Here is a 272,296-nt window from a genome sequence, read left to right on the forward strand (position 1 = left end):
CTATGATGTCACTATGAGGGTTCTGTGATGTCACTATGGGGATTCTGTAATGTCACTATGAGGATTCTGTGATGTCATTACGAGGATTCTGTGATGTCACTATGAGGGTTCTGTGATGTCACTATGAGGATTCTGTGATGTCACTATGAGGGTACAGTGATGTCACTATGAAGGTTCTGTGATGTCATCATGAGGATTCTGTGATATCATGAGGGTTCTGTGATGTCACTATGAGGGTTCTGTGATGTCACCGTGAGGATTCTGTTATGTCTCTATGAGGGTTCTGTGATGTCACTGTTAGGGTTCTGTGATGTCACTGTGAGGGTTCTGTGATGTCACTGTGAGGGTTCTGTGATGTCACTATGAGGATTCTGTGATGTCATTGTGAGGGTTCTGTGATGTCATTATGATTCTGTGATGTCATTATGAGGGTTCTGTGATATCATCATGAGGGTTCTTTGATGTCACTATGAGGATTCTGTGATGTCACTGTGAGGGTTCTGTGATGTCACTGTGAGGATTCTGTGATGTCACTGTGAGGGTTCTGTGATGTCACTATGAGGATTCTGTGATGACATTGTGAGGGTTCTGTGATCTCACTATGAGGGATCTGTGATGTCACTATGAGGGTTCTGTGATGTCTCTATGAGGATTCTGTGATGTCATTGTGAGGGTTCTGTGATGTCATTATGATGATTCTGTGATGTCATTATGAGGGTTCTGTGATATCATGAGGGTTCTATGATGTCACTATGAGGGTTCTGTGATGTCACTGAGGATTCTGTGATGTCACTATGAGGGTTCTGTGATATCATTATGAGGATTCTGTGATGTCACTATGAGGGTTCTGTGATGTCATTATAATGATTCTGTTATGTCATTATGAGGGTTCTGTGATATCATCATGAGGATTCTGTGATGTCACTGTGAGGATTCTGTGATGTCACTGGGAGGATTCTGTGATGTCACTGGGAGGGTTCTGTGATGTCACTATGAGGGTTCTGTGATGTCACTATGACGATTCTGTGATGTCATTATGAGGGTTCTGTGATGTCACTATGAGGGTTCTGTGATATCATCATGAGGATTCTGTTATGTCATTATGAGGATTCTGTGATGTTACTGTGAGGATTCTGTGATGTCACTGTGAGGGTTATGTGTTGTCATCATGAGGGTTCTGTGATGTCATTGTGAGGATTCTGTGATGTCATTATGCGGGTTCTGTGATGTCATTATGAGGATTCTGTGATGTCATTATGAGGTTTCTGTGATGCCACTGTGAGGATTCTGTGATGTCATCATGAGGGTTCTGTGATGTCATTAAGAGGGTTCTGTGATGTCATTATGAAGGTTCTGTGATGTCATTATGAGGGTTCTGTGATGTCATCATGAGGGTTCTGTGATGTCATTATGAGGGTTCTGTGATGTCACTGAGGGTTCTGTAATGTCACTGTGAGGGTTCTGTGATGTCATTGTGAGGATTCTGTGATGTCACTGTGAGGTTTCTGTGATGTCACTGTGAGGGTTCTGTGATGTCATTATGAGGATTCTGTGATGTCATTATGAGGGTTCTGTGATGTCATTATCAGGATTCTGTGATGTCATTATGAGGGTTCTGTGATGCCACTGTGAGGATTCTGTGATGTCATTATGAGGGTTCTGTGATGTCATTATGAGAGATCTGTGATGTCACTATGAGGGTTCTGTGATGTCATCATGAGGGTTCTGTGATGTCACTGTAAGGATTCTGTGATGTCACTGAGGGTTCTGTGATGTCACTATGAGGGTTCTGTGATGTCATCATGAGGGTTCTGTGATGTCACTATGAGGATTCTGTGATGTCACTATGAGGGTTCTGTGATGTCACTATGGGAATTCTGTGATGTCACTATGAGGATTCTGTGATGTCATCATGAGGGTTATGTGATGTCACTATGAGGGTTCTTTGATGTCACTATGAGGATTCTGTGATGTCATTATGAGGGTACTGTGATGTCACTATGAAGGTTCTGTGATGTCACCATGAGGATTCTGTGATGTCATGAGGGTTCTGTGATGTCACTATGAGGGTTCTTTGATGTCACTGTAAGGGTTCTGTGATCTCACTGTGAGGGTTCTGTGATGTCTCTATGAGGGTTCTGTGATGTCATTATGAGGATTCTGTGATGTCATTATGAGGGTTCTGTGATGTCATTATCAGGATTCTGTGATGTCATTATGAGGGTTCTGTGATGCCACTGTGAGGATTCTGTGATGTCATTATGAGGGTTCTGTGATGTCATTATGAGAGTTCTGTGATGTCACTATGAGGGTTCTGTGATGTCATCATGAGGGTTCTGTGATGTCACTATAAGGATTCTGTGATGTCACTGAGGGTTCTGTGATGTCACTATGAGGGTTCTGTGATGTCATCATGAGGGTTCTGTGATGTCACTATGAGGATTCTGTGATGTCACTATGAGGGTTCTGTGATGTCACTATGGGAATTCTGTGATGTCACTATGAGGATTCTGTGATGTCATCATGAGGGTTATGTGATGTCACTATGAGGGTTCTTTGTTGTCACTATGAGGATTCTGTGATGTCATTATGAGGGTACTGTGATGTCACTATGAAGGTTCTGTGATGTCACCATGAGGATTCTGTGATGTCATGAGGGTTCTGTGATGTCACTATGAGGGTTCTTTGATGTCACTGTAAGAGTTCTGTGATCTCACTGTGAGGGTTCTGTGATGTCTCTATGAGGGTTCTGTGATGTCGTTATGAGGGTTCTATGATATCATCATGAGGGTTCTGTGATGTCACTATGAGGATTCTGTTATGTCATTATGAGGATTCTGTGATGTTACTGTGAGGATTCTGTGATGTCACTGTGAGGGTTCTGTGATGTCATCATGAGAGTTCTGTGATGTCATTGTGAGGATTCTGTGATGTCATTATGCGCGTTCTGTGATGTCATTATGAGGATTCTGTGATGTCATTATGAGGGTTCTGTGATGCCACTGTGAGGATTCTGTGATGTCATCATGAAGGTTCTGTGATGTCATTAAGACGGTTCTGTGATGTCATTATGAAGGTTCTGTGATGTCATTATGAGGGTTCTGTGATGTCATCATGAGGGTTCTGTGATGTCATTATGAGGGTTCTGTGATGTCACTGAGGGTTCTGTAATGTCACTGTGAGGGTTCTGTGATGTCATTGTGAGGATTCTGTGATGTCACTGTGAGGTTTCTGTGATGTCTCTATGAGGGTTCTGTGATGTCATTATGAGGATTCTGTGATGTCATTATGAGTGTTCTGTGATGTCATTATGAGGATTCTGTGATGTCATTATGAGGGTTCTGTGATGCCACTGTGAGGATTCTGTGATGTCATTATGAGGGTTCTGTGATGTCATTATGAGAGTTCTGTGATGTCACTATGAGGGTTCTGTGATGTCATCATGAGGGTTCTGTGATGTCACTATAAGGATTCTGTGATGTCACTGAGGGTTCTGTGATGTCACTATGAGGGTTCTGTGATGTCATCATGAGGGTTCTGTGATGTCACTATGAGGATTCTGTGATGTCACTATGAGGGTTCTGTGATGTCACTATGGGAATTCTGTGATGTCACTATGAGGATTCTGTGATGTCATCATGAGGGTTATGTGATGTCACTATGAGGGTACTTTGATGTCACTATGAGGATTCTGTGATGTCACTATGAGGGTACTGTGATGTCACTATGAAGGTTCTGTGATGTCATCATGAGGATTCTGTGATGTCATGAGGGTTCTGTGATGTCACTATGAGGGTTCTTTGATGTCACTGTAAGGGTTCTGTGATCTCACTGTGAGGGTTCTGTGATGTCTCTATGAGGGTTCTGTGATGTCATTATGAGGGTTCTGTGATATCATCATGAGGGTTCTGTGATGTCACTATGAGGATTCTGTGATGTCATTATGAGGATTCTGTGATGTCATTATGAGGATTCTGTGATGTCATTATGAGGGTTCTGTGATATCATCATGAGGGTTCTGTGATGTCACTGTGAGGATTCTGTGATGTCTCTATGAGGGTTCTGTGATGTTACTGTGAGGATTCTGTGATGTCATTATGAGAGTTCTGTGATGTCATCATGAGTGTTCTGTGATGCCACTGTGAGGATTCTATGATGTCACTATGAGGGTTCTGTGATATCACTATGAGGATTCTGTGATGTCATTATGAGGATTCTGTGATGTCACTATGAGGGGTCTGTGATGTCATTATGAGGATTCTGTGATAGCATCATGAAGATTCTTTGATGTCACTTTGAGGGTTCTGTGATGTCATTATGAGGGTTCTGTGATGTCACTGAGGATTCTGTGATGCCACTGTGAGAATTCTGTGATGTCATTATGAGGATTCTGTGATGTCATTATGAGGGTTCTGTGATGTCATTATGAGAGTTCTGTGATGCCACTGTGAGGATTCTGTGATGTCATTATGAGAGTTCTGTGATGTCATCATGAGGATTCTGTGAGGCCACTGAGAGGATTCTGTGATGTCATTATGAGGGTTCTGTGATGTCATTATGAGGATTCTGTGATATCATTATGAGGATTCTATGATATCATCATGAGGATTCTGTGATGTCTCTATGAGGGTTCTGTGATGTCACTGAGGATTCTGTGATGTCACTGTGAGGATTCTGTGATGTCATTCTGAGGATTCTGTGATGTCATTATGAGGGTTCTGTGATGTCATCGTAAAGATTCTGTGATGCCACTGTAAGGATTCTGTGATGTCATTATGAGGGTTCTGTGATGACATTATGAGGATTCTGAGATGTCACTATGAGGGTTCTGTGATGTCATTATGAGGGTTCTGTGATGTCACTGAGGGTTCTGTGATGTCATTGTGAGGGTTCTGTGATGTCACTGAGGGTTCTGTGATGTCATTATGAGGGTTCTGTGATGTCACTGAGGAATCTGTGATGTCATTGAGAGGATTCTGTGATATCATTATGAGGATTCTGTGATGTCACTATGAGGATTCTGCGATGTCATTATGAGGGTTCTGTGCTATCATCATGAGAATTCTGTGATGTCATTATGAAGGTTCTGTGATGTCAGTATGAGGATTCTGTGATGTCAGTATGAGGATTCTGTGATATCATCATGAGGATTCTGTGGTATCATCATGAGGATTCTGTGATGTCATTAAGAGAGTTCTGTGATGTCATTATGAGAGTTCTGTGATGACACTATGAGGATTCTGTGATGTCATTATGAGGATTCTATGATGTCATTATGAGGATTCTGTGATGTCACTATGAGGGTTCTGTGATGTCATTATGAGGATTCTGTAATAGCATCATGAGGATTCTGTGATGTCACTATGAGGGTTCTGTGATGTCATTATGAGGGTTCTGTGATGTCACTGAGGATTCTGTGATGCCACTGTGAGAATTCTGTGATGTCATTATGAGGATTCTGTGATGTCATTATGAGGGTTCTGTGATGTCATTATGAGAGTTCTGTGATGCCACTGTGAGGATTCTGTGATGTCATTATGAGAGTTCTGTGATGTCATCATGAGGATTCTGTGATGCCACTGTGAGGATTCTGTGATGTCATTATGAGGGTTCTGTGATGTCATTATGAGGATTCTGTGATATCATTATGAGGATTCTATGATATCATCATGAGGATTCTGTGATGTCTCTATGAGGGTTCTGTGATATCATTATGATGATTCTGTGATGTCATTATGAGGGTTCTGTGATATCATGAGTGTTCTATGATGTCACTATGAGGGTTCTGTGATGTCACTGAGGATTCTGTGATGTCACTATGAGGGTTCTGTGATATCATTATGAGGATTCTGTGATGTCACTATGAGGGTTCTGTGATGTCATTATAATGATTCTGTTATGTCATTATGAGGGTTCTGTGATATCATCATGAGGATTCTGTGATGTCACTGTGAGGATTCTGTGATGTCACTGGGAGGATTCTGTGATGTCACTGGGAGGGTTCTGTGATGTCACTATGAGGGTTCTGTGATGTCACTATGAGGATTCTGTGATGTCATTATGAGGGTTCTGTGATGTCACTATGAGGGTTCTGTGATATCATCATGAGGATTCTGTTATGTCATTATGAGGATTCTATGATGTTACTGTGAGGATTCTGTGATGTCACTGTGAGGGTTCTGTGATGTCATCATGAGGGTTCTGTGATGTCATTGTGAGGATTCTGTGATGTCATTATGCGGGTTCTGTGATGTCATTATGAGGATTCTGTGATGTCATTATGAGGTTTCTGTGATGCCTCTGTGAGGATTCTGTGATGTCATCATGAGGGTTCTGTGATGTCATTAAGAGGGTTCTGTGATGTCATTATGAAGGTTCTGTGATGTCATTATGAGGGTTCTGTGATGTCATCATGAGGGTTCTGTGATGTCACTGAGGGTTCTGTAATGTCACTGTGAGGGTTCTGTGATGTCATTGTGAGGATTCTGTGATGTCACTGTGAGGTTTCTGTGATGTCACTGTGAGGGTTCTGTGATGTCATTATGAGGATTCTGTGATGTCATTATGAGGGTTCTGTGATGTCATTATCAGGATTCTGTGATGTCATTATGAGGGTTCTGTGATGCCACTGTGAGGATTCTGTGATGTCATTATGAGGGTTCTGTGATGTCATTATGAGAGTTCTGTGATGTCACTATGAGGGTTCTGTGATGTCATCATGAGGGTTCTGTGATGTCACTATAAGGATTCTGTGATGTCACTGAGGGTTCTGTGATGTCACTATGAGGGTTCTGTGATGTCATCAAGAGGGTTCTGTGATGTCACTATGAGGATTCTGTGATGTCACTATGAGGGTTCTGTGATGTCACTATGGGAATTCTGTGATGTCACTATGAGGATTCTGTGATGTCATCATGAGGGTTATGTGATGTCACTATGAGGGTTCTTTGATGTCAGTATGAGGATTCTGTGATGTCACTATGAGGGTACTGTGATGTCACTATGAAGGTTCTGTGATGTCATCATGAGGATTCTGTGATGTCATGAGGGTTCTGTGATGTCACTATGAGGGTTCTTTGATGTCACTGTAAGGGTTCTGTGATCTCACTGTGAGGGTTCTGTGATGTCTCTATGAGGGTTCTGTGATGTCATTATGAGGGTTCTGTGATATCATCATGAGGGCTCTGTGATGTCACTATGAGGATTCTGTGATGTCATTATGAGGATTCTGTGATGTCATTATGAGGGTTCTGTGATGTCACTATGAGGGTTCTGTGATATCATCATGAGGATTTTGTTATGTCATTATGAGGATTCTGTGATGTTACTGTGAGGATTCTGTGATGTCACTGTGAGGGTTCTGTGATGTCATCATGAGGGTTCTGTGATGTCATTGTGAGGATTCTGTGATGTCATTCTGCGCGTTCTGTGATGTCATTATGGGGATTCTGTGATGTCATTATGAGGGTTCTGTGATGCCACTGTGAGGATTCTGTGATGTCATTATGAGGGTTCTGTGATGTCATTATGAGAGTTCTGTGATGTCACTATGAGGGTTCTGTGATGTCATCATGAGGGTTCTGTGATGTCACTATAAGGATTCTGTGATGTCACTGAGGGTTCTGTGATGTCACTATGAGGGTTCTGTGATGTCATCATGAGGGTTCTGTGATGTCACTATGAGGATTCTGTGATGTCACTATGAGGGTTCTGTGATGTCACTATGGGAATTCTGTGATGTCACTATGAGGATTCTGTGATGTCATCATGAGGGTTATGTGCTGTCACTATGAGGGTTCTTTGATGTCACTATGAGGATTCTGTGATGTCACTATGAGGGTACTGTGATGTCACTATGAAGGTTCTGTGATGTCATCATGAGGATTCTGTGATGTCATGAGGGTTCTGTGATGTCACTATGAGGGTTCTTTGATGTCACTGTAAGGGTTCTGTGATCTCACTGTGAGGGTTCTGTGATGTCTCTATGAGGGTTCTGTGATGTCATTATGAGGGTTCTGTGATATCATCATGAGGGTTCTGTGATGTCACTATGAGGATTCTGTGATGTCATTATGAGGATTCTGTGATGTCATTATGAGGGTTCAGTGATGTCACTATGAGGGTTCTGTGATAGCATCATGAGGATTCTGTTATGTCATTATGAGGATTCTGTGATGTTACTGTGAGGATTCTGTGATGTCACTGTGAGGGTTCTGTGATGTCATTATGAAGGTTCTGTGATGTCACTATGAGGATTCTATGATGTCATTATGAGGTTCTGCGATGTCACTATGAGGGTTCTGTGATATCATCATGAGGGTTCTGTGATGTCATTATGAAGGTTCTGTGATGTCACTAAGGATTCTGTGATGTCATTATGAGGATTCTGTGATGTCATTATGAGGATTTTGTGATGCCATTGTGAGGATTCTGTGATGTCATTATGAAAGTTCTGTGATGTCACTATGAGGGTTCTATGATGTCACTATAAGGATTCTGTGATGTCACTAAGAGGGTTCTGTGATGTCACTATGAGGATTCTGTGATGTCATCATGAGGGTTCGGTGATGTCACTATGAGGATTCTGTGATGTCACTATGAGGGTTCTGTGATGTCACTATGGGGATTCTGTGATGTCACTATGAGGATTCTGTGATGTCACTATGAGCGTACTGCGATGTCACTATGAAGGTTCTGTGATGTCATCATCAGGATTCTGTGATTTCATGAGGGTTCTGTGGTGTCACTATGAGGGTTCAGTGATGTCATTATGAGGATTCTGTGATGTCACTATGAAGGTTCTGTGATGTCATCATGAGGGTTATGTGATGTCACTATGAGGGTTCTGTGATGTCACTATGAGGATTCTGTGATGTCACTATGAGGGTACTGCGATGTCACTATGAAGGTTCTGTGATGTCATCATGAGGATTCTGTGATGTCATGAGGGTACTGTGATGTCACTATGAGGGTTCAGTGATGTCACTGTGAGGATTCTGTGATGTCTCTATGAGGGTTCTGTGATGTCACTGTGAGGGTTCTGTGATGTCATCATGAGGGTTCTGTGATGTCACTATGAGGATTCTATGATGTCACTATGAGGGTTCTGTGATGTCACTATGGGGATTCTGTAATGTCACTATGAGGATTCTGTGATGTCATTACGAGGATTCTGTGATGTCACTATGAGGGTTCTGTGATGTCACTATGAGGATTCTGTGATGTCACTATGAGGGTACAGTGATGTCACTATGAAGGTTCTGTGATGTCATCATGAGGATTCTGTGATGTCATGAGGGTTCTGTGATGTCACTATGAGGGTTCTGTGATGTCACCGTGAGGATTCTGTGATGTCTCTATGAGGGTTCTGTGATGTCACTGTTAGGGTTCTGTGATGTCACTGTGAGGGTTCTGTGATGTCACTGTGAGGGTTCTGTGATGTCACTATGAGGATTCTGTGATGTCATTGTGAGGGTTCTGTGATGTCATTATGATTCTGTGATGTCATTATGAGGGTTCTGTGATATCATCATGAGGGTTCTTTGATGTCACTATGAGGATTCTGTGATGTCACTGTGAGGGTTCTGTGATGTCACTGTGAGGATTCTGTGATGTCACTGTGAGGGTTCTGTGATGTCACTATGAGGATTCTGTGATGACATTGTGAGGGTTCTGTGATCTCACTATGAGGGATCTGTGATGTCACTATGAGGGTTCTGTGATGTCTCTATGAGGATTCTGTGATGTCATTGTGAGGGTTCTGTGATGTCATTATGATGATTCTGTGATGTCATTATGAGGGTTCTGTGATATCATGAGGGTTCTATGATGTCACTATGAGGGTTCTGTGATGTCACTGAGGATTCTGTGATGTCACTATGAGGGTTCTGTGATATCATTATGAGGATTCTGTGATGTCACTATGAGGGTTCTGTGATGTCATTATAATGATTCTGTTATGTCATTATGAGGGTTCTGTGATATCATCATGAGGATTCTGTGATGTCACTGTGAGGATTCTGTGATGTCACTGGGAGGATTCTGTGATGTCACTGGGAGGGTTCTGTGATGTCACTATGAGGGTTCTGTGATGTCACTATGAGGATTCTGTGATGTCATTATGAGGGTTCTGTGATGTCACAATGAGGGTTCTGTGATATCATCATGAGGATTCTGTTATGTCATTATGAGGATTCTATGATGTTACTGTGAGGATTCTGTGATGTCACTGTGAGGGTTCTGTGATGTCATCATGAGGGTTCTGTGATGTCATTGTGAGGATTCTGTGATGTCATTATGCGGGTTCTGTGATGTCATTATGAGGATTCTGTGATGTCATTATGAGGTTTCTGTGATGCCTCTGTGAGGATTCTGTGATGTCATCATGAGGGTTCTGTGATGTCATTAAGAGGGTTATGTGATGTCATTATGAAGGTTCTGTGATGTCATTATGAGGGTTCTGTGATGTCATCATGAGGGTTCTGTGATGTCATCATGAGGGTTCTGTGATGTCATTGTGAGGATTCTGTGATGTCATTCTGCGCGTTCTGTGATGTCATTATGGGGATTCTGTGATGTCATTATGAGGGTTCTGTGATGCCACTGTGAGGATTCTGTGATGTCATTATGAGGGTTCTGTGATGTCATTATGAGAGTTCTGTGATGTCACTATGAGGGTTCTGTGATGTCATCATGAGGGTTCTGTGATGTCACTATAAGGATTCTGTGATGTCACTGAGGGTTCTGTGATGTCACTATGAGGGTTCTGTGATGTCATCATGAGGGTTCTGTGATGTCACTATGAGGATTCTGTGATGTCACTATGAGGGTTCTGTGATGTCACTATGGGAATTCTGTGATGTCACTATGAGGATTCTGTGATGTCATCATGAGGGTTATGTGCTGTCACTATGAGGGTTCTTTGATGTCACTATGAGGATTCTGTGATGTCACTATGAGGGTACTGTGATGTCACTATGAAGGTTCTGTGATGTCATCATGAGGATTCTGTGATGTCATGAGGGTTCTGTGATGTCACTATGAGGGTTCTTTGATGTCACTGTAAGGGTTCTGTGATCTCACTGTGAGGGTTCTGTGATGTCTCTATGAGGGTTCTGTGATGTCATTATGAGGGTTCTGTGATATCATCATGAGGGTTCTGTGATGTCACTATGAGGATTCTGTGATGTCATTATGAGGATTCTGTGATGTCATTATGAGGGTTCTGTGATGTCACTATGAGGGTTCTGTGATAGCATCATGAGGATTCTGTTATGTCATTATGAGGATTCTGTGATGTTACTGTGAGGATTCTGTGATGTCACTGTGAGGGTTCTGTGATGTCATTATGAAGGTTCTGTGATGTCACTATGAGGATTCTATGATGTCATTATGAGGTTCTGCGATGTCACTATGAGGGTTCTGTGATATCATCATGAGGGTTCTGTGATGTCATTATGAAGGTTCTGTGATGTCACTAAGGATTCTGTGATGTCATTATGAGGATTCTGTGATGTCATTATGAGGATTTTGTGATGCCATTGTGAGGATTCTGTGATGTCATTATGAAAGTTCTGTGATGTCATTATGAGGATTCTGTGATGTCATTATGAGGTTTCTGTGATGCCTCTGTGAGGATTCTGTGATGTCATCATGAGGGTTCTGTGATGTCATTAAGAGGGTTCTGTGATGTCATTATGAAGGTTCTGTGATGTCATTATGAGGGTTCTGTGATGTCATCATGAGGGTTCTGTGATGTCACTGAGGGTTCTGTAATGTCACTGTGAGGGTTCTGTGATGTCATTGTGAGGATTCTGTGATGTCACTGTGAGGTTTCTGTGATGTCACTGTGAGGGTTCTGTGATGTCATTGTGAGGATTCTGTGATGTCACTGTGAGGTTTCTGTGATGTCACTGTGAGGGTTCTGTGATGTCATTATGAGGATTCTGTGATGTCATTATGAGGGTTCTGTGATGTCATTATCAGGATTCTGTGATGTCATTATGAGGGTTCTGTGATGCCACTGTGAGGATTCTGTGATGTCATTATGAGGGTTCTGTGATGTCATTATGAGAGTTCTGTGATGTCACTATGAGGGTTCTGTGATGTCATCATGAGGGTTCTGTGATGTCACTATAAGGATTCTGTGATGTCACTGAGGGTTCTGTGATGTCACTATGAGGGTTATGTGATGTCATCAAGAGGGTTCTGTGATGTCACTATGAGGATTCTGTGATGTCACTATGAGGGTTCTGTGATGTCACTATGGGAATTCTGTGATGTCACTATGAGGATTCTGTGATGTCATCATGAGGGTTATGTGATGTCACTATGAGGGTTCTTTGATGTCAGTATGAGGATTCTGTGATGTCACTATGAGGGTACTGTGATGTCACTATGAGGGTTATGTGATGTCACTATGGGAATTCTGTGATGTCACTATGAGGATTCTGTGATGTCATCATGAGGGTTATGTGATGTCACTATGAGGGTTCTTTGATGTCAGTATGAGGATTCTGTGATGTCACTATGAGGGTACTGTGATGTCACTATGAAGGTTCTGTGATGTCATCATGAGGATTCTGTGATGTCATGAGGGTTCTGTGATGTCACTATGAGGGTTCTTTGATGTCACTGTAAGGGTTCTGTGATCTCACTGTGAGGGTTCTGTGATGTCTCTATGAGGGTTCTGTGATGTCATTATGAGGGTTCTGTGATATCATCATGAGGGCTCTGTGATGTCACTATGAGGATTCTGTGATGTCATTATGAGGATTCTGTGATGTCATTATGAGGGTTCTGTGATGTCACTATGAGGGTTCTGTGATATCATCATGAGGATTTTGTTATGTCATTATGAGGATTCTGTGATGTTACTGTGAGGATTCTGTGATGTCACTGTGAGGGTTCTGTGATGTCATCATGAGGGTTCTGTGATGTCATTGTGAGGATTCTGTGATGTCATTCTGCGCGTTCTGTGATGTCATTATGGGGATTCTGTGATGTCATTATGAGGGTTCTGTGATGCCACTGTGAGGATTCTGTGATGTCATTATGAGGGTTCTGTGATGTCATTATGAGAGTTCTGTGATGTCACTATGAGGGTTCTGTGATGTCATCATGAGGGTTCTGTGATGTCACTATAAGGATTCTGTGATGTCACTGAGGGTTCTGTGATGTCACTATGAGGGTTCTGTGATGTCATCATGAGGGTTCTGTGATGTCACTATGAGGATTCTGTGATGTCACTATGAGGGTTCTTTGATGTCACTGTAAGGGTTCTGTGATCTCACTGTGAGGGTTCTGTGATGTCTCTATGAGGGTTCTGTGATGTCATTATGAGGGTTCTGTGATATCATCATGAGGGCTCTGTGATGTCACTATGAGGATTCTGTGATGTCATTATGAGGATTCTGTGATGTCATTATGAGGGTTCTGTGATGTCACTATGAGGGTTCTGTGATATCATCATGAGGATTTTGTTATGTCATTATGAGGATTCTTGAAACTGCAAGGAAAAAAAGCGCAATAGGGTCTTATCTGAGAAAACCAAGATATCAAATAGTAATTTATACTCACCGTATATAGGAGAGTAACAAGCATAAAGAAATGCGGTCAGCTTGCTGCACATCCAAATGACCACGCTGTGGCCATAAATCTTCAGATTCACTAGTAGGACTTTTATGGATTAAAACGTGCGCTGCCAGACCATCAATCCTCTTGGCGCCAATATTTGAACTGTGTATGTATAAAACCGGCAATGTCTTTACCTGCCTGTACATGTCATCCCCTGAGGAAGAGGTTTATGACCTCGAAACGCGTTGGAAAATAAATATATTAAGTACACAACTTGTGAGGATTGATGGTCTGGCAGCGCACGTTTTAATCCATAAAAGTCCTACTAGTGAATTATGAGGATTCTGTGATGTTACTGTGAGGATTCTGTGATGTCACTGTGAGGGTTCTGTGATGTCATCATGAGGGTTCTGTGATGTCATTGTGAGGATTCTGTGATGTCATTCTGCGCGTTCTGTGATGTCATTATGGGGATTCTGTGATGTCATTATGAGGGTTCTGTGATGCCACTGTGAGGATTCTGTGATGTCATTATGAGGGTTCTGTGATGTCATTATGAGAGTTCTGTGATGTCACTATGAGGGTTCTGTGATGTCATCATGAGGGTTCTGTGATGTCACTATAAGGATTCTGTGATGTCACTGAGGGTTCTGTGATGTCACTATGAGGGTTCTGTGATGTCATCATGAGGGTTCTGTGATGTCACTATGAGGATTCTGTGATGTCACTATGAGGGTTCTGTGATGTCACTATGGGAATTCTGTGATGTCATTATGAGGATTCTGTGATGTCATTATGAGGATTCTGTGATGTCATTATGAGGGTTCTGTGATGTCACTATGAGGGTTCTGTGATATCATCATGAGGATTTTGTTATGTCATTATGAGGATTCTGTGATGTTACTGTGAGGATTCTGTGATGTCACTGTGAGGGTTCTGTGATGTCATCATGAGGGTTCTGTGATGTCATTGTGAGGATTCTGTGATGTCATTCTGCGCGTTCTGTGATGTCATTATGGGGATTCTGTGATGTCATTATGAGGGTTCTGTGATGCCACTGTGAGGATTCTGTGATGTCATTATGAGGGTTCTGTGATGTCATTATGAGAGTTCTGTGATGTCACTATGAGGGTTCTGTGATGTCATCATGAGGGTTCTGTGATGTCACTATAAGGATTCTGTGATGTCACTGAGGGTTCTGTGATGTCACTATGAGGGTTCTGTGATGTCATCATGAGGGTTCTGTGATGTCACTATGAGGATTCTGTGATGTCACTATGAGGGTTCTGTGATGTCACTATGGGAATTCTGTGATGTCACTATGAGGATTCTGTGATGTCATCATGAGGGTTATGTGCTGTCACTATGAGGGTTCTTTGATGTCACTATGAGGATTCTGTGATGTCACTATGAGGGTACTGTGATGTCACTATGAAGGTTCTGTGATGTCATCATGAGGATTCTGTGATGTCATGAGGGTTCTGTGATGTCACTATGAGGGTTCTTTGATGTCACTGTAAGGGTTCTGTGATCTCACTGTGAGGGTTCTGTGATGTCTCTATGAGGGTTCTGTGATGTCATTATGAGGGTTCTGTGATATCATCATGAGGGTTCTGTGATGTCACTATGAGGATTCTGTGATGTCATTATGAGGATTCTGTGATGTCATTATGAGGGTTCAGTGATGTCACTATGAGGGTTCTGTGATAGCATCATGAGGATTCTGTTATGTCATTATGAGGATTCTGTGATGTTACTGTGAGGATTCTGTGATGTCACTGTGAGGGTTCTGTGATGTCATTATGAAGGTTCTGTGATGTCACTATGAGGATTCTATGATGTCATTATGAGGTTCTGCGATGTCACTATGAGGGTTCTGTGATATCATCATGAGGGTTCTGTGATGTCATTATGAAGGTTCTGTGATGTCACTATGGATTCTGTGATGTCATTATGAGGATTCTGTGATGTCATTATGAGGATTTTGTGATGCCATTGTGAGGATTCTGTGATGTCATTATGAAAGTTCTGTGATGTCACTATGAGGGTTCTATGATGTCACTATAAGGATTCTGTGATGTCACTAAGAGGGTTCTGTGATGTCACTATGAGGATTCTGTGATGTCATCATGAGGGTTTGGTGATGTCACTATGAGGATTCTGTGATGTCACTATGAGGGTTCTGTGATGTCACTATGGGGATTCTGTGATGTCACTATGAGGATTCTGTGATGTCACTATGAGCGTACTGCGATGTCACTATGAAGGTTCTGTGATGTCATCATCAGGATTCTGTGATTTCATGAGGGTTCTGTGGTGTCACTATGAGGGTTCAGTGATGTCATTATGAGGATTCTGTGATGTCACTATGAAGGTTCTGTGATGTCATCATGAGGGTTATGTGATGTCACTATGAGGGTTCTGTGATGTCACTATGAGGATTCTGTGATGTCACTATGAGGGTACTGCGATGTCACTATGTAGGTTCTGTGATGTCATCATGAGGATTCTGTGATGTCATGAGGGTACTGTGATGTCACTATGAGGGTTCAGTGATGTCACTGTGAGGATTCTGTGATGTCTCTATGAGGGTTCTGTGATGTCACTGTGAGGGTTCTGTGATGTCATCATGAGGGTTCTGTGATGTCACTATGAGGATTCTATGATGTCACTATGAGGGTTCTGTGATGTCACTATGGGGATTCTGTAATGTCACTATGAGGATTCTGTGATGTCATTACGAGGATTCTGTGATGTCACTATGAGGGTTCTGTGATGTCACTATGAGGATTCTGTGATGTCACTATGAGGGTACAGTGATGTCACTATGAAGGTTCTGTGATGTCATCATGAGGATTCTGTGATGTCATGAGGGTTCTGTGATGTCACTATGAGGGTTCTGTGATGTCACCGTGAGGATTCTGTGATGTCTCTATGAGGGTTCTGTGATGTCACTGTTAGGGTTCCGTGATGTCACTGTGAGGGTTCTGTGATGTCACTGTGAGGGTTCTGTGATGTCACTATGAGGATTCTGTGATGTCATTTTGAGGGTTCTGTGATGTCATTATGATTCTGTGATGTCATTATGAGGGTTCTGTGATATCATCATGAGGGTTCTTTGATGTCACTATGAGGATTCTGTGATGTCACTGTGAGGGTTCTGTGATGTCACTGTGAGGATTCTGTGATGTCACTGTGAGGGTTCTGTGATGTCACTATGAGGATTCTGTGATGACATTGTGAGGGTTCTGTGATCTCACTATGAGGGATCTGTGATGTCACTATGAGGGTTCTGTGATGTCTCTATGAGGATTCTGTGATGTCATTGTGAGGGTTCTGTGATGTCATTATGATGATTCTGTGATGTCATTATGAGGGTTCTGTGATATCATGAGGGTTCTATGATGTCACTATGAGGGTTCTGTGATGTCACTGAGGATTCTGTGATGTCACTATGAGGGTTCTGTGATATCATTATGAGGATTCTGTGATGTCACTATGAGGGTTCTGTGATGTCATTATAATGATTCTGTTATGTCATTATGAGGGTTCTGTGATATCATCATGAGGATTCTGTGATGTCACTGTGAGGATTCTGTGATGTCACTGGGAGGATTCTGTGATGTCACTGGGAGGGTTCTGTGATGTCACTATGAGGGTTCTGTGATGTCACTATGAGGATTCTGTGATGTCATTATGAGGGTTCTGTGATGTCACTATGAGGGTTCTGTGATATCATCATGAGGATTCTGTTATGTCATTATGAGGATTCTATGATGTTACTGTGAGGATTCTGTGATGTCACTGTGAGGGTTCTGTGATGTCATCATGAGGGTTCTGTGATGTCATTGTGAGGATTCTGTGATGTCATTATGCGGGTTCTGTGATGTCATTATGAGGATTCTGTGATGTCATTATGAGGTTTCTGTGATGCCTCTGTGAGGATTCTGTGATGTCATCATGAGGGTTCTGTGATGTCATTAAGAGGGTTCTGTGATGTCATTATGAAGGTTCTGTGATGTCATTATGAGGGTTCTGTGATGTCATCATGAGGGTTCTGTGATATCACTGAGGGTTCTGTAATGTCACTGTGAGGGTTCTGTGATGTCATTGTGAGGATTCTGTGATGTCACTGTGAGGTTTCTGTGATGTCACTGTGAGGGTTCTGTGATGTCATTATGAGGATTCTGTGATGTCATTATGAGGGTTCTGTGATGTCATTATCAGGATTCTGTGATGTCATTATAAGGGTTCTGTGATGCCACTGTGAGGATTCTGTGATGTCATTATGAGGGTTCTGTGATGTCATTATGAGAGTTCTGTGATGTCACTATGAGGGTTCTGTGATGTCATCATAAGGGTTCTGTGATGTCACTATAAGGATTCTGTGATGTCACTGAGGGTTCTGTGATGTCACTATGAGGGTTCTGTGATGTCATCAAGAGGGTTCTGTGATGTCACTATGAGGATTCTGTGATGTCACTATGAGGGTTCTGTGATGTCACTATGGGAATTCTGTGATGTCACTCTGAGGATTCTGTGATGTCATCATGAGGGTTATGTGATGTCACTATGAGGGTTCTTTGATGTCAGTATGAGGATTCTGTGATGTCACTATGAGGGTACTGTGATGTCACTATGAAGGTTCTGTGATGTCATCATGAGGATTCTGTGATGTCATGAGGGTTCTGTGATGTCACTATGAGGGTTCTTTGATGTCACTGTAAGGTTTCTGTGATCTCACTGTGAGGGTTCTGTGATGTCTCTATGAGGGTTCTGTGATGTCATTATGAGGGTTCTGTGATATCATCATGAGGGCTCTGTGATGTCACTATGAGGATTCTGTGATGTCATTATGAGGATTCTGTGATGTCATTATGAGGGTTCTGTGATGTCACTATGAGGGTTCTGTGATATCATCATGAGGATTTTGTTATGTCATTATGAGGATTCTGTGATGTTACTGTGAGGATTCTGTGATGTCACTGTGAGGGTTCTGTGATGTCATCATGAGGGTTCTGTGATGTCATTGTGAGGATTCTGTGATGTCATTCTGCGCGTTCTGTGATGTCATTATGGGGATTCTGTGATGTCATTATGAGGGTTCTGTGATGCCACTGTGAGGATTCTGTGATGTCATTATGAGGGTTCTGTGATGTCATTATGAGAGTTCTGTGATGTCACTATGAGGGTTCTGTGATGTCATCATGAGGGTTCTGTGATGTCACTATAAGGATTCTGTGATGTCACTGAGGGTTCTGTGATGTCACTATGAGGGTTCTGTGATGTCATCATGAGGGTTCTGTGATGTCACTATGAGGATTCTGTGATGTCACTATGAGGGTTCTGTGATGTCACTATGGGAATTCTGTGATGTCACTATGAGGATTCTGTGATGTCATCATGAGGGTTATGTGCTGTCACTATGAGGGTTCTTTGATGTCACTATGAGGATTCTGTGATGTCACTATGAGGGTACTGTGATGTCACTATGAAGGTTCTGTGATGTCATCATGAGGATTCTGTGATGTCATGAGGGTTCTGTGATGTCACTATGAGGGTTCTTTGATGTCACTGTAAGGGTTCTGTGATCTCACTGTGAGGGTTCTGTGATGTCTCTATGAGGGTTCTGTGATGTCATTATGAGGGTTCTGTGATATCATCATGAGGGTTCTGTGATGTCACTATGAGGATTCTGTGATGTCATTGTGAGGATTCTGTGATGTCATTATGAGGGTTCTGTGATGTCACTATGAGGGTTCTGTGATATCATCATGAGGATTCTGTTATGTCATTATGAGGATTCTGTGATGTTACTGTGAGGATTCTGTGATGTCACTGTGAGGGTTCTGTGATGTCATTATGAAGGTTCTGTGATGTCACTATGAGGATTCTATGATGTCATTATGAGGTTCTGCGATGTCACTATGAGGGTTCTGTGATATCATCATGAGGGTTCTGTGATGTCATTATGAAAGTTCTGTGATGTCACTAAGGATTCTGTGATGTCATTATGAGGATTCTGTGATGTCATTATGAGGATTTTGTGATGCCATTGTGAGGATTCTGTGATGTCATTATGAGAGTTCTGTGATGTCACTATGAGGGTTCTATGATGTCACTATAAGGATTCTGTGATGTCACTAAGAGGGTTCTGTGATGTCACTATGAGGATTCTGTGATGTCATCATGAGGGTTCGGTGATGTCACTATGAGGATTCTGTGATGTCACTATGAGGGTTCTGTGATGTCACTATGGGGATTCTGTGATGTCACTATGAGGGTTCTGTGATGTCTCTATGAGGATTCTGTGATGTCATTGTGAGGGTTCTGTGATGTCATTATGATCATTCTGTGATGTCATTATGAGGGTTCTGTGATATCATGAGGGTTCTATGATGTCACTATGAGGGTTCTGTGATGTCACTGAGGATTCTGTGATGTCACTATGAGGGTTCTGTGATATCATTATGAGGATTCTGTGATGTCACTATGAGGGTTCTGTGATGTCATTATAATGATTCTGTTATGTCATTATGAGGGTTCTGTGATATCATCATGAGGATTCTGTGATGTCACTGTGAGGATTCTGTGATGTCACTGGGAGGATTCTGTGATGTCACTGGGAGGGTTCTGTGATGTCACTATGAGGGTTCTGTGATGTCACTATGAGGATTCTGTGATGTCATAATGAGGGTTCTGTGATGTCACTATGAGGGTTCTGTGATATCATCATGAGGATTCTGTTATGTCATTATGAGGATTCTGTGATGTTACTGTGAGGATTCTGTGATGTCACTGTGAGGGTTCTGTGATGTCATTATGAAGGTTCTGTGATGTCACTATGAGGATTCTATGATGTCATTATGAGGTTCTGCGATGTCACTATGAGGGTTCTGTGATATCATCATGAGGGTTCTGTGATGTCATTATGAAGGTTCTGTGATGTCACTAAGGATTCTGTGATGTCATTATGAGGATTCTGTGATGTCATTATGAGGATTTTGTGATGCCATTGTGAGGATTCTGTGATGTCATTATGAAAGTTCTGTGATGTCACTATGAGGGTTCTATGATGTCACTATAAGGATTCTGTGATGTCACTAAGAGGGTTCTGTGATGTCACTATGAGGATTCTGTGATGTCATCATGAGGGTTCTGTGATGTCACTATGAGGGTTCTGTGATGTCATCATGAGGGTTCTGTGATGTCACTATGAGGATTCTGTGATGTCACTATGAGGGTTCTGTGATGTCACTATGGGAATTCTGTGATGTCACTATGAGGATTCTGTGATGTCATCATGAGGGTTATGTGATGTCACTATGAGGGTACTTTGATGTCACTATGAGGATTCTGTGATGTCACTATGAGGGTACTGTGATGTCACTATGAAGGTTCTGTGATGTCATCATGAGGATTCTGTGATGTCATGAGGGTTCTGTGATGTCACTATGAGGGTTCTTTGATGTCACTGTAAGGGTTCTGTGATCTCACTGTGAGGGTTCTGTGATGTCTCTATGAGGGTTCTGTGATGTCATTATGAGGGTTCTATGATATCATCATGAGGGTTCTGTGATGTCACTATGAGGATTCTGTGATGTCATTATGAGGATTCTGTGATGTCATTATGAGGGTTCTGTGATGTCACTATGAGGGTTCTGTGATATCATCATGAGGATTCTGTTATGTCATTATGAGGATTCTGTGATGTTACTGTGAGGATTCTGTGATGTCACTGTGAGGGTTCTGTGATGTCATCATGAGAGTTCTGTGATGTCATTGTGAGGATTCTGTGATGTCATTATGCGCGTTCTGTGATGTCATTATGAGGATTCTGTGATGTCATTATGAGGGTTCTGTGATGCCACTGTGAGGATTCTGTGATGTCATCATGAAGGTTCTGTGATGTCATTAAGACGGTTCTGTGATGTCATTATGAAGGTTCTGTGATGTCATTATGAGGGTTCTGTGATGTCATCATGAGGGTTCTGTGATGTCATTATGAGGGTTCTGTGATGTCACTGAGGGTTCTGTAATGTCACTGTGAGGGTTCTGTGATGTCATTGTGAGGATTCTGTGATGTCACTGTGAGGTTTCTGTGATGTCACTGTGAGGGTTCTGTGATGTCATTATGAGGATTCTGTGATGTCATTATGAGGGTTCTGTGATGTCATTATGAGGATTCTGTGATGTCATTATGAGGGTTCTGTGATGCCACTGTGAGGATTCTGTGATGTCATTATGAGGATTCTGTGATGTCATTATGAGAGTTCTGTGATGTCACTATGAGGGTTCTGTGATGTCATCATGAGGGTTCTGTGATGTCACTATAAGGATTCTGTGATGTCACTGAGGGTTCTGTGATGTCACTATGAGGGTTCTGTGATGTCATCATGAGGGTTCTGTGATGTCATCATGAGGGTTATGTGATGTCACTATGAGGGTACTTTGATGTCACTATGAGGATTCTGTGATGTCACTATGAGGGTACTGTGATGTCACTATGAAGGTTCTGTGATGTCATCATGAGGATTCTGTGATGTCATGAGGGTTCTGTGATGTCACTATGAGGGTTCTTTGATGTCACTGTAAGGGTTCTGTGATCTCACTGTGAGGGTTCTGTGATGTCTCTATGAGGGTTCTGTGATGTCATTATGAGGGTTCTGTGATATCATCATGAGTGTTCTGTGATGCCACTGTGAGGATTCTATGATGTCACTATGAGGGTTCTGTGATATCACTATGAGGATTCTGTGATGTCATTATGAGGATTCTGTGATGTCACTATGAGGGGTCTGTGATGTCATTATGAGGATTCTGTGATAGCATCATGAAGATTCTGTGATGTCACTTTGAGGGTTCTGTGATGTCATTATGAGGGTTCTGTGATGTCACTGAGGATTCTGTGATGCCACTGTGAGAATTCTGTGATGTCATTATGAGGATTCTGTGATGTCATTATGAGGGTTCTGTGATGTCATTATGAGAGTTCTGTGATGCCACTGTGAGGATTCTGTGATGTGATTATGAGAGTTCTGTGATGTCATCATGAGGATTCTGTGAGGCCACTGAGAGGATTCTGTGATGTCATTATGAGGGTTCTGTGATGTCATTATGAGGATTCTGTGATATCATTATGAGGATTCTATGATATCATCATGAGGATTCTGTGATGTCTCTATGATGGTTCTGTGATGTCACTGAGGATTCTGTGATGTCACTGTGAGGATTCTGTGATGTCATTCTGAGGATTCTGTGATGTCATTATGAGGGTTCTGTGATGTCATCGTGAAGATTCTGTGATGCCACTGTAAGGATTCTGTGATGTCATTATGAGGGTTCTGTGATGACATTATGAGGATTCTGAGATGTCACTATGAGGGTTCTGTGATGTCATTATGAGGGTTCTGTGATGTCACTGAGGGTTCTGTGATGTCATTGTGAGGGTTCTGTGATGTCACTGAGGGTTCTGTGATGTCATTATGAGGGTTCTGTGATGTCACTGAGGAATCTGTGATGTCATTGAGAGGATTCTGTGATATCATTATGAGGATTCTGTGATGTCACTATGAGGATTCTGCGATGTCACTATGAGGGTTCTGTGCTATCATCATGAGAATTCTGTGATGTCATTATGAAGGTTCTGTGATGTCAGTATGAGGATTCTGTGATGTCAGTATGAGGATTCTGTGATATCATCATGAGGATTCTGTGATGTCATTAAGAGAGTTCTGTGATGTCATTATGAGAGTTCTGTGATGACACTATGAGGATTCTGTGATGTCATTATGAGGATTCTATGATGTCATTATGAGGATTCTGTGATGTCACTATGAGGGTTCTGTGATGTCATTATGAGGATTCTGTAATAGCATCATGAGGATTCTGTGATGTCACTATGAGGGTTCTGTGATGTCATTATGAGGGTTCTGTGATGTCACTGAGGACTCTGTGATGCCACTGTGAGAATTCTGTGATGTCATTATGAGGATTCTGTGATGTCATTATGAGGGTTCTGTGATGTCATTATGAGAGTTCTGTGATGCCACTGTGAGGATTCTGTGATGTCATTATGAGAGTTCTGTGATGTCATCATGAGGATTCTGTGATGCCACTGTGAGGATTCTGTGATGTCATTATGAGGGTTCTGTGATGTCATTATGAGGATTCTGTGATATCATTATGAGGATTCTATGATATCATCATGAGGATTCTGTGATGTCTCTATGAGGGTTCTGTGATATCATTATGATGATTCTGTGATGTCATTATGAGGGTTCTGTGATATCATGAGTGTTCTATGATGTCACTATGAGGGTTCTGTGATGTCACTGAGGATTCTGTGATGTCACTATGAGGGTTCTGTGATATCATTATGAGGATTCTGTGATGTCACTATGAGGGTTCTGTGATGTCATTATAATGATTCTGTTATGTCATTATGAGGGTTCTGTGATATCATCATGAGGATTCTGTGATGTCACTGTGAGGATTCTGTGATGTCACTGGGAGGATTCTGTGATGTCACTGGGAGGGTTCTGTGATGTCACTATGAGGGTTCTGTGATGTCACTATGAGGATTCTGTGATGTCATTATGAGGGTTCTGTGATGTCACTATGAGGGTTCTGTGATATCATCATGAGGATTCTGTTATGTCATTATGAGGATTCTATGATGTTACTGTGAGGATTCTGTGATGTCACTGTGAGGGTTCTGTGATGTCATCATGAGGGTTCTGTGATGTCATTGTGAGGATTCTGTGATGTCATTATGCGGGTTCTGTGATGTCATTATGAGGATTCTGTGATGTCATTATGAGGTTTCTGTGATGCCTCTGTGAGGATTCTGTGATGTCATCATGAGGGTTCTGTGATGTCATTAAGAGGGTTCTGTGATGTCATTATGAAGGTTCTGTGATGTCATTATGAGGGTTCTGTGATGTCATCATGAGGGTTCTGTGATGTCACTGAGGGTTCTGTAATGTCACTGTGAGGGTTCTGTGATGTCATTGTGAGGATTCTGTGATGTCACTGTGAGGTTTCTGTGATGTCACTGTGAGGGTTCTGTGATGTCATTATGAGGATTCTGTGATGTCACTATGAGGGTTCTGTGATGTCATCATGAGGGTTCTGTGATGTCACTATAAGGATTCTGTGATGTCACTGAGGGTTCTGTGATGTCACTATGAGGGTTCTGTGATGTCATCAAGAGGTTTCTGTGATGTCATTAAGAGGGTTCTGTGATGTCATTATGAAGGTTCTGTGATGTCATTATGAGGGTTCTGTGATGTCATCATGAGGGTTCTGTGATGTCACTGAGGGTTCTGTAATGTCACTGTGAGGGTTCTGTGATGTCATTGTGAGGATTCTGTGATGTCATTCTGCGCGTTCTGTGATGTCATTATGGGGATTCTGTGATGTCATTATGAGGGTTCTGTGATGCCACTGTGAGGATTCTGTGATGTCATTATGAGGGTTCTGTGATGTCATTATGAGAGTTCTGTGATGTCACTATGAGGGTTCTGTGATGTCATCATGAGGGTTCTGTGATGTCACTATAAGGATTCTGTGATGTCACTGAGGGTTCTGTGATGTCACTATGAGGGTTCTGTGATATCATGAGTGTTCTATGATGTCACTATGAGGGTTCTGTGATGTCACTGAGGATTCTGTGATGTCACTATGAGGGTTCTGTGATATCATTATGAGGATTCTGTGATGTCACTATGAGGGTTCTGTGATGTCATTATAATGATTCTGTTATGTCATTATGAGGGTTCTGTGATATCATCATGAGGATTCTGTGATGTCACTGTGAGGATTCTGTGATGTCACTGGGAGGATTCTGTGATGTCACTGGGAGGATTCTGTGATGTCACTGGGAGGGTTCTGTGATGTCACTATGAGGGGTCTGTGATGTCATTATGAGGATTCTGTGATAGCATCATGAAGATTCTGTGATGTCACTTTGAGGGTTCTGTGATGTCATTATGAGGGTTCTGTGATGTCACTGAGGATTCTGTGATGCCACTGTGAGAATTCTGTGATGTCATTATGAGGATTCTGTGATGTCATTATGAGGGTTCTGTGATGTCATTATGAGAGTACTGTGATGCCACTGTGAGGATTCTGTGATGTCATTATGAGAGTTCTGTGATGTCATCATGAGGATTCTGTGAGGCCACTGAGAGGATTCTGTGATGTCATTATGAGGGTTCTGTGATGTCATTATGAGGATTCTGTGATATCATTATGAGGATTCTATGATATCATCATGAGGATTCTGTGATGTCTCTATGAGGGTTCTGTGATGTCACTGAGGATTCTGTGATGTCACTGTGAGGATTCTGTGATGTCATTCTGAGGATTCTGTGATGTCATTATGAGGGTTCTGTGATGTCATCGTGAAGATTCTGTGATGCCACTGTAAGGATTCTGTGATGTCATTATGAGGGTTCTGTGATGACATTATGAGGATTCTGAGATGTCACTATGAGGGTTCTGTGATGTCATTATGAGGGTTCTGTGATGTCACTGAGGGTTCTGTGATGTCATTGTGAGGGTTCTGTGATGTCACTGAGGGTTCTGTGATGTCATTATGAGGGTTCTGTGATGTCACTGAGGAATCTGTGATGTCATTGAGAGGATTCTGTGATATCATTATGAGGATTCTGTGATGTCACTATGAGGATTCTGCGATGTCACTATGAGGGTTCTGTGCTATCATCATGAGAATTCTGTGATGTCATTATGAAGGTTCTGTGATGTCAGTATGAGGATTCTGTGATGTCAGTATGAGGATTCTGTGATATCATCATGAGGATTCTGTGGTATCATCATGAGGATTCTGTGATGTCATTAAGAGAGTTCTGTGATGTCATTATGAGAGTTCTGTGATGACACTATGAGGATTCTGTGATGTCATTATGAGGATTCTATGATGTCATTATGAGGATTCTGTGATGTCACTATGAGGGTTCTGTGATGTCATTATGAGGATTCTGTAATAGCATCATGAGGATTCTGTGATGTCACTATGAGGGTTCTGTGATGTCATTATGAGGGTTCTGTGATGTCACTGAGGATTCTGTGATGCCACTGTGAGAATTCTGTGATGTCATTATGAGGATTCTGTGATGTCATTATGAGGGTTCTGTGATGTCATTATGAGAGTTCTGTGATGCCACTGTGAGGATTCTGTGATGTCATTATGAGAGTTCTGTGATGTCATCATGAGGATTCTGTGATGCCACTGTGAGGATTCTGTGATGTCATTATGAGGGTTCTGTGATGTCATTATGAGGATTCTGTGATATCATTATGAGGATTCTATGATATCATCATGAGGATTCTGTGATGTCTCTATGAGGGTTCTGTGATATCATTATGATAATTCTGTGATGTCATTATGAGGGTTCTGTGATATCATGAGTGTTCTATGATGTCACTATGAGGGTTCTGTGATGTCACTGAGGATTCTGTGATGCCACTGTGAGAATTCTGTGATGTCATTATGAGGATTCTGTGATGTCATTATGAGGGTTCTGTGATGTCATTATGAGAGTTCTGTGATGCCACTGTGAGGATTCTGTGATGTCATTATGAGAGTTCTGTGATGTCATCATGAGGATTCTGTGATGCCACTGTGAGGATTCTGTGATGTCATTATGAGGGTTCTGTGATGTCATTATGAGGATTCTGTGATATCATTATGAGGATTCTATGATATCATCATGAGGATTCTGTGATGTCTCTATGAGGGTTCTGTGATATCATTATGATAATTCTGTGATGTCATTATGAGGGTTCTGTGATATCATGAGTGTTCTATGATGTCACTATGAGGGTTCTGTGATATCATTATGAGGATTCTGTGATGTCACTATGAGGGTTCTGTGATGTCATTATAATGATTCTGTTATGTCATTATGAGGGTTCTGTGATATCATCATGAGGATTCTGTGATGTCACTGTGAGGATTCTGTGATGTCACTGGGAGGATTCTGTGATGTCACTGGGAGGGTTCTGTGATGTCACTATGAGGGTTCTGTGATGTCACTATGAGGATTCTGTGATGTCATTATGAGGGTTCTGTGATGTCACTATGAGGGTTCTGTGATATCATCATGAGGATTCTGTTATGTCATTATGAGGATTCTATGATGTTACTGTGAGGATTCTGTGATGTCACTGTGAGGGTTCTGTGATGTCATCATGAGGGTTCTGTGATGTCATTGTGAGGATTCTGTGATGTCATTATGCGGGTTCTGTGATGTCATTATGAGGATTCTGTGATGTCATTATGAGGTTTCTGTGATGCCTCTGTGAGGATTCTGTGATGTCATCATGAGGGTTCTGTGATGTCATTAAGAGGGTTCTGTGATGTCATTATGAAGGTTCTGTGATGTCATTATGAGGGTTCTGTGATGTCATCATGAGGGTTCTGTGATGTCACTGAGGGTTCTGTAATGTCACTGTGAGGGTTCTGTGATGTCATTGTGAGGATTCTGTGATGTCACTGTGAGGTTTCTGTGATGTCACTGTGAGGGTTCTGTGATGTCATTATGAGGATTCTGTGATGTCCTTATGAGGGTTCTGTGATGTCATTATCAGGATTCTGTGATGTCATTATGAGGGTTCTGTGATGCCACTGTGAGGATTCTGTGATGTCATTATGAGGGTTCTGTGATGTCATTATGAGAGTTCTGTGATGTCACTATGAGGGTTCTGTGATGTCATCATGAGGGTTCTGTGATGTCACTATAAGGATTCTGTGATGTCACTGAGGGTTCTGTGATGTCACTATGAGGGTTCTGTGATGTCATCAAGAGGGTTCTGTGATGTCACTATGAGGATTCTGTGATGTCACTATGAGGGTTCTGTGATGTCACTATGGGAATTCTGTGATGTCACTATGAGGATTCTGTGATGTCATCATGAGGGTTATGTGATGTCACTATGAGGGTTCTTTGATGTCAGTATGAGGATTCTGTGATGTCACTATGAGGGTACTGTGATGTCACTATGAAGGTTCTGTGATGTCATCATGAGGATTCTGTGATGTCATGAGGGTTCTGTGATGTCACTATGAGGGTTCTTTGATGTCACTGTAAGGGTTCTGTGATCTCACTGTGAGGGTTCTGTGATGTCTCTATGAGGGTTCTGTGATGTCATTATGAGGGTTCTGTGATATCATCATGAGGGCTCTGTGATGTCACTATGAGGATTCTGTGATGTCATTATGAGGATTCTGTGATGTCATTATGAGGCTTCTGTGATGTCACTATGAGGGTTCTGTGATATCATCATGAGGATTTTGTTATGTCATTATGAGGATTCTGTGATGTTACTGTGAGGATTCTGTGATGTCACTGTGAGGGTTCTGTGATGTCATCATGAGGGTTCTGTGATGTCATTGTGAGGATTCTGTGATGTCATTCTGCGCGTTCTGTGATGTCATTATGGGGATTCTGTGATGTCATTATGAGGGTTCTGTGATGCCACTGTGAGGATTCTGTGATGTCATTATGAGGGTTCTGTGATGTCATTATGAGAGTTCTGTGATGTCACTATGAGGGTTCTGTGATGTCATCATGAGGGTTCTGTGATGTCACTATAAGGATTCTGTGATGTCACTGAGGGTTCTGTGATGTCACTATGAGGGTTCTGTGATGTCATCATGAGGGTTCTGTGATGTCACTATGAGGATTTTGTGATGTCACTATGAGGGTTCTGTGATGTCACTATGGGAATTCTGTGATGTCACTATGAGGATTCTGTGATGTCATCATGAGGGTTATGTGATGTCACTATGAGGGTTCTTTGATGTCACTATGAGGATTCTGTGATGTCACTATGAGGGTACTGTGATGTCACTATGAAGATTCTGTGATGTCATCATGAGGATTCTGTGATGTCATGAGGGTTCTGTGATGTCACTATGAGGGTTCTTTGATGTCACTGTAAGGGTTCTGTTATCTCACTGTGAGGGTTCTGTGATGTCTCTATGAGGGTTCTGTGATGTCATTATGAGGGTTCTGTGATATCATCATGAGGGTTCTGTGATGTCACTATGAGGATTCTGTGATGTCATTATGAGGATTCTGTGATGTCATTATGAGGGTTCTGTGATGTCACTATGAGGGTTCTGTGATATCATCATGAGGATTCTGTTATGTCATTATGAGGATTCTGTGATGTTACTGTGAGGATTCTGTGATGTCACTGTGAGGGTTCTGTGATGTCATCATGAGGGTTCTGTGATGTCATTGTGAGGATTCTGTGATGTCATTATGCGCGTTCTGTGATGTCATTATGGGGATTCTGTGATGTCATTATGAGGGTTCTGTGATGCCACTGTGAGGATTCTGTGATGTCATCATGAAGGTTCTGTGACGTCATTAAGAGGGTTCTGTGATGTCATTATGAAGGTTCTGTGATGTCATTATGAGGGTTCTGTGATGTCATTATGAGGGTTCTGTGATGTCACTGAGGGTTCTGTAATGTCACTGTGAGGGTTCTGTGATGTCATTGTGAGGATTCTGTGATGTCACTGTGAGGTTTCTGTGATGTCACTGTGAGGGTTCTGTGATGTCATAATGAGGATTCTGTGATGTCATTATGAGGGTTCTGTGATGTCATTATGAGGATTCTGTGATGTCATTATGAGGATTCTGTGATGCCACTGTGAGGATTCTGTGATGTCATTATGAGGGTTCTGTGATGTCATTATGAGAGTTCTGTGATGTCACTATGAGGGTTCTGTGATGTCATCATGAGGGTTCTGTGATGTCACTATAAGGATTCTGTGATGTCACTGAGGGTTCTGGGATGTCACTATGAGGGTTCTGTGATGTTATCATGAGGGTTCTGTGATGTCACTATGAGGATTCTGTGATGTCATTATGAGGGTTCTGTGATGTCACTATGGGAATTCTGTGATGTCACTATGAGGGTTCTGTGATGTCATCATGAGGGTTCTGTGATGTCACTATGAGGATTCTGTGATGTCACTATGAGGGTTCTGTGATGTCATTATGGGGATTCTGTGATGTCACTATGAGGATTCTGTGATGTCATTATGAGGATTCTGTGATGCCACTATGAAGGTTCTGTGATGTCACTATGAGGGTTCTGTGATGTCACTATGAGGATTATGTGATGTCACTATGAGCGTACTGCGATGTCACTATGAAGGTTCTGTGATGTCATCATGAGGATTCTGTGATGTCATGAGGGTTCTGTGATGTCACTATGAGGGTTCAGTGATGTCACTGTGAGGATTCTGTGATGTCTCTATGAGGGTTCTGTGATGTCACTGTGAGGATTCTGTGTTGTCACTGTGAGGATTCTGTGATGTCACTATGAGGATTCTGTGATGTCTCTATGAGGATTCTGTGATGTCATTGTAAGGGTTCTGTGATGTCTTTATGATGATTCTGTGATGTCATTATGAGGGTTCTGTGATATCATCATCAGGGTTCTATGATGTCACTATGAGGGTTCTGTGATGTCACTGAGGATTCTGTGATGTCACTCTGAGGGTTCTGTGATGTCATTATGAGGATTCTGTGATTTCACTATGAGGGTGTCTGTGATGTCATTATAATGGTTCTGTGATGTCATTATAATGATTCTGTTATGTCATTATGAGGGTTCTGTGATATCATCATGAGGATTCTGTGATGTCACTGTGAGGATTCTGTGATGTCACTGTGAGGGTTCTGTGATGTCACTGTGAGGGTTCTGTGATGTCACTATGAGGAGTCTGTGATGTCATCATGAGGATTCTGTGATGTCATTATGAGGGTTCTGTGATGTCATCATGAGGATTCTGTGATGTCATTATGAGGGTTCTGTGATGTCACTATGAGGGTTCTGTGATATCATCATGAGGATTATGTGATGTCATTATGAGGGTTCTGTGACGTTACTGTGAGGATTCTGTGATGTCACTGTGAGGATTCTGTGATGTCACTATGAGGGATCTGTGATGTCATCGTGAGGGTTCTGTGATGTCATTATGAGGGTTCTGTGATGTCACTATGAGGGTTCTGTGATGTCATCATGAGGGTTCTGTGATGTCACTATAAGGATTCTGTGATGTCACTATGAGGGTTCTGTGATGTCACTATGAGGGTTCTGTGATGTCATCATGAGGGTTCTGTGATGTCACTATGAGGATTCTGTGATGTCACTATGAGGGTTCTGTGATGTCACTATGGGGATTCTGTGATGTCACTATGAGGATTCTGCGATGTCATTACGAGGATTCTGTGATGTCACTATGAGGGTTCTGTGATGTCACTATGAGGATTCTGTGATGTCACTATGAGGGTACTGTGATGTCACTATGAAGGTTCTGTGATGTCAAAATGAGGATTCTGTGATGTCATGAGGGTTCTGTGATGTCACTATGAGGGTTCTGTGATGTCACTGTGAGGATTCTGTGATGTCTCTATGAGGGTTCTGTGATGTCACTGTGAGGGTTCTGTGATGTCACTATGAGGGTTCTGTGATGTCACTATGAGGATTCTGTGATGTCATTGTGAGGGTTCTGTGATGTCATTATGATTCTGTGATGTCATTATGAGGGTTCTGTGATATCATCATGAGGGTTCTGTGATGTCACTATGAGGATTCTGTGATGTCACTGTGAGGATACTGTGATGTCTCTATGAGGGTTCTATGATGTCACTATGAGGGTTCTGTGATGTCACTATGAGGCTTCTGTGATGTCTCTATGAGGATTCTGTGATGTCATTGTGAGGGTTCTGTGATGTCATTATGATGATTCTGTGATGTCATTATGAGGGTTCTGTGATATCATGAGGGTTCTATGATGTCACTATGAGGGTTCTGTGATTTCACTGAGGATTCTGTGATGTCACTAAGAGGGTTCTGTGATGTCATTATGAGGATTCTGTGATGTCACTATGAGGGTTCTGTGATGTCACTGTGAGGGTTCTGTGATGTCACTATGAGGGTTCTGTGATGTCATTATGAGGGTTCTGTGATATCATCATGAGGATTCTGTGATGTCACTGTGAGGATTCTGTGATGTCACTGTGAGGGTTCTGTGATGTCACTATGAGGGTTCTGTGATGTCACTATGAGGATTCTGTGGTGTCATCATGAGGATTCTGTGATGTCATTATGAGGGTTCTGTGATGTCATCATGAGGATTCTGTGATGTCATTATGAGGGTTCTGTGATGTCACTATGAGGGTTCTGTGATATCATCATGAGGATTCTGTTATGTCATTATGAGGATTCTGTGATGTCACTGTGAGGGTTCTGTGATGTCATTGTGAGGATTCTGTGATGTCACTGTGAGGTTTCTGTGATGTCACTGTGAGGGTTCTGTGATGTCATTATGAGGATTCTGTGATGTCATTGAGGGTTCTGTGATGTCATTATGAGGATTCTGTGATGTCATTATGAGGGTTCTGTGATGCCACTGTGAGGATTCTGTGATGTCATTATGAGGGTTCTGTGATGTCATTATGAGGATTTTGTGATGCCATTTTGAGGATTCTGTGATGTCACTATGAGAGTTCTGTGATGTCACTATGAGGGTTCTGTGATGTCATCATGAGGGTTCTGTGATGTCACTATAAGGATTCTGTGATGTCACTGTGAGGGTTCTGTGATGTCACTATGAGGATTCTGTGATGTCACTATGAGGGTTCTGTGATGTCACTATGGGAATTCTGTGATGTCACTATGAGGATTCTGTGATGTCACTATGAGGATTCTGTGATGTCACTATGAAGGTTCTGTGATGTCATCATGAGGATTCTGTGATGTCACTATGAGGGTTCTGTGATGTCACTGTAAGGGTTCTGTGATGTCACTGTGAGGATTCTGTGATGTCTCTATGAGGGTTCTGTGATGTCACTGTGAGGATTCTGTGATGTCACTATGAGGGTTCTGTGATGTCACTATGAGGATTCTGTGATGTCTCTATGAGGATTCTGTGATGTCATTGTGAGGGTTCTGTGATGTCATTACGATGATTCTGTGATGTCATTATGAGGGTTCTGTGATATCATCGTGAGGGTTCTGTGATGTCACTATGAGGGTTCTGTGATGTCACTGAGGATTCTGTGATGTCACTATGAGGGTTCTGTGATGTCATTATGAGGATTCTGTGATGTCTCTATGAGGATTCTGTGATGTCATTGTGAGGGTTCTGTGATGTCATTACGATGATTCTGTGATGTCATTATGAGGGTTCTGTGATATCATCATGAGGGTTCTGTGATGTCACTATGAGGGTTCTGTGATGTCACTGAGGATTCTGTGATGTCACTATGAGGGTTCTGTGATGTCATTATGAGGATTTTGTGATGTCACTATGAGGGTTCTGTGATGTCATTATAATGATTCTGTGATGTCATTATGAGGATTCTGTGATATCATCATGAGGATTCTGTGATGTCACTGTGAGAATTCTGTGATGTCACTGTGAGGGTTCTGTGATGTCACTGAGGGTTCTGTGATGTCACTATGAGGATTCTGTGATGTCATCGTGAGGGTTCTGTGATGTCACTATGAGGGTTCTGTGATGTCATTGTGAGGATTCTGTGATGTCATCGCGAGGATTCTGTGATGTCATCATGAGGATTCTGTGATGTCATCATGAGGGTTCTGTGATGTCATCAAGAGGATTCTGTGATGTCGTTATGAGGGTTCTGTGATGTCATCATGAGGATTCTATGATGTCATTATGAGGGTTCTGTGATGTCACTATGAGGGTTCTGTGATGTCATCATGAGGATTCTGTGATGTCATTATGAGGGTTCTGTGATGTTACTGTGAGGATTCTGTGATGTCACTATGAGGGTTCTTTGATGTCATCGTGAGGGTTCTGTGATGTTATTGTGAGGATTCTGTGATGTCATTATGAGGGTTCTGTGATGTCATCATGAGGATTCTCGTATAGAAAGAACACCGTGAGCACAACTCAAGATGGTGCTAAGGTTAGGTTCCCAAACCGTTAAAGCAACAAATATGAACCTAGCACTCAACTTAAATGTATTTGTATGGCGGTTTATTGTAGTACACGAAAAGACGTTTCGGTCAATGTGACCTTCTTCAGTTACGTGTGGTACGTGTGGTATATAGACTGTGTAGAGCTTATAGGCATCTATCAGATAGCCTTACAAATACCTTTAAGTTGAGTGCTAGGTTCATATTTGTATCATGAGGATTCTGTGATGTCATTATGAGGGTTATGTGATGTCATCATGAGGGTTCTGTGATGTCATTATGAGGATTCTGTGATGTCACTGTGAGGGTTCTGTGATGTCATTATGAGGATTCTGTGATGTCACTGTGAGGGTTCTGTGATGTCATTATGAGGATTCTGTGATGTCATTATGAGGGTTCTGTAATGTCACTATGAGGGTTCTGTGATGTCATTATGAGGATTCTGTGATGTCGTTATGAGGGTTCTGTGATGTCATCAAGAGGGTTATGTGATGTCATCATGAGGGTTCTGTGATGTCATTATGAGGGTTCTGTGATGTCACTGAGGGTTCTGAGATGTCATTATGAGGATTCTGTGATGTCACTGTGAGGGATCTGTGATGTCATTATGAGGATTCTGTGATGTCATTATGAGGGTTCTGTGATGTCATCATGAGGGTTATGTGATGTCACTATGAGGGTTCTGTGATTTAATTATGAGTGTTCTGTGATGTCATCATGAGGGTTCTGTGATGTCATTATTAAGGTTCTGTGATGTCACTGAGGGTTCTGTGATGTCACTGTGAGGGTTCTGTGATGTCACTGTGAGGGTTCTGTGATGTCATTATGAGGGTTCTGTGATGTCACTGAGGGTTCTGAGATGTCATTATGAGGTTTCTGTGATGCCACTGTGAGGGATCTGTGATGTCATTATGAGGATTCTGTGATGTCATTATGAGGGTTCTGTGATGTCATCATGAGGGTTATGTGATGTCACTATGAGGGTTCTGTGATTTCATTATGAGTGTTCTGTGATGTCATCATGAGGGTTCTGTGATGTCATTATTAAGGTTCTGTGATGTCACTGAGGGTTCTGTGATGTCACTGTGAGGGTTCTGTGATGTCACTGTGAGGGTTCTGTGATGTCATCATGAGGGTTCTGTGATGTCATTATGAGAGTTCTGTGATGTCACTGTGAAGATTCTGTGATGTCATTATGAGGATTCTGTGATGTCACTGTGAGGTTTCTGTGATGTCATCATGAGGGTTCTGTGATGTCATTATGAGGATTCTGTGATGTCACTGTGAGGTTTCTGTGATGTCACTGTGAGGATTCTGTGATGTCATCATGAGGGTTTTGTGATATGTTGTTTAGGGACCTCCAATAAATATTTTAATTGAAGCCCAGGAGCTTTGGAGAAACCAATAGCCACATATTTCCCATTTTCAATCTACACACTTGAGTAAATTTGCTAATACTTTGCTTTTTCTATTTTGCTATTGTATATTATTATTGTTATAGCGCCATTTATTCCATGGCGCTTTATATGTGAGAGGGGTACACATAATAAAAACAAGTACAATAATCATGAACGAAACGAGTCACGACTGATACAGGAGGAGAGAGGATCCTGCCCGCGAGAGCTCACAATCTACAATATTAAACCTAGTTGCAAAAATTCTTCACATTTAAATTGGTTTTCTAGTATTTTTCTGTTCACGACCTAGTCTTAGGTCCAGGCTGGGTCAAGGGGCAGGCACTCGTCTAAGGCGCTACCTGTTGCTTATCAGGTGGAGTGCACTGTGAAAAAAAAATGCTGGATCTCTGGCTGCAGGCATTTAGCAAAGTGCCGGCCGGGGCGCAGACACACAAGGGAGCAGTGTCAGTTTAACCGCTTACCCCTTTCTCTTCCTGCTCCCAGGCTTCATTATATATATATTATTTTTAATAATTGTGAGCTGCATTTGCATCTTACTTTTCCGTTATATTATTTGTTTCCATCATTTAGCCCTTGTGGATGTCATCTGTATAATTGTGGTGACTGTTTCTGCTTAGGAATTTCTCTGCCTTCATCTCCCTACTTTTATTATCTATTTTATTGCTTTTAATTAATTCTCTAATAAAGATTTGTTCATTTTTTACCATTCGGGTGTAACTTGCTTTCCTTTCCTTGGGTTATTAGCTTGATTCTTGTATTCAAGCACTTTTGGTCCTGGTCATGCATTCAGGTACTTATTGTGGTTCTGGTGACGTAATCATGTACTGATGGTGAGTCTATTGATGTATTCATGTACTGATGGTGGTTTTGGTGACATTTTCATGGCACTAATGGTGAAGTATTTATTTACTGATGATGTTTCTGGTGCCATATTCATGTACTATCGATGGCTCTGATGCTCTAATTATGTACTGATGATGCTTTTGGTTTTGTATTCATGCACTTATGATGGCTCTGGTGATTACTGTATCACCAATATCATCAACAAAACACAAATACAGCACCAGAACAACCATCACTACATGAATATGGCACTAGAACCGTAATACATCACCAGAACCACTATCAATACATGAGTACATCACCAGAACCACTATCAATACGTGGAACACATCACCAGAACCACCATTGGTTTTGTGCAAGCTGTATTTGTCACATGGCGGGTGCAAAGGCCAAAGAAGTGCCACTTCATCTGTAACGGGGGTCTATTTATTTTCCACTAGGGTATCTGCCAAATGCTGGACACCTTAATTGAATCAGAATGGTCACGATTATAGCTATGCTTTATTAGTTTCAATAACTCTTCTTGGATTTGACATTTAAAATATAGGATCCCAGGGATGAATATCGCTATTTTTTCCCGTGTTGTGTAAATTGTCCAGAAACAACGAATGATTTTGATTCTTACCTTGAAATTTCTCTCCCTGTTACGTCACATCCTTAAAGTTACCACTCTTTTCACTATTGGTGACTGTTTTTGTGATAAAGGTAATAATCCTAGTGGAATCCAGGTCATCAGAGCTTGTTACAAACCTTCAGAGGGGGAGGTGGATGTGTATTAGGGGTACTGTAGCCTTAGTTTTTGACCCAATCTTTTCCTTTGGGGTGGGGGCCGCCATTGGCTTCATCTGCTTAGGGCACCAAAATACCTTTTCCCGACCCTGCTTAGGAACAACGTCCAACACTCTGACTAATCAGCTATTATCTAGTCCAGCGGCAACGAGAAGTAAACAGTGTAGGAAATAGAATGGCGCAGCGCCATACACTGTGTAGTGGTCGCTGCCAGGTACTGCAGCTATACATTATGGGAGATATAGAGGGGACATGTTATACTGTAGTCTGAGTGCAGAACATTAAATGACTGGGTTTTAAAGTGAATCTGCCACCAGATTTCACAATACGAATTCTATTCATTACTACATAGCTCACTTAGACTTGATGGAGCTGGAGTACTTACTTTGACAAGATGAGTTCAGCTCTAGCTGAGCTCAGAAAATGCTCATATTTATCTCAGGATTGTACAAAGATTCGGACATGGACTTCAAAGCAAGTAGACCAGCCTCATCTCACTACATTAGTTCCACCAGGCTCCGCTTTTAGCACAATGCAAACTCAATGTATCACAACTGATACATTTTTGTATCAGTGTTTATCAGGCTTTTAGACTATGCATGAAACATTGTGATCTGATCCCCGGACCGGCGCCTGAACCTGCCCAGTGCAACCACCGATGTGCGGACTGGTGTGAACGATCCCAATGCAAACAGCGGGGTTCAGTAACTGGGGATGAGTGATAAGGAAGATCTGAGGGTTGTGGGATAAGGAAGATCCGAGGGATGTGGGATATAGAAGATCCGAGGGTTGTGGGATAAGATCCGCGGGTTGTGGGATAAGGGAGATCCGAGGGTTGTGGGATAAGGGAGATCCGAGAGTTGTGGGATAAGGGAGATCCGAGGGTTGTGGGATAAGGAAGATCCGAGGGTTGTGGGATAAGGAAGGTCCAAGGGTTGTGGGATAAGGAAGGTCCGAGGGTTGTGGGATAAGGGAGATCCGAGGGATGTGGGATAAGGGAGATCCGAGGGATGTGGGATAAGGAAGATCTGCGGGTTGTGGGATAAGGAAGATCCGCGGGTTGTGAGATAAGGGAGATCCGAGAGTTGTGGGATAAGGGAGATCCGAGGGTTGTGGGATAAGGAAGATCCGCAGGTTGTGGGATAAGGAAGATCCGCGGGTTGTGGGATAAGGGAGATCCGAGGGTTGTGGGATAAGGAAGATCCGCGGGTTGTGGGATAAGGAAGATCCCCAGGTTGTGGGATAAGGAAGATCCCCAGGTTGTGGGATAAGGAAGATCCACGGGTTGTGGGATAAGGGAGATCCGAGGGTTGTGGGATAAGGGAGATCCGAGGGTTGTGGGATAAGGAAGATCCGCGGGTTGTGGGATAAGGGAGATCCGAGGGTTGTGGGATAAGGAAGATCCGCGGGTTGTGGGATAAGGGAGATCCGAGAGTTGTGGGATAAGGGAGATCCGAGGGTTGTGGGATAAGGAAGATCCGCGGGTTGTGGGATAAGGGAGATCCGAGAGTTGTGGGATAAGGAAGATCCCCAGGTTGTGGGATAAGGAAGATCCACGGGTTGTGGGATAAGGGAGATCCGAGGGTTGTGGGATAAGGGAGATCCGAGGGATGTGGGATAAGGGAGATCCGAGGGTTGTGGGATAAGGAAGATCTGAGGGTTGTGGGATAAGGGAGATCCGAGGGTTGTGGGATAAGGAAGATCCGCGGGTTGTGGGATAAGGAAGATCCGCGGGTTGTGGGATAAGGGAGATCCCCAGGTTGTGGGATAAGGAAGATCCACGGGTTGTGGGATAAGGGAGATCCGAGGGTTGTGGGATAAGGGAGATCCGAGAGTTGTGGGATAAGGGAGATCCGAGAGTTGTGGGATAAGGAAGATCCCCAGGTTGTGGGATAAGGAAGATCCACGGGTTGTGGAATAAGGGAGATCCGAGGGTTGTGGGATAAGGGAGATCCGAGGGATGTGGGATAAGGGAGATCTGCGGGTTGTGGGATAAGGGAGATCCGAGGGATGTGGAATAAGGGAGATCCGAGGGTTGTGGGATAAGGGAGATCCGAGGGATGTGGGATAAGGAAGATCTGCGGGTTGTGGGATAAGGGAGATCCGCGGGTTGTGGGATAAGGAAGATCTGCGGGTTGTGGGATAAGGGAGAGGGTTGTGAAGGAGCCGCTCAGCAGAGTTTGGGCTGATTCGAATGCGAGCGTTGCTTGTTTGGGATGCGAGTTCGCCGGCAGTAAGAAGCGGAGGCGGTCAGATGGGGATAACTCTTTATTGGATGTAACATAACAGGTGAACAGGTGTAACAATGTATTCAGGACAAGCCGATACCTGAGCCAAAACACACAGCAGGACTTCATCCCCTTTGAATTTCGTCTTTTTCTCCGCTTTTGTTTTCTGCCTGTCCTCCTCATCTGCATCGGCGTCACTGATAAATGGCGACGCCGTATGCGAGATCAGTAATTGACACTGATACATTATACATGGCCAGTACTCTGAAAAACTTCCAATTTTTTTCCCCTGTAAACTTAACCCCTTGATATCTTTCTGTCACTTTTAAAATGTGCCGTCAGCCAGTTCACAGCGGAAGCCAACATTTTTCTTGGGTTGGGGCGATAGTTCAGCAAGCAAATCCAAAAACTACCATAAGGCACAGTGGAGGGCACGGTCATGGATCAGCAAAGAACGAAGCATGGGCGCCAAGCGGGGAAAGGGTTACATTGTATCTGCTACATTTGTGTCAATAACCGGCACAATGGGATGATACATGCGCTGCTGCCTTATACCGCATGTATCAGGCTGGTGCCGGCGCAGCACCATGCACTTTCCTAGTTTATTACGTTAACCCCCGGTGCCCTGCGCTATTTTACTTACTGAAATGATGAGTAGAATATATTAATCCAGCGTGAAAATGGCGACTTCCGCTGCGTCTGTGCGGCCGGACACCTGAAATTCCCGATATCTAATATAAACTATGTGACATAAATATATTCTGTGCACGGCTTTCCCTTCCATTGTCATAGTGTTTGTTACAAAATAATAATAGACAAAAAATATATATAATGTAATATGCTGCAGACCGGTCAAGTAATGCAATACCATGTGTGTATCAGTCACAGCAGCATCTGCGGCAGAGCGGCGGCGGCCATACTTTGGATAACTTGCTCCTGGGTTCGTCCTACGTACATAACACGCTCACAAAGTCCCTCGCGGGTCACAAAATACAGTATAAAATCATCACAGTTCTGTTAGCTATGAATGAACACGCACACACAAACAGTCCTTATAAAAAAAAAAAAACACACAAAGGGTTAATGGGGGGTCTGCTCACGTCTGCGGCGGAAGATCATGGGGAGGAGCCATGAAAGCCGTAGGGGAGGTGCTTACAATGCGGTGGCGGGGTCAAGATGAAATGATCAACATTTCGGAACCTTTAAATGGTCATCGGTCATTTAGCGCCACAGACGACCTCCAAAATAAATATCGTACACTCAAGTGCCTGTATCCTAGAAGCTGCAATGGAGGGAACCAGGAGATTATTTATAAAAGACTAAACAAATAAAATCAGAAATATTAGTGTCACACTGATTTATTATGTCAGAGCACTGACTTATTATCCCAAAATCACTGACCTAATATCTCAGAGCACTGACTTATTATCCCAAATCACTAACCTAATATCTCAGAGCACTGACTTATTATCCCAAATCACTGACCTAATATCCCAGAGCACTGACTTATTATCCCAAATCACTGACCTAATATCTCAGAGCACTGACTTATTATCCCAGAGCAATCACTTTGTATCTTAAAGCACTGATTTATTATCTCAGAGCAATGAACTGATACCTTGGGCACTGACTTATCTCTGAGCACTGAATTATCTCAGATACACTGACTTAATAGCTCAGAGAACTGATTTTGTATTTCCAACATATTCTTATTATCTCAAAGCACTGAGTTATTATCTCGGCATAGTGACTTTTTAGCTCAGCGTCATGACCTATTGTTTTGCAGCACAGACTTTGTATCTCAACATACTGACATAATAGCTCAGAGCACAGATTTAATAGCACACAGTTGATAGATCACTTACATATTGCTTCAGTCACAGTATCAATTCACCTCAAATTGCTCAATTATCATTACTGTGAAATATTCTCATTCACTGACTTATTATCTCAGTCATTAACCCATTACAGAGCACAAACTCTTTCAAAGTATCTAGTGACTGAGATGACATTTTGGTCTGCAGAAATAATCTGAAAACACTAATTTATTATCTCAAAATCTAATTTATTCCCTAAGATTGCTGAGATAGTACCTCAGTTACTGACTCAGTTTCCAGAGAACTCGATTATTATCTTAATACAGCTGGTTATATATGAGATATTCATTGACAGATCTAGGTACTGTGGGGAAAATAAGTATTGGATACACTACTGATTTTGCACGTTTTCCTCCCTACAAAGAATGGAGAGGTCTGTAACTTTTATCGTAGGTACACTTCACCTGTGAGAGACAGAATCTAAAATAAACACCAGAAAATCCCATTGTATAATTGTTACATAAGTAAATTGCATTTTATTGCAGGAAATAAGTATTTGATACAATAGAAAAACAGAACTTAATATTTGGTACGTATCGTCCTGGGCTGATTCCTGACCTTTCTCAGAATCATCCATACCCAATGAGGCGAGATCTTGCATGGATCCCCAGACCAAGGAAGATTGACAGACATCTTGTGTTTCTTCTATTTTCTAATAATTGCGCCAAAAGCTGTCGCCTTCTCACCAAGCAACTTGCCTATTGTCCTGTAGCCCATCCCAGCTTTGTGCAGATCTACAATTCTGTCCCTGATGTCCTTAGACAGCTCTTTGGTCTTGCCCATGGTGGAAAGGTTGGAGTGTGTGGACAGGTGTCTTTTATGCAGATAACGAGGTCAGACAGGTGCAATTAATACAGGTAATGAGTGCAGAGTAGGTGGCTTCTTACAGAAAAACTACCAGGTCTGTGAGAGCAGAATTCTTGCTGATTGGTCGGTGATCAAATGCTTATTTCATGTAATAAAATGCTAATTAATTATGTAACAATCCTACAATGTGATTTTCTGGATTTTATTTTTAGATTCCGTCTCTCACAGGTGAAGTGTACCTACAATAACAATTACAGACCTCTCCATTATATGTAGGTGGGAAAAGTTGCAAAATCGTCAGCGTATCAAATACTTATTTCCCCCAATGCAAATGATCTTCCAATGATAAATATCAATAACTTTAGACGCTTTTCAGATTTCTGGGATAATATCTCTTGCACAGATAATTATGGGAGGCTTGTGATACATTTTTCAGTTACTGATAAAGGACAATAACTCATCAGAGCTCTGAGATTTCCAGCTGTGAAGACAACATTGACGTATCTGAGACCCTGAGTAATATCCCCAGTCTCTGACTTTTTGTCTCAGAGCACTACCCTATTATTTTCGGCCTGTCTATGGCTATGTCTGACTCTTTTCAGAATTCCGAGATACAATCTTAGAATCAGATTCATAAAGTTTCCCTTCCCCCCCTTTCTCTGACCACTGTGGGCTCTGACTTATTATCTCAGAGCTGTAAAGTACTGAGCAGTGATATAACCGCTCCTGGCACTGGGATAATATCTGCATTTGTTTTCTATCACAATGTTTCTTCCTCATTGTCTGCTCTTTATTTACAATGTGTCAATTTGTGGGGTCGACCATTCTTTGGGGTCTTACAACCACACAGACTACCTGGACTAAGGTGGAAGCTGCCGCTATACAGTATATTCTTCCTGGGATCCAGCCCACCGAAGCAAATACTTAGCGCATACAGTCTGAGGCACGCTCCACAAAATATTTGGACAGCTCGGGTTTTGTGTGTAACAATATTTGTTTAATAATTCAAAAAAAGAAGCCAACGGGCACGGAGACAGTTAGATATATTTTAGTTACAAACATCACAGGAAAAGAGACCGTACTTCCAATCTCAATAAGATCGTACAGAACAATCCAGCACGCAAAAACTTTGTAACTACTAACTAAAGGGGGGGAAAAGAAATCAAAACTTTTTCTCAAAACTTTTTTCTGGTTTTGAAAACTATCAGACACTGGGAACGTTTTCACAATTTACAGGTCCCAATCCTGAGTTTGGCCAAACAGAAATCACTAGAAGAACGCACGTCACGGTCAACCATGTAAATCATGCGACCCCGTAGAGTTCACGACGATCAATGGGTTCATCACTGGCGCTCAGCATTTTCTTTCTTAGGACCCTCAAGCATAAAGTTACCATTTTCCTGGACCCCACAGTGTGTAATAGATGAGACCTAGTGAGGTGGGCAGTTCACACTCACGATTAGGGCAGCGCCCCTCCAGGATGGGACACGGGACTTTGGGACCCAGTGGTTGATGATGTGGAGAATAGAACAGCATTGGCAAAATAGGTCTATATTCAAATATGCACATTTTATGGAATTTCACAGATGGAATTTTTGCCAATTTTTTTAATCTAAATTTTTGAACATTTTTTTACAAAAATTATAATTTTTTGAAAAGTCGAGTTTAACTTGGAAGCCTAATAATTCATTAAAGCCTAAATGCAATTTATTATATAGTGTCTCCCATGTTCCTGAACCTTCACCCTCCTCCTTACATGATTCTTATGTTTTCTGTTGCCTTGTGGGAAGAACTTGAAACAAGTCAGGATGTATCTGTGCTGACATGGTGGTCACCTGAACTATCACTACAGAAAAGAACCTGAAACAAGTCTGTGCAGTACGGAGAGTCAGTCTACTGTACAGCAGAATAGGATGTACCTGTGCTGACATGGTGGTCACCTGAACTATCACTACAGAAAAGAACCTGAAACAAGTCTGTGCAGTACGGAGAGTCAGTCTACTGTACAGCAGAACAGGATGTACCTGTGCTGACATGGTGGTCACCTGAACTATCACTACAGAAGCTACATGGCATATGAAATGTAATCCTAATCTTATGTGTATACATTCTCGCAGGAGTTGGGCATTAATATATAAAGAGGCATTAAGTTCGGATTCTAGAAAGTACGAGGAGCGCCAGTGTCCCAAAAAAGCAAGGATGTATGTATGTATGTATTATTAAATTAACCTAAAACTTGTGGAGCTCCCTGCCCTGAGCTGCGGACATCACAGTATACAAAATCTATAAAAAAAGAGAAAAGAAGACCCCCCCATTAGAGTCTCACACCCTATGACCGGGCGCAGAGCTGTCCAAATATTTGATGGCTTTATTAGAGCAATGGAGTATGGGCAGACAATGTGGAGGCAACACGCGAGGAAACTCATTGTATCAATGGCATGGCACAAAGTAAGTGACCGTTCTCATCTCTGACGGCGGCTATGCACAACAGAGGTGGCCATGTGGCGTCACTAGGCGCTAGGAGACCGATGATGAGGGTTGGACGATAGCAGCTCCACTAGAGTAGATGCACATTGTACAATTCACACCCCATTTGGCATTCTTACATAACATCCGAAATCAAAGGGGGACCCTCCGCACCCAATCAACCTGTAACAGACCCTAATCTCGTCCGCTGGTGGAAATGGGGGGCACAAACGTACATTTTTATTAGCATTCCAGGAACTGTATCTATTGACTATACTTGCGTCTATTATTGAACGGAACCTTTAAGTTGACACTTGTAGGGTTAATTGTTCATAGGGTAGACGTGGTTTGATAATTTTCACAGAAAATTTGCATTATATCCCCGAGATAAAGGGCCGGGTCTTCCTCACTGGTATTTCTCTGTAAAGTTTTCTGGGAAGACTCCTTTGTGTTGATCGAACTCCTTATTCTGAAGCCAATCGCTCTCCTTAATTCCCATCAGCCAACCTTCATCCTGCAAGAGACAAAGGGCCGCAAGGAGGGGTTTGGGTTTGGTTGTTTTTTTGCATTTTAGTAGAAGAAAAACACAAGGCTGTGATCTCCAATCTGACAGAGGATGGAACACTACAACTCCCAGCATGCCCTTCTAGATGGAAATCACTGACCTGAGACATAGATAATGCCCCCTATTCATAATGACTCCACCACTTTGCCCACAATTGTCACACCGCACTCGGTTTAGGACTGAGCCAGGATTTGCAGAACGATCTAGAATCTCCAGTCCTCACGGCTCATCTGCAGATCTCATTTTCAAGATTCCTCAGTATTGCACAGGGGAGAGAACTTGTGGCAACTTCTGATGCCTTAATAATAATTCCATCACCTGTGTAATACTAAGGAAATCCTGAAAACATGACGCGCTGGGGGCCGTGAGGATTGGAGGTTGGGAAACACTCATCTAAATAGTGAAAAATGTGTCAATGAGGCTCCTAAAGTAAAACACTAAGAGATGAGCAAAGCTTTGGAAATTCAGATTCATTTGCTTCAGCAAATTATTCCCCAAAATCTAATTTGCAAATCAATTTGCCACGAATTTCAACACTGCAAAATCTCCACGTGCCCTGACAACAGGCGTGTAACACTCTGAGTTCTCCTAGGACTGAATCCATCTAATATTCCAGGTCTTTAGCCCAAACCCAGCATCACTAATTTACAAGTAACCTCTGCATTTGTATGACTATGGGTAAATGGATGCAGATTTTATACATGTGAATCACTGCTGCGCTGTCACACTCTATCTGTAATGTTTATTCAGTAATTTATGGCTTTCCCTTCCCATTTCTATTGCTTAGATATTATGTCTTCTCACAATCCAGATCCAACACAACTGCTGCACTCCCTGCCTCGAATGACCAGAGATGAACTAATGAGTGTTGGAAAGTTTTGGCATTTTTTCCCACGCTCATCAGTTCAGCTCAGGTCGGCCAGGGATATCAGTGAGGCTGCACGGAGTCCCTGGCTGACCTGAAGTGAACTGATAAGCGTGGGAAAAAATGCCAAAACTTTCCCACGCTCATTAGTTCATCTCTGGGCAGCCAGGGAGGCTGCGCAGAGATGAACTAATTCATTCTGGCAGTGGTTTACAGCGGGCTGGTCGCATTAGCATCAGTCCCATTGTAAACCACTTAACCCCTTCTGATGGATTGCAGCGGGGGACCTGACTGACCAGCGGAGAGGTAAGGATATTGTTTTTTGTTTTTTTTTGTTTTATTTTTGTTACAGGTCGATGGTTTATTTATTGATTAGCAGTGTAATAAAAATGTGGTCAAAAACTTGGTGTCTTTATTTCATTAAAAGAATTTTTAATTAATGTCTGTGTTTTTTTTTAACTCTAATAGTCTAGAGTTAATAATGGATCGGTGTCTTTTTGATACCTCTCCATTATTAATCGGCTTAATGTCACCTTCCAATAGCAAGGTGACATTAACCCATTATTATTAACCCATTAGCCACCGCTACAGGGCAATGGGAATAGTGTCATGTCGGACGCTGTTCACACCACAGCGTCCGGCAGGCAGAGGTAGTTCCACCTCCAGCCACTATAGCCTCAGTGGCGCCGGCTTGATCTTCAGGCTCTCGGGGGTTAATCCTGCTGGAGACCAGGTTGGAAGGTTAGTCACGCCCACGGTCTTTAAATAGTCATACTGGCATATGGGCGTCGCCGATTATAGCTTGTGTTTTCATACCAAGTGGTTCCGGTCTGGAGTGGAGGTGTTGCAGAGAGAGAGATTCGTATCTGGTGTCGTATGATCCGTCGTTATCCTTTCTCCTTCCCATATTTGTGTTTAGTTGTGCCCTGTTCACATTACTGTATATTCCTGTGTGTGTGCGGCGCAGTGCAGTTTAAGTTCTCCCTGTCTGTCATTATTGTGTGGGGGCTTTGGTGGTGTGTCTCCTCACTGGGTGGAGGGTGGAGGGTTAAGTGCAGGGCTGAGCAGGGGACAAGGAAAGGGTGGAGGCTCAGGCATTTGCACCTTCAGCAAAAACCCTGGGTTGAGGGTCAGACAGGGTTTCCCCTAGTGAAAGGGACACCACAGGGGCCCCGGGTATTTCTGCCTTAGTTGTCCTAAGCCCCGCGTGACATTATAATCGGCCCACATTTTTTCAGGAGTCCATGGATCCTATGGATTCCATAACCCGCCAGTTGGCGGCGCTGTCCTTACAGGTCTCCGAGTTGAAAGGGGCAGTTCAGCAGCAGGGCCTGGTAGTAGCAAAGGTGCAAACGGCATCTGCAGGTATCGGTGCAGAGCCGAAGTTTCCGCTGCCAGAACGATTTTCAGGCGATCGCAGCAAATTTGTCGTATTTCGGGAGGCCTGCAAATTATACTTCCGCATGCGGCCAATCTCCTCAGGTAATGAGGCCCAGCGGGTAGGGCTGGTGTTGTCATTACTGAGTGGTGACCCCCAAGCATGGGCATTTTCCTTACCAGCTGACTCTGCTACATTTCATTCGGTCGATAATGTTTTTTCTGCCCTCGGGCTCATTTACGATGACCCTGACCGACTGGCTCTAGCGGAATCTAAAATCCGCGCCCTCCGCCAGGGGGAGCGCTTGGCAGAGGACTATTGTTCGGAATTTCGCCGCTGGGCCGTAGACACACAGTGGAATGACCCAGCACTGCGGAGCCAGTTTATTCATGGGGTATCAGGGAGGGTGAAACAAGCCCTCCTGATGTATGAGACTCCGGCATCATTGGAGTCTGCCATGAGTTTGGTGATACGTATTGATCGTCGTTTTCGTCAGGGGGCACAGGAGACGCTACCTCTGGGGGAAAACAGAGGTGCAGGTGTGGTTGAAGTAGATGAGTCCCCTGAACCTATGCAGATTGCTGGCGTGGCACAGGTTCAGCCTCGCGCTCCGGGAGTCCGGAAGCCCGGAGCATGTTTCTACTGTGGTAAAAGAGGTCATTATGTTAACGTTTGCCCGGTACTACCTAAGAGGGTCAAACCGGCGGAAAACTGTTAAGCTCAGAGGGTATGGAGGAGACCCAACTGAGCGTATGCATATCCTCCATGATGGTATCTCAATGTATGCTCCCTGCCAAGGTTATTGTCGCCGGCAGAGAGCTACCTATATCAGTGTTTGTGGATAGCGGTTCCGCTACCAATCTCATAGATAAGGAGTTTGCACACACCGCCGGGTTTAAGATCGAAAAACTTCCTCACCCCATACAGGTGGTGACCATTAATGCTGTTCCCCTCCCTCAAGGGGAGATTACTGAGTTTGTGGCAGAGGTGAAACTCCACATTGGGGTCCTACATTCTGAGTCGGTTACATGTAGGGTCCTCCGTAATCTCCCAGCTCAAATGGTCCTGGGTTTTCCATGGCTGTCCAGGCACAACCCGGTAATTGATTGGAAAACTCAGGACATAGTGCAATGGAGTGGTTTCTGCCAAGACAATTGCTTGGCCACATGTGTGTCCGCCGTGACGCCCAGCCTGCCGGAGGCTTTGCAGGATTTCGCGGATGTTTTCTCTGAGAAGGGTTGCTCAGAACTGCCTCCACATAGAGCCTATGACTGTGCGATTAGGTTAAAACCCGGGGCCAAATTACCTAAGGCCAGGATGTTTAATATTTCTGGTCCTGAGAGACAAGCTCTGAAAGACTACATCGCGGAGAGTCTGAGCAAAGGACACATCCGGCCTTCGTCCTCGCCTGTAGCCGCGGGGTTTTTCTTCATTAAGAAGAAAGATGGGGGGTTACGCCCATGTCTGGATTTCCGAGAGTTAAACCAGATTACTATCCGTGATCCCTACCCAATGCCGTTGATCCCGGATTTGTTCAACCAGGTAGCGGGGGCGAAATGGTTTTCCAAGCTGGACCTCAGGGGGGCGTATAACCTCATAAGGGTCCGTCAGGGGGATGAGTGGAAGACGGCGTTTAACACTCCTGAGGGTCATTTTGAGAGTCTTGTTATGCCGTTTGGGTTGACCACCGCGCCTGCCGTTTTCCAACATTTTATTAATGATGTCTTTGCTCATGTCCTGGGGAGATTTGTGATTGTATACCTGGATGATATCCTCATTTATTCTAGCGATCGGGACACTCATTTGGAGCATGTCAGGCAGGTATTACAGTTGCTCCGGGAGAACCAGCTCTATGCTAAGCTGGAAAAATGTTTATTTTTTGTCCAGGAGTTGCCCTTTTTGGGATATATTGTGTCCGCAGCCGGTTTTAAAATGGACACCGCTAAGGTGCAAGCGGTGCTGCAATGGGAGAGGCCGGAGAGTCTGAAAGCACTCCAGCGGTTCCTTGGGTTTGCGAATTATTATAGGAAATTTATTAAACACTTTTCGACTGTCGCCAAACCGCTCACGGACATGACAAAAAAGGGTGCCGATCTGGCGAACTGGCCTGAGGTGGCTATACGTGCATTTGAGCGTCTGAAGAATAGTTTTGCTTCAGCCCCCATTCTGGTGCAACCAGACGTGACTAAACCTTTTGTGGTAGAGGTTGATGCGTCGGAGGTGGGAGTGGGGGCAGTACTGTCTCAAGGCTCGTCCTTGAGCGAGATGCATCCATGCGCCTACTTCTCCAAGAAGCTGTCGCCGGCCGAACGGAATTATGATATCGGCAACAGGGAGTTGTTGGCCATCAAACTGGCTTTTGAGGAATGGCGACACTTCTTGGAGGGGGCGGCTCACCAGGTCACAGTTATCACCGACCATAAGAATCTGCTCTACCTGGAGTCGGCCAAGCGTCTGTCTCCTAGGCAGGCTCGCTGGGCATTGTTTTTTACTCGTTTCAATTTTCTTGTGACGTACCGTCCCGGGGCTAAAAACACCAAGGCGGATGCTTTGACTAGGTGTTTTCCGGGGGGAGAACCTCGGGAAGAGCCGGTACCCATCCTCCAGAAAGGGGTAGTGGTCTCGGCTCTCACGACGGAGGTAGAGGCGGAAATTGCCGAGGCCCAAGAGGAGGTACCACCAGGACTTCCCGCCAACAAATCATTTGTACCCCTGCATCTTCGGCTTAAGGTGTTGAAGGAACACCACAATTCGGTACTGGCTGGTCATCCAGGGGTGAAGGGCACCTTAGAGCTGGTATCGCGTCGTTTCTGGTGGCCCAAAATCCGGCAGGACGTGGTCTCGTACGTGGCAGCTTGCATCACGTGCGCTAGGGCTAAGTCACCCCGAACCTGTCCTGCTGGCACGCTACAGCCTCTGGGGGTACCCAATAGGCCATGGACAGAAATCTCCATGGATTTTATCACTGACTTGCCAGCCTCGGCAGGGAACACGGTCATCCTGGTGGTGGTTGACCGTTTTTCAAAGATGGCGCATTTTGTGGCGTTGTCCTCTTTGCCCAATGCTAAGACGTTGGCTCAGGTATTTGTGAAGGAGGTGGTCAGACTCCACGGAGTACCATCTGACATAGTATCTGATAGGGGTACGCAATTTGTGGCGAGGTTTTGGAAAGCTTTTTGCTCAAGGTTGGGGATCAAGTTGTCACATTCATCGGCGTTTCATCCACAGTCTAATGGACAAACTGAGCGCATGAACCAAAATCTAGAACAGTATTTACGATGTTTTGTGTCCGACAACCAGGAGGAGTGGTCTACTTTCCTTCCTCTGGCCGAATTCGCGTTAAATAATCACCGCCAAGAGTCATCAGGAGAGTCTCCATTCTTTTGTGTGTACGGTCAACATCCTCAGTTTTGTACCTTACGTCAGGGTGACTCCGGGGGTGTCCCGGAGGAGGATCAGCTAGGAGCCCAATTGTCATCAGTCTGGAGGCGGGTGAAACAGCGTTTGTTGAGCATGAGTGCCAGGTACAAACGGGTGGCTGACAGTAGACGCGTGCCAGGTCCGGACCTGTGTGTGGGTGAATGGGTGTGGTTAGCTACGAAGAACATAAAACTCAAAATTCTATCTTTAAAACTGGGTCCAAGGTTTAGTGGGCCGTTTAGGATTTCGGCAAAAATTAACCCAGTGGCTTATCGGTTGGAACTTCCTGCGGTGTACAAGATACACAACGTGTTTCACAGGGCTTTATTGAAAAAGGTGGTAGGCTCTGTGGACACAACGCCGATGCCACCTCCAGTCATGGTGGATGGCGAGTTAGAGTTCGAGGTCGCCAAGGTAGTGGACTCTCGAGTAGTACGCCGTACTCTTCAGTATTTGGTGCACTGGCGGGGGTATGGTCCAGAGGAGAGGTCTTGGGTTCCAGCCTCAGACATACATGCGGATCGGCTGGTCAGTTCTTTTCACCGTCGTCATCCGGACAAGCCGGGTCCTATGAGTCTTGAGGGCCCTGGGGTCCCTCGTAGAAGACGGGGTACTGTCATGTCGGACGCTGTTCACACCACAGCGTCCGGCAGGCAGAGGTAGTTCCACCTCCAGCCACTATAGCCTCAGAGGCGCCGGCTTGATCTTCAGGCTCTCGGGGGTTAATCCTGCTGGAGACCAGGTTGGAAGGTTAGTCACGCCCACGGTCTTTAAATAGTCATACTGGCATATGGGCGTCGCCGATTATAGCTTGTGTTTTCATACCAAGTGGTTCCGGTCTGGAGAGGAGGTGTTGCAGAGAGAGAGATTCGTATCTGGTGTCGTATGATCCGTCGTTATCCTTTCTCCTTCCCATATTTGTGTTTAGTTGTGCCCTGTTCACATTACTGTATATTCCTGTGTGTGTGCGGCGCAGTGCAGTTTAAGTTCTCCCTGTCTGTCTTATTTGTGTGGGAGCTTTGGTGGTGTGTCTCCTCACTGGGTGGAGGGTGGAGGGTTAAGTGCAGGGCTGAGCAGGAGATAAGGAAAGGGTGGAGGCTCAGGCATTTGCACCTTCAGCAAAAACCCTGGGTTGAGGGTCAGACAGGGTTTCCCCTAGTGAAAGGGACACCACAGGGGCCCCGGGTATTTCTGCCTTAGTTGTCCTAAGCCCCGCGTGACAAATAGAGAGGATAAGTGCCAGAAAAGGCGCATCTTATAGATGCGCCTTTTCTGGGGTGTCTGGGGGCAAAAACAATGGTCACTCTCAAGGCTATTAATATCTGCCCTCACTCACTGGCTTTCCCTCTCTGGTTGCAAATTTACAGCGGGAGCCCACGCAATTTTTTTTCAACGGATTAACCCCTTTATTTAACACCTACATGTCCCAAATTTTACACACAAACCCTAATCTAATTATTAGTCAGGGACATTGAAAAAAGTAAATGAAATGAAATGGTTTACTGTATGTAACCATGTGTCATTTCATGTCGGGTTTTGTAATGATTTTACAGAAGCCGGCAATTGATTTAGCGACTATTCTACTATGTAGAACTCCATGAAATGTAATATATATATATATGTGTATTCTATGTGTATACATCTATTTTTTCTATTCTTGATTAAACCTGTCAGTGTGATTTTACTGTATTGCGCACTGAATTGCCGACTTATGGTTAAGGACACCGGGTGCGTATTTCTCGGCCGAGAAATATACGGCTGATGGGAGCTGCCCCATAGAGAAACATTGGTCCGTGTGTAATGCATTGTTTTAACGCCTCGCACTCATCCGTATTTCTCGGTAGTGTAATGCCGGCCTTACTCTACGGAGGGGTTTATGTGACCCAGTCCTCAGTGAACCCCAGTCAGGTCTACGAATTGTGGGCAGAATTTATGACATCCGGAGTTACAGTTCCTGTATTTTGGTGGCAGAGAGGGGACAACGTCTGCTCCATCCCGAGCGACCATAACTCCGGAGGTGTCAGTAAAGGATTTGTTGTCTCTTCCTTACATTATACAGGGGTTTGGGGTTTGGGGGGGGGATTTCCAATCTAACACGACCACTTCCACATCTACAGACGCTATTCTGTCAGGTCCGCTCTGCACTCACCTGCTCTTCTGGGTTTTCGAAATGGGTTACTAGGACGATGTCTCCAGATTTCAAGTTTAGCTCGTCATTGTCGGTTGCTCCATAGTCGTGTTGGGCCCGAACCTGAAGAAAGAAGGATAAATGAAGAGAAATGTGTCAGAAAGCATCCAAACATCTACAAGGACGAGGCAAGTAGAGCAGCGGCGGCTGGTGCGCTAACGGGTGTAAAGCACTTATACGAGTATCAAACTTGTGATACATCATCAGACTAATGGATACAACTATATGTGTTACCAATAAAGGAGCGGACAGTCCCACCTTATAGAGGAATCCCGGGGGCATGGCGGTCTTTGGGGGTGCGCTCTCTACTGTACCATTCACGGTAGCAGGGAAAGTCTCAACGACGACGGCCGGCAGAGCGCCGGACTGCTGCGAATCAACAACAGGAGCAGAGTAATAAAGTCATGTACAGAACGAATGTGGTCCGATGTCACAAATGCTAAATTTAGCAAATGCATCTTCCAAATTTTCTTTCTTGGATTATTCCCATAATTGTGTATTGCTGGATACGGCTTGTGCATACCAGCAATTTTGTAAATTTACTGCTTCCAAAAATTTTCTGCCATTCTTGAGATATAATCATTTTTATTTACTGTTCGTTGCCTTTGGAGACCGACCACCGCTGCTAGACAGCAGAGAATATGCAGCGCTCACAAGTTTTTTTCCATTGAGCTTGTAAGCTCCGTTTTGAAGGTGGCCAGAAATGTTGGGACGCACTGCTGCCTCCTGCTCCTGTATCTGTGCAGTGCTTGCAGCCTACGCAGCAGCGGTGGTCGGTCTCCTAGGCAACAAGCTGTAAACAAAAGTGTAAATATCTCAAGCATGGCTGAAAATCTTAATCCACAGCAAATTGCAAAAGCGCTTACACTTACAACACTATCGGGCAATATCCATCTAAGAAGCATATGGGCAGAAACGAATAAAGGGTCCTACTCATACTCATTCTTGTCTCTTCTCCCCCATGACAACACTTCCTGTCCCCGGTCACATCAGTGTTATCATAGGGACTCTACATTTCACCTCAGAGGCCACCAATCATTTTTCTCGCACTCTTCAGATAATGAAAGATCTGATTGGTTGCTCTGAAGTCCAGTGTCCCTGTGACAACACTGAGCTGACGGACCCCAGAGCAGGAAGTGTTATCAGAGGGACATAAAAAGATTATTTGCATTTTTACAGTAATTCCCATGTTTCTATACAACTTACATTGGAATCATTCTCCGCAGCCGCCGGTTTCACCTCCGCTTCTTTTTTGGGTGTTGTCTCCGGGGCGGGCTCTGATGGCTGAAACGGAAAAATCATTAATAAGTCATTAAGTCACGGGAAGTGTCTTCACCAGAGAGTCCAGAAACGAAGAGCAGAAGAAATGAAATGGTCGGACTCTGGAGAAATGTGGTCAATCTACAATCCTGGGACGCTGCGCCACTCTCCGTTACAGGTTACAGAGGTCTAATGGTGCAGACACAGGATTCACGAGGCGCTTGATGACCTGGAGATCCTCCCACATATTATGAAACCTCCTTCAGACTAGAACTCCTACCACATATCATAACCCCTCCCACAGACTAGAACTCCTCCCACATATCATAACCCCTCCTACATACAAGAACTCCCCCCACGTCTCATATCCCCTCCCACAGACTAGAACTCCTCCCACATATCTTTACTCCTACTATTACTCCTCCCACTGGACAGAGATTTAGTAATAACCACTAAATACCCAGCCGTAAACTATGACAAATAACTGTATTCAAGGATCCAACATCTTTGAGGTATTATCTACCTTCAGGAGCTTTATATATATATATATAATTTTTTTCACTTAAATCCATTTATTTCAGCTAAAAATTGCTTTTACAATTGGGTTTTATTAAATGTTGGGTAGCTGCAGAATGAGTTAACTGAGAATCCGTCAGTGAGCTCGATATGACGGGAGAGTTTGTAACGCTTTTTTCTGTCTTTTTCTGAGCTCCTCACAGCTGACTTTTAATCATATGAGAAAAAACAAGAACTATAGAAGACAAACGGAGCTACATTTTTAGTGAACCTCAACATTAAAAATGATTTTTAGACTCAAATACACAATTAAAAAGAAATTCCTAAAGATGAAAAATCTGTTTAATGTGACAAAATGGTGAGAACAATGGACAGAAGATTCCACCAAGAGTCCGGCAGGATTCAGCGAGAGGCTCCGGCAGATCGCATCATTCTCTGAGCCGGCGACCGACAGCAGAAGCCGCTGCAGACGACCGGGAATATATTCTCTAGGAAATACCATATCGGGGCGGCTCTGAGGGGCGCAGCATCGGTGCAAGGGGCTTCTGCCCGGCAGTCTCTATTCCTAATAACACCAATCCATGTAATAAGAGGGAATACTCACTTGGTCAAACTCACTAGGGCCGCTGGACCAGTCTACCACAAAAGTGGCATCGGCACTGCCGTCACCCCGGTCCGAGCTGCCAGGCGGATTCTGCTCAGGCTGGCAGCCGGGAGAAAGAACAAGAGAAGATGGAGGAAGAATGAGGGAAGGAGGTTAGAAGACACCACATGCAGGGAGCGAGATCATCAGACCCGACTGCTCGGGGCGATCACAAAGCCTCATCCCACACAACAACGCTTTATCACTGCCAGGAGGAGGCGCAAACGGTGTCTGAGGGGCCACATTACCACCCTGCCACATCAGGGGGCCACAGTCTTATAGGGCATCACAATGGCTCTGCTATATCTGGCTCCCGAGTCTGAGTTCCTGGGGGTTTCTAGAGTTTGGGGGGAAATGCGCCGCACTCATTATTACTTGCTGTGAACTCTATTTCCCCTCTACAGGTTTTGGGACCCCAGACTCTCAATCATAATAATTAGACATGATCTAAGGTCACATCAGCCGGGACCCCCCAAGAGTCAACCAATAGTAAAATCTGCGACTCCGACCATATAATGTCTAACTCCGCAGCCGGGGATACCGGCAGCGTCTGGGGAACTGCACATTGAAGGAACCATTGATGGAAGCACAAAGGAATAAATCGATACATTTTGTGCACAAAGTATCTTCCAGATTTTTTGCTTGGAGTCGTCCATTATTATCTACGGTTACATGATAGTTTATATGTAAGCGACTCTCCTGCCTGCGCCATCTCCGCTGCACACCGGACCCTCAGGCCAGGGAACATCCAGTGTATCCGGGGATGTCACCGCGCCTCATTCCGGTCATTCCAGACAAATCTCTTGGCAAAACCGAGGGAGGAAATTCAATGTGACAAAGAGGCAGAAGTAACTGAGGAGGACAGAGGCTTTGCTATACGGGGTGCGGGGGTTCAGACGGAGGGTCTGTGTTTTTATAGGCACCAATGCGCCTTAGGCGGAGGTCAGCCTCTATCTCGACCAACACATGAACGCTCGTATCTGCTGAGCGTGCATGTGTTTTCAATGGGAAGAGTAAGCTGCTCTTAGACACCTGTGGAGGCGATTTCTCTCTCAGGGTAGGGAAAAATGATTGGACATGCCAAAACTTAATGTGTATGGGGACTTAAGGTTGGCACAATATGATCAGTGCAGACAGGAGACTAACTACATAATGCGCCTGTATAATATGATGGATACAGATCTTGCACACTATGGGGGGGGTTTGCATCGGAGGAGATGGTTCAGCTGAGACCCTCACATATAAGACTAATGGCGGCCAGTATCGATGGGTTCGGCTGACACTGTAATGTCTATGGGGTCGCCTAAAAGATGATGATGGTGGTAACAGATCGGCCATGTCTGATTTTAGATGGCCGATCCCTTGGTTCTCTATGAGATCAGCCGCCAGCGGAGATGTCAGACAGCAGCTGTCTCAGAGAACACAGGAGCGCTCACCAGAGTGGGGGGGGGTTAGGATCTGCTATGAATTTTGTAAACATTTGGCGTAAAAAAGACCCCAATAAACAGTGACGCTAATAGTAACGTGTATCTGTGCTGGAAGGTCAGAGTCAGTCACCGCCCAGCGAGCGCCAGAAAACTGCGCAGAGTTTCTATCATGGTAGAGACTTGGTTCAAGTGTCCACATTTATGTCACAGACGTTCATCGCCCCGGGCTCCAGGGATGAGAGGGTCCGACCAAGTGACTGCAGACAGGAGACCAACGCTACAATCCAAGATTCATGGGCAAAACTAGAGGAGGCCACTGAAAAAGAAGGCGGCCATCAGCGCCAGAAAACAGAAATGCAGAACTGCAGGGGACGACTAACGTCGCTGCATACCCTGAAGGCCGATAGGGGTTAATCAGATGAACCCCTTCAAAGGCAGCTCTGGTTTCAGTTGTGAACGCAGTCAATGCTCATGTCCTACCCAACAAAAGAATAGAAAATAAAACCCACAAATCATTATTATATCCCAAGAGCCAAGACCCCTGCAGATGGGCACAATGTGACCCTGGCAGTGACCCTGTGGGACGCAGCCATATGCTGAACAGCGGGACAGTTCGGATGAGAAATGGAAGAGTTGTGAAGATAGAAGAACTTGTGACAGGAAGAGTTACTGAGTTAGTCAAGTTTCTTACCTCCCATAGATCCCAAGACAAAGGCTGAAACGCAGCAAGAATGGAAAAAACAGACACATATTTATACTGGTGCCAAATCTCCAGGAGTCATCAACCCGACTCTTGTGAGGTCTCCTATAGTCTGATCCCTTCCTATAGATCTAACTAATCTCTATGCATCATATATTCATCCATCTGCTCAGTGTCCGTCTGTCCGCTCAATATTCATCCATTCCTTTAATAGACCTTCTCATGTGTCTATCATACGGATACCCATCCTCTATCCCATAACTACCTGGTCAGTATACAATCACCATCTTCTCAGATTTTATGACTTTTCTGTGTTATGTTGTCTTGACTAAACCCATCATTCCGACCATCTATCAACTTCCCCACACATCCAAACACCCATTTACCCAACCTACAACCCATCTCGTCTTGTGTTCTTTGCACAATCCTCATCCATCCACCTATACACATAACCACTTACATATCCATGCCGCAACCCATCCATTCATTAACCTACTCATCCACCTATCCATAATCCATCCATTCTTCCAGCCGGCTTTCCATCTACTTACCCATCTTTCGATCCATCCACATGCACATATACTTACATTCCTTTCCATCTCCTTGAACAGCCTCCTATCAATTGACTTCTCTATTTACCAATCCATCCATTTATCAATTAATGTAAACATTCATTCACTCGTGCTTTTACTCATCTATTTATATATTCATCCATCCGCCTATCCCATCATCCATCCATTTATTAACCCACACGTCCACTTACCCATCGACTTAGACTCACACATCCATTCATGAATCCATCCTATCACTGTTCCATTCATCTGACCACCCACCGCTCTATCTGCCAGTTTATCCATCCAACCACAATCCATCAATTCATCCATCAACTTACTCACCTATTCACCCAGCAATCTTTCAGAACCGCATCCAGTTACCTCTACCCACCCAGTCATCCTTCCATTTAGCCATGCACCTTTCCATTCATCTATTCTTCAACCCACAGATCCACTTAACCATCCATCCTCCCATAAATCCATCCTTCCACTCGCCCAACCACCAGTCCATTCTTCCACCCACTTACCCGCTATCACCCCCATCCATCATATATGGTTGCACTTGCCCATCCTTCTCTTCATTCTTGCACCAATGTATCCTCTTAGATATCCATCCATTCACCCACCGACACACCTAACCCCCTACTGATCCATCCATGACTCATCAGCCTTTCGACGTGGTTGAGGGGGCACCACAAACCTGGGAAGAACCTGTAGGGGCTGCACTTGAACTGGAGTCAGGTTTGAGGGGATCAAAGTCCAGATCCAACAAACTGGGCTCTTCTGCTTTGGGCCAAACAGCCTCAAACTTCGCAGCACAAGGAAAATGATTAGTAGGAAAATTAAACAGAAGTTAACAAGGAAAACCTGATAAAGAGCCTGGCGTGCTCACGATGTGCCAGGAAGTGTAGACCCCTCTATAACAACCCCACCATTCCCCCAGAACATGCCACCGCAGAAGAATAGAGGACGATAGGACTGAAGACCTAAGGACATGCATGGAGACCACCAGAGACGTTGTAATGCCCTGATACGTCATCTCGATATGTTGAGCCTTCGGATTTCATACATGACAGTCAGAGGAGAGACCGATGCACGTAGACCAGGAGGAGCCATCGGTACAAGGTCTCGTTACATCTTTGGGATCGTCCACATTCCTGGATTTTCATTTACACGTCAGGATTGGATAGAGGTAAAAATTATTGGGATTTCTGACGACAGGAGGAGCAATGGAGCCATCTCTCAGCGCATCTACACCTCGTGATTTAGAGCAGATGTGAGGTTAATTTAGACCAATGCCTTCATGTCTGCTCCACCTGTAAGTGAAGCCTCCAGTGACGCTGAACCTGAGTGCATCCATGTCAGATCTATGGAAGCATCTGTAAACCGTTACCAAAGCATAAAAAAACCACATGCAGGAACCAGAGCATGCAAACAGCTAGCACCAGACATGCAGAGATATCGGGCTCCAGCGGACAGTGGCCCCCGGAATTATGGAGCAACCAGAATCTGACACGGCAGGATCCGGGTCCCTGTAAGTCATAGGGCGTCACATCCCAGAGACCGTGGGATCATCAGAACTGGTGTAAAGAGGAGCGGTCGCCCATAGCAGCCAATCAGAGCGCAGCTCTCATTTCTCAGAATTCCTTTATTAAATGAAAGCTGTGCCCTCATTGGCTGCCATACAAGAGCTGCTCCACTTTGCACCAATTTTGAAAATTCTCCCCCTTCTCCTCCTCATTGAAATTCTCCATTGTAGCCAGTGTCCGCTGGTAACTGAGCGGTGGTCTGCAACCTGCGGCTCGTGGGGCATGCTGAGAGTTGTAGTTTCATCTGGATTGCAGGTTGCAGGCCACAGGCCACTGAGGAGAAACGGTGTTATTGTAGCAGAGGTGTCACTCTTTATAGAGTCCAGAGACCCCCAATGCTAACCAATGGTGGGATAATATGTCATTACCCCTCCCTCCCCCGGGGCAGTGACCACTGCACCCCAGAACAGACATTTATACTAAACTCAGAGCCCGACGTAAAGTAACTTTGTAAATCCAATTAATCGTAATCTTTTGGTGACATCATATACTCCAATCACAACCAGAGCTGCATTCAGTAGTCTCACAGCCTAGAGGACATCCAATTTCTCTGCTGCCCCCTGCTGATGCATGGTCAGCTCAGCCATGATCAAGTAGTAGGTAGATACCGTGACGTGCTGGAAAAACTACATCTCCCAGAATACAACACATCAAATTACAGCGTAACACGGGAAACAGATGAGATGAGCACCGTGTGGATCGAATCTGAGCAAGAGCCGGAATAACGAGGACGGCAGCTCTGGATGTGACTGGAGGATAAGACAAAAAGTAGTAGAATAGTGACTGCAGCTCTGGAGGTGACTGGAGGATAAGACATGATGTAACAGCAGAATAGTGACTGCAGCTCTGGAGGTGATTGGAGGATAAGACATGATACAACAGCAGAATAGTGACTGCAGCTCTGGAGGTAACTGGAGGATAAGACATGATGTAACAGCAGAATAGTGACTGCAGCTCTGGAGGTGATTGGAGGATAAGACATGATACAACAGCAGAATAGTGACTGCAGCTCTGGAGGATAAGACATGATGTAACAGCAGAACAGTGAGTGCAGCTCTGGAGGTGACTGGAGGATAAGACATACAACAGCAGAATAGTGACTGCAGCTCTGGAGGATAAGACATGATGTAACAGCAGAACAGTGAGTGCAGCTCTGGAGGTGACTGGAGGATAAGACAGAAAGTAAACTAGAATCGTGACTGCAGCTCTGGAGGTGAATGGAGGATAAGACAGAAAGTAGTAGTAGAATAGCGACTGCAGCTGTGGAGGTGACTAGAGGATAAGACATGATGTAACAGCAGAATAGTGACTGACTGCAGCTCTGGAGGATAAGACAGAAAGTAGTAGAGGAATAGTGACTGCAATTCTGGAGGTGACCAGAGGATAAGACATGATGTAACAGCAGAATAGTGAGTGCAGCTCTGGAGGTGACTGAAGGATAAGACAGAAAGTAGTAGTAGAATAGTGACTGCAGCTCTGGAGGTGACTAGAGGATAAGACATGATGTAACAGCAGAATAGTGAGTGCAGCTCTGGAGGTGACTGGAGGATAAGACACAATGTAACAGCAGAATAGTGAGTGCAGCTCTGGAGGTGACTGAAGGATAACACACAATGTAACAGCAGAATAGTGATCGCAGCTCTGGAGGTGACTGGAATATAAGACATAGTAATATCATTAGATTTACAAAGTTGCCTGACATGATTAGATCTAGATGGACTAATAACCAGCCATGGACTTGGCGTCTGCCCCTTTCTCGCCCGCTCTGGTCTTCTCCACAAGTGACACCTCCTGGGGTTCTCATGCGGGGGTTAGTATTTGGGGTGGGCGGCAGCCGCTGACCTGTGAGGGAGTGGTCACACTTATGTCGGGCACAAAATTGTCATCAAACAGACTGATGATACTCTCCTGCTTGATGTCCTTGGAGGGCGTGTGTTTTGGTGGTGGTGGAACCGGAGGGCCTTTCCTCAGCTACATGCATGTAATAAACAGCAAAGACAATCCACACGAACCCCCACCCAAAAGAAAAAAGGGGAAAAACACAAATATACAAAAGGATAATTAGCAAAAAAAAAAGAAACACAGAACTTCAGGGTTCATCACATGTTGGGTGACATTCACCGCTGCAATGGATGAACCTTGCATAAAAAATATCAATTATTATTATGCACTGACAATAGAGACACAAAGACCAAATAAAGTTACACGAATTGAAAGAAAATGGACATGGGAATCACACAGACTGGGGACTTGTTTCTATATGCTGGACGGTTGGTATCGTGTACAATGTAGCAATCACAATCAGAGAATTTACTAATATGTTACAATGTATTACAAAACAAAGAGAAAATGCAATAAATTGTAACTCGGCAGTGTGCCAGCAGGTGGCGCTGCTGTTATCCAGAAAGACTGACATTTACCTATGATCCCTACAAATAACGTAACTCCTGTCTGTCTCACAGTGATCCCCTGTGTCGTCTCTGCTGTGACCTCACAGCTCCGGAGCATACGCTTTCTGCAGCTTCCTTATTTTGCATTGTTTCATCATGGGGTATTAGTCAGTGCTGGCTGATGTGTAGTAAAACACTACCCTGCTGTCAGCCAGCCTGAGGACCTATACTGCTGTGCATTGTTGCAGAAACTAGGATTTCTGGAGATATAAAGAAGCAGAAAAGAAGTCAGCAGCGCATACAATGTGCTCAGCAGATTAGTACATGCCCCAAGCCCTGTGCCCTTCATAACAAACCAAGGCAGCGGCCGCATCACTGTCAGCATGGGCACAGAAAAACCTCAGAGAGACAGATAGATAGATAGATAGATAGATAGATAGATAGATAATGGATGATAGATAGATAGATAAAATAGATGATAGATAGATAGATAATGGATGATAGATAGATAGATAGATAGATAGATAGATAGATAGATGATAAACAGATAGATAGATAGATAGAATAGATAGATAATGGATGATAGATAAAATAGATGACAGATAGAAGATAGATAGATAACATGTAGATAATACAGTAGATAAATAGATAATAAATAGATAGATAGATAGATAAAATAGATGATAGATAGATAGATAGATAGATAATGGATGATAGATAGATAGATAGATAGATAGATGATAAACAGATAGATAGATAGAATAGATAGATAATGGATGATAGATAGATAAAATAGATGACAGATAGAAGATAGATAGATAACATGTAGATAATACAGTAGATAAATAGATAATAAATAGATAGATAGATACAGGCACTACAGTCTACACAACGACTGCAGGAAAGCAGATTCCAGACGCAGCACGGCATTAGAAGAGGACGTCAGTCACTGATCAGCACAGGATGAAGGAGATCAAGAGAAGAAGTCGGAGCTCAAAAAGTCAGAACTTGATTACTGGGGATAATCAAGTGAAATCCTGAAGGTCACAACCATTGACACGAGACACGTAATGCTTGCGATCATGACTGCACCAAGAATGGTCCATGGACACGCTCGTGGTGGAGGACAGGAGGAGAGAACATTAGAAGGATGGACTGGAAACATCTACATCTTAGTAATGGGTCACCTATGAGCGGAGACTCCAATGATCAGTACCACAAATAGACCCTGGTGCTTTGTAGATCACCCAATCCTCTCCTGTATCATTCCTCGCTCACAATAGACCACAGATATGTGAATGAGACATCTATGATGGCCCTCAAATGTTTTGGATCTTCTACAGGACATCATGGATTATTTTTGAGGATCAATGAGATCCAAACTCTATAGAACATGAGTGGGAACCCTTGAAAACTGGCCATGGACATCAAGATTTACCCCTTTAAGACAAGGGTTTCAAGATCTAGATCCAAGTGGTCAGTCCTACATAAATATCTATGTTCTGAGCAACTTCACATGGAAAATCAACTAGATCATAATAACTTGTGTCCACCTCTTTGCCTCCTTTAGTGACAAGGAAGTCTGTCCAACCAATGAGCCAGTTTTCAATCTTGGTGTCCATGGCCCAACTGCAGGTCTCTGGGGCTGCAAAATGAGAAATGGGACATGTCTACTGACTCTACTAATGGACTCTTTAGGTCTTGGGATACCTGAGAAGGTGATTTAGATATAACCACAGATGGGGCATCCACTAAGAAGGTGGTGGCAGCAGCTGGTTCCTCAGAGGCATGGTTGGTGGTCTTGGGCTCCGTACTTGCAGCAGGAGGTCCATCCGGAGGGGAAGATGGAGTCTTATTCACCTTTGCAGGGCTGGAGTCACTGAGGAAACAACATGCACAAGTAAAACACGAGCTCACGTCATATGGACCCCTGACCTGGACCACGCGGGCCAAGTGTTCCAAGATCTGCAGTTCACAGAAGGTCTCAGCCATGAGTTGTGGCCATGAGTTGTGATGATCCCATCAAAGACCCTAATTGCAGGGGGGATTTACCACGTGCCGTATCATACCCTAACCTCAGCACATCTCTAGGGGAATATGGAGCATGCAAGTTAGCAAGGCAGAGAAGTATCGGGGGCCGCTCACAGCTGGAGGGCTTTCTAGATCAGCACACGGCCTCTTTTTACCATCGTGCGCAGATTTGATCATCTCCATTATAGGATTACAGAAGCATGCAGAAATACAAGAAAATGAAAACCAGGCATTAAAGGGTTAACGCAAACTGAAAAAAATGGCTTATAGAGATATACACATATGTGCCCCCCATTATTCTAAGGCTGGTTTCACACTTGCGTTTTTTTTCGCGGTATTTTAGCGCTAAATAGCGCATGCGTTTTTTTTTCCTATACTTTGCATGGGATGCGCTTATGTGCGCATACACATGCGTTTGTACGCGTTTTTCCGCGCATGCGTTTTTTTGCGGTATGCGCTCGGGCGCACAAAATGCATCCTGTTGCATTTTTTGGGCGTCCGACTTGCCTCAAAAAAACGCATGCGCGCAATGCGTTTTTTTACAGCAAGACACCCATTATAAGTCTATGGGTGCGCATATGTGCGCATTGGCATGCTTATGTATGCGTTTTTTTGCACATGCGTTTTTTTTTGTTAACCATGGAATTTAGGGGTTTGGGTTAGAGTTAGGGTTAGTTAAGGGGGTTTAGGGTTAGGGTTAGGGTCAGGGTTAGGGTTAGGGTTAAGTATGGTTTGGTTAAGGGTTAGGGTCAGGGTTAGGGTCAGGGTCAGGGTTAGGGTCAGGGTCAGGGTCAGGGTTAGGGTCAGGGTCAGGGTTAGTTAGGGTTTAGGGTTTGGGTTAGGGTTAAGTATGGTTTGGTTAAGGGTTAGGGTCAGGGTTAGGGTTAGGGTCAGGGTTAGGGTCAGGGTCAGGGTTAGGGTTAGTAAAGTCATGGTTTGGGTTAGTGTGAGGGGCCACCTAATGTTTGGAAAAAACGCAAACGCGGTAAAAACGCACTAAAAACGCATACAAACGCATAAAAATGCTGCGTTTTTTTCATGCATGCTCATAAAAATGCTTGAAAAAAACGCAGCAGTTGTATGCTTTTGTATGCGTTTTTTCAATGCGTTTTTTTGCGGGAAAAACGCGCTGCAAAAAAAAGCAAGTGTGAAATTAGCCTTAAGCTGCATATAAAGGGTTATTTTCTTTTATTGATCAAGGGCACAGTCCCAATAGGGAGGTCGGTAGTCCCATCAGCTCTATGAGGACAGCAGCATGAGGTGGGGCCCATAGTACCATCTGCATTGGTCTAAGCTATTTAAAAGGGTTGTACAGGATCAGAAAAACATGGCTGCTTTCTTCCATAAACAGCGCTCCCAGTGCCCACTGGTGGTGAGTGGCATTGCAGCTCATCCTTATCTATGTCAATGGCGCTGAGCTGCAATACCAGTAGCAACCTAAGGACAGGGGTGGCGCTATAAGTAAAGAAGCCGGATATGTCTTTGCAAACCTATGAAACTCTTTAAGCTTTGGCTAAATGATCTATATAAACCTACAGGGATACTGATCCGCTCCTCTTTATGTTCCCTTTCTGAAGAGAAGACGGGTCTATTACAGTAGAGTGTGTGAACTCCATATCCCAGCCTATCAGATCACTAAGAATGAGAGACGTCACCGAGACATCCTGTCCCTCACACCTCGATGAAGTGAGCTGAGAGTCTGTGCCGTGTACCGCCGTATACTGCCATGTACCACCGTGTACTGCCGTATACTGCCATGTACCATCGTGTCTCACCATGTACCTCCATATACTGCCATGTACCACCGTATACCGCCGTATACTGCCATGTACCACTATGTACCGCTGTATACTGCTATGTACCTCCGTGTACCTCCGTGTACTGCCATGTACCACCGTGTACTGCCATGTACCACCGTGTACTGCCATGTACCACCGTGTACCGCCGTATACTGCCAGGTACCACCATGTACCGCTGTATACTGCTATGTACCACCGTGTACCTCCGTGTACTGCCATGTACCTCCGTGTACCACCGTGTACTGCTATATACCACCGTGTACTGCCATGTACCACCGTGTACTGCCATGTACCACAGTGTACTGCCATGTACCACCGTGTACCTCCGTGTACTGCCATGGACCACCGTGTACTGCCATGTACCACAGTGTACTGCCATGTACCACCGTGTACCTCCGTGTACTGCCATGGACCACCGTGTACCTCCGTGTACTGCCATGTACCACCGTTTACTGCCATGTACCACCGTGTACCGCCGTATACTGCCATGTACCACCGTGTTCCGTCGTATAATGCCATGTACCACCGTGTTCCGTCGTATATTGCCATGTACCACCGTGTTCCGTCGTATAATGCCATGTACCACCGTGCTCCGTCGTATATTGCCATGTACCATCGTGTTCCGCCGTATAATGCCATGTACCATCGTGTTCCGCCGTATAATGCCATGTACCACCGTGTTCCGTCGTATAATGCCATGTACCACCGTGTTCCGCCGTATAATGCCATGTACCACCGTGTTCCGCCGTATAATTCCATGTACCATCGTGTTCCGCCGTATATTGCCATGTACCATCGTGTCCTGCCGTATATTGCCATGTACCATCGTGTCCTGCCGTATATTGCCATGTACCATCGTGTTCCGTCGTATAATGCCATGTACCTCCGTGTTCCGTCGTATAATGCCATGTACCACCGTGTTCCACCGTATAATGCCATGTACCACTGTGTTCCGCCGTATAATGCCATGTACCACCGTGTTCCGCCGTATAATGCCATGTACCATCGTGTTCCGCCATATACTGCCATGTACCATCGTGTTCCGTCGTATAATGCCATGTACCACCGTGTTCCGCCGTATAATGCCATGTACCATCGTGTTCCGCCGTATACTGCCATGTACCTTCGTGTTCCGTCGTATAATGCCATGTACCATCGTGTTCCGCCATATACTGCCATGTACCATCGTGTTCCGTCGTATAATGCCATGTACCATCGTGTTCCGCCGTATAATGCCATGTACCACCGTGTTCCGCCGTATAATGCCATGTACCATCGTGTTCCGCCGTATACTGCCATGTACCTTCGTGTTCCGTCGTATAATGCCATGTACCATCGTGTTCCGCCATATACTGCCATGTACCATCGTGTTCCGTCGTATAATGCCATGTACCATCGTGTTCCGCCGTATAATGCCATGTACCACCGTGTTCCGCCGTATAATGCCATGTACCACCGTGTTCCGCCGTATAATGCCATGTACCACCGTGTTCCGCTGTATAATGCCATGTACCACCGTGTTCCGCCGTATAATGCCATGTACCATCGTGTTCCGCCATATACTGCCATGTACCATCGTGTTCCGTCGTATAATGCCATGTACCATCGTGTTCCGCCGTATAATGCCATGTACCATCGTGTTCCGCCGTATACTGCCATGTACCTTCGTGTTCCGTCGTATAATGCCATGTACCATCGTGTTCCGCCGTATACTGCCATGTACCATCGTGTTCCGTCGTATAATGCCATGTACCATCGTGTTCCGCCGTATAATGCCATGTACCATCGTGTTCCGCCGTATACTGCCATGTACCACCGTGTTCCGCCATATACTGCCATGTACCACCGTGTTCCGCCGTATAATGCCATGTACCATCGTGTTCCGCCGTATACTGCCATGTACCACCGTGTTCCTTCGTATAATGCCATGTACCATCGTGTTCCTCCGTATACTGCGATTTACCACCGTGTACTGCCGTATAATGCCATGTACCATCGTGTTCCGCCGTATACTGCGATTTACCACCGTGTACTGCCGTATAATGCCATGTACCATCGTGTTCCTCCGTATACTGCGATTTACCACCGTGTACTGCCGTATAATGCCATGTACCATCGTGTTCCGCCGTATACTGCGATTTACCACCGTGTACTGCCGTATAATGCCATGTACCACCATGTACTGCTGTATATTGCCATGTACCACCGTGTACTGCCGTGTACCTCCGTATACCGCCGTGTATCTCCGTATACTGCCATGTACCACCGTGTACCTCTGTATACAGGTAACGGGAGGCAGCACACGGTCATGCAGACGACACACAATATTATTAGTGGAGATTATTCCAAGTATCACACACATTAATGATTCACGCCCGACAGCGCACCATGCCGCCGCCACGGCCACCTCTACCTGATCCTCTTTAGTTTCAGTCGGGAGAACAGGTTTGCTTTCTTTCTGTGGGAAGGGGCAGGGGGGCAATTACTTTAATGATTGGTAAAAGCTTAAAACAATTAAACAAATTAATGTAACGAGTTCCGGACACCAAAACTCCTTATATTATGTGCAGATGCCCCCAAAGATCCACACAGGGGTCCTGGACAAGGCCAGGCTGTAAGCACAGCGATCTGACAGACCACCGAAGATTTTGATACTTGCAGATCACACATCGTGGGGACCTGCTGCTGGGACCTATTAAAGGGATCTGCTCAATAGCCTCCCATATACCCTGGCCACACTGAGATCAAAGGCATCTGTAGATTCAGTAGAAGAGATCACACATTTGGGACCACAGTCATTTGTTACATCAGGACTTCTGCCGTAGAATGGCCACTCACTGGGATTCCAGTCCAGACATGTCATTTCTCACTCTCCGCACCTTCCATATGGAGCGGGGTCGCACGTGACTTCCCAATACTATACATGTCTCCTTCCTATGTGGCTGAGTCGCTCTTTCTAGTAATAGGTGGGAATTCCCAGCTAAAATCAATGCCGAGACTAGCTGGAAAGGGTTAATAGTTAGGATACCCCTTTAAGAGAAAAGTGAAGGTCTTTAAAGGGGTTGTCGCATCTGAGCCATTTAAATCCCCTTTAAATGGGATTTTACCGAGCGGCTCCTGTGGCCGCTTCCTCGTGTCATGTCCCCTCCATATTCCGTCTCTAGCTCCGTGGTGTCACACAATGGAAGCTGCGCAGTGCGTGCGGGGACTGATTCATGGACTGACAGCCGCCCGGGCCGCCCACGTCCGACTTATGCAACAGGAGAAAGCGAAAAACAAACGTAACCTTGTGGATTCAGTGCGGACGACAGAACCTGATACAAGGTGACAGACGAGACGTCTGATTACAGGACTCGTCGTCCGTGACAATCCAGTGTGAAAGGATGGATTTAAAGGGATGTACACCGTTAAGGTTTCTAAGACTGATGACATTATCATTGGGGGTCCATGAGCCAAGACCCCCAGCAATCACTAAAATGAAGAGGCAATGCAGTATACCCATCACTGCGGCAGTGCAATCACCAGAGCCTCCTCCAGACACAGCGCGCCAGAGCCTCCTCCAGACACAGCGCGCCAGAGCCTCCTCCAGACACAGCGCGCCAGAGCCTCCTCCAGACACAGCGCGCCAGAGCCTCCTCCAGACACCGCGCCAGAGCCTCCTCCAGACACCGCGCCAGAGCCTCCTCCAGACACCGCGCCAGAGCCTCCTCCAGACACCGCGCCAGAGCCTCCTCCAGACACAGCGCCAGAGCCTCCTCCAGACACAGCGCCAGAGCCTCCTCCAGACACCGCGCCAGAGCCTCCTCCAGACACCGCGCCAGAGCCTCCTCCAGACACCGCGCCAGAGCCTCCTCCAGACACCGCGCCAGAGCCTCCTCCAGACACCGCGCCAGAGCCTCCTCCAGACACAGCGCCAGAGCCTCCTCCAGACACAGCGCGCCAGAGCCTCCTCCAGACACAGCGCGCCAGAGCCTCCTCCAGACACAGCGCGCCAGAGCCTCCTCCAGACACAGCGCGCCAGAGCCTCCTCCAGACACAGCGCGCCAGAGCCTCCTCCAGACACAGCGCGCCAGAGCCTCCTCCAGACACAGCGCGCCAGAGCCTCCTCCAGACACAGCGCGCCAGAGCCTCCTCCAGACACAGCGCGCCAGAGCCTCCTCCAGACACAGCGCGCCAGAGCCTCCTCCAGACACAGCGCGCCAGAGCCTCCTCCAGACACAGCGCGCCAGAGCCTCTCCAGACACAGCGCGCCAGAGCCTCCTCCAGACACAGCGCGTCAGGGCCTCCTCCAGACACAGCGCGTCAGGGCCTCCTCCAGACACAGCGCGTCAGGGCCTCCTCCAGACACCTCGCCAGAGCCTCCTTCAGACACAGCGCATCAGGGCCACCTCCAGACACAGCGCATCAGGGCCACCTCCAGACACAGCGCATCAGGGCCACCTCCAGACACAGCGCTAGAGCCTCCTCCAGACACAGCGCCAGAGCCTCCTCCAGACACCACGCCAGAGCCTCCTCCAGACTCAGCGCCAGAGCCTCCTCCAGACACAGCGCGTCAGGGCCTCCTCCAGACACAGCACGTCAGGGCCTCCTCCAGACACCGCGCCAGAGCCTCCTCCAGACACCGCACCAGAGCCTCCTCCAGACACCGCGCATCAGGGCCACCTCCAGACACCGCGCATCAGGGCCACCTCCAGACACAGCGCATCAGGGCCACCTCCAGACACAGCGCATCAGGGCCACCTCCAGACACAGCGCATCAGGGCCACCTCCAGACACAGCGCATCAGGGCCACCTCCAGACACAGCGCTAGAGCCTCCTCCAGACACAGCGCCAGAGCCTCCTCCAGACACCACACCAGAGCCTCCTCCAGACACCGCGCCAGAGCCTCCTCCAGACACCGCGCCAGAGCCTCCTCCAGACACCGCGCCAGAGCCTCCTCCAGACACCGCGCCAGAGCCTCCTCCAGACACCGCGCCAGAGCCTCCTCCAGACACCGCGCCAGAGCCTCCTCCAGACACAGCGCCAGAGCCTCCTCCAGACACAGCGCCAGAGCCTCCTCCAGACACAGCGCCAGAGTCTCCTCCAGACACCACGCCAGAGCCTCCTCCAGACACAGCGCATCAGGGCCTCCTCCAGACACCACGCCAGAGCCTCCTCCAGACACCACGCCAGAGCCTCCTCCAGACACAGTGCATCAGGGCCTCCTCCAGACACAGCGCATCAGGGCCTCCTCCAGACACAGCGCATCAGGGCCTCCTCCAGACACAGCGATGTTGTGAGGTCATTTTCCCCTTCGTCACTGAGGTCTGGTGAACTCCCTATTCTGGTGAAGGAAGGTAATGAGCCTGATTATCAGGCACCTGAACCTGATGAGGATGACTGGCTGAGTGGAGTCACGGACTGGATATAAGGCTGACGACGCCCTTCTGCCCTGCGGGTGATTTCTCTGTGGACTTCTAGGACACCAGTCTGATTCCTGCTCCTCTAAGCTAAGTTTTTCTGCTTTGCCTGTTTGCTTTTGTGTTTTGTTTTTTGTTTTTGTTTTCCTTGCTTTTCTGGATTCTGCCATTCCCTGCTGGGGTGAGCTGAATCTCCTTTTGCCTGTAGCTCTGTCTTCAGAATATTCCTGAGTGCTGACATAGCTTTTTTGAAGCCTAGCGTCTTCAGGGCCTTTTTCACTGTCAGTCTGTTGGCTCTTATTTTCATAGGGTTTTTCACGGATTGCAGACAGCAGCCTTCCTGTCCTTTTCTGTCTGGCGAGATTGGGCCCCGTCTTTGCTCAGTCTGTCTTTCTGCCTGTGTTGGTGTTTTTGTCTTGCTTCACCGTTATTATATGTTGGGGGCTGCCTATTGCTTTGGGGTCTGCTCTGGGGCAGTTTAGTTTTCCCCTTTCTTTCTTTAGGCCTAGCTATTTCTCCGGCTGTGATCGAGGGGTCTAGGGCATCGTAGGAACCCCCCACGGCTACTGCTAGTTGTGTTGATAGGTTCAGGGGTCTGCAATCCGATAGCTGCCAACTTCTCTGGTTTTCTGGACTTAGCTAGCATTTCTGTTTTTGCCTCCTATGGTGACTCAATCATAACACAGTGCTGAGCCTCCTCCAGACACAGTGCCAGAGCCTCCTCCAGACACAGCACCAGAGCCTCCTCCAGACACCACCACAGAGCCTCCTCCAGACACAGCACCAGAGCCGCCTCCAGACACCACGCCAGAGCCTCCTCCAGACACCACGCCAGAGCCTCCTCCAGACACCACGCCAGAGCCTCCTCCAGACACCACGCCAGAGCCTCCTCCAGACACCACGCCAGAGCCTCCTCCAGACACAGGGCTGAGCCTCCTCCAGACACAGGGCTGAGCCTCCTCCAGACACAGTGCCAGAGCCTCCTCCAGACACAGCGCCAGAGCCTCCTCCAGACACAGCACCAGAGCCTCCTCCAGACACAGCGCCAGAGCCTCCTCCAGACACAGCGCCAGAGCCTCCTCCAGACACAGCGCCAGAGCCTCCTCCAGACACAGCGCCAGAGCCTCCTCCAGACACAGCGCATCAGGGCCTCCTCCAGACACAGCGCATCAGGGCCACCACCAGACACAGTGCCAGAGCCTCCTCCAGACACAGCGCCAGAGCCTCCTCCAGATACAGCGCCAGAGCCTCCTCCAGACACAGCGCATCAGGGCCTCCTCCAGCCACAGTGCATCAGGGCCACCTCCAGACACAGCGCCAGAGCCTCCTCCAGACACAGCGCATCAGGGCCTCCTCCAGACACCACGCCAGAGCCACTTCCAGACACAGCGCATCAGGGCCTCCTCCAGACACAGCGCATCAGGGCCTCCTCCAGACACCGCGCCAGAGCCACCTCCAGACACAGCGCATCAGGGCCTCCTCCAGACACCGCGCCAGAGCCTCCTCCAGACACAGCGCCAGAGCCTCCTCCAGACACAGCGCCAGAGCCTCCTCCAGACACAGCGCCAGAGCCTCCTCCAGACACAGCGCCAGAGCCTCCTCCAGACACCACGTCACTGCCTCCTCCAGACACAGCGTCAGAGCCTCCTCCAGACACAGTGCCAGAGCCTCCTCCAGACACCATGTCAGAGCCTCCTCCAGACACCACGTCAGAGCCTCCTCCAGACACCACGTCAGAGCCTCCTCCAGGACACTGCTCTTTGCTTGGCACCAGTCACTCCATTACACCCGTCTCTAGACACCAGTGCTGACGCTCACCTAGGCTGGGCTTTCACAGTGAAGGCGTTAGTGGAAGGTTTTCCCTCTTGAGTCTCCAGTGTCTTCATGACATCATTGAGGTTTTGATGTAGCTGCAAAAATTAAAGATAATTTATAATCAGAAAATGCAATTCAAAGAAAAAAAAACATCTCAAAATACTCCATCCCCCTTACTGGCCTCTTACTTGGCAGTTTTGCTGTGCAAACTGGGGCAATTTGTGCAGAGTTATCTCTCGTTAAAGAGAATCTGTCACCAGTTTTATGCCACCTAATCTGACAGCAGCATGATGCAGGTGCAGAGACCTTGATTTCAGTGACGTGTCACTTACTGGGCTACTTGCTGTAGTTTTAATAAAATCACTGTTTTATAAGCAGGAGATGATCACTAGAGGATTAATATACCTGCTACCATGTAGTCCTCCATATTCATGAGCTCTGTATAACCCTGCCCCTCCCCCCACTGATTGGCATCTTTCTGCCTATGCACAGTGTATATACAGCTGTCAATCAGTGGTGTGGGTGGGGCAATACAGAGCTCAGCATTCAGAGTGCTGGCAGATCTGCAGCAGAAATAAAGGGATTTTATCAAAACTGCAGTAAGCAGCTCAATAAGTGTTAAATCACTGGAATCAGGGTCTCTGTCCCTGCATCATGCTCATCTCAAGAGGGGGGATCGATAGCCTGGAGACATATTTTCTCCAGATAGGGCAGAATTGCCCCAGCATACAATACACACAGGCAATGCAATGCAGCTTCACTGTCAAGTCCCAGCCTCGGGGCAGCCGTACCCCACCTATTCCTGGACACTGTATCGGTCTATGACACCTTTCTATAACCCCAATCTTAATGGCGGACACACAGCTCGCACCCTGCTGTACAGGGAATACAGGGAAGGATGTGGGTGTCCAGGGTGGGGCGACATCTAAGCTCGGGGTCTCACCTTACTCATCTCTTTATGGAAGTTCTCCTCCAGCCCAGCAATACTCTGGAATGTGTTGACATAAAAACCAACACGGCTGCCAAAGAAAACACAAACAATCACTGCAATCTCCCCTGAAAGCAGAAATGACGGATTTTACTCCCGAAGATCAATCACATGTTACTTTTTAGTTCAGGAGGCTGAACCCGTGTCCCGTCCTGTGCGCTGCACCCTCATAGACAGGGCCGGCATTAGAGGCAGGCAGACGAGGCAGCTGCCTAGGGCCAGCGCCGACTCCCCCCGCCGCCACCACCGCATTCAACTATACCGACGTCTATGCGCTGGTACAGTTCAATGCAATGATGCATGAGAGAGCGTCACATGACGCATCATTCCCCTCTGCCTCTGACACTGCGGGTGCGCGATGATGTCACTTCATCGCGTACCCGCTATGTGCCGGGCAGTGCAGCTGCTGAGACCGGAGCCAGGAGCAGCGCGGGGCACGAGGAGAGGTGAGGATTGTGTTTGTTTTTTTTAATGTCCGAGGGGGTGGCTACATTATATTCTATGGGGGCTGAGTCATATTCTATGAGGGGGCTGTATTATATTCTATGAGGGGGCTGTATTATATTTATTATATTCTATGAGGGGTGATCGCATCATACTCTATGAGGGGGCTACATTATATTCTATGGGGGGCTGCATTATACTATATAAGGGGGCTGCATTATATTCTGTGGGGGGCTGCATTATATTTATTATATTCTATGAGGGGTGATCGCATCATACTCTATGAGGGGGCTACATTATATTCTATGGGGGGCTGCATTATACTATATAAGAGGGCTGCATTATATTCTATGGTGACTGGGAGGAGTGGCTACATTATATTCTATGGGAGCTGTATTATATTTTATGAGGGTGCTACATTATATTCTATGGGGGGCTACATTATATTCTGTGGGGGGCTGTATTATATTTATTATATTCTATGAGGGGTGATCGCATCATACTCTATGAGGGGGCTACATTATACTATATAAGGGGGCTGCATTATATTCTATGGAGGGGCTGCATTATACTCTATGAAGGGGCTACCATATATTCTATGAAGGGGCTGCATTATATTCTATGGAGGGTTGCATTATATTGTAGCCCCCTCAGAGTATAATGCAGCCCCACCATACATTATATTTTGTGGGGTGGCAACATTATACTCTGTGGGGTGGCTGCATTATACTATATGTGGGCTGCATTATACTGTATCGACGACTATGGAGAATACATTATACTATATGAAGAACTATGGGGTGCATTATACTATGGGAATTGAATTGTACTACATGGATGACTATGGCGGTGAATTATACTATATGGAGCACTATGAGGAGTATATTATACTATATGGAGGACTGAGTGTATTTTAATATATGGAGGGCTATGAGGAGTGTATTACACTTATGGAGGACTGAGGAGTGTATTATACAATACGGAGAACTATGGGAAGTGTATAATACTATATGTAGGACTGAGAAGTGTATTTTAATATATGGAGGACTATAGGGAGTATATTATACTATGTGGAGGACTATAGGGAGTGTATTCTACAAAAATCATTGTTCTTAGCAGCACATCTCCGGTGTAAGCTGTAGATATGCTGCTGATAAAGTGATACTGTAAGGGGACAGATTGATCTAATTTTGATTGTTCTGTTCCCATCCTAATTCCTCAGACGGTGGAACGAGGCCGGAAACAACCGTCAAATGATTTCAATATTGTCGATCACACTCATTTAGCGGCCTGAACTCAGTGCATGTAAATACAACCGAAATGCTTCTGTGTGATGTGCAGTATGTTAGCATTTGGGGCCCCATTTTAAACTTTTGCCTAGGGCCCCACTTTGCCTAAAACCGGCCCTGCCCATAGATTTAGGTGTCTAAAGCAGGGTTCCCCAACTCCAGTCCTCAAGGCCCACCACCAACAGATCATGTTTTCAGGATTTCCTTAGTATTGCACAAGTGATAATTGCATCACCTGTACAATACATAGGAAATCCTGAAAACATGACCTGTTGGTGGTGGGCCTTGAGGACTGGAGTTGGGGAACCCTGGTCTAAAGCAACTGCACGCTCCGCTGTCCCCCACACACGCGCCGACCACACAGCTGAGGGTTTGTTACCAGAAGTAAAATAAAGCAGCAAGACAGGTGAATACCCCATTATACAGCTCCGCATGCTTAGCTACCAGGGGTGTCAGGAGGAGCGGTGAGGTTTGGGCAGAGTCAGGCTCCTTTATTACACATTTGTACGTACCTATTCCATAATGAAGGCAGCTCCTCCTGTAAGTCAATATTCATTTCCTCAAACACTTTCTGGGATTTTAGCAGCTCTTCTTCAGCCTACTCCGCAAAATCAGAACAGTATGAGGACAAGAAACAAGAAGATGCCTCCCTAGGTCTGCTCCTTCTCCCCTCTCACAGCAGGACAGAGAGCCCAGAACCGACAGCAACATCTCCCCTCCCTCCCCTGTACTCTCCTCTCTATCTCTTCCCTCACTGGACTGTCCTCGTCTTGCTTCCTCTTCTCCTCCTTTCTTTTCTCCTTCTCTTCTCCCTCACCTTTCCTTATATCCTCATCTCTTTTCTCCTCATCTCTTTTCTCCTCTCCTCCTCATCTCTCCTCTCCTCCTGATCTCTCTCCTCCTCCTCGCCTCATCTCTCCTCATCTCGCCTCATCTCTCCTCATCTCTTTTCTCCTCTCCTCCTGATCTCTCCTCTCTCGTTTTTATTGCTCGTCCCGTTACTTTGTTACTCAATATAAGCTTTTCGGTGACTTAGGAAGTTCATGACAATGTACAGGAGGACTGCAGACACGGGAGGTGGGACCACAGTATCCACAATGGATGGTTAAAGAATTCACTTTTCCCTAATAAGAATATGGACAGGAATGCTTTCAGGTTACTTTCAGATTTCCGCAATGTTTAATGTAAATGTGCACACAGAGACACGTGCGTCACAGAAGGGAGGAGAGGCTGCTGCTAGGTTATAGAGGGGGGTATCAAGCACACAGGCAGCAAAGAGGCTGATAGTTTGGGGAATTAGCATCACGTTGGTCCAACAGATATTGGATTATCAGAATTTCATTATTAGGCTACATTTCCACGATGAGCTCTTAGTACTTGATGTTGCAGATTTTCTGCTCCCATTAAGTAATATAGCTTACTTGCATTTTTTTCGAAAATAAACAGCATCAAAAACTCACCAACAACTCATTGTGTGAACGAAGCCTTAAGGGTTTGAATATCTGCAACATCTTTAGCTCACTGCCTTGATACCACTTTCTCACCTCGATACAATGTAATCCTCATATTTGTAAATAAGATATCAGTAACCACAGAATCAAACAATGTAACAACACACGAGACACAATGTACTGAACACCACGGACACACAACCACCAGGAATGTCACAAGAGCACTGTAACCACAGACCGGACTCCACAGCCAGATGGAGATGAACTACTGGGATATTAGTAACGCAATTATCAGCTTTCGGCAAATCAATCTGACATGTTGTGTAATGAGAGCGTCTGTAACTTTCTTCTTAACTACTCACTAATGTTTTCTGCTTGATGTCACTGAATGGAAGCCTTCACTGGATTTACACAGCAGAGGACGGACTGGTCGTGTGACGCTCACAAAGGTGAACGGTTTGTGACATTTACACACGACCAGGACTCTGGTTACAAACCATGAAAGTTTCTATTCAATAGCAGGAATCACGGATCTGGAAAACACTGAGAATTGCAGGAACTCTAATTACAGAACAGATAAACCTTGTATATAATTACTATGATGGAGACAATGTCTGAAATGTCGTGAAGAGGGGAATGATTTCTACCCTGGTTACAAGGGTACACATCTGGATGTCACATTAAAGAAGCCCTCCTCCTCCTCCTCCTCTCAGAGTTTTTATTCTCTTACTATATTGCAGTCATCGCATATATTGCAGTACCCCAGCACCGTGCACTTACATTTGATCATTTTGCCTTTCTATCCAGTTAATTCTTCTGTTTTCCAATAGGTCTGTGGAGAAGCTCAGGGAGGGGGCGAAACATCTGCGTGAGTCCCTAACTTGTAACCCTGATTATAACTAGAGTGGCACACTGATATTACCGCCATATATTGACCATATAGTGGTAAATACCAGTCCTGCAGCACATATAGAGCTCACAATACAGTTATAGATGGTGACTTACAGCTGACGTTCTTTCTGATGGAGTCGTTCACTTTTCCCGTCACCAACATGACAACTCCAGCCAGGACTCGGCTACAGAGATTACAGCACAGACACATCCGACTTATCACATTTCCTGCACCGTCCCCATCTATCCCCAACCTGCACAACCTCCTCATCCTGCTGGTACCCCAACACTGAGCCGCTGCTGCCGTATGTGTTGTGTCCCTATTACTGCACCTGATGAGTAGCACAATAATGTCTCCTCTTACTGCCCCACCTAATGCCACTACTGTGCCCCTTACAAAGTAAGAAAATATTAATGCCCTGAGCAAATGCCCTAGAAAGCAGTTGCCACATTTTTCCCCTTTGACGGCCACAATACCCCGAGTGCCCCCATAACAATAATGCTTCTTATTCCCACTTAACATTTAATAATGTTCACTGAGTAAACCAATGTACAGCTTTTCTATACACAGTATGGTGTCGCCATGTCACTGACGTGGTTTGTGGAACCACTATGCCAAGGCCCGCGGAGGGCCTAGAGGGGCGCGACTTTAGCGAGCACCTGACTATTCACTAGAGCCTCTGATGGTGAGGTTAGACTTGGCTCCCGATGTATGCCAAGTGCCACTCCAGGACAGACCAAAGGACGCGCAGCAGCTGGACCCAGAAGGACAGCCTCGATGGTACAGCAGGCAGAGTTTGTGTCATAGTGTAGTAGGCGGGATCTGCACCAGAGTGCAGCAGGCTGGATCTGCACCAGAGTGCAGCAGGCTGGATCTGCACCAGAGTGCAGCAGGTGGGATCTGCATCAGAGTGCAGTAGGGACTGGTACGCAACCTTACGCAACTTAGGGTACCGTTACACTAAGCGATGCACCAGCGATCCCGACAACGATACGACCTGGTACACAGTATGGTGTCCCCACAGCTTCTCTATATACAGTATAAAGTCCCCACAGCTTCTCTATACACAGTATGGTGTCCCCACAGCTTCTCTATATACAGTATAAATTCCTCACAGCTTCTCTATATACAGTATAAAGTCCCCACAGCTTCTCTATTCACAGTATGGTGTCCCCACAGCTCCTCTATATACAGTATCATGGGCCCACAGCTTCTCTATATACAGTATGAAGTCCCCACAGCTTCTCTATATACAGGATAAAGTCCCCACAGCTTCTCTATATACAGTATAAAGTCCTCACAGCTTCTCTATATACAGTATAAAGTCCCCACAGCTTCTCTATATACAGTATAAAGTCCCCACAGCTTCTCTATATAGAGTATAAAGTCCCCACAGCTTCTCTATATACAGTATAAAGTCCTCACAGCTTCTCTATATACAGTATAAAGTCCTCACAGCTTCTCTATATACAGTATAAAGTCCCCACAGCTTCTCTATATACAGTATAAAGTCCTCACAGCTTCTCTATATACAGTATAAAGTCCTCACAGCTTCTCTATATACAGTATAAAGTCCTCACAGCTTCTCTATATACAGTATAAAGTCCCCACAGCTTCTCTATGAGTATAAAGTCCCCACAGCTTCTCTATATACAGTATAAAGTCCTCACAGCTTCTCTATATAGAGTATAAAGTCCCCACAGCTTCTCTATATACAGTATAAAGTCCCCACAGCTTCTCTATATAGAGTATAAAGTCCCCACAGCTTCTCTATATACAGTATAAAGTCCCCACAGCTTCTCTATATACAGTATAAAGTCCCCACAGCTTCTCTATATAGAGTATAAAGTCCCCACAGCTTCTCTATATACAGTATAAAGTCCCCACAGCTTCTCTATATACAGTATAAAGTCCCCACAGCTTCTCTATATACAGTATAAAGTCCTCACAGCTTCTCTATATACAGTATAAAGTCCCCACAGCTTCTCTATATACAGTATAAAGTCCTCACAGCTTCTCTATACACAGTATGGTGTCCCCACAGCTTCTCTATATACAGTATGAAGTCCTCACAGCTTCTCAATATACAGGATAAAGTCCCCACAGCTTCTCTATATACAGTATAAAGTCCTCACAGCTTCTCTATATACAGTATAAAGTCCCCACAGCTTCTCTATATACAGTATAAAGTCCTCACAGCTTCTCTATACACAGTATAAAGTCCTCACAGCTTCTCTATACACAGTATGGTGTCCCCACAGCTTCTCTATATACAGTATAAAGTCCCCACATCTTCTCTATATACAGTATAAAGTCCCCACAGTTTCTCTATATACAGTATAATGTCCTCACAGCTTCTCTATATACAGTATAAAGTCCTCACAGCTTCTCTATACACAGTATGGTGTCCCCACAGCTTCTCTATATACAGTATGAAGTCCTCACAGCTTCTCTATACACAGTATGGTGTCCTCACAGCTTCTCTATATACAGTATAAAGTCCCCACAGCTTCTCTATATACAGTATAAAGTCCCCACAGCTTCTCTATATACAGTATAATGTCCTCACAGCTTCTCTATATACAGTGTACAGTCTCCACAGCTTCTCTATATACAGTATGGTGTCCCCACAGCTTCTCTATATACAGTATAAAGTCCCCACAGCTTCTCTATATACAGTATAAAGTCCTCACAGCTTCTCTATATACAGTATAAAGTCTCCACAGCTTCTCTATATACAGTATGGTGTCCCCACAGCTTCTCTATTCACAGTATGGTGTCCCCACAGCTTCTCTATATACAGTATAAAGTCCCCACAGCTTCTCTATATACAGTATAAAGTCCCCACAGCTTCTCTATATACAGTATAAAGTCCTCACAGCTTCTCTATATACAGTATAAAGTCCCCACAGCTTCTCTATATACAGTATAAAGTCCTCACAGCTTCTCTATACACAGTATAAAGTCCTCACAGCTTCTCTATACACAGTATGGTGTCCCCACAGCTTCTCTATATACAGTATAAAGTCCCCACATCTTCTCTATATACAGTATAAAGTCCCCACAGTTTCTCTATATACAGTATAATGTCCTCACAGCTTCTCTATATACAGTATAAAGTCCTCACAGCTTCTCTATACACAGTATGGTGTCCCCACAGCTTCTCTATATACAGTATGAAGTCCTCACAGCTTCTCTATACACAGTATGGTGTCCTCACAGCTTCTCTATATACAGTATAAAGTCCCCACAGCTTCTCTATATACAGTATAAAGTCCCCACAGCTTCTCTATATACAGTATAATGTCCTCACAGCTTCTCTATATACAGTGTAAAGTCTCCACAGCTTCTCTATATACAGTATGGTGTCCCCACAGCTTCTCTATTCACAGTATGGTGTCCCCACAGCTTCTCTATATACAGTATAAAGTCCCCACAGCTTCTCTATATACAGTATAAAGTCCCCACAGCTTCTCTATATACAGTATAAAGTCCCCACAGTTTCTCTATATACAGTATAAAGTCCTCACAGCTTCTCTATACACAGTATGGTGTCCCCACAGCTTCTCTATATACAGTATAAAGTCCCCACAGCTTCTCTATATACAGTATAAAGTCCCCACAGCTTCTCTATATACAGTATAAAGTCCCCACAGTTTCTCTATATACAGTATAAAGTCCTCACAGCTTCTCTATACACAGTATGGTGTCCCCACAGCTTCTCTATATACAGTATGAAGTCCTCACAGCTTCTCTATACACAGTATGGTGTCCCCACAGCTTCTCTATATACAGTATAAAGTCCCCACAGCTTCTCTATATACAGTATAAAGTCCTCACAGCTTCTCTATATACAGTATAAAGTCCCCACAGCTTCTCTATATACAGTATAAAGTCCTCACAGCTTCTCTATATACAGTATAAAGTCCTCACAGCTTCTCTATACACAGTATGGTGTCCCCACAGCTTCTCTATATACAGTATGAAGTCCCCACAGCTTCTCTATATACAGTATGGTGTCCCCACAGCTTCTCTATATACAGTATGGTGTCCCCACAGCTTCTCTATATACAGTATAAAGTCCCCACAGCTTCTCTATATACAGTATAAAGTCCCCACAGCTTCTCTATATACAGTATAAAGTCCCCACAGCTTCTCTATATACAGTATAAAGTCCCCACAGCTTCTCTATATACAGTATAAAGTCCTCACAGCTTCTCTATACACAGTATGGTGTCCCCACAGCTTCTCTATATACAGTATAAAGTCCCCACAGCTTCTCTATATACAGTATGAAGTCCTCACAGCTTCTCTATACACAGTATGGTGTCCCCACAGCTTCTCTATATACAGTATGAAGTCCCCACAGCTTCTCTATATACAGTATAAAGTCCCCACAGCTTCTCTGTATACAGTATAAAGTCCCCACAGCTTCTCTGTATACAGTATAAAGTCCCCACAGCTTCTCTGTATACAGTATAAAGTCCCCACAGCTTCTCTATATACAGTATAAAGTCCCCACAGCTTCTCTATATACAGTATGGTGTCCCTACAACTCCTCTAGACACGTTATGGTGTGCACTCAGCTTTGCTATGCACAGTATGGTGTCCCCACTGCTGCCCCCAAATTTTTTTTTAAAAAGTCATAAACTCAACTAATCCAAGATCCTGACGACTCCACCGGCAAGGCTCGGGTGGACCAATGTGCTGTCATAGCGCCGATGCAAACACAGGATGTCAGAGTGACGTGGTGAGACGATGTCACCGCTTCAGGACTTTCGGCATACTGGGTGCACGTTGGCACCTCGGGCATTCTGTAGACAGAAGGCTAAAAGCAGCCTGTGGTCTACAGAACGGAGAGCGGAAGTGCAAGGAGATCATGTCTTCCTGTTCTACCGCGGAGATTAACCGTATCGATAACTCCGGATGGGCCCCTTTGTACGTGGGGGTCCATGGTGACTGCACCCTCTGCCCCCCCCGGTAGCTATGCTACTGAGTCTGTGACATCATGTGATGAATAACTGATGAGCTGAATCCATCTAAACTCTATGTAGAAACAGGAGGTCAATTTTGTCTGCTCAAGTCATGAGTCACTGCCAAAGTCAATGGCTGGGGGGGAGTCAGGAACAGCTGGGTCGGGAGGTGAAGAGGGGAGTGATAAATGCAGGGACAAGAGACTTCCTATTTCTACATAGAGCAGAGAAAATAGAAGAATTATCTGAGTAGAAAGGCAACATTAGAAATTGTAAGAAAACCGTGCTGTATAATATGATGATTGCAATATAGTAAGAGCTTAAAAACTTTAATGGAAGGAGGAGAACGAGGAGGAGGAGGACGACGAGGGCTTCTTTAGTGCAGTCATACATGTGAAAAAAAATGGACATATGCTGCACCCCATCGGCACCTAGAGTAGTGATGGGCCTGATTCTCATTGACTATGACTGCAATCGGACATAGACACAGAGATCACGTGACATTCCTCAGTAGGACACAAAGACAGCGGAGATCTGAGCTCAGTCCCAGTGCCGATTCAATAACTCTGCAATCAACAGTTGATATTTTACATTTTAAAGTTTTGATTTTCCTGAAATTTTTTGGTTAAAAAAAACTTTGGATTATTTCCAATGTATGACCCCGAAATGCAGAAAAGCCCGAAAGAAAATGACAAGATGCCCCCAGGATGAATGTGTCCAGAACAAGAGGCCACAGATATGGAATATGTCAGGAAAGAAGAAGAAGAACATGGAGAAGAGGAAGAAGATACAAGGGTGGCAAGTATAACAACTATATAATAAATATTACATTATAACAGAATTGTATGTGGGGGAAGGGTATTTCACATGTGATCAGGCTGTATTACATAGGACAAGATTAGATACATAGCTCAGCAGACAGTATCACACAGGAGCGGATTAGATACACAGCTCAGCAGACAGTATCACACAGGATAGGATTAGATACACAGCTCAGCAGTCAGTATCACACAGGATAGGATTAGATACACAGCTCAGCAGTCAGTATCACACAGGAGAGGATTAGATACACAGCTCAGCAGACAGTATCACACAGGATAGGATTAGATACACAGCTCAGCAGTCAGTATCACACAGGATAGGATTAGATACACGGCTCAGCAGTCAGTATCACACAGGATAGGATTAGATACACAGCTCAGCAGTCAGTATCACACAGGAGAGGATTAGATACACAGCTCAGCAGACAGTATCACACAGGATAGGATTAGATACACGGCTCAGCAGACAGCATCACACAGGATAGGATTAGATACACGGCCCAGCAGTCAGTATCACACAGGAGAGGATTAGATACACGGCTAAGCACTCAGTATCACACAGGAGAGGATTAGATACACGGCTCAGCAGTCAGTATCACACAGGAGAGGATTAGATACACGGCTCAGCAGACAGTATCACACAGGATAGGATTAGATACACGGCTCAGCAGTCAGTATCACACAAGAGAGGATTAGATACACGGCTCAGCAGTCAGTATCACACAGGATAGGATTAGATACACAGCTCAGCAGACAGTATCACACAGGATAGGATTAGATACACGGCTCAGCAGTCAGTATCACACAGGAGAGGATTAGATACACGGCTCAGCAGTCAGTATCACACAGGAGAGGATTAGATACACGGCTCAGCAGTCAGTATCACACAGGATAGGATTAGATACACGGCTCAGCAGACAGTATCATACAGAATAGGATTAGATACACGGCTCAGCAGTCAGTATCACACAGGAAAGGATTAGATACACGGCTCAGCAGACAGTATCACATATGGTAAGATTAGATACACGGCTCAGCAGTCAGTATCACACAGGATAGGATTAGATACACGGCTCAGCAGTCAGTATCACACAGGATAGGATTAGATACACGGCTCAGCAGACAGTATCATACAGAATAGGATTAGATACACGGCTCAGCAGTCAGTATCACACAGGAAAGGATTAGATACACGGCTCAGCAGACAGTATCACATATGGTAAGATTAGATACACGGCTCAGCAGTCAGTATCACACAGGATAGGATTAGATACGTAGCTCAGCAGACAGTATCACATATGGTAAGATTAGATACACCAGCTAATCAGACAGTATCTCTTGCGCTGGGCTTAGATACGTTGCTCAGGATCTCAGTCGCTGGACATGATTTTACCATGTAGGCTTCCTTACTATTACAGGCTGCTGGGACTGAGCGCAGCTCCGGAGCACACAGTGACTATCTGCACATGAGGTTAGGACTGATCCAGGGAGTCACCTGGTTTCGGAGAAGGTTAGTCTGGGCAACCAGATGTGCCGCTATTTTCCCCTGGCACCACTGAGGTGCGGCCTTTTCAAGCAACGACACGGGCTGCAAGCGATTAACACAGAAGAGGAGACAGAGAAAAGGGACAGAAGAAGAGACTTCAGTGTGAGACATTGAGGAGCAGAGTGCCAGGCTTCTGCCATCCTGCGCGGCATGCCAAGAGACAAGCAGTTAGATTTCCACACAGAGAGGACCGCTGGCACAGAAAAATCAGAGCTGCGGAGAACAACAAGAGCGATTAGTCACAGATCAAAACTGTGCGACAGTCCGACATCTCCACTGCGCGGCTTTAATTATGGCGAATCAGCGTGTGACGCGCCGGTGGGGGGGGTTTACAGCGGACGCTCCGCAGAGGTTTGTTCTCGGACTCAGAATTACATCATGTCTCAAACTCCAATCAGAACTGAAGCTGCAAAACTGGAGATTACAAGACCGGATGCAACAGGATCAGCAGGAGATTCAGCATTTATATCCGCTGCACACATTACATGTAACCGCAACATAGTATCCGGGGGGGATACATTACAATAAGGGACAAAGCCAGCGGGTCGGGCCACGAGCAGAGGGCGCAGGACCCCCGATCACTGATCTGTCCGCACGTTGGACCGTGTGAACGATTACATCAGTGCTACCGGCATCAGCTAAGGAGCCAACGCTTACTGCCCCAAGAAGGAACGCTGAGGGCAGCGGACGCTACCTTGGCAATCTTTGTGTCATCCTTCTTTTTTGCACTCTGGAGGGATTCAAAGTGATGTCTCGCACTGTCGAAATCCACAAGTTTCCTCCCTCGTTTTGCAATCCGTGACTGAAATCATGGAAATAAGAAAAGATATTCAGATCAGGAGAACTACTGTATATAACAAGAGAGAAAAAGGAAGAGAGGAAGTAATGGAGGAAGGAAGATAGCAAGAAAAGGAAAGAGGCAAGAAGGAAAACAGTGAGGGAAGGGAGAAAGAGAAAAAGGGAAGAAGGAAAAGAGGAGAGGAAGCAAAGGAGGAAGGAAGAGAGCAAGAAAAGGAAGGAGGCATTAAGGAAAGAGTGAGGGAAGGGAAAAAGAAAAAGGGGAGAAGAAAAAGAGGAGAGGAAGCAAAGGAGGAAGGAAGAGAGCAAGAAAAGGAAGGTGGCAATAAGGAAAAGAGTGAGGGAAGGGAAAAAGAAAAAGGGAAGAAGGAAAAGAGGAGAGGAAGCAAAGGAGGACGGAAGATAGCAAGAAAAGGAAGGAGGCATTAAGGAAAGAGTGAGGGAAGGGAAAAAGAAAAAGGGGAGAAGAAAAAGAGGAGAGGAAGCAAAGGAGGAAGGAAGATAGCAAGAAAAGGAAGGAGGCATTAAGGAAAGAGTGAGGGAAGGGAAAAAGAAAAAGGGGAGAAGAAAAAGATGAGAGGAAGCAAAGGAGGAAGGAAGAGAGCAAGAAAAGGAAGGTGGCAATAAGGAAAAGAGTGAGGGAAGGGAAAAAGAAAAAGGGAAGAAGGAAAAGAGGAGAGGAAGCAAAGGAGGACGGAAGATAGCAAGAAAAGGAAGGAGGCAATAAGGAAAGAGTGAGGGAAGGGAGAAAGAGAAAAAGGGAAGAAGGAAAAGAGGAGAGGAAGCAAAGGGGGAAGGAAGAGAGCAAGAAAAGGAAAGAGGCAAGAAGGAAAACAGTGAGGGAAGGGAGAAAGAAAAAGGGAAGAAGGAAAAGAGGAGAGGAAACAAAGGAGGAAGGAAGAGAGCAAGAAAAGGAAGGAGGCATTAAGGAAAGAGTGAGGGAAGGGAAAAAGAAAAAGGGGAGAAGAAAAAGAGGAGAGGAAGCAAAGGAGGAAGGAAGAGAGCAAGAAAAGGAAGGTGGCAATAAGGAAAAGAGTGAGGGAAGGGAAAAAGAAAAAGGGAAGAAGGAAAAGAGGAGAGGAAGCAAAGGAGGACGGAAGATAGCAAGAAAAGGAAGGAGGCATTAAGGAAAGAGTGAGGGAAGGGAAAAAGAAAAAGGGGAAAAGAAAAAGAGGAGAGGAAGCAAAGGAGGAAGGAAGATAGCAAGAAAAGGAAGGAGGCATTAAGGAAAGAGTGAGGGAAGGGAAAAAGAAAAAGGGGAGAAGAAAAAGAGGAGAGGAAGCAAAGGAGGAAGGAAGAGAGCAAGAAAAGGAAGGTGGCAATAAGGAAAAGAGTGAGGGAAGGGAAAAAGAAAAAGGGAAGAAGGAAAAGAGGAGAGGAAGCAAAGGAGGACGGAAGATAGCAAGAAAAGGAAGGAGGCAATAAGGAAAAGAGAATAAGGGAAAAAAGAGAGGAAGCAAAGGAGGAAGGATGCGAGCAAGAAAAGGAAGGAGAGAGTAAGGAACAAGGAAAGGAGTGAGGGAAGGGAGAAAGAGAAAAAGGGAATGAGGAAAAGAGAAGAGGAAGCAAAGGAAGAAGGAAGAGAGCAAGAAAAGAAAGGAGGCATTAAGGAAAAGAGTGAGTGAAGGGAGAAAGAGAAAAAGGGAAAAAAGGAAGAATGTAAAGAAGAGAGCAAGAAAAGGAAGGAAGCAGTAAGGAAAATAGTGAGTAAAGGGTGAAAGAAAAAGGGAAGATGGGAAAGAAGAGAGGAGGCAAAGCAGGAAGTAAAAAAGGAATGGAGAAAGAGAGGGTGTATGGGAGGAAGGATGCAAGAGAGGGAAGAAGCAAATATGGAAGGAAGGGAGGAACAAAAAGATGAAGGAAAGAAGAAAGGGATGAAGGGACGTCAAAAGGAAGGAACGATGGAAAGAAGAGTGAGAGGAAGAAAGTAAAAAGAAACAAAGGGAGGAACATTGGAAGGGGTGGGGGAAGGGAGAGAGAAAGGTATTGAGAGAGGAAAGAATTAAGTAGGGAAGGGAATATAAAAAGAAAAGATGTAAGTTCGAGAAGAAGGAATGAAACGAGAAAGGAAAAGAGGAAGACTGGGTGTAAGGAAAAAGGCAGGAAAAAGAAATGGAAGCAGGAAAGAAATAAAGAAAGATTAAGGAATATAGGGACAGAGGAAGGAAGGAAGGAAAAGAAAATTGAATATAATAAAATAAGAAAGAAGAACTGGATGAGAGAAGGTAAGAAAGAAGTGACGAAAGAAAGGAATAGAATGACTAAAAATAGACAAAACACTAATACAACATTCAAGATGGAGCATCCGCTAGTTATAAAACGTGCTCCCCAATAACGAGGGCTCCCGGCAGTTCTCACACATCAGGGACACTGCTGCTTACTTTGATATCAGGGAACTGGCCGAGATACGTGTCCATGGTCAGCAGGGCCTGGTCCACAAGCTTCTGGTGATAATCCGTCCATAACAGGTCATTGTTCTAACAAAAGAAACATTAAAATTATATTTCCTGAACAAAAATACAAATCTACGATCTCTTAAGGTGAAAACAGACTAGTGTTCCCTGTTATCAGCCATTTCAGTCTAGGAAGAGGCACATGATAGCATTCTTTACTGGGATGACCCCATGATCACCATTAAGTCTCTGCACCGAGGACCTCGATCTGCTGATATCTGACAGGTGACCGCCTTCATCCCTTTAAGATCAGCCATGTTTAGGATTCACGTCCTCGTCTTACGGAGATTCCTGCTCCGGTTTTGGTCTAATTCTAATAAAACTGAGGATTTTACTGCAATGACGTCCTGGAATCCAGAACACATGAATTTATCTCATGTTTGGATTTCTCTCATACCGCTTGTTTGGTTCCATGTACTGATTATGGAGTCAGATCCAGTGTTACTGCGCCGAAACGCGTCAACTCCTGACATCCCGCGCGGGACGAGGCGCACGCTAATAAACATGGCAGATACCTCAGACACAAACTGTATCTAATTACTGGAAGAAACCATGGTCGGCACTACAGGGTAATTAACGGAGAATGCAGTACCCCAAGGATCACACACAGATGGTACCGCACATGGCTTAGATACAGTAGATCTGCACACACACTATCTCACAGCTTGGATACAGCGGGTTTAACAGGTTCTATTACATGGACAGGTTAGAGACAGTGACTCAAAAGTGACAGACATAGAAGATCATCAGACAGTATCTCACATAACAGGCTTAGATACAGCAGATCATCAGACAGCATCTCACATAACAGGCTTAGATACATCAGCTTAGAAAATAGAATCAAGCACAACCTTAAATGCATGGACTCGGAAGACGTGTAACACGTGACAGGTTAGATACGTCAGCTCACTAGACTGTATGACAGGATAAGATTAGATACACGGCTCAGCAGTCAGTATCACACAGGATAGGATTAGATACACGGCTCAGCAGTCAGTATCACACAGAATAGGATTAGATACACGGCTCAGCAGTCAGTATCACACAGGATAGGATTAGATACACGGCTCAGCAGACAGTATCACACAGGAGAGGATTAGATACACGGCTCAGCAGTCAGTATCACACAGGAAAAGATTAGATACACGACTCAGCAGACAGTATCACACAGGAGAGGATTAGATACACGGCTCAGCAGACAGTATCACACAGGATAGGATTAGATACACGGCTCAGCAGACAGTATCACACAGGATAGGATTAGATACACGGCTCAGCAGTCAGTATCACACAGGATAGGATTAGATACACGGCTCAGCAGACAGTATCACACAGGAGAGGATTAGATACACAGCTCAGCAGACAGTATCACACAGGAGAGGATTAGATACACGGCTCAGCAGACAGTATCACACAGGAGAGGATTAGATACACAGCTCAGCAGACAGTATCACACAGGAGAGGATTAGATACACGGCTCTGCAGACAGTATAACAGGATAGGATTAGATACACGGCTCAGCAGTCAGTATCACACAGGAGAGGATTAGATGCACGGCTCAGCAGACAGTATCACACAGGAGAAGATTAGATACATAGCTCAGCAGACAGTATCACACAGGAGAGGATTAGATACACAGCTCAGCAGACAGTATCACACAGGAGAGGATTAGAGACACGGCTCAGCAGACAGTATCACACAGGAGAGGATTAGATACACAGCTCAGCAGTCAGTATCACACAGAAGAGGATTAGATACACGGCTCAGCAGACAGTATCACACAGGATAGGATTAGATGCACGGCTCAGCAGTCAGTATCACACAGGAGAGGATTAGATACACGGCTCAGCAGACAGTATCACACAGGATAGGATTAGATACACGGCTCAGCAGACAGTATCACACAGGAGAGGATTAGATGCACGTCTCAGCAGTCAGTATCACACAGGATAGGATTAAATACACGGCTCAGCAGTCAGTATCACACAGGACAGGATTAGCTATAAGGCTCAGCAGACAGTATCACACAGGATAGGATTAGATACACGGCTCAGCAGTCAGTATCACACAGGACAGGATTAGATATAAGGCTCAGCAGACAGTATCACACAGGAGAGGATTAGATACACGGCTCAGCAGACAGTATCACACAGGAGAGGATTAGATGCACGGCTCAGCAGTCAGTATCACACAGGAGAGGATTAGATACAAGGCTCAGCAGACAGTATCACACAGGATAGGATTAGATACACAGCTCAGCAGTCAGTATCACACAGGATAGGATTAGATACACGGCTCAGCAGTCAGTATCACACAGGATAGGATTAGATACACGGCTCAGCAGACAGTATCACACAGGACAGGATTAGATGCATGGCTCAGCAGACAGTATCACACAGGAGAGGATTAGATACACAGCTCAGCAGACAGTATCACACAGGATAGGATTAGATGCACGGCTCAGCAGTCAGTATCACACAGGAGAGGATTAGATACACAGCTCAGCAGACATTATCACACATGGTGGGATTAGATACACAGCTCAGCAGGCAGTATCACACAGGATAGGATTAGATACACAGCTCATCAGACAGTATCACACAGGATAGGATTAGATACACGGCTCAGCAGTCAGTATCACACAGGATAGGATTAGATACAGAGCTCAGCAGTCAGTATGACAGGATAGGATTAGATATACGACTCAGCAGTCAGTATCACGCAGGAGAGGATTAGATACACAGCTCAGCAGACAGTATCACACAGGAGAGGATTAGATACACGGCTCAGCAGTCAGTATCACACAGGTTAGGATTAGATACACGGCTCAGCAGTCAGTATCACAAAGGAGAGGATTAGATACACGGCTCAGCAGTCAGTATCACACAGGATAGGATTAGATACACAGCTCAGCAGACAGTATCACACAGGATATGATTAGATACACGGCTCAGCAGACAGTATCACACAGGATAGGATTAGATACACAGCTCAGCAGACATTATCACACATGGTGGGATTAGATACAGCAGTCAGTCAATGATCTCTTAATGTAGTCCTTCCTCTTGAAGTCTCTTATGACCAAAATGACCCAGATTGCTGACACTGTCGTCCCGGTAAGAGACGTTAGCCCCGAGCTCGCTGCCCGGATGATGGCCACCGCTGCCGCACATCAGACACAGGACTTTGACATTTTACTGGTTTTGGTCCCTGGATGTAAATTTAGAGACTGAAAATAAATAGAGGAAGTGGAGACTCAGCGAAGAAAAACTCCACAGAAAGAGAAACAAAGTAAAATAAAACGTCAGCGAAACTGAAGCCGGCGGAGCAGAGAGCGCCACTCACCTCCACAAAGAGCGCCACTCACCCCCACAGAGAGCGCCACTCACCCCCAGAGAGCGCCACTCACCCCCACAGAGAGCGCCACTCACCCCCACAGAGAGCACCACTCACCCCCCACAGAGAGCGCCACTCACCTCCCACAGAGAGCGCCACTCACCTCCCACAGAGAGCGCCACTCACCCCTGTAGAGAGCCCCATTCACCCTCGCAGAGAGCGCCACTCACCCCCGCAGAGAGCCCTCTCACCCTTGCAGAGAGTGCCACTCACTTCCGCAGAGAGCGCCACTCACCCCCGCAGAGAGCGCCACTCACCCCCGCAGAGAGCCCTCTCACCCTCGCAGAGAGCGCCACTCACTTCCGCAGAGAGCGCCACTCACCTCTGCGATCCTATTGGTCTCGTCTCGCCCGGGCCAGTCCGGCTCGTAGATTTCCTGCAGACATTCTGTCAGTTTCTTGGAGGCTTCATGCATCGCTGTAACGGAGGGAAATGCAGGATTTTATCTCCGGGTTTACTCACAAAAAGAGGAAAGGAAAATATTGAAAAACTCCAAGTGGCTGCGACAGCCACCACGGTCAGGACCCCCACATCAATGTGAAAGGGGGATTAGGAGGGAATAGGGGGTCTGGTAACTCCCACTTCAAATGTGGATCTAACCTCAAGGCCAACGGCTTATGTCACTCAATTCGGCACTCCATAGTCATGCAACAATTCCTGCTGATCAGCGGATTGTGGGCAGCCATGTCTGATACTGTAACTTAGTCTCACTGCAGTACCAGGCACAGCCACACATGCACACTGGGGCACCATAGCCCATCATCCTACTAACTGAATATCAACCTCCAGCAATTAAAAACTGCAGGGAGAAAGAGCGGCATTAATATTTACAGCAAGGGGAAACTCTAAAAAGTTTTTTTTTTTTTCAGGTGACTGCTCAGAATAATCTGCCTTATGTGTACATGAGGAATAGCACTATTTACAGCCATTCTGTGACTCATATCCTGCAGTTTTCACCTTATTTTCCCTCTGCAAACTCTTTCTAAACTTCAGTTGTCTCTGAGCTAGTGGGTGTAGATGAGCTGCCATGATATGATGTCTCCATGCACAGAACACACAGACATGAGCGATTCCTGCTCTCCTGTCTCCATGCAGCTCTGGTGGAGAAGCGACAGCAAGGAGAATATTATACAGCAATAGTGAGCAGCGTATCTGTGAATCCAGCACTGACTGAGATAAAACACGTATTAGAAAGCAGCAGCATGGAGAACAGCAGAGGTAGATAAAGGGGACTCATAAATAGATAAAGAGAGAGATTTATCTAGGTTCAAAAGACAGACCCATCAGGAGATATATATATAATATCGGGCACTCAGACTATCCTCATGGAGTCGGTTTCTAATAGTTTGTGCAGACACATGCACATTTGTGGCCTCCTGGAGGTCATTTAGCAGGGCTCTGGCAGTGCTTCTCATGTTCCTCCTTGCACAAAGGCGGAGGTAGCAGTCCTGCTGCTGGGTTGTTGCCCTCCTACGGCCCCCTCCACATCTCCTGGTGTACTGGCCTGTCCCCTGGTAGCGCCTCCAGCCTCTGGACACCACAATGACAGACACAGCAAACGTTCTTGCCACAGCTCGCATCGATGTGCCATCCTGGATGAGCTGCACTACCTGAGCCACTTGTGTGGGTTGTTGAGCCCGTCTCATGCTACCACGAGTGTGAAAGCACAACCAACATTCAAAAGTGACCAAAACATGAGCCAGAAAGCATTGGTACTGAGATGTGGTCTGTGGTCCCCACCTGCAGAACCACTCCTTTATTGAGGGTGTCTTCATAATTGCCAATAATTTCCATCTGTTGTCTATTCTATTTGTACAACAGCCTGTGAAATTGATTGTCAATCAGTGTTGCTTCCTAAGTGGACAGTTTGATTTCACAGAAGTTTGATTTACTTGGAGTTAGATTCTGTTGTTTAAGTGTTCCTCTTTATTTTTTTGAGCAGTGTATATATATGTATACTGCTCAAAAAAAATAAAGGGAACACTATTCCATTTGCAACAGGCTGTTTGTGTTCCCTTTATTTCTTTGGGCAGTATATATTACACTGGGTCCTTATATAAGCGCCATCATTAATGGGCAGGATCATACATTGCAGTATTATTTGTGCAGCTCTACTACATGTGCTTGGCAGTGACATTCTCTGAGCACTGTATGGCACTTTTATTTGTGCAATTTATGGACGTTTTAAAAAGGTCGTTGCTATTTGCAATCCTTTTATTACTTTGGAGCTCAGATCATTTCTGGCGGGAGTACGGGTGTGACTGACCCGAGTTTTCAATAGAGTAGCACACAACATTTTACGGAGGATCCTGCATTTGGATTGTAGTATAAATATGTATAAACCCCAAGAGGCCACGTTAGTGATCTGACCTATGGCCAATATGCTTTCATACATTCCCCATATAGGATCACTTGATAGAATGACCCATCAGGATTCAGGGAAAGCTGTGCAGGAGCTGCATTTGCCGGATTCACAGATGCTTGATTTTTGTTTGCAGCCCGTTCTGGAAAACGTCCTTGTTCGGTCATTTTCCTATATAACCTCAGAATGTGCAGCCACATACAGATAAAAGGCAGAATCCGCACATCTGTCAGGAATTACCTTTTACTGAAGCCAGATACGTCCTCAGGTCCTTTTGAAGTTTGGAGCCTTCTGTCTGTAAAATAAGGGGGAGGGGAATTATTAATATCGAAAATCACAGCAATCAGAATCACGATCCTAAAATGGAAACAAATGCAGATAGAATTGTTACAATGTATCAGCCTGAACGTAGCACGATGGCAGAATTGGGATAACCTACCAATGGCGCTGACCGTGATACAGCGGTCACCATAAGTGTCGCGGTCACATGACATCACATTTATTTGAAAGTGACCACAAATGAGAACCACAGAGTCATTATCCCCCCCTGCCCCTCTTCTACTACAGTCTAACTCCTCACCAGGACCGAGCATGTGATCGCTGCAGCCAATCACTGGTCACAGCGGTCACATGGCCATCCCCAATGGAAGCAGAAATTATTTAATGTATTGAAAGTTAATGTCCACTTTTTACCAGTAAAGTCATTTTAGGTCCATTTTTATTATGTCCAACATTTTTTTTTAAAGTGGTTATTGCTACTTTTTCACAGAACTGCAAACCCCCTGCACAGCTTGAAAATCAGTCTGACTGCACACACCACTAGGGGGAGCACTGATGGGATTATCATTGAGTTCAATGTACAAGCAGTATACAGCCTGCTCCCCCTAGTGGTGACTGCAGATAGCCTGAATTCTATCACCAGTGCAGGAGATTCGGAGCATTAGTATAAATTCTAAAAACCTGTCGGGCAGCGGGAGTTCCCATATTTTCCCACTAAACCCCACGCATTTTCACCCTCACATTTTAAAAGTGGCAAAAGAAGCACAAAGTTTCCAAAAATTACCCAAATTTGCTGATTTTGTAAGGGGTACATTTTTGTATTAGAGCAAGTAATAATCTCCCCCCTTGTACAAGTCTTGACATGCACTTTAAAGATCCAAGCTGAGGGGACTCCTGGCCGCAGTGAATTATAGGGAACAGATGCCGAGCAGATTTGACGTTACCAGTCAGTGCCACTTAGCGTCTGGGAGAGCAGCGAGTGTCACCCGGCACGCCAGGGGTTAATGCCGATTATACGGGAGAAGGTTCTGTATGGGATCCAGCTGCGGGGGTGACACATGTGTTTTCTATCTGTAGCTTCAGTTCATTAGGGGCCGCGCAAATCCAAACCTAAGTCATCCCTGTGTGGTGCATAGTGAGCCCTGAGTGTCGGGGGGTCCTCCTCGCCATCACCGCTGCCCATCACTGCCAGGAGGCAATAATCCCATGTTTCGTGAAGATGTTGTCCTCGCGGTACAGGACACATTGCGCAATGAGGGGGCAGAGGAGGCATCGCGTCTCCGTCCTCAATAACAATGACTCACAATCTGGATTCTGAGAAAATAATGTGAGAGGCGTAAACCAAAAAACAGAAATCACTCATCCTAAGTTCTGCGCGTCTTGGTGCTCATCCGGTGGTCTCCGATAAGACCCCTCCGACATGTATCTGCCCTGTACAATCATTTGTTCATTACAAGGTTGGCCGAGGATATGGGGTAGTCACACCGGGGCCCTGGAGACTGAGGGTATGTGCACACGCTGCGGATTCTGCTGCGTTTCCGCAGCGTTTTTGGCTCTGCAGAAACGCTGCAGATTCTGCTGCGTTGTACAGTACCTTTATTTCCTATGGAAATAAAAAAAACGCTGTGCACATGCTGCGGATTTTTCCGCGCGGTTTTGCTGCGGTTTACAATCCGCAGCATGTCAATTGTTTGGTGCAGAAACGCTGCGGTTTTACACCTCATCCATTATGAGGTGTAAAACCGCAGGGCAAAACCGCGGAAAAAACGCAGATAAACAGCAGAAAAGCCGCAGCACTTTGTCCTGCGGATTTCCTGCGGTTTTCTCTACAAAATCCGCAGAGACTAAAAACTACGTGTGCACATAGCCTGAAGGGACCCAAAGGTCCTTTCCAGGACTATAGCTGGTACATAGGGACCCCTGGAGTTACACCGCTGGCCCTCAGATGTGCGAGATGCTAGGACTATGAGCGGGAGGGGTCTTAGTTATGTCACCATGTACTTCTTGCGATTTTTACCTTTCATTCATTCATAGAATTACATTAATGGGGTCTCACAGCCGCACACTGGGGGGCGCTATCCGCTGACCCGTCAATGTCCGGAGAGGTGAAGTCTTTATGTTATGATTTTATCATTGCTCTCATCTATTGGTACATGTAATATACACAGGGTCTTCGGGGGTCCGTGTGCTGACACCGAGGATGCTCAGCCGTGACCACGCGGTCTGGTGTAGGGGGTGTCAGATTCTGGGTTCTTTCACAGTTAATCAACCTGTAGGTGCAAATCCTACGCTGTATTCGGTGGCCCAAAGTGGCTTCTACGGGGCTGAACGGCACCAGGAGATCCTGGACTCCCTTGGTCAGGGGCGCTCCACCGGTGGATGACTGTCCAAATCCGTACGGGGGGCACCAGCTGATGCTGTGCTGATGCATCATGGGACCGAGAGCAGAGCAGAGAGGAGAGAGGAGCAGAGTGAAGTCGTGTGAAGTGCATGGAAGGAAGCACAAGAGCAGAGCGGGGGGTGATAGGAAGTCAGGTGAGGGATGCACATAAAAGCTGTGATCCTTTCATTAATATTGAGGTCTCGTCTTTTTTGCACAAATATTAACAGATCTCAGACGTTCTACAAAACATTAACAAGGCGACATTCTTACTGTCATTTATCAGCTCGAATGGACCCCTGACCACAGACCCCGGTAAGTGACCATTACTAACAGTATTTGAATGCCGCCGATCATCAGGAGGAGACGGGGGACGGGCAGCGGGGACCTTTATTCCAAGGTTCCATTTGTCGTGAAGATACTTTTATTTCCTCTGTGTCCAATGTATTCATGTACTGTAGGGTCTTCTCTGTTTGTGATGATCTTGTGGCCGCTCAGTAGCCCAAGGCCAAGTAGAACGAGCCAAGAGACCGGACGGCTGCACGGCCCGAAATGTGAAACTTCTCAGGACTTACAGAAAAGTTACACCAAAGTCCTCCACTCACTTCTGTTATGGCCACATTGTCCATCATCTCTGCCCCCATTTACCCCATCAGCCTCAGCCAGTATACGGACCAGCTGAGTCATTTCCTGGGGTCCATCACGTGCCTTTTGGTTTTTGTTTTCTTTCCTTCATCAGTTTTCTCTCCTCAGATCCCGTGCTGAAAATGAAGCGTCCAGATGTCGTCAGAAGTCCTCGCTCAGCATCTCGTCAGGGTTTTTTCAGAGGTTGAGTCATTTCTATACTGGAGTCTTGTAGGATGAAAAACATCCCGCAGGACACAGGTTTCCTGTATGACGAAATCCTCGCAGTCACATGTTAGCTGCGGCCACGCAGAAATAAAGGGACGTGCGCTGGTCACAATTAAAGGGATATTACCTGTAACTGTGATGGCCGCCGAAAGGTTCTGTAATAAGCAGCAGCGAGTCTGATAACATTTTTGCCTGCTTTGTCACAATTTGGCTCTTTCCCAGATCTGGATTTTTGCCTCAGTGAACTATGTTCCACCCTGATAGAGTCACACAGCTCACACCCACAGATTACGATATCCAGAGGTTGAGAAATATCAATGGGCCCAAAGAAAAAATGTAAAGGGATAATTAGAAAGATGATGAAAATTCACGGAATGCAAGCAGGAGTACTGTAAGAGCAATATTGCTCCTCATTATTGCTCCTCATTATTTCTACTCATTATTGCTCCTCATTATTGCTCCTCATTATTGCTCCAGTCCTCATTATTGCGCCTCCTTATTTCTACTCATTATTTCTACTTATTATTGCTCCTCATTATTTCTACTTATTATTGCTCCTCATTATTGCTCCTCATTATTTCTACTTATTATTGCTCCTCATTATTGCTCCTCCTTATTGCTCCAGTCCTCATTATTGCTCCTCATTATTGCTCCTCCTTATTTCTACTCATTATTGCTCCTCATTATTGCTCCTCATTATTTCTACTTATTATTGCTCCTCATTATTGCTCCTCATTATTTCTACTTATTATTGCTCCTCATTATTGCTCCTCCTTATTGCTCCAGTCCTCATTATTGCTCCTCATTATTGCTCCTCCTTATTTCTACTCATTATTGCTCCTCATTATTGCTCCTCATTATTTCTACTTATTATTGCTCCTCATTATTGCTTCCACTCCTGTCAGTAATAAAACCCTCCCTGGCTACAGACGGCTGCAAATATGGAAACTCCATTATGGATGTGACTTTCCTTGGGCCATCCTGCTCTGAGCAATTGCTATGTAAGCAATTTCCTAACATTTTTCTAAACATGCTTCCAGATCTTTTTCCGTACATTATCATTAATTGTGTAGCACATTTGGCTTTGATCACATACAGTGAACGTCTCCCCTTACGGGCCGGTAATGGGCGCCGCGCTTCGTTTTGACTCACCAGCTGTTTGTTGAAGTTTTGCACGCATTGCTCAAACTGCTCGTCTTTCGTCTCATCTGCTTTCCCAAGTTTCTGCAGCACCTGGAGAAAAAGAAAAAGCAAGAAACAAATGTAACTAAACCATAAATAGCAAAATAAATAAATAAAATAAATAAACAAATAACAGTTGGGGGAGGAGGGGGGCACATAGGAGAGATTCACAATGGTTCACACCTCTGCAGATGGCATTGAGCTCCTCTCACTTGTCCCACACACATTTTGAAGGGGTGTACTGTGCACTTCCACACTGCAGATCGACTAAAATAGGGACCAAAGCTGAGCTGCAGGAACGTTTCATCTGTTTTCAGCTGGATTTTTCAGTGGGAATTTATGGAATGACCGGTACCAGTTTTTTTTTTAGTGTTAAATTATTCAGTTTATGGCGCACGTTACATTTGTGCAATAATTAGCAACATTTCTCACCTCTGGTCACTTTGCAAAAGTAGTGAGAAAATTAGGAATTGTGATGTAATGATATATGACGGATTTATGGACATCAGCCGGCTGACATGTGACGGGCCACTATATACAAATCCATTGGTTCAGACCCAGAATGTCAATGTCCCTTGAAATCTTTCTGAAATGTTAACAATGCTACATATAAGATTTGGGAGCCCCCTAAGAATGCTGCTCCCACCCTAGCGAGCAAGTGTGGAGCTTTACCAGGCACTGACATCAGCCCTGGAAACCGTAAAGATAAATGTCACAACAGCAAAAGAAACATCTACATTCATTCTACAATTCCATGGAAATCTGGACAATGTTACTTTAATCTCAAGAGATACGGGGCGGATACAGAAAAAAGCTCATATTCAAGGTATGTGCACAACGTGGGGCGGAAATTTCTGCACCATTTTTGCATCACTCGGCACGAAAAATGCAGCGACAAAAACGTTTGCATTTCCAGCATTTTTTTCTGCGTTTTAGGTGCAGATTTTTCCCCACTAACATGCATGAGATCTGCAACAAAAAGACAGAAAGACTTGACGCTTCAGATTTAAACCTGCATCAAATCACAAATAAGCAACATCTGCACCAGACTGCAGGATTCTCATTCACTTTTCTGGCATCAGGAAACCCTTCAGCTATTGTGAAAAAAGACGCAACATGTGAACATACCGATGCGGGCTCACCGCCTTGTATACTGTATTAAAAAAAATTACCAAAATAATATAGTTTCCATTTGTAAGAAAGAATAAGAAATGTCCAACTATAATTTAAAAAAAAATGTACTAACTCGTCTACACATTCATCTGTCACCACCAGAGTCTCCTCCAATGATCCTAAACTGACTGAACGAAACCACCGACATCGTCACTCAAGTCTCAGCGATGACAATGACAAATGGCTCCTAACAAAACACTTGTCACTTATCTGTCCATACACAGAGACTAGTCGCCTCCTGTCTTATGCTTATATAGCGCCATGATTATCACTGCCCCAATACAGCTCAAAATCTACATTCATTACCAGGATGATTTTAGGGATAAAATTAAATATATACAATTGTGGCCAAAACTTTTCAGACTTGAAAACAAAAGATGTGAGTCAAAGGTTTTCTGCGTCAGTGATTTTTATCTTCTAGTCAATCGTTTCTATGGTTACTGATGTACAATTATAAACATTTTTATACTTTTGTTGACAAATAAATGATGTTTCTGTGACTCCTCAATATTCCCAATGCTGCCCCTTATTCTCCAGACTTCTGCCCTTCTCTTCAGCAGCTGGATATCGGCTTCTGGGCAGATCCTGACTGATGGCCGCCCGTTCTTGTCTCATCAGAACTCGCAGTTTATCACTATTCCTGGGTTTTTGTTTGTCGCTTTATGAGAATTGACCACAAGATCCCAATGGGACTGAGATCATGGGAGTTTTTTGACAGTGGACCCAAAATTTCAATATTTTGTTCTGTGATTGACTTAGTTATCACTTATGCCTTGTGCCCTGGCCTCCATCATGCTAGAAAAGTATCATCAACACATTATCCTAGAGGATGGGAGACACTGATCATGGAGGAAGATTAGATCTCTATTCATGGCTATGTTCAAAAGTAAAATTTAAAATGACCCCCTCCAAGAATGTAACTACTATAATACTGCCCCTATCTACAAGAATATAACTACTATAATACTGCCCCTATGTACAAGAATATAACTACTATAATACTGCTCCTATGTACAAGAATATAACTACTATAATACTGCTCCTATGTATAAGAATATAACTACTATAATACTGCTCCTATGTACAAGAATATAACTACTATAATACTGCCCCTATGTACAAGAATATAACTACTATAATACTGCTCCTATGTACAAGAATATAACTACTATAATACTGCCCCTATGTACAAGAATATAAGTACTATAATACTGCTCCTATGTATAAGAATATAACTACTATAATACTGCTCCTATGTACAAGAATATAACTACTATAATACTGCTCCCTATGTAGAAGAATATAACTACTATAATACTGCCCTCTATATACAAGAATATAACTACTATAATACTGCCCCTATGTACAAGAATATAACTACTATAATACTGCCCCCTATGTACAAGAATATAACTACTATAATGCTGCTCCTATGTACAAGAATATAACTACTATAATACTGCTCCTATGTATAAGAATATAACTACTATAATACTGCTCCTATGTACAAGAATATAACTACTATAATACTGCTCCTATGTACAAGAATATAACTACTATAATACTGCCCCTATGTACAAGAATATAACTACTATAATACTGCCCCTATGTACAAGAATATAACTACTATAATACTGCCCTCTATATACAAGAATATAACTACTATAATGCTGCTCCTATGTACAAGAATATAACTACTATAATACTGCTCCTATGTACAAGAATATAACTACTATAATACTGCCCCTATGTACAAGAATATAACTACTATAATACTGCCCTCTATATACAAGAATATAACTACTATAATGCTGCTCCTATGTACAAGAATATAACTACTATAATACTGCTCCTATGTACAAGAATATAACTACTATAATGCTGCTCCTATGTACAAGAATATAACTACTATAATACTGCTCCTATGTACAAGAATATAACTACTATAATACTGCTCCTATGTACAAGAATATAACTACTATAATACTGCCCCTATGTACAAGAATATAACTACTATAATACTGCCCCTATGTACAAGAATATAACTACTATAATACTGCTCCTATGTACAAGAATATAACTACTATAATACTGCCCCTATCTACAGGAATATAACTACTATAATACAGCCCCTATGTACAAGAATATAACTACTATAATACTGCCCCTATGTACAAGAATATAACTACTATAATACTGCCCCTATGTACAAGAATATAACTACTATAATACTGCCCCTATGTACAAGAATATAACTACTATAATACTGCTCCTATGTACAAAAATATAACTACTATAATACCGTCCCCTATGTACAAGAATATAACTACTATAATACTGCCCCCTATGTACAAGAATATAACTACTATAATACTGCCCCCTATGTACAAGAATATAACTACTATAATACTGCCCCTATGTACAAGAATATAACTACTATAATACTGCTCCTATGTACAAGAATATAACTACTATAATACTGCTCCTATGTACAAGAATATAACTACTATAATACTGCTCCTATGTACAAAAATATAACTACTATAATACCGTCCCCTATGTACAAGAATATAACTACTATAATACTGCCCCCTATGTACAAGAATATAACTACTATAATACTGCCCCTATGTACAAGAATATAACTACTATAATACTGCTCCTATGTACAAGAATATAACTACTATAATACTGCTCCTACATACAAGAATATAACTACTATAATACTGCCCCTATGTACAAGAATATAACTGCTATAATACTGCCCCATGTACAAGAATATAACTACTATAATACTGCCCCCTATGTACAAGAATATAACTACTATAATACTGCCCCTATGTACAAGAATATAACTACTATAATACTGCCCCTATGTACAAGAATATAACTACTATAATACTGCTCCTATGTACAAGAATATAACTACTATAATACTGCCCCCTATGTACAAGAATATAACTACTATAATACTGCTCCTATGTACAAGAATATAACTACTATAATACTGCCCCCTATGTACAAGAATATAACTACTATAATACTGCTCCTATGTACAAGAATATAACTACTATAATACTGCCCCTATGTACAAGAATATAACTACTATAATACTGCCCCTATGTACAAGAATATAACTACTATAATACTGCTCCTATGTACAAGAATATAACTACTATAATACTGCTCCTATGTACAAGAATATAACTACTATAATACCGTCTTTATGTACAAGGACTGGAATTTTTCTTCACAGCAATAAGTATGTCATTAATTAAAACCGTTCTATATTTACACTTTGATGTCACATATTGTTATTTATATTTTTTTCTTATTGATGGTAAAACAAGGGGAATATGTTATTATTATTTTTTCTGAGATTGGAATGTAACACTCAGGGAGACGATGTTTTCTTTTGCTTTTTAGATCAGTAACATGTTACAGCTCGGCGGTTCCTGACCTCGCTTGACATGAACAGCGGTCGACCTTCCCAGAATCCTTCCGTGCTGCTATAGTTTACTGATATTGGTAATTTATGATCAAACACCAGAGCATCTTCATTCCCAGAGATCTCGCCGGGATAGGTGACCCTGTCCTCTAGAAATGATGTCAAGGAAGCTGAATGCTCAGACAATGTGTCATTATCTGCTCCTTGGAGTATGTTGTGGGATACAGCGAAACCTGTAAATTTAAGGGGTCCTGCAAGACATATAAGGGTGGGATTCAGGCATGGATTATCTGCTATGACACAGCCAACAATGAAGATGATCTTTAGAGCGAGGTTAGAATTAGGGGTAATGGGCCACCCACCCAAGGGCAGATTCTGGAGTTGAACCCTGAAGAACACAGCACTGTTCGGTACCACGACCCCTCAAACCCTGCATGTCACAGGATTAGTGTATGTATTCTACACTACAAGTGATACAATGTTATTAATGCACATAGACACTTTCATTATATACAACAGTGCTGGACTGAGGAGTCTAAATTCACAACAGGAGCCTTAAATCACATTTTCCTACATCAGGGACTCACAGACGTCTACTGCAGTGCTGAAGTCTCTGTATACAGCTGATACAATGAGCTCCAGCATAAACCAGTATGACGTGTGCTCCTGAGCGCCCCCTAGAGGTAGCTGCAGGATCACAGAATTGTCCCATTTCACTGGTTTATGTAGCGGATTTGGGGCTCAGAAACACAAAGCTCCGCCCGCTGGAATATATCCTGTGAAGAACATCAGCCCAGAATTATGATCCTAATAAACGGCATGAAGGCACAAGGTGGAGATTCACATTGAGAAACAAATGCACATTTTATATCTGAGTTTTCCCAATGCTTTGCATCAGTTCAGCGGGTGTGACACATTGAGGGAAAGGTATCAATTGTTTCTTTGGTTTTGGTGCAGACTTGTTGGAACCCATTAGGGAGTAATTCTGCTATGATACCAGTTCTGGGGAAGCTACAAGGTAGAGCAGTGAAGCAATGTTGTAGCAGGTGGCTGGAAAAAAAAATCACATTGGACACACCTCAGAATGATGACAGATCCCTACAGCTCCCAGGATGGTATGGATGAGTCACCCGAGAAAGGATTTATGGAGAATGCTTGGATTATACCGCAACCTGTGACTATAACAGCTGCTGCCAAACTCCAACTCCAACCTGTCCTGCATGATAAGGGTTGTACTTCTCCAACAGATGGAGAACCATGGGTTTGGTCTGTAGGTCATGTCCACTTAATATTATACACATCAATGCCATAAGTGTTAGTAACCATGGCTACATCATTATAGGACACAGTCTGTGGTTATTGTATCAATGAGGATATAGGAAATGTAATAAAAGCCTTCACCGCTCCGCGCTCCATTCATGGTTCAATGCGACACATGAATCATGATAATAAGCAATAAGATTGTGAGGTCTACCTGAAGCTTTCTATATCTCTAACCTGCCCACAAGAATAACACAAGCCGATCCTTCCATCAGCAAACACAAGATCTGGCTAATAAAACACAGAACCAGAGAGAACCAGGGCTGTCAGTCCCATGTAAATAAAGCCTAAACAAACTATTATTATTATTATTATTATTATTATTATTATTATTATTGCGACATTTATTCCATGGCACTTTGCATGTGAGGGGGGTGTACACAGGCCCGGATTAGCAATATAACCAACCGGGCATTTTCCCGCTGGGCCACTGTCACGTGGGCCGCTTGCCAGCTGCTGCGGCCACTGTTGCTCCTGCCGCCGGCCCTCTGCGGGCACGGGGGTGAAAGTTTCCAAGTTCCTCCCGCACTGCAGGGAGATAAGCCACCTCCCATCCCATCCTCGCCTTAGCATGAGACCCCATCCCCCCCGCAGCCACTCGCTTGCCTGCTCGCTCTGTTCGCAGTCACATGATCAGGAGCCTTTGTCCAGACCCCCGATCATGTCACCCCTGACTCCGCCCCTCCTGTGACCTCATCACAGGTCCTGTGCGCTCAGCCTTGCCTCTACCATCTGCAAGACTCTGCTTTGCTGTTGTCATGGTGCTGGTTGAGGTAAGTATGTGTGGGGTCAGGTTTTACAGTGTGGATGTAGCAGAGCTGTGTGTGTACGAGGTGTACGGAGCGGAGCCGTGAGTGTACGAGGTGTACGGAGCAGAGCCGCGTGTGTACGACGTGTACGGAGAGGAGCCGCGTGTGTACGAGGTGTACGGAGAGGAGCCGCGTGTGTACGAGGTGTACGGAGCGGAGCCGTGAGTGTACGAGGTGTACGGAGCGGAGCCGTGAGTGTACGAGGTGTACGGAGCGGAGCCGTGTGTGTACGAGGTGTACGGAGAGGAGCCGCGAGTGTACGAGGTGTACGGAGAGGAGCCGCGTGTGTGCGAGGTGTACGGAGAGGAGCCGCGTGTGTACGAGGTGTACGGAGAGGAGCCGCGTGTGTGCGAGGTGTACGGAGAGGAGCCGTGAGTGTACGAGGTGTACGGAGCGGAGCCGTGTGTGTACGAGGTGTACGGAGAGGAGCCGCGAGTGTACGAGGTGTACGGAGAGGAGCCGCGTGTGTGCGAGGTGTACGGAGAGGAGCCGCGAGTGTACGAGGTGTACGGAGAGGAGCCGCGTGTGTGCGAGGTGTACGGAGAGGAGCCGCGTGTGTGCGAGGTGTACGGAGAGGAGCCGCGTGTGTACGAGGTGTACGGAGAGGAGCCGCGTGTGTGCGAGGTGTACGGAGAGGAGCCGCGTGTACGAGGTGTACGGAGCAGAGCCGCGAGTGTACGAGGTGTACGGAGAGGAGCCGCGTGTGTGCGAGGTGTACGGAGAGGAGCCGCGTGTGTACGAGGTGTACGGAGAGGAGCCGCGTGTGTACGAGGTGTACGGAGAGGAGCCGCGTGTGTATGAGGTGTACGGAGAGGAGCCGCGAGTGTACGAGGTGTATGGAGAGGAGCCGCGTGTGTGCGAGGTGTACGGAGAGGAGCCGCGTGTACGAGGTGTACGGAGCAGAGCCGCGAGTGTACGAGGTGTACGGAGAGGAGCCGCGTGTGTGCGAGGTGTACGGAGAGGAGCCGCGTGTGTACGAGGTGTACGGAGAGGAGCCGCGTGTGTACGAGGTGTACGGAGAGGAGCCGCGTGTGTACGAGGTGTATGGAGAGGAGCCGCGTGTGTACGAGGTGTACGGAGAGGAGCCGCGTGTGTACGAGGTGTACGGAGAGGAGCCGTGTGTACGAGGTGTACGGAGAGGAGCCGCGTGTGTACGAGGTGTACGGAGAGGAGCCGCGTGTGTACGAGGTGTACGGAGAGGAGCCGCGTGTACGAGGTGTACGGAGCGGAGCCGTGTGTACGAGGTGTACGGAGAGGAGCCGTGTGTACGAGGTGTACGGAGAGGAGCCGCGTGTGTATGAGGTGTACGGAGAGGAGCCGCGTGTGTACGAGGTGTACGGAGAGGAGCCGCGTGTGTACGAGGTGTACGGAGAGGAGCCGTGTGTACGAGGTGTACGGAGAGGAGCCGCGTGTGTACGAGGTGTACGGAGAGGAGCCGCGTGTGTACGAGGTGTACGGAGAGGAGCCGCGTGTGTACGAGGTGTACGGAGAGGAGCCGTGTGTACGAGGTGTACGGAGCGGAGCCGTGTGTATCAGGTGTACGGAGAGGAGCCGTGTGTGTACGAGGTGGAGCCGCGCGTGTATGAGGTGGACAGGGTGGAGCCGTGTGTGTATGGAGTGCAGCTATATGTGTACGGGATGTACGGAGTGGAGCCAAGTGTGTACAAAGCATACAAAGCGGGCTTTTCCCACGGACACAGGAGTACACGGCGGAGCCCCGAGGAGCATTTTAAAACACACACATGACGTTCCACCTGAAGTGATGTGCTGGAAGCTGACCGGAAATGAGATAATTTCTTGAGGAGATTGTGACGGAACCAGGAATGCTTCAGATCCATCACCGTGTCCTCCTCCGACAGCGCAGACAGCAGGATCGCCTTGGAATCGGGGATGCCGGCCATGTGAGCGGATCATGATATGTCCTGCACCGGGAGGCTCAGGTGGGCACTACAATGGGAGCCGGGCTGCTATAGTATCTTTATAGAATCTTTCTTTATTTCTTTCTCTCTTTTTCTTTCTTCTCTGTTCTTTCTTTCTTTCTTTCCCCTCTTTCTTTCTCTCTCTGTTCTTTCTCTGACTCTCTCTGTTCTTTCTTTCTTTCTTTCTTTCCCCTTTCTTTCTCGCTCTCTGTTTTCTCTCTTCCTTAGTGCCAGTCAGTGTGCCCTTAATGCCAGCCACTGTGCCCTCAGTACCAGTCAGTGTGATCAGCAGTGCTAAATGGGTGCGATTAGGTGTGGACATGGGTGTGACTAGTTGTGAAATGGGTGTGGCTGGGCGTGGCCAAAATTTGCGGCAGCGCACTGCGCGCGCCGCAGTCTTTGTCCGTCTTTCCCTTCTTCAAAAGTTGGGAGGTATGATAGGGGCGGCTATGACCAGGGGGTCTGGTTGCCCAATAGAGAGCAGTTCTGCCAGGAATTCTGTCACCGTGCGTACAAAAGGGGACAGAGATTTGGGAGGAGTACTGTACCTAAAAGCAATAAACAGGACTGAGCTGAAATACTGGGCACAGCTGTGACTACATGTTATATAGTCGTGTTAATCTCCTCTCACTTCTTGTAATCTACAAGTGTACAGAGATATTATATAGTCACCATGTGACTAGTGGGCCTGTGTAACTTCAAATGCCAGGGCTGAATTTTAGTCCCAGTCCGGCCCTGGGTGTACATAATAAATACAAGTACAGTAATCTTAAACACTACAAGTCACGACTGATCCAGGAGGAGAGAGGACCCTGCCCGCGAGGGCTCACAATCTACAAGGGATGGGTGAGGATACAGTAGCTGAGGGTAGAGCTGGTCGTGCAGCGGTTTGGTGGATCGGTGGTTACTGCAGGTTGTAGGCTTGTCTGAAGAGGTCGGTCTTCAGGCTCTTTCTGAAGGTTTCCATGGTAGGCGAGAGTCTGATATGTTGGGGTAGAAAGTTCTTGAGTAGGGGGGATGTGCGGGAGAAATCTTGTATGCGATTGTGGGAAGAGGAGATAAGAGGGGAGTAGAGGAGGAGATCTGTACTCTGTACATCCATACAATGTATCAGTGCAGTAACTCTTCTGCAAACACAACAAAAGCCACACAAGCCTCCAGACCTGATCCCTAGCTCTTATCCACAACGATACATTGTAACAACCCATCAGCTGTGTGACCAGGAGAGGATTTGTAGTGTGAGAAAGTAAACAAAATGTTTCCAATCAGTGATTGCTAGAAGGGCTGAAAATGAGGAGTATCTGAGTCACACAGTATACTAGAAAACTGCTGAACTTGTTATTGTGGAATGATTTAAGGGAGTTAGTTCATCCTGACTGAGGCAGCTGGATGTCAGAATAGGAAGGCTGTGTGCACACGCTGCGGATTTTGCTGCGGTGTACAGTACAATGATTCCCTATGGGAATCAAAAACCGCAGTGCAGACGGTGCAGAATTTTCCGCGCGGATTATCTGCGGTTTTCAATCCGCAGAAAGAATTGACATGTCAATTCTTTCTGCGGATTCCCCTGCGGTTTGCCATCGCCTCCATTGAGGAGATGAAAAACCGCAGGGCAAAACCGCAGAGCAATCCGCAGGTAAAACCGCAGGTATTTTGACCTGCGGTTTCACCTGCAGACTTTACAAAATCCGCGCGGATGAATCCGCACCTAATCCGCAGCGTGTGCACACAGCCTAAAAGAAGTGGAAGGCCGCAGCCTCCAAACACTATTAATGGGCCCTGGGTGGTGCAGAAAAAAAAATGAACATACTCCCTACCAGACCAGCACTGCTCCTCCATTCTGCCACCCACAAGAGGCATCATGTGACTGGGGCCACTGATCGGCTGCAGCAGTCACGTGAAGCCAGGAGACAGATGAGGGATGTTGGCAGCAGACCGGTAGAGGAGCATGTGGTTGTTTTATTTTTATAAATATATTTTTCGTACCACCCTTGGCCCATTAAAGGGAATCTGTCAGCAGATTTTTGCAATGGAATTTGAGGACATCAAGAGGTAGCAGCTGAAACACTGAATTCAAGGATGTGTCACTTATTAGGCTGTGTGCTGTTGTTTACTTGCAATGAAGGTTTAATCACCAGCAGATTACACAGGTCAACGAAAAAAATTTTTTTTTCTGGTGTCCAAAATATTTTAATGAATTTGGGGTATTTTTGGGGTGCTGATTCTGAATATGTCATCAGTTTTGCCAGATTGGCTCAAGTTTTTGAGATTTTTGGTATCTTATTTATAGCACTTGTTGGTAAATGCGACGCATCATCTCATTAATTTCTTTGGATTAGTACTTGAACTGAGCAGTTCTCAATATAGTTTTGTGTTAATTAGTGTTCTAAAAGTTTGTTCATAGCTTGATTTTTGCACTAACTTTATGTTGTTGTCTGTTTTCCAGTGAAAAGCATGAACTCATCATGAAGAAGTTGTCTTAACGATCCAGACTCATTCTGTTACATTTGTGGTGAATATACACTGCCAAAACATAGAAGAAACATAACACACTTCGTAAAAAAAGTGTATTTTGCCTATTTTGGGGTTATGCTTGGGGACCAAGACAAGTTTTGGGCACCACACATAGTGTGCAAAGCATGTATCGAATTATTACGAAAATGGAGCAAAGGACAAAGAAAAAGCTTCAAATTTGGTGTTCCAATGGTGTGGAGAGAGCCAAAAAATCATCATGATGACTGTTATTTCTGTGCAGTGCAAGTGCAAGGATTCAATAAGCATAAGAAACGAAAATGGGAGTAACATGGAATCTGCAAGAAGGCCTGTCCCTCATTGTGAAGATGTGCCTGTACCTGTGTTTACCATAAATAACAGTCATCATGATGATTTTTTGGCTCTCTCCACACCATTGGAACACCAAATTTGAAGCTTTTTCTTTGTCCTTTGCTCCATTTTCGTAATAATTCGATACATGCTTTGCACACTATGTGTGGTGCCCAAAACTTGTCTTGGTCCCCAAGCATAACCCCAAAATAGGCAAAATACACTTTTTTTACGAAGTCTGTTATGTTTCTTCTATGTTTTGGCAGTGTGTATTCACCACAAATGTAACAGAATGAGTCTGGATCGTTAAGACAACTTCTTCATGATGAGTTCATGCTTTTCACTGGAAAACAGACAACAACATAAAGTTAGTGCAAAAATCAAGCTATGAACAAACTTTTAGAACACTAATTAACACAAAACTATATTGAGAACTGCTCAGTTCAAGTACTAATCCAAAGAAATTAATGAGATGATGCGTCGCATTTACCAACAAGTGCTATAAATAAGATACCAAAAATCTCAAAAACTTGAGCCAATCTGGCAAAACTGATGACATATTCAGAATCAGCACCCCAAAAATACCCTAAATTCGATGAAATATCTTTGGCACCAAAAATGCTGTTGACCAGTGTTATCACTGCTGGCCTACAGGAGCCACTGAGTCCATGTATGACCACACCCCCTCCTGTGATAATAAGCACCTCACTGTCAGTAGACCTATGTACATAGAGAGCCTAGTGTGGGTGGGGTCAGCTGTGGTGTGGGCGGGGTCATCAGTGGTGTGGGTGGGGTCAGATTCCTCAGCTCTGCTTCACGGTGCATCTTAAAATTCTGATTGCGTCACAACTGCTGCACCCAGAAAGGTAAGTGGCACATCGTTGGAATCAGGCTCACTAGCCCTATATTATGTTGCTCTCAGATTAAATAGCAAAAACCTGGTGACAGATCCCCTTTAATAAAGTATATAAAAGAGGTGGTCCACCAAAATGCAGAGCCCCTGCATAGAACAATGCCAACTTTGGAGGCTGTTCCACCCTTTATTGAGGTCACATACTCGTCACTAGTTACCAATTAGTGTTACATTTCCTCGGCACACTTATGTATCGATAACAGCCCATCTTCGGAAGTAGAAACAAAACGCTCCATTGTGGCAATCTGATTACTGGGCTCGCTCAAAGGGCAACTAAAGGTTTCACTGACGGTCAATACGTTGCAGTCGCTGATCTGGTCACAAGTATCTAGATTTTGTTCTCATCTTATTCCCGCAGGGTTGTTTTATTTTCAGTTGCAGAGATCCTGGCTTTTTTTTTTTTCATTTAGTGGCAATTTTTATGGTCTTTACAAGGGGGCGTGGTCACTTACTAATTAGTCTGAAGAGACAGAAGACACGCCCTCCAGACACCAATTAGCCACGCCCACTTGTAAATAACACAAACAAAACTTGCAGTAAATTAAACGGCCGAGATGTCCGGAACCGGACGGTGGATTGAAAAAAAAAAAAAAAAAAGCTGAAAACTCTGAGAAGTGGGAATAAAATAAGAGCAAAATGTGGACACTTCACCGGTCACAGGTCTTCATGAAAGGTGTCAATACATCTTCAATAGCTATTGGCCAAGTTCAGCTTTCCTGCCTCTCCCTCATACACGTGCATGCTCGACTGATCATACATATGTTCCAAATGGGGAGAGAGGAGTAAGCCGTCGCTCTACAGACACCCTGGTGGTGAATAATCTCCCGTAAGAAGTTACCATCCATTAGGAAGACTCCAGACCCCACTGTTCACATTACACAGATGTTCACCACACATTAATCTCATATTTTGGAGATTTTTAAAGAAAATGAAATATGAATAACCATTTATTTCACTTGAATGCATTTACATAGCAGAGCTGAATGTGTCACTTCTGATGCAGCAGAGCTGAATGTGTCACTTCTGATGTAGCAGAGCTGAATGTGTCACTTCTGATGCAGCAGAGCTGAATGTGTCACTTCTGATGCAGCAAAGCTGAATGTGTCACTTCTGATGCAGCAGAGCTGAATGTGTCACTTCTGATGCAGCAGAGCTGAATGTGTCACTTCTGATGTAGAGAGTTGAATGTGTCACTTCTGATGTAGCAGAGCTGAATGTGTCACTTCTGATGTAGCAGAGCTGAATGTGTCACTTCTGATGTAGAGAGCTGAATGTGTCACTTCTGATGTAGCAGAGCTGAATGTGTCACGTCTCCTGATGTAGCAGGGCTGAACGCGTCACGTTTCCTGATGTTGCAGGGCTGAATGTGTCACGTCACCTGATGTAGCAGAGCTGAATGTGTCACTTCTGATGTAGCAGAGCTGAATGTGTCACTTCTGATGCAGCAGAACTGAATGTATCACATCTCCTGATGTAGCAGAGCTGAATGTGTCACGTCTCCTGATGTAGCAGGGCTGAACGCATCACGTCACCTGATGTAGCAGAGCTGAATGTGTCACTAATCTTTTCATTTCCAGATACTGCTGGTAACACATTGTTAGGAATATCCATGAGCTTTTTTACTTCATCTATAAAGATATTCCCAACACGACAGACGTGTTACAAACAAGCCAAACCCGAACATTACTGACTCCAAACATCTCAGCTGTCCCTAAAATCCCGCATTCCACAAAAATTGGAAAAACAGATGTGTGGCCGCTGACCTAGTAGTAACTCAGGCCTCTCCTGTGTGGCTCCTCATGAGTCACCTTTTCCAAAATGTACAAACCTTTATTGAGGATCAGTATAGCTGAAAGTTCACAAGATTTAAAGGGAAGTACTTTCTACTTAAGGCTATGTGCACACACTGCGGATTAGGCTGCGGTTTATCACCTCTACAATGGAGGAGATGGTAAACCACAGCAGAATCCGCAGAAAAGAAGTGACATGTACACTGTCTGCAGAACTGCAGCTGCCAAAACCGCAGCAAAAACCGCAGCATGTGCACATAGCCTTAAAACTGCAGCATGTCACTTCTTTTGTGCGGTTCTGCTGCAGTTTTACATCTGCTCCATTATAGAAATCCACAGGTGTAAAACTGCAGGGGAAATCCGCACAAAAACTGCACCAAATCTGCAGGTAAAGCGCAGGTCATTTTACCTGCGGATTTAGCAAAATCTGGGCGGAAAATTCCACAGCAGAATCTGCAACGTGTGCACATAGCCTAAAGGGGCGTTGAAATTCACTCTACATTATTATTGAGGGGCCTGAGGGATTTTATGCAAGGATGCAAAGAGGTGATGCTGGCTCTTATCGCACCTTGTGAGGATTGCGGTCTAGTATGTCATGTTTCATGCAGCGAGAACATTATCAGAAAACCAAGTTTCTATGGGGAGAAGACAAAGAATAATGGGAGTTTACAGAAGAGTAAAAAGACTTAAAGTAAAACTCCAACTCCACTTCTGGCACCAGGGTCCAGGCCCAGAGGAGCCATAGAAAACATAAAATAGATCGCCACCTAGTGGTGACAATAGTCAGCTGAGATTTCACATAAATGGGGAGGGAAATGGTCCTCTATCCTAGTGACAGGAGGAAATGCAAACATCACTTGGCCTGGGGAAACTGCTCCAAATCCTCTGTGCTGCTGTTATAATGGTGGGTAGGAGGAGGTGATACAGGTTTTACTCCCGTGTTCCCGGGTAATGGCCACTCTGTGATCAGTTTGGAGCTGCTGCGTTACTTCTCAGCCCCGACGCTCGCCCATGTCCTTCTCCTTTCACACTCATCCTCCGCACTTTTTATTAGGCGCCATTCTTTTATCTATAATTAGATTGTTTCCCTGAAGAAAGGATGAAAAGGATGATCCAAGTCGGAATCTCCCGTATTTTATATCAGGCGGGTGACGGCAAATCTATATCAATGGGGGGGAATAAGTCGTAGAAAGGAAGCAGCACATCGTCTGCACCAACAACCAGAATGACAGGCGAGAGGAAAGGTGAAGCCACCATAGGCAAAAAGGTGACATAAAAGAGCACGATGCTGTCACAAATTTTGCCAGATGCAGTGGATATAGAAAGTCTACACGCCCCTGTTACAATGCCAGGTCATATAGCTTACCCAGAAGAATCATTTCTGAACATTTGCCACCTTTAATATCACCCATAATATGTACAAATCCACTGAGAAAGAAACTAAAGTCATTTTAAGTGGGAAAATACAAAACTGAAATAAAGTGGTTGCATAAGTGTGAGCACCCTCTTATAATTGGGGCATGGTTTTGTTTAGAATCAGCCAATCAAGTTTACCCTCATGTTACATAGTAGTCAGCGCTCGTCCGCCGTCATTTACAGTGATTCTGATTAACTCCAGAGAAAGTGTCGCTGTTCTAGGAGGATTTTCCTGATATTTTCTGGTCTGTAAACAGCTGACAACACAGCAAAGGATATCAGTGTGGAAACTTATCAGTCAGGAGAAGGGACAAAAACATTCTCAGACATCAGATCTGTGAAGACGTCATCAAAAAGGGGATGAAACTTGTGCAGATTTATGCAACCACATTATTTTAGTTCTTTTTCTTTTTTAACCTGAAAAGATTATTATTTGTCAATGGATTTGTGCAGATTATGAGAGACAATAAAGGTGGAAAAATATCCAAAATTATTCTTTTTTTTTTTTTTTTACATGTCAGAAAACTGGTATTTTCACAGGGGTGTGTAGACTTTTTATATGCACTGCAGTTAACTATTACTACTGTATGTAGTGCAAAAAATACTGCCACACAGTCACCAAATAAGGCCGGTTTCACATTAGCGCATTTTCAGCGCGCGCGTAGCTCCGCCCCCGAGCCGGCTCTCTGCCCGGCGTGCCCGCCCCTTGCTTGTAGCGCCGCCTACTAGCGGACAGCGGCGCCTGCGATCGGCGCACCCTATCTTTAGCATAGGGTGCGCAGATCGTGCGCAGGCCGTGCGCTAGTTGCGCTTTGACCTGTGCTGCGCACTTTTGACGGTGCGCCGTGCGCGCCAAAATCAAACTTTTCGGATTTTGGCGCGCACGGCGCACCGTCAAAAGTGCGCAGCACAGGTCAAAGCGCAACTAGCGCACGGCCTGCGCACGATCTGCGCACCCTATGCTAAAGATAGGGTGCGCCGATCGCAGGCGCCGCTGTCCGCTAGTAGGCGGCGCTACAAGCAAGGGGCGGGCACGCCGGGCAGAGAGCCGGCTCGGGGGCGGAGCTACCCCCGGCCGTGCGCGCGCTGAAAATGCGCTAATGTGAAACCGGCCTTAAATGTTTGGGCAAATTATGCAACATTTTAGCAAAACCTGCAAATGTTGGCTTTACAAGGGCAAACAAGTCATGAATATGCCTGGGTCAGTTCAAAGAATTTGGTGCAAAAAATGTCAACAGATCCCGCCGCGAGGAAAGAAAAAGAGAAAAATGATAAATCGTCCCCTTCATTTCTAGAAGAAAAAGTGCTGAAATGGCCGCTTTTAACCAGAACGATTAGTAATTATCGGCCTCTGCAATATGAACGATTGATTGTTTCGAGTGGTGGACGAATGACGAATGTACGATATCGTCTAAAAGTCTGATCGCACCGACTGCATCATCGGCAGATGTCCAACGTGCGCAGTGCGAGCCCCTTGTTTCTGTCTCTCCACGTTTGTCTGGTGTGTATGGAAGCGTCGCTCCACGTTTGTCTGGTGTGTACGGAAGCGTCGCTCCTCGTTTGTCTGGTGTGTATAGAAGCGTCGCTCCACGTTTGTCTGGTGTGTATGGAAGCGTCGCTCCACGTTTGTCTGGTGTGTATGGAAGCGTCGCTCCACGTTTGTCTGGTGTGTATGGAAGCGTCGCTCCACGTTTGTCTGGTGCGTATGGAAGCGTCGCTCCACGTTTGTCTGGTGTGTATGGAAGCGTCGCTCCACGTTTGGTGTGTATGGAAGCGTCGCCCCACGTTTGTCTGGTGTGTATGGAAGCGTCGCTCCACGTTTGTCTGGTGCGTATGGAAGCGTCGCTCCACGTTTGTCTGGTGTGTATGGAAGCGTCGCTCCACGTTTGTCTGGTGTGTATGGAAGCGTCGCCCCACGTTTGTCTGGTGCGTATGGAAGCGTCGCTCCACGTTTGTCTGGTGTGTATGGAAGCGTCGCTCCACGTTTGTCTGGTGCGTATGGAAGCGTCGCTCAACGTTTGTCTGGTGTGTATGGAAGCGTCGCTCCACGTTTGGTGTGTATGGAAGCGTCGCTCCACGTTTTTTCTGGTGTGTATGGAAGCGTCGCTCCACGTTTGTCTGGTGTGTATGGAAGCGTCGCCCCACGTTTGTCTGGTGCGTATGGAAGCGTCGCTCCACGTTTGTCTGGTGTGTATGGAAGCGTCGCTCCACGTTTGTCTGGTGTGCATGGAAGCGTCACTCCACTTTTGTCTGGTGTGTATGGAAGCTTCGCTCCACGTTTGTCTGGTGTGTATGGAAGCGTCGTTCCACGTTTGTCTGGTGTGTATGGAAGCGTCGCTCCACGTTTGTCTGGTGTGCATGGAAGCGTCACTCCACTTTTGTCTGGTGTGTATGGAAGCTTCGCTCCACGTTTGTCTGGTGTGTATGGAAGTGTTGCTCCACGTTTGTCTGGTGTGTATGGAAGCTTCGCTCCACGTTTGTCTGGTGTGTATGGAAGTGTCGCTCCACGTTTGTCTGGTGTGTATGAAGCCTGAACAGGAATCTTCCGATCTGATTTCATCCAGTTCTGTGATGTGGAAAACTCGCAAATTTCTGCAAACTTTTCTCTTCTCATCACTTTGAAAAATGGCAATAAAAATGGATGAAATCTGTGAGTGGAGTCGTGGCCAGCGACCATTCATCCAATTTATCAATGTTACGTTACATCTGCTGCAACTAATCAGGGCAAGGGTATGTGCACATGTTTCGGATTCGTGTGCGGACTTTTCCGCGCGGAATCTGCAGAATCCGCAGGTCAAAATGTCTGCGTTTTACCTGCAGATTTCGGCTGCGGTTTTACACCTGCGGATTCCTATAATGGAATGGGTGTAAAAACGCTGCGGAATCCGCACAAAGAATTGACATGCTGCGGAAAATAAACCGCTGAGTTTCCGCGCTGAATTTTTCGCAGCATGTGCACAGCAGTTTTTGTTTTCCATAGGATAACATGGTTCTGTACACCGCATGGAAAACTGCTGCAGATCCGCAGGGCCAAATCTGAAACGTGTGCACAGACCCTTAGTGGGATTTTCTGAATGGGCGAAGGATGGAATAATAATTAAAAAAAAAAAAAAAAAACAACATACTGTACTAAATCCCTGATCTGGCATGGCTCTGCTGCACTCTCTGCTGTGTCTGCTGAGATCGACCTCCAGTGTGGGGTGACACGTGACCGCTGCAGCCAATCAGCAGCTGCTGATCAACTGTGACAGTCACATTCTATCCAAGCAAAGGAAACCACTGATTGGCTGCAGCGGCCATATCATAACCCCACCGCCAGCTGACCGGCATGAGGCGCAGCAGCAAGTGCAATAGCATTACACTGGCCTACGAGGTGACTGTAGTGCTATTTTTTTATTATGCCACCCTGTCATAACACATTTACAGTACAATAAAACCGCAGTTACGGACAGAAAAGTGTATAAATACAGTCCCCAGGGAAGCGCCGGGGTACAGCCCCTCTTCCAGGGGCAGGTTAGTGAGGGGCAGCTGCACAGAAGCTGTATTTTTGCCTTGTCTAGATCTCTGGCAGCAGAGACTGTCACCAGGCCGCCTGCCCCTAAAGTAACGAGATGATGATGGCTCAGTGGTTAGCATTGCAGCACCGTTGTCCTGGGTTCAAATCCCAACAACATCTGCAAGGAGTTTGTATGTTCTCCCCGTGTTTGCGTGGGTTTCCTCCCACATTCCAAAGACATACTGATAAGGAAATTAAATTGAGAGCCCCATCGGGGACAGCGATGATAATGTGTGCAAACTGTAAAGCGCTGCGGAAATAAATATGTATGGACTAATTTTTTTAAGTGCAGTTCAGAACTTTCCTCAGCCTCACATCACAAATCTGTCCCAGCCGCCGTTCACAAAACATCCCAAGGAGAAAAGTGTTCCATAATGCGGATTTACAAGTTAATACAGGAAGTAACTCAGGATCAGTAATGTAATGTGTGTACACAGTGACTGCACCAGCAGAATAGTGAGTGCAGCTCTGGAGTATAATACAGGATGTAACTCAGGATCAGTAATGCAATGTGTGTACACAGTGACTGCACCAGCAGAATAGTGAGTGCAGCTCTGGAGTATAATACAGGATGTAACTCAGGATCAGTAATGTAATGTATGTACACAGTGGCTGCACCAGCAGAATAGTGAGTGCAGCTCTGGGGTATAATACAGGATGTAACTCAGGATCAGTAATGTAATGTATGTACACAGTGACTGCACCAGCAGAATAGTGAGTGCAGCTCTGGAGTATAATACAGGATGTAACTCAGGATCAGTAATGCAATGTGTGTACACAGTGACTGCACCAGCAGAATAGTGAGTGCAGCTCTGGGGTATAATACAGGATGTAACTCAGGATCAGTAATGTAATGTATGTACACAGTGACTGCAGCAGCAGAATAGTGAGTGCAGCTCTGGAGTATAATGCAGGATGTAACTCAGGATCAGTAATGTAATGTATGTACACAGTGACTGCACCAGCAGAATAGTGAGTGCAGCTCTGGGGTATAATACAGGATGTAACTCAGGATCAGTAATGTAATGTATGTACACAGTGACTGCACCAGCAGAATAGTGAGTGCAGCTCTGGGGTATAATACAGGAGGTAACTCAGGAACAGTAATGTAATGTATGCACACAGTGACTGCACCAGCAGAATAGTGAGTGCAGCTCTGGGGTATAATACAGGATGTAACTCAGGATCAGTAATGTAATGTATGTACACAGTGACTGCACCAGCAGAATAGTGAGTGCAGCTCTGGGGTATAATACAGGATGTAACTCAGGATCAGTAATGTAATGTACACTGTTGTGAGCTCATTTTCGGGTTTGCCTCTGGCTTCTGGTGAGGGTTATGGAGCTGGCTGTGCTGACAGAAGAATAGTGAGTTCTCCATCTGGACTCCGTCTGTTGGTGAAGGGAGGTAATGAAGCTGATCTAAATGGCAGAGACCGGCCACCTGAGGAATAGGACTGTGATTGGACATCAGGAATTTCTGATTGGATTTAAGGCAGCCGACTCCCTAGTTTCTTGCTGGTGATTTCTCCTGACTGTGGCTTCTGTTTTCCAGTTTGGTTCCTGCCTTCTTAAAGCTAAGTTTTCTCTGCTATTGTTTATATGAGTTTTCGTCTGGTTTACTTAGTTTTTGTTGTCAGCCAGCCCTGGCTGGGACAGGGCTGAATCCCCATTTTGTCTCTGATCAGTTGATCTCTTTTGCTCTGTCTTCAGAATACACCTGAGTGCTGATATAGGGAATTGAAGTCTAGCGACTTCAGGGCCTTTTTCTATCAGACGTGTTGGACATTTTTTGGCAGGGTTTTTTGCGTGATTGCAGACAGCAGCTTTTCTTTCCTGTCCTTTCTAGTTAGTGAGGGCCCCATCGTTTGCTCAGCCTATCTTTCTATCTGTGTTTGTGTTTTCATCTTGTTTCACCGACAATACATGTTGGGGGCTGTCTATTGCTTTGGGGTCTGCTCTGGGGCAGTTTAGATTTTCCCTTTCTTTCTTTAGGCTTATTTAGTTCTCCGGCCGTGATGAGGCGTCTAGGACCACCGTAGGCACGCTCCACGGCTACTGCTAGTTGTGTGGATAGGATCAGGGGTCTGCAATCCGCTAGTTACCAACCTCTCCGGTTTTCTGGGCTTAGCTTGCTTTTTTTTTTTTCCTTCTCGGTGACTCATTCATAACAGTACACAGTGACTGCACCAGCAGAATAGTGAGTGCAGCTCTGGAGTATATTACAGTATGTAACTCAGGATCAGTAATGTATGTACACAGTGACTGCACCAGCAGAATAGTGAGGGCAGCTCTGGAGTATAACAGGATGTAACTCAGGATCAGTAATGTAATGTATGTACACAGTGACTGCACCAGCAGAATAGTGAGTGCAGCTCTGGAGTATAATACAGTATGTAACTCAGGATCAGTAATGTAATGTATGTACACAGTGACTGCACCAGCAGAATAATGAGTGCAGCTCTGGGGTATAATACAGGATGCAACTCAGGATCTGTAATGTATGTACACAGTGACTGCACCAGCAGAATAGTGAGTGCAGCTCTGGAGTATAATACAGGATGTAACTCAGGATCAGTAATGTAATGTATGTACACAGTGACTGCACTTTTTTCTTCATCTATAAGGTGTAGGGTGAATACTGGCTTTCCTACATAGCTGCCTTGAGATATGACAGGACTTGTGACGGACAGATGAGATGCCAGTTTCTAGCTCTCTCCTAATAACTCGTACAACTTATCCTTTATTCTCAGATCCTTCATCTTTCCTCTTGATATGAGGCGCAGCCTTGAATTCCAGCCTCACTTTCCTGCCAAGCGTCCGTCCGTCTTCATTGCGGCCCTTATAGATTTGCTGCGCTCACATATCAGGATCAGGTTAAGCCTCAGCAGTTTTATTTTTAACATCTGGATTTGGTTACAGGTCTGTGGATCGGATCGTTCTCTGCACCGGAGCTGAAGCTGTGACTGTGAGGATGCTCCCTGAGGTCTGTAGTCAGAGGGGTCTATGGATGGAGACCTCAGAAGATCACAGCCGGTGATTATCCACTTCCATGTAAACCTCATCTACCGATTTGTGGGAAGCGTTTGCCCCTTCACGATTTCCTCTTCTTTTGAATGTTTGTCACCGTTAACGGGAACCTGTCACCATTTTTGCGTCATAGCAGCTAAAAATATCATCTTACTCAGCGTCTGCGATGCATTCCCTAAATACTTATGTAACCCCTTGAGTCCCCCCGTTGTATTCTAATCGGGTCCGTCCGGTCCCATGGGCATGGTTTGGGACACTCCACTGTTATGAATGAGTCACCGTAGGAGGCAAAAACAGAAATACTAGCTAAGTCCAGAAAACCAGAGAAGTTGGCCGCCATCGGATTGCAGACCCCTGAACCTAACGACAACAACTAGCAGTAGCCGTGGGGGGTTCCTACGGTGTCCTAGACCCCTCGATCACAGCCGGAGAACTACATAGCCTAAAGACAGAAAGGGAAATCTAAACTGCCTCAGAGCAGACCCCAAAGCAATAGGCAGCCCCCAACATATAATGATGGTGAAGCAAGCTGAAAAAACACTCACACAGATAGAAAGATAGGCTGAGCAAATGATGGGGCCCAAGCTAACTAAACAGGACAGAATAGAAAAGCTGCTGTCTGCAATCCGCCAAAACCCTCTCAAAAACAAGAGCCAACAGACTGATAGGGAAAAAAGCCCTGAAGACGCTAGGCTTCAAAAAGACTATATCAGTACTCAGGTATTATCTGAAGACAGAGCAAAAAGGAATTCAGCTCACCCAGCAGGGAAAGGCAGAAATCCAGAAAAACAAGGCAAAACAAAACCAAAACACAAATGCAAAAAGTAGAGCAGAAAACTTAGCTTTTGAGGAGCAGGAATCAGACTGGTCTCCAAGAATCCCTCAAAGTAATCACCCGCAAGGCAGAAGGGCGTCGGCTGCCTTATATCCAGTCAGTAATCCCAGTCACCCAGTCATCATCATTCTGCTTAGGTGCTTTGTAATCAGCCTCACTACCTTCCTTCACCAGAAGAGGGAGTTCATCAGACCTCAATGGTGAAAGGGAAAATGAACTCACAACAGTACCTCCCCATTGAGGAGGGGTCACCGAACCCTCATCCACGCCACCAGGGCGATCAGGGTGAGCCCGATGAAAGGCACGCACCAATCTCTTGGCATGAATATCAGAGGCAGAGACCCAGGAATTATCCTCCTGACCATAACCCTTCCACTTAACCAAATACTGGAGTCTCCATCTAGCCAGACGGGAATCCAGTATCTTCTCTACCTCACATTCCATGTTACCTTCAACTAATACAGGGTCCGGAGGTGCCACCCCAGGAACAACTGGTTCAACAAACCTCTTCAACAAGGACTTATGAAACACATTATGAATTTTAAATGTGACAGGAAGAGCCAAGCGAAAAGAGACCGGAATAATAATCTCCAAAACCTTGTAAGGTCCAATAAATCTAGGCTTAAACTTAGGAGAAGCCACCTTCATAGCGATATTTTTTGATGATAACCAAACCATATCACCCACCTTAAACTGGGGACCAATGGTCCTATGTCGGTTGGAAAACCGCTGGGCCTTTTCCTGGGAGAGAGACAACTTATCCACCACTTGGTCCCAGATCTGGTGCATTCTCTCCACCACAGTGTCAACACCTGGGCAGGCAGAAGGCTCCACCTGCCCTGAAGAAAATCGATGATGAAACCCAAAGTTACAAAAAAAAGGTGACATCAAAGTGGCAGAACTAGCTCTATTATTTAAAGCGAATTCGGCCAAGGGCAAAAATGAAACCCAATCATCCTGATCAGCGGAAATAAAACATCTCAAATACGACTCCAAGGTCTGGTTTGTTCTCTCCGTCTGCCTATTGGTCTGAGGGTGAAAAGCAGAGGAGAAGGACAACTGAATTCCCAGCTTGGAACAGAAAGTCCTCCAAAATCTAGACACAAATTGAACTCCTCTGTCAGATACAATGTTCTCAGGAATCCCGTGCAAGCGAACCACCTGTTGTAAAAACAGGGGCACCAATTCAGAGGAAGACGGTAACTTAGGGAGTGGTACAAGATGAACCATCTTAGAGAACCTATCACAAATCACCCAAATAACAGTCATTCTCTGAGAGACAGGCATATCAGAGATGAAATCCATTGAAATATGGGTCCATGGCCTCCTGGGGACCGGCAAAGGCATCAACAACCCACTAGAGCGAGAACAAGGTTTAGACCGGGAGCAAGTCCCACAGGACTGCACAAAATTCCTGACATCACGAGATAAGGCGGGCCACCAAAAAGACCGACTCACCAGATCTCTAGTACCAAAAATACCTGGATGACCAGCCAATGCAGAGCAATGAACTTCAGACATCACTCTCTTCTTCCACTGGTCAGGAACATACAACTTTCCACTGGGACAACGCTCAGGTTTGTCCTCCTGGAACTCTTCCAGAGCACGTCTCAAATCGGGCGAGATGGCAGAAAGAACTACCCCTTCTCCTAAGATGGTAGCAGGCTTGGTCACCACAGCAGAATCAGCAAAGAAGCTCCTAGAGAGGGCGTCTGCCTTGACATTCTTAGTGCTAGGAAGAAAAGAGACCACAAAATCAAAACGTGTAAAAAACAAGGCCCACCTAGCCTGTCTAGGGTTCAAGCGTTTGGCCGACTCCAGGTAAATCAAATTCTTGTGGTCAGTGAGGACCACGACTTGATGTTTAGCTCCCTCCAACCAATGTCTCCACTCCTCAAATGCCCATTTCATGGCTAACAGTTCCCGATTCCCACATCATAGTTACGTTCAGATGGAGAGAACTTTCGGGAAAAGAAAGCACAGGGATTCATTTTAGATGTTACAGGATCCTTTTGGGACAAAACAGCTCCTGCACCAATCTCAGAAGTGTCCACCTCTACCTGGAACGGGAGTGAGACATCAGGTTGCCGCAAAACCGGGGCGGAGGTGAATCTTCGCTTCAGCTCCTGAAAGGAAGAAACAGCCTCCGGAGACCAATTCAACACATCAGCACCCTTCTTAGTCAGATCAGTCAATGGCTTGGCAATACTAGAAAATTTTGCTATAAATTTCCGATAAAAATTAGCAAAACCCAAAAACTTCTGGAGGGCCTTCAAAGAAGTGGGCTGAACCCAATCATAAATGGCCTGTACCTTGGCCGGGTCCATTTCAATAGTTAATGGAGACAAAATAAATCCCAAAAATGAAATCCTCTGTACCCCAAAAAGGCATTTCGATCCTTTGACATACAGGGAATTCTCCCTCAAGATCCGGAACACAGTCCGAACATGTTCCACATGTGAATCCCAATCCTTGGAGAAGATCAAAATATCATCCAGATAGATAATCAAAAATTTATCCACAAAGTCTCGGAAAATGTCGTTCATGAAGCACTGGAAGACAGAAGGGGCATTAGTGAGCCCAAAAGGCATCACCAGGTACTCAAAATGTCCCTCCGGAGTATTAAACGCCGTCTTCCATTCATCCCCATGCTTAATGCGAATAAGATTATACGCCCCCCTGAGGTCAAGCTTGGTAAACCAGCAAGCACCTTTAGCTCTGGAGAATAGATCAGAAATCAGGGGTAACGGATACTGATATTTAACAGTAATTTTGTTGAGGGCACGATAGTCAATACAAGGCCTTAATGAACCATCCTTTTTAGCCACGAAAAAAAACCCAGCACCTAAGGGTGAAGAGGATGGTCTAATATGACTCTTCTCCAACGCCTCCTTAATATAGGATCGCATAGCCTCGTGCTCGGGTACAGATAAATTGAAGAGCCGACCCTTAGGAAATTTACACCCCGGGCGCAGTTCAATAGCACAGTCCTAACTCCTATGAGGAGGCAAAGATGCAGACTCATTCTCACTAAATACATCATAAAAGTCCGCCAAATAGTCAGGAACATCATGCGACTGAGGAGAGGTGGAAAAAACCGGAGCCTCACTAAGGGCACACCGACAACCCCAACTCACCACAGACACAGATTTCCAATCCAAAACTTGATTATGAATTTGCAACCGGGGAAACCCCAGAACAATGGTATCGTGCAAATTATGCAACACCAAAAATCTGCAATTTTCTTGATGGTCTTGGGCGACCCGCATTACCACCTGGGTCCAAAACTGAGGTTTATTTTTCGCCAAAGGAGTAGCATCAATCCCCCTCAAAAGGGATAAGCGTCCGCAGAGGTGTCATCGGAAATCCACAACGTTTAGCAAAATGCAAGTCCATTAGATTCAGGGCTGCTCCCGAATCCACAAAAGCCTTGGCGGAAAATGTGGACAGGGAGCAGATCAGAGTAATTGCCAGAAGAAACTTAGGTTGAACACCACCCACAGAAAACGTGTGTGCAAAACGTTTCTCTCGTTTAGGACAGACAGAAATAATATGCGAGACATCTCCACAAAACAAACACAGCTTATTACGCCTTCTGAACTCCTGACGTTGCTCCCTGGACAAAACTATCACATTGCATAGGTTCAGACACTTGTTCAACAGGTGGCAACACCTCTCGTGCAGTCCTGCGTTCACGTAAACGCCGATCAACCTGAATGGCTAATGACAGAATCGTCAAGACCAGAGGGGACAGGAAATCCCACCATAGTATCTTTTACAGTTTCTGACAAACCCTTCCGAAAGAGGGCTGCCAAGGCACCATCATTCCAGGTAGTAAGGACCGCCCACTTTTGGAATTTTTGACAGTACAATTCTGCAGAATCTCGACCCTGGCTCAATGCCAACAGGGTCTTTTCAGCCTGATCAATAGCATTAGGTTCGTCATACAACAACCCCAAGGCTTGAAAAAATGCATTCACATTAGTCAGAATAGGATCATCTGGTTTCAAAGAAAACACCCAATCTTGGGGATCGCCACGCAGCAAAGAGATGACAATTTTAACCTGCTGCACGGAGCTCCCTGACGAGTTAGGCTTCAAGGCAAAAAATAATTTACAATTATTTTTGAAATTCAAAAATTTAGACCGATCCCCAAAAAACACATCAGGTGTAGGGATCTTTGGTTCAGCAGCATGTGAATGAGCAAGGTAGGTGGAAATTCCCCGCACTTCCACAGCGAGCTGCTCCACACGATCAGACAATTGCTTTATCTCCATTGAGAGAAAAAAAATTCCCCCTACGGCCTCAGATTTTTTTTTTTTTTTTTTTTTACAATTCTTTCCTGCTATTGAGTACCCTAGGATCTGCGGTATGGCTGGTGATTCGGTTATGAATGAGTCACCGTAGGAGGCAAAAACAGAAATACTAGCTAAGTCCAGAAAACCAGAGAAGTTGGCAGCTATCGGATTGCAGACCCCTGAACCTAACGACAACAACTAGCAGTAGCCGTGGGGGGTTCCTACGGTGCCCTAGACCCCTCGATCACAGCCGGAGAACTACATAGCCTAAAGACAGAAAGGGAAATCTAAACTGCCCCAGAGCAGACCCCAAAGCAATAGGCAGCCCCCAACATATAATGACGGTGAAGCAAGATGAAAACACACACACACAGATAGAAAGATAGGCTGAGCAAATGATGGGGCCCAAGCTAACTAAATAGGACAGAATGGAAAAGCTGCTGTCTGCAATCCGCCAAAACCCTCTCAAATACAAGAGCCAACAGACTGATAGGGAAAAAAGCCCTGAAGACGCTAGGCTTCAAAAAGACTATATCAGTACTCAGGTATTATCTGAAGACAGAGCAAAAAGGAATTCAGCTCACCCAGTAGGGAAAGGCAGAAATCCAGAAAAACAAGGCAAAACAAAACCAAAACACAAATGCAAAAAGTAGAGCAGAAAACTTAGCTTTTGAGGAGCAGGAATCAGACTGGTCTCCAAGAATCCCTCAAAGTAATCACCCGCAAGGCAGAAGGGCATCGGCTGCCTTATATCCAGTCAGTAATCCCAGTCACCCAGTCATCATCATTCTGCTCAGGTGCTTTGTAATCAGCCTCACTACCTTCCTTCACCAGAAGAGGGAGTTCATCAGACCTCAATGGTGAAGGGGAAAATGAACTCACAACACTCCACCCCTCCCTGGCTGCTGCACGCCGTCCTGGATGAGGCCGACGCCTCCTGCATCATTCTCATCGCCGTGAGAAATTTTGCGCCTGTGCAGACACATAATGTCTCACGCTTGTGCATAGAATCATAGAATTGTAGAGTTGGAAGGGACCTCCTGGGCCATCTGGTCCAACCCCCTGCTCAAAGCAGGATTCGCTAAATCATCCCAGTCAGATGTCTGTCCAGCCTCTGTTTGAAGACTTCCATTGAAGGAGAACTCACCACTTCTCGTGGCAGCCTGTTCCACTCATTGATCACTCTGTCAAAAAGTTTTTTCTAATATCTAATCTGTGTCTCCTCCCATTCAGTTTCATCCCATTGCTTCTAGTCTTTCCTTGTGCAAATGAGAATAAAGTTGATCCTTCTACAATGTGACAGCCCTTTAGATATTTGTAGACAGCTATTAAGTCTCCTCTCAGTCTTCTCTTTTGCAAACTAAACATTCCCAAATCCTGCAACCTTTCCTCATAAGACAGGGTTTGCAGACCGGTCACCATTCTGGTCGCTCTTTTCTGAACTTGCTCCAGTTTGTTGATGTCTTTTTTAAAATGTGGTGCCCAAAACTGGACACAATATTCCAGATGAGGTCTGACCAAAGAGGAGTAGAGGGAAATAATGACTTCACGTGATCTAGACTGTATGCTTCTGTTAATACATCCTAGAATTGCATTTGCCTTTTTTGCTGCTGCATCACACTGTTGACTCATATTCAGTCTGTGATCTATTAGTATACCCAAGTCTTTTTCACATGTGCTGTCACTTAGCCCTATTCCTCCCATTCTATATATGCTTTTTTCATCTTTATTGCCCAGATGTAGTACTTTGCATTTCTCCCTGTTAAAAACCATTCTGTTAGTTGCTGCCCACTTCTCCAGTTTATTTATATCTTTTTGAATCCTCTCTCTCTCTTCTCTAGTATTAGCTATCCCTCCTAGCTTTGTGTCATCAGCAAATTTAATCAGTTTACCCTCAATTCCTTCATCTAAATCATTGATAAAGATGTTGAACAATACAGGGCCCAGGACAGAGCCCTGTGGTACCCCACTTGAGACATTCTTCCAACTGGATGTGCAGCCATTTACGACCACTCTTTGGGTCCGATCGCTAAGCCAGTTATGAATCCACCTAACAGTTGCCTTGTCCATTTCATACTTAGTCATTTTTTCAATAAGGATCGTTTGAGAGACTTTGTCAAATGCTTTGCTGAAGTCAAGATATACTATATCTACAGCATTTCCTTGATCCACCCAATCAGTGATACCGTCATAGAAGGAAATTAAGTTAGTCTGACATGACTTATTAGTTACAAACCCATGCTGACTCTGTTTAATCACTTCATTCTTATCCAGGTATTGACATACATGTTGTTTAATAATTTGTTCAAAGATCTTTCCTGGTATAGAAGTCAGACTCACCGGCCTATAGTTTCCTGGGTCCACCTTCTTCCCCTTTTTGAAGATAGGAACAACATTTGCTCTTCTCCAGTCTTCTGGTACTTCTCCTGTTCTCCAAGAATTTTCAAAGATTATGGAGAGGGGTTCAAAAATTTCTTCTGCTATCTCCTTCAGTACTCTGGGGTGTAATTCATCTGGACCTGGAGACTTGAATTCATTTAGGTTAGCTAAGTGTTTCCTCACTATCTTTCTGTTTATAGATATCCTGGATTCTTCTATTCCCTTAATAGGACAGTGAATAACAGTTGATGTTGCATTTCCTTTCTTAGAGAAAACAGATGCAAAATAGGAATTTAAAAGTTCAGCCTTCTCAACATCCTGTCTTACCATTTCATCATTTTCATCCTGTAAAAATCCTATAGCATCTTTGACTTTTCTTTTACTTTTGACATATCCCCAAAATCCTTTATTATTGCTTTTGACATCTCTTGCAAGCCTCAGCTCATTTTCAGCTTTAGTAATCTGATTTGTGCCCTGCAGGTTCTGCAGACAGCATTATATTCTTCTTTAGATATGCCTCCCTCTTTCCATTTTATAAACATTTTTTTCTTCCTTTTTAGCATGTGCTTAAGTTCTGTGTTCATCCATCCTGGTTTCCTTAAATGCTTCCTATTCTTCCCTCTTTTCGGAATTGTTAACAACTGTGCTTTGAGAATTTCATTTTTCAAGATTTCCCATCCTTCCAGGACATTTTTGTCTTTAAGGATATCCAGCCATTGGATCCCTCCAATTCTCTTTCTGAATCCCTTAAAATCTGCCTTTCTGAAATCTAACCTTGACGTCTGAGTCTTCACAGGTCTTCCGCCTCTAGTTATCCAAAATTCTAAAATAGAATGGTCGCTACCTCCTAGGGTCCCAGACACTTTTACCTCCTCAACCATTTCCTCCCTGTTTATAAGGATTAGATCCAAGGTAGCAGTTCCCCTTGTTTTCTCCCTTACCTTTTGGAAGATAAAGTTGTCAGCAAGAGAGGATAAGAATTTCCTTGACCTGTTAGTTTTGCCTGAGAGAGATTCCCAACAAATGTCTGGATAGTTGAAATCTCCCATGACAACTATGTCATATTTTTTGGAGAACTTGGCCATCTGATGCATAAAGAGTTCATCCATATCTTCAGCTTGCACAGGCGGCCTATAGTAAATGCCTACAATGGTGTCCTTTCCATTGTTCTGTCCTTGTATTCTTACCCAAACAGTTTCCACAGAACTCCCAGTCTCTGAAGCTTCAATCTCTGTGCAGATATACGCGTTTCTAACATACAATGCAACACCCCCTCCTCGTTTATCAAGTCTGTTTCTTGCAAATAAGTTGTATCCTTCTAGTCTTGTATTCCAATCATGTGTATTGTCCCACCAAGTTTCAGTGATTCCAATGACATCATATTTCTTTTCCTGTGTTAGTAGTTCCAATTCTCCTTGTTTGTTGCCCATGCTTTGTGCATTAGTATAGAAACATTTTAGTTTGTGATTGGTTTCTCTTTCTCCAATATTTGTATTAATTAGATTCTTTTGTCTTTGTTCTTCCTTTCCACTTCTAATAGAAAGTTCTCAATAGCATTTGTCAGGTGTATGGCTTTTTCTGGTCTTTTGCTTCCCTTCCCATGTTGTTCTAGTTTAAAGCTCTCCTTACAAGTGTAGCAAGGCGACTTCCAAATACATGCTTTCCAGTCTTCGTAAGGTGCACCCCATCTCTAGCAAGTAGTCCATCGTATAAGTAGTTCACTCCGTGATCCAGAAATCCAAATCGTTGCTGACGGCACCATCGACGTAGCCAGTTGTTCACCTGCAGAATCTTATTCCACCTCCTTGTTCCTTGGCCATCCACTGGGAGGATGGAAGAGAAGACCACCTGCGCTCCCAGTTCTTTCACTTTCTTGCCTAAGTCTTCAAAGTCTCTGCAGATGGTTTCCAGGTCGTTTCTTGCGGTGTCATTTGTCCCCACATGTAGTAGCAGGAATGGGTAGTCATCTGTAGGTCTGAAGAGTCCTGATATCCTGTCAGACACATCTTTAATTTTTGCACCTGGAAGACGGCACATTTCTCTTGAAGTTATATCCGGTCTGCAGATAGCGGCCTCTGTTCCTCTCAGCAGGGAATCCCCCATGACCACCACTCTCCGTTTCTTCTTCACAACATTTTTCTTTCTCCATCCAGGAGGACTCTGAAGGCGTACAAGGTTGCTGTTTGTTGGCAAAGTCTTATCCTGATGTATTTCTTCATCGTTTTCCTGCGTGAGAGCCTGGTACTGGTTCCTGAGCAGTATGGGTGCTGACTGCCTCCTGGTCCTCCTGCTTCTCTGGGTCACATGTCTCCATTCCTCTGTTTCTTCAGGTGCACTTCGAATTTCTTCTCTTTCTGTAACATGAAGAGATAATTCTTCTCTGTCCAAGAACTCTTCACCTTCCTTTCCTTAATGATCTTCAACGTAGCTAACCTCTCCTCGAGATTTTGCAACTTTTCCTCCAACAGGGACACAAGCTTGCATTTGTGGCATGTGAAGTTTGGCTTTTCCACTGGTAAATCTGTGAACATGTAGCAAGAAATGCAGCTCACCAAATGGCTCCTGGCCTCTTCCATCTTGAGATTTCTTAAAAACGATGAAAGATTTCCTCTTTTCAGCTGCAACGGCCAAAACCCAGTGATCGTTGAGCTCGCGGAGACTCTTCACTTATCCCAGAAGGCACTGGGAATATGCAAATGATCTCCTCAAGACTCTTCCCCTGGTTTTCCGATTTCCTCTTTTCAGCTGCAACGGCCAAAACCCAGTGATCGTTGAGCTCGCGGAGACTCTTCACTTATCCCAGAAGGCACTGGGAATATGCAAATGATCTCCTCAAGACTCTTCCCCTGGTTTTGCCCAACTGCGGGAAAAGCCGAAAAGCAGAAGTGCGCTCGCGCCGGCAAACATTTTTCTGGCTCATGGACTGGAACTACTTCCATGTCCTGGTGCAAATTACTAATAAGAAGAAGCCACTTCATGTGATATCTCCAGGTTTATCCCTTGGGCAGAGAAGTAGAACACATCTCACCGGCATTCAGAGGCGTATCCGGGGGGGGCAGCCAGGACATGTGTCCCAGGCGCAGCCGCCAGGGGGGTGCAGTCGGGCCGCCTAATGCTGTAGTCCGCACTGTCTCCCCCCAGCGGCTGCATTCTGCCGCCCCCGGCCTTGGAGTCGGCTGTTCACTGTGTCGGCTGTCACCCTGCTGTGCTGGCTCCCAGGGATCAATTGTACTGGCGTCTGTACAGACGCCAGTACAACTGAAGCTCTGACCCAGCGGATAAGAGCAATGTCAGCAGCGTGATCAGGTCATGTGATCACGCTGCTGACATCTCTCGCCAGCGCCCAGGGCACTGGTGGTAAGTGTGCTCCACTCTGAAGCTGAAGAAACACCGAAGATTAAAGGGGGGGACACAAAGTGTGGGGGGGATTTAGAGTGGGGATGGGGGTGTTGTTTAATATGTGGGGCATTTGGCATGGGGTGATTTAATGTGTGTGGGGGGATTTGGAGTGGGGATGGGAGGATTTAATGTGTATGGGGAGATTGAGGACACAAAATGAAGATTATGTATGTATGGAGAAACAGTATGGGGGATGGGTGCAGACAGTATGGGGAGCGAACGGGGAATGTATGCAGACACAGTATGAGTAGCGATGGGAAAAATGTACGTGGACACAGCATGGGGAGTGAGGTGTGCAGACACAGTATGGGGAGTCGGGGGTATGTGTGAGCAGACAGTATAGAGAGTGAGGGGGTAAATATATGAGGAGACAGTATGGTGAACAGAGGGATGATAGAGGAGACAGTATGAGGAGGGAGGGGAATAGTGTGAGGCCACAGTATATTGCAGACATTTTTATTCAGGAGCATTATAATGACACTTCTATCTTTAAGGGCGTCATGTGGAGATTTGCTGCAGAAGACCGGAGAAGATGGAAGTCTGCAGAGACGAGATGTGGATGAGAAAACTCATCATAGAGTCTGGACAAGAAGAAAAGAAGGAGAACGACTCCAGAGACGACATCATCTATAAGGTACCTGGATGTAAATATTATTTGTGACACTGACTTATTCTCATGCTTTTATTTATGTTAGGAACATTACAGGGGTTGTCCAGGTTTGTGCTGAGTCTGCAGACATTCTATGTGACTGCAGACTTCTGAATTCTCACAGTGCTCACTGAACGCTGTCAGGATTCTCTCGTGCCGGTAATTTACATACATGCGGTCACATGCTGACTAGACATGTGTGGCCTCACTCAATGATAATGAACACAGCGAGGCCGGGCACGTCTAGTCGGAGTGTGGCCAGAAGTATATAAATCACATACTTGTGCTGACATGACCGTGTACTCTTACCATTGGTACGGGAGAATCCTAAAAGTGTGCAGTGCATTCGTTGTGAGAATTCAGAAGCTGCAATGTCAGGATTCAGCTCTGCAGGTTCCAGTAGTCATCACATGGACACGTCACTCATATGCGACTTTCATACTTACGGTCCTGTGACAACGAGCTTCTCTTCCTGCTTCTCTCAGGTTTTCACTGAACATTGAGAGCAATAGGGAGAGCAGCTCGTCGGTACATGACTAAGTGGCAAATCGCATGTGCGCTGATGGGGGGGGGGCACCAAACCAAATTCTTGCCAGAAAGCCTAGATACACCTCTACCAGCATTGATATTTTTCAATGACTGCAGAGATCAGAAGGAGTTTCAAGAATCTTCAGTTCATTGAGCAATTATGGGAGGAGAAGTCGTCACAGGTTATATGTAGTGCGCAAAGACCACCAGAGGCTGCACCGTCCGCTAATCATGGTGGCATTAATATTTCCCTGTATACTCCTATATACAGTAGATAACACAGAATCCACAATAGGTGATGTCACAGCTCACCTCCTCCTCCTGTACAATGACTGATAACACCTCTATATACAGTATATAACACAGGATCCACCATTCACAATAGGTGATGTTGCAGCTCACCTCCTCCTCCTCTCTGCACATACAAACACTCTACTATATCAAAGAGTCATCTCCTGACCCCAGTGTTCTGCTGTAAATCTCTAGTTGTCAGCAGGCAGCTCAGGACATACCGTCGCCCCTATAATCATGTAGATAAAATAGAATTAAAAACAGTTGCAATGAGGAAACATAAGAAGATTGAAAGAATAATGTGTTCCAGCATCTAAATATCCCACGTGAACCTGCGTCCCCATCAGCGACAGATCACCACACTGCCGTCCTGTTTAGTTACCAGTAAAACATAATAATCATTTATACAGGGAACAATTGAAGCAGAAAACATTAACGGCTGATCCGAAGGGAAAACATACAGGGGTTGGACAAAATAATGGAAACACCTAACGTTTTGGCATCATAATCTTCGAACAAGTTATAAACATGCAAACCGTGACATATGGTGATGTTTTGTAGTTGATTATTTGTGTTATGTGATATGTGTATGTAAATTAACTGTTTGTTTTGTAGAATTGTAAGAACATTGATGAGAACCTGATACCAATGGCAGACCTCTCGGATTTTCAAAGAGGCCAAATTGTTGGTGCTCGTATGGCAGGCGCTAGTGTAACAGAAAGTGCCCGAATGCTTGGCGTGTCACGAGGTACTGTCTCCAAAGTAATGACTGCGTTTGAAAGAGAAGGAAAAACGTCCGCAGCAAAGCACAGGTCCGGCTTAAAGTCGAAGTTGACTGAGAGAGACCGTCGGACTCTAAATCGCAAGACCACGGCTCCGAAAATCAAAGCTGAGCTCAATGATCACCTACAGAACCCAGTGTCCACGAAAACTGTTCGTCGGGAGCTGCACAAATCTGGATTCCACGGAAGAGCTGCAATTCGAAAACCGCTGCTCTCAATGACAAATGTTTCCAAGCGTTTAGAGTGGTGTAGAAACCTCCAGAATTGGTCCCTGGAGCAGTGGAAACGTGGGATATTCTCAGACGAATCATCGTTTACCCTATTTCCGACCTCCGGCCGAGTGTACGTTTGGAGGCAGCCGAAAGAAGAATTCCATCCAGACTGCCTTCTCCCAACCGTAAATCATGGCGGAGGTTCTGTGATGATCTGGGGTGCTATTTCGTGGAGATCCCCCGGGCCAATGATATCCCTTCATGGAAGAATTAACAGCCGCGAATATTTAGGCATTTTGGGCGACCAAGTGCATCCTATGGTTCAAGCACTGTTCCCGGAGGGGAACGCCATCTTTCAGGATGATAATGCACCAATTCATACAGCTAGAAATGAAGTTGAGCATCTCATCTGGCCCCCACAATCCCCGGACCTCAACATTATTGAGCATTTATGGCCGATTTTAGAGATTCAAGTTAGACATCGATTTCCACCGCCATCGTCACTCAGGGAACTGGAGGGTGTTTTACCTGAAGAATGGGCTACAATTCCTTTGGAAACAATTCACACCTTGTATGAATCCATACCTCGGAGAATTGAGGCTGTAATCACCGCAAAAGGTGGAAATACACCAAATTAAACTAACTTTTGTTGATGTTTCCAGGTGTTTCCATTATTTTTTCCAACCCCTGTAACTGAAGATGTCTATAAAAGATTCGGAGTAATGTTCCTATACAGCGTCCATATAAAGTATATCCAGCGACATAGTCACACTAGTTACTAACATGTATAGGCTATAATATACCACTCTATGAATACACCATACTGTTACCATACATTGCCTTTTTATAACAATATCAAGCACTTACAGTATATAATGTTGCCATACAGTGCCTCAATAAAAGGCTACAATACGTAGTAATAACAAGCAATGTCTTTATTAGAAGATGATTGAGTACCTACACATTACAGCCATACAGTGGCTACATAGCTATACCATCCAGTGCATTTATTACAACACTACCAGGTGCCTATATAATGATGCCATACTATACATACATAATACCACCATGCGGGACCTGAATAATAGTGTTATACAGAGCCTATATAATAGCATTCAGTGCCCCTGTAACAGTACTGCACACTAACTACAAATTAATACCGTGCCATAGAAAGCCTATATAATAGCACCATATACAGTAAGGCCTCAATAACAGGACCATACAGCGCCCACACAAACTTTATAATGCAATAAGTAGACACCATGTATTCCGGTCCTGTCTCTGTTCCCAGGTTTACAGATCAGGGCATCAATGATTTGGCCATTTAACGTCTCCATCACCAACACTTGGATTAGATGTTGCAGTTTTTCCTTTTGTTGTATCTAAACAATGACTTTGTAACTACTGCGTAGAAGGCATTCCAATGGCCGCCTGTCCTCATATTCACTGCGAGACCCCCTGCAAAAGTGACAGATTAATAGTCTCTCTCTTTTCCATTGAGAACTATTGCAGTCTATAATTAGACAGTCCAAGAGTAGCCATTCTCAAAATGTCACAAAGACTAAATCCCCGAAATGGAGTCCGAGGGTGGGCGGTGGCAGTACCGCTGCCAAGGAAATGTCAGCCCCAAGACATAGTGTTGTGTCACCCAACAGCATTTCCAGCTGTCTCATCCAGCAAATGCGCAGTCTATTCTAAGTCCAACTCTAATGTCATCAGTTCTATTCGCAATGTCACCTGCAGAAAAGCAAAACCTGCAATGGACGGACGATGACATCAGAAAAGAGCTGCAGCGCCTATATATAGGGGGCAGTATTATAGTAGATATATTCTTGTACATAGGGGGCAGTATTATAGTAGTTATATTCTTGTACATAGGAGCAGTATTATAGTAGTTATATTCTTGTACATAGGGGCAGTATTATAGTAGTTATATTCTTGTACATAGGAGCAGTATTATAGTAGTTATATTCTTGTACATAGGAGCAGTATTATAGTAGTTATATTCTTGTACATAGGGGCAGTATTATAGTAGTTATATTCTTGTACATAGGAGCAGTATTATAGTAGTTATATTCTTGTACATAGGAGCAGTATTATAGTAGTTATATTCTTGTGTATAGGGGCAGTATTATAGTAGTTATATTCTTGTACATAGGAGCAGTATTATAGTAGTTATATTCTTGTACATAGGAGTAGTATTATAGTAGTTATATCCTTGTACATAGGAGCAGTATTATAGTAGTTATATTCTTGTACATAGGAGCAGTATTATAGTAGTTATATTCTTGTGTATAGGGGCAGTATTATAGTAGTTATATTCTTGTACATAGGAGCAGTATTATAGTAGTTATATTCTTGTACATAGGAGTAGTATTATAGTAGTTATATTCTTGTACATAGGAGCAGTATTATAGTAGTTATATTCTTGTACATAGGGGCAGTATTATAGTAGTTATACTCTTGTACATAGGGGGCAGTATTATAGTAGTTATATTCTTGTACATAGGAGCAGTATTATAGTAATTATATTCTTGTACATAGGGGGCAGCATTATAGTAGTTATATTCTTGTACATAGGGGGAGTATTATAGTAGTTATATTCTTGTACATAGGGGGCAGTATTATAGTAGTTATATTCTTGTACATAGGGGGCAGTATTATAGTAGTCATATTCTTGTACGTAGGGGGCAGTATTATAGTAGTTATATTGTTGTACATAAGGGGCAGTATTATAGTAGTTATATTCTTGTACATAGGGGCAGTATTATAGTAGTTATATTCTTGTACATAGGGGGCAGTATTATAGTAGTTATATTCTTGTACATAGGGGGCAGTATTATAGTAGTTATATTCTTGTACATAGGGGGCAGTATTATAGTAGTTATATTCTTGTACATAGGAGCAGTATTATAGTAGTTATATTCTTGTACTTAGTGGCAGTATTATAGTAGTTATATTCTTGTACATAGGGGCAGTATTATAGTAGTTATATTCTTGTACATAGGAGCAGTATTATAGTAGTTATATTCTTGTATATAGGGGCAGTATTATAGTAGTTATATTCTTGTACATAGAGGCAGTATTATAGTAGTTATATTCTTGTACATAGGAGCAGTATTATAGTAGTTATATTCTTGTACATAGGGGCAGTATTATAGTAGTTATATTCTTGTACATAGGGGCAGTATTATAGTAGTTATATTCTTGTACATAGGAGCAGTATTATAGTAGTTATATTCTTGTACATAGGAGCAGTATTATAGTAGTTATATTCTTGTACATAGGAGCAGTATTATAGTAGTTATATTCTTGTACATAGGAGCAATATTATAGTAGTTATATTCTTGTACATAGGAGCAGTATTATAGTAGTTATATTCTTGTACATAGGGGCAGTATTATAGTAGTTATATTCTTGTACATAGGAGCAGTATTATAGTAGTTATATTCTTGTACATAGGAGCAGTATTATAGTAGTTATATTCTTGTACATAGGGGGCAGTATTATAGTAATATTCTTGTACATAGGGGCAGTATTATAGTAGTTATATTCTAGTACATAGGAGCAGTATTATAGTAGTTATATTCTTGTACATAGGGGCAGTATTATAGTAGTTATATTCTAGTACATAGGAGCAGTATTATAGTAGTTATATTCTTGTACATAGGGGCAGTATTATAGTAGTTATATTCTTGTACATAGGAGCAGTATTATAGTAGTTATATTCTTGTACATAGGGGGCAGTATTATAGTAATATTCTTGTACATAGGGGCAGTATTATAGTAGTTATATTCCTGCACATAGGGGCAGTATTATAGTAGTTATATTCTTGTACATAGGAGCAGTATTATAGTAGTTTTATTCTTGTACATAGGGGCAGTATTATAGTAGTTATATTCTTGTACATAGGGGGCAGTATTATAGTAGTTATATTCTTGTACATAGGAGCAGTATTATAGTAGTTTTATTCTTGTACATAGGGGCAGTATTATAGTAGTTATATTCTTGTACATAGGGGCAGTATTATAGTAGTTATATTCTTGTACATAGGGGCAGTATTATAGTAGTTTTATTCTTGTACATAGGGGCAGTATTATAGTAGTTATATTCTTGTACATAGGGGCAGTATTATAGTAGTTTTATTCTTGTACATAGGGGCAGTATTATATTAGTTTTATTCTTGTACATAGGGGCAGTATTATAGTAGTTATATTCTTGTACATAGGAGGCAGTATTATAGTAGTTATATTCGTGTACATAGGAGCAGTATTATAGTAGTTTTATTCTTGTACATAAGGCCAGTATTATAGTAGTTATATTCTTGTACATAGGGGCAGTATTATAGTAGTTTTATTCTTGTACATAGGGGCAGTATTATAGTAGTTATATTCTTGTAAATAGGGGCAGTATTAAAGTAGTTTTAATCTTGTACATAGGAGCAGTATTATAGTAGTTATATTCGTGTACATAGGAGCAGTATTATAGTAGTTTTATTCTTGTACATAGGGGCAGTATTATAGTAGTTATATTCTTGTACATAGGGGCAGTATTATAGTAGTTTTAATCTTGTACATAGGGGCAGTATTATATTAGTTATATTCTTGTACATAGGAGGCAGTATTGTAGTTGCACCAGTGATATAATGTCTATGTCTGCAGTAAATGCCCTCAGCCGTCCTTCCTTGTTAGTGAATAGGGCCCCATTATCAGTGTGACAATATGTCTCAGTGATATTCATTATTCTCAGCTGTTCTTGGTTAGGCCCTTGTAGGACTGGACGTTACATTATGGGGTTAAGCTCGGCACCTGCTCAGACCTTGTCACTATTTTGAAGGAGATTACGAGGAGCAAACAGCTGTATAACGGTGTCATATTGGGATTGGGGGCGAGAGATGTTGATCACTTTTAACCTTGGATTTACTGAACTGCAGGAACCAATGACTCATATGAACCAGACTCTGCAGATCCCCAAAGTGAGGGTGCAGCCAATCCCCTATATAAGCCGTGGGACGGGTGGCTGTCCCGTCTGAGAGTATCCCTGTACAGTAATATCTGCTGCCTTATAGCCGGACTCTCAGAAGGGGGCCGCCATGTGACAGCTGCTCGGAGGGGGACATGGTGACGTTGGGCTTAATTACCGGCAGCTGCTCTACATTCTCATGTGATGCTCGCAGAGGACAGAAAAAGTAGACGAGAGATTACCGGAGATGTGAATGGGACCCTCGCGGCCAGGAGATGTGAATGGGACCCTCGCGGCCTGGAGATGTGAATGGGACCCTCGCGGCCTGGAGATGTGAATGGGACCCTCGCGGCCTGGAGATGTGAATGGGACCCTCACAGCCCTGGAGATATGAATGGGACCCTCACGGCCTGGAGATGTGAATGGGACCCTCACAGCCCTGGAGATGTGAATGGGACCCTCACGGCCCTGGAGATGTGAATGGGACCCTCACGGCCTGGAGATGTGAATGGGACCCTCACGGCCTGGAGATGTGAATGGGACCCTCACGGCCTGGAGATGTGAATGGGACCCTCACGGCCTGGAGATGTGAATGGGACCCTCGCGGCCAGGAGATGTGAATGGGACCCTCACGGCCTGGAGATGTGAATGGGACCCTCACGGCCTGGAGATGTGAATGGGACCCTCACGGCCTGGAGATGTGAATGGGACCCTCACGGCCTGGAGATGTGAATGGGACCCTCACGGCCTGGAGATGTGAATGGGACCCTCGCAGGCCTGGAGATGTGAATGGGACCATCACGGCCCTGGAGATGTGAATGGGACCCTCACAGCCCTGGAGATATGAATGGGACCCTCGCGGCCTGGAGATGTGAATGGGACCCTTGCGGCCTGGAGATGTGAATGGGACCCTCACGGCCTGGAGATGTGAATGGGACCCTCACGGCCCTGGAGATGTGAATGGGACCCTCACGGCCCTGGAGATGTGAATGGGACCCTCACGGCCTGGAGATGTGAATGGGACCCTCACGGCCTTGGAGATGTGAATGGGACCCTCACGGCCCTGGAGATGTGAATGGGACCCTCACGGCCCTGGAGATGTGAATGGGACCCTCACGGCCCTGGAGATGTGAATGGGACCCTCACGGCCTGGAGATGTGAATGGGACCCTCATCGCCCTGGAGATGTGAATGGGACCCTCACGGCCCTGGAGATGTGAATGGGACCCTCACGGCCTGGAGATGTGAATGGGACCCTCACGGCCCTGGAGATGTGAATGGGACCCTCACGGCCCTGGAGATGTGAATGGGACCCTCACGGCCCTGGAGATGTGAATGGGACCCTCACGGCCCTGGAGATGTGAATGGGACCCTCACGGCCCTGGAGATGTGAATGGGACCCTCACGGCCCTGGAGATGTGAATGGGACCCTCATGGCCTGGAGATGTGAATGGGACCCTCATGGCCTGGAGATGTGAATGGGACCCTCATGGCCCTGGAGATGTGAATGGAAGACGAGTTCATGGGGAGTAAATGCAGATCAGGAGGAAAATTCAAACATGGCGGCCAATTCTGGCACCAAAGGGTTAAGTATGAATATGGAAGTGGTCGCCTGATCCCTCCACCCATCATTATTATAGGAAACCACCATTAGGGCGGATTTATCCTTTAATTATAAATCTATTGTTACAGAAACTTCAGAGGAAATTTGACGCCTCATCATCTTCAGTGGACAAATGTGCACAAAGCTATCAATAGTGGCGGTCCGGAAACGGCAAAGTCAAAGACCCCTGAATCTTCATCCCAGCACTTTATGGAAATCCTCAAATGAGAACCAAAAGGGTCCGCACCCAAAATGCAAGCTATTACCTATCACACACAGCGTGCATGGAGGGCCATCACTCTGTGCAAACCGGGCGTGTGTGGGATCAGTCAGGGTCCAGATGTGAGACCCCCAGAAATCAGTAGATTAACACATGTGCTGCATTTACTGGGCAACTCTGCTACAAAGTCAGAGAAGCTTCATCCTCGGAACATTTCCCATCTTCGTCTTATGTCACAAATTTATAGAAATACCCTGTGATGATTAAAAAAAGATGAGCAAATTGAAGGGGCATGGTCTGTAGTCCTGGAGTTCTCAACGTTTGTCTCCAGACAGCAGTGATGCACAAGTAGGAGCCGACCCCTCACATAAAACGAAAACCTAGCGTTCCCTCACGTCACAATCAGAACGTCCTGAGATGTACAATAAGGCCCCCTCCCACGTCCGAGATTCCGGCACACGTACCGGAGACATGTACACACGCACACCCATTATATCTCTGGGGCTGCACACACATCCATGTTCTTCAACAAACCGGGTGTCCATGCTTATTTTTACCAACAGCACGGATGAAGTGGATCCGTACACATCTATGGATCCATATAAATCACGTACCAGACACGGCTGACATCCGAGTGACACGTACCGCAATGTAATGTGTTCAAGAAATTACTGATTTTTAAGTGTTAAAGATGTGCAAAGATAATGAGAGGAAGATAGATAGATAGATAGATAGATAGATAGATAGATAGATAGATAGATAGATATGGGGTTGGTAGATTAAAGGACCTTTTACACATAGCGATATCGCTAAAGCGTCACCGATTTTGTGACGCAGCAGCGATATCGCTACATGTGATGCTTACCTCCGACCGGCTCCCCCGCTGGATGTTGCTGATCGTGCGAGATCGTCCTGGTCCATTTCTCGTCGTCGGCTTCCTGCTGGCGCCGACGAGCGACGCATGGATGCGGGCGGAAGACGTCATCATCGCTGCGTGTGACAGGTAAGTAACGACCGCTGAGCATCACTGCGTCGCTGGTGAGATCTACCTGTTTGGCAGCTCACTAGTGACCATTTAGCGATGCACCAGCGATCCTGACCGGGTCGGATCATTGTCGTGATCGCTGGTGCATCGCTAAATGTAACAGGGCCTTAAGGCTGGTAAGGGCCAACAACCAGGAACCTTCCCAGCCTGATAGCATCAGCCCCCAGCTGTCTGCTTTACCTCTGCTGGTTATCAAAAAATAATAATACATTTTTTCATTTATTAGGTTAACCTATGTACAGTAAACTACGCACACGGCACACATTATTTATCTCACAGGCATCTATCTCTATCTTGGCACATCTATAAAGCACCACTCCAGTGTTTTGTTCTTTCATTGTTGAAGTGATGCTTTAAACGCAAGTCCCGTGCCCCTGGTTACATACTCACGCTCCTGTGTCTTCACCGTTTTTTCGACACTCATCCGGTCTCGTGATGCCATCTTTTGAGCGCAGCTTCTGACTGGTCGGAAGTCTGAAGATACGTCAAAAGATCTCAATGCAAGTCTATGAGTGTCAGAATGAGGTCAGAACGAGGCCAGAATGCGGCAAGAACGAGGCCAGAACGAGGCAAAAGTGAGGCCAGAAAAGGATCTCAGATTTACATTGATTAGTGACCTCCAGCTCACTCCATGGAACACTGGGGCAGACGACAGGTCACAAACTGCAGGAGATGGACCGGAGCAGTGTCAAAAACAGATTAAATGCCGAAAGGTGAGTATCAGACGGGGGGCTTGGATTTTAATTAAGCACAATTCCAGCAGTGAAATTAAAAAAAAAAGAAAAAAACACGCTGGAGTGGAGCTTTAACACATAAAAATCTGTCATTTCTATTCTGCATTGTACACTGGTACGTGTCACACGGACGGCACACGGATGGTACACATGTACACACGGACGGCCAACAGAAAACCACATGGATGGTAACAACGGACGGTCTCAAACGTACATTTTTTTTAAGAGGACGAATGAAGGGGCCTAACAAAAACAAAGAAATTAATGGAATTCTGAGTCTGCAGAGTATAACGTAACGCCAGCATCGTTCCATGTATGTGGTCCCCAGGTACAGATGAACGGTGCATCTACCCTCAGGAACAAATCACCACTGTCACAAAGCGCAGTCTGCAGAAAAATGGAGCCGGATCAAAAATATCACAAAGTGGCAAAGGGGAAAAAGGAATCACCAGACTAAAGCAAAAAGGGGCTGGAGACCTGATGATAATCAGAGAACCTTAAATTGTGTGGACTGGGATACAGGATAGGTCATCTAGGCACGGCATGAGGCGGGATTCACCGTAAACAGAACCTGTCAGCACAATTTTGTAATGCAAAGTAAAGGCATGGCTGTAATGGCTCTGCAATATTGATTACATTGATACCTTTGGGGAAGAAATCCACTTTGTTGATCTTCATTGATCACCATTTCAAGTTTTATGCTCATTACATTTCAGTGCACAGGGGACGGACTGTGCACTGGGTCTTCTCCTCCCTGTTATTCCCGGCCCCTCCTCCTGCCTCCAGTCTGTTATTTCCTGGCTCCTCCGTCTGCGATTCCCTGGCTCCTCCTCCTGCCTCCAGTCTGCGATTCCCGACCCCTCCTCCTGCCTGCGATTCCCAGCTCCTCCTCCTGCCTCCAGTCTGTGATTCCCTGGCTCCTCCGCCTGCCTCCAGTCTGTGATTCCCTGGCTCCTCCGCCTGCCTCCAGTCTGTGATTCCCTGGCTCCTCCGCCTGCCTCCAGTCTGTGATTCCCTGGCTCCTCCGCCTGCCTCCAGTCTGTGATTCCCTGGCTCCTCCGCCTGCCTCCAGTCTGTGATTCCCTGGCTCCTCCGCCTGCCTCCCGTCTGTGATTCCCTGGCTCCTCCGCCTGCCTCCAGTCTGTGATTCCCTGGCTCCTCCGCCTGCCTCCAGTCTGTGATTCCCTGGCTCCTCCGCCTGCCTCCAGTCTGTGATTCCCTGGCTCCTCCGCCTGCCTCCAGTCTGTGATTCCCGACTCCTCCGCCTACCTCCAGTCTGTGATTCCCGGCTCCTCGTTCTGCCTTCGGTCCGTAAATGACCAGTCTTCTCTGTTTAAAATCTCAGCAATGACCTGTCATACAAAGCCCGGAGGCAGAAGGAGGAGCCAGCGAATCACAGACCGGAGGCAGGCGGAGGGGTCGGGAATCACAGACCGGAGGCAGGCGGAGGAGCCGGGCGGAATCACAGACCGGAGGCAGGCGGAGGGGTCGGGAATCACAGACCGGAGGTAGGCGGAGGAGCCGGGCGGAATTACAGACCAGAGGTATGCGGAGGAGCCGGGCGGAATCACAAACCGGAGGCAGGCGGAGGAGCCAGGAATAACAGGACAGAGAAGATCCCATGTACAGTCCGGCCCCTGTGCACCGATATCTAATTAGCAGAAAACTTCAAATGGTGATTAGAGAAGAAAAACATGGAAATTTCTTCCCCAAAGGTATCAATGTAAAGTGTGTTACAGCACCATTACAGCCATGTCTGTACTTTACACTACAAAATCCTGCTGACAGGGTCTCTATAATCCGTGTAGACTCGGAAATCCTTTATTTTACCTTGTATCATTGAAGGTCGCATTGTGAGACTTCTGCAATACCAGACTCCGTCATCAGCAAAAGTTGTGCTATTTAAGAAAAGAAAAGTCAAGCCTATTTATAATGTATGCAAGCCTTCTAAATGAGTACAGGGAGAAATATTCAGCGTGACACACAGTGCTCATACTTCTTTCAGAATGCAAATAAGTCAGTGTAAGACATGGCTGCAGGGGCAATGAGCCACATTTCTATCCCTCTCTTTCCCCATAAATAAAATCTATGTGCACAGCATAATGATGTAATCTATTCACAATGTGGACGAACTTGTGTGACATCCCATTCTGGGAGGTCACATTCCCCCTGCAATCATCACTGATTGGTAATATAACCGGATGCCTACCACGTTCTGGCTATGGAGATATGGGGGGGTGAAGACTTCACGTGCCCAATGATTGGGCCGGTCTCTCGGTTACTCCTCTATGGGGAACCATGGCTGTCATTTCATTCTGCGTCATCAGACTGTAGAACAGAAATCATGAATAAACTCTCGTTACGAATTTCAGGTGGAAGAAGCAGGAGGTCACCACCAAAATAAGAGGTCACGGGGCAAGTGGAGGTATGTGAGCGCAGGCTGGGGGGACGAGGCGCTTCCCACATGTCTAGTTTCGGTGACAAAGGTGGAATTATTTTTAGAATTTCTTTTAACAATTTTTAAAACAAAACTGAAAAGATACTTTTTAAATTATCAGAAATCTTATAAGGAAGCTGAAAAGCTCATTAATAAATTGGTGTAAAGGTGAACAATCGACTTGTCTTGCTCCATTCCATGAAAAGCAATTCTACAAATAATTCTGGCAATATAGTAACAAAGTCCAAAACCCCAGTTGCCTCGATCCTCCAGAAGCCGCTCTCCATCCTCCAGAAGCCGCTCTCCATCCTAAAGAAGCCGTTCTCCATCTGGGTTCCCGGAAAGCTCGGCATCTGGTTCTGAGCTCAACACGAGCCGTACAAGACTGAAGGAGGCTGACGGCTAATACCTTCTGTTACAGCCAATGCCTAGACAGAGAGGAGGACTGGTGTAGCTACCAAAATGAGCATTTAGCCAGCCGCCTTCATCCAGAGCTCTGCTCATATGCTGGCACAGGAGAGCTGTTCTGTGCCGAAGCCAAGAGGCCAAGACCCAAGACGGAGCGGCTACTGGAGGAACACCGAGTTCTTGCTTATCTATTGAATGTAAGTGGTGTAGATCTTAAATATGATGGGTGGCACGGTCTACAATGACACTATGGATGCTATATGGGATCTACAGTCATGGCCAAAAGTTTTCAGATTGGCACAAATTTTTTGGCATGACACAGAACTCCTGGCAGCATCACCTTTTCTTCTCCGGACAATCATTATTCCAGACATACCAGTCTTAAGGGGGCTCAAAGAAAGTAACTTCACTCCTATCCTCTGGAGATCAATCCCTGCAGTTATTTTTTGTCATGAAGCCCCTTCAGACTGTTTGGGAAGTCTGGAAGAACGATTGTCCAGAGAAGAAAAGGTGACACTGCCATGAGTTCTGTGTCATCCCGAAGTAAAGCCTCCTGAGACTATTCATGTGTGGGGGCTTCTCATCCATAGAGGGGGTCATTTACAATGTGTGGGGGATTCTCATCCATAGAGGGGGTCACTCACAGTTTTACCTAAGATCACGGGCATGAATAAAGAATGGGATCTAATCATCCTCCAAGAGCAACTTTTCCCATCATCAAGGTCAATGAGGTGATGATGGTTTTTCCAGAATGATGGAGATCAGGTCAGAAGGCAAAAGTGATAAATAAGTGGCTCAGTGAGCAAAATATTTACATTTTGGGTCCACGGTCTGGAGACTCCCCAGATCTCAGTCCTATTGAGAAGCTGCCAATTTTCAAAAAGCAACAAATTCACAAATAGTGATAACCTCTGAGCTCTGATGAGACAAGATTTGGCGGCCATCAGTCAGCATCTGCCCAGCAGCCAATATCCAGCTGCCGGGGGAAGGGCAGAAGACTGGAGAATGAGGGGCAGGAATCTGGAGAATAAGGGGGCAGGAGTCTGGAGAATAAGGGGGCAGGAGTCTGGAGAATAAGGGGGCAGGAGTCTGGAGAATAAGGGGGCAGGAGTCTGGAGAATAAGGGGGCAGGAGCTTGGAGAATAGGGGGCAGGAGCGTGGAGAATAAGGGGGCAGGAGCGTGGAGAATAAGGGGGCAGGAGCATGGAGAATAAGGGGGCAGGAGCTTGGAGAATAGGGGGCAGGAGCGTGGAGAATAAGGGGGCAGGAGCGTGGAGAATAAGGGGGCAGGAGCATGGAGAATAAGGGGGCAGGAGCTTGGAGAATAGGGGGCAGGAGCGTGGAGAATAAGGGGGCAGGAGTCTGGAGAATAAGGGGGCAGGAGTCTGGAGAATAAGGGGGCAGGAGTCTGGAGAATAAGGGGGCAGGAGCTTGGAGAATAGGGGGCAGGAGCGTGGAGAATAAGGGGGCAGGAGCGTGGAGAATAAGGGGGCAGGAGCATGGAGAATAAGGGGGCAGGAGCTGGAAAATAGGGGGCAGGAGCGTGGAGAATAAGGGGGCAGGAGCGTGGAGAATAAGGGGGCAGGAGCATGGAGAATAAGGGGGCAGGAGTGTGGAGAATGAGGGGGCAGGAGTGGAGAATGAGGGGGCAGGCGTGTGGAGGATAAGGGGCAGGAGCGTGGAGAATAAGGGGCAGGCATGTGGAGAATAAGGGGGCAGGAGCGTGAGGAATAAGGGGCAGGAGTGTGGGGAATAAGGGGGCAGGAGTGTGGAGAATAAGGGGGAAGGAGCGTGGAGAATAAGGGGCAGGAGTGTGGGGAATAAGGGGGCAGGAGTGTGGAGAATAAGGGGGAAGGAGCGTGGAGAATAAGGGGGCAGGAGTGTGGAGAATAAGGGGGCAGGAGCGTGGAGAATAAGGGGGCAGGAGCGTGGAGAATAAGGGAGTGTGGAGAAAAAGGGACAGGAGTCTGGAGGATAAGGGGCAGGAGTGTGGAGAATAAGGGGGCAGGAGTGTGGAGAATAAGGGGCAGGAGTGTGGAGAATAAGGGGCAGGAGTGTGGAGAATAAGGGGCAGGAGTGTGGAGAAGCCAAACTTCACATGCCACAAATGCAAGCTTGTGTCCCTGTTGGAGGAAAAGTTGCAAAATCTCGAAGAGAGGTTAGCTACGTTGAAGATCATTAAGGAAGGTGAAGAGTTCTTGGACAGAGCAGAATTATCTCTTCATGTTACAGAAAGAGAAGAAATTCGAAGTGCACCTGAAGAAACAGAGGAATGGAGACATGTGACCCAGAGAAGCAGGAGGATCAGGAGGCAGTCAGCACCCATACTGCTCAGGAACCAGTACCAGGCTCTCACGCAGGAAAACAATGAAGAAATACATCAGGATAAGACTTTGCCAACAAGCAGCAACCTTGTACGCCCTCAGAGTCCTCCTGGATGGAGAAAGAAAAATGTTGTGAAGAAGAAACGGAGAGTGGTGGTCATGGGGGATTCCCTGCTGAGAGGAACAGAGGCCGCTATCTGCAGACCGGATATAACTTCAAGAGAAATGTGCTGTCTTCCAGGTGCAAAAATTAAAGATGTGTCTGACAGGAGATCAGGACTCTTCAGACCTACAGATGACTACCCATTCCTGCTACTACATGTGGTGACAAATGACACTGCAAGAAACGACCTGGAAACCATCTGCAGAGACTTTGAAGACTTAGGCAAGAAAGTGAAAGAACTGGGAGCGCAGGTGGTCTTCTCTTCCATCCTCCCAGTGGATGGCCATGGAACAAGGAGGTGGAATAAGATTCTGCAGGTGAACAACTGGCTACGTCGATGGTGCCGTCAGCAACGATTTGGATTTCTGGATCACGGAATGAACTACTTATACGATGGACTACTTGCTAGAGATGGGGTGCACCTTACGAAGACTGGTAAGCATGTATTTGGAAGTCGCCTTGCTACACTTGTAAGGAGACCTTTAAACTAGAACAACATGGGAAGGGAAGCAAAAGACCAGAAAAAGCCATACACCTGAGAAATGCTATTGAGAACTCTGCTATTAGAAGTGGAAAGGAAGAACAAAGACGAAAGAATCTAATTAATAAAAATATTGGAGAAAGAGAAACCAATCACAAACTAAAATGTTTCTATACTAATGCACAAAGCATGGGCAACAAACAAGGAGAATTGGAACTACTAACACAGGAAAAGAAATATGATGTCATTGGAATCACTGAAACTTGGTGGGACAATACACATGATTGGAATACAAGACTAGAAGGATACAACTTATTTGCAAGAAACAGACTTGATAAACGAGGAGGGGGTGTCGCATTGTATGTTAGAAACGCGTATATCTGCACAGAGATTGAAGCTTCAGAGACTGGGAGTTCTGTGGAAACTGTTTGGGTAAGAATACAAGGACAGAACAATGGAAAGGACACCATTGTAGGCATTTACTACAGGCTGCCTGTGCAAGCTGAAGCTATGGATGAACTCTTTATGCATCAAATGGCCAAGTTCTCCAAAAAATATGACATAGTTGTCATGGGAGATTTCAACTATCCAGACATTTGTTGGGAATCTCTCTCAGGCAAAACTAACAGGTCAAGGAAATTCTTATCCTCTCTTGCTGACAACTTTATCTTCCAAAAGGTAAGGGAGAAAACAAGGGGAACTGCTACCTTGGATCTAATCCTTATAAACAGGGAGGAAATGGTTGAGGAGGTAAAAGTGGCTGGGACCCTAGGAGGTAGCGACCATGCTATTTTAGAATTTTGGATAACTAGAGGCGGAAGACCTGTGAAGACTCAGACGTCAAGGTTAGATTTCAGAAAGGCAGATTTTAAGGGATTCAGAAAGAGAATTGGAGGGATCCAATGGCTGGATATCCTTAAAGACAAAAATGTCCAGGAAGGATGGGAAATCTTGAAAAATGAAATTCTCAAAGCACAGTTGTTAACAATTTCCGAAAAGAGGGAAGAATAGGAAGCAGTTAAGGAAACCAGGATGGATGAACACAGAACTTAAGCACATGCTAAAAAGGAAGAAAAAAATGTTTATAAAATGGAAAGAGGGAGGCATATCTAAAGAAGAATATAATGCTGTCTGCAGAACCTGCAGGGCACAAATCAGATTAGCTAAAGCTGAAAATGAATTGAGGCTTGCAAGAGATGTCAAAAGCAATAATAAAGGATTTTGGGGATATGTCAAAAGTAAAAGAAAAGTCAAAGATGCTATAGGATTTTTACAGGATGAAAATGATGAAATGGTAAGACAGGATGTTGAGAAGGCTGAACTTTTAAATTCCTATTTTGCATCTGTTTTCTCTCAGAAACGAAATGTAACATCAACTGTTATTCACTGTCCTATTAAGGGAATAGAAGAATCCAGGATATCTATAAACAGAAAGATAGTGAGGAAACACTTAGCTAGCCTAAATGAATTCAAGTCTCCAGGTCCAGATGAATTACACCCCAGAGTACTGAAGGAGATAGCAGAAGAAATTTTTGAACCCCTCTCTATAATCTTTGAAAATTCTTGGAGAACAGGAGAAGTGCCAGAAGACTGGAGAAGAGCAAATGTTGTTCCTATCTTCAAAAAGGGGAAGAAGGTGGACCCAGGCAACTATAGGCCGGTGAGTCTGACTTCTATACCAGGAAAGATCTTTGAACAAATTATTAAACAACATGTATGTCAATACCTGGATAAGAATGAAGTGATTAAACAGAGTCAGCATGGGTTTGTAACTAATAAGTCATGTCAGACTAACTTAATTTCCTTCTATGACGGTATCACTGATTGGGTGGATCAAGGAAATGCTGTAGATATAGTATATCTTGACTTCAGCAAAGCATTTGACAAAGTCTCTCATACAATCCTTATTGAAAAAATGATTAAGTATGGAATGGACAAGGCAACTGTTAGGTGGATTCATAACTGGCTTAGTGATCGGACCCAAAGAGTGGTCGTAAATGGCTGCACATCCAGTTGGAAGAATGTCTCAAGTGGGGTACCACAGGGCTCTGTCCTGGGCCCTGTATTGTTCAACATCTTTATCAACGATTTAGATGAAGGAATTGAGGGTAAACTGATTAAATTTGCTGATGACACAAAGCTAGGAGGGATAGCTAATACTAGAGAAGAGAGAGAGAGGATTCAAAAAGATTTAAATAAACTGGAGAAGTGGGCAGCAACTAACAGAATGGTTTTTAACAGGGAGAAATGCAAAGTACTACATCTGGGCAATAAAAATGGAAAAAGCATATATAGAATGGGAGGAATAGGGCTAAGTGACAGCACATGTGAAAAAGACTTTGGTATACTAATAGATCACAGACTGAATATGAGTCAACAGTGTGATGCAGCAGCAAAAAAGGCAAATGCAATTCTAGGATGTATTAACAGAAGCATACAGTCTAGATCACGTGAAGTCATTATTTCCCTCTACTCCTCTTTGGTCAGACCTCATCTGGAATATTGTGTCCAGTTTTGGGCACCACATTTTAAAAAAGACATCAACAAACTGGAGCAAGTTCAGAAAAGAGCGACCAGAATGGTGACCGGTCTGCAAACCCTGTCTTATGAGGAAAGGTTGCAGGATTTGGGAATGTTTAGTTTGCAAAAGAGAAGACTGAGAGGAGACTTAATAGCTGTCTACAAATATCTAAAGGGCCGTCACATTGTAGAAGGATCAACTTTATTCTCATTTGCACAACTAAAGACTAGAAGCAATGGGATGAAACTGAATGGGAGGAGACACAGATTAGATATTAGAAAAAACTTTTTGACAGTTAGAGTGATCAATGAGTGGAACAGGCTGCCACGAGAAGTGGTGAGTTCTCCTTCAATGGAAGTCTTCAAACAGAGGCTGGACAGACATCTGACTGGGATGATTTAGCGAATCCTGCTTTGAGCAGGGGGTTGGACCAGATGGCCCAGGAGGTCCCTTCCAACTCTACGATTCTATGATTCTATGATTCTATGAATAAGGGGCAGGAGTCTGGAGAATAAGGGGCAGGAGTGTGGAGAATAAGGAAGCAGGAGTGTGGAGAATAAGGGGCAGGAGAGTGGAGAATAAGGGGGCAGGAGCGTGGAGAATAAGGGGCAGGAGTGTGGGGAATAAGGGGGCAGGAGTGTGGAGAATAAGGGGGAAGGAGCGTGTAGAATAAGGGGCAGGAGTGTGGGGAATAAGGGGGCAGGAGTGTGGGGAATAAGGGGGCAGGAGTGTGGAGAATAAGGGAGTGTGGAGAATAAGGGACAGGAGTCTGGAGGATAAGGGGCAGGAGTGTGGAGAATAAGGGGCAGGAGTCTGGAGAATAAGGGGCAGGAGTCTGGAGAATAAGGGGCAGGAGTCTGGAGAATAAGGGGCAGGAGTGTGGAGAATAAGGGGCAGGAGTGTGGAGAATAAGGGGCAGGAGTGTGGAGAATAAGGGTCAGGAGTCTGGAGAATAAGGGTCAGGAGTCTGGAGAATAAGGGTCTGGAGTCTGGAGAATAAGGGTCAGGAGTCTGGAGAATAAGGGTCAGGAGTCTGGAGAATAAGGGGGCAGGAGCGTGGAGAATAAGGGGCAGGAGTGTGGAGAATAAGGGGCAGGAGTGTGCAGAATAAGGGGCAGGAGGGTGCAGAATAAGGGGCAGGAGCGTGGAGAATAAGGAGCAGGAGCGTGGAGAATAAGGGGCAGGAGCGTGGAGAATAAGGGGCAGGAGCGTGGAGAATAAGGGGCAGGAGCGTGGAGAATAAGGGGCAGGAGTCTGGAGAATAAGGGGCAGGAGGGTGGAGAATAAGGGGCAGGAGTCTGGAGAATAAGGGGGAGGAGTCTGGAGAATAAGGGGCAGGAGTCTGGAGAATAAGGGGCAGGAGTGTGGAGAATAAGGGGCAGTAGTGTGGAGAATAAGGGGGCAGGAGCGTGGAGAATAAGGGGCAGGAGCGTGGGGAATAAGGGGGCAGGAGCGTGGAGAATAAGGGGCAGGAGCGTGGAGAATAAGGGGCAGGAGCGTGGAGAATAAGGGGCAGGAGCATGGAGAATAAGGGGCAGGAGGGTGGAGAATAAGGGGCAGGAGCGTGGAGAATAAGGGGCAGGAGCGTGGAGAATAAGGGGCAGGAGCGTGGAGAATAAGGGGCAGGAGCGTGGAGAATAAGGGGCAGGAGCGTGGAGAATAAGGGGCAGGAGCATGGAGAATAAGGTGGAGGAGTCTGGAGAATAAGGGGGAGGAGTCTGTAGAATAAGGGGGAGGAGTCTGGAGAATAAGGGGAAGGAGCGTGGAGAATAAGGGGAAGGAGCGTGGAGAATAAGGGGCAGGAGTGTGGAGAATAAGGGGCAGGAGTGTGGAGAATAAGGGGCAGCACTGGGGATATTGAGGAGTCACAGAAACTTCATATATTTGTCAATAAAAGTGTAACAACTTATGGAATGTTTATAATTTTCCATCAGTAACCATAGAAACCGCCGACTAAAAGAACGAAAACACTGAAGAGGCAAAATGTAAAACAAAACTTGTGTCAGTCTCAAAACTCTTTGCCACAACTGTGTATATATAATTAGAAAATACTCATCATTACAGGGAGATAACAACACCCATCATTGTGCGTGAGACGTCATCACATCAATACAGCAGCTACACATAGTTGAAGTTTGAGGTGCCAGTGACAATCACTCTCACCAGGATACGGGGCCAGATTTAACTGTTACAACTTAGGGCTCCAATAGAAAATGCTTCCATTACCACCTCACTGATGGACACAGAAAGAAAAGGCCCCTGTGCAAGAACAATATATGGGCCCTTTGTAGTTCAAGAGGTCTTAAAAATGCAAAATTGCACCTGCTTTGGAGGTAGAAATGGGCCCCCTTACCTCTGGGGCCATTGTTTGACTGCACAGGTTGTACCATTGATATGTCCGCCCCTGGACCACCTACCTACTCCTGCTCCACTGACTGCGACCACCCCAGCAAAGAACGAAGCAAAAAGATCCAGAACATTCAATGGTGCATGGGAATGACACAGTCCCCTATTGTCCAAAAGAAAAGTAATTCCTCATTTAACTGCATTTTTCTAAGAAAGTTGCATTTAGCTGGAAGCAGCAATTTCCTACTTTGCAGTAATCAGCAGTTGTGCATTTACAAAATATCAATGTAATCCCCTGTCATAAGGTGGTAAACAAGAATAGAGGAGGAGAAAGCACAGGAGAGGAGAGAAAAGAGGACAGAAGAGGAGACAAGGAGAAAGGAGAGGAGAGAAAAGGACAGGAGAGGAGAGAAGAGAGGATAGGAGATGTGAAGAGAGAAAGGGGGAGGAGAGAAGAGGACTAAAAAGAAGAGGACTGAAGAAAGGAGAGGAGAGAAGAGAGGACAGGAGAGAAGAGGAAAGAAGGAGCGATAAGAGGAGTGAATGGGGGATAGGAAAAGAGAGGAAGACAGGAGGGGAGATGAGAAGGTAGAGGACAGCAAAGGAGGAGAGGAAAGAGGAAGCATACAGGAAAGGGAAGCGGAGGTGGGTAGAGGATTGGAGAGGAAATAGAGAAGAGGAGAGCAAAAGATAAAGTGGTGGAGCAAGATAGGGGAGGACAAGATGCAGCTGCAGTTTCTCTTTTTTGGGAGTGTGCATGTTTATTTATTTTTCTTTCCATTAATTCCACTACACTTTGCAGACATCATCACTGTCCCCATTGAGGCTCACAATCTACATTCCCCATCAGTCTTTGGAGTGTGGGAGAAAACCAAAGAACCTGGAGGAAACCTCTGAAATAATTTCCTTGTATTGGATTTGAACTCAGTAACCCAGAGCTGCAAAGCAAAAGTGCTAACCATTGAGCCACTGTACAGTGCTGACCACCAAGCCACCGTGCTACTCACTATGTAATAGTGAACAGGGCATCACACTGGGAACAGCTTGTCATTGTTAAAAAAATGGAAGTCTAAATAATACATTTTAATATATTTTCAGAAACCGTAAAATAAGATGGGCATCAGTTTAAGGGCTCATACCCACTTGCGAGAGACACGCACGATTCTCGTGTGAGTCTCTCGCATGAAAACCCGGCACTGCCCCCAGCACTGGGACCGGAAAGTGCGGCTGCACAGAAATACATGTGTCCGCGCTCCGGTCCCAGTGCCGGGTTTTCATGTGAGAGACTCACACGAGAATCGTGCGGGTCTCTCGCAAGTGAGTATGACCCCTTAAAGGGGAAATTTCTTTGAAGGATGGCCTTATGTAAAAACCTTGGGTGCTTTCCATCACTTTTAGACTTTCCCACTATGTCATTAGCGATGTATAGGACGTCACAGTTTCTTACAAGATCGGCTGTATACAGGTACGGACTGGGACTGAAATTCAGCCCTGGCATTTGAAATCACACAGGCCCATGCTGTCCTCGTCCCCATGAACCAGACCGGATATATTATTAATATTACCTTGGATGGAGGAAAGCAAGATTTACTACATGACCAATACTATTAATGATTCCCTTGGCCTGCTGGGGTAAGTGATAGATTGGGCAAGTTTGTGCTCTGTCACAACTCTAAAGGCCCCTTTACATTTAGCAATGCACCAGCGATCCCGACCACGATACGACCCGGTTAGGATCGCTGGTGCATCGCTAAATGGCCGCTAGTGAGCTGCCACACAGGCAGATCTCACAGCGATGCAGCAGCGATACAGTGGTCGTTACTTACCTTTCAGACAAGGCGATCCTGACGTCCTCCCGTCCGCGACCATGCATCGCTCGTCGGCGCCAGCAGGAAGCCCAGCGGGAAGAGCCCGGCGAGAAATGAAGCTGCGCGATCAGCGATGGACAGCGGGGGAGCCGGTTGGAGGTATCATGCATAGCGATATCGATAGTGGAACGCCCTCACACCCAGGGCAGTGGGTACTTGGTACCGGGCCCGATGGTCCTCAATGGGAGATGTCACGGTAGCTGGAACCCGGCCCGTGGCCCTGGGCGCCCATTGTAAATGTTCAGTGTCAATGTGTAAGTCGTGACGCCACCTGTGGTGTTCGGCAATGAAGATGTTGAGCCGACGCTACAGACAGATCCTCTGGGACTGATGGTGTGGTGCAGCAGTGATGTTATAGCCCTCAACAGGCAGGGCTGTAGTCCCAGGGCAGGATAGGTGAAGTGACACGTAGATGGTGTAGTGTCAGGCACAAGGGATGTAGCAGTGCTGGACAGGCTGGTGCAGGGAATAAGTGGAGGACACCAGGGCATGTAGTTCCAAAGCTTTACTCACAGTTTGTTGTACAAACAGGTGCCTGCCTCCATGCCCTCCGGGATTCATTGTTGTCTCTGCCCCTTTTCTCTGTAGTAAAAATGGTTCTAATAACTGACTATTATGTGTGCGCCTTATTCATTTTTTAATTTTGAGCGTTTTTTTAATTCATCTTTACTTGGTTCCATATTTTTTTTTTCGCTTGGAAATGTGATTGTTGTTTCGTTTATCCAGATGTTTTAGTTTAATTCATCACTTGCGACTTTTAAAATTGTTTCAAACATTTGGGGAATTTTACTCCAGTACCCCGTTAGAACACAAAAATCTGCCTTTTTATTTTTGCTCATTTTGAGATGACTACAGTGCAACATTTTAAAGTGTTGCAGGACTGTTTATCCTAAAAAAAATTGCACAAAAAAGGTTAAAGACAAATAAGATCATTTTTTATTTTGCACAAAAACTCATCCACCCGTGTGCAACATTTGGAAGAAAATTGCATAAAAACTGTCCTCAAAGACCACAAAAAAGTTTAAAAAAAAAACAGAAATGATAAATCAGTCTATGATCAATGTATTATCTGGATACAGAAGGAGACACAAAGTCCAACGTCAGGAAAGTCGCTGGAGGTCTGGTATTGTCATGTGCCGTATTTCTATATGGAGCAGTTGTGAACTGTAACAATGTATCAGTGAGGAATGATTGTATCCTGTTATGTTCTCATTATGTCACTTCTTAGCAGTCACTGGGCGATTACTCCTAATCCTGACCCAATCACCTCTTATCCCACTTGGGATCTGCTCATAGTGACACAAGCAACGGGGCCAGGAGGACAGCGCGCCAATGGCGGCCACCAGAATTCTGTTGGATCAGCAGTTGAGGGACGGATTTTCTGAAATACTCCATCTTGGAAAGGCACCAATGGATAATCCAATATTTTATATGCTAATTCAGCAAGTATAATAATTCTTCAGCTTTCAAGTTGGCGTCAGTGCTCAGCCTTGGCACTAGCCACTCCACTTAGCAGGGTCTAGGTTTACATCCTTTAATACCTATGCAGTGATCTGAACTTTGCTGTACAGCCTGGGGTTGATTCGGCAGAGTAGCCACCGACCGGTGGAGTGAGATTAAGGATAAAACCAAAGAGGCCAGGTAAGAACCAGAGAGACAGTGACAAGGGCAAAATCAAGTCCAACTGTGCAGCCAGGGAATAGCCGGTCACTGTCTAGGAGGATGAACAGAATTAGAGAAAAATCAAGGCCCAAACCAGACAGGGCAACAGGAGTTAATCCACAGCATGGTCAGGAACGCAACCACGACAGTATCACACCTATTCAATAGCTGGCAGCGAGATCAGTGAGGACTGTCTGCCATTACATTTCAGATAGTAGTATGACCGTCAAAAGGGAGCGCTAGCCGTGCGTAGTCAGGGGAACAATGCAGCTCCAGCCGGGCGCCTCTAGAGAGGAGGGTAATTGCAATTCTAGATAATAACCCGGTCAAAAGGAGCGCAGAGCAGGGAGATGGTGGATTTAAAATCTTCTTCTTATTAATGCATAGTCCACAACGCGTTTCAACAGTCATCTGTCTTCCTCAGGTGGTAGTACTTCTTTGGCCGGGTTATTATCCAGAATTGTCTGCCATTACATGTCTCACACAGAAGAGACAGCTCTCCTGATCTCACTGCAGAGCTGAGAGTGACTGCAAAGTTCCAGGAGCAGAGCAGAGTGTGATAACCAACACTTCTTCAGCTTTCATCTCATGGCAGTCAGCCTGGCTGACAGTGCTGTGGGAGGAGAGCAGCAGATGTGTTTGTATTGAGACAAAGCTCCGCTCTGCAGTAACTGGATACATTTAGGGTACGTGCACATGTGATTCGTGTGCAGATCCATAACGGATTTGGCCCTGTGGATCCGCAGCAGTTTTCCAAGTGATGTACAGTACCATGTTATCCAATGGAAAACTAAATCCGATGTGCACATGCTGCAAAAAATTCCACACAGAAACGCAGCGGTTTATTTTCCGCAGCATGTCAATTCTTTGCATGGATTCCGCAGCATTTTTATACCCATTCCATTATAGGAATCCGCAGGTGTAAAAACGCAGGGGAAATCCGCACTAAATCTGCAGAAAACCCGCAGGGGGTTCGCACACAGGCATTTTGACCTGCGGATTCTGCAGATTCCACGCGGAAAAATCCGCACACGAAATCTGCATTGTACATGGTACTGTACACCGCATGGAAAACTGCTGCCGATCCGGACCCTAATAGTAAATTAGTTATATCCCAGCTGAATAGAGCAGTCACCACCGGACAGAAGACAAATCAAGGAATTAGACTTTATGGGGCTTTGTGTATACATGTGTCCAGTGCAGAGGTCACTAACACATTTCTCAGGATGAGCGCGGAGTACCGTACATTGTTCTGGGGTCACCACATTTACAGAAGCGTCCATTTCTTCCACATTTTTGGGTCTTATTTCCTGTGTTTTTGTGCAGATCGCTATGACAATCGGATCCGGACCTTCGGGGTCCGGTGCAATTAACCAATGCAAGAAAACAATGCGCCAGCGCTTGTTACCCACTGATCTCTGCTCATTATGTCTCCATAGTTAAAGGGGCCTCTAGGATGTAAAAACGTCACTGGCTGCTGAAGCGACTGAACCGAGGGTGGAGTGAAGGGATTCCGGGTCCATAAACAGCAGGGACTGTTCACAGGTTCAGGTGACCCCCCGGTAAGCCGGGATGACTGGAGGCGATGGCAGGTGCTTCCCTCCCCCCAGCCACCATCTGACACTATGGATCACTGCTGTGACATCATATGCAGACGCCGGTCTCATCCGGATCCACAGTTATGAGATGTGACAGTCAGCAATTTACTGTATGTCCACGAACAAGGGGCAATTCCATGAGAAGCAATTGCCTAAATAGTAATTCCCCAAATCTCCTCCTGACTGGAATAGCACAACCTACAAAGGGACCACTATTGCTTATTCTGTAATCTCTGCATAATTAAGAAGTTCTGTTACTTTTTAACTTTTTATCTTTCTACTTTGAGTTTTCATTTCTCGATATTTTCATGAATGCTTGCTATCAGTGGACGGGAGCATTCTCAATTACATTTAGTGGCTGAAAACTGCCTACAGCTGAGAATTTGTTACAATGTATCAGTGTAAGCAATGCTCTGTGTGCTGAATAGATCAGCGCTAATCTCTGTCCTGTCCTGAAATCCAGACGGATAGGCAAATATACGGTAATTTCTCTGGTTAGCAAAAAAAGGTATCACTCTTTGAATACCTTTCTCATTGTTTTGGGACCTAAGTATTTACAATAATGTATGAGTGTGAATTGAATCTGTGTTATTAACCCCATGGGGTCAGGATGTGCTTTTACCTTCTATATGTAAATGATGAAGGTTTCCATTCACTGACCTCAAGCAGAGATCAATCACTGCCAGGGCAGGCGTTAGGGGCAGGCAGACCAGGCAGCTGCCTAGGGCCCCCGCTGCTTCAGGGGCCCCCAGCTGAGCCAGTGGCATGCCGCTAATTGCAGCAAAACATGCAGCTGCTATGGGGACCGGTGCCACCCTCCTCGCTGATTCAACTTATTGGCATCATAGGCGCTGATACAGATGAAAGCAGTGATGGAGGAGAGCATGTCAGCTGATGCTCCCTCTCTCATCACTCCCTCTCTGCTTGTGACTCAGCAGGCAGCGATGACGTCACTTCATCTCACGCCACGCTGTGCAAGCAGTGGAGCCGATGAGACCAAAGCGGGGCCTGGAGCAGCACGGGGAACAAGAAGGAGCGCACCAAATTGCAACAGGTTGCATTTGGCGCTGGTCGGCGCACCCATCAAAAGGACGCATGCGCCGCCAAACGCATACCTGCGCACGGCCTGTGTCCCCAGTGCTAAAGATAGGGGACGCAGGACGCATGCAGCGTCACGCTGCGGCCTTAAACGCTAATGTGAAACCACCCTTAGCCCACTGCCCAGGGCCGTGCACATAACTCCTGTGGCAATTCTCTGCATTTGCACCATGATGGAATCACCAAAGTAAAACTGCCTGGAAAACCTTGTGTGTGAATGCGGCCTGGCAGGCGCTTGTCATTTGCTGGGTTTCTGCCTCTACGGAGGGTGTTCAGCAACTAATGCTGTTGCCATACCTGCAAACAGGTGCAAACCCTGTGACGCCAGGGTACAGTGGACCGGAGAAGTCACGAGAGAGCAGGAGACGGCCCCTGGAGGCCGAGCCTCACATTTAGGCGCCGGTTTGATCCTATGAAGCAGTTGTGATCATCCCTTGAAATAAAACTGCTCTGGTCTCATGTCGGACCCCACAGCTGCCGGCGCCGCTCAAAACTCAAAAAACTATTGTTTCCCACTTCAGTAATTATAAAAAGATACAAAGAGATAAAAGTGAAAAGTGATCCCAGAAGCTACTGTCATGTGGTGCCAGACACCGGGAACAACTAAAAGGGGTTTTCCCACGAACAAATTGATTTATTTTAATCAACATTTTAATAAATAGATCTTGGAATAAGAATAATTTCCACAATTAAATGTGTTAAAAAATGTTCCTGTGCTGAGATAATCTTATCTGCTGTCCTGTCTGTGTACTCGTCTCTATCCTCCCCTGACCAGGAGCTGTGGTACAATCAGACCGTGTCCCTGAACGGTCAGACACAACCATTGCACAGTATATACCAGGGGCACATTTATTTATTCTACTCACTTATAAAGCGCCATTAATTCCACAGACATTATCTATAACATTATCTCAGCACAGGAACATGTTTTTTAAACACACACAATTGGGGAATTATTTTTATTCCAAGATCAATTGATTAAAATGTATTGTGTAAAAAAATAAATAAATAAAAAACTTTTTAAAGAGAAAGTGCAACTTATTATAACTGACTGCCCCCCAAAAACGTAATAAGCTCTGTTACACTGCGTTGGGGTCCAGGGATCAGGCTCTCCCCGTGTCTGTAAATTGCAGTGCAATCAATGGCGCTATGTAAACGGATAAAATAGATAAATACAAGTGACCCCCATACACCCACCAAAACACAACTTCATGTCCTCAGTCACTGGGTGATGAGGATGATTTAAAGGGGTATTCCCATCTCCAACATCCTATCCCAATATGTAGTTATGGTAGTACTAATAATAATAGTAGCAAATACTTCCACTTAGAAATGTAGCATAGTTCTGATTTGCTATTTCGCTTACCCCATGTGCAGGGCATTGAAGCAGCGCTCTGCATAGGCTGCAACCGAAATGACAACGCTCACAGCATGATAAAGTGAGCTTTGTCATCTCGGTTTCTGCCTACACTACTGCTCCGCCGCGGCACACGTGGTGATCCATAGGGTAATATGGTGACAGCCAGGGCCCCTGTGCACGAACAGTATGAGGGGCCCCTGACTCCCAGGAGCAGGGTTCTGCCATACTGAACTGCTGGGGGAGTGCTGCTTTCAGGAAGGATGTGGGGGCTTCAGGGGGGCCAGGAGATTTGACAACTCTTCCAGCAGTCCGTGAGGTTTCCCCTCTGTCCAGGAGCCTCAGGGAGTTGGCATGAAAGCAATAAAGCTCCATTATATATAAACCTGCTCAGTAATGGCGTGCTATGGGAACGGGACTGTATTGCCGCAGAACAAGGAAGAATTGCCCCTTCACTTTCTGATTTTCAACAAGTCTCAAATGCACCAAGTTTACCTAAAGAAGCACTCCGCCGCCTCCTCATCTTCCACCTCTTCCTACTTGTCCTCCCCCTCATCCTCCTCCTCCACCTCCTCTTTATCCTCCCCATCCTCCTCCACCTCATCCTCGTCCTTATCCTCCTCCTCCTCATCCTCCTCCTCCTCATCTTCCACCTCTTCCTACTTGTCCTCCCCCTCATCCTCCTCCTCCACCTCCTCTTTATCCTCCCCATCCTCCTCCACCTCATCCTTCTCCTCCTTATCCTCCCCCTCCTCATCTTGCACCTCTTCCTACTTGTCCTCCCCCTTCTCCTCCACCTCCTCTTTATCCTCCCCATCCTCCTTCACCTCATCCTCCACTTCATCCTCCTCCTCCTTATCCTCCTCCTCCCATTAAAGTGTTTATCCTCTCACTATATTGCAGTCATCATATCACACAGCGCTGTGCACTTACAATTGCTCATTTTCTATCCAGATAATTCTTCTATTTTCTCTGCTCTATGTAGAAACAGGAAGTCTCTTGTCCCTCCATTTATCATTCCCCTCTTCACCTCCTGACCCAGCTGATCCCTTCTCCCCATTGCAGGGACTCATAACTCATGTAGAGATAATTGACCTCCTGTTTCTACATAGAGCTTAGAAGGATTCAGCTCAGCAGATTTTAATCACATGATGTCATAGAACAAACGGAAAAGGAAAATAATTAACTGGGTAGAAAGTCAAAATAATCAATTGTAAGTGTACAGCGCTATATAATATAATGACTGTAAGGCTGCGTTCACACGTCGCTTTTTTTGCGTTTTCGCGGCGTTTAACGCACGATTTTGCAGCGAAAACGCAAAAAAAAAAAACAGCATCCCATGCAATCCTATGGGATTCCGCAATGCTGTGCTAATGCTGCGGATTTTTCCACGGCGGAATCGCATCGCTGAAAAATACGCAGCATGCTCATTATTTTGCGGAATCGCAGTGATCCCGCACCCATAGGAATGCATTGTTCTGCATACTTCCCGCATGTGGCTGTGCACACCATGCGAAAAGTAAGCAGATCATTTGCGGATGGTACCCACGGTCCGGAGGAGAGGAGACTGTCCTCCAGGCTTTGGGCACCATATCCCTGTAAAAAATAGAATAAAAAATGGTGTTATATTCTATTGTTTTCTAAGCTATCTGTAGCATCGCTTGGAGAACTGATTGACAGGTTGGTCACACTCGTCAAACACAGTGTTTGACGAGTGTGACCAACTTTTTACTATTGAGGCCGCCTATACGGCATCAATAGTAAAAGATAGAATGTTAAAAATAATAAAAAATGGTGTTATATTCACCTTCCGACGTCCCGCGCAGCCTTCCCGGGCCTCAGCGACGCTTCTGTTGCCAGTAATGCCTTGCGAGACCTTTGATGACGTCGCTGTCTTGCGATAATATAGCGGTCCCTATTCCTCGCGAGACAGCTACATTATCGCGAGGCCGGGAAGGCTGCGCGGGACGCCGGAAGGTGAATATAACACCATTTTTTATTATTTTTAACATTATATCTTTTACTACTGATGCCGTATAGGCGGCCTCAATAGTAAAAAGTTGGTCACACTCGTCAAACACTGTGTTTGACGAGTGTGACCAACCTGTCAATCAGTTCTCCAAGCGACGCTACAGATCGCTTAGAAAACGCTAGCAATTCTGCAAGCTAATTACGCTTGCAAATCGCTAATTTTTCCGCAGGAAAATCGCGGTAATTTAAAATGCAATTTTCCCGCGGAATGGAATTACGGAATTCTCACTGTAACTTCCGCGAGAGTTCCGCTACGTGAGCACATAGCCTAATATATTAAGAGGATAAAACCTTTGATTGGAGGAGGAGGAGAAGGAGGAGCAGGAGGCGTGCTTCTTTAAAGTCACAAGGCTGTCAAATCAGTCTCTTTTCTTGAAGTGCAAGTTTTAAAGGGGTTGTCCAGGACTTTACATTGATGACCTATGCTTACGGGAGGTAATTAATATCAGACCGGAGGGGATCTGCCATTCGGTGCATGCACTGATCAGTTGTTTTCAGCTCTGTTAGGCCTGTTTCACACTTCAGTTGTTTGTCGTCAGTTGAAATCCGCCAAGATTGAAAAAAACAGATCCATTTCCGCTATGTAACGAACAGATACACCGGATCCGTTTTGTGGATGGATCCGCCATGTATGAAATTTAAAGGAATAGATTTCTGAAAAAAAGGAGACAGACAGAGAGACACACTTTTTTTCGCCGCTTCCAGAACGCAGTTTAGGGTTAAAATGCATGAAAGGGAAAATATTCCGGCCATGCGCAGTTTAAAATAGTGGTTCCGCCGCTGGAAAAAAACATTACATTATCAGTCTACTCCACCTGGCGGACGCTACAATTCAAACGGATCCGTCAAAAAACGGATGCAACGGACGACCATCAGTCAAAATCCACCACTAATGCAAGTCTATGGGGAAAAAAACGGATCTGCAAAAAAGGGGCGGATCCGTTTTTTTTATAAAAACGGTGGATTTTGACTGACGTGAAACAACTGAAGTGTGAAACAGGCCTTAGTGGCTGGATGACCGTAGTGTATAGATGCAGAACATCACAGCGCCATACACTGGGTAGTGGCCGTTCCAGAGTATTGCGGCTCAGACCCTATTCACTTCAATAGGATCAATTCTGCAGTAGTGAGAATGACCACATCACAATCACTGGCGCTATGCTGACCCCGCTCTGTACACTGTGCACATCGTCCCCCAATGGAGCAGCAACAGCTGAATCTAGAGGCGTCATCCCCGCACAGACCTGATATTGATGACTTATCCTTAGGACAGGTCGTCAATATACAAGTCCTGGACAACCACTTTATGGTAACATCCTGCTGCACTTAAAACTCAGCAAAAAAAATGCCCAAAAATGTCAAAATGATATGTGTGAAACCAGCCTGATCCATGAGTCCGGAAAAGCAGACTGTGACTGACTTGGCCTCAATATGGATAGGACAAGGATTCTGACCCAACTTTTCCAGAATCCTGACTGTGACTATGTGTTCTGTAACCTGAATAGTGAGAACGATAAGATGTAACACCAGTAATGTGCCGTCCGTCCGACCACAGAGGGTAAATGGCTGCAAATAGCTCATTCATTTATAAGAGCCGCTTCTTCCAGACTGCGCCGAAAACTCGTCATCATGTGTGACATGTCAGGGGTCACCCCGCTGCGGGGGCTCATGTGCAAGGACTGGAATTAATGGACAGGTCCCCAAAAATCATACGTCCTTGAGTCGTCCCTTTCTGTCAAGTTGCCAAATTCCATTTCTTATAGTTTTACTGGGTTTTGAGACAATCGGGTGGCAAGCAAAATGGGCACATAACCTCCCTGGCATGGAGGACCACCAAACTTTCCCAGACCCTTGTACAGAAGGCAATTTCAAGATATGTGAATTCATTAACCACCTAAATTGATGGGAACCGTGTGACGTCTCAGCTCCTACTTCATTTTCCAAACTGTTATTTTCTCATCAGTAGGAAAAGCCAATAGGGCGTCCACATGTGAGCGGCGGCCATGATTGATGTGGCCGCTTTGATATCAGCGTCTCTACAGCGCTGTGAATTTTATTGCAGTTATTTGTTTCCTCTGGGAATCTTGGGAAAGTAACAAGGAAAAAGGTTTTACAAGGAAATAGCTGGAAAACTGCAAGAAAATGACATCAGGGGTCAAGAATGATAAAATCAGCGGCATTATCTTAAACGACCGATGCTGCCAGTGCAAAGGAATGACAGTCCATAGGAGGCAGGGAGGGTGCAGATATGGGGGTGCAGGACGATGCCCCGAGGAGACATACACCTCTAAGAGGGCTGTCTCATCATGTCCTGAAGATTGACAATTCAGGCCGGTGGCATCGCTGAGCCGCTGAGTGGAACCGTGTGTGCTCCAATGCTGCAAGCAAAGACAGTTTTACCTCTGCGGACAGCGGTATAGGCGAGTGCAGAGACAACTTTACCTCTGCGGCATAGGAGAGCGCAGAGACAACTTTACTTCTATGACATAGGCGAGCACAGAGACAACTTTACCTCTACGACATAATCGAGCACAGAGACAGCTTTACCTCTATGGCATAGGCGAGTACAGGGACAGATTTACCTCTACAGCATAGGTGAGCGCAGGTAAAGCTTTCCCTCTGCGACATAGGTGAGCACAGAGACAGCTTTACCTCTACGGCATAGGCGAGCACAGGGACAGATTTACCTCTACAGCATAGGTGAGCGCAGGTAAAGCTTTCCCTCTGCGTCATAGGTGAGCACAGAGACAGCTTTACCTCTACATCATAGGCAAGCACAGGACTCCACTTTTGACACAGAGCCATTAAAAAGCTACACTGCAGTTTTGCCAAAATGTACGTGAGTAAGCCAAAATCCTCCTGGGAAAGAGTCTTGTGGATAGAGGAGATCAAGATAGAGCTTTTTGGTAAAGGACATCATTCTACTGTTTACCAAAAACGTAATGAGGCCTACAAAGAAAAGAACACAGTACCTACAGTCAAATATGGTGGCGGTTCAGAGATGTTTTGGGTTGTTTCGCTAACTTTGGCACAGGGGGCCCTGACTGTGTGCAAGGCATCATGAAACCTGAAGACTACCAAAGGATGTTGGGTGGCAATGTATTGCCCAGTGTCAGAAAGCTGGGTGTGCGTCCTAGGTCATTGGTCTTCCTGCAGGACAATGATCGCAAACATACTTGGAATTCAAGAAGCCCCCAGAAATGGATCCAAACAAAGAGTTGCTAAGTGATACAATGTGTCCAGATCTAAATTCCATTGATCACCTGTGAAGAGATCTTAAAATTGGTGTTGGAAGATGGCGTCTTCACAAATGACAGACCTGGAGCAGATTGTAAGAAGAGTCGCTGAAAATCTAGCTGAGAGAAGTAAGACGCTTTGGTTTCTAAGCTGGGATCGACGGGCACGTGTTATGCATTTTGCATACTCTCGGCCAGAGCCCGACTAGTGGGCGTGGCCTCACTCCATACACTTGTATGGCATGAGGCCACGCCCCTTCTGGTGATGCGACCGTCCAGTAGGCGTGGCTTCAGATGTAAGGAGTGAGTATACATAACGCATACGTACCCGTCGATCCCGGCGAACCGTCGCAGCGCACAGTGCACCCACTGGGGGGGATTCACAAGTCTTCAGTCCCACAGAGTGACTGCACACTTATCAATTTAGACTGGGCAATCCCTTTAAGTTGAGTGTGCTAACAATTGTGTCCGGCCCATATTGGGGGTTTTGGGCGAAATTATGTCCAATTTGCCTTTTTTCTCTGTTTTTTTTTTCTGATGTTCCAATAAAAACAAAGGAAATAAACCTCTGTATAACTAAACATGTAATTGTAACAATTTTCAGGGAGAAACACTTAATTTTCTGGGATAATTTAAAGGGTGCCAACACTTCTGGCCACGACTGTGAGATATATATATATATATATATATATATATAGTATACTACAGGTTAAATCATAGCGTTCCACCGGTTAGGTGATGATGCAGGTGAAGGTGAAGATTTTTCACCAGGGCTCGTTGCAGCGCCCCCCTCAGGTTTGTACAATATCTATTAACTATGAATGGGTGATATCAATTCTTCAAAATGTCTCAAAAAAGTAGAATCTCCCCTCTGCCTCCTGTCTATGCTCCACAGCTGCACTTTTGCTTCCATGTAACAGCTTGCTTTCTACATTGTAGCAGCTTGTGGCTGTTATCTGCCTGACAACGATTTTCCCATGACAGCGCATAGTTGTCAGACTCCGCCTCTTCTTTGTATTTCTTCTTTAGACTATGAAGGTGTGAGTAGCATGTCAGGGGCACCGACCCTCATCACTAAACTCTACAAAGAGAGCAACAGAATTAGGAAATGGAGTAGAAAAAACACTGAAATAAAAAGATGCTGAATTTCTTTATTTCATCACATCTTTGCTTTTCTCTGAACACAGTAGTGGTAGAGAGGAAGATGATGACAATGTGACGGGAACCTCCACATCTGCAGGAAGCTGCAAATTGCCTCTTCAGAGAGAAAGAGGACTTGAACTCTATAGCGCCACCTGTTGGAAGTAGCAATCCTACATGAAGCTGCTAATTTGCGCAGGAAGCATTTGTCTCCTTCAGACATGGTTTCCCCTGTGCCCCTAACCATGTAATATAGCAACTCGAGGGTTAAATATAGATCCTGTATGTATCAAGTGTCCAGAATGATCCATGTCTCCTACACCAGCTGTGACCTCTGATCTACTTGTTGCACGTCTCCCCTGCCATCTATCAGTCAGGGGCCTGTGCGTATATACTGTAGGGGCTGTATACAGGTTGGGGTCCTATGTAATGACTAAAGGGATAAAGTGCAGTGAGGAGGACACTCTCGCAGGGACGTAACTTGAAGATTGTGGGCCCCAATGCAAAATTTCCATTGGGGCCCTCAACTACACTGGTCTTTAATAGTAATAGTCTTTTCATATGGGGCCCCTCTAGTTCTCCAGAGCCCGGGTGCGATTGAAACCCCTGCACTCTCCTCATACTGTCACGTCGACCTTCTGAAAAATATAATAACTAATAATAAAATAACAATTAGTCACAGTATAATAACCTGAATGGACAACTACTCCAAATTCCAGCAGTGACCTCTGACCTTTAGCACATGTCATGGATTTCCACACACCATTGAAAAGACAGAGCTTGTATATGTAATATATGAACATATTCTGGGGTTGGTATAAAGGCAATCATACAATATAAAGGGGTGCTATATGATATTACATAGATACGGAGCAAGTGACAGAGTAAGGGCACACAGCAAAATAAAAGCTTCAAATGACAGAGCCAATAGACTGCTGACTCCATATTGTGATATCATATAGATTGTTTTTAAATCATGAATTCATACAGAAGCAATAAGGCAAAAATGTTACAATGTATCATCGCTTGGGGGAGAAAACTGGGCCACACACAAAGTGCCAACCCGTCCATCATACAAAACCATAAGGACTCCATGTGTCACTCTACAGAAGAGCCACAGTGCTGCCTGGAAGTCCAGGTTTCCTGCGGCCAAGGCTTTTCTCCTGACAGATATATACAGATTTATCTCCATCACAACATGCAATAGAATAAATAACAGGAAAATATCCAGAATAGTCAACTTTTCCAAAGCTAAAGGAAGACCTTTGCCCCCAGCAAACATTGCTCACGCTTCTATATACCAGGCAGGGGCCTGAGTTTACATGCTACATGTTCTGAATATACAGAAAGAGGAGCTATAATAACAAGAAAGGGAGATGGAAGAGGAGGAGGGGAGGGTTACACCCCTTTACAAGGAAAAAAAAAAGTTTCCTAGTGCCAAAAATCTTAAAATCTTATCATGACAGATGCATTGTAGCTACAGTTTTTAATCATGACCATATAATGTGACCGCTCTGACATCAGGTGATACATTTATCATCCGCAGATCTGATTATCCCTGAGCACCGTGTTATTCCCACAAGATCCCACCATATCATTACTGATAATAAATGGTCCCAGCACAGTCTCCTGCATCCTCAGCCCCCCTCTCTCCCCCCTGCGCAGGAAAAGATATTATTGTATCTCTATTTACAAAACAAGGAAGCGTCATTGTTACACTGGAGCCAGGACACAGTGAGCTCTGCTGCTCCTCTGCAGGAAACCTCCTCTGCTGTCACATCCATTCCCAGCCATTCAATGACAGTAAAGTGTCACACAGACAGCCTTCCCTCACTGCAATTGTCTTCCCAGAAAGAAGGCGGATTATCCCCGCTAATACCTGCAGGTCACAGGGTGCAATGTGCTGCTCCTTATATCATATCATCATGGCACATTATTTGGCATTACCATTAGGCAGAGCTGCTCCATACAGCATTGCAGAGCTGACACTGCATGAAAGGCTGGAGAAGCTGCCTCCAGTATGCTGCCCCAGCAGCTCCCAGTCCTTCCCAGTAACCATACTGCAGGCTCGATGGATTTAGCCTTCTGTATTGCTGCAGAGCTGACACTCAAAGTGGCTGCATTTCCATCCCATAGCAGCATGCCCCAACCTGCCCTGGCACCGCAGGAGCAATACCCACATACCTACTGATCCATCCATCAGATGCATGAGAGCAGAGCTGTCAGAGGAGCTCCAGCCATGGCAGCCTTACCTTCTCCTGCGCCCTGGTCAGCTTCTTCTGCACATTGCTGGCTAATTTCCCTGCAGTGACTCCCTTCCCCATCTCAGCCATCTTGCCTTTCCTTTAACTGGAGTTAAAATAATCAGATCAGAGAGAGAGGAAAAAAAAAAAAACCTTTGGCAGAAACAATGGCTGTACCCCCCCTCCTGGCTGCTGGAACAGCCTTTTAAAGTGGCAGTGCACACAGCAACTAGCAACTCCTTAAAGGGGCAGTGCTAGGAGGAAGGCAGAGGTGTATGCAGGCTCTACAGTGTCACTGACACATCCAGGCCATCTGCTGTGCCAGGGATCAGGAGGGTGGAGGGGCCTATGTCAACAGGCTAAAACCTGTCCCTAAAAGACAGAGGGAGCTCCCTACAGCTTTCTAACATGAGATCCATGAGGAATCCATCATAATACATTGTGCTGAAATATCATGTCCAATAATAATAAAGGAAAGGAAAAAGAATCGATGTCCTGAGTCTCCGTAAATTTGTCATGACCATAGTTCTACATTATATGAATATTATTATTATTATTATATTTAATTTACCCCATATTCCACAAACACAAATAACGGTAGTCTATATTATCTAAAGTTATTGCGGCCTTTACACCAAAGATGACTAGAGATAGAGAACCTATATAGGTCAATCGATTATATGGGAGTAAATATACAGAAAAACACCTACAGAAAAATACTCCCATGAAGGCAGAGCAGTAATCAAAAATCTCCGATTTTTAACAGAAAATAATAAAAACTATTTTTTAAAACTCCTTTTTAAATTGTTTTTATTATTTTCTGTTAAAAATAAAAAAAATGTGATTACCGAAGATGACTAGCTTAAGAAAAAATCCCATTCACTCTGTGCAGAGCAGAAGCCCCACAGCACCATGGAATCAATGGTTTTCTAAAAATAAATAATCATATGTAGGACAAGCTTCAGGGTATATATCCCTGGCATTTCTATAGGGCTTTATTTTATTTATTCATTTTACTCATATAGCGCCATTAATTCCACATCGCTTTACAAACATTATTGACACAGTCCCCATTGGGGCTCACAATCTAGATTCCCTATCAGTATGTCTTTGGAGTGTGGGAGAAAACCAGAGACCCCAGAGGAAACCCACACAAACACAGGGAGAACATACAAACTCCTTGCAGATGTTGTCCTTGGTGGTGGCTAACCACTGAGCCACCATGCTTCATATCAATTAGAGAAAAAAATCAGTTTGGACAAAATATATGGGAAAACAGAGGTGTTAATATTGCCCCCAATATATGAGAATATAGTATATTACTGCCCCCTATGTACAAGAATATAACTACTATAATACTACCCCCTATGTACAAGAATATAACTACTATAATACTGCCCCCTATGTACAAGAATATAACTACTATACTACTGCCCCTATGTACAAGAATATAACTACTATACTACTGCTCCTATGTACAAGAATATAACTACTATAATACTGCCCCTATGTACAAGAATATAACTACAATAATACTGCCCCTATGTACAAGAATATAACTACTGTAATACTGCCCCCTATGTACGAGAATATAACTACTATAATACTGCCCCTATGTACAAGAATATAACTACTATAATACTGCTCCTATGTACAAGAATATAACTATTATAAATACTGCTCCTATGTACAAGAATATAACTACTATAATACTGCCCCTATGCACAAGAATATAACTATTATAATACTGCCCCTATGTACAAGAATATAACTACTATAATACTGCTCCTATGTACAAGAATATAACTACTATAATACTGCCCCTATGTACGAGAATATAACTACTATAATACTGCCCCTATGTACAAGAATATAACTACTATAATACTGCCCCTATGCACAAGAATATAACTACTATAATACTGCCCCTATGTACAAGAATATAACTACTATACTACTGCTCCTATGTACAAGAATATAACTACTATAATACTGCCCCTATGTACAAGAATATAACTACTATAATACTGCCCCCTATGTACGAGAATATAACTACTATAATACTGCTCCTATGTACAAGAATATAACTACTATAATACTGCCCCTATATACAAGAATATAACTACTATAATACTGCCCCTATGTACAAGAATATAACTACTATAATACTGCCCCTATGTATAAGAATATAACTACTATAATACTGCTCCTATGTACAAGAATATAACTACTATAATACTGCTCCTATGTACAAGAATATAACTACTATAATACTGCCCCTATGTATAAGAATATAACTACTATAATACTGCCCCTATGTATAAGAATATAACTACTATAATACTGCTCCTATGTACAAGAATATAACTACTATAATACTGCTCCTATGTACAAGAATATAACTACTATAATACTGCCCCTATGTACAAGAATATAACTACTATAATACTGCCCCCATGTACAAGAATATAACTACTATAATACTGCCCCTATGTACAAGAATATAACTACTATAATACTGCCCCTATGTACAAGAATATAACTACTATAATACTGCTCCTATGTACAAGAATATAACTACTATAATACTGCCCCTATGTACAAGAATATAACTACTATAATACTGCCCCCATGTACAAGAATATAACTACTATAATACTGCCCCTATGTACAAGAATATAACTACTATAATACTGCCCCCTATGTATGAGAATATAACTACTATAATACTGCTCCTATGTACAAGAATATAACTACTATAATACTGCCCCCTATGTACGAGAATATAACTACTATAATACTGCCCCTATGTACAAGAATATAACTACTATAATACTGCCCCCTATGTACGAGAATATAACTACTATAATACTGCTCCTATGTACAAGAATATAACTACTATAATACTGCTCCTATATGCAAGAATATAACTACTATAATACTGCCCCTATGTACAAGAATATAACTACTATACTACTGCTCCTATGTACAAGAATATAACTACTATAATACTGCCCCTATGTACAAGAATATAACTACTATAATACTGCCCCCATGTACAAGAATATAACTACTATAATACTGCCCCTATGTACAAGAATATAACTACTATAATACTGCCCCCTATGTACGAGAATATAACTACTATAATACTGCTCCTATGTACAAGAATATAACTACTATAATACTGCCCCCTATGTACGAGAATATAACTACTATAATACTGCCCCTATGTACAAGAATATAACTACTATAATACTGCCCCCTATGTACGAGAATATAACTACTATAATACTGCTCCTAAGTACAAGAATATAACTACTATAATACTGCCCCTATATACAAGAATATAACTACTATAATACTGCCCCTATGTACAAGAATATAACTACTATAATACTGCCCCTATGTATAAGAATATAACTACTATAATACTGCTCCTATGTACAAGAATATAACTACTATAATACTGCTGCTATGTACAAGAATATAACTACTATAATACTGTCCCTATGTATAAGAATATAACTACTATAATACTGCCCCTATGTATAAGAATATAACTACTATAATACTGCTCCTATGTACAAGAATATAACTACTATAATACTGCTCCTATGTACAAGAATATAACTACTATAATACTGCCCCTATGTACAAGAATATAACTACTATAATACTGCCCCCCATGTACAAGAATATAACTACTATAATACTGCCCCCATGTACAAGAATATAACTACTATAATACTGCCCCCATGTACAAGAATATAACTACTATAATACTGCTCCTATGTACAAGAATATAACTACTATAATACTGCCCCTATGTACAAGAATATAACTACTATAATACTGCCCCCCATGTACAAGAATATAACTACTATAATACTGCCCCCATGTACAAGAATATAACTACTATAATACTGCCCCCATGTACAAGAATATAACTACTATAATACTGCCCCTATGTATAAGAATATAACTACTATAATACTGCTCCTATGTACAAGAATATAACTAGTATAATACTGCTCCTATGTACAAGAATATAACTACTATAATACTGCCCCTATGTACAAGAATATAACTACTATAATACTGCCCCTATGTACAAGAATATAACTACTATAATACTGCCCCTATGTACAAGAATATAACTACTATAATACTGCCCCCATGAACAAGAATATAACTACTATAATACTGCCCCTATGTACAAGAATATAACTACTATAAGACTGCCCCCTATGTATGAGAATATAACTACTATAATACTGCTCCTATGTAGAAGAATATAACTACTATAATACTGCCCCCTATGTACGAGAATATAACTACTATAATACTGCCCCTATGTACAAGAATATAACTACTATAATACTGCCCCCTATGTACGAGAATATAACTACTATAATACTGCTCCTATGTACAAGAATATCACTACTATAATACTGCTCCCTATGTACAAGAATATAACTACTATAATACTGCTCCTATATGCAAGAATATAACTACTATAATACTGCTCCTATATGCAAGAATATAACTACTATAATACTGCCCCCTATGTACGAGAATATAACTACTATAATACTGCCCCCTATGTACGAGAATATAACTACTATAATACTGCCCCTATGTACAAGAATATAACTACTATAATACTGCCCCCTATGTATGAGAATATAACTACTATAATACTGCTCCTATGTACAAGAATATAACTACTATAATACTGCCCCCTATGTACGAGAATATAACTACTATAATACTGCCCCTATGTACAAGAATATAACTACTATAATACTGCCCCCTATGTACGAGAATATAACTACTATAATACTGCTCCTATGTACAAGAATATAACTACTATAATACTGCTCCTATATGCAAGAATATAACTACTATAATACTGCCCCTATGTACAAGAATATAACTACTATACTACTGCTCCTATGTACAAGAATATAACTACTATAATACTGCCCCTATGTACAAGAATATAACTACTATAATACTGCCCCCATGTACAAGAATATAACTACTATAATACTGCCCCTATGTACAAGAATATAACTACTATAATACTGCCCCCTATGTACGAGAATATAACTACTATAATACTGCTCCTATGTACAAGAATATAACTACTATAATACTGCCCCCTATGTACGAGAATATAACTACTATAATACTGCCCCTATGTACAAGAATATAACTACTATAATACTGCCCCCTATGTACGAGAATATAACTACTATAATACTGCTCCTAAGTACAAGAATATAACTACTATAATACTGCCCCTATATACAAGAATATAACTACTATAATACTGCCCCTATGTACAAGAATATAACTACTATAATACTGCCCCTATGTATAAGAATATAACTACTATAATACTGCTCCTATGTACAAGAATATAACTACTATAATACTGCTGCTATGTACAAGAATATAACTACTATAATACTGTCCCTATGTATAAGAATATAACTACTATAATACTGCCCCTATGTATAAGAATATAACTACTATAATACTGCTCCTATGTACAAGAATATAACTACTATAATACTGCTCCTATGTACAAGAATATAACTACTATAATACTGCCCCTATGTACAAGAATATAACTACTATAATACTGCCCCCCATGTACAAGAATATAACTACTATAATACTGCCCCCATGTACAAGAATATAACTACTATAATACTGCCCCCATGTACAAGAATATAACTACTATAATACTGCTCCTATGTACAAGAATATAACTACTATAATACTGCCCCTATGTACAAGAATATAACTACTATAATACTGCCCCCCATGTACAAGAATATAACTACTATAATACTGCCCCCATGTACAAGAATATAACTACTATAATACTGCCCCCATGTACAAGAATATAACTACTATAATACTGCCCCTATGTATAAGAATATAACTACTATAATACTGCTCCTATGTACAAGAATATAACTACTATAATACTGCTCCTATGTACAAGAATATAACTACTATAATACTGCCCCTATGTACAAGAATATAACTACTATAATACTGCCCCTATGTACAAGAATATAACTACTATAATACTGCCCCTATGTACAAGAATATAACTACTATAATACTGCCCCCATGAACAAGAATATAACTACTATAATACTGCCCCTATGTACAAGAATATAACTACTATAAGACTGCCCCCTATGTATGAGAATATAACTACTATAATACTGCTCCTATGTAGAAGAATATAACTACTATAATACTGCCCCCTATGTACGAGAATATAACTACTATAATACTGCCCCTATGTACAAGAATATAACTACTATAATACTGCCCCCTATGTACGAGAATATAACTACTATAATACTGCTCCTATGTACAAGAATATCACTACTATAATACTGCTCCCTATGTACAAGAATATAACTACTATAATACTGCTCCTATATGCAAGAATATAACTACTATAATACTGCTCCTATATGCAAGAATATAACTACTATAATACTGCCCCCTATGTACGAGAATATAACTACTATAATACTGCCCCTATGTACAAGAATATAACTACTATAATACTGCCCCCTATGTACGAGAATATAACTACTATAATACTGCTCCTATGTACAAGAATATAACTACTATAATACTGCTCCTATGTACAAGAATATAACTACTATAATACTGCCCCTATGTACAAGAATATAACTACTATAATACTGCCCCTATTTACAAGAATATAACTACTATAATACTGCCCCTATGTACAAGAATATAACTACTATAATACTGCCCCCATGTACAAGAATATAACTACTATAATACTGCCCCTATGTACAAGAATATAACTACTATAATACTGCCCCCTATGTATGAGAATATAACTACTATAATACTGCTCCTATGTAGAAGAATATAACTACTATAATACTGCCCCCTATGTACGAGAATATAACTACTATAATACTGCCCCTATGTACAAGAATATAACTACTATAATACTGCCCCCTATGTACGAGAATATAACTACTATAATACTGCTCCTATGTACAAGAATATAACTACTATAATACTGCTCCCTATGTACAAGAATATAACTACTATAATACTGCTCCTATATGCAAGAATATAACTACTATAATACTGCTCCTATATGCAAGAATATAACTACTATAATACTGCCCCCTATGTACGAGAATATAACTACTATAATACTGCCCCTATGTACAAGAATATAACTACTATAATACTGCCCCCTATGTACGAGAATATAACTACTATAATACTGCTCCTATGTACAAGAATATAACTACTATAATACTGCTCCCTATGTACAAGAATATAACTACTATAATACTGCTCCTATATGCAAGAATATAACTACTATAATACTGCCCCTATATACAAGAATATAACTACTATAATACTGCCCCTATGTATAAAAATATAACTACTATAATACTGCTCCTATGTACAAGAATATAACTACTATAATACTGCCCCTATGTACAAGAATATAACTATTATAACACTGCTCCTATATACAAGAATATAACTGCTATAATACTGCCCCTATGTACAAGAATATAACTACTATAATACTGCCCCTATATACAAGAATATAACTACTATAATACTGCCCCTATATACAAGAATATAACTACTATAATACTGCTCCTATGTACAAGAATATAATTACTATAATACTGCCCCCTATGTACAAGAATATAACTACTATAATACTGCCCCTATATACAAGAATATAACTACTATAATACTGCCCCTATGTACAAAAATATAGCTACTATAATACTGCTCCTATGTACAAGAATATAATTACTATAATACTGCCCCCTATGTACAAGAATATAACTACTATAATACTGCCCCTATGTATAAGAATATAATTACTATAATACTGCCCCTATGTATAAGAATATAACTACTATAATACTGCTCCTATGTACTGAGAAGAAGCAAAAATCCAGCAAATGGATCTGTAAAAACTCATTTTTATTAGAACATGTTAAAATTCATGTAGAAAAAAAGCCATCCAGCACCAAAGGAAATGTGGATGCATTTCTCACACACTCTTTAGTCATTGCCTTAAAAAGATACTATCATTTTAATTTTTATTTGATTCATGAATAGTACACATGAAAGCAAGTAATTTTGTAATACCATACCCGTATATCGTATCAGAAAAATGTCCTTTTTTCTCTTCCAAAATTGATCAGTCATTATCAAATTTCTCAATTGTGAGGTACAATGTAGCTAGAAGGAATACAGAGCCCACATAGGGTCTTATCCGAGATAAAAGGAATATTCATGAGGGATAATCAGATTCTCTCACCTATTATGGTTGTGTGAGACACAACCACTGCGCTTAGCAATGGCGGCTGAGGCGAGCCCCGATGTGATGATCCTTTGCTGGGTGAAGAGAATGGGGCATCAGACTCCGCTGCTCCTCTGTCAGGGGGATGGAGCTGAGGAGTCTCAGTGGATGTAATAGAAAATAGACTTTATTTCTACGCGTTTCGTGGTGATTCTCTTCACCTAGCAAAGGATCATCAATTCTGAGGTAGAATCCGTATTCAGTGCAGACAGACTTTCCTGTTACTGCGATCGGAGATGGCGGCTGCTACTGATAAGATTCTATTTAAATAGGAGGGCGAGGAGGAGGGAGGAGTAGGGGCAGAGCTCCTGACTCCTATCTACATGTGCAGGTATATAACTGTTATACATAGTAACTTGGTAAGATAATTTTATGTATTACTGGAAGTGCTGTTTATGTTTTATTTAGAAATTAACATAATAATATTTACATTTTAGCAAGCAAAATAAAAAATGGGGAACTCACAGTTTTGCAGTAAACCACATAAATTTTGCTGAACTATGTTTTCATGCAATTCTACAAACACTGGGAATATGAGAAGTTTCAGTTTTGTTTCTCAGTTGTAACCCAATAGATTATGACATTTGTGACTTACAGGATCCTACATAGGATCATGGCAGTAACATTTTACCTATTCACCAGTTAATATATCTGTGCTGTATTTTATCCTATGACAACCCAGTGTGTATTATCTCTGTACTGTGACATCACTGTGTGCAGGGCTGCCACTAGGAATTTCGGGGCCCCATACTGGCAAAATGTTTGAAGCCCCCCCTTGAAACTTCACCCAGGCTCCACCCCAGCCTCGCCTCCATCTCTCAAACCTCCCAAAGTGCCACCACCCTCTCTTGTAAAAACTCCAATTCTGCACCATGTCCTCACCAATCACACATTAACAGTTCCCATCACCAAATCACATATATAGCCAGTAGCTTTGGTTTTGACCAAAAGATTTTTAAATCCGCCACAACGATAAGGTAGACTCTTTTGGCAGGGCTGTACTCTACCGTAACTTATTAAACATTTGTTAAAATATCCAATACAATTTTAGGTATATTTTTATTTATTTTTCAATTTGTAAAATTATCAATAATACCACATACAAGAGACAAATACCACCGCACCATGACCACATCACATATTACCACCACATAGTGACCTATACTAGCACATACAAGGAACAAATACCGCCACACCATGACCAGATCACATATTACCACCACAGTGACCAAATAATACCACATACAGGGAATAAATACCGCCAAACCATGACCAGACAACATATTACCAGCACAAGGAGACAAATAATACCACATTCAAGGAACAAATACTGCCACACCATGACCGGGCCACATATTACCACCACATAGCGACCGAATAATACTACATACAAGGAACAAATACCACCACTCCATGATCGGACCACATATTACCATCACATAGTGACCAAATACTACAATACTGATCAATAATAAAAAAACAATACTAATGCCATTATACACAGGAGCTCTGTACTTAGTATACAGTGTCCATGTACAGGTAATACAGTGATCACCGGCTACATTATACACAGGAGAAACTGCAGGCTGACAAATTACAAAGAATGTGATAGTGCACAAAACCCAGAACTCTCCCCAAAAAATAATTCAATGAGGAAGGACAAGTTAGCCCAAAATCAAAATAGAGAGGGGGGTGGAATGAGGCTGCCGAGAATCTGTTAGATCCTGAAATAAGAGAGTCACCCGGTCATGGTAGTGGACGAGGGAGAGACGTCCCACGCGCATCGCCACACAGCGTGGCTTCCTCAGGGGAAACATCTGTGCACTATCACATTGTTTGTCACTTGTCAGCCTGCAGTTTCTTATCCTGTTTAAATTTTATTTGTTCTCTGATATATATTTTGTGCAAATATTGTGTTTGCCCATTCAGGCATATTTCATCCTGTTGAGTCTTTTTAAGATTTATATGTAAGATCATCTTGTCCAGTATTTAATGACTTCAGCTCTCCAGTGTGGTTTACTATAATATACTTCCAGTACATTAGTGGAGGTAAGTGCTTTCCTTGGCTGGCACCTACAAGGCCCCCTATGGTTGTTAACCTCATGGTTTTTTATTTGTTTTTAATTGCTAGCATTTTGTTGATATGTCTCAATAAATTTATATATACCTTTTTGCTATATTGATTTTGGTGAACCTTCCTTATACACGTTACCTTTTTTCTTTTTGTACAGGAAATACAGTGATCACCAGTGACATTATACACAGGAGCTCCGTATATAGTGTCAGTGTACAGATAATACAGTGATCATCAATGACATTATACACAGGAGCTCTGTATATAGTGTACAGACAATACAGTGATCACCAGTGACATTATACACAGGATCTCTGTATACAGTGTATAGTGTACAGGTAATACAATGATCACCGGTGACATTATACACAGGAGCTCTGTATATAGTGTACAGGTAATACAGTGATCACCAGTGACATTATACACAGGAACTCTGTATATAGTGTATAGTGTACAGGTAATACAGTGATCACCAGTGACATTATACACAGGACCTCTGTATATAGTGTCAGTGTACAGATAATATAGTGATCACCAGTGACATTATACACAGGAGCTCTGTATATAGTGTCAGTGCACAGATAATATAGTGATCGCCAGTGACATTATACACAGGTGCTCTTTATATAGTGTCAGTGTACAGTTAATACCATGATCACTAGTGACATTATACACAGGAGCTCTGTATATAGTGTCAGTGTAGAGGTAATACAGTGATCACCGGTGACATTATACACAGGAGCTCTGTATATAGTGTCAGTGTACAGGTAATACAGTGATCACCAGTGACAATATACACAGGAGCTCTGTATATAGTGTCAGTGTACAGGTAATACAGTGATCACCAGTGACAATATACACAGGAGCTCTGTATATAGTGTATAGTGTACAGGTAATACAGAGATCACCAGTGACAATATACACAGGAGCTCTGTATATAGTGTCAGTGTGCAGTTAATACCATGATCAATAGTGACATTATACACAGGAGCTCTGTTTATAGTATACAGTATATAGTGTAAGTGTACAGATGATACACTGCTTTTACATCATGCATGTCATTCAAGTCTACTCCAGTTCAGTTTTTTTGCTTTTTCTTCAGCATTTTTGTATTCAGTACAAATAGGGTGTGGCCTCCTTTCTACTGAGCTGTGTAGTTCACTTATAGTCCCTCTGAAGCTGGGTGTCCGTTTGGGACCCAGAGACTCTGCCACTATTCACACTAGGTAGGTTTTAACCGTTAGTATAGTTACTGTCTCAAATGGGTACACCTTGCCGTGGTGGGACAGCTTTATACTTTTTTGATCAAAATAGTGTTTACCAAGTACCCTATGTTATTTAATGCACTTGCTTTTTTACTTATTGATTTTCATTAGGGTATATACATACATTGTTTTTCCTTTGGTTTTGCTTGCTCTTATGGCCAGTGTGAACATGCTTTTACATCATGCATGTCATTCAAGTCTACTCCAGTTCAGTTTTTTTGCTTTTTCTTCAGCATTTTTGTATTCAGTACAAATAGGGTGTGGCCTCCTTTCTACTGAGCTGTGTAGTTCACTTATAGTCCCTCTGAAGCTGGGTGTCCGTTTGGGACCTAGAGACTCTGCCACTATTCACACTAGGTAGGTTTTAACCGTTAGTGTAGTTACTGTCTCAAATGGGTACACCTTGCCGTGGTGGGACAGCTTTATACTTTTTTGATCAAAATAGTGTTTACCAAGTACCCTATGTTATTTAATGCACTTGCTTTTTTACTTATTGATTTTCATTAGGGTATATACATACATTGTTTTTCCTTTGGTTTTGCTAGATAATACACTGACTCACCGATGACATCTCTAGTTGAAGTCCTTCATCTTCGCTTTTCTTCCTCATCCAGTTCAGACCGCCATCACTCCTTCGCACCAGGACTCATCTCTGCAGAAAATAACACAGTTATCTAGAGCACATTCCCCAACCTCTATACTATGCCAGATGAAAAAAAAGCAACCGTGTCGCCGTGCACAGTAACAGGACCTCTCCTCCCCTACACTGGAAATAGTATCCTCAAAAATAATATCCTTTAATTAGCCTATACAGTAATAATATCCCACATTCTGGACCCCACGAGCCCTCCCATTCTGGACCACACGTGTCCTCCCATTCTGGACCCCACGTGTCCTCCCATTCTGCCTCATGTCTCTCCATATTGCTCCCATAGTCATCCATAATAGTATAATGCATCCCATAGTCATATATAGCAATATAATGCAGCCCCATAGGGGTATAATGCAGCCCCATAGGGGTATAATGCAGCCCCTTAGGGATATAATGCAGCCCCATAGGGGTTTAATGCACCCCCATAGGGGTTTAATGCACCCCCATAATATAATGCTCCCCCATAGGGGAATAATGCACTCCCATAATATAATGCTCCCCCATAGGGAGTATAATTCAGCCCCATAGGGGAATAATGCACCCCCATAGGGGTATAATGCAGCCCCATGGGGGTATAATGCACCCCCATAATATAATGCTCCTCTCTAGGGGTATAATGCAGCCCCATAGGGGTATACTGCTCCCCCATAGGGGTATAATGCTCCCCCATAGTATAATGAACCCCCATTGGGGTATAATGCTCCCCCATATGGGTAAAATGCTCCCCATAGTAATGAACCTCCATAGGGGTATAATGCAGCCCCATAGGGGTATAATGCAACCCCATAATATAATGCTCTCCCATAGGGGTGAAATGCACCCCCACATAACACATTGCTCCCCCATAGGGGTATAATTCTCCCCCATAGTATAATGAACCCCTATAGGGATATATTGCTCCCCCATAGTAATGAACCCCCATAGGGATGTAATGCTCCGCCATAGGGGTATAATGCAGCCCCATAATATAATGCTTTCCCATAGGAGTAAAATGCGCCCCGATAATCTATAGCTCCCCCATAGGGGTATAATGCTCCCCCATAGTATAATGAACCCCCAATTGGGGTACTATGCACCCCCATATTATATTTCTCCACTATAGGGGTATAATGCACCCCTATACTGTGACATCACTGTGTGCATTATCCCTGTACTGTCACATTAGTGTATATATTACCACTGTAGACTGCCCGCAAGGGCAGGGTCCTCTCCCCTCTGTATCAGTCTGTGATTGTTAGTTTGTTTACTGTAAAGGCCCCGTCTCACTAAGCGACTTACCAGCGTTCCCGACACCGATATCAAGGTGTCAGGATCGCTAATAAGTCGCTATGTGATCGCTGGTGAGCTGTCACACAGACAGCTTCACCAGCGATCAGCACAGCGATGCCGAGCGCCCGGCATCGCTTGCCATCCCTGTAAAAAATAGAATCAAAATTAAAAATATAGTTATTCTCACCTTCTGACGTCCCGTTCAGCCATCCTGCCTCTCTCCACGCTCCGGTCCCAGTGGTCCTTTGCACGAATGACCGCGAGATGTCACGGTCTCGAGGGATAACAAAGTCTCGCGGTCATTCGTGCAAAGGATCACTGGGACCGGAGCGTGGAGAGAGGCGGGATGGATGAACGGGACGTCGGAAGGTGAGAATAACTATATTTTTTATTTTTTTTAATTATTTTTTACAGCTGATCGCTGGTCTCCCGCTGTCACACACAGCGATGCGTGCTGGCCAGCGGGAGACCAGCGACCAAAGAAATGTCCAGAGGTTTCTTCCAGTGATCAGTGATACCGGCAGGGGGGCCGCTCTCTGATCGCTGTCACACATACTAATCTCGCTGGTGAGATCGCTGTTACGTCACAAAAGTTGTGACTCAGCAGCGATCTCGCTACCGAGATCGCTTAGTGAGACGGGGCCTTTAATGATATCTGTAATTTGTATGTAACCCCTTCTCATGTACAGCACCATGGAACCAATGGCGCTATAGAAATAAATAATAATGATCTCTGTACTGTGACATCACTGTGTGTATTATCAATCATGCATAGATATTTCTTTGACAAAAGGCCATATGTAGGGGAGCGATATCACCAGAATGTAATGGGCAGGGCACTATCCAGTGTGATATCAGTTTAGTCTCTGGCTCTAACGGTACTAGCCCAGACTCTACTCCCAAATATCTGTCACATCTTAAGCTCCTGGTAACCACTCCATTGGGTTCTCATATTTCTAGAGATGAACAAGGACTTATAAACATGGCATTAACAGAGTCTCCCATCCAGGTACAGAATAACTAATGTGCCTCTGTGGCTCTAATTCCAGTCCTAGGTACGCCACTCGCGCCACGCCTCGCTTTTAATTGACGGACTAAGCAGCAGCTGCAGGCTTATGCTGAGGGACTGTGTTGAGAAGACAGCATTTGGCCCCTTTGTTAATTATCATAACTTTTTATGTTCTTCACTATACAGTATGACCTCTCAGATTGGTTAGTGTCAGTTGTTTCCATTATCCTCTGTGTTGTTGCTGAAGATAATTGTTGCTGAATGTCCCATGCAGAATGGTTTATTGTCCCACAACTTCCGAATGATGATGGTTGTGCTGAAATCTGCAACAGGTTTTGGGCCCAAACAGACACAGAAAAAACAGGCCCAGCATAGATAGGTGAACAGAGCAGTGAAGGAATTTGTTGGATTCAGTGACCATTGCAAAGAGGACAGAATCCTACACCCGAAAACAGAGGGAATTACTATTTGCAACAATGTTATTTGAAAAATAATGTGATGACAACACTGGAAATAAGAACAGAAGATATAACTGACAAAGTCAGAGTAAGCCAGACGTTACAAGTGAGCCAAGGCATCAAACAAGGGAACAAAGGTAAACCAACTGTGCGTCTCTCATACCAAGCAAGCCCAGGCAATGTATATGAAACGACATCTTGGGAAGACGTAGCTCAACTCCCAGAAGGGAAAGTCAATAAGGAAAGGCTGCAGAGCAAGAGTGAATTTCATGCATGACAACCAAGGATATCTGGCACGTGCATATATGGAAAGATTTAACCCAAGAACCAGGTATATTGATGTGAATTTCCATTCTGAGAGTTCTCCAAGCACAAGGACTTCTGAATTTCCAATACTGCCCAATTAAGGACATGACTCTGGATTTTTTAAACTGCAGAGATAGACCTTCTGGAATCTGGGGTGATGAAGGCTAGGCCTAATGAAATAAACATGAGCTGTTGGAAAGGGGTCAGGGGTGTAACAACCATGGTTGCAGCAGTCGCCACTGCGACTGGTCCCGGGGGGGAGTCGGGGGCCCGGCAAGTCAGACCATATCTCCCAACCGTACCGATTCTCGCGGGACAGTCCCGTTTTTGACCCCCCGGGAGTCTATTTTTCCCCGCACTGCACTGAGCCGCCACGCCCCCCCATGCACCCCATCCTCGCCCTCCCGCAGAGACCCACTGCAGCCCCCAACAGCCCAATGACTTCACTAGGCTGTTCTGTGGCTGTGCACACAGGACCTGTGATGAGATCACAGGATGGGAGGAGTCAGGGTCACATGACCAGGGGCCTCCGTGCATGCAGGACTCTGCTGTGCTGGTTGTCATGGTGCTGGATGAGGGTAAGTTTATGTGTGGGGTCAGGAGGAGTTTACAGGGTGGATGTAGCAGAGCTGTGTGTGTACGAGGTGCATGGAGTGGAGCCGCGTGTGTACGAGGTGTACGGAGCGGAGCCGCGTGTGTACGAGGTGTACGGAGTGGAGCCGCGTGTGTACGAGGTGTACGGAGCGGAGCCGCGTGTGTACGAGGTGTACGGAGCGGAGCCGCGTGTGTGCGAGGTGTACGGAGCGGAGCCGCGTGTGTGCGAGGTGTACGGAGCGGAGCCGCGTGTGTGCGAGGTGTACGGAGCGGAGCCGCGTGTGTGCGAGGTGTACGGAGCGGAGCCGCGTGTGTGCGAGGTGTACGGAGCGGAGCCGCGTGTGTGCGAGGTGTACGGAGCGGAGCCGCGTGTGTGCAGGTGTACGGAGCGGAGCCGCGTGTGTGTGAGGTGTACGGAGATGTGTGTGTATTTTGGCATGGGGAGGGCCCATTTGAAAGTTCTCACCGAAGCCCATACCTTTGTAGTTACGCCACTGGAAGGGGTGTTGGAGTTTACAACAGCTGCAGGCTTGTGTCAATGGGAGTATGTTGAGCAGATAGCAGTTGGTTGATATGTGTGTAGTTCCTCTCTATTCTGTATTGTGTGACCTCTCTGGTTTTTGTGTGTTAGTTCTTCCTTGTAATCCTCCATGTTGGTGATGATGATAAGGTTGGTGATGAAGATCATGATTGCTTTTGCTAATTCTCCCATAAAGGCTGAGGGCAGATGATTCTGCTGAAAACTGAAATCTGCAACAGTTAAATTATGTCGTATCATTCAGCCCAGGATACAAGATGTATAAAAGAGTCTGGTCATTACAGGTGTGGAAGATGTATTTTCAAGCACTTTATTGAGCCATTATGGGTTAATAGAGAGGAGGGCCCCATTTAGTATCCTCATCTATTATTCGGGGACAGTACAAGTGTCCGGAGGACACAAAACATCCATGCACTTTACACGCAGTCCATAGGAACGGACTGGATTGGCTCAGGCTCACCAGTAACAGTGATTCTCAGGTCACTATCCATGTAATATTATCCAGACCCTACTACACAAATGAGCCTTTGCTTCTATGTAATATTAATTTGGCTGGCTTGTTTAATAACCCCTTCACGACAGGTGCCATACATGTACTGCGTGTCATGGGGTTAACGTGACAGTGTGGAGCCAGAAGACCGCAGCGTCTGATTGCTCCTTCTCCGGTGCTGAGAAGAAACACTTCTCCTTCATTTTAAATGTGTTTAATCCTTCTGTCAGAACAGGGGTTAATCGGCCATGTTGGAAATCTCTGTGCTCACAGCTGAGCTCGGTTAGCCACTCCTTTCCCCTTTACATTCTGGGCTCTGATACTAATCCTTGTCAGAGCTAGCATTTGCTGCATGGCGAAAGGTGGGAGAGGATTTCCTATGAGAAGGAGAGTTGGAGGAGTTATCTGTGACTGTTGCTTGGTTTGTATGTGTGGTAATTCCTTATCCTTCTCTGTTTTGGTTTACTCCCCTACCTCCACGCCCCGGTGCATTCCTCTGTTATATGTGAGTTAATATTTTGTTTGCCTGGAGTTTTCCGTTAACCCTTGTCCGTGCTGCCTTGTTTGTTGGGTTGGTGTACTACGGTGCACATTTGCTTCATTGTAATCTGCAAAATGACACTTAGTTATTAAACTAATGCTCGGCAACAAAGTACAAGTCTGTGATACTTTGGTAGCGCCGTAACCAAATTGACCCATAGGATAATATTACCAGGCCATTTTTATTGCACAGTGAACGCCATAAAAATGAAATCCAAGCAGCCATGTTTTTCCCATTGTAACACTAAAAAAAAAAAAACGAAAACTGAGCCGGAGTTTAACTTAAATAACATGCATGATGTAGAAGCATGTTCACACTGGCCATGGAAACAAACAAAACCAAAGAAAAGACAATGTGTTACAATGTGTGGCCCTCTTTTTACTGAGTGGGCAGTTCATATATAGTTCCGCCAAAGCTGGGCGTCCGGTCGGGACCCGGTGACTCTCTGCCACTATTCACACTAAGTAGGTTTTATCATTAGGGAGTGTAGTTACTGTCCCAATGGGGTACACCTTGTGGCGGTGGGACAACTTTATGGTTTGTTTGATCAAAAACAGTGTTTACTAAATATCCCATGTTAATTATTTATTGCACTTGCTTTTACTTATGTATTTTCATTAGGGTATATGCACACATTGCCTTTTCTTTGGTTTTGTTTGTTCCCATTGTAACACTCAAATATTTATTTTTTTTGTTCACACTCAGTATGGAAATTTAAATGGAATCATACAAAACTACGAGTCTGGTTAAAAACAAGCCTTTATGCCACCATATCAACAGAAACGTAACAAAAAAAAACTTTCTTGGAAGTCAGGGATCAAAAAGCATAAAAGATTTTTCCGGTGAAGTGAAAGTAAAGAATAGAAACGATAAGGCAACTCAAAATGTGACGTCCTGAGCACGACGCATCCATCATCGCTGGGACTCTGCTCTTTCACCTTGGGGTCTGCTGTGGTTTTCCTTTAACTAGAAGAAGTGAGAACTCCCTGATGGAGCAGTCAGGACACAAAGTCCAAGGACCAGCTCCATTCACAGGGAGGCTGTGTGGTTAATATTAATACCATAAGAGGAAGCTTATCTTTAACATGTGCAAAATAAAACTGATAGCACAGAACCCTACAGAATAATAACAGTGTATCACTGACATAAATGGAATTTAAAGGGCCAGTGCGGACTGATAAAATTATGCCGTTTTGGATAAATAAAAGGCAATAATGACCTTTATTCCTTATGATGCAATCACTCCCAGAGCTACATTCAACATTCTGTTGATTTCTCCTGACATGAGCTGTATTACCGAAATAACTACTAATCAAGCACAGAACTCATACTCTTTATATTTTTCTCTATACATTTTTAGCCAGTGAAACGACCGTAAAGTGATTTACAAATGTGATGTTTTCCTTTAAGTTACTAAAATCTGCTCTTCAGGAAGCATAATTGCAGAGTGTGACATTCAGAGGAGGACAGCGGGGGTCACACGCTGAACAGGTGCCCCCTGAAACGCAGCAGGAGAGCAGGTGTACGGCAGAGGTCAACCGAGGCTACGGCCACTCCAGATCTATTCACTAGAATACAGAAAGTCAAAGCTAAAAATACAGCAGCTCCTGTATATGTATCCATTCACATCTATCTCTGTATTTAATATTTATCAATTGATGTCATTTGTATCTTTTATCTATTTGTCGCTTTATGTCCATCTCTTATCAACTATCTCAAATCTAATCTATGTCTGTCGCTCTTATTACAGGGTGTAAGTGAATAGGAATATTCTTCTTTCCCTGAGATCTTTCCAGACCTGAATATTTGATAAAGTTTATTAGGACAATCCCTCTGTGGATAAATAGCCAGGGCCCCAGACGGATACATTTTATGTGCCCAGATACAGAACATGGCACCAATCTATCAGGACAGAGATTGATTCTGCTGATGGATTTAGCTCACAAACTATTTCTCAAACTGGATACAATTGTAACAAAGCATCAGCTCTGAGAAGTGTTAGGTCTGTACAGGTTTTTAGACACATTCAAAGACTATTTCCTGACAGCAAGCAGAGATTAATAGAAACACAAAGTATATCAGACAGACTTTATTTCTAGGAAACTTATACAAGAGGACAACTTGATATTTGATATTGTTGGGGGGGGGGATGTTGGGGGTGATAGTTTACATTCTTTCATGTCATTCCACCTTTAAATCTTGTTAATTACATCTCCCGAATGATTTATGAAACAATTGAGGACATACAGGAAAAACTGGGTCACACAAAGATCCAACATGCCGGTGCTGGGTGCTCCGTCCATTATTCTGTGTGGTTTCCACAACCCCCAAGGGGCCGAGAAAATCCTCAGCTGTTGTCAGGAATTTTGCTGAAGCAAAAGCTAAATTTAGTGCTTTTGAGGGTTTGTATCCAAATTTGGGTTTGCAGTGGCTGCAAGTGGTCAAGAAGTGAATCAGAGACAGCCTGAGGGGTTAATAAGGGGTTAATCAGTGGTTGAGATCTAACGCCAGTGACAGCTGGACACAGACAAACATCAATGGTACAGATTCATTAAAAGAAGACAGCTTCTGTCACACGCAAAATGTAAATTAAATGACTTAGCCCCTATAGAAATCATATGCATTCACATTTTAGTCTGACTTTTATTTTACGTGAGGGCGTTTCGGTGCGCCCTAGGGGAGGCCAATAGCTCAGTGCACCCATCGCCCTCCAATTTGCACATGCAGCACTTTCCTTGATTTTGATTGACAGGATTGTCAATTTTGATTGTCCAGAGCGAGCGCTGCCTGAACACAATCATAGTTACTTCCTGTGCATGAATTCAGGAGCCCAGAAGCTCGCAGAGTGTGTGGGCGCTCTCTAATCCCTAGATCTGCTCTCAAGCTGCTCACTTACTAAACTGCTGGGAGTATCAGTGTAGCAAGCAGCAGTTGCAGAGAAGAGGTAAGGATAGAGCACACCCAAAACCCAGGGCCGCCATCAGGGCATTACTGCACTTACTGCTGTATGGGGCCCAGAAAGGAAGGCCCGTACCAAGTCTGCCACCCCCTCCCTCTTTTCCTTGTTAAGGGTATAATGAAACATTTTATGCCGGTGAAGATAACTATGTGCTATTTTCTGCAGAGATGAGTCCTGGCTGGAAGAAGTAGTGGCGGCCTGCTCTTGATGAAGAAGAAAAGCAATTATGAAGGACTTTAACTAGATGTCACTGGTGAGTCAGCATATTACATATACATACACACTATACACTGTAAACTATGTACAGAGCTCCTGAGTATAATGTCAGTGATCACTGTATTATCTGTGCAATAACACTATGTACTATATACAGAGATCCTGTATATAATGTCACTGGTGATCACTTTATTAATTGTACACTACACACTATATACAGAGCTCCTGTGCATAATGTCACTGGTGATCACTGCATTACCTGTACACTGACACTATATACAGAGCTCCTGTGCATAATGTCACTGGTGATCACTGCATTACATGTACACTGACACTATATACAGAGCTCCTGTGCATAATGTCACTGGTGATCACTGCATTACCTGTACACTGACACTATATACAGAGCTCCTGTGTATAATGTCACTGATGGCCACTGCATTTCCTGTACACTGGCACTATATACAGAGCTCCTGTGTATAATGTCACTGGTGATCACTGTATTACCTGTACACTGACACTATATACATGTTAGGCGTCGGATTCCTGACACTGCACAGCAGGAATCCAGAGCCGTACATCCAGCGGTCTCCCATTCCCCTCCGACCGCTCAGGGACCTGCTCAGTAATCCCGGCGATCCAGGCGTGCTGCTCAGACTCGCTATGTCAATCTGGATGTTGCTGCCACCTCTGGTAGCGCAACCTGCTTTGCAGGGAATAGCTCCAGAGGCTAAGTCCTCTCGCTGTGCTACTGGGCATGCCTGCAAGATGACCTCTCAGTGGAGAGCAGGGGTCACATGCTCAGGTCCTGTCTCGGATCTGATTGGTCCTTCCCAGAGTACTGGAAGGTCCCGGAAGCGCATGGCTATAAAAAGCCCGCATGGCGGCTCGGCCATGCGCTAGTGTAGACTATTATGCAGTGTGTGAAAGGTGATGGATGCATGTGTCTGGTGACTGACTTATTTGAAACCCCCTTCCCTCTGATATTACGAATGGTGACAGAGTGTTGGTTATAGTCAGCTCCAGGTAGTGGCAAGCTAGACGCCACTGTGCTTACCGCACCTCCCACTAGCGCCCGTCGGTGTCCGGCGCCCAGGCACCGCCGCTTAGCGGCTTCAGTTTTCGCCGCGCTGCAGTAGCAGCCTCTGTTGGTGTTCGCGGCTGCGACGCCACACTCCTGCTGGCCTGTGGACTTAACAGGTTCAGCGCTTCCTTTCCTTGTACCTTAGGGCGTCTCTGTGTCCTAAACAGAGTCTGCCTTACCTGCCTCGAGTGACGTTAACCCGAGTGCAACACTTCGCCAGTTGGCGAGTCTGCCATTGTCCAGCAGCGGTCTTGTCACCTACCGCACGGTGGACCCCGGGCGGCGAATGCGCCTCCTATTATTTATATTTGGTGCATTCCACCGTCCCTAACATTACACTAGCGCCAGGGTCTGGCTGGTAATGGCAGACGTGCAGCAGCTGCAGCGCTACATCCGGCAGCTGGAGAGCAGATTGGCGGCTATTGAGAGCACCAACTCAGCTGCGGATGCTGCACTAGCTGCTGCTCAGACAGTCGCTGAGGCTGTCTCACGGGTGCCCACACTTTTGCCCACGCCGACACTTTCTCGCCTCCCGCTCCCCGATAAGTTTTCGGGTGACAGCACCACCTGTAGGGGATTCGTCAGCCAGTGCTCAATTCAGCTCGAGTTACTGGCTGCACGATTTCCTAGAGAGCGGGCTAAGGTGGGATTTATTGTCTAATTATTGTCTGGCAGGGCATTACAGTGGGTCACGCCATTGTGGGAATGTGATGATCCGGTGGTTCAGAGTGCTGCTCAGTTCCTCACGGCTCTGAAGCAGGTCTTTTTGGGACCACGGATCACGCACGATACCTCTCTCCAATTGCTATCCCTAACACAGGGGTCGCTCTCGGTTAGCCATTATGCCATCCGGTTCCGGACATTGGCTTCCGAATTAGAGTGGCCGGACAAAGCATTAGTCCCGGTGTTTTGGAGAGGGCTAGCTGAGCACGTCAAAGATGCTCTAGCTACCAGAGAGGTTCCCACAAGTCTGGAGGAACTGATTGCCGTCTCCATCCGCATTGACCTCCGGTTTACGGAGTGCGGGCTGGAACGTGCACAATCCAGACGTAGGGTTAATTTGGCTCCCACCTTCACTGAGCCGCTAAGAGATCCCGCACAGGAGCTCTCATCCTCTGAACCTATGGAGGTGTTTCGCACCGGCCCTAAGCCATGTCCGATGCGAAGCTCTGTACGTTGCTATCAATGCCGTCAGTTTGGTCATTCGGCTAGCACATGTCCACAGGGCTCGAAAAGACGACCACGTCCAGTGGCCGTAGGTGGTGGTCAGTCCAATATACAACCCTTTTCCCCTAAACCGGTATTCCGGGGTACTTTAGATAGTGGGGCGTCCACTTGGGAGGCAAAGGTTACTGTGGATTCCGGGGCCGAAGGGAACTTTATGTCCTCAACCTTCGCCCAGAAACATGCTATTCCACTGGTGTTGCTGCCCCAACCTCTGACCATCAGGATAGTTAACGGTGCACCGTTACCATCTCAGGTGACCCACCAGACAGCTCCACTCGGGCTCTCTATCTCACCCTCTCATCGTGAGGTCTTGTCCCTGCTCATATTGCCTGATGGCATCGACCAGGTGCTTCTCGGGGTTCCCTGGCTCCATTGCCACTCCCCTCATATCGATTGGGCTTCGGGGAGAATACTGGGTTGGAGCAAGGACTGTGAGGGAAGGTGCCTGGGGGGCAGTGTTCAGGTAGCTTCCACCGAAGTGCCTGCGGATTTTTCCGCGCTTCCGGAGCCCTACCACTAGTACGCGGACGTCTTCTCTAAGAAGTCTGCGGAGACGCTCCCGCCGCACCTTCCTTACGATTGCCCGATAGATCTCCTGCCAGGCACAGAACCTCCTAAAGGCTGTGTGTATCCGCTATTACTCCCTGAGACAGAGGCTATGTCTCAATATATTCGGGATAACCTGGCTAAAGGTTTTATCAGAAAATCGGTGTCGCCGGCTGGTGCAGGGTTCTTCTTTGTACAGAAGAAGAACGGGGAGTTACGCCCCTGCATTGACTACAGAGGTCTCAACGCTATCACGGTGAAAAACAAATACCCTCTGCCGTTGATCTCTGAGTTATTTGACAGGTTGCGAGGGGCCCGGATCTTTACAAAATTAGATCTACGGGGGTCGTACAACCTGATCCGCGTTCGCGAAGGAGACAAGTGGAAGACAGCTTTTAACACTAGGGATGGCCATTACGAATATCTGGTCATGCCCTTTGGCCTTTGTAATGCACCTGCTGTCTTCCAGGATTTCGTTAACGGCGTCTTCCGCGACATGCTCTCTACCTCGGTGGTGGTCTATCTGGATGATATACTCATCTTCTCGCCAGATTTGAGCACCCACCGGAGAGACGTCTGCAGGGTCTTCGACCGTCTGCGGGCGAACTCTCTCTTTGCCAAGCTGGAGAAGTGCCAGTTTGAGCAGGAGTCCTTGCCGTTCCTGGGCTATATCATCTTGGCCCAGGGGTTGGCTATGGATCCTGCCAAACTGCAGGTGGTGATGGATTGGCAGGAACCCCATTCACTCAAAGCGGTGCAGCGCTTTTTAGGGTTCGTGAATTACTACCGCCAGTTTGTACCGCACTTTTCCACACTGGTGGCTCCTTTGGTTGCTCTCACTAAAAAAGGAGCTAACCCCAACGCTTGGTCTGAACAGGTCTCCAAGGCCTTCACATCTATAAAATCTCATTTTGCTGGCGCTCCCATCTTACATCGTCCCGATGTAGATAAGCCATTTATTCTGGAGGTTGATGCCTCTTCCGTCGGTGCAGGAGCAGTCCTTTTCCAGAAGGATGCTCAAGGTCGGAAGCATCCCTGCTTCTTCTTCTCAAAGACCTTCTCACCGGCGGAGAAGAATTACTCCATCGGTGAGAGGGAGTTGCTAGCCATGAAGTTGGCCTTTTCCGAGTGGAGACATCTCCTGGAGGGAGCTCAGTTTCCCTTCCAGGTATAAACGGACCATGAAAATCTGGTCTATTTACAGACAGCCCAGCGCCTGAACTCTCGTCAGGCTAGGTGGTCGCTCTTCTTTTCCCGCTTCCGCTTCTCCCTGTATTATCTCTCAGGAGAAAAGAACGTCCGTGCGGATGCTCTCTCACGCTCGGTGGTTTCTGCGGAAGAAGGAGGGGCTGAGCCTCGGTTAATTCTCCCGGCGGAGAGTTTTACGACCGTGGCTTCAGTTGCTCTCGAGTCAGTGCCACCGGGCAAAACCTTGGTGCCTCTTCAGCTACGGCCGGAGGTTCTCGCTTGGGCACATGCCTCCAGGGTAGGTGGTCACTTTGGCAATAAGCGGACCACTGAACTCCTGGCAAGGTCATACTGGTGGCCGCATATGGCTCGAGATGTTAAGGAATACGTACAAGCGTGCGTCTCTTGTGCACGGAACAGACCCTCTAGACAGAGGCCGGCGGGGCTGTTGTATCCTCTGCCTGTGGCAGATAGACCTTGGGAGATGGTTGACATGGACTTCGTGGTTGGCCTGCCCAAGTCTGGTGGCAGTACGGTCATCTGGGTGGTCACCGACCATTTTTCCAAAATGGTGCATCTGGTGCCACTCGCACGGTTGCCTTCCGCTCGTGGTCTTGCCATTCTGTTCATAAAGCACGTATGCCGGATAAAATCGTTAGTGATCGAGGTCCCCAGTTCGCGTCTCGGTTTTGGAGGGAGCTCTGCAGTCTACTCAGCATCGAGCTAAACCTCTCCTCCGCTTACCATCCCGAGACGAACGGCTTGGTGGAGAGAGCCAACCAAACCTTGGTCACGTACCTGTGGCATTTTATCTCTGCCAGGCAGGATGACTGGGCATCCTTGCTACCATGGGCTGAGTTTGCCCTGAATAATGCAGTGGCCGATTCCACTGGTCAGACGCCCTTTCTTCTAAACTACGGCCAACATCCACGCGTCCCTGTCCCGATGCCAGTGTCCTCCGCTGATTCCAGGGTGGCAGACTGGGCAGTGGAGGCTCGCGACATCTGGGATCGCACTCGGGATGCTATCCGGGCCTCTAAAGAGAGGATGAGGGCGTCCGCCAACACACATCGGTGACCCGCTCCAAGCTTCTCTCCCGGCGACATGGTGTGGCTCTCTACTCGAAACATCAAGCTGCGAGCCGAGTCTCCCAAGTTCGCGCCGCGATACATTGGACCTTTTAAGGTTCTCGAGCGTCTCAGCTCGGTGGTCTATCGCCTGGCTCTTCCTCCACACTTAGCCATCTCGGACGTTTTCCATGTGTCCCTCCTCAAGCCAGTTCATATGGTCCGGTTCTCCGAGTCATCTGCCGGGTCATCAGACTTTGCGTCTGACGAGTTCGAGGTTAACGCCATTGTGGGGTGCAGGATTGTCCGTGGCAAAAAATTTTATTTGGTGGAGTGGAACGGTAGGCTTGGACCTGGGAGCCTGTGGAGAATATCCACGCTCCACTCCTGATCACGGCCAGGCTCAGAGGGGGGGTAATGTTAGGCGTCAGATTCCTGACAATGCACAGCAGAAATCCAGAGCCGTACATCCAGCGGTCTCCCATTCCCCTCCGACCGCTCAGGGACCTGCTCAGTAATCCCGGCGATCCAGGAGTGCTGCTCAGACTCGCTATGTCAGTCTGGATGTTGCTGCCACCTCTGGTGCAGCAATGGTAGCGCAACCTGATTTGCAGGGAATCGCTCCAGAGGCTAAGTCCTCTCGCCATGCTACTGGGCATGCCCGCAAGATGACCTCTCAGTGGAGAGCAGGGGTCACATGCTCAGGTCCTGTCTCGGATCTGATTGGTCCTTCCCAGAGTACTGGAAGGTCCTGGAAGCGCATGGCTATAAAAAGCCCGCATGGCGGCTCGGCTATGCGCTAGTGTAGACTATTATGCAGTGTGTGAAAGATGATGGATGCATGTGTCTGGTGACTGACTTATTTGAAACCCCCTTCCCTCTGATATTACGAATGGTGACAGAGTGTTGGTTATAGTCAGCTCCAGGTAGTGGCAAGCTATGTGCCACTGTACTTACCGCACCTCCCACTAGCGCCCATCGGTGTCCGGCGCCCCGGCACCGCCGCTTAGCGGCTTCAGTTTTCGCCGCTATGCAGTAGCAGCCTCTGTTGGCGTTCGCGGCTGCGACGCCACACTCCTGCTGGCCTGTGGACTTAACAGGTTCAGCGCTTCCTTTCCTTGTACCTTAGGGCGTCTCTGTGTCCTAAACAGTCTGCCTTACCTGCCTAGGGTGACGTTAACCTGAGTGCAGCACTTCGCCAGTTGGCGAGTCTGCCATTGTCCAGCAGCGGTCTTGTCACCTACTGCACGGTTGACCCCTGGCGGCGAACGCACCTCCTATTATTTATACTTGGTGCGTTCCGCCGTCCCTAACAATACAGAGCTCCTGTGTATAATGTCACTGGTGATTGCTGTATTACCTGTACACTATACACTATATACAGAGCTCCTGTGTATAATGTCACTGGTGATCACTGTATTACCTGTACACTGATACTATCTACAGAGCTCCTGCGTATAATGTCACTGATGATCCCTGTATTACCTGTACACTGACACCATATACAGAGCTCCTGTGTATAATGTCACTGGTGATCACTGTATTACCTGTACACTGACACTGCATACTAAGTACAGAGCTCCTCTGTATAATGTCACCGATGATCACTGTATTACCTGTACACTGACACTATATACAGAGCTCCTGTGTATAATGTCACTGGTGATCACTGTATTACCTGTACACTGACACTATATACAGAGCTCCTGTGTATAATGTCACTGGTGATCACTGTATTACCTGTACACTGACACTATACACTGTATACTATGTTCAGAGCTCCTGTATTGTAGTACTCAGGCACTATATGGTGGTAATATGTGGTCTGATCACGGTGTGACAGTATTTGTCCCTTGTATGTGGTATTTGTCATTTTTTAAAATATACCTAAAAAGAGTACAGTATATTTTAACAAATTATTAGTAAGTTAGTGTAGAGTAGGGCACGGCCAAAAGAGTCAACCTTGTTGTGGTGGCGGCTTAAAAAAATCTTTTGGTCAAAACAAAAGCTGCTGGCTATGTATGTGATCTGGAGATGGGAACTGTTAATGTGTGATTGGTGAAGACTGGGTGCAGAAGTGGAGTTTTTCCAAGAGTGGGTGGTGGGACTGTGGAAGGTTTGAGGTGTGATAGAATGGAGCGCTGCAATTCCTTGCGGCAGCCCTTCTGAAACCCACACTGTGTCTGTGCCGCTGAGCACGTTTAGTGTCAGTGTGCATACGGAAGAACGTGGATTGTGTTCTGGCAGCGCTCGCTCTGGGAAAGTAAGTCCTGTCAATCAAGATCTAGAAAAGTGCTAGTTATGCAAATTGGAGGGCGTAAGTGTGCACTAAGCAATTGGCCACCCCAAGGGTGCACCAGTGCGCCTCATTAAAATGTGAAATAAAAGTTAATTTCTCTTCCTTTAAATCACTAAATTGTATACAGCTTATATGATTTGTTTAGGGCTGAAGTCCCCTATATAAGTGATTATAGAGCACCTATGACCGGTCTAAATGCCACCTATTTATAAAAGTAGTCAGATGTTACCCTAATGTTCCCCCCAAATGGCCCAATTTGTAGCAATAGTTGGACCCAAACCTGAGAGTGTGAGATTCTGGCAAGCAGAGCGGGATTTCACAGCCCTCCACCGTCCCCCCTCGCTGTGAAAGAGAACGAGATCTCGCTCTTTGCACTAACCCAGCGCTGCCGCAAGCTTTACTGAGCCCTGATGATGTCACGGTCCAGTATACTAGAATAGGGGCTTGTTCACATGTCAGTTTTTTGCATACGTGCACTATCCATTTGTTTTACTGATTGCACTCGTGTCTGTGACAGTTCATGTCATTGATTTCTTGCGGACCGAGCGGTCTGTGCAAAATCGCGGAGACATGTCCCACATTGATAGGAGTGTCGGATGAAAGTTGGAAATGCAAATGTAAGGGTCAGTGAGTAAATCTGACAGCACTCGGGTGCCATCCATCTAATACATAGGAGAAGCTGGAAAAACTGATCAAAGTCTTCCCAAACTCTGCGGAAACTGTAATGAAAACTGACGTCTGAATGAGGCCTAACAGCATAGTAAAGCTCACAGCAGCGCTGGGATAGTACAAAGAGCGAGGTCTCATGGTTATGCTACAAGGTGGGCTGCGGAGGGCTGTGGGGTCTGCGCGCTCCATGTCGTGATCCTACAGCACAGAAGACTGGACCCGGCTTCCGCATTCCGGAGACTTGTGAGCGCTCTTGTTAATAGGTGACATTTAGAAAAGTCACCAATCTGGGGCTGTCGTCTATTATTAGGTATAAAGGGCATCCTCAGACTGGCGATAGGTTTTCTTGAAGTAGTTTTATTTGCATTTTCCCAGAGGAGCATTACATGGCCTATAAGTCTCCTTACACTGGCTTGTGACTCTCCACAATGACAAACGTCCCCCCTTAGACCCCGGATCTGTAAATAAATGTCTCAGAATAGAAGTTTCACTCATTCTCTAGTTTTCAGATTTATACTTGCTCTAAAGGAATGGAAACATCCTGTATATATCTAGAGGAGGAAAACACCTGTGTAAACTCCATGCTTATTAAAGGTGAGGGCAAAGGTGTAACTAAAGGGGGTGTAGAGGCGACAGTCACATCTGGGACCTGATGATTAAAGGGTTAAACTACTTGTCAGCTCCAAAAACTCCATTTATAAAATGACACATATGGGTCCACATTGAGTTGATTGATTTAGACTGTAGACTGATCTATTTTGTCTGCACTGATACATTGCAGCAAACTAGCAGTCAGGGCAGGAGAGAGAGTTGTGTGAGTTATTGCAGCTCAGCTCCTTTAAATGCATGGGGATGAGCCGCACTACCAGACATGACCTGTAGACAGGGGTGGCGCTGATTTTTATGATTTTTAAAGAAAGCCTCCATGTTTCCCTGATTGTTTCTGTTTCTAAGTTGGACACCTCCGCCTGCTGTTGGCCCTGGAGCTGACCTCCGCCTGCTGTTGTCCCTGGAGCTGACCGATTCCCAGGAGATGTGACAGGATGTCGCTTGTAAAGAGTTAAAATCGTGGAGCCACTTCTACAACATACGGAAATCATCCAGGCGCTTTTTTCCCTTCTTCATAGTTGACATTTTTTATTTTAGTCTTGTGAGATTAAATGTGTTGTAAATGTGCAGCACCGTATTTCTGCAGCGTATTTAACCTTTACCGCGCTGGCCGGGGCTGACACTGCGGTTGTCATGTTTGCACCACATTCCTATTACCAATGAGCCACTCCAGCGTGTAGATCTCGCACCAAATCTTCATACATAACACACTCATTTTATGCATTTGGTGATCTTCCCTTTGCTAAACTTTGGCATCAGTATCCATGTCGGCCCTTTTCATGAATATGCCCACGAGTGATCAGCGCCTGTATTCTGTCCTCACACCTTACATTGGTAAAGTCTATTGCTGCCGATAGCCCCGAGCTGGACAGAGACAGGACGGGGCCCTGTGCTAGAATATTACATCGGACAGCCCATAATGCACAATTCCATCTGCGATGGAGGTAGATGCGGCCCCTCAACTCCACAGGTTGCACTAATGGTATGTCTGCCCCTGATGTAGCCACCCCTGCTGTAGTCTCCTCCACTGAACCCTCCCCCTCTGTAGCTGCTGCTGCTGTAGACGCCCCTGCTGAACCCGCCTCTGCTATAGCCACCTGTGGCTTAACTGCCTCTGCTGTACCCACCCCCCTGTAGTCGCTTCTGCTGTACCTGCCTCTGCTGTACCCACCCCCCTGTAGTCGCTTCTGCTGTACCTGCTTCTGCTGTAGCCACCTGTGGTATAGCTGCCCCGCTGTAGCCGCCCCCGCTGTAGCAGCCTCCGTTGTAGCCGCCCCCGCTGTAGCTGACAGAACCAGAATTCTTTTGGTATATATGTTGTTTGGACATATTGTGGGTGGATCCCTACTTATCAGTTTGATCATCTGGTGGTGCCCTCCATATCCTTTGCAGACAGTGACAGAACCAGAATTCCATCTCTTCCTGTGGGAAATTAAAGACGGCTAGAAGGTTAACACAGAAGAACATCCTGCACTGGGACATGTATGATATTAAACAGTGGGCCCTGTAGGGATCATGGGGCCATTTCAGTATCTAGGTGGAAGTGGAAGTATTAAGGAATGGCCAAGAGAGAGTGGCTTGCTTTTACCCTACCTGGCACATTCTCCATGTGGCCCCCCACCTACACAACCAGTGCCCTCCTGGGGTGACATCCACTATGGAAACTGGAAGGAGGGGGATATTGGTTGGAACGTATAAATAATCATTACATCCATAGATTAGGACAAGGTGAACTGGTGGGGGTCTCATCCTCTGGAGCTCTAAAACTGACACTGGATGGAGATTTCCATTACAGGTTCCCCAGTCCTGTAAGTCACCATTAATTTGCTTGCTTACTACTGACCACTAGAGGAGACTGAGTGCATTACAGTTTGCTGATTTCTACGATTCATTTGATGCTGGAAGTATCACTGTCATTCGGGGCACAATGTCATGGACACGTTCAGATAAGCCTAGGGAAGAAGAATTCTCCAGCTTTATTCCCAGCCTTTCATAATTGCAAATTGCTTTGCCAGACTATGGCTTGTAATGCGGTGGGGCTTTTGGGGGTTGGGGGGCACACACTTTTTTTTTCTGATTATGCCCTGTATACTTTCGGCCCTTTAAGCATCTTGCAGTGAGAATAATATATGGAGAGGGGGATGACCTCGGGTGACATTTGCTAATAATGCTTCTATAAACCCGAAATTATTCCTTAAATCCAACCCCAAACATCAAAAATGTTCCAGAACCCCAAATAAAAACCCTATAATTTATATCCAAGATTAATCTTCATAATTAAGACTGCAGACTGTGACGCTAGTCTATTCTCATGACCAAGCCGTGAGTCAGATTGGTGAAGTAGTCCAAGGTCAGAAGCCAGGAGGGTACACCTTAAACAGAAGGAAGAGACAAAAGCGTAGTCAGGTAACGTTCCGAGATCAGAGTACCGGGAGGATAACAAAATCAGAGCTGAAGGGGTTAAACAGGCAGATGGTCAGAACGAAGTCCAAGGTCAGGCAACAGATCAAGCATACAGAACTCAAGGCACAGGAGATCACAGAGCACAAACCTCACAAGATGAATGTATGTCTGGCAATGTTCTGGGAGACACAGCTCAGCTAAGAAGCATGGCCATTAACTGGAATAATGAACGCAAGGAGACAGCCGATGCCTCCCAATCTGAGATTGGATAGTCGAGCTGTCAATCAACACACTGACAGATTGGACGGCCAGGCTGTCAGTAACTGCATCCCAGACACCCTGAGCGGTGGAACCATAACAGAGACCATGCCCCATAATGCAGACCCCAATCTTCACAACCCAATGATCAAAATCCAATAATAAGACCCCATAATGCAACTCAAACCTCAATACTCAGATCCCATAAATAAGATCACAGATCCCAAAGTTCAGAATCAAGATCAAACCCATTTTGGCTCCTCTTTAGTCCTAAGCACAGCCCCGTGTGATGTTGACATCTTTTTTGAAGATGTCATGGGTGGAGCATGACATCAAGGGAGGGTAATAACACCAGGAGTGGAGCATGACACCAGGGGAGGGGAATAACACCAGGGGTGCAGCATGACAACAGGGGTGGGGCATGACACCAGAGGAGGGGAATAACACTAGGGATGGAGCATGACACCAGGGGAGGGGAATAACACCAGGGGTGCAGCATGACACCAGGGGAGGGGAATAACACTAGGGGTGCAGCATGACACCAGGGGAGGGGAATAACACCAGGGGTGCAGCATGACAACAGGGGTGGGGCATGACACCAGAGGAGGGGAATAACACTAGGGGTGGAGCATGACACCAGGGGAGGGGAATAACACCAGGGGTGCAGCATGACACCAGGGGAGGAGAATAACATTAGGGGTGCAGCATGACACCAGGAGTGGGGCATGACACCAGGGGAGGGGAATAACACCAGGGGTGCAGCATGACAACAGGGGTGGGGCATGACATCAAGGGAGGGTAATAACACCAGGGGTGCAGCATGACAACAGGGGTGGGGCATGACACCAGAGGAGGGGAATAACACTAGGGGTGGAGCATGACACCAGGGGAGGGGAATAACACCAGGGGTGCAGCATGACACCAGGGGAGAATAACACTATGGGTGCAGCATGACACCAGGAGTGGGGCATGACACCAGGGGAGGGGAATAACACCAGGGGTGCAGCATGACAACAGGGGTGGGGCATGACACCAGGGGAGGGGAATAACACTAGGGGTGCAGCATGACACCAGGGGAGGGGAATAACACTAGGGGTGCAGCATGACACCAGGGGAGGGGAATAACACCAGGGGTGCAGAATGACACCAGGGGAGGGGAATAACACTAGGGGTGGAGCATGACACCAGGGGAGGGGAATAACACCAGGGGTGCAGCATGACACCAGGGGAGGAGAATAACATTAGGGGTGCAGCATGACACCAGGAGTGGGGCATGACACCAGGGGAGGGGAATAACACCAGGGGTGCAGCATGACAACAGGGGTGGGGCATGACATCAAGGGAGGGTAATAACACCAGGGGTGCAGCATGACAACAGGGGTGGGGCATGACACCAGAGGAGGGGAATAACACTAGGGGTGGAGCATGACACCAGGGGAGGGGAATAACACCAGGGGTGCAGCATGACACCAGGGGAGAATAACACTATGGGTGCAGCATGACACCAGGAGTGGGGCATGACACCAGGGGAGGGGAATAACACCAGGGGTGCAGCATGACAACAGGGGTGGGGCATGACACCAGGGGAGGGGAATAACACTAGGGGTGCAGCATGACACCAGGGGAGGGGAATAACACTAGGGGTGCAGCATGACACCAGGGGAGGGGAATAACACCAGGGGTGCAGAATGACACCAGGGGAGGGGAATAACACTAGGGGTGGAGCATGACACCGGGAGTGGGGAATGATACCAGGGATGGAGCATGACACCAGGGGTGGAGCATGACACCAAGGATAGAACATGACACCAGGGGTGGAGCATGACACCAGGGGAGGGGAATAACACCAAGGGTGGAGCATGACACCCGGGGTGGAGCATGACACCTGGGATGGAACATGACACCAGGGGTGGAGCATGACACCAGAACTTAGGCACTGCCCTCTTCTTGACACATGAAGGGGTCTCCTATTATGTTTCTGTAATTTCCATTCATTCGGATGCAGTCACTATTACTGTGAGGACATTTCTCTATTACTAGCTGGATCCTGTATTTATCCATCCTTTGTGGCCCTCAGCCATGTGTAGTTTTGTGGCCCCTATTGCTCCCACCATGAGAGAGATTGCTGACCATAGATATCAGCTTTCTTCCCTTTGCCTTTTATGACATTGATTTATATTCCCTCCTGACTCTTCTCCTCGGGGGCCGTCCCTTGGCCGTGATCAATCTATACCCACGAGGTTTCTATAAGACCAGAGAAGAAATCTTATAGCGATCTAGTTCTGCTACATACACGCTTGACAACTAATAGGAAAAACAAAAAAGCAAAGTGCAACATATAAAAGCATATAAAGTCTACAGGATGGGATGTAATTATACAGTGCCAAGGTATCAACCCACCAGTTAATCCAGAAAGTCTGATAATCCGGCATTGTACTCTTGTTCTACATCCCCTTTTCCTTTACTAAAATATTCTTTAGCCTATTTTAAGATCATGAAAAAATCCAAAATATCAGATATTCTGCCATCCAGTAGGCCACAAAAAATAAGAATTTTTATACCGATCTGGACCTGCACTCCCAGCATGACACAGTGGGTGGGGTGGGATATGTGGCTGTTCCTCCTATCCCCCCACAATTATGAGGGCAGGTGGCTGAGAATCTGTGGAAGATTTTGCTCAGTGGTCACAGATCTGTAGGATCAGAATGTGCTCATGAGATCTTATCTAATTATAACCGGTCCCAAAATACCGTCCGCTGAGCGCTGCAGATTCCTCCGCACTGTGTCCTGGGTCCTCACTAGCTGGATATTCGTATGTAGGCGCCCAGTAACCAGAACCTGCTGCAGATGGATCACATGGCAGATACACCAACCTCATCGCCAGGCCGGACGGCAGCTTTTCTGTAGGATTTTTCATGTGTAACCTGGAAATACAGATCAGAGGCAGATCACTCAGAAATATCTCCATACAAATACACAAGAGGCTTCACCGAGCTGAAATGGGAGATAGTCACTGGATGACATATGTAGTCAGGCTGCGAGACCTGGGGTAAAAAGGATCAAATTCTAATCTCCCTTGTCAAATACTGTTGAGGAAAGGAAGGAACAAACCACAGTGTTAGATGGTCAGTTAGTAACGATCCTAAATTATAACTGGTGCTATATTCCAGAGCTGCACTCACTATTCTGCTGGTGCAGTCACTGTGTACATACATTACATTACTGATCCTGAATTACATCCTGTATTATACTCCAGAGCTGCACTCACTATTCTGCTGGTGCAGTCATTGTGTACATACATTACTGATCCTGAGTTACATCCTGTATTATACTCCAGAGCTGCACTCACTATTCTGCTGGTGCAGTCATTGTGTACATACATTACTGATCCTGAGTTACATCCTGTATTATACTCCAGAGCTGCACTTACTATTCTGCTGGTGCAGTCATTGTGTACATACATACATTACTGATCCTGAGTTACAGTACATCCTGTATTATACTCCAGAGCTGCACTCACTATTCTGCTGGTGCAGTCATTGTGTACATACATTACATTACTGATCCTGAGTTACATCCTGTATTATACCCCAGAGCTGCGCTCACTAATCTGCTGGTGCAGTCACTGTGTACATACATTACTGATCCTGAGTAACCTCCTGTATTATACTCCAGAGCTGCACTCACTATTCTGCTGGTGCAGTCACTGTGTACATACATTACACTACTGATCCTGAGTTACATCCTGTATTATACCCCAGAGCTGCACTCACTATTCTGCTGGTGCAGTCACTGTGTACATACATTACACTACTGATCCTGAGTTACATCCTGTATTATACTCCAGAGCTGCACTCACTATTCTGCTGGTGCAGTCACTGTGTACATACATTACATTACTGATCCAGAGTTACATCCTGCATTATACCCCAGAGCTGCACTCACTATTCTGCTGGTGCAGTCACTGTGTACGTACATTACACTACTGATCCTGAGTAACCTCCTGTATTATACTCCAGAGCTGCACTCACTATTCTGCTGGTGCAGTCACTGTGTACAGACATTACATTACTGATCCTGAGTTACATCCTGTATTATACTCCAGAGCTGCACTCACTATTCTGCTGGTGCAGTCACTGTGTACATACATTACATTACTGATCCTGAATTACATCCTGTATTATACTCCAGAGCTGCACTCACTATTCTGCTGGTGCAGTCATTGTGTACATACATTACTGATCCTGAGTTACATCCTGTATTATACTCCAGAGCTGCACTCACTATTCTGCTGGTGCAGTCATTGTGTACATACATTACTGATCCTGAGTTACATCCTGTATTATACTCCAGAGCTGCACTTACTATTCTGCTGGTGCAGTCATTGTGTACATACATTACTGATCCTGAGTTACAGTACATCCTGTATTATACTCCAGAGCTGCACTCACTATTCTGCTGGTGCAGTCATTGTGTACATACATTACATTACTGATCCTGAGTTACATCCTGTATTATACCCCAGAGCTGCGCTCACTAATCTGCTGGTGCAGTCACTGTGTACATACATTACTGATCCTGAGTAACCTCCTGTATTATACTCCAGAGCTGCACTCACTATTCTGCTGGTGCAGTCACTGTGTACATACATTACACTACTGATCCTGAGTTACATCCTGTATTATACCCCAGAGCTGCACTCACTATTCTGCTGGTGCAGTCACTGTGTACATACATTACACTACTGATCCTGAGTTACATCCTGTATTATACTCCAGAGCTGCACTCACTATTCTGCTGGTGCAGTCACTGTGTACATACATTACATTACTGATCCAGAGTTACATCCTGCATTATACCCCAGAGCTGCACTCACTATTCTGCTGGTGCAGTCACTGTGTACGTACATTACACTACTGATCCTGAGTAACCTCCTGTATTATACTCCAGAGCTGCACTCACTATTCTGCTGGTGCAGTCACTGTGTACAGACATTACATTACTGATCCTGAGTTACATCCTGTATTATACTCCAGAGCTGCACTCACTATTCTGCTGGTGCAGTCACTGTGTACATACATTGCATTACTGATCCAGAGTTACATCCTGTATTATACCCCAGAGCTGCACTCACTATTCTGCTGGTGCAGTCACTGTGTACATACATTACATTACTGATCCTGAGTTACATCCGGTATTATACCCCAGAGCTGCACTCACTATTCTGCTGGTGCAGTCACTGTGTACATACATTACATTACTGATCCTGAGTTACCTCCTGTATTATACTCCAGAGCTGCACTCACTATTCTGCTGGTGCAGTCACTGTGTACAGACATTACATTACTGATCCTGAGTTACATCCTGTATTATACTCCAGAGCTGCACTCACTATTCTGCTGGTGCAGTCACTGTGTACATACATTACATTACTGATCCAGAGTTACATCCTGTATTATACCCCAGAGCTGCACTCACTATTCTGCTGGTGCAGTCACTGTGTACAGACATTACATTACTGATCCTGAGTTACATCCTGTATTATACTCCAGAGCTGCACTCACTATTCTGGTGGTGCAGTCACTGTGTACATACATTACATTACTGATCCTGAGTTACATCCTGTATTATACCCCAGAGCTGCACTCACTATTCTGCTGGTGCAGTCACTGTGTACATACATTACATTACTGATCCTGAGTTACCTCCTGTATTATACCCCAGAGCTGCACTCACTATTCTGCTGGTGCAGTCACTGTGTACATACATTACATTACTGATCCTGAGTTACCTCCTGTATTATACCCCAGAGCTGCACTCACTATTCTGCTGGTGCAGTCACTGTGTACATACATTACATTACTGATCCTGAGTTACATCCTGTATTATACCCCAGAGCTGCACTCACTATATTGCTTTTGTTGGCTTTGACCCTATAATTGTGTCATTGCTCTACAGATTTGTTCAGTGTATCCCATACATAGAGCTCAGGCTTTTATTACTTATTACATACCTCGCTGTTACATCACACATACAATGGAGCTATGAGTTACAACAGGACGTATTCCTATGATCAATTGGTAATAACCGGGTTGCACATTTTGATTGTTGCTGATCCCGTATTTGATCCTTTTTATTATTTAATGGGAATAATTGAATGTAATAATCTGAAGTTGTCATAGCAACCAAACAGCTACACCTAGATACAATGTATAACGTGCACCATACAGATCACTCTCCCGACTCATTGGCTGCTTTGCTCCCAGTAAACGTCTGGATGTTTGAAAAGAGACTAAAAATGATTTATTCTCTCTCATCTCTAGATTTTTCCACAGTTGCCAAATGTGAGATTTTACAGAACAGGAGACCAAAGCGTCCAGTCCTGGAAAATAAACATGTATAAAGAGTGAATGGATACCAGACAGAAGACCGTCACTGAGGGTCGAGATCTCAGGATTGTTGAGATTCCTCCTCATGGAGCATTATCCCTTTAAATTAGTAAGTATCATGATCGGTCTTTATTTTGTGCAGTCCCTCCCTATCCTTCCTGCATATTTGTACCCAGATCCATCTGCTCTTGGATCGCCATTGGTGGACACTGACAGAAGCCCCTGTGCACCATCGATGTGGGGGTCTGTGCAGTCCAGTGGATCCTCATAAAGCACAATGCCACCTGCTTTGTAGGGGACAGTGGCCCCTTTACCTCTTGGGCCCCAGTGTGATTGCACAGGTTGAACCAATGACATGTCCACCCCTGGCTATAGGATGATCTGTCATTCAGGACTCTAGGAAAGTTGGGCAACTTTTCTTTTTGGCGTTGAAGTGTTAACTTTAGGTATTTCACTCTTTGTCAAGCATTGTATGCGATGCTTAACATTACTAAAAGTTTTTAATGCATCCCCTTTTCCATAGCAGATAATTTCTCGAACTTGCATCTGAGTCCTCAATGAACACAAAAGACCCCCTGATATGCCTTTCTGTGGATTATATGTCATCCAACTATAAGGTAGCGCCACCTAGTGGCCACATCAGCAACTGGCCCAGCTGGTGTAAGGTCAATGTCACATTCAAGGAATTGAAGGGTTTCTTGGTAAATCCATTTAGACCTAAATAATCTGTGTTTTTTTAGCTGTTGCAAAACTACAACTCCCAGCATGCCATGAGCTAGCAGCTTGTGTGATGACAATAGCAGATGGCTGCATTCCTCTAGGACTGGGGTCGGGTCCCATGGTTCTCATCAGGACATTTTCTTTCTGGCCTTGGTTTACATTCTCAGAGTAGTTTGATTCATCGAGAGCTGTGAAAGTTTACGATTCAGAGAGATTAAATGTGCAGATCAAACAACCTGTCGTGGCAGCTGTGCGCCTGGCGTCCATGTCTATAGGGTCAGAACATTCCCATATAGGCGCATGCTGCAGCGAGCACAGGCCGGGCTACGAGAGACATAAGCGCTGCTGTCAAACACGATCTGGAGCTTCATCCACGGTGTTAGGATTTATGATGGGTGAACGGAAACGGGGATTTTTGCAGCAATTCTCTGTGCGAAAAGGAAAATATCCCGCTCCACCCGATATTTTATTCCCCATGCAAAGTGACACGTTGGGGATAAAAGCATCAGCATAATTCAAGCTGGAAATGCAATATCACCGTGTTTCTGGTGGACCCGCACCCTTCATCAGGACCTGGTCATTTTGTAATTTTATGGCACAACGCTTCCCTCTTTTTCTCTTTATGTTGCCAGTATTATTATGTTTGGATGTGTGTTCACACATTGCTGATGGCGGCGGGAGAGACGTCAGCAATGATCTCAGAGATCAGGATATTCGGCCATTGATAGACAATCTGCCGGCCATCAGTCTACAGTCAGGATCCATCAGGACGGCTGATCACACAGATCTGCAGGGAAAACGGAGAAAACTAACAGGTGATTTTTATATACATCGCTGATCTCAGAAAAATTTCCATTGCGTCCCGTTCATCACAAGCAATGGACCCGATGGGCTTTATCTGGCACCGTACTTTGACCCCTTTTGCATGACCTTTGGTTAGAAATTAATGGATGCTGTGCTGTGATTGGCTGCTGCTTACGAAAATTTCTGCAAAGAAAGCGGTGGCCGTAGCATCCAATCAGAGCACAGCTTTCATTTTACCTCAGCAATGTAAAAAATGAAAGCTGGTCTGTGATTTGTTGCTATGAGGAGCAGAGGCTGATTTTCTCTTAGTGTGGTGGCACTGATCACCACGATTCTGCTCGGTATTTAGTGGTTGTGGGGGATTACGCTTCTAACAATGTGATCGAAACAGCTACAAGGGGGAGTCGTAATTCACCCAACTTTTGCAACAGTTGTGGCTATTTAGTAGCAAGAAACAACGAAGGAACGTGACGGACTTAGTTAGTAAAGTGTATTATCTATACTGTGGTGTAAGAAGGTGATCGGGACAAGTCCTGGTCTCCACCTGTCTTGTGTTTTGTTTGTGTAGAAGAACTATGACAAAAGGTATAAGGGGAAGAACGAGCTTTCATTCTGGTGAAGTGATGATCTGGAGGAACCGTGAAATCATAGTGATGGCTAGAGTTGAGCGAAACGGGTCGAAAAATTTCAAAAGTCGCCGACTTTTGGCAAAGTCGGGTTTCATAAAACGAAACCCGACCCTAGGATGAGGTCGGCCACGAGGTCGGCGACTTACACGCCAAAGTCGCGTTTCAAAAGTTTGTTTTGCGCTCTTTTTCAGCCAATCAGGATCCACGGACACTGTGGGCAACGTGATGACATAGGCACGGGTCACCACCATCTTTCAGAAGGGCATGCAAGTGATTGGCTTGCTTTGGTGGGCGTCACAGGGGGTATAAAAGGGCGTGCACGCCGACCGCCATCTTACTTCTGCCGATCTTAGCATAGGGAGAGGTTGCTGCTGATTCTGGAGGGAGAGCGTTAGGCAGGGAAGAAGAAACAAAAACTGCTTCTGCTGCTAGCGATTTTGTCTGTACAACACACCAGTCACTGTGTGTGCAGTGCAAGGGGAGGCTATATTGTGGTGTATCAGTGGTGTTGGTTGTTGGGCTGCCTTCTAAGGCTTCCTGACAGCTGCATTGCTGTTTACCCACTGCTCTGCAAACTGCTTTTTTAAAAGCAATCCCAATTTTTTTTTTTTGTCCTGCTGAGGTACTGAGCGTGCATTTTTTCACACCATACAGCGGTGTACGCTCCTCACACAGTACCGTGTAACGGCTGTTATCACAGCCACAGTGAAGCTATCTGAGTCACTCTGTGAGAATAAGTCGAGGACATGTTCCGTTCTTACAGACCTGCACTCTAGGGAGATTCCTACTCTGCCCAATTCTACATACACCTTGTAGTTTGTGATACACTAGCCAATTTCTGCCTGTGACATAGCGCTGTGATATTCAGTGGGCCTCACACAATCCAAAAGTGTCCAGTGTCCGCAAGTGTCTGCAGAAATTCAAAATCTCCCTTATCCTCTAGTCACTTTGGTCACAGCTGTGCCATCGAGCCTGTGACATAGCGCTCAGATATTCAGTAGGCCTCACACAATCCAAATGTGTCCAGTGTCCGCAAGTGTCTGCAGAAATTCAAAATCTCCCTTATCCTCTAGTCACTTTGGTCACTGCTGTGCCATCGAGCCTGTGACATAGCGCTCAGATATTCAGTAGGCCTCACACAATCCAAAAGTGTCCAGTGTCTGCAGAAATTCAAAATCTCCCTTATCCTCTAGTCACTTTGGTCACAGCTGTGCCATCGAGCCTGTGACATAGCACTCAGGTATTCAGTGGGCCTCACACAATCCAAAAGTGTCCAGTGTCTGCAGAAATTCAAAATCTCCCTTATCCTCTAGTCACTTTGGTCACAGCTGTGCCATCGAGCCTGTGACATAGCGCTCAGATATTCAGTGGGCCTCACACAATCCAAAAGTGTCCAGTGTCCACAAGTGTCTGCAGAAATTCAAAATCTCACTTATCCTCTAGTCACTTTGGTCACAGCTGTGCCATCGAGCCTGTGACATAGCGCTCAGATATTCAGTGGGCCTCACACAATCCAAAAGTGTCCAGTGTCCACAAGTGTCTGCAGAAATTCAAAATCTCACTTATCCTCTAGTCACTTTGGTCACAGCTGTGCCATCGAGCCTGTGACATAGCGCTCAGATATTCAGTGGGCCTCACACAATCCAAAAGTGTCCAGTGTCCACAAGTGTCTGCAGAAATTCAAAATCTCACTTATCCTCTAGTCACTTTGGTCACAGCTGTGCCATCGAGCCTGTGACATAGCGCTCAGATATTCAGTGGGCCTCACACAATCCAAAAGTGTCCAGTGTCCACAAGTGTCTGCAGAAATTCAAAATCTCACTTATCCTCTAGTCACTTTGGTCACAGCTGTGCCATCGAGCCTGTGACATAGCGCTCAGATATTCAGTGGGCCTCACACAATCCAAAAGTGTCCAGTGTCCACTAGTGTGAGAAGAAATTCAAAATCTCACTTATCCTCTAGTCACTTTGGTCACAGCTGTGCCACCGAGCCTGTGACATAGCGCTCAGATATTCAGTGGGCCTCACACAATCCAAAAGTGTCCAGTGTCCACTAGTGTGAGAAGAAATTCAAAATCTCACTTATCCTCTAGTCACTTTGGTCACAGCTGTGCCATCGAGCCTGTGACATAGCGCTCAGATATTCATTGGGCCTCACACAATCCAAAAGTGTCCAGTGTCCACTAGTGTGAGCAGAAATTCAAAATCTCACTTATCCTCTAGTCACTTTGGTCACAGCTGTGCCATCGAGCCTGTGACATAGCGCTCAGATATTCAGTGGGCCTCACACAATCCAAAAGTGTCCAGTGTCCACAAGTGTCTGCAGAAATTCAAAATCTCACTTATCCTCTAGTCACTTTGGTCACAGCTGTGCCATCGAGCCTGTGACATAGCGCTCAGATATTCAGTGGGCCTCACACAATCCAAAAGTTTCTAGTGTCCACAAGTGTCTGCCGAAATTCAAAATCTCACTTATCCTCTAGTCACTTTGGTCACAGCTGTGCCATCGAGCCTGTGACATAGCGCTCAGATATTCAGTGGGCCTCACACAATCCAAAAGTGTCCAGTGTCCACAAGTGTCTGCAGAAATTCAAAATCTCACTTATCCTCTAGTCACTTTGGTCACAGCTGTGCCATCGAGCCTGTGACATAGCGCTCAGATATTCAGTGGGCCTCACACAATCCAAAAGTGTCCAGTGTCCACTAGTGTGAGCAGAAATTCAAAATCTCACTTATCCTCTAGTCACTTTGGTCACAGCTGTGCCATCGAGCCTGTGACATAGCGCTCAGATATTCAGTGGGCCTCACACAATCCAAAAGTGTCCAGTGTCCACTAGTGTGAGAAGAAATTCAAAATCTCACTTATCCTCTAGTCACTTTGGTCACAGCTGTGCCATCGAGCCTGTGACATAGCGCTCAGATATTCATTGGGCCTCACACAATCCAAAAGTGTCCAGTGTCCACTAGTGTGAGCAGAAATTCAAAATCTCACTTATCCTCTAGTCACTTTGGTCACAGCTGTGCCATCGAGCCTGTGACATAGCGCTCAGATATTCAGTGGGCCTCACACAATCCAAAAGTGTCCAGTGTCCACAAGTGTCTGCAGAAATTCAAAATCTCACTTATCCTCTAGTCACTTTGGTCACAGCTGTGCCATCGAGCCTGTGACATAGCGCTCAGATATTCAGTGGGCCTCACACAATCCAAAAGTGTCCAGTGTCCACTAGTGTGAGCAGAAATTCAAAATCTCCCCTGTCCTATAGACACCTTGTACCTTGTTTTACATTACTATATAGTTTGTTGGATTTTGTCTACATTTCTACCAAAAATGAGGAAGGCTGGTGGAAGAGGCCGTGGAATTGGGCGGGGGTTGGCAGCTAGTAATGATGGTGTTGGTGGTGGATCTGATGGTAGTGGCAAGAGCAAAATAGGACCGAATGCAGGAGGTGTTGAGCCTGCGTCATCGTCTGGCTCCATAAGGCTTCGAAGGCTTAGTTTTCTAGGAGTTGGCAAACCGCTTTTAAAGCCAGAGCATCAGGAAAAAGTTTTGTCTTACATTGCTGACTCAGCCTCCAGCTCTATCGCCTCCTCTTCTGAAGTTGTAAAAAGTAAAAGCACTGAGTCGTCATTGGAGGCTCATGTTCATGAACCACACCTTTCCTTGTGTCCTTCACCCCAACCAAGATTGAAGGATGACGCAGGCCATACTACTGATTACTCCATGGAGCTGTTTTCACATACCATGCCTGGATTATCAAGTCAAATGGTGAATTACCCAGGCCAAGATGAATCTGACATGGAGTGCACTGATGCACAGCCGCTGATGGATGATTCTGCTGGTACATTCACTCAGAGCACTACATTGTCCTCGCAGTGTACAGAGCCAGATTTTGACCCTGATGAGACTCAGGTGCCCCTTCCCGCACACTATACCACCATACACGGTGACACAGAGGAAGGTGCACATGACATTGAAGAGGAGGTGATGGATGACCCAGTTGTTGACCCAGATTGGCATCCATTGGGGGAAGAGGGTGCTGCTTCCAATAGCTCAGATGAGGAGCATCCACAGCAGACATCGACATCGCAACAGCTGTTATCTGGCAGGCCCGGAGCACTCCAAAGACAGGTTCCAAAAATCAAAAGAGTTGCTGGACAGCTTGTCCAGAGGGTCAAAAGATCACAGCGTGCTAGGCCGCAAAATGTCTGCCAAAGTAGGAAGAGTGCAGTGTGGCACTTTTTTGAACAAAATCCTCATGATCAGGCCAAGGTTATCTGTAAGAAGTGCGCAAAGACCTTTAGCCGAGGGAAAAATCTGAAAAATTTGAATACCAGTTGCATGCTTAGACATTTAAACACCATGCACTTGCAAGCGTGGACACAACACCAAACCTCAAGTGCCACATGTGCAACTGATCACAACGAAGATAGTCAGCAACGCTACATTGTTTCCCCCACTGTAAGCCCACCGGTTAGCACAGCAGCAAATGTTGAGGTGTCGTTGCAAGGCCACAGCAGTCAGGGAATCCCACTGTTATATCAACGAAAGACTGATTCTAGGCCATCAGAAAGAACACCAACTCCATCACCATCATCAACCCTCTCTCAGTCCGCCCTGTCCACCGCTACTTCCACCATATGCAGCTCTCAAGTCCAGCTCACCCTCCCAGACACTATGAGTAGGTCAAGAAAGTACTCAGTCTCTCATCCGCGTACACTGGGTTTGAACGCCCACATTGCCAAACTAATCTCGTTTGAGATGATGCCCTTTCGGTTGGTGGAAAGCGCAGCTTTCCGCGAACTCATGGCCTATGCAGTACCACGCTATGACCTACCCAGTCGCCACTTCTTCTCTCGCAAAGCCATCCCGGCCCTCCACCATCATGTGAAAGACCGCATTGTCCATGCACTCAAGCAGTCAGTGAGCGGAAAGGTGCACCTCACAACTGATGCATGGTCCAGTCGGCATGGCCAGGGCCGTTACGTGTCCATCACTGCGCACTGGGTTAATGTGCTGGATGCAGGGTCCACAGGGGACAGCGGTGGTGGGACAGTGCTGCCTAGCCCACGGTATAGGAAACAGTTGGCTGTAGGAGTTTGACCCTCCTCCTCCTCCTCCTCCTCCAGAAGCGAAAGCTCGTCCACAGAGCGCAGTCGTACGAGCACTCCATCTGCAGCTGCCACTGTTGCACATGAGGTGTCCCCCTATCGAGCAGCTAGTGGAAAGCGTCAGCAGGCTGTGTTGCAGATGATGTGTTTGGGCGACAGACACACCGCCGAGGTGCTGGCCGAGTACTTGAAGTGACAAACTGAGTCATGGCTGGGCAGTGAACATCTTGAGGCAGGCAAGGTAGTTAGTGATAACGGCCGTAATTTTGTGGCAGCCATAGCCCTTTCAAAACTCAGCCACATACCTTGCTTGGCTCACACCTTGAACCTGGTGGTGCAGTGCTTCCTCAAAAATTATCCGGAGTTAACAGCCCTGCTCCAGAAGGTGCGAAGACTGTGCGCGCACATCCGCCGGTCGCCTGTACACTCCGTTCGTATGCAGAAGCTGCAGCGATTGCTCCACCTTCCCAACCACCGCCTCATTATCGACATTGCAACAAGGTGGAACTCCACCCTGCACATGGTGGAGTGGCTGTGCGAGCAGAGGCAGGCCATAATGCATTTGTGGGAGGATACACGGCCAGGCACTTTGAGAGCAGACATGGAGTTGACAGGCGTGCAGTGGTCGAAGCTGAAAGACCTTTGTAAAGTCCTTCAGTGTTTTGAGGAATGCACACGGCTGGTAAGCGCAGACGACGCCATCCTAAGCATGAGCATCCCACTTATGCGTCTGCTCATGCAAACTTTGACGCACCTTAAGGAGCAGGCGTCTGCAGCCAATGTTGATGAGGAGGAAGAGGAGGAGGGAATCCTTGATGACATTCAGCCATTGTCTGCTCAGGGACCTCTCCTGGACGAGGTGGAGGAAGAAGAGGAGGAGGAGGAGGAGGAGGATGATGGGGATGATTACTTAGGGGAGGAGGATGCATCTCGTGGGGCAAGTGAAAATGTTGGCGTGGCAAGGTCTGGTACAGGGTTCGTGCGTGACTGGAGGGATGTGGATTTGCCAGAAAGTGCTCCTCCAACCAGCACTCGCAGTGCATCATTGACACCGGGAACATTGGCCCACATGTCAGATTATGCCTTGCAGATCCTAAAAAGGGACCCACGCATTGCCAAAATGATGAACGATGACGACTACTGGTTGGCCAGCATCCTGGATCCACGCTATAAAGGCAAATTACAAAACATCATGCCACAGGAGAACCTTGACCTAATATTGGCTAATAAACAAGCAACTCTGGTAAATCGGTTGCTTGAGGCATTCCCAGCACACAGCAGCGGTGATGGTTCTCACACGAGCCGTACGGGCCGTGGTCAGCTTGGCAGAGGTGTTCGTGGTGCACACAGCAGAAGTGGCGTTGGAGACAGGGGTTTCATGACAATGTTGTGGACTGATTTTTCAAGTACCGCTCACACAACTGGTAACACTGCATCGATGGAAAGTGACAGGAGACAGCAGTTGTCAACTATGGTTACAAACTACTTTTCCTCGCATATTGATGTTCTCCCACACAGGTCATTCCCCTTTGACTATTGGGCCGCTAAACTGGACACCTGGCCTGAATTGGCACAATATGCCTTACAGGAGCTCGCTTGCCCAGCTGCAAGTGTGCTATCGGAAAGAGTCTTCAGTGCAGCTGGATCAATCCTGACAGAAAAAAGGACCCGTCTGTCAACCCAAAATGTGGATGATCTAACCTTCATTAAAATGAACCACGCATGGGTTTCCAAGGATTTTGTCCCACCTTCCCCTGATGACACATAGGGTGACAGAAAAATGGCTTGCTTTGGTCCACCTCTTCCTGGGATTTGACCTATTTCACCTTTTGCATCAGCTGAATGTCCAACATCAACATATGCCACTTTCTAAAACTCCCTAACTGTGCTGCCTCCCCCCCCATGGCAGGAGTCACCACCTAGCGCACGACACCGTGCGAGTGCCGTTGCCCTGGACAGGTGGGTAGGCCGACTCTTGGGCGCGGGCACTGGCACAGGGTCCCTCATAGTGCAATCAAGTGTCTCTGACGGTGGTGGTGCACACCCGCCGTCAGACACACCGCCGTACTATGAGGGGCCCAGTGCCAGTACCGACGCCCATGAGTGGGCCCCCCTTTCTTGGGCAGGGCCCCAGCATTTGCAATCTTTACCTCTCCCTGCTCCTCCGCTGTGTAATCTGGGCCGTCAAATTCATACTGTGCCTGACACCGTCTGAGCCTGCCTCCTGATGTATAGACATATCTTTTGAATGTGTATGCTATCCATACATGTTATCCAGGGATACGGTACCCTTTCTCACCTTTGTGCAATCACGTGCAATCCATACTGGGCCTAACACCGTCTGAGCCTGCCTCCTGATGTATAGACATATATTTTGAATGTGTACACTATCCATACATGTTATCCGGGGATACGGTACCCTTTCTCACCTTTGTGCAATCATGTGTAATCCATACTGGGCCTAACACCGTCTGAGCCTGCCTCCTGATGTATAGACATATATTTTGAATGTGTACGCTATCCATACATGTTATCTGGGGATACGGTACCCTTTCTCACCTTTGTGCAATCACGTGTAATCCATACTGGGCGTGAGAACGGCTGGCGAGCTGTTAAACAAGCTACAGCACCTGTGGTTTGCACACGTAAGTTTTTCATTTTTTCAGGAATGACGGTTAGGCCTAATTCCGGAACTGCGGTTGACCTGCACTTACTGGGAAATCATTGTTCGCGGGTAATAATTGTAATCAGTGATCCCCATCACTAACGTTGTTCAGCGGGTTATCTGCACCTGTAAGCGACAAACGCTGGCCTTTTCAGTGTAGCGCACATGCAGCCACGGACATGTAAGGGCATGACACACCAGTTATTGGCCAATCTCATGTGCCAGAGCCTCACGTGTCCCTCTAGTAAGCCGGACTCGGACCGCGGGGCATGACGGAGTCTCGTTCGTTAACGGAATTAAGCTTGCAATGTGTGCATCTGTTCTGTAGCTGGCATGGTTGAGGTTTCCCAGGTGGAGTCGAATTTTAACCGTAGGCTCCACTCCTGGTGGTGCCCTTCTGGACATTCCTTTAAGGTTCAGCTTTGCAACCATACTGCCCACGTAAAACAAACACTTTGCCTTCATGAACGCTGTTTGGAGGGTCATGACTCGTGGGAATAACGCCGCCCAATCAGTTAACCTGCTAGAGAGATCGTTCGTTGCTCCCAAGCATGACATCACACTCCCTAGGAGGAAGGTAATGCCACTGTGGCGACCGTACTCCTGGGGGTGACACAAGTGCACTGATGCCCAGCCACTGCTCGATGAATCTGCTGGTACATTGACCCAGACCACTACATTCCCCTCGCACGCTACCCGGCCTGAATCTGACCCTGATGAAACTCAGGTTACCCTTCCCATATACAGTTCCATCTTACACGGTGACAAAGAGGAAGCTGCAGATGAAAGTGCAGGTTCGGCCCACCCGCCATCAGACACACCACCGTACTATCAGGGGCCCTGTGCCAGTGCCGTCGCCAACGAGTGGGCCCCCCCTGCTTGCTCAGGATCACAGCACTTGCAAAGTTGAAATACTGTGCAGTGAGATGGAAGATGGGAACGACGAGGAGTCCAGACTAGTACAGGGATTCCCTAGCGAGGAGACTTATTTGATTGTTTTCAATGTTGGGACAGCAATTTTTGGGGAGCACTATACTCTGGAGAATGATAGATGGGGCCCACCATACACTGGAACATTCCAAAGGTGGACATCAGACACTGGAGCAGCATTTACAGGGCCCATTATACACTAGAGCATTAGAAATGGGGCCCATTATGTTTGGAGCATTATTTGGGCCCATAAGACAGTGGAGCTTCATCCATGGGGACCAACATATACTGTAGCATTATGTGGAGCTCATCATATACTGTTTCAAACATTATATGGGACCAATGATTCTGTATGGAGAAATAGATGGGCCTCGTCATGAGATGTAAAAAGTGAAGTATTTTTCATTGTACTATACCGCTATTTCTCTGCCGTATCGGAGCATGATGAGTTGTGGTATGTGTTAAAGGGGCACTCTTTCGCCCAGGGCACATGAAAACCTGGAGCCAGCCCTCCCCCCCACAACTGTAGCCAAATAACCCCCATTTTTCAGTGCGTAACTTGTATTATGAAGTTAATTAAGGTTGACAAGCTTAAGTAAGAAGAATTGATGCTTTTGGCATTCAAATGGGCACTGTAGGTGTGTTTCCTGTCCTCCTCTCACTGCCGACTTTTATTCCCCATTGACTTACATTGGGTTTCGTGTTTCGGTACGACCTCGACTTTTCCCTATAATCGGCCGATCTTGCTCGACCCGACTTTTGGAAAAGTCGGGTTTCACGAAACGAAATGCGACCATAAAAAAAAACAAAAGTCGCTCAACTCTAGTGATGGCGGCTACATCTGTACGTGGAGGGATCCAACCTTACAAATAAGAAGGACATTACACATCTGGACCTCCTGTCCGGGGGTCGCCCCGTGCTGCATGGTCCAGGGGTATCTGACCCTTCACCTCCGAACAAAGCTGAAGATGCACCCGGGACACGAGGAGCAGGATTCTGACCAACACTTTCACGCTGGTCCCAACGATACAAAGCTTTTTTCCACAGCTCGAGTCAAATTATTTAGTTTGGAATTTGGACCTTCCTAAACATTCTGCAGAACTTTTAGGCTTTAGACTAAAGGAAAAGAGCCTGGAGCCCGTTTTCCATGGTACAGGAGCAAAGAAAAAGAATTCCTTCAATACTTCTCTCCAGTTGGTGTTTTATTGTATTCCGGTGATGTTCCTGGAAAGATATAATATTGAGCACGATGTGAGCGAGTAGAGACTCATTGACTCATCCAAAAAAAAAGTGTGAAGCTGTGCCACTGCACAATGGTACCTGTAGGGCATCCTGTGCAAACGAAGGAAAGCTAGGAGAATTTACACTATAGTCAAGAGACTTAACTACGAGAATCAAGGATGGTCAATGTGTGGTGATGTGAAAGTTCTCCCTTTGCTCCTTGAGGAGCAAGAAGGATACACAAAGTACCCATGCATTTTGTGTGAATGGGACAGCCAGGATAGGACTCATCACTGGGGCCAAGAAAGTTGGCCAATGAGAACATCTTTGCAACCTGGACACAAGAGCGTAGTTGCGGAAAGTTTAATTGATCCCACTAAAGGTCTCCTGCCACCGCTCCACAGTAAGCTTGGACTGATGAAGCAGTTTGTGAATGCTCTACTGAAAGGCTGTGCGCACACACTGCGGATTCACCTGCGGGTTTTTCCGTGTGGATCCGCAGGTAAAACCGCAGGTAAAGTGACCTGCGGTTTGCCTGCGGTTTCACACCTATACTATGTTAAAGGTGTGAAACCGCTGCGGAATCCGCACAAACAAACCACAGCAAAACTGCGCGGAAAAGACCGCAGCGTGAGCACAGCAGATTTGAAATGCCATAGGGTAACATGGTACTGTACCATGTCTGCGGAACTGCTGCGTTTCCGCAGGGCAAAAACCGCTGCGGAAACGCAGCAGAATCCGCAACGTGTGCACACAGCCAAAGAAGAAGAGACGGAAGTACCTGTGTGCCAAGTTTCAGGGACTGTCTGAAGCAAAACTGAAGGAAGGCATTGTTGTGAGTTCGATCACTCAAACTTATGAAGGACAAGGTGTTACAAAAAAGAAAAAAGAGAATGCTGTTGAGAAAATGGCTTCGGATTATCTTAAAGACGTTGTGGAGAAATTTCTAGGTGACAACAAAGATCCACAGTTTGAGTCTATTGTGGAGAAACCGCTGAAACATTCCAAAGCCTTGCGTGGTCTGATGAATGTGAAGTTACATCTTTTACATTCCCATTTGGATTTTCCTGAAAACCTTGGAGCGAAGAGCAAGGAGAAAGATTTCATCAGCATGTCAAGGAGATGGAACGTGAACATGATAGTGGACTACTGCCGGACGCTTCGCAGAGAGGATCCGCAGGCCTTCTAGAAGAGAAAAGGGATCAGGAGAAGTTTGGACGAGAAAAAGGAAAAAGCGCAAGAAGTTCCAATAAAGTTGCAGATTGAATGTTCATTCAATTTTTATATACGGTAATATGGTTTAAATATCTGGGTGCAAAAAAAAGATTTGCATTGTTCATCTCGTTTGTACGTAATTTCATGCGCGATCTGTGCAAAATTCATATGTGATGGTAAAAAGAGATGTGTTTTTTTTAAAAATTAGGGAATAAGAAAACATGAATGAGTCATTGGATTTGAAATAATTTTCGTAAACCCAAATTTTGCATAACAATGTGATCGTCCCAGAAAATTCAGCCCAAGTTCAGACTGTGTAATGCAACCTGTGCAGAAACAAATGCCCACAAACCGCAGTATGCTGAGCAACGTTGTAAAACGAGGGGCCAAAATCCACCACAACAAGGTGAGAAATGGAAAAAGTCACAGTACTTCATGTTATTGCTGCTAATGATGCATATACGCTCTCCTGAGCCCTGTGGTGTACTTCATTTATCACACACTGCCTCTGGTTTCTGGCCTTGATAGACATGAAAAAAAAAAAATTATATATATACATATATACACAAATGCCCATAAAGAAACTTAAGAGGTCCTTATAGTCCAGAAGTCGGCATTTACTGCGCTTTATGAAATCTAAAACACCGGAGATAGGAGAATAACGCGGTTGCGCAGTTTGCAGTTCACCATTTCTTTTGCAAAAAGTTCCCAACAAGCGGATGAGAATTGGGACCCCAAAACATTGCTGCGGGCAGGAGATCTCCTCTCTGCCTTACACCCCAACCACCATGAAGTGGCCCATGTTACACAGGAATATACAATATACACAGCAGCTAAAGAAATAAATATTCCTCCTCATATACAAATGTATCACTACTAAAATCATCAGAACCCGACAGAGTAACAGGAGGACAGGACCAATCACTGCAGTGACAGCGAGGATCGGGGACAGATCATTGCTTGTCTGGCTATTTTCTAACTCCAGGAAGAAGAGATTTCCACGAAGTATACGTCCCGGATTGTTCCCGGTGCACAGAGGAGAAAGCTCCTGAGATTGTCAGATATTGGGGCCATCACAGATCACCAAAAATGTTCACTGCAAAGAGGCACCAGAAGCAGAAACCGAGCGCGGAAAAAAAGCCAAAAGATACGATAAGAATCAACATGAAGCCACGAGCAGCGATTATCCTCCAGGGCTGTCATATTCCAGAGCTGCAGCCTCCCCGAAGGCCAGGAGGACAAGGTGATCAGAGACACGGCCGAGGTGAGGAGGCTGAGCCCGACCACTACTGATCAAGACACAGAAGTACAAGGTGTTCAGAGACATGGCCGAGGTGAGGAGGCTGAGCCCGACCACTACTGATCAAGACACAGAAGGACAAGGTGCTCAGAGACACAGCCGAGGCCGCTATGGGACCCTGACAGGCGGGGGAGCCCGGTGCCAGCAGTGGGCCCCCCGCCCGTCATCGCATTGATGACAGAAGGAGCGAGCACTCCTTCTCTCATCATCCCCCTGTCAGAGTCAGACGTCACCAACGCCGACACTGACAGGGGGCACGATGACATCAGTACCCGGCGTCTGCAGACTCGGAGATGAGCGGGAGCAGCATAGGAACCAGGAGGAGGAGAGGTGAGTATTTCGTTTATGGGGGAGTGGTGCATTATACTACAGAGGGTGGCTATGGGGGTGCATATACAGAGGGTGGCTATGGGGGTGCATATACAGAGGGTGGCTATGGGGGTGCATATACTACAGAGGGTGGCTATGGGGGTGCATATACAGAGGGTGGCTATAAGGCTGCATATACAGAGGGTGGCTATGGGGGTGCATATACAGAGGGTGGCTATAAGGCTGCATATACAGAGGGTGGCTATGGGGGTGTATATACAGAGGGTGGCTATGGGGGTGCATATACAGAGGGTGGCTATGGGGGTGCATATACTACAGAGGGTGGCTATGGGGGTGCATATACAGAGGGTGGCTATAAGGCTGCATATACAGAGGGTGGCTATGGGGGTGTATATACAGAGGGTGGCTATGGGGGTGCATATACAGAGGGTGGCTATGGGGGTGCATATACTACAGAGGGTGGCTATGGGGGTGCATATACAGAGGGTGGCTATAAGGCTGCATATACAGAGGGTGGCTATGGGGGTGCATATGCTACATATGGGGGTGCATATACTACAGAGGATGGATATGGGGGTGCATATAGAGAGGGTGGCTATGGGGGTACGTTCTACTACAGAGGGTGGCTATGGGGGTGCATTATACTACAGAGAGTGGCTATGTGGAATTCATTATACTATAGAGTCTGCCTATGGGGTGTGCATTATACAATATAGAGTCTGCCTATGGAGAGTGCATTATACTATATGGAGACCTATGGGGAGTGCATTATACTATATGGAGCCCTATGGGGAGTGCATTATACTAAATGGAGACGGTGGACCTAGGGGGGGACTTTATTCTATATGGAGGGGACTATGGGGAATGCATTATACTATATGGAGACGGTAGACCTATGGGGAGTACACTATACTATATGGAGACCTATGGGGAGTGCATCACATTATATTGAGGACTATCTGGTGTATTATGCTATATGGAGGCTATCTAGGGGGCCATCATACAGTGTGGTAATTATAGTGACGGGGCCATCATACAGTGTTGGAGCCATTAAATAGTTTGGGGGATACTAAGGGGTCAGTATGTATACAGTGAGGGGCATCATACTGTGTATAGAGGAGCTGTACAGGGGGAGACTCGGGATATTATTATATGTAAAGTGGGCACTTATTGTTATAGAGGAACTCGGGTAACTGTCAAATGGGCACACAGAGGGCATTATTACATTCTAGGCGGCAAAATGTGGGCACTGTTTTCTAGGGCACTTGTACCCGGCCTTAGTATTTTCTAGAGGGTTGCTTTAAAATTTAGAGGTCACACAGGGCCACACAGCAGGTGCATTAATAGGGTCACATACGACAGCAGTGGATCAGCATTGGGGCATCAGCAGGATGAGGAGTTTGTGCAGATTGGGGATAGTCCCATTTTGGACAGTGCTGAAAATGTGAGAAGTGAAACATGTCTTTGTTGTATTCTCTGTAGCTGAGTCCTGGCTGGAGAAGTTGTCATGTCGGTCTGGGCCAGATGGAAAAGACGTGAAAAGTGAACAATTCCTTCAGAAAGAATGTCAGCGGTAGGTCATTATCTGTAGCTGTGCTGTGATCTCTTATACAGCATGTTCTGTAGGACGGGTATCTACCACTGACCATATGGCGGTAATATCAATGTTGGTCTTTATATAGCAATTATTTTCAGTAACAGCACGGTCACTTGCTGAGGTTCTCCTCCACTACTAGGGTGCGTCACCCAGTTATAATCAAGGTTACCTGGTTAGGGGCCCACTCAGAAGTTTCGCTCCCCCTGAACCAGAACCCTAGCTACGCCTCTGCCAGTGGAGGTGGGAAATCTGCAGAAAATGAAGATCTGGTCATTCTGCACAGTGGCTGTATAAATGTATCACCCCCCACAAATTTCCAGGCACACAATTAAAGAACTCAATATATAAATCAGAATCACTGTGAGTCGATCAATAAGAAAAAAGGAAATGAAGTGTAACAACAGCACATGTGAAAAAGACTTGGGTATACTAAGGCCTCTTTCACACATCAGGTTTTCGCCTTCAGGCGCGATCCGGCGCTTTTGACAGAAACCGGATCCGGCGAAATGCAATGCCGGATCCGGTTTCCCCCCCATTGACTTGCATTTGCGCCGGATCGCGCCGGATGGCCATGCGTTTCATCCGGTTTTCGCCGGATCCGGCAATGTGTCCGGATCCGGCGTCTGGAAAAAACGTCTACTGTAACGTTTTTTTGTCTCCGGCGAAAAAGCCGGACACGCCGGATCCGGCGCGTCCGGCTTTTTCACACAATGGAAGCCTATGAGCGCCGCAATGCGCCGGATCCGGTTTTTTTGGTCTGAGCATGCTCAGTAGCCACAAGGGTCAATTTTAAAAACCGGATCCGGCGTAATCCGTCGAAAAACGGATAGATGAAACGGATGAGACGGATCCGGTTTTGTCTGTCAAGAAAAAGACGGATCCAGCAGAAAACCGGATCCGTCACATCCGGTTTTACAAAACATTTGCCGGATCCGGCGTTCCGGCACGACGCCGGATCGCGCCTGACGCCGAAAACCTGATGTGTGAAAGTAGCCTAATAGATCACAGACTGAATATGAGTCAACAGTGTGATGCAGCAGCAAAAAAGGCAAATGCAATTTGAAATTCTAGGATGTATTAACAGAAGCATACAGTCTAGATCACGTGAAGTCATTATTGCCCTCTACTCCTCTTTGGTCAGACCTCATCTGCAATATTGTGTCCAGTTTTGGGCACCACATTTTAAAAAAGACATCAACAAACTGGAGCAAGTTCAGAAAAGAGCGACCAGAATGGTGACCGGTCGGCAAACCCTGTCTTATGAGGAAAGGTTGCAGGATTTGGGAATGTTTAGTTTGCAAAAGAGAAGACTGAGAGGAGACTTAATAGCTGTCTACAAATATCTAAAGGGCTGTCACATTGTAGAAGGATCAACTTTATTCTCATTTGCACAAGGAAAGACCAGAAGCAATGGGATGAAACTGAATGGGAGGAGACACAGATTAGATATTAGAAAAAACTTTATGACAGTTAGAGTGATCAATGAGTGGAACAGGCTGCCACGAGAAGTGGTGAGTTCTCCTTCAATGGAAGTCTTCAAACAGAGGCTGGACAGACATCTGACTGGGATGATTTAGCGAATCCTGCTTTGAGCAGGGGGTTGGACCAGATGGCCCAGGAGGTCCCTTCCAACTCTACCATTCTATGAATTTACATCCTGGACAAAAAAAAAATAATAATATTGAACAAGAGAAAAATTATGGGAGGGGGCGAAGCAAAGCTGTGATGTCCGGTCACACGTGCGAGGCAGTGACCAGGCACTAGGGAGAACCTGCACCTACAGAGGCAGCAGAGTCATCTGGTACCGCAATTATAGTGTCAGCTGTAGATTTACACTTACAAAAAAAAAAAACAGAACACATCCCAAATATTTCTGGGAGACGGTGGTATATAAACATTTTACAACTTTTTAAAAAGCCGCAAATGTTGAATCCGCCACAAATCGCTGGGATTACCGAAAACGCACCCAGAATGAAGGACAAAAAAAAACCCAAGCAAATAGAAAACGGGCACAACTTAAAATGAGAATTTGGCATAAAACAAAAAACCCAAATGGCCTTAAAGGGGACGTCCTCTGCGTAGAATAAGGAGTTCATGCTCCGCTCCCGTTCCAGCGACGTCCGCCCCGCGTGACGTTATGTTGCTGCTCATCACTATTCCGTCAGTGCCCAATTCTCCTCTAGCAAAATAGTAAAGCCTGCAGCCAATCAGAGGCCACCAATCATGTCCCGTGACTGGCGGCAGCGCTGGGATGGTGCAGGAGGAGAGATGAGGGTTTCTTTTTCTCAGAAGACTATGGCAATTAAGAAGAGGTTTTCCAGGTAGTGGACAATTCTTATAAAGCAGGAAAAACTAGAGAACAAAATTAGGTATAAACACAAAAAATGAATTGGGCCCTAGGAGTTATTACAAAGGGCACAGAAACTACATGAACACAAAACCAGCACTGCTACATCTGTATTTCACTACTAAGATAAACCATATACTGATGTCCCAGCCAGAGCTGCATTCACAAAGCTGCCTTTTATTCCCGCCTTATGGTACAATGTCTGGGGTGAGCACTACATCAGTTACATGCACGGCGGTAGGGCATGTTCTGTGCGGATAAACCTTCTGGTCCAGGGTCTAATCTGCGAGCGAGCAAATAGGCAAGCAGAATTGGGAGTGCTGCTCTGGATGCATCTAGAGTTTTACATTTTATGTAGAAGTAAAAGGTTTTCCAGATTTAATGGAACTAAAACTTAATTGTAGAATGAGAATTTGGGAAAATTTGGGTTTCTGTTCCTCTGGTTGATGTCAGTGAATGGAAACAATTTACATCCAGAGACTGAAACCCGGCACAGATCTAATACTGCCGAATTGTATCCAATGTGGAAAATCCTCTGAAGTCTAAACTGTCGAGACGACGAGCACCAATCTGAGAACAAACCCTCAGCTGTGAGAAGTATTAGCACAGCTGTGAGATCTAAAGGATGTTCTTATTCACTGACAGCAGACGGAGGTCCGGTAAATAGTGGAAAAATAGCAACAAAGTATATTATAAAGTCACAGGACATCATCTACAATGATTAGGTGTAAATTCAGGGGTTAAGTCTTACAGAAATGACCAGTTTTGTCTCATTGTGGCGGCACTGACACATGTCATGGCAAATGTAATGTCTGAATAATCCCCAGCACTGCAAATATAACAGATTTAATATTAAAAAGACCCAAGGGGCGGACACTGGGGAAAAAAGGCCCAAGACCCCCCAACCCCGAGTAAGAAGACTGCACAGGCCCCTCCTTGCCGGAGATCATGGAACACTGCACTCGCCGTCTGCAGTCGTCCCATTGACAATGAATGGAGTGCGGCGTGCATACTCGACCTTCACTCCACACAGAAGGGGCGCTTCAGAGTCACATTCTCAGGATTGCTGGAGGCCCCAGCAGTCGGACCCCCAGGCAAGAAGTTATCCCCCATTCCTATAGATAAGTGCAGACTTCATATCCTTGGCCATTAGCTGCCGAGTGCTCCGGTCGGGCCAAGGTTCAGGACAACAATCTTTTACTTATAAAAATGTAGTTATAAAGAGGCCCCTCTGAAGGAGATCGGGCCACCCTGAAAGGCACCTATTGTAGAGCGGAGAGCCCCTCTGCCTCCCACCTCTGGGATCATACAGGCTTCTTGTTCACAATTGGTTCAGTGTATACTGTATAATAAGGCAAATATCTGGGCAGCAATGGACGACAGGCAGGAAGGCTGCATCTGCTGTGCCGCCTGAAGAGGAGACCCTGCCTACCACCCACAGGCTGCCCCCATAATATTACCCCCAACAACCCTTCCGACAGACAGTAGGTCTTATATGATGGCGATGGGTAGGAGCAGATGAGAGACCCTGCCTGCCACCCAGACTGCCCCCATAATATTACCCCCGACATCCCTACCGACAGGCAGTAAGTCTCATATGATGGCGATGGCAGGAACAGACGAGAGGCCCTGCCTACCACCCAGACTGCCCCCATATTACCCCCGACATCCCTAATGTATAACAGCAAGTGAGATAAAATATAATTTTTAAGCGATGCATTAAAAGTTACCAGACCTAAAGTGTCACCAAATAGTGATTAAAATGAGATGCCCATACACTGGGTGATCCCCAAGGGATAATTGAAAACACCCAAAAGCATCAAACAGGAATACAGAATGCAGCTAGTATAACATCCAAACAGCAATCTATATACAGTGGGGCAAAAAAGTATTTAGTCAGTCAGCAATAGTGCAAGTTCCACCACTTAAAAAGATGAGAGGCGTCTGTAATTTACATCATAGGTAGACCTCAACTATGGGAGACAAACTGAGAAAAAAAAATCCAGAAAATCACATTGTCTGTTTTTTTTTCATTTTATTTGCATATTATGGTGGAAAATAAGTATTTGGTCAGAAACAAGCAATCAAGATTTCTGGCTCTCACAGACCTGTAACTTCTTCTTTAAGAGTCTCCTCTTTCCTCCACTCATTACCTGTAGTAATGGCACCTGTTTAAACTTGTTATCAGTATAAAAAGACACCTGTGCACACCCTCAAACAGTCTGACTCGAAACTCCACTATGGTGAAGACCAAAGAGCTGTCAAAGGACACCAGAAACAAAATTGTAGCCCTGCACCAGGCTGGGAAGACTGAATCTGCAATAGCCAACCAGCTTGGAGTGAAGAAATCAACTGTGGGAGCAATAATTAGAAAATGGAAGACATACAAGACCACTGATAATCTCCCTCGATCTGGTGCTCCACGCAAAATCCCACCCCGTGGGGTCAGAATGATCACACGAACGGTGAGCAAAAATCCCAGAACCACGCGGGGGGACCTAGTGAATGAACTGCAGAGAGCTGGGACCAATGTAACAAGGCCTACCATAAGTAACACACTACGCCACCATGGACTCAGATCCTGCAGTGCCAGACGTGTCCCACTGCTTAAGCCTGTACATGTCCGGGCCCGTCTGAAGTTTGCTAGAGAGCATTTGGATGATCCAGAGGAGTTTTGGGAGAATGTCCTATGGTCTGATGAAACCAAACTGGAACTGTTTGGTAGAAACACAACTTGTCGTGTTTGGAGGAAAAAGAATACTGAGTTGCATCCATCAAACACCATACCTACTGTAAAGCATGGTGGTGGAAACATCATGCTTTGGGGCTGTTTCTCTGCAAAGGGGCCAGGACGACTGATCCGGGTACATGAAAGAATGAATGGGGCCATGTATCCTGAGATTTTGAGTGCAAACCTCCTTCCATCAGCAAGGGCATTGAAGATGAAACATGGCTGGGTCTTTCAACATGACAATGTTCCAAAGCACACCGCCAGGGCAACGAAGGAGTGGCTTCGTAAGAAGCATTTCAAGGTCCTGGAGTGGCCTAGCCAGTCTCCAGATCTCAACCCTATAGAAAACCTTTGGAGGGAGTTGAAAGTCCGTGTTGCCAAGCGAAAAGCCAAAAACATCACTGCTCTAGAGGAGATCTGCATGGAGGAATGGGCCAACATACCAACAACAGTGTGTGGCAACCTTGTGAAGACTTACAGAAAACATTTGACCTCTGTCATTGCCAACAAAGGATATATCACAAAGTATTGAGATGAAATTTTGTTTCTGACCAAATACTTATTTTCCACCATAATATGCAAATAAAATGAAAACAAAACAGACAATGTGATTTTCTGGATATTTTTTTCTCAGTTTGTCTCCCATAGTTGAGGTCTACCTATGATGCAAATTACAGACGCCTCTCATCTTTTTAAGTGGTGGAACTTGCACTATTGCTGACTGACTAAATACTTTTTTGCCCCACTGTATATAGATTGCTGTTTGGATGTTATACTAGCTGCATTCTGTATTCCTGTTTGATGCTTTTGGGTGTTTTCAATTATCCCTTGGGGATCACCCAGTGTATGGGCATCTCATTTTAATCACTATTTGGTGACACTTTAGGTCTGGTAATTTTTAAGCGATGCATTAAAAGTTATATTTTATCTCACTTGCTGTTATACATTATACATATTTGGGTGAGAATTAATTGTCATTTTCTCATCATTATTGGCATTTTTCCCCCGACATCCCTACCAACATGCAGTAGGTCTCATATGATGGCGATGGGCAGGAGCAGATGAGAGACCCTGCCTACCACCATAAAATTACCCCAACATCACTACTGATGGGTAGTAGGTCTTGTATGATGGCACTGGGCAGGAGCAGCTGGCAGCACGGGACGTTCTACACTTTGACTGGTATAAAAGTTTTGCTAAATCTTGGCTTTTGATTCAGTTTCTCACCATTCAGGGCTGCAGCTTATTTTTACCAAAAGAAAGATGAAAACAATATCACAGACTGGATCCTTCTAACCAGTGGAGCGATCAGCAGCACTCGCCCGGCAGCTGGACGCAGCGTCCAAAACACCCAGGAACGTCACGTGGTGGCAAATCAACAGCCAAGCGTCAGCGAGCCGGATAAATGTAGCCGTTAGGCATTTGGCACAAGCATTTGCCGATCTCCGCCGTTAGGACATAGTCTACCTCTTCATGGCTCTTGGGGTGCTTAGGGTACTGTATATTCCCTATTTTTTATTCCTATGGCACTTTAGCACTATGCTCCTTTAAGATGTTATTTGGGTGATTTACTTACACTGTCACTTGTGCTCTTTAGTCCTTACTTTGAGGTTCTTATTTGATTATGATTTTTATATATTTGATATGAATTATTATTCAGGAGACTAATTGATTCAACTGCATATTTTTTGTCTCATATGAGACGTTTACTTGGTTTTATTACACATCTTTGTTGTGTCATCGGTGATTTTTTTTCGATATATATATATATTTTTTTTTTTTTTTTATCTTGTATACCTTTAATCCACCATTTGCAATATTGGTTTGAAAAATTTTTTTTTTTTTTTTTACTATTTTCTATTATTATCTTGGTACATGCACATTTTACATTGTGCCACTTGTTTGCCAATTTTTTTGTAATATTTGGTGTCAATCTAATAAAGATATACCTTTTTATTATATTTCTTGTCTGGATATTTCTTGGCGTTCCATGCTTTGGGTTTTCGATTAATCTCCTCTTTAAGGGGTTTCCGCTTTTTTCACAGTGCACCCTGGTTGTTATCTTTGGGTTATCTGATTATAAGTTTGAATTATAGATATATACGATTCCATAGGATGTTACTGTTGCGTTCTCTCTTCGAGCTGAGGGTTTGTACAATTGGTCCAGAGGAAGGTCTATACTGGATACAAGACTGCTACAATGTATCAAACCATCAGTATAGGAGAAAGATGGCAGCTGCTAATGATCAGAAGCAAGGAGTTATAGCCTCTTCTGGGGACTTTTTTTTTGGCTAACTGGATATATTTTGGGGCTAAAGATAATTTTTAAATTAGGTTTTTATTAATTTTTGCACCCTTTACGGTTTTTTTTTTTTTTTTTTTTTAGGAGACCCAATTACAAAAAAAAAAAAGTTTTTTGGCCCAAAATACTTCAGTTTAATATAAAAGAAAAAGGATTTCCCATGTTGCACAACCCCTTTAAGACACAAAACTGTCCCCAGACAAGATACAAATTTAGCAAACCCTCAGATGTATCAGGACTAGAGATGTAGGGGATGGTAAAGCTTCTGTGGATTCGGAAGTTGCAGAACTTTGCTTTATACTTGGATTCAACTGTTAAAATAAAATCAAACTTCGGGTAAAATCACAGCGAACTATTAAGACAAAATGTTCTGTGCAGGAATCTCATGTCCAGATGATGGAGAAGTGATGGGGCCAAGTATCGGGACATGGGAGAAGGTGTCCGGGTCACTTCCGCTCCTCGGGCAGATTTCTCGTCTCCTCTGAACAGTACAAGGAAAGTGCAAGGCAGATTGGTGAATACGAGGATGAACGCCACAATCTCCTTCATATAAAAGCCTTAAAATATCAGAAGTCCAGATTAAAAAAAAAAAATCAAAAGTCTCCTGATGGGGGTTGTGTTCCCAGGAGGGCACAGCAGCAGTCGCTCAGGGTCCTTACTCACGGTCCACGTAACACACATTGATGGCCCCCGCCGGGCACAGCAGTCCGTGGGTTTTCGGGAGGACACTTTGTGTCTTCGGTGAAGTCTTGATCTCAAATTTCTGGAGGAGCTGTAGGAAAGTGTCAAGTGCGGCAGAAATTAGGGTCTTTCTGACTAAATTAATCTGAAATTCTATGACAATCATTTGAGAATGTATCAGTCAGTTTCATTGTCCTGATACAGAACCCCAGACCTCTGCCCGATTATAGCATTAGAAGGGTATTCCCAGAACCCAAATGTAGCCCCCCTGCCATGGGATATAATATAACTGATTGCTGGGACCCCCCCTAATCCTAGAATGGACATCTGCACATTGCATGGTGCAGAGGCGAGTGTGCGCGACCTCCGCTCCAGTCCTTGTCTATGGGGCCACTAGTAAGAACGGAGCGTGCGCTCCGCTTTATCCAGAAGTCCCGCAAACAAAGAATGCAGCGGAGGTAGCGCACACTCAGCTCTACTCCATTCTCGGAAGTACTGGGGGTCCCAGCAGTCAGACACCCGGTGATCAGTTCGTTATCCTCCATTCTGTTGGGGGCAGGTACAGACGAGCGTATTCGTTGTCCGAGCATTGCATCTCACTCAAACCAATGTTATGACCGTCACTTTTTTTTTTTCTTGGACAGAGCTGGTCTGAAGGAAGGGGGGGGGGGGGGGGGGGAATAAAAAAAATAAATCACTGCACACCTGAGTTAGATCCAATACTCTGACTGCACTCGGCCACGCAAGTCAATATGTCCATGGGAAACCTCGGACTGCACTCTGACATCTGACTCACAGAATGGAGGAGATGGAAAAGTCCCCCCCCCCCCCCTATCTTCTCCTCATCTGGGAGGATTGGGTCACACCGTGCTCGCTTTATCTGAGTGCGTACAGCAGAAGAATTGGCTTGATGCTGGGGGATGAGAGAATCTACCACCATCTACACCTGCCCTAATAATGGATCATTTTTTTGGAATCCGGGAATCTCGCTTTAGATAAGATTTTGGTTTCCTGCAGACACCACTAGGGGGAGCTCACTGGAGCTTAGGTTATAATATCTTGCGAGCTGCCCCTGGTGGTGATTGGAAGCAGTGACGGGGCAATGTGCTCTTGATCTCAAAAATAATCAATTGTCATAAAGGAGATGACTGATTTGAAGAAACCTTTAAAAATTAGGGTCTTATGAACATACATTAATCATGAGGGCCCAATTGCAAAAAAAAAAATAAATAAAAAAAAAAAAAAAAAAAAAAAGAAGAAGAACAACCTTAATGTAAGTCCCCATATTCCCTGCATGGCAACATTTAGCGCCCTTGCACCATTAACCCTTCAGAACACGGCACCATGTCTGGCTCAGCCCTTGGCCAATAAAGGCACCAAGATACATTTGCTGCTCCATTATCAGCTCAGTAGGCGGGGGGCCGACGTGCCAATTGTGTCCCATTCCCAGCACTGGCAGTCAGCGGGGTCTACCTGTATTAGTGCCAGGTGAATCTCCAGCTCCGCGATCCTCTTCCCGATGCAGCTGCGAATCCCATAGCCAAAGGGAATGGAGCCAAAGTTCTCCACTCGGTCCAGGTGTCCGTGCCGTAACCAACGGGTGGGCCGAAACTCTTCTGCCGCCGAGAAGTAGTCCTCGTCATAGGAGGTGGAATAATGGCACAGCGCCAGCTGGGTCTGCAACAGACAGGACAAGTCGGACGGGCAAAAAGAAGATTCACAGGAGCGATAAGCGGGTTCAGGTCACGAAGCTCAATCCCTCCAGAATGTCAGGCGTCAATCCACCAACATTTTCAAGACCTGTGCTTGCTGTCAGTGAATGGAGGTAATCGCATATATCCACAGGCAGCAACCAGCGCACAGCTCGTCCATTGTACCCAGTGTGGCTGCACTAATCTCCCTGGTGGTTTGTTACAGTCTGTTCAGCTCACAGAGGATTGTGCAGACCTTCTACAGCGCGCAGGACTCCTGGGCACAAGGGTCTGGACAATCCTCTGACCGATACATTGTATCACAGCAGTGGCTCTGTTCACACCTGCTTTATTACTGGATCAGGTTTCTCGGAGCTGGGACAGATGGCGCCTCCAGCTGAGAAGTGACTAGAGCCAGGCGAGATCGCCCCATTCACTGACAGCAAGCAAAACTCTGAAAAACGTCAAGAACTGAAACAGTCACTTGTGGATAGGATTCAGCTTCATTTACATTAAAAAGGAAGAACCCCTTTAAGGACGCAGCGCGACACTCACTCCTTTAGGGATCAAGTATCCCCCGATAACCAAGTCATCCTGGGTCACTCGGCCGTTCCCTGGTAAAACTGGAAATAATCTAATATAAAAAAAAAAAAGTTACCAAACAGAAAACATTAGACATCTAGTCCTGCACAATGTGAACATGTGTCTATATGGGGAGTGATAAGTGGCTGCCAGACCGGGTGATAAGGTTTATCCCAAGATGGCACAATAAGACCCGCCAATCCCTGTAGACATTACGGCGTCAGCAGGATGCGCCAATCCTCGACTATATGTAACAGGTAAGCCCTATAGATCCCAGGAAGGATCCCGCAGCTTAATGGGAGGCACGGTGCACAGGTAACGCACATTTTAGGATATTATATTAGACCTATAAACGGGTCTCCCGATGCCCCCAACCTCTCACCGGAGCGTCTCCTTCAGCACTGCTCTGACTAGCGGCAGCCTGGGCACGTCCTCCGCGGTCGGCACCACATCCTTCCCCAGGTTCATCACTATCTCATTGTAGACCGATTGCTGGATCTGAGGGTTCTTGGCCAGTAAGAAGGTCGCCCAAGAAAGAGTAAAGGAGGTCTGAAGAAAGAGGGGCAAAAAGGGGATAAGAAACTGCACCTCTGTAAGAGGGTGAACTGTGATTACCCTTTGGTGTTTGCCTGCCGCAGCTAAGAGCAGGTGCTGCGAGTGCCAGGGAATCTGTGTGTTGGGGGGTGGGGCCCAGTGTCTGCTGTCTAGAGCTGTAAGGGAAGCTTCCAGAAAAGGAAGAGACTGTCCTGAGTGCCACTGTGTGTGGAGCAGCTTTTGAGAATCAAAGAGATTGAACACTGTAAGAGACTGTGTACTGCAACCCTTCATCTTGAGAGCCTGAGACCTTGCTGTGGAACAAAGGCTGAGCGTTCCTGAGAGCTGTGTGACTGTGGAGTCCCTGTTGTGATGAGCTGAGAAGCAACATTGGACAGACATTTTATACAGAAACAGGCGGATTGCTTCTAGGACAATTTGTGAGGACTACAGGAGGAGACACAGCATCTTGAGGCTACAGAGCTATAAGTCCCCGGCATTTGGGCTCGGCACCGGCCGACAAGACGAGGAACCTTGTGTTAATGCAACTGATTGGTGCTGAAGATTTGGGACTGGCTGCAGCCGATGCAATCTATATGCCTGAGAGGAGACGCACCTCAGGTTAAAGGTTCCATAGTCATAGATACCCGGGTATCCCTAGGTGAAGCGCTTAAGGACCTTTGTATTATATTTATATGCATTGTTATTGTAGGTTTGTGTAGGTTATACTCAGTGCACCATTCCAGGGGGTCCCTTGATGTCACTACATTCGATTTACAGCTGTTCTCCGAGTACCTGAATTGACCTTTCTGATTTGAAATAAATTTACCTATCCCTGTGGCATAGTGATTTCAGCTCCGGCTGAGTGTACTCTAAGGGTATTCAATCTGTTTCTTCCACATACTACGTTCTACTTTATCTGCTGCTGGAGTAAAGACTCTTTGGGATTTCTGCCTCAGTCTTGCTCTGTGACCCACTGGATCTTATTTGGACCTCCGGTCATTACACCTCCACGATGTGCCCCCCCCCCCCCCCCCCCTACACACACATCATGGTAAAACCCCGATTACCGTATCCACTCCTGCAAGAAGCATCTCGGTCATGTTGGCGTAGAGTTCCTCCACAGACAGCTCCTTGCTGATCAGTAGTGACGTCAGGAGACCCCCTTTTACCTCCTCCCCCTTCTGCAGCTGGGATTCAATCTCCCGCAGTTTTTTATCCACATGAATCTGACCTGGAGATTAAAAAAAAACAAAACAAAAAAAAAAAACAAACATGAAAAATAATAAAAACCGACGTATCATTGATGAAGATGTTCCGTTCTTACTGAATCTGAAGAGTCCGTCCCAGGAGCGGCAGAACTCCTCCCACGGTCGAGGGATGAACGGGCGCAGCCACTTGGGGATGGCGCCGGCGTACATGGTGGTCTTAAACATGCTGAACATCAGCTCCAGGGCTTCGATGTACTGCAGGGTCTGCTCGGGGACGTCGTTGTCCAGGCAGCCGAGCCGACACTCGTACAGTATGGTGGCCACGGCTGAAGAGCGGAGCACAGCACAATTTAGGACATTAAAGAGAAAGAGCTAAATATTTTTAAAATCTAAAGAGTGATCTCAAACGTCCTCCGAAGTTTGGAAAGAGGCAAAGAGGCAAAGCGGCTCTACCTTCCATGGAATACTTGAAGTAAAGGTCATTGACGTTGGTCACAGTTTCTCCATCATCTTCCTGAGATCGAAGGAATCGGATCCTCTTGATCAAGTCAACGACAACTTCATTTACTCCCCCGGAAAAAACAGCCACGTCTCTCGGCCTAAGGATTTTCTGTCGAAGAACACTGCGCATGGCGAGCCACTTCTTACCTTCCCTGCGGAGAGAGAAAAATATGTGGGTAATACAGCGCTGTGCAAAAGTCTTAGGCAGGTGAGGAAAAACTGCTGAAGTGTCAGAAGCTTCTAGAAATACAAGAGTTAATAGATTATCAATTAAATGAAATGTAAATCCTAACAGTATCTGGCGAGCACCCATAATTATATATGTACAGCCGGTATAACCTGGGCATCTCCTGTATATAATTATATATGTACAGCCGGTATAACCTGGGCATCTCCTGTCTATAATTATATATGTACAGCCGGTATAACCTGGGCATCTCCTGTCTATAATTATATATGTACAGCCAGTATAACCTGGGCATCTCCTGTCTATAATTATATATGTACAGCTGGTATAACCTGGGTATCTCCTGTATATAATTATATATATACAGCCGGTATAACCTGGGCATCTCCTGTCTATAATTATATATGCACAGCCGGTATAACCTGGGCATCTCCTGTCTATAATTATATATGCACAGCCGGTATAACCTGGGCATCTCCTGTCTATAATTATATATGCACAGCCAGTATAACCTGGGCATCTCCTGTATATAATTATATATGTGTACAGCCGGTATAACCTGGGCATCTCCTGTATATAATTATATATGTACAGCCGGTATAACCTGGGCATCTCCTGTATATAATTATATATGTGTACAGCCAGTATAACCTGGGCATCTCCTGTATATAATTATATATGTGTACAGCCGGTATAACCTGGGCATCTCCTGTATACAATTATATATGTACAGCCGGTATAACCTGGGCATCTCCTGTATATAATTATATATGTACAGCCGGTATAACCTGGGCATCTCCTGTATATAACTATATATGTACAGCCGGTATAACCCGGGCATCTCCTGTATATAATTATATATGCACAGCCAGTATAACCTGGGTATCTCCTGTATATAAGTATATATGTACAGTGGATATAACCTGGGCATTTCCTGTATATAATTATACATGTACAGTGGATATAACCTGGGCATCTCCTGTATATAATTATATATGTACAGCCGGTATAACCTGGGCATCTCCTGTATATAACTATATATGTACAGCCGGTATAACCCGGGCATCTCCTGTATATAATTATATATGCACAGCCAGTATAACCTGGGTATCTCCTGTATATAAGTATATATGTACAGTGGATATAACCTGGGCATTTCCTGTATATAATTATACATGTACAGTGGATATAACCTGGGCATCTCCTGTATATAATTATATATGTACAGCCGGTATAACCTGGGCATCTCCTGTATATAATTATATATGTACAGCCGGTATAACCTGGGCATCTCCTGTATATAATTATATATGTTCAGCCAGTATAACCAGGGCATCTCCTGTATATAATTATATATGTACAGCCGGTATAACCTGGGCATCTCCTGTATATAATTATATATGTACAGCCGGTATAACCTGGGCATCTCCTGTATATAATTATATATGTACAGCCGGTATAACCTGGGTATCTCCTGTATATAAGTATATATGTACAGTGGATATAACCTGGGCATCTCCTGTATATAATTATACATGTACAGCCGGTATAACCTGGGCATCTCCTGTATATAATTATATATGTACAGCTGGTATAACCTGGGCATCTCCTGTATATAATTATATATGTACAGCTGGTATAACCTGGGCATCTCCTGTATATAATTATACATGTACAGTGGATATAACCTGGGCATCTCCTGTATATGATATATGCACAGCTGGTATAACCTGGGCATCTCCTGTATATAATTATATATGTACAGCCGGTATAACCTGGGCATCTCCTGTATATAATTATATATGTACAGCCGGTATAACCTGGGCATCTCCTGTATATAATTATATATGTACAGCTGGTATAACCTGGGCATCTCCTGTATATAATTATATATGTACAGCTGGTATAACCTGGGCATCTCCTGTATATAATTATACATGTACAGTGGATATAACCTGGGCATCTCCTGTATATGATATATGCACAGCTGGTATAACCTGGGCATCTCCTGTATATAATTATATATGTACAGCCGGTATAACCTGGGCATCTCCTGTATATAATTATATATGTACAGCCGGTATAACCTGGGCATCTCCTGTATATAATTATATATGTTCAGCCAGTATAACCAGGGCATCTCCTGTATATAATTATATATGTACAGCCGGTGTAACCTGGGCATCTCCTGTATATAATTATGCATGTACAGTGGATATAACCTGGGCATCTCCTGTATATGATATATGCACAGCTGGAATAACCGGGGCATCTCCTGTATATAATTATATATGTACAGCCGGTATAACCTGGGCATCTCCTGTATATAATTATATATGTACAGCCGGTATAACCTGGACATCTCCTGTATATAATTATATATGTTCAGCCAGTATAACCAGGGCATCTCCTGTATATAATTATATATGTACAGCTGGTATAACCTGGGCATCTCCTGTATATAATTATGCATGTACAGTGGATATAACCTGGGCATCTCCTGTATATGATATATGCACAGCTGGAATAACCGGGGCATCTCCTGTATATAATTATATATGTACAGCCGGTATAACCAGGGCATCTCCTGTATATAATTATATATGTACAGCCGGTATAACCAGGGCATCTCCTGTATATAATTATATATGTACAGCCGGTATAACATGGGCATCTCCTGTATATAATTATATATGTACAGTCGGTATAACATGGGGATCTCCTGTATATAATTATATATGTACAGCTGGTATAACCTGGGCATCTCCTGTATATAATTATATATGTACAGCCGGTATAACCAGGGCATCTCCTGTATATAATTATATATGTACAGCCGGTATAACATGGGCATCTCCTGTATATAATTATATATGTACAGCCGGTATAACATGGGGATCTCCTGTATATGATATATGTACAGCTGGTATGACCTGGGCATCTCCTGTATATAATTATATATGTTCAGCCGGTATAACATGGGCATCTCCTGTATATAATTATATATGTACAGCCGGTATAACATGGGCATCTCCTGTATATAATTATATATGTACAGCCGGTATAACATGGGGATCTCCTGTATATAATGATATATGTACAGCTGGTATGACCTGGGCATCTCCTGTATATAATTATATATGTTCAGCCGGTATAACATGGGCATCTCCTGTATATAATTATATATGTACAGCCGGTATAACATGGGCATCTCCTGTATATAATTATATATGTACAGCCGGTATAACATGGGGATCTCCTGTATATAATGATATATGTACAGCTGGTATAACCTGGGCATCTCCTGTATATAGTTATATATGTACAGCCGGTATAACATGGGCATCTCCTGTGTATAATTCTATGTATAGAAGAGGATTGCTACTCACGCAGATATGAGACCGGTCGATCGTCCCCTTAGGTCTCGGTACTCCTGCCAGGACTCCATGTTCGCCCTCTGGGGGGCGTCTCTCTCAGCTCGGAGAACCTGAGCCACCATGTCTCTGTCCGCTATCGATACCACAAACTGGGGACCAAAGTGCGACTTGAAGATTCGGCCATATTCTCGGATGTGCTTTTGCTGGAAGTGGAGGGAGAAGGTGATGAATGTTTGGAATGTGCCATTTACTGCCTTCATTTCCAGCAGATAGAATGTCATCCCACGCGCCCTTCACACAACTCATGTTAATAGTCATCCCCACCCCACCTCATTAGGTTATCAAAATCTAATTATTATATAGATCATTCTAAAGTCCCCAAAATGGGAAAAAAAGTGAATGGAGACGCAAGTGAGAAGCCAAGGAGAGGCCGCCGGAGGTCACAGGCAGTGTGCAGACCCCTGCAGGGTGGGGTACATAAGATTGGGGGCAATCGTCTCCATCAGCTACAGGAACTAGCAGGTGAGAAATCGTGACATCAGCAGAAGACAGACCAGCTCTGCCTCACGTCACAGGAGCAACACTGTCCCTGCAAATTACCAGAGAAGTGCAACCAAAGGTTCCGTGCCCACAGACAACACCCCCAAAAAACAAGATCAGAGAGGACTCCTATCCTGGATGTTTACAAAGATAAGATGTTCAAAACGCAAAAATTATATAATATATATTCTGTACGCTGAACCCTGACGTTCAAAATAAATCGGTGTCTAATGAAAGAGTTAGTGTGTGTAGATTATTGCCAGCAGTTTATAGTAAACTTTCCCAGATTTGTCCCCGTTCAGTATTTTCCTGATTTCTTGCATCTTAATGCAGTACACACCTCTGTCCACCAGGAGGAGCCCTCACTCTATTGTAGGATCCATGCCACAGCTTTATATGGGACCCACAGGTGTGAAAAGTCCCGGTGGGTAGAAGGATGGTGGGTGAGAAGGGGAATGTGGGATGGACAAGGAAAGTTATTTCTGTGGCAGTAATAGATTAGAGAACCTCTGGCTTGTGGACTCATTCTTTCCAAAGTTGAGGTCCCGCTCCATCTCCTTGGGCTACAGCAGATGGAGAAACTGTAATTACAGGACTTCAAAAGTCTTACTTATTTTTTTGAGGCGGAAAATTTAATTAAAAAAAGTTAATGTTTCTGGCCCAAGTATCTAACGTTAAAAGTTTACCGTCCCTTTAAATGGGTAACGCTCGAATAGGAAAACAATGTAATTGGGGTGGAACAGGAATCGTTACATTTTACCTAGAAATGATGCCTGTCGGTGAATAGAACTAGAGAAGAGGGGGTTAGCGCCAATGGGCACAGCGATGGCAAAATTTCACTTCCCGCGCCTGGGACAAGATGATACGAGCAGACGTCATATTTGGGTGGAAGGATTCGTCCGTACAAGTGAAGAATTTAATTTGTCCATTTTGTGAGGGGAATTGTGAAGATATTTCAGGGAGGCAGCTGCTTGGCTCCCAGCCCAGGAAACCGAACACTAAATGCGAGAGCGCAGAAATCGAGTCATTCCTGAATATTTCAGCCCTTTCCCTTGGATCCCAGCGGAAAACCGACAAACACCATCAGATATTAAAGCTGCACGAGACGCAATGGAGGAAGAGCCGACACCGGAATCGGGCACTGAGACAACGCGCTCCAAGACAGAGGAAATTCCAAGAAACAAAAGTCCTAACATCCCTGGGGACCAGTTTATTATTGTATTTGTGCCTCCTTTTTGACATTTTTAACCTTTTTTTTTTTTATTTCATCTGTGCCCAATTCTTTTTATTTGCACCACTTTTAACACGGGCTTTGTTTGTTTTTATTTTCACGCTCGTCTTTGTCGCCGGGTTCTTGTTTTCCAGATGCTTGTGTCTGATTTATCTGATCAACTGAGACTTATTAAAATGTTGGAAAGATTAACACAAGTGTACACGAGCCCCGCAGAGGTGGATTTATAGACACCTGGAATTTTTGCGGAAATTTTGCGAAAGGGAATGTGAAAATTTTTGTGCTAAAAAAGTTGCAAAAAAGGTTAATGACCAAAGCAATGTTACAATTTAGATTTGATAAATTAATAATAGCAATGAAAAGAAACAACTCTGATTGCTCTGATCCCAGACACCAGTCTCCTGCACTCTCACTTCAAGGGGAAAAATCGGTGTCCAGTGAAGTCAGAATTTCCCATTTCTGAGATCAAAGTACCAATCTTCTAAAACTATCGAGAAGGAGCTCGAGGCCGACACAAACTTTCTGCTGCAAGTTCTCCTGAAACGACACTTAGCGCTCATACTCACATGCGAGAAACTCGGACGAGTCTCGCACGTCAATACCCGGCACTGGGATCGGAGCGTGCGCCTCCATGCATTTCTATGTAGCTGAACGCTCCGATCCGAGTGCCGGCGGCAGTGCCGGGTATTGACGTGCGAGACGCGTCCGAGTTTCTCGCGTGTATGAGCACTCACACTAACTTTTTTTCTCTTTACCATAGATCTAAACTTTAACTCTGGCGTCCACAGAACTTGCTGCAGAATGATGTCTGTAGCCTCCATCTCCGCTCTCCTCTCCCTTCATAGAGTTGTATGAACACCAACTGTCGTCTGCTATCTCACTAATGGGAAAACCCAGATTACATTACAAATGTTTGTAAGGCATTTTATAGTTTAAGCAAAATCCATGAATCCGTATGGGCCACCTAGAAACCATTCTCTGAGCACCAAACAGCCCGATCCTACAGGTAAGATGCAGCTGAAACATTGTAACAAACTATCAGAACAAGAAAGATTTCCACACACAGCCTGGATACAATTGACCCAAACCCCCAGCTGTGAGAAATATCAGGCTACATTGTCCCAGCAACCACCACACCCGTCATCCTGCTCTGATCTAGGATCATTCCAGACAAGTCAGTGATGAACGTGCAGGTAGAGACGGAGGCCGCAGATCCGGTTACTCCAAATACCAAACACCTGTCCGTGCAATGGGAGAGAACAAAGAACAAGAGCAGCAGTCACCTGCGGAGGACAGCCAGAGACGGGGCACCGCTGAGCCGTGCATCTAAGCCGCCACGTGGGATACTACTGCCTGTCAGTCACGTATCTCAGCAAATCAAAGTGTCTGTTACATGGATTTACTTGTAATCCCTATGGATCTCAGCCCACCGGTGTTACCAACCCCCCCCACTCTGAGCATCTCAGCCCACAGGTGTTACCAACCCCCCCCCCCCCACTCTGAGCATCTCAGCCCACAGGTGTTACCAACCCCCCCCCCCCACTCTGAGCATCTCAGCCCACAGGTGTTACCAACCCCCCCCCCCACTCTGAGCATCTCAGCCCACAGGTGTTACCAACCCCCCCCCCCCACTCTGAGCATCTCAGCCCACCGGTGTTACCAACCCCCCCCCCCCCCCCCACTCTGAGCATCTCAGCCCACCGGTGTTACCAACCCCCCCCCCACTCTGAGCATCTCAGCCCACCGGTGTTGCCAACCCCCCCCCACTCTGAGCATCTCAGCCCACCGGTGTTACCAACCCCCCCCCCCACTCTGAGCATCTCAGCCCACCGGTGTTACCAACCCCCCCCCCACTCTGAGCATCTCAGCCCACCGGTGTTACCAACCCCCCCCCACTCTGAGCATCTCAGCCCACAGGTGTTACCAACCCCCCCGCACTCTGAGCATCTCAGCCCACCGGTGTTGCCAACCCCCCCCCCCCACTCTGAGCATCTCAGCCCACCGGTGTTACCAACCCCCCCCCCCACTCTGAGCATCTCAGCCCACCGGTGTTACCAACCCCCCCCCCCACTCTGAGCATCTCAGCCCACAAGTGTTACCAACCCCCCCCCCACTCTGAGCATCTCAGCCCACCGGTGTTACCAACCCCCCCCCCCACTCTGAGCATCTCAGCCCACCGGTGTTACCAACCCCCCCCCCCCCCCACTCTGAGCATCTCAGCCCACCGGTGTTACCAACCCCCCCCCCCCCCACTCTGAGCATCTCAGCCCACCGGTGTTACCAACCCCCCCCCCACTCTGAGCATCTCAGCCCACCGGTGTTACCAACCCCCCCCCCACTCTGAGCATCTCAGCCCACCGGTGTTACCAACCCCCCCCCCACTCTGAGCATCTCAGCCCACCGGTGTTACCAACCCCCCCCCCACTCTGAGCATCTCAGCCCACCGGTGTTACCAACCCCCCCCCCCCACTCTGAGCATCTCAGCCCACCGGTGTTACCAACCCCCCCCCCACTCTGAGCATCTCAGCCCACCGGTGTTACCAACCCCCCCCCCACTCTGAGCATCTCAGCCCACCGGTGTTACCAACCCCCCCCCACTCTGAGCATCTCAGCCCACAAGTGTTACCAACCCCCCCCCCACTCTGAGCATCTCAGCCCACCGGTGTTACCAACCCCCCCCCACTCTGAGCATCTCAGCCCACAAGTGTTACCAACCCCCCCCCCACTCTGAGCATCTCAGCCCACAGGCAGAACCGCCCCCTCTCCGACTGTCGGCCTCTTTCACACATCAGTTTTTCGCCGTCAGTCACAATCCGACGTTTTGGGAAATAAACGGATCCAGTAAATGATTGCGCTGGATCCATTTTTTTCTAGTACACTTGTATTAGTGACGGATTGTGACTGACGGCAACACGGGTCGTCCGTCCGAAAATCTTTGTGTACGTCGAAAAGTCGGACAATGATGGATTCAGTCTTTCAAAACTGAGCGGCCCGAAACAATATTTCAGCCTTTAATTTAACCCCATTTTCCGTTCTGGCACAGAAATAAAGTCTCTTTTTCTAGAATCCTGATCCTTTACATTCCTACAGATCCGATGCATCAGTGTTTGGTTTTTTCACACGTTGACGGGTTGTGACTGATGGCAAAAAACTGATGTGTGAAAGAGACCTAAGGAGTCATCTGTGGAATACCCCCCCCAAAAAAAAAAAAAAAAAAACTGGCCTGAGGCATCTGAGACCACCTGCAGCCCCCCACGCACATTGCTCAGGGTATCTGGGCATCTCAGCCCCAGGCGCCGCCCTCCTCTCCTGTAGCTCAGCCTGTGGATGTGATGCAGCTCTGCAGTTACAATGTGTCACACTCTGTGTATAAACACTGAGAGGCCACGCCCACTTACATTACTCTGCACATTAGTGGGCGGGGCCTGCTGACAGCACCCATGGAGGCCACGCCCCGAGTTGTATAACTACAGCTCAGAGCACGTGGAGCAGGAGAGGAGAGAGTTAACTGGGGCTTCATTACAAGTGTTAACCCCCGCAGCTCCGGAAACCACCAGCACCTGCCCCCTGTAGGTATACTACAAACATTAACCCCTGCAGCACTGACATCTGATGATGCCGCCCCCCCCCCACAGGAAAGAAGCACTGCAGACCCCCAGAGAGATGCATGGAGCATGCCCCCCCCCCAAAAAAAAAAAAAATGATCTCATCCAGCAAGCACCCCTACAATGCCCCCCAGTATCCCCCCCAACATAAAGCCTCCCAGTATCCCCCCCAACATAAAGCCCCCCAGTATCCACCCCTACAATGCCCCCCAGTATCCCCCCCAACATAAAGCCTCCCAGTATCCCCCCCCAACATATAGCCCCCCCAGTATCCCCCCCAACATATAGCCCCCCAGTATCCCCCCCAACATAAAGCCCCCCAGTATCCCCCCCCAACATAAAGCCCCCCAGTATCCCCCCCCAACATATAGCCCCCCAGTATCCCCCCCAACATATAGCCCCCCAGTATCCCCCCCAACATATAGCCCCCCAGTATCCCCCCCCAACATATAGCCCCCCAGTATCCCCCCCCAACATATAGCCCCCCAGTATCCCCCCCAACATATAGCCCCCCAGTATCCCCCCCAACATATAGCCCCCAGTATCCCCCCAGCATGACGCCCCCCAGTATCCCCCCCAGCATGACGCCCCCCAGTATCCCCCCCAGCATGACGCCCCCCAGTATCCCCCCCAGCATGACGCCCCCCAGTATCCCCCCCAGCATGACGCCCCCCAGTATCCCCCCCAGCATGACGCCCCCCAGTATCCCCCCCAGCATGACGCCCCCCAGTATCCCCCCCAGCATGACGCCCCCCAGTATCCCCCCCAACATATAGCCCCCCAGTATCCCCCCAACATATAGCCCCCCCAGTATCCCCCCCAACATATAGCCCCCCAGTATCCCCCCCAACATATAGCCCCCCAGTATCCCCCCAACATATAGCCCCCCAGTATCCCCCCCAGCATGACGCCCCCGTACCTGGATCTCGTGGATGCGGCTGAAGCCGTCTCTCCAGAACAGCTCCCGCAGGTTGGTGAGGGTGCGGGGTCCGGGCATCTCCTTCAGGCTTCTCCCCAGCGCCTCCCCCCTGCTCTCAGCGCCCCCAGCCTCCTGCCTGACCGCCGGCCCTGCAGCCCCGAGCCCGGGGCTCCTGTGCGCCCCCCGCCGGCAGAGCCCCCGGAGCTCCGCGTGCAGCCGCCGCCCCCCCAGCACCACCGGCGCCGCCGCCATCCTCCTCCTCCGAGCTCCGCCGCAGACTGGCCGGGCATCGGCTTACACCATTATTAAAGCCTCCCTCCCCCCAGCCCAGAGGAAGGGGTGGTCACAGGCCGCGATCAATGGCTTCTTCATGGACGTTCCCCCATCACAGGGGTCCCTCTGCCCGGGACCCCCAGCATTAACCCCTCCTGAGCCGCCAACTTCGCCCTCGCTCGGATTTCCCGCATTAACCCCTTGAATCCCGTAGACTTTCTGATTCTTTTCTCTCTTTTATTATTTGTTACATTTTATATTATTTCTTTTAGAAATAGGAAGAAACAACGAAAATCACCGGGAAGAAAAAATCCTAAAAGGGTTAACGTGCCCCCTCGTTGTGTGTGGGGGTCCGGGGACCCTGTGCTCATGTTGTGTCCCACTACATGTATACACTGACCATATGGTGACCTCACATGATGGATCCCGACAGATCCCGGCGCCCATCGACTCCTATTGCAGACGGTGTTTGGGAGCCGATCTCCGGACGCAGACGTCCCCCGACCGCCAATATCGGCCACAGTCACCCACATCTGCCTGGTTTATATCTATTTACCACTGTGCTTGAACCTTTTTGTGAACCCTCCAGAATTATTTATTTTTCTACATAAATTTGTCCTAAAATGACATCAGATTTTCGCACCAATCAAATAAATGTATCACAAATCTGAGAAGAGCTGGACTCGGAAGCGCCTCTTAATGAATCAGGCGTCGGAAAAATGGTGTACAAAACTTATTCCAGTCAAGGACCGGAGTAAGACTCTGGAGTCAACAGGAATTTGATGAGTTGTGGCCTCAGATCCCTGTTCGGCCTCAGTCAAGCTCCAGCTATGCCAGGATTGGTGGAACTGGGCAAAACTGGTGTGAAAATGATAAAAGTCACTAAACTTTTTTTCTTCTGGTGCATTGCATGGCCTCTAAGTGTGTGCACACGCTGCGGATTCTGCTGCGGATTTTGCCCTGCAGTTTCACACCTCATAATGATAAGGTGTGAAACCGCAGCGGAAACCGCGCGGAAAATTCTGCACAGTGTGCACTGCGGATTTAATTTTCCATAGGCTAAAAGGGTAAAAGGGCCAAAACCGCTGCGGATCCGCAGCAGAATCCGCGGCGTGTGCACACACCCTAAGTCTCCACACACTGGCATGTCAGGCTTGTCACTCTCCACAAGGAGAGACGTTACCCCTAGACTTTGTTCTGGTGAAAACACTTGGAGACTTCAGGGCCTCAGTCATCATTTTTACTGAAAAAAATGATCCAAAGTCTGTGAGTTGCAAAAATATGTGACCCTTCAGGATTAACAGATCTTTTGAAGGTGACATTAGATTCTAGTGACTTACCGTAAATCAATGGATGAGAACCAGATGTGAGTGGGCGACCAGAACACGGATCTATTAGAGGCCTCACAACACAAGTGTAACACGGCCGGAACACAGGAGACTTCTGCCGAGAAGAAGAAGAGATGTTCATGAGGCTGGAAAAAGTAACAAAACAATCTCTAATCTGTGTTACATAAACTGGAGCTTCTCACAAAGCTAGAAAATCATAAAAAAGTGACTCTCCTCTATTCTATAGAGTCATTACACACAGAGGGATCTATTCCACATGTTTATTTCTGGTAATATTGATGATTATGGCTTACAGCCAATGAAAACCCAGAAGTCATTATCTCAGTAAATTAGAATAATTAACAATAAACACCTGTACAGGCTCCTAAGTGTTTATAAAGGTCCCTTAGTCTGTTTCAGTAGCTCCACAATCATGGGGAAGACTGCTGACCTGACAGATGTCCAGAAGGCAGTCACTGACACACTCCACAAGGAGGGGAAGCCACAAAAGGTCATTGCTAAAGAAGCCGGCTGTTCACAGAGTGCTGGATCCAAAAATATTAATGGAAAGTGGAGTGGAAGGAAAAAGTGTGGTAGAAAAAGGAGCACAAGCAACCGGGATAACCGCAGCCTGGAAAGGATTGTTAGGAAAAGGCCATTCAGTAATGTGGGGGAGATTCACAAGGAGTGGACTGCTGCTGGAGCCATTGCTTTACACCACACACAGACGTATCCAGGACATGGGCTACAAGTGTCACATTCCTTGTGTCAGCCACTCATGACCAATAGACAACGCCAGAAGCGTCTTACCTGGGCCAAGGAGAAGAAGAACCGGACTGTGGTCAGTGGTCCCAGTGTGTGGAGGAAGAGTGGAGAGGACACAATCCAAGCTGCTGGAGGCCTAGTGTGAAGTCTCCACCATCAGTGATGGTTTGGGGAGCCATGTCATCTGCTGGTGGAGGTCCACTGTGTTTTATCAAGACCAAAGTCAGCGCAGCCGTCTACCAGGAGATGTTAGAGCTCTTCATGCTTCCCTCTGCTGACAAGCTTTATGGAGATGGAAATGTCATTCTCCAGCAGGACTTGGCCCCTGTCCACACTGCCAAAAGTACCAATACCTGATGTACACACAACAGTATCACTGGGCTTGATGGGCAGTAAACTCGCCTGACCTTAAAGGGAATCTGTCATCCCTTTTTTCGACTGAGCTGCCGGCACCGCCATCAGGGACTTATCTACAGCATTCTGTAATGCATTCTGTAATGCTGTAGATAAGCCCCCGATGTAACCTGAACGATAAGAAAAAAGAGTTAGATTATACTCTCCCCGGCGTCTGGTCCAGCGCCTCCCATCTTCATACGATGCCGTCCTCTTCTTCCCTTCCTGTCGTGGCTCCAGCGCAGGCGCACTGCTCTGCCCTGTTGAGAGCAGAGCAGAGTCCTGTTGTGTGCAGGCGCCGGGAGAGGCCCGGCGCACTGCAGTATTCTGCTCTGCCCTCAACAGGGCAGAGAAGTGCGCCTGTGCCAGAGCCACGACAGGCAGCAAAGAGGAAGGCATCGTATGAAGAAGGGAGGCGCCAGACCGCAACACCCATCGGACCAAGACCAGCGTCTGATTGCTCCTACTCCGGCGCTGAGAAGAAGCACTTCTCCTTCGTTTTAAATTTGTTTATTCCTTCTGGCAGGACAGGGGTTAATCGGCAATGTTGGAAATCCCTGTGCTCACACCTGAGCTCGATTAGCAACTCCTCTCCCCTTTATAATCTGGGCTCTGATACAAATCCTTGTCAGAGCTAGCATTTGCTGCTTGGCTAACGGAGGGAGAGGCGTTCATATGAGAAGGAGAGTTGGAGAAGTTATCTGTGACTGTTGCTTTGCGTTTGTATGGGTGTTGATTACTTCTCTATTTTGGTTTATTCCCCTACCTCCATGCCCCGGTGCATTCCTCTGTTGTATGTGAGTGAATATTTTGTGTGCCTGGAGTTTTCTCCTAACCCTTGTTTATGGTGCCTTGTTCGGCAGGATGGTGTACTGCGGTGCACAGTAGCGCCCACTGTTCCCTGGGTGGGGGAAGAGAACAGACAGAAGGCTAACTCAGGAGATAAGGCAAGAGTGGAGGCCCCAGCATCTTCACCTTCAGAAGTATCCTGGTGAAAAGGGCGAGCCAGGCCCCCCCGAGTGTTAGGGACAGGGAAGGAGCCCCTGGTTCCAGGTCACCCGACAGCTATGTCATGACAGATGGCTGATGGTAAAAACGTTGTACACATCAACCAAATACTGGTGACACCGGTAACATTTTTTCATGTACATGTTTAAACATGGATGTCTGAATGAGAGGCCTAAATAATTTGCACTCCACCAATCCACAGTCAGACAGATTTACTACAAATGGAGGAAATTCAAGACCATTATAACCTTCATCAGGAGGGTCGACCATCAAAGATCCATCCAAGGGAAAAGTGTATAATAGTCTGCGAGGTCACAAAGGAACCCAAGGAAACCACTAAGCAACTAAAGGCCACTTTTACATTAGCTGATGTTTATAAGACTATCAGGGGACACTGAACAATGATTTGCAGGGCAGGATTGCAAGGAGAAAGTCACTGCTCTCCAAAAATAACGTCCATCTGCAGTTTGCTAAAGATCACACGATGGGAACAATATTTTGTGAACGGATGAGATTAAAATAGAGATTTTTTTGGTATAAATGAAAAATGTTATATTTGGAAAAAGAAAAGCACTGCACTATAGCATAAAATATCGTATATGTGTGACACTCTGTGGCGGTAGTATCAGGGTTCGGACCTATTTTGCATCTGAGCCAGAACGGCTGCCATCACTGATGGAACAATGAGTTCTGAATTATACCAGCAAATTCTAAAGGAAAATGTTCGGAAGTCTGTGCATAAACTGAAACTCAGGAGAACGGGGAACATAAAGCAAAATGGCGACCCAAAGCCACAAGACATTCTACAAAAGAGACCAGAATAAGGTGAAGTTCTGGGAAGTCACTGTCCAGAGCTAAACCCTATAGAAATGTTGTGGACCTGACGTGAGCAGATGATAGGATATAGCACCAAAATCACAGGTGAAGCTGTCCTGAAGGAAGGAAGGGGTTAACATTCCTCCGTCCCATTTACATTAACGATCCGCAATTACCGGAGACAATCAGATGCAGTTATTGCTCCGAATCAGAATCTGACAGCAAAGGGGTCACGCACTTTTACCACTCACAGGCGTGATATTGGGTCACTTGTAATCCTGAAATGGAAACTAGAAATTCCATTAATGCCCCTGATGTATAGAGGTCATATATTCACAATTCACCTCATCATTCTGTAAAATATTCTGTTTCCCAGGACACAATGCGGGCGGCTGTGGGTGACACGTTGTGACCCCGGCATCAGCATTGGAAAATTTGTGGTGTCACTTTGGGTTCAGCTCAGGGTCGTCTTTATGAAGTTGTCAGGTGGCCTCTGTACGTGGTGTTTTATGTCCGACCTAATGAAAACCACTTAAATAGGAAACTTGCTGCAGCTGTCAGGACATGATGAGAGAGTTGTGGTTCCACAAAAACTGATGACCCCGTACTCTACAGATGACCAATCATAAGTTATAAGAAAACACTATTTCATTAAACACAAGAGAAAAGAAAAACCTATTGTTTGCTACTTGCACTTGAACAGAAGCCAGCAGCATTGTGAGTGCAGCTCTGGATGTGATTGGAGTGTAAGGCTGAGTGCAGACGGACTTTTTGGCCCTGCGGATTTTTCCACGCAGAATGGAAGAAATCCGCAGGTCAAATGACCTGCATTTTTCCTGCAGATTTCTTCCATTTTTCATGCGGTTTTTGTGCGGTTTTCCCCCTGCGGATTTGGTGACAGGGGAGATGGAAAACCGCACAAAAGAAGTAACATGCTGCGGATTTTGTACCGCGGAAAAATCCACAGCGTCTGCACAGCGTTTTTTTTTTAACATTGATTTTAAGGCTACTGTACATCACAATGCGGATATGCAACGTTTCTGCGCGGTAAAACCTTCTGCGGATCCCCTGCAAATCTGCAACGTGTGCACACAGCCTTATACATGATCCTTTATCTTTCCTCCTGACCCATTGGAACACTGGACTGTAGGGAAATTCTGACAGTAATTTATTTTCCTGACTTTTAGCATTTCTCAGGATGCAACAGGGGGGAGAAATTGTATTTTCAATCAGAATATCCCCTTAACACGTTACACTAATTTATCATTAGTAGCAGAATAAAAAGGCTCTGAACAAGCGTTAGTGTGCAGCGCTAATGGTAAATGCACACGTGCACATTTGCTGTGGATTTTCCATGCAGATTTGCATGTCTGCCGACTGATACAATAGATGTGGTCTCAGAAATCTCATCTAAAAGTAGCAGGAATTTTCCATATAAACTGATTTTCGGTGCTGCTCTTCAGATCTGCTGCAGGTCAAGTCTGTGGATTTTTTTTCCACATTTCCTAGCTTGCAAAGAAAAGTGTGAAATCCACAGGAAATGCTGAAAATTTGCAAGAAAACCTGCATGTGACGCACAGATTAGTGCAAAGAATCAAGATGTTTTTATTAATCAGACCAAATATGAATAACTCTGAACGTGTCGGCCCTAAGATGCATCAGATTGGACTGTTTGATCATAAAATCTATTCTTTTGTTTCAGGCTGTAAGTGATTGTTAATATTGTAATATAAAGTCGTTTAGTAAATATTTCTTTTATGAGAATAAACATCTAAATAAATTGTATCCAGGGCTGCCACTAGGAATTTCAGGGCCCCATACTGGTAACATTTTCGGGGCCCCCTTGAGACTCCGCCCAGGCTGCACCCCAGTCCCGCCTCCACCCATCGAACTGTCCAAAGTCCCACCGCTCTCTCTTGGGAAAACTCCATTTCTCACCAATCACACGTTAACAGTTCCCATCACCAGATCACACATAGAGTATAGCCGGCAGCTTTTGCTTTGGCCAAAAGATTTTTTTTAAGCCGCCACCATAACACGGTAGACTTTTTTGGCCGTGCCCTAATCTACTGTAACCTATTAAATATTTGTTAAAATATGTGATACAATTTAGGTATATTTTTATTTTTCTGTTTTTAAAATGACCAATAATATCACATACAAGGAACAAATACCACTACACCATGACCAGACCACATATTACCATCACATACTGACCTATAATACCACATACAAATCAATCAATCAATCAATCAAATCAATCAAATTTATTATCGCCAAGTACATATTACATATATACAAGGAATTCTTTGTGGCAAAGAGGCAACATAATACATAATATTACGTGCCCCGATGCTCACCTGGGGTCCTCCTCCTCCCGGTGCGTCCCCCCTTCATCCTCGCGCCGTGCCCTGTCTGGCTTTGCAGGGTCACGGCGCGTCAGAGGCACGCACATGCGCACTCGCTCGTTTCTCACCGCGGGGCAGCCTGGGAGCACGTGACCCGGTGGCTCCGCCCCCAACATGGCGGCGCCCACCGGGTATTTCTGTCTGGCGTCTTGAAAGGTAAGACGCCTGTTTGTCTTCCTCTGTGGCGCTAGCGTTCCTGCGCAGCGTCGCCCCGACTCTCAGGTCCCCCCTCTCTCTGGTCTGCGCTCTGCTCTCCCCTCCATAGCTCCGACTAGACCCCCGCTCTGTTCCCTCTGCTGCCTCCGTGCCTGTACCTCGCCTGGTCCTTCTCTGCTGCTGTCATCAGCTGATCCTTAGCTAGGGTTCCGTCCTTTCCCCTAGGTCAGTTCCCCCTAACCTTTCTCCCTTCTTTCTTCCAGCGTTCCTGTCCTGGCTCCATCCTGTTCGGTCCTGGTTCCCTACGTTCTGTTCCCCCCTGCTCCGGTTCTACTCTAGTCAGTATCCTTTGGCCTTTCCCTCAGTACACTCCCTGGGTCGTCCCTTTGGTTCCGGCTGTCGTGGTCTCACCCCCCTTGGGCCTGCCCCTAACACTCCCTGTATAGGGGGTGGTCATCACCTGGGCCGCTCGCCCTCGGGGGCTCTGGAGCCACGACCCAGAGGGTCCACTCTTCGGTTCCTACTTAGAACCGTAACAGAACAAACAGGCCATGGACCCCGCTGGAGCCGCTGCGGCTCAAAAGGAGTTGCTGTTTTTGCGAGAGAATCAAACTCGTATCATGGCTTTCATGAAATCCATGGATTCTCGTCTTTCCGGGCTCCAGTCCTCTGACCCTGGGAATGCCTCACAACTGGCTGGACTGCAGCAGGAACTGGCCCAGCAAAGGGATACCCAGACCCATATCCTCAGTTATATGGCCTCCATAGATGACCGCTTACTCTCCTTACAGTCGGCTGCGGCAGCTCCCGTTCCAGCCCAGGCGCCTCACCCGCCACCCCGTTTAGCTAAGCCGCCCCGCTATAATGGGGATCCCAAGCTGTGCCGAGGTTTCCTGAATCAATGCCGCCTCCATTTCGAACTCCTGCCCCTGCAATATCCCACTGAGCGCGCTAAGGTGGCTTTTATTGTCTCCCATCTTGAGGGAGACGCTTTAGCGTGGGTTAACCCCCTCTGGGAACGTGATGATCCGGTAGTCTCCCAGCTAGGTACCTTCTTCGAGACGTTTCGTCGAGTGTTCGACGAGCCGGGTCGCCTGGCCTCTACTACGGAATCTCTATTTAACCTCCACCAAGGGTCCCAAACCGTGGGTCAGTATGCCATCCGATTCCGAACCTTATCTTCTGATTTGGGATGGAATAACGAGGCCTTGGTAGGGGCCTTTTGGCGAGGCCTCGCGGGTCGAATTAAGGATGAGTTAGCTGGGCGGGATACTCCCACTGCCTTAGAAGATCTCATTTCGCTAGCCACACGTATCGACCTTCGGTTCCAGGAACGTGCTCGCGAGAGGAGACTTCCCCGTGCTTCCCCAACTATCCGCGCTCTACCCTGTCTTCGACCCGGAATATCCGCTTCTGCTTCCATGCCTGAACCCATGCAAGTAGACCGGCTTAAGGTATCTGCACAACGCCGGGAGGAAAGACGCACTCACGGTCTCTGCTTCTACTGTGGTAGTGACTCCCATCTGGTCCGTACCTGCCCGGAACGTCCGGAAAACTCCTCCGCCTAGGTCAGGTAAGAGAGGCCTCCCTAGGTGTGTATGATACCTCTCTACCCCTCACTCTGTCTGTCTTGTTGCACGTTGGTGGAAAACGTTTTTCTCTGGCAGCCTATGTGGATTCCGGCGCAGCGGGAAATTTTATTAGGCTCAAAGAGGTTCTTAAATTTTCGGTCCCGGTCAAAACCTTAGAAACTCCACGGATCCTTGCTTCCGTGGACGGTAAACCTCTCCAAGAGACCATTACCTTGGTCACCCATGAGGTAGAACTCCAGGTAGGGGCCCTACACAAGGAGAGGATCGCTTTTTATGTCCTAGCGAGCATCTCTCACCCTATCCTTCTAGGCCTTCCCTGGTTACGAGCCCACAGCCCTACCTTAGACTGGCATAAGGGTAATATCCTGCGCTGGGGGGAGTCCTGTGGGTCTGGGTGTCTGCTGCCGGTGCGTCCCGTGGGTGGTTCTCCTTCCCCTTCCTTACCCCCCGGGTTGCCCATTGCTTACAGCTCTTTTTCGGATGTTTTTGACAAGAGGGAGGCCGAGAACCTTCCGCCTCACCGACCCTATGATTGCCCCATCGAGCTCGTCCCTGGAGCCACCCCTCCGCGGGGTAGGATTTATCCGCTCTCGCCGGCAGAGACGCAAGCCATGTCGGAATACGTTCAAGAGAACTTAGCCAAGGGTTTCATACGGAAGTCTTCCTCTCCTGCGGGCGCAGGCTTCTTTTTTGTCAAGAAGAAGGACGGGTCGCTCCGCCCGTGCATTGATTACAGAGGTCTGAACAGCATCACGATTAAGAACAAGTACCCGTTACCCCTCATCCCCGAACTCTTTGATCGCTTGAGAGGGGCTCAAATATTTACCAAACTTGATCTTCGAGGAGCCTATAACTTGGTCCGAATTCGCGCTGGGGATGAGTGGAAGACCGCATTCAACACCCGTGACGGTCACTATGAATACCTGGTGATGCCGTTTGGCCTCTGTAACGCACCAGCGGTATTCCAGGAGGTCGTTAATGATATTTTTCGGGATCTCCTTTACTCCTGTGTCGTGGTTTATCTCGACGACATTCTTGTCTTCTCTCCAGATCTCTCCACCCATCGACGAGATGTACGGCAAGTGTTGCAGCGTCTAAGGGAGAACCACCTATTTGCCAAGTTGGAGAAATGCGCCTTCGAACAACCGTCCCTGCCGTTCCTTGGGTATATCGTTTCGAAGTCTGGATTGAGGATGGATCCCGAGAAAGTGTCCACGATCCTGGCCTGGCCCCGTCCCCTTGGTCTCAAAGCCATTCAACGCTTTCTCGGCTTTGCAAACTATTATAGGCAATTCGTTCCTCATTTTTCCACCATAACCAAGCCCATCTCTGCTCTTGTGCGCAAAGGAGCTAATCCCCGCCTCTGGCCTCCCGAGGCAGAAGACGCCTTTCAAACTCTGAAGAGAGAATTCGTTACAGCGCCCGTTCTCCACCGTCCTGATGCCGAGAGACCCTTCATTCTCGAGGTCGACGCATCCTCCGTGGGAGCGGGGGCGGTTCTCCTGCAAAGAACCTCCTCTGGCCGGACTGTCACCTGTGGGTTCTTTTCTAAAGCCTTTTCTCCCCCCGAACGCAACTACTCCATTGGGGACAAAGAACTACTAGCAATCAAACTGGCTTTAGAGGAATGGCGTTACCTTCTCGAAGGAGCTGTCCATCCCTTTACGATATTTACCGACCACAAGAATTTGGCCTATGTTCAGTCTGCCCAAAGGCTCAATCCCCGGCAAGCCCGATGGTCCCTATTTTTTGGACGCTTTGATTTCGAGCTCCGCTTTCGTCCAGGTAATAAGAACATCAGAGCTGATGCCTTATCAAGATCATTTCTCCCGACCGATGAAGAGGAGAGCCCCGCTCACATCATCGATCCAGCAAAGATCGTCACCCTAGCCCCTCTAAGTTTGGTCAACCCACCACCAGGCAAGACCTTGGTATTGGACCATGACAGAGTAAGGGTTCTGCACTGGGGACACTCTTCTAAGATCGCCGGGCATGTTGGAGCCAAGAGGACTCTATCCCTCATCTCCCGCCATTATTGGTGGCCTTCACTCCGCCAGGATGTCCTGGAATTTACCGCTTCTTGCTCATCCTGCGCCCGGAATAAGATTCCACGACAGCTACCCTCTGGTCTCTTACATCCTTTGCCGGTTCCATCGGTTCCCTGGAGCCACATCGCCATGGATTTCGTCACGGATCTACCTCCATCTTCCGGCTGCTCTGTCATTTTGTTGGTGGTAGACCGTTTTTCCAAAATGGCTCATTTCATCCCGCTACCTGGTTTGCCTTCTGCGCCCGAGTTGGCGAAGATCTTCGTGCACCATGTTTTCCGACTTCATGGTTTTCCCCAGCACATCGTGTCTGACCGTGGTGTTCAATTCACCTCTCGTTTCTGGAGAGCTCTCTCTAACTCAATGGGAGTAGTCCTGGACTTCTCCTCCGCCTATCATCCACAATCCAACGGCCAAGTGGAGCGGATCAATCAGGTGTTAACCACTTATCTTCGACATTTTTCTAATGCACACCAAAGTAACTGGGCCTCACTGCTACCCTGGGCGGAATTTGCTCACAACAATCACCCCAACGAGTCCTCTTCCAAGTCTCCCTTTTTTGTAGTTTTTGGGCAGCATCCGGGCATTCCTCTCCCCGTGTCCCCCACCTCGGGCGTGCCGGCGGCGGACTCCTTGTCCTCAGAATTCTCTAAAATTTGGGAGGAGACTAAAACGTCCCTTGAGAGAGCTAGCGATCGGATGAAAAGATACGCCGACAGGAGGCGCCTGGACACCCCTCCTTATCATCCAGGCGATAGGGTCTGGCTGTCCTCGCGCTTCCTTCGACTAAAAATCCCCTCTTATAAGTTAGGTCCACGTTACGTTGGCCCCTTTGAGGTTTTGACTCGCATCAATGATGTAACCTATAAACTAAAATTGCCTGCCTCCCTGCGGATCCCCAACACTTTCCATGTCTCGCTTCTCAAACCCACAGTGTTTAATCGCTTTCAGCCAGCCTCGTCCCACGCTCCGCAACCTAGCTCCGCTGGGGACGTCTTTGATGTCAGGGACATCCTGGCAAAGAAGACCGTCCGAGGTAAAACCTTCTTTCTGGTAGATTGGGAGGGATTCGGTCCTGAGGAGAGGTCATGGGAGCCCCGGGAGAACATCAATGCTCCTCATATCATGAGAAGGTTTCTATCCCGCCTGAAGAAGGAGGGGAGTAAGAGAGGGGGTACTATTACGTGCCCCGATGCTCACCTGGGGTCCTCCTCCTCCCGGTGCGTCCCCCCTTCATCCTCGCGCCGTGCCCTGTCTGGCTTTGCAGGGTCACGGCGCGTCAGAGGCACGCACATGCGCACTCGCTCGTTTCTCACCGCGGGGCAGCCTGGGAGCACGTGACCCGGTGGCTCCGCCCCCAACATGGCGGCGCCCACCGGGTATTTCTGTCTGGCGTCTTGAAAGGTAAGACGCCTGTTTGTCTTCCTCTGTGGCGCTAGCGTTCCTGCGCAGCGTCGCCCCGACTCTCAGGTCCCCCCTCTCTCTGGTCTGCGCTCTGCTCTCCCCTCCATAGCTCCGACTAGACCCCCGCTCTGTTCCCTCTGCTGCCTCCGTGCCTGTACCTCGCCTGGTCCTTCTCTGCTGCTGTCATCAGCTGATCCTTAGCTAGGGTTCCGTCCTTTCCCCTAGGTCAGTTCCCACTAACCTTTCTCCCTTCTTTCTTCCAGCGTTCCTGTCCTGGCTCCATCCTGTTCGGTCCTGGTTCCCTACGTTCTGTTCCCCCCTGCTCCGGTTCTACTCTAGTCAGTATCCTTTGGCCTTTCCCTCAGTACACTCCCTGGGTCGTCCCTTTGGTTCCGGCTGTCGTGGTCTCACCCCCCTTGGGCCTGCCCCTAACACTCCCTGTATAGGGGGTGGTCATCACCTGGGCCGCTCGCCCTCGGGGGCTCTGGAGCCACGACCCAGAGGGTCCACTCTTCGGTTCCTACTTAGAACCGTAACACATAACAACAGATACAACAAGTAACATCTAACAAGACAGATACAGTATATAGTCTACACATGACGATTTAATTGTTGAACAGAGAGTGGATAGAAGCTACAAGGAACAAATACCGCCACACAATGACCAGACCACATACTACCATCACATACTGACCTATAATACCACATACAAGGAACAAATATCACTACACCATGACCAGACCACATATTACCACCAGTGACAGAATAATATCACATACAAGGAACAAATACCACCGCACTATGACCAGACACAATATTACCACCACATAGTGACTGAGTACTACAATACTGATCAGTAATAAAAAACACGATACTATCACCATAAGTGCCATAATACACAGGAGATCTGTACTTAGTATGCAGTGTCTGTGTACAGGTAATACAGTGATCAATGGCATTATACACAGGAAACCGAAATATATCGTGTCAGTGTACAGGTAACACTAACTCACCAGTGATGTCTCTAGGTGAAGTCCTTCGTCTTTGTTTTTCATCTTTCATCCAGCACAGACCGCCATCACTTCTTCCAGCCAGGGCTAGTCTCTGCAGGAAATAACACAGTTACCTAGAGCTCTGCTTGCAGAACACATTACTTATTTTTCCCAACTTCTACATTACATCACATGAAGAAAAAAAGGCAACATAGAGTCGCGCTACACAGTAAGAGGACCACCCCCCCATTTAAAACAGTATACTCATATATACTCAGTATACTCAAAAAATAAAATAAACACATCACTGCAGTAATAATATCCCTTAATTAGACCCTGTGGTAATAATATCCCCCATCCTAGCCCCCGTGTGTCTCATTCCTGGCTTCAGCCATACGTTCTCCCATCCCACCCTCATGAGTATCCATTCTGCCCCACCTGCCTCCATCGTATCCATCCTGCCCCATGATCCTGCTCGATCTGTTTCCAACCCTGCCCCATCTGTCTCCAGTCATGCCCCCATGTCTTTGATCCTGCCCCGTGTCTCCAATCATGTCCCGTATCTCTATTCTGCCCCGTATCTCGAATCATGCCCCTTATCTCATTCTGCCCCTTCCTGTGTCTCACTGTCACATTCTGCCCCCATGTCCTTTCTGCCCCCTCCTGTGTCTCACTGTCAGATTCTGCCCCCATTGTGTCCAGCATTCTGCCCCATCGTGTCCAGCATTCTGCCCCCATCGTGTCCAGCATTCTGCCTCATTGTGTCCAGCATTCTGCCCCCATCGTGTCCAGCATTCTGCCCTATCGTGTCCAACATTCTGCCCCATTGTGTCCAGCATTCTACCCCCATCGTGTCCAGCATTCTGCCCCCATCATGTCCAGCATTCTGCTTCATTGTGTCCAGCATTCTACCCCCATCGTGTCCAGCATTCTGCCCCATCGTGTCCAGCATTCTGCCCCCATCATGTCCAGCATTCTGCTTCATTGTATCCAGCATTCTGCCCCCATCGTGTCCAGCATTCTGCCCCCATCGTGTCAAGCATTCTGCCCCCTTCGTGTCCAGCATTCTGCTTCATTGTGTCCAGCATTCTACCCCCATCGTGTCCAGCATTCTGCCCCCATCGTGTCCAGCATTCTGCCCCCATCGTGTCCAGCATTCTGCCCACATCGTGTCCAGCATTCTGCCCCTATCGTGTCCAGCATTCTACCCCCATCGTGTCCAGCATTCTGCCCCCATCATGTCCAGCATTCTACCCCCATCATGTACAGCATTCTGCCCCATTGTGTCCAGCATTCTACCCCCATCGTGTCCAGCATTCTGCCCCCATCGTGTCCAGCATTATGCCCCATTTTGTACAGCATTCTGCCCCATTGTGTCCAGCATTCTGGACATAAAAAAAACACAGCGGCGAAGCTCCGTCCCTCCATGCAGAAGTGCGCACTCGCCGGCGACTGACAATGACGTCAAACGCCGGCGAGGTGCGCACTGCGGCGGACGTCAGCTGCCAGCCTCCGATTGGCTGGCGGCTGTTAACTATTGACGTGCGGGCCCACATCTCAATAGCGATCAACTGCCGCAGCGCCGAGGGCCCGGTTTAGCATGCGCATGCCGGCAGGGCCCGGTGAGCAGATGAGACGGGGCCCGATGCAGGCCCCCTCTGCCCACTGGGCCCCATACGCAAGTCAGGGTAGTAATGCCCTGATGGCGGCCCTGATTGTATCTATTGCTGGGTGTTGATGACCGGACGTTGTAGATATCACTGAAGGACGTAGATCTGGAGATTTATTCTGACGGAACATAGGCTGAACTGGATGGACAAATGTCTTTTTTTTCGACCTTGCTATCTATGTTACTATGTTATCACTGGGTACTGAGGACCGGACATTGTAGATATCGCTGGGTACTAAGGACGGACATTGTAGATATCGCTGGGTACTAAGGACGGACAATGTAGATATCGCTGGGTCCTACGGACGGACATTGTAGATATCGCTGGGTACTGAGGACCGGACATTGTAGATATCGCTGGGTACTAAGGACAGACATTGTAGATATCGCTAGGTACTGAGGACCAGACATTGTAGATATCGCTAGGTACTGAGGACCAGACATTGTAGATATCGCTGGGTACTGAGGACCGGACATTGTAGATATCGCTAGGTACTGAGGACCAGACATTGTAGATATCGCTGGGTACTGAGGACCGGACATTGTAGATATCGCTGGGTACTGAGGACCGGACATTGTAGATATCGCTGGGTGCTGAGGACCGGACATTGTAGATATCGCTGGGTACTGAGGACCCGACATTGTAGATATCGCTGGGTACTAAGGACGGACATTGTAGTTATCGCTGGGTACTGAGAACCAGACATTGTAGATATCGCTAGGTACTGAGGACCAGACATTGTAGATATCGCTGGGTGCTGAGGACGGACATTGTAGATATCGCTGGGTGCTGAGGACCGGACATTGTAGATATCGCTGGGTGTTGAGGACCGGACATTGTATATATCGCTCGGTACTGAGGACCGGACATTGTAGATATCGCTGGGTGCTGAGGACCGGACATTGTAGATATCGCTGGGTGTTGAGGACCGGACATTGTAGATATCGCTGGGTACTGAGGACCAGACATTGTAGATATCGCTGGGTGCTGAGAACCGGACATTGTAGATATCGCTAGGTGCTGAGGAACGGACATTGTAGATATCGCTGGGTACTGAGGACCGGACATTGTAGATATCGCTGGGTACTGAGGACCGGACATTGTAGATATCGCTGGGTGCTGAGGACCGGACATTGTAGATATCGCTGGGTACTGAGGACCCGACATTGTAGTTATCGCTGGGTACTGAGAACCAGACATTGTAGATATCGCTAGGTACTGAGGACCAGACATTGTAGATATCGCTGGGTGCTGAGGACGGACATTGTAGATATCGCTGGGTGCTGAGGACCGGACATTGTAGATATCGCTGGGTGTTGAGGACCGGACATTGTATATATCGTTCGGTACTGAGGACCGGACATTGTAGATATCGCTGGGTGCTGAGGACCGGACATTGTAGATATCGCTGGGTGCTGAGGACCGGACATTGTAGATATCGCTGGGTACTGAGGACCGGACATTGTAGATATCGCTAGGTGCTGAGGACCGGACATTGTAGATATCGCTGGCTGCTGAGGACCGGACATTGTAGATATCGCTGGGTGCTGAGAACCGGACATTGTAGATATCGCTAGGTGCTGAGGACCGGACATTGTAGATATCACTGGCTGCTGAGGACCGGACATTGTAGATATCGCTGGGTGCTGAGGACCGGACATTGTAGATATCGCTGGGTGCTGAGGACCGGACATTGTAGATATCGCTGGGTGCTGAGGACCGGACATTGTAGATATCGTTGGGTACTGAGGACTGGACATTGCAGATATCGTTGGGTACTGAGGACCGGACATTGTAGATATCACTGGCTGCTGAGGACCGGACATTGTAGATATCGCTGGGTGCTGAGGACCGGACATTGTAGATATCGCTGGGTGCTGAGGACCGGACATTGTAGATATCGCTGGGTGCTGAGGACCGGACATTGTAGATATCGTTGGGTACTGAGGACTGGACATTGCAGATATCGTTGGGTTCACCTTCCCCCTCCCCAGTCTTGTTCCTCTCCCCATTCCAGCGCTGGCATTGCTCTGTATCATATTTTATTACGTTTTATTACATTACACAGCGGCCCCAGGACGGTTACACCCCAGCGACAGGACCGAGCGTCACGCTTCTGCTCCGCGTTAGTCTTGTTTTTGTTCTGTCTACGCATTTTTTGTGGACGCAGGAGGTTCACTAGAATTTTTTTTTCATATAGGAGCAGATTTTTTTTTAAAGGGGCCGATCAGCAGTGATTTATAACTGCAGTTTCATACAGCAACTAACCACATTATATTAATGAGAATTTAGGTCATCATACAAGTCGGTGTTTAGTTGCAGGATCTGGATACATTTGAGGCTAAGAATGAGACAAAGATGAAAAGTGTCAGACACGAGCGAGCGTCAATCTAGAAGAAGAGGGACCAGAGGCCCTGATATCAGAAGTGGATTTCTGATAAGTGTTTCCCCTGCTCCTCCTTTTTATTACCAATGCTTGCTACAATGAATGGAAACATTTATTTTGTTTAGAATTAATTTGTTACAATGTATGAGGATAAGGCTGAACTCACACAAATCTGCCCAAGAGCTGTCCCAATCCCCATGTAGATTTATGCCAGTGAAATCTGCAGACAATTCACCCATTTCCATAACAGATGAAGTTTCCTGGTTTTTGTTTGTTTTTACTCTGAATGTGAATAAGGTTTGTTAATAACCTCATCTCACTGCTGTGATGCTGAACTTGGGTTCTAAAACCAAACTTTTACAATAGTGACTGTAGAAAACTAAAATAAGCTGCTACCCTGAAGTTCAGGATGAGGGAGATTTGTGTGGTTAGCTCACAGAGAATTGTAACAAGCTCCAACTGTGTCCATAGGATCTGATGAGACCAGAATGTGGGGGGGGGGGTGTCATGATTTTTATGCAAAATGCAAAGTGTTCTTTATTTTTTGTTTTATCTGTCATTTTAACTAATCTGTTAAAAGCCCTAACGTTTGTGCAAAAATTTCTGGCAAACAAAGCAAGTAATCAGTCCGGAAGTAGAGGCAGGAGGACATTTGCTTAAAATTTTTTCCACTTTTTAAAAAGTTGCAATTGTTGAATCGGCTGCAAAAATCAGGATTGCAAAAACCACATCCACTATGGCGAATAGAGAACGAAAACAGACAAAGAAGTAGAAAATAGACTTCAAAATCGATGTGACTTAAGAGAAGTTATTAGAAAATTGCAGAACTTTTCCCACTGCAAAGAATAGACCGAGTCGTTTAACTCTTCATTTTTGAACATTTTTTTCAAATGTTAGTGGAAAAACACAAAATTCAAATGAGACGCTGCAGCTTTTTTTACGAGTTGGAAGGAATTGATGTAAGCGAGGATCTGCTCACTGTTCTCTGCGTTCCATCACAAACACAATTGTGATATCGCCTCTGGATAAACGGTGGAATCAGGACGTTACCGTCATCAACATTTTTACCATCTCGTTGGTTAATCTGTAAATAAGATTACTCTACTGATCTTACTCTAGTCACAGCCAAAGCTGCATACTTACAGGTCTTGCAAAAATTAAGAGCCCACTGCACAGTTTTATAAAAATCCGCTTCTCTACATGTCTGAGAGCCATTCCATTCCAGTGTCAGTTGAATTCCACCTCATTCTACTTAATGTGCTTCTGATTAGGTGATCACCTGAACCAAATCTTATTTAATGAAGGAAAGTATAAAAAAAACCCTGCTGTGGTGTTCACAATCCTCCTGCAATAGGACAAGCTGGATGGCAAAACAAGTGCTAGTAATATCCCAAAAGTAATATGAAATAAAAATTTTTTTAACTATGCCAAAAGAGTTGAAAAGAAAAGTTTTGAGTAAGGAAAAGAAGGGTTCAATTCTGGCTTTACTAGCAGAGGGATACAGTGAGCGTCATGTTGCCTCCATCCTTAACATTTTTAAGCTGTTAGTTCATTACAACAAGGTCAAGCAGCAGACATTGGGGACAACAAAGCTACAGACCGGCAGAGGGCAAAAACGACTCTCCTCTAACCCGGGATGACCGTCATCTTATTTGAATGTCACTCAGCAACCGCAGGATGACATCAGGTGACCTACAAAAGGAATGGCAAATGGCAGCTGGGGTGAAGTGCACGGCAAGAACAGTTCATAACAGGCTCCTAGATGCAGGGCTCAAGTCATGTAAAGCTAGAAAAAAGCCTTTCATCAATGAGAAGCAAAGGAGAGCCAGGCTGAAGTTTGCCAAAGACCATAAGGATTGAACCATAGAGGACTGGAGTAAGGTAATCTTCTCTGATGAGTCTAATTTTCAGCTTTGCCCAACACCTGGTCGTCTAATGGTTAGACGGAGACCTGGAGAGGTGTACAAGTCACAGTGTCTTGCACCCACTGTGAAATTTGGTGGAGGATTGGTGATGATCTGCGGATGCTTCAGCAAGGCTGGAATTGGGCAGGTTAATCTTTGCGAAGGACGTATGAACCAAGCCGCATACAAGGTTATCCTGGAAAAACAGCTGATTCCTTCTGCTCAGGCAATGTTCCCCAACTCTGAGGACAATGCTCCATGCCACACAGCTAGGTCACTCAATGTGTGGATGAAGGACCACCACATCCAATCCCTGTCATGGCCGCCCGATCTCCAGAGCTGAACCCCACTGAAAACCACTGGAATGTAATCAAGAGGAAGATGAAGAGTCACAAGCCATCAGACAAAGAAGAATTGCTGACATGTGTGTACCAGGAGTGGCATAAGGTCACCCAGAAGCAGAGTGAGAGACTGGAGGAAAGCAGCCGAGACGCAGGAAAGCTGGGGTTAACAATCATGGGGATTCCACAAAATATTGATTTCTGAACTCTTCCTGAGGTAAAACATTAGTATTGTTGTTTCTAAATGATTATGAACTTGTTTTCTTAGCATTATTTGAGGTCGGCATTTTTTTGTTCTTTTGACCATTTCTCATTTTCTGAAAATAAATACAAAATTTATTGCTTGGAAATTCGGAGACATGTCAGTAGTTTATAGACTAAAAGAGAAATTTACTCAAAAATATAAAGAGAAAAATCAGACAAACTGAACATTGTGCAGCGGTCTCTTAATTTTTGACAGAGCTGCAGTTCCAGACTGCAATACCCTTTACCGCTGCTGGATCCTGGTCTGTATATGAACGGTTCTGCTGTGATCATGTGAAAACGAGCCACATCTCCCACTATGCATTACAGCAGAGTAAGGTGATGACTATGCGGGGTGCAGAGGTAACATGGACACCCAGGCCCTGATGAATATGGGGGCCAAGAAGCCCCTCAGCCACATGTGATGTCAGAATTATGAATGGCTCTTGGGAGGTTTGGGGCTAAGAAGGTTAAAGTTACATCTGACCAGTTATTAGGATCTATGGGCTGATTCATCATTGAGGGGGGGGGGGGGGGGGTTCTGTCGGTTTAGTCATATGGCATTTGTTGCAAAAAATCACATAAGTCATTAAAATGTTCCACGCAACACTAACGAAATGTAAAGAAAGAAGTTGCGAATAATCAGCTGCAACCATCTGGATAACACAAACCACGTCCGCAACTATGTGTTGAGAAAAAAGTAGACAAACTAGTAAGAAAAAAACTTAAAAACAAATAAGTGAAACTTAAAAGAAGAATATGATGGAAAACTTAAAAAAACAACAAAACAGGAAAAAGTAGAAGAAAAAACATGCCCAAATGAAAAACGAATGGACCTACATCTCTGCTGCTGTGATTCTGTGAGGCCTTAGCAATGTGGCAGCTTTGGATGTGACTTGTGATACATGACATAGCTCCTCAGCATTAAACAGCGGGTGAAATGAAGTATTGAACACGTCACCAATTTACTAAAGCTCCGAGGTTATAGAAGGAGCCATTGAAGTTTCAGGATGTGCAGAGTGTTTGTGTGGAAGAATGGGACAAAATCCCACCTGAGCAATGCCTGCGACTAGTTTCCCCATACAGGAGGCATCATGAAACTTAATCACCAATAAAGGTTTTGTGCAAAGTATTAAATACATTTCAGTAACGTGTTCAATACTTTTTTCTCTGCATCATTTCTCATTATTACACAATTTATGGACATCTCTGGTGATTTCTCTCCTGTGTGGATTGACGGGATGTTACTGACATCTGGGGAGAATTTCATGTCAGTAGCAGCTTTGGTAATAATTGGTGCCATGTCCAATACTTATTTCTCTCGCTGTACATAAACCTAAACTTCTGCAGTCGGCGCAGCACTTTCTTTCCTGTGCCCAAGGTCTCCCATGAACACGTCTGTCGTCCGGCTGCAGGAAATTTGCTCCTCGTATTTCTTATCCATCAGGACCAGAGTCAGATAAATGCGCAGCTGGGAAAGGCCGAGCTGAAGTTTCCTCAATTATGGGGTGTGTGGTTTACGCTGCCTCCCGATCAGCTCAGGGATCAGCTCCTATTCAACCAGATGCAGACAAAACGTCAGCATGTTATTCATGAGACTTGGCAGTGAACGGTGAAATAGTTCTGTTATTTGTCATTCACGTTGCCCGTCTGCCTGCTGCGGACAGATCACAGATGAGGGGCATGGGAGGGATTGTAGAGGATTAGGAAAACATGGCTGCCCCGTCCAGAAACAGCACCACATCTGTCAGCAGGTAGAGTCTGGTATTGCACTTTATGGGGGTGAGCTGTAATACCACACACAACCTTTGGGCAGGCGTGGCGCTGTTTTTGGAACAAATTCTTCATGAAGTCACAAATGATTTGCAGTAAAATTGTAATTATGTTACATCTTTGATGATTTCCTAAAAAAATAATAATTTGCATGTGACTTAGGAATTGTCCAGCTTGCAGTTCCACCATGATCAACACAGCAGGGATTTATCCCCTAAGAAAGTCGCAGTCGTCTCAGCTTAAAGCCAGGGGTGTGTGGGGAATGTGCAGGGTACGACGACGTCACACCTGTACATGCAACAGGTCTCACAGGGCATGGGTCCTGTATGGACGGCCGATCTCGCGGGGGCGCGCTCCCAGTATGGACAGACAGTCTCATGGGACGTTCACCCGGTGTGGGCGGACAGTCTCGCGGGGGCGCGCTCCCGGTATGGATAGGCGGATGATCTTGCGGGGGCGTGCTCCCGGTATGGACGGACAGTCTCGCGGGGGCGCGCTCCCGAGTATGGACAGACGGTCTTGCGGGGCACGCTCCCGAGTATGGACAGACGGTCTTGCGGGGCACGTTCCCGGGTATAGACAGACGGTCTCACAGGGGCGTGCTCCCGGGTATGGACAGACGGTCTCGCGGGGGCATGCTCCCGGGTATGGACAGACAGTCTCGCGGGGCACGCTCCCGAGTATGGACAGAGGGTCTTGCGGGGCACGCTCCCGAGTATGGACAGACGGTCTTGCGGGGCACGCTCCCGGGTATAGACAGACGGTCTTGCGGGGCACGCTCCCGGGTATGGACAGATGGTCTTGCGGTGCGCGCTCCCGGGTATGGACAGACGGTCTCGCGGGGGCGTGCTCCCGGGTATGGATGGTCTCGCGGGGCGCGCTCCCGAGTATGGACAGACGGTCTTGCGGGGCACACTCCCGGGTATGGACAGACGGCCTTGCGGTGCGCGCTCCCGGGTATGGACAGACGGTCTCGCGGGGGCGTGCTCCCGGGTATGGACGGACGGTCTCGCGGAGCATGCTCCCAGGTATGGATGGACGGTCTTGCGGGGGCGCGCTCCCGGGTATGGACAGATGGTCTTGCGGGGCGCGCTCCCGGGTATGGACAGACGGTCTCGCGGCGCATGCTCCCGGGTATGGACGGACTGTCTCGCGGGGGCGCGCTCCCGGGTATGGACAGACGGTCTCGCGGGGAGCGCTCCCGAGTATGGACAGATGGTCTTGCGGGGCGCGCTCCCGGGTATGGACAGACGGTCTTGCGGGGCGCGCTCCCGGGTATGGATAGATGGTCTTGCGGGGCGCGCTCCCGGGTATGGACAGACGGTCTTGCGGGGCGCGATCCCAGGTAAGGACAGACAGTCTTGCGGGGCGCGCTCCCGAGTATGGACAGACGGTCTTGCGGGGCGCGCTCCCGGGTATGGATAGATGGTCTTGCGGGGCGCGCTCCCGGGTATGGACAGACGGTCTTGCGGGGCGCGATCCCGGGTAAGGACAGACGGTCTTGCGGGGCGCGCTCCCGGGTATGGACAGACGGTCTTGCGGGGCACGCTCCTGGGTATGGATAGATGGTCTTGCAGGGCGCGCTCCCGGGTATGGACAGACGGTCTTGCGGGGCGCGCTCCCGGGTATGGACAGACGGTCTTGCGGGGCGCGCTCCCGGGTATGGACAGATGGTCTTGCAGGGCGTGCTCCCGAGTATGGACAGACGGTCTCGCGGGGGCGGGCTCCTGGGTATGGACGGACGGTCTCACGGGGCGTTTCCAAGGTTAACACCTATGAAGAGTGACACTATCGGGGCATCTGAGCCTTTTCAGTACATGTGGGGAGTTAGTGGCGCCCGTATGATCTCAGCCCACAGAAGTTGTCAGGACGCGCAGAACATCGCAGCCTTGATAGTACGGCAGGGACACGTACCATCCCCTGCACCGATATGGCAGGGTCCTGGCAGGCCGAGGGCACGAGAGACATTCATTATTCTGCCGGTGGTCTCCGTGTTATGACGACCCCTGAATAATTCTGTATCAATAGTGCAATATGACTTTGCTTGTTAATTACCTGATGGCTGATCAATAGTTAACAAGAGTGGTCTCCTGTCATCGGCGTGGTCAGATCATGGACAGGCTCCACTGAAGGGAAGGTCTATGTATTGTCCCCAGTTATCAGCCATAGGTGACTGATGTCAGGTGTACGGTTACTGGCCCTTTAGATGCCCGATCCATGAAGAACTTCCAATCATTTGTCCTTATTCCATCGGTGTTGGACACTCGGATTATATTTTATCTTTTCTGTAAGAGCCCAAAAAAAAAAAAAAAAAACACGCTGGCAAAGAGATTGGAATATGAGAACCAGATGTGCTGCGTCACTGACACCGGGGCAGATAATCGGAAATGTCGCTAGTCCGACATCTGTAACATGGAAATGTCCACACGAGCAGTGACGTCTCCATTCACTCACAGCCTCAGGACAGGAGAAGAGACGTACAGTGTAAAGTACTACGTCTCAAGATCTGCTCTAGTCACATCCAAAGCTGCACTCACAATCCAGTGTTCAGAGGCATTCAGCCCATTATGACTCAGTTATCGTAAAATAAAAAGATTCTCCTTATGGATTCTTT

The 272,296-nt window shown here is 45.6% G+C and overlaps 2 protein-coding genes across 7 annotated transcripts; both read right to left on the bottom strand.

Annotated features, from left to right (window-relative positions):
- Positions 1-39,875: 39,875 nt before the first annotated feature.
- On the bottom strand, positions 39,876-170,876 carry BIN1 (bridging integrator 1). 6 transcript variants are annotated; one of them, XM_073545333.1, is made up of 19 exons: positions 170,701-170,876; positions 99,616-99,696; positions 95,193-95,247; positions 92,913-93,007; positions 89,123-89,218; positions 86,638-86,745; positions 85,893-85,985; positions 76,773-76,858; positions 74,483-74,558; positions 73,543-73,634; positions 64,206-64,374; positions 61,948-62,076; positions 59,217-59,324; positions 57,954-57,977; positions 55,797-55,895; positions 54,623-54,700; positions 53,675-53,785; positions 53,378-53,479; positions 39,876-45,514 (listed from the first exon to the last, which is right to left on the bottom strand). In XM_073545333.1, the coding sequence occupies exons 1-19, from the start codon at positions 170,779-170,781 to the stop codon at positions 45,407-45,409; spliced, it is 1,791 nt and encodes a 596-aa protein (XP_073401434.1). In that variant the 5' UTR covers positions 170,782-170,876; the 3' UTR covers positions 39,876-45,406. The 6 variants fall into 6 exon arrangements, with proteins under 6 accessions (XP_073401434.1, XP_073401438.1, XP_073401435.1 ...); XM_073545337.1 differs by lacking the exon at positions 170,701-170,876 and adding an exon at positions 145,609-145,628; XM_073545334.1 differs by lacking the exon at positions 85,893-85,985 and having other exon boundaries at positions 170,701-170,875.
- A 62,357-nt stretch (positions 170,877-233,233) lies between these two features.
- LOC141049168 (cytochrome P450 27C1-like) lies at positions 233,234-248,487 on the bottom strand. Its single transcript, XM_073545340.1, is given in 10 exon segments — positions 233,234-233,895; positions 235,278-235,481; positions 236,051-236,129; positions 236,460-236,626; positions 237,682-237,845; positions 237,939-238,148; positions 238,276-238,475; positions 241,900-242,090; positions 248,183-248,442; positions 248,445-248,487. Coding segments are annotated over 10 exon segments (1,620 nt in total). The 5' UTR covers positions 248,473-248,487; the 3' UTR covers positions 233,234-233,778.
- Positions 248,488-272,296: the final 23,809 nt, after the last annotated feature.

The sequence above is a fragment of the Dendrobates tinctorius genome, unplaced genomic scaffold, assembly GCF_039654945.1.
Source record: "Dendrobates tinctorius isolate UK_male_01 unplaced genomic scaffold, ASM3965494v1 ptg000143l, whole genome shotgun sequence".
Lineage (NCBI taxonomy): Eukaryota > Metazoa > Chordata > Amphibia > Anura > Dendrobatidae > Dendrobates > Dendrobates tinctorius.

Coding starts and splice junctions, on each gene's coding strand:
- BIN1 (XM_073545333.1), bottom strand. CDS start 170,781: ATGGCTGAGATGGGGAAGGGAGTCACTGCAGGGAAATTAGCCAGCAAT. Junction 74,559..76,772: donor CTGCCTTCATTATGGAATAG/GTACGTACAAAT, acceptor TTTCTTTGGCAG/CCGTGTTGGTTTTTATGTCA. Junction 45,515..53,377: donor TCGAAAACCCAGAAGAGCAG/GTGAGTGCAGAG, acceptor TGTCTCTTGCAG/GATGAAGGTTGGCTGATGGG.